This window comes from Lissotriton helveticus, chromosome 9, assembly GCF_964261635.1.
Source record: "Lissotriton helveticus chromosome 9, aLisHel1.1, whole genome shotgun sequence".
NCBI lineage: Eukaryota > Metazoa > Chordata > Amphibia > Caudata > Salamandridae > Lissotriton > Lissotriton helveticus.
In genome coordinates, this window is record NC_136070.1 from 825599279 (window position 1) to 825887636 (window position 288358).

At 44.9% G+C, this 288358-nt stretch overlaps 1 protein-coding gene and 1 long non-coding RNA gene across 2 annotated transcripts; one reads left to right on the forward strand and one right to left on the reverse strand.

Annotated features, from left to right (window-relative positions):
- The first annotated feature begins 4667 nt into the window (after positions 1-4667).
- Positions 4668-24163, forward strand: LOC144783002 (uncharacterized). The gene is made up of 3 exons (XR_013601356.1): positions 4668-4780; positions 7725-7849; positions 24087-24163. It is a non-coding gene; the product is annotated as an uncharacterized LOC144783002 (long non-coding RNA).
- Positions 24164-38528: 14365 nt separating this feature from the next.
- Positions 38529-209469, reverse strand: LOC144783003 (putative G-protein coupled receptor 132). Its single transcript, XM_078662206.1, has 3 exons — positions 209091-209469; positions 140614-140707; positions 38529-40892 (listed from the first exon to the last, which is right to left on the reverse strand). The coding sequence occupies exons 2-3, from the start codon at positions 140676-140678 to the stop codon at positions 39791-39793; spliced, it is 1167 nt and encodes a 388-aa protein (XP_078518332.1). The 5' UTR covers positions 140679-140707; positions 209091-209469; the 3' UTR covers positions 38529-39790.
- Between the last annotated feature and the right edge of the window lie 78889 nt (positions 209470-288358).

The following is a 288358-nucleotide window of genomic DNA, read 5'->3' on the forward strand; positions in this document are numbered from 1 at the left end:
CCTCTCTTCCCTCCGTCTTGTTCCTGCCTGCCCCTGTCTCTTATGTAGGGCGAGCAAGCACGACTTTCCGTAATGGGAAAGCCTACACTATCTTTGGCTTCCGAAAATAAAACGGCAACCAGTGCACATCTTAAAGGATGCTCGAGCCAGCTCTGCATCCCCTTAAACATACATTAGTTGATATTTTTTGTTAAAGGAGTAGCTCCTGTTACCTCAAATATACATCATTATTGTGAATCGCCATTAACACTGCTGTGCTTATTACTCGCCCTGTGGTTTGTAAATACGTAACTTTTCTGAGAAACGGATTGGGTGAGTTGGTGCCCCTAAATAGTTGTGCCCTCGCATTTTTAAACGTCCTGCTCTGCTTGCAGTCCATTGAAAGCGTTGCATTTCAGTTCATTGTTTGGCATTAAATGGGGACCTCCAACAATCTGAAACGAGTTAACATCCGCCTATTGTGTTTCTAAGTGCTCTCAAGCTGCAAGGCCGAAACCACCGTGTGTGGGCTTCCCTGCACCAGCCACGGCCCATGCACAATAATCATTTCAAGTCCCGGACAAGTAATTGGATCTCGCCCTTCATTTAACAGCCAATCAAACTCAGTTAGCATTCTCTTTTTTCGAGAAATTAAATCTTTACTGGCCTCAGCCTCCGAGTATCAGAACTCTGCCTTTTTTGCAATATAATGTCATGGTACTTTTACTGTCTATGCCCTGTCCGACAACACAACGAGCGAGACTCACTTCATGCGAATGTCTGGCGTTATAAGATCAGAAAATGTCTTCTAGAATTAGTTATATGGCTAAAAGTGTCATTTCCTACCCAGAGTGGCCTGGCAGAGGGCATGTTCAATAGAGGGTTAGGTGAAAACCTATTCAAAGCGGGTTTCTTCAGCGAACTAGTACCGCAGAGCCAGTCAACCTCATTTTGTTTAAAGGCATATCCAGGTCCTCCAAAATTAAAAGCTAAAAAAATGGGGGCTCTTGTATTTTTATCACGACTGTAGTGCCTGGGATTATCCCCCCCCCCTTCCCCCCATTCTTCTACCACAATGTTTACACATTTCAAGGCTGTCTGAACACGAGCTCCCTTCCAATCTGCAAACTCCGTGCAAGTGTTTCATTTGCGGCTTTACATAACAGTTTGCACCACTGCAATTTCTGGCATTCCATGCCCCGGCGGCAAAGTGTTACAAAATAAAACTTATGTCTTCACACTAAATTACTGTCTCGGGATACGTTTTACATAACTCTATCAGCTAAGTGTGTTTTCACGGACCAGGAATGCGACCCGTGTTGACCGCGGCCTTCTGGGGTCTAAGCAGTTATTTAAATTGTTGCATTTCGGGGGGCTATGCCGTGAAAGGCGCTCCCCATTCAGCGCCCCACAATAAAACCCGCGTTAACATTCCTCGCGGGGACGCAGTGTCGCGCCTTTGAGGGGAGGGCTGCCCCCCTCATTCGGCAAAAATAAATCCATTCATTTGATCGTGTAGCCATTGAGAGGCGACACAAAACAAGCCAAGTGTGAGAAATGCTATGAGATGAAGTAAACAAAAACATTTCCATGACAAAAAGGAGTCTCTGGCCCTTAATCCACCCACCATATGCAAGCGTTTTCATCAGCATAGCGCCTGATTTGATCTCGCATGACAAGACTGCACGAATGACTGCTGACATCAAATAATTGTTTGCGGGTTTTTGTGATTGCGTGTGTATTTATACATGTATACACACACACACAAAATGTAAACACGTGTAAATACACATTACGTCCATAAGAATAATATATTGCCGTCACAGACATATGATATTCAATATCATATAATGTATTGGAGAACTGCATGCATGCTACTGTACCGGCATGTATGTGTGAACAAACACGTGAAAGTTCAAAGAAAAGTCTACATGCCAAGTTATGTACAATTTACAGCATTTGTATCTACTAGTGCAAAAACTGCTGGATTAAACAGTGCATTTATGTAAATAGAGCGCTGAGACATTTATGTGGAAAGGGAAGATTTGAAAGCAAACTTATAACCTGATTTAATTATGGTCCTAAAGTTTTTTTCATCCAACAAAACTCACCCTCAACACCTCACTCACACTCAACTCCTCACTCACCCCCACCCTCACTCACCCTCAACACCTCACCCTCACACAGTGCAATAGGTCTCACAGGATTTTTAGTTAAAGCTTTTACAAATGTTTATTGCTTTTTTGATTTGTAATTCTTTAGCATTGGCTACAAAAAATAAAAATGCAAAAGATTTACAACAAAAAACCCATAAACAATTCTAAATGCACTAACTCTAATGCTGCGAGACCTATTGCATTTCCAATGCTTGTTTATGTTTTGTATGATGGTCAGGATTTGTTTTACTTTATGCTTTGTTTTATGTTTCGTTCTCACCTTCTTTCCCTTATACTGCATTAAGCATTTTTGTTTAAGTAATTAATTCACTTTAACTGCCTTTTCCAACAGGTGTTCTGCATTGCTGTATACTAGCGACTTTTTTATTTTGTTTATAAAATCCAATAAAGCACTTTGAAAGAAAAAAAAGGGCCAAATTCCAAAGTTGGCATTTTGAGTACTAGTGCGTATGTTTCTGGTTTTTGTGTGTGCATTTTTACACCATGTCTGTAAAGGGAAATTACGCAGTCACCCAGGCTCAGTCAAGGTGCATGGTATAAAAAAAGTGTGAGGAATAGATTTGTTGGAGGGTTTGTTAAGTTTACTTGAGGGGAGAAAGAATAGCCATTGCCATCGATGTGCTTGGTAGAAAGGTGAGGTATTGAGAAAGGGAAATGGAGAGGCAGGGGAGAATAAGTGTAGTTGTGAGGTCGAACATGGTAAAAAAAATGGCCTTTAATCGTACCTTTCCCAGATGCGGTGTGTGGAAACCAAGCAGTCAAAGCACATATGCCGACCCGAAGGTTTTAGAGCGCTTTACATGAGAACCTGTTACTTTTCACATTTTTTTTTCTAGGTACCGGAGATTAATACATTTTCCCGGAATAACCGGCTGTTGAGTTTAGCTGATGCCGATACTCCAACCTCGTTCGTTCCCCAGTTTCTAAGTCGTGAGCGTTGGCGGTTATGGGTCATCCTCTCTATAAGAAGGAAACTCGCCTCTGTGGGCAGTCAGATTTCGAGGGTGAATATTGCACAGTTCGGTGGGTGCAGTTAATTGGGTGTAACACTTTGAGCGCTAAGGGGCACAAGTACACATGGTGCTTTTGACATGTGGTTAATTAAAAAAAAAAAAAAAAAGTGCCGGGGCTCCCGTCAGGGGGCAGTACTTTGCACCTGTCCAGTTCTCCTGTTAGCGCCGCATAAAACAAAACCAACTACTAAAAATGAAAGAGGGGGAGAGGATGTGGCATAATGGCCAGAGCTGCTGCTTTCGGAGCTGGGGAACCAGGTTTGAGTCTTGGCATCGGCTCCTGGTCCTGTGGGTCTGGGCAAACCGTTTAATCTGTCTGCGCCTACCATGGCTGTTCAGGCTACAATCACTCTCCCCGCTGGGAGCCATGGAAAGCACACATCGCAGAGCGCTCTTGCACTTTGCAGGAAGTGAGCTCTTAGTGCTAAGAGGAGAACGACACAATAAAGCACAGCAGCACAAAAAATGTAATTCAAGCTTTTGGTTTCAAAAATGCTTTCCATCATTAAATTGTTTTTTTTTAGTGTCAAACAATATCACAGTGCACCACCATACTTTACCAGGATGCACTACTAAAAAAATGTATATACAGGTTAAGTCATGGAAAGAAAAGTAATACTGAAATAAAATGTACTATGCCTTCTCTCATACTGATCTTTGCCCTTAAAGACTTCTTGTGTCAGATTGTTTAGCTGGAGATAAAGGCATTTATTAACGTCGGGGTAATACTATAAATCCGTTAGTGGAAAAGAAACATCAATAGCGGAATTGTATATTATTTCCCACACATAGCGTGTGGCTGACAAATTAACTTGTTATTCTGGTTGCGGAAGAGAAATAAACACCTGCCACATTGCACCCAATAGCATGGTGGTGTCAGGGGAAAGCTTATGGGAGAGGATTTCTGGCGTGACAAAAAGGTGGCTACTGTTATTCCATTTCCCATGTGCCATCCCCGATAGCGGGCCTTCCAGGACTGCTAGACGAGCGGATTTAGCCACTTGAAGCAGTAAACTCTTAAAAGGAGAATACTTCAGGGCGGGGCCGGGTAGGGCCTTTAATTTAACTCTGGCCGGGCCCTATGGTGATATAATGTGAACGGCCAGCAGTGCATCATCGAATCTTGTGGAGCCGGAGCTACCACGGTGACCGACATACCACCACGCTCACAAAAAAAAGCAGCATTGGTTTGGAAATGGGCATGGCCTGGCTACTTAGTACTACTGTTTTACTTACGGTTGCTTGCGGTGAGCTGGGCGGCCGGGGGCACTGCTTTAATTAACTGATGTAGCCCTGGTACTGCTGCTGCCTGCCCTCAACGTCATCGGGCTGACTTGAAAACTGACGACTCGTGGTGTGCGTGCATGGAAATCTGAAATAATCTGCGCACGCTGCCTGACGCACAGCAGAACATAATCCAGCCCAACCAGTGTCCCGCCCACTGGGCCGGCACCACTGAACTGAGGGCCGCCATTAATTCAAATGAATCTTGGCACCACTGAACTGAGGGCCGCCATTAATTCAAATGAATCTTGGCTCCGAATCTCAAAGCCGCAGCACTCTTCATTGGGACTGGCAGACGAGACCAACACTCTGCTCCGAGTTACCGAGGTAAATATACCAATATCATCAATGCCATATGTGAAGTGCAGCAAACGCTTTTAGACCCGGCCCTGATAATTAAGTGCCGGTGCTAAACACAGGCACAAATTAAGCAGCAGTCAGCGAGGCACCGAGTTCAAAGGATCACTGGGGTCATAGGGTGACTGAGTGCAGTTTATAAAATTGCTTATTATAAAGCAAAACTAATTACACTTTTCAAAAGAAAACTGCAATGCAATTTACTATTATAAACTTTCCGCTCACAGATATTATTTTCCTGTTTTATTACCAAAGTTCCTTGAGATTCTCATCCCACCCGCACAGTTTTTAAAAATAGGTCTTCAATTTATAAGGAAGGCCTTTAAAAAACGCACTTCTTAAAAAAAAATAGACTCAGAATGGCTTTACGGCTTACATGGTATTGTAAAAAGAAACGTCACGTTCGTCTATCCTAAGATAGTTTTACTTACAAACATCTATAGCTCAATTTAACAACTGTCTGTTTCTGGTGCTGGAACCTCACTCTACTGGAGCTCTGAAGGTTTTTCTGTAAAATTGGACAAGGCCGATGACAGATTCAATGATCCACCTCAGTGGTGGGAGCCTGCGCTTTACCCTCACTATGCTGCATACATTACATCACATAACAATAATATTGAATTCACTGCACCTTACCTGCCACGACCACACAGGGTAAGGGGTAGCTAAGTGATGTTGAGGTAAGAACAGTAAATAAAAACCTATCACCAGATGTGGTGTTTAAGGCAATAGAGTGGATGCAAAGGGGGTCTTGGGGGGCAGCCGAGCGTAGGGAGGTCTGCCCCCCCCCCCGATGTTTGGGGAATGGGAGCAGCTCGGTCCTCTGCTCTGCCCCCTTTGGGCTTTTTGGGCTATTTTATAGCCCAAGGGATATTTAGGTCTCCATTTTGTGTTTCCAGCCACCATTTTAAAGTATTCCCGGTGGCTGGTCATAGCCTGTGAGAATTTTTTTCATTTTCTAATTTAATAAGTGAAGGTCCTTTCCCTCTTACTGCCCTTGCATATACAGGCTCCCTCTCGTTGGCCGTGCTTGGCTGCTAGATTTAGGATCCCTTAGAGCAGCATGACATTTGCCAGGTGTCATTGAAGACGGGGAACTCCACAGGGAGGAGAGTCTCCTCGCTGTGGTAGCTTGCCTGTGACGCGGGAGAACTCCATATGAAGGCAAACTTAGGCGCTGCGACGGCTTGCGGGTAAACTCGTCGGTACGTGACCGCAGGTGAGACTCAGGTGGCTCCCCTCTCTAGAGGGCGAACCTGATGGGGTATGTTGGCACAGGCCCCTCCTTAGGGGAATATGGCTGTGTTTCGGTCTCTGGGTATGTGGAATGGAGATGATTTTCCGTTCGGGGTAGAAGGGGTGCAGCCTGAGTTTGGTTCTTGAGAGGCACATCTCTAGCAAAAATTTTGTGCGGGGGGGCTCCCAAACTTTTTTTTGGGGGGTTTATTCTGCCATCATTCTTCAGAATTTTTAGTCAGGGGTTGTTTAGAGAGCCTGAAAAGCACCAATGCCTCATTACAAGTATGGTCTCCTTAGGACCAGGGCGGTATTTGGGGGCAGCTGTGCATGGTCCCGGGTGGCTCCTCGGCCTGGGATGACACACGCGATGGAGGGGGGGGCTGGACCCCTTAGAGCCCAATGGTCGTTTAACACTTGATCCCCCCACCTTCTTTTTGCGATTAAACCTTAGTGAGCTACAGCAAGCGGAGGTGGGGGCTTTTCGGTTGGGGGGGCTGAAGGTTTCTCTGACCACCCTTTTTTCTTTAACATCTTGGCTGGCAGAGTGCGACCACAATGATGGGTCGGCATGTCACGCTTATCTCCTTATTCTGAGCATCACTTGTGAAGGGGTCAGCTCATTATCTTTTTCTCAGAGTGGAGCAGCTTTCCCTCTCCCACTTCTGTAGGGTTAGTCAGCTGGGTGTAGGCCCCGGGTACTTTCGGATGGCAGATTAGGATACAGGCAGGGACCAGCACACCGGACCATATATTTGGGGCGGGATCACTTTTTCAGCTTTCCCGACACAGGAGAGCACTGTACGGCTCCATTACCCCGTGGTGAAGAGAAGGTTGGGCCCAGTGCGGCCAGACTGGAGCATCGGGGGACCACAAGATCACTGCCACACGTAGGCCCTGTATGGCTTCGGCGGTGCACCAGGTCAAGGGGGACAGTACGCCCCCTGGTGGAAATCGACTGGACGGTGATGGACCACAAGATCACTGCTCCACGAAGGCCCCGTACGGCTTCGGCGGTGCACCTGGACCACAAGATCATTGCCCAACGTAGGCCCCGTACGGTTTCGGCGGTGCACCTGGAACACAAGATCACTGCCCCACGTAGGCTCTGTACGCTTCGGCGGTGCACCTGGACCACAAGATCACTGCCCCAATTAGGCCCTGTGCGGCTTCGGCAATGCACCAGGCAAAGGGGGATTGTACTCCCCCTGGCGGCAAGCGACTCAGAAAGCAGCTTTTAGGGTATGGTACTGCCTCACATAAGCCCCGTACGGTTTCAGCGGTGCACCGGGCCAAGGGGGACAGTACTCCCCCTGGCGGAAATTGACCAAAAAAATTAACTTTTAGGATATAGTTTGGCTGGAAGGTTACAGTACAGTTTTCAATGTGGGCGCAAGGGTATATTGATAAAGGTGGAGCGCTTTTGGAGGGAGCTATGGCTCAAATGGTAAGTGGTGTGCTGTTTTGGGTCACAGGTTCAAAAGATAGGATTCGGTTCCAGTCGATGCTGTCAGAGTATGATGAGGATGTGCAGTTGAGTAGGAGGGTATGCGGGAAATGCTGCCTCGTATGAGGGCGAACACATGGAATATCATGATCTGGTCTAAGAGGGAGTAGTTATTAGACGATAATTTGGAGGCACGGGGGGGTCTCACCATTTGTTCATAACATTTTCCAGGATCTTTAATCGGGCAAGCGGACAGAGAGGTCAGTTGCAGCAGAAGAGCCATGGGGAGCCCGACAGGAGGTGAACAAAAGGGGACAAAGGGCGTGCTCCAGCATGGACGCCGGTTCTGGCACCAGGTAAAAGGGCAGCAACATACTTTGGGTGTCGGGTGTAATTGAGGAATGAGCTCTGGCATGAGAGTTCAAGGTGGTGTTAAGGTATGAGGGAAGGCAAGTGCTGCGTTGGGGAGCATACATTTACACTACGGGAAGGGCCCATGGCTGTGGTTAGACGGTGTAAGCTGGCAATTAAAGAGAAAAGCTGATACTGGTGGTGCGGGCAGGAGCCTCCATACCGGAAGGGCACTAGGTATTTTGTAGGTAGTTAGGCAGGTCTACAGGGCCCGGGGGTACACTTTCTATTACCAATGTTATGGCAGACGGCGGCAGGGACATATCAACACAGGCAGGCGTATGGGAACTGCTTCTAATACATCTAGTAATTTGGATCTTTTAATACCTTGGATTGTGGAGGTATAGTACCACAAAATTACATTAATGGCCAAGGGAAACGGCTCACGCTTGAGGGATTCTCCAGAATGTAAGGGTTAATAGTGGTTTTTCATCCAAGATTATTAAGCAGGGGGTGGCTCGCTGGGAAGGTGCACTGGAGGAAGGGGGCCTGGTACGGCTACATTTTTTCCAACTGGAATGTCATGGACGACAGGGAATTTTGAGGTAACATGCCACTGGGAAAAAGTGATCATCGTGGGGTGGCAAGTCTTTGCTGGAAGCCAAGATATCTTGGGGCGTTCAGGTGGGTCTTAGGGGTAACTTTTGACATCGGAGCCATTACGATGGATTCAGTGCCCAGCGAGGTTTGTTTACATAGTGATACAGCAGCCAAGATTGGGATCAGGTGGGTGTTGGGTACATGGGAGCGCAAGAGCAGATAGCTGGGCATGTTTTAGAACTGACATATGAGGACATTGAGATCTATCCTGTGGCCTCGGAGTTCTGGTTATGATACAGCAAAACACGATGGGGGATCATAGGCGATTTGGTGATTTGGGGCAAGAGAGCAGACAGCTGGACCCAGGTTGGGGGCTGTCAAATACAGCTGGACCCAGGTTGGGGGCTGTCAAATACAGCTGGACCCAGGTTGGGGGCTGTTTAATACAGCTGGACCCAGGTTGGGGGCTGTTTAATACAGCTGGACCCAGGTTGGGGGCTGTTTAATACAGCTGGACCCAGGTTGGGAGCTGTCAAATACAGCTGGACCCAGGTTGGGGGCTGTCAAATACAGCTGGACCCAGTTTGGGGGCTGTCAAATACAGCTGGACCCAGTTTGGGGGCTGTCAAATACAGCTGGACCCAGTTTGGGGGTTGTCACATTACAGCTGGACCCAGTTTGGGGGTTGTCACATTACAGCTGAATCCAGGTTGGGGGCTGTCAAATACAGCTGTACCCAGGTTGGGGGCTGTCACATTACAGCTGGACCCAGTTTGGGGGTTGTCACATTACAGCTGGACCCAGGTTGGGGGCTGTCAAATACAGCTGGACCCAGGTTGGGAGCTGTAAAATACAGCTGGACCCATGTTGGGGGCTGTCAAATACAGGCCGGTGAGATGGAGTCTGGGGCCAGGGCGGCCTGGGTACTAATTTTGATAGAGCAAAGGCGGTTAGTTGGACAAGTCGCCCAGTATGGCACTAGCATACGCTCGAGGAGCGCAGAGTTGACCTTTGCGGTTCCATTTACAACTTTGAGGATACATGGACCAGAACGGATTTAGCACTGTTTCCAAGGGCTGCCAGAGGTTGCTGGGCAGGCTTGAGGAGCTCAGAGTGCACTTGTGGGGTACCATTGGCAACACAGCAGACAGTGGCCACTACGTCAGTAGCACATGTTGGAGGAGTTTGTGTTGATATTTTGGGGGTTCCCTGGGCAACATATAAATCAAGTGACCCAGAACAGCACTGGCATGCAGGAGCATCAACAATGATACTGTGGCCATGGAGGCATGGCTGCTTGATGACGATTAAAGCTGACAAGCCTGTTATGCGGTGCCAGGGGAGGCTTGAGAGTTACGGGAGGCATAGGGGACAGCGTGATAGTCAGTCTGATCAGCACAGCACAGTCATTCCTGGGGTGTGATATTGAGGCAGTGATCAGGGCGGTCCTGTGTTCAGAGAGGATATGCCCGGTCCACGGACTGCGGAGAAGGCGGGGCAGTGTTGGGAGCTCAGGGGCATGTGCTGAGCACTTTGGCAACAAGGAAAGCAGATCGACTTAGTACGGGCTGCCACTCAGGGGCATTGTATTTGATACTGTGGCAAAGCGGGGTAATTAGAGGGGACAGATTTACCGAGCTATTTTTTCATAGGCTGTCAGTAGGCGCGGGTCAGTGTTTTGGTGGCAGCTTTGGCCTGGCTTTGGGGCCAGTGACAAACAGGGCAGACAGTGTGTCCTGGTACGGTGCTGAATTGTTTCTGGGTTAGTATGCGCAGATCGGAACTTCAGGGCATGTTGTTAGCGTGTCAGGCGACAGGGAGGGGCTCGGACATTGCTTATGCTTTCTCCGGCGCACAGTGGGTGAGTCCGTAAGAGGTTCACGGTTACAAGGTTTGAGGGGCTGCCCTGCTTTGCAGGGAGCAAGAGAGTCAAAAAATCCAGAGTGAGGTTTGTGATCGGTACCGTTTCGTTGGCATCCGTTTGAACTGGGATAGTGGTTGTGAGTGGGACAGCCGAGTGGTCCGCAGTGCAGGGTAGTTTTGGTCAGGGATACTTCACATTTACCAGACATGTGGTTTTTTGGGTGGGACCCCCAATTTTTCTCTCCGGAAACTGTGGAGTAGGTGCAGTAGGTAATTCCTTCAGTTCCTCGCGTGTGTCTCTGGAGAACCCTTTAGTTGTGTTTTTTTCCCACTCATCTGGGTGGTTTTGGGGGGTTTACCCTTGGTTAGGTAGTGGTATGGTTAAACTATTAACCCCTTCCACGCTGATGACGAGCTGGGCTCGTCATGAGGTAGCCTCCTGCTACGCTGATGACGAGCCCAGCTCGTCACGTAAAATGCGGTTTCGCAAAACTCCGCGTACGAGCGGAATTCCGCCCGCACGCATGTGGTTAAGCTTAGGGGTAGCCTCCTGGTAACAGCATACATTCGGATTTTTACACGCCTACCATAAATCGGAGAGGTCTTGGCAGGGTGCAGGGCGTAGGTATTTAATTGCTATGTTTGTTCCGGGATGTGTAGTCTTCCTTGTGAGTTGAGTGGCACCGGGCTGGGGCTTGTTGGGTCACACTGGGGGGCCAAGGGGCAAATTAGTCCATTGTGCCGTGTTGCTGTGCATCTGCAGTCCCACAAGGTGTTGAAAATAGCAATGTGTATGTACATAAGCGGCGTTCATTTGTGTTCACTGTACCTCTTGTCGTAAGCAGAATGGACATTGCAGACCACAGACTGTGTTATCCCGCCAGCATAGACCCATACACGCATATATACAACAGCCATTTTAGGTACCGTGGTCGCTCTGTTTTCGATCACCAGCTCCCTTCTCTGACCCTGCAAGCTTCCCCCATGCACCCTGATCGCCCCCGCTCTCACATGCACAAGTCATGAGCCCTCCCCTCCCGCATGACTCTGTCTCTGAGAATCGCACCCCGCGCCTGAACAACACCTCCTTTCCCTCCATGAATACCCCTCCTTTGATGACCTCTTCCTCTGAACCTAATTGTCTACATGGACCGCTGGTCATCCCTTAGCCTGAGGATACAGTTTATTGCCCACTACTGTATGCACTCGCCTCTCTTGAAAAGAGCTACTATTGATCATGACTTCCCCACCCCCTGAGATTCGATCAGGAGCACACATTCCAAAAGAATCAGCAGAACACTCAGCTGCGTGACAGCCCCCTCCTATTGTATGGAGGATAAGGGCCCCTACTGTAGCCACGTGTTGGAATATCTTCGTACTTCACAATGTCTTGATTGTAATAAAGGATGCATGTGTGCCACAAACCTGTGTATAAAAGACGAAGCCTCAGAGAAACTTGTTAGAGCACCTCCTGAAGACACTATGAGAGTGTCCGAAATGACATGCTCTCCTCATGAGAAATAAACTCTGTTCTTGTTTTCCTGCCTTCAGCGCCCGTCTCTTCATTTGGTAATTATTCAAGATGGGAACTAAGAGTCGCCCTGCACCAGCAGCCTGGGCATCGGGTGCGATATGGGCTGACTTTTCCACAATTGGCGCCCAACGCGGGGCCCATCAGCGACATAAGGTCCGGTAAGAGAGGTCCAGACGATGGGGTGAACATCTAAATAATTGGAGTATACCTGCCTTGAGAGGGCCCTCATCCGGCTGCCGATTGAATGAACTTCACCGATTCTGAACGGACCTCTCTCAAGTGACCTATTGTCCTGACTGGAATCCCACAGGACTGCTGCGGTAAAAACATGGAGAAAAGAGAACGATCGGGCGCTGGAAAAAGGAAGGCGAAGAACTGTCCACATGGTCCGGTCCGGGTAAGGTTAAGTAGGACGTCTTTACGTCTGATTGGTAGGATGGCTTTATCCATCTGATTGATTGATTGATTGTTGATATTGGAAACGGTATTTAGATACTGGTATTGTTCATTGATTGGTTCATTTAGCCTTGGGTGCTACTTGAAGTATTGGTTCTCTTGGAGACATTCTCTGTCTGCAAACAGCGACAGATAGGAACGTCTGTCTCCCTTTGCAGATAGTGAAGGATAGGTAATGCAGACTTTTGTCCCCATTGTAATCCGTCATGCCTATCTTTTCTCCCCATTGATTGTTTGTTAATCGGTTTTTATCGATTATTGCTTTTTGAGATATTCCCTGTCTACAAACGGGGACGAATAGGAATATTTTGTCTACCTTTGCAGATAGTGAAAGATAGGTAATGCAGACTTTTGTCCCCATTTTAATCCGTCATACCTATTTTTTTCTCCCCATTGATTGATTGTTTGATCGAGCATTGAATTGCTCGAAGTTGGTTCTCTCAAGGATCTTCTCTGCCTACAAACGGGGAAGAATAGGAATATTCTCTCTCCCTTTGCAGATAGTGAAGGGTAGGTAACGCAGGTTTTTGCCCCCATTGTAATCCGTCGTGCCTATTTCATTCCTCATTGATTGATTGTTTGTCCGAACATTGATTGTTCGGAATCGGTTCTTTTTGGAGGTATTCTCTGTTTGCAAATAACATAGAGAAAATGCTCTGTCTAGTCTTTGCAAGTAGTGAAGGGTAGGTAATGCGGACCTTTGTCCCCCGTTGTAATCTGTCATGCCTATCTACTCCCCATTGATTGATAAACCAGTTCCACCCGGACCATTTACTAGAGGTAGGTCATCTGGCCCGACCAGAGAGCACCCTAGTGAAAAGGACATATGCAATAATAATGAAGTGATCACTATATCCTGTTAACAGAAACTTTAACACAAAACAAGCTAGAAAAGAAAGAAATAGGAAAACGAAATCAGTAGGCCACTGATGGAATTTTTATTAAATAACGAATAAGGAAACGATAACAATACTTAACAATGAAACATATGATTGGCCTAGAAACAAGAAACGTTAGAAATAAGCCCGTAATAAGAAACCTGAAAATGATAAGAGAAGCCAAGCTTGACATTGCGACGGCCACGAGGCAACGAAGCTTCATCGCCCCTCACTGCTCCAAACATATCTGTCCCACCGCCTGCCACGCCCCAAATAACGGCAACCTGGAAAAGATACAAGTCAGCAGACATCCGCCCCATTCTGGAAACTCCCAAAGTGCAACAGGTTTGCGGCTCCGCCCAGGCGGAAGCAACACATGTAGGGCGGGTCCTGCTGCCAGCCGTCGGCCGGAGGTCATCGCATGAGGTGGGCCTGAGGAGAGGCTGGGGCCGACGGGATCCGGCCGCGATAATGGCTACGACAACCCTGGAGAATTGCAGGGGGGGAATGTCCATGCCCCCGACCCCCCCTCTCTCAGACAGTCTGGACCAGCTTCCCTAAGAGGCCTGGGGGTGGAGAGGCCACTGCGCAAATAGCCCGAAGGCGGCACCACGCGCCAAGGTCTGCGCCACCGGATGAACCAAGGGACCCGTTCCTGGGGCCAGAGCGAAGAGCGTCCGGCCGCCATCAACCGGAGGCCCGGCCCGAAACGTGCTAGGCGCCACTTCTTCTATAATGGCTGCGACAACACTGGGGGGGGGATGTCTTGCACATGCCTCCGACCCCCCCCTCGTCCTCATCGCCTGGTCCGGCCATAACAAATGTCAAGCGAGACGCCGTGGGGTGCACCGGGAGGGAGAGGCGGCGCGAACGAGCCTCTCCCACCTCCCCAGGTGGAGGTTCCCCAGCTGCACCCCCAACGCTCCTCGCACCCAGCAAAAGGGTTCGTCCACTGTGGCAATGCTGCAACGCCTCACCCGGCAGGTTGGAGCCCGTCCGCTCATTTGACCCCGCGATTGCCGGTAGCTGCTGAACTCTCAAAATGGCGGTCAAACTTGCAAGAGCGGGCCCAGCATGAAGGAATGGCACGGTTGCTTGCTGATTCCACCATCATAAAAGTTCTCCTCGACCTTGAGGATTCTAGAGGAGCCGCGGGAGTCCCCGACTCCCGCAGATACCCCCGATGGGGAATGACTGCCATGATTGCCCACGGAACGATGGAGATGTAGCCGCAGGACGTCGGCGCTCCCATGCTGTCGCCAGCCTCAGTTTGAATGACTAAGATCCTGCAGACTGCAGTTCGGAACAGTTCCGGCGAAAACCCCAGTATGACCCGGTAGGAAAAGTGTTGCCTCCCTCCCCCTTTTGACTGATGGTTCAGACCACCGATCCTTTCTTTTGCCCTTTAACGGAACTTTTTGGACTGCCAAAAGGAAGCTCTAGGCCAACCACGAGTTAGTGGAGATTTAGACTATGCCTGGATCTGCCTGACTGCACCCAAAATGGCGCCGACGCAAATAAAACTCTCAACTCCTTATTGTACCCCGATTGCTCAGCCTTGGTGTCATGGGATATGTATGAAGTTTAAAAAAAACAAAAAACATACAGATTGATATAGGATGTGTACTGATTATATGTTGGGACAATGGATTGATATAGGATGTATACTGTCAGTTCGGACAATGAATTGATATGAGATGGGTACTGATCATGTGTTCGGAAAATGAAAGACAATGAATTGACATGAGATGGGTACCGATTGAGCATTTCGGACAATGAATTGTTGTTAAGTTTTAGCGCATCATGACTATTGAAAGTTCGAAATTTCAATGCTTATGATACTCGCTCGCACTAAAAGATTCGATATGATTTTTATTGCACTTGGCGCACTTTCTATGAAATTAACGACCACCGACTCCATTAGGTTTTCCACTAATAAAGTATCCCCGCATCTACAGTTCCAGCCTGCTCCGTGGCCGGCCCACGGGGTTGTAGGCCCGTATTTGTGCACCGACATTCTTATTAAAGATTTTTTTGGAAAAAGCTAATGTAGTTGTCACGCGTACATTAATAAGTTTCAAATAAATGACCACTATTTCCGATATAACTAAAATACAGATGAAATGACTCAGCTTGATTAGATAAGGGTTAAAAGGTATAATATATAGAGATATTGCAGATATGGAGGGTCCAAGTTTTAGTTGTGTATTTTTTCCTTTTTTGTACAGCCAAAAGCAACCGCTAAAGATCCTGGTATTTAGCCTATACTTTATATGCTACCTGTATAAGAGGAGTCACACTAACGGTCCACCTGGGCTTGAACGCCCAGTTGGCAGGGACTGCATCCCGTGGAGATAGGCCGAGTATGCAGTAAGTAAAAGCCTTTCTGGGTTTATGCACGTTAATGTGTCTATCAATGTAGCCCCTGCCCCCTTCTTTTTCCCTCTCTCTCTCTGCAGGTCACATCGGAATGTCGATTAATGTATGGAAATGGTGATCTAACGGACGAAGAGACGGGAAAAAGGCGTTTGATTATGGTACCTAACCGCGACAAACCCCGAATAATGCAACCAAAAATGACGTACAATAATGAATACATTCCTACGTTTAACTAAATAGGGAAAGTTTAAGGAATATTCCGAGGTAAGGTTTACACAAGTATCCTCCGCCGAGAGGACTAGGAATATTGCCAATATTTAAACACCTACTACCTCCTTTTTCGCATCCTAATAGACATGTAACTCCAAGCTGCCCCATTGTTCTCCAACTGACACCAACTGTTGTCTCAGCCTGGAAACACATTCGCTAAAATTACTCGAAAATACCACCGTGAGCATTAGCCCGACCAGGTTAGTTCATGACCAAGTGGCAGAGACGTAAGTGTGTGCAACCACAACCTCCAGTAAAGGCAGCCGACAATAAAAAGAAAAGAAAAAGTAAAGAGAGCTTAGGATGCTGAGAATGCGCAGCATACAGGAAAAGATAATTTTGGCCAATAACTGTTCTATGTTTTGTCTTGGATTTTTTGTACATAATACATGTACTGTCTTCCCCGTCTAAGTTTGTGTATACGTGATGCATGGATCTACGTCATCCCTCTGCCTGTGTTTCCGTAGTACTTAATCCCTGTTGTTTTGTGTTGTGTGTGTGCTGAATGGCCCATTATTGTACACGTCTCTCTCTCTCTCTCTCTCTCTCTCTCTCTCTCTCTCTCTCTCTCTCTCTCTCTCTCTCTCTCTCCTCTCTCTCTCGCTCCATGTCATGCGTGTACAGAATGGACCATTTAGAGTGCAATCTCTCTCTCTCTCTCTCTCTCTCTCTCTCTCACTCTCTAAAGCCCCCCCCCTGTTCCCTCTTTCCTTGTATGATAACGTTGTGCCCCCCCGGCACAACACCTAATTGGGTCTCCTCGAACACAAAGGTGTTTGGAAAAATTGACAGGAACTAAAACGACTGTGACTTGCCATATTACTACCTCTCCTTTCTGCAAAACAATAGGACCCGAGTTGGTCATGAAAGAAAGGACGGGTCAGACGACTAACGTCCCCATATCTGGCCTTTTATGGGGGGACTATAACGTCAATGGCCTTCTGTTTCTCGGTTCGCTAGAAATGCAATTCCCAATGCACCGAACACTTCACCCCTCTGCACTTAAGTGCGGATGCCCAGAATACCCCACTTCTCCCGATCGACCCCAGCTCCCTGTCCCAAGCGCCCACGCTTCCCCCGATTAACCCCAGCTTCATGTCAGCCGCCCTCGAAAGCGAAATTGATGACCTTGATTAACGGCCACTCCCCAAGAAAAGCATGTTTTACATCTGCCCCCTCCCCCTTCTTCATGACGATAACGCCCCTGCTTACAAGAGTTAGCCGACCCCGAAGGGAAATGTAAGATTGTCGATACTTGGGTTAAAGGGAAGGACGAGTCTCTACATAAGGACTCGATTTTGAGTTTTGATGTAATGCACTGTGTATAAAGGTCAAATTTGTGTTCTCCACATACTCACGAATGAACGCCAAACAGGTTTTATGAATTCAATGGTAATGCCCTCCTACAGACTCCTTAAGTGACGACTTCTGACTGTGACCGATGAACTTTTCTCCACCTACATAGGATTGGGGACGAAATTGAAATGTATAAATATCTTCTCCTACCAGTTTTCTAAAACTTGCTTTTTGTACTCATTTAAAGATACAATCGCCGGAGGAGAGGAGCTGGACGTGACGCACAGCCTGGCCACAGATCATGGAGCACGTGTGACCGCGACCAAGGGTGGAGCCACCGAGCAACGAGACGCGGGACGAGGCACCACTCCCAAACTCGGCAGATTAAGGAATAAAGGGCTACCTTGAAGCCCTCGATTTGCTGCCCCACTCGTGCCTGAAGTCCCCGTCCCCTTTTTGAGTCCGACTGATGGGCCTGCCTGCTCGTTATCCTTTGCTCCCTTGGTCCCTTGGTGTGTTCAAAGATCTGGCCCCACTCCGCCCTCTCTTCCCTTGATTATCCAACAAACTCACCCTTTTCTTGCACAAACTTTGACTATAGAATTAGGTTTTGCCACTGAAGAAGAAAGACACGCAGGTGCCCAGCATAAGGCACCCCTAAGAAGATCAGTTAGGAAACAGGACTGTGATCTAACAGCAGAGGACTGATCGCACCCTGCAACGCGTAAGGATGATTCAGAGCTGGACTTATAGCTCCACCGCCGGTGCTCAAAAGCGCCAACGAAAAGAAAACGGACTACCCGAGTCTACCAGTGGTGGCTCGTCGTTGAAAAGACATTTTCGCTAAACCCCCCTTTCCTGAACTTTCTACCCACCCCTTGACTATTTGCTTACATCGAACTGAATTCCTCCCTCAACTATTTTTATTGCTTTTAAAAATGTTTCATCGATCACTCAGGTCCAAAAGTCTCATATAGCACTTTTTACTGTATGTTGATGTCATCGGAGAAAAAGTCAGAACCTGATTCCTTGATTGACCCCGACAAAGTGTTATGCCGATCTCTAGATTTGTATGAATAACGCAACGACTGTAAACTCATATGTACCGCATTCCGCCAATTTTATCGACTGCATATGGTTACACGCAATTTACTAGCATTTGACGAACGTTATTTCATTTTGCCACGCATGACTATACGTACACCCCGTCAGTTAGTATAAACACAAAAGAACTAGCTTACGTTAAAAAGCGGCGACTGTTGAAAATAGCAATGTGTATGTACATAAGCGGCGTTCATTTGTGTTCACTGTACCTCTTGTCGTAAGCAGAATGGACATTGCAGACCATAGACTGTGTTATCCCGCCAGCATAGACCCATACACGCATATATACAACAGCCATGTACCGTGGTCGCTCTGTTTTAGATCACCAGCTCCCTTCCCTGACCCTGCAAGCTTCCCCCATGCACCCTGATCGCCCCCGCTCTCACATGCACAAGTCATGAGCCCTCCCCTCCCGCATGACTCTGTCTCTGAGAATCGCACCCCGCGCCTGACCAACACCTCCTTTCCCTCCATGAATACCCCTCCTTTGATGACCTCTTCCTCTGAACCTAATTGTCTACATGGACCGCTGGTCATCCCTTAGCCTGAGGATACAGTTTATTGCCCACTACTGTATGCACTCGCCTCTCTTGAAAAGAGCTACTATTGATCATGACTTCCCCACCCCCTGAGATTCGATCAGGAGCACACATTCCAAAAGAATCAGCAGAACACTCAGCTGCGTGACAGCCCCCTCCTATTGTATGGAGGATAAGGGCCCCTACTGTAGCCACGTGTTGGAATATCTTCGTACTTCACAATGTCTTGATTGTAATAAAGGATGCATGTGTGCCACAAACCTGTGTATAAAAGACGAAGCCTCAGAGAAACTTGTTAGAGCACCTCCTGAAGACACTATGAGAGTGTCCGAAATGACATGCTCTCCTCATGAGAAATAAACTCTGTTCTTGTTTTCCTGCCTTCAGCGCCCGTCTCTTCATTTGGTAATTATTCAAGATGGGAACTAAGAGTCGCCCTGCACCAGCAGCCTGGGCATCGGGTGCGATATGGGTTTGGAGCTTCTAGGACCTGGGGTCTTGGGGTAAAGGACATGTACTGCTATTAGCAATGTGTTATGGTCGGGGGGTAGTGGTTTTTCTGATTTTTTGTTTTCTGAAATATTATGTTTGTTCTTCAGGTTTGGTTACAGTTGGAAGCTCTGGGGTGTCTGTTTCGATACGGGAGGAGTCTTTGTTTTACATGGGAAGATCAGCAAGAAAGAGAAGCAGGCTCGGAGTTTCCTGGGCCCCGCTTCATATTGTTTGCACATGGGATCGTATAGGTGGTGGGGACCTAGGAGGGAGGTAGCTTCTACCCTTTAAAAAATAGGCTGTTGGGGGCAGGGTGTAGGGGTTAGGAATTTCCGTACAGGTGAATTACGCCAATGGCCGAGCAACAGCTAGGTGGGTTGAGTGCTGTCCATGCAGGGCAGGGTATGAGGACTTTTTATTTGGAGGCAATAGGAAGTCATGGAAGGGGTCTTTGGTGCCTGGATTTATTTTCTCGAAGCCCACGTGGCGGGCATTATCTATGACTCGTAGGTGATTTTAGGGTCTTTTTTCGTGGTTTCCTTTTTCTCATGGATCGGGTGGTGTCCGGTGCAGGTTTCTTTTGCGGAGGCATCAGTTTTCCAAGTTTTTGGGAGGCAGAAAAAGGGGTAGTTCACCCCCCCCCCCCTTTTCTGGGTGGTGGTTGTCGGTCAAGTTGGCATGTTTTAGCCAAGTTTATTTGTTATTTACAGAGGAATTCCAGGCTGAAAGGGAGTGGGTAGACAGGTTCATGAGGTAGGATCTTTAAGGTGCTTTAGGAAGCTAGGTTAGTGACAGGTTAATAGTCGTAAAGGTTAAGGTTGAAAGGGCAAAGGTAAAAGGTCAAAGTGTAAAGGTCACACCAAGGGTAAAAGGGCAAAGGATAAAGGTCAAAAGCTAAACGGTCACTGTAGGGGGTACTGTATTGCAGGTTTTAAATGTTGTGTCGGGGAACATTAGGGGTGGGGGTCGCGTAATATAGGTAACAGCTTGTATAGTGAGGTTGTAGTTTTGTAAGGCATTTAGGCCAAGGGCCTTTTAAATGTGATGTGCACCTGTTTCAATAAAGCAGCATTTTTCACACTATTTCTGTGTCAGTGGTCTGTGCCAGGCCCCATATTCCCCAAGGGGGTCTTGGGGGGCAGCCGAGTGTAGGGAGGTCTGCCCCCCGGGATGTTTGGGGAATGAGAGCGGCTCGGTCCTCTGCTCCGCCCCCTTTGGGCTTGTTGGGCTTTTTGGGCTATTTTATAGCCCAAGGGATATTTAGGTCTTCATTTTGTGTGTCCAGCCACCATTTTAAAGTATTCCCGGTGGCTGGTCATAGCCTGTGAGAATTTTATTCCCAACCCTCCCGCCCCCTTTTCGTTGCTCCTTCTGCGGGCAATTAATTTCCTGTCTATCAATCTGGTTTTTATGGTTGGCTTTGCTTTGGAACGGGTGTGCAGGGGTTATATGCGTTGGTGTTAGGGTTGTCGCTTGAAGCAGGTGCAGGGGCGGTTGTCAGTCAAGTTGGCATGTTTTAGCCAAGTTTATTCGTTATTGACAGAGGAAATCCAGGCTGAAAGGGAACAGGTAGACAGGTTCATGAGTTAGGATCTTTAAGGTGCTTTAGGAAGCTAGGTTAGTGACAGGTTAATAGTCGTTAAGGTTGAAAGGGCAACGCTAAAGTTCAAAGTTCAAAGGCAAAGGATAAAAGGCCACACCAAGGGTAAAAGGGTAAAGTTCAAAGGTCAAAAGCTAAACGGTCACAGTAGGTGGTACTGTATTGCAGGTTTTAAATGTTGTGTCGGGGAACATTAGGGGTGGGGGTAGCGTAATATAGGTAACAGCTTGTATAGTGAGGGTGTAGTTTTGTAAGGCATTTAGGCCAAGGGCCTTTTAAATGTGATGTGCACCTGTTTCAATAAAGCGGCCTTTTTCACACTATTTCTGTGTCAGTGGTCTGTGCCGGGCCCCATATTCCCCAAATTACTGTAGGTCGATGTTGAGCTCAACATATTGTCATAGCACCGGGCTTTTAGGAAAAGACTGTGAACAAATTGACTATCAAAACGACTTTAAAGGAGATTTAATATACAAGCAACTTCAAGGCTACAGTCTCAAGCTACAGTGTTCCTACTAAACACGTGAAGAAGCCCCATTCATCAACACTAAGGAAAAAGACCATTCATCAGGGGAGATCAAAATAAACTAGCACCTCAGTGGCACAACCAGTGATGCTGCCTATTTCATGGTGGCCATGCTCCAATAATGTGCAGCAGGACTTCACGAGCCAGACCAGGTTCTCCACGTCCAGGTACCCTGGCAAGGGAGTTATGGTGTCCTATTGTGAAGTGTCTGAGACGAGCAGCAGTGATGGGGCTCAAGTAATCACGAAGGCAAGAGAAAAAGATGTAAGAAATGAGCAACAAAGATAACAAAAGCTTATTTTAATTAATTTAATGTCTTATGCGAACAGTTACAAAGCACCATACCAGTCCCGTGGACAGTGATGCACTTTACACTGGACAGAGAATAACATGATGTTCTGGTTACAGATGCATCAGGGGCATTTATGAAAGTGAGCAGCTAAACCAATGTAATGTTATCATTAGTAGGGTAGTCAAACCTTTAAAGGAACTGTGAAGAATTATATTTTGAAAGGGGGGGTTGAGATTTCTGACCCATTTGTCAATTTTATCTCTGCAGATTGGCCGGTATGTGCTTTTTAGGCTGTTGCGAGGTGCATGGTGAATAGGATGGTGTTATATTCTGTCATGAATATTAGATGTGAGAGGACCAATGCAAGAAATATTTTGTTAATGTGGGGGTCAAACCCAGCCGAAAAAAAACACAAAGTAGACTCTACACAAAAAGTCCGACAAGACCCAAGTAGAACTTAGAGTTGGTAGTCGACATCCACAGGCCCTTCATCACCTCTCCTGACTCCTCAATATTAGCTACACCCTTCTACTTGAACATCGAAGTGGTCATCCCTATACTCAGAAAAACATTAGCAGACCTTACAGGCTGTGTACCTTCCTACCTGCAACTTAGTCAATCGCTTCAGTTTAAATACCACAGGAGGCAAACTACTAATACTGCCCAAAAGCATATGTCCTCTTCCATCACCACAACTCTTCACAGACACCTTTTCTCTATACTAATCCAGCTTGATCTTTCATCTGACTTGGACGGTACAGACCAGACAACCCTCCTGCCCACTATCGGACATGGGCACCGTTAACTCTGTCTATCTCAGTGCTCCAAAAACATCCTAGTGTTGGTTGCTTGCACCGCCTATAGACACTCTATGGTTTCCTAATTGCAGCTGAAGGGCTAAAGATAGGGAAGGAGTAGGAATACAAAAAAAGAAATAAAGTAGACTGAAAGAATCCAAGTTGCAGTTTGACACCGGTGGAACAAAGGGAGGCGCCCACAGTACCAAATCACAGCTGCTGCACATCTACTAATAGACGTGACATGTTCGCTAGAATACATCACTTTCTCATTCAGTGTCTCTGATCCCCTCTTTGCCAATGACATACTTTTTCTTCTCTTCACCCCATATTTCTGCCTTCAGCTGGGTATCAGTGAGGACCTCTTTACTACCCAACAGTAATACTGCTGCCTTATGTTCAACTGAGACAACATAAGCAAAACCATATTCTACAGACATAAAAGTCATTCACACACCCACCTCACACCCTCCTGTACATCTGTATCTTTTATCCGAATAGTAGGAGTCCATAAGTGTATTTCTCTTCATTCATTACTAGGATCACCTCAGCACCTTGCCTCAACCCGACAAACATCTGGAGGATCAGACTCAGACCTCACAGTCCACTCTATCAATACCATATTCAATGCTCAAGCCAACAACATGCTTGACCACTGCTACAGCCTGCGTGCAGGCCTTCCCCTTTAACATTTTCAGTCTCGACTAGTCTGCTCTACTTTGACACAAAACATACTCTTTGTCCCACTCTGAACCACCATGCCTCCTAATAACAAGCAAATTAGGACCCTGTTCAACCCTCAACATTAAAAAATGTTCACATCCCAAGCTCCCATGCTCCCCAGAGGGGTTTCCATAATTTTAACAACTCATTCTTGAACATGGCCAGACTGAGAACCTAAACAAGCACTGGCAATTAAGTTGGACCACCCTTGGGGTGGGGGTGGGGGTGGTTGCTGGTGGGAATCAACACTGCTGCTGCTTTTGTTACAGGGGGTCGATATTGCAGCTCTGCTGCAAAACCGGTCCTCATAACAAAAAAGGCCCCCACCGCTCTAAAACCGGCCCACCGGGAAAACACCCAGTGCCTGCTACAGACAGTCATGTCCTGCCATTGAATGTCCAACCCTCAGATTAAGAGCCCCCTCATCTGATTTTGAAAAACAAGTTTGAAGGTGCCTTTTCACTTCATCCACTTGCTACAGGGATCAAGGCACTGTAACTCTCATGGAAGAGCCACCTATCCACTCAGTAAGCTTGACTACAGAAAACCCCACTAGACACCAGGGAATTCTTTTTTTAAAAAAAATGGAAGCCACCCCTTGGGCAAGGGTCGCTTCCAGGGGGCCCAAATAAAAAAAAATATATATTCTGCCCCCCCTGGGGACAGATAGCCTGATTTTGTTTGGCGTTTCTGGCCCCAAGGCCAGAGCCAGGGATGTAAAAATAAATAATGTGCTTGCTTCCAGGGGACATATATTTGTTTATATGTATTCAGCCCTTTCTGTCCCATTTGTGTAGTGACATAGCCTGTGACATAGCCTGTTATACTGTGTATTGTTTTTATTTCTTGTGAATTTTAATGTTTTATTTCCCCCTTTTTTGTTCCTGTTCAAGGCTTTTGCTCTTTAGACTGTTGCAGGTTGCGGTTTCGTTACTGGTGGTTCTGCTGTTTGTGTAGTTGCATGTGTTTGGTAAGAGACCTTTTTTGTACAATTTCAATGTAAATGTGTTTTTTGCAAAGTGTGTAATAATACCAATATATTTGGTTTCTGTTTTTTGTGTGTCTAAAAAATGTTTTGCTTTTGTGCTTGATGTGTATTTTGTTTTCTGTAGATTTTTTTCTTCTTCTTTCTAGTGGGATATCGTTGACTATTTGCTGTGTCTTTGCAGAGTAGGTGCTGGTGAGTGTAGCTGTTCCTTGTAAGTGAATTGTATAGTTTTTCAGTATACAGATCTTTGTGATAAAGGCACACATTTATTTACTTACTTTGCACAGTGTTGGTTGTTGACTTGTTTGTGCAGTCTCCTTTCTTAGTAAGGATAATGGCTAGCCGCCGGATTACAGCTCAGCAAGTTGTTGGAATGCTTTTTGATTCGTCTTCTGACCATGGTCCAGAGACTGACTAATTCTGAGGCAGAGGTGGGAGGGGAAGATTTAGGAAGTGAGTTTTCTCTCCACATGGCATCATCTGAGGATGAAGATCCTCTGAGTGCTGATGAAGCTACTTTTGGTGTGGATGAAGTGCCTGTGTTAGAGGCGGACATTGCTGTGCCGATAGTGCGGCAAGAGGCATCTGGGCTGCAGCCTGGGGCTTCTAGACTTCCCGTTGGTATAGTGAAACAAGAGGCATCAGGGCTGCAGCCTGGGGCTGCAAGACTTCCCGTTGTTATAGTGAGACAAGAGGCATCTGGGCGTCAGCCTGGGACTGCAAGGCTTCCCATTGAAAGTGCTGACCTCTGGGTTGCCCCAGGCATGGTGCAGCCGGCATTGCCAGACTTTACTGGTGTTCCAGGGTGTAGGGTGAACACTGAAAACTTTTTGCAGATTGATTTTTTTCAGTTGTTTATGGATGATGTGTTTTTGGCAGAGATTGTTGAGCAGACTAATTTTATATGCCGAACAGTTTTTGAGGGAGAACAGTGTATCCTTAAGCCCCACGCTAGAGCTACCCGGTGGACTCCCACAAATCTGGAAGAGATGAAGAAGTTTTTGGGTTTAACTTTTTTGATGGGCTTGCTTAGGAAGCCATAAATGGCTTCATATTGACCTACTAGCCCCTTAATGGCAACTGCTATATTTCCGGCAGTCCGGCAAACATTTTGAGGCAACATCGAGATTGCCTATCAAAAAAAGTTTTGGGCCCTTGCCTGTCGTGTGTACTTGCGCCTCCCACACAAGTGAGGTACCATTTTTATCGGGAGACCTGGGGGAACGCTGTGTGGTAGGAAATTTGTGTGAGCCCGGTGATGCCACATTTCTCACCTAAAAATGTGTGAAAAAACAGATTTTTTCAGCTAAAATTGAGGTTTGCAAGGGATTCTGGGTAAGGGGACGTTGGGGGATCCACGCAAGCCATACCTCCTTGGAAGCCCCCGGGCGCCTACTTTTCAGAAATGTGTGGGTTTGATATGTTTCCCTAGATTCCTGTCGAGCACGCGGCCAAAAACCCAGGTGACCCCCTTGCAAAAGCAGGTGGTTTTGAGATAGGCTATTTTGATGTCACAGCACTTCGTTTTGGGCCCTTGCCTGTCGCGGGTACTTGTGCCCCCCACACAAGTGAGGTACCATTTTTATCGGGAGACCTGGGGGAACGCTGGGTGGTAGGAAATTCTTGTGAGCCCGGTGATGCCATACTTTTCCACACAAAAATGTGTGAAAAAACTGTTTTTTCCAGCTAAAATTGAGGTTTGCATGGGATTCTGGGTAAGGGGACGTTGGGGGATCCACGCAAGACATACCTCCTTGGAAGCCCCCGGGTGTCTACTTTCCAGAAATGTGTGGGTTTGGTAGGTTTCCCTAAGTGCCGGCAGAGCTAGGGTTCAAAAACTACAGCTAGGCACATTTCCAAAAAAGGGTAATTTTTCACTGCAAAATTGAGGTGTGACCACATTGCGATTTGCACCGTTTCCTGTCGGAGTCACTAGGCCGACCCACACAAGTAGGATATCATTTTTCTCAGAAGACTTTGGGGAACGCAGGGTAGAAGGAAATTTTTGGATACATGCAGATTCCAGTACTTTCTACCACAGAAATGTGGAGAAAATTGTTTTTTTTCTGTCAATTGTTTAGGTTTGCAAGGGATTCTGGGTAACAGAACCTAATGGGAGGCAGTCAAGTCACCCCATCCTGGATTTCCCTGGGTATCTAGTTTTAAAAAATGTATAGGTTTGCTAGGTTTCCCTAGGTGCCGGCAGAGTTAGGGTCCAAAAACTACAGCTAGGCACTTTGCCAAAAAAGGATCATTTTTCACTGCGAAATTGAGGTGGGACCATGTTGCGTTTTGCGCCGTTTCCAGTCGAAGGCACTAGGCCGCCCCACACAAGTGAGGTACCATTTTTCTCGGAAGACTTTCGGGAACGCTGGGTGGATGAAAATTTGTGGATACACGCAGATTCTAGAACTTTCCACCACAGAAATGTGGAGGAAATGTGTTTTAATTTTTTTTTTTTTTACGTTTGCAATGGTTTCTGGGTAAAAGAACCTGATGGGAGGCAGTCAAGTCACCCCATCCTGGATTCCCCTGGGTGTTTGATTTTCAAAAATGTATAGGTTTGCTAGGTTTCCCTAGGTGCCGGCAGAGTTAAGGTTAAAAAACTACAGCTAGGCACTTTGCAAAACAAGGGTCATTTTTCACTGCAAAATTGAGGTGCGACCACGTTGCGTTTTGCGACGTTTTCTGTTGCAGGGAGTAGGTCAACCCACACAAGTGGGGTATCATTTTTCTCGGAAGACTTTGGGGAACGCAGGGTGGAAAGAAAATTTGTGGATCCACGCAGATTCTAGAACTTTCCACCACAGAAATGTGGAGGAAATGTGTTTTAAATTTTTTTTTTTTACGTTTGCAATGGTTTCTGGGTAAAAGAACCTGATGGGAGGCAGTCAAGTCACCCCATCCTGGATTTTCCAGGGTGTCTAGTTTTCAAAAATGTATAGGTTTGTTAGGTTTCCCTAGATGCTGGCAGACCTAAGGTGCAAACACTACAGCTTGGCACTTTGCACAACAAGGGTCATTTTTCACTGCGAAATTGAGGTGCGACCACGTTGCGTTTTGAGCCGTTTTCTGTTGCAGGGAGTAGGCCAACCCACACAAGTGAGGTACCATTTTTCTCAGAAGACTTTGAGGAACGGAAGGGGGGTGGAATTTTGTGGATCCACGCAGATTCCAGAACTTTCCACCACAGAAATGTAGGAAATGTGTTTTATTTGACAATTTATTAGGTTTGCAAGGGACTCTGGGTAACAGAACCTGGTGGGAGGCAGTCAAGTCACCCTGTCCTGGATTCCCCAGGGTGTCTAGTTTTCAAAAATGTATAGGTTTGCTAGGTTTACCTAGGTGCCAGTAGAGCTAGGGTGCAAAAACTACAGCTAGGCAATCTGCTAAAAAAGGGTCATTTTTCGCTGCGAGAGTGAGATGTGACCATGTTGCGTTTTGCGCCGTTTCCTCTCGCGGGCACAAGTCCGACCCACACAAGTGAGGTACCGTTTTTATTGGGAGACTTAGGGTAATTTGGATTTGTAAATCAACTGTTATTACCTATTGAGTTTTCATGCATTTCTCCCTTCCAAATGAAAGACATTGTGTAAAAAAGAAGTCATTTTGAAAAATGGCCAATAATTCTCATGCTAGTATGAGTACTCCCAATTTTGAAAATGTGCAAATATGTACTGTTTCTAAACTCTATAATTTGTACCAATTTCAGAAATACATAGGTGTCTTTCATACCGATTTTTCCATGTATACATTTGCCAAGAATAATTGCACTATAACCGGTACATAATAAAATACCATTGCAAGTTGCTGCTCAGTTTCTGACTCTGGGTTCATCGAGTTCTTGATAAGCCTACAAGCCCTATATATCCCCACAACCAGGAAGGTCCAGTGGATGTAACAGTATACTGCTTTCAAAGAGCAGTCGTAATTACAAGAAGTTACAGGTGAAAACGTTGACACAAAAGGCTGGTTTTTTCAACTATTTTTCAATTTTTCCTTAATTTAACTGTTAGTTTCTATAAAGAAACCTTCATTGATGTAGACAAATCACCCTTTTCTGAATTCAGAATTTTGTCTACTTTTCTAAAATGTATAGCTTTCCAGGATCCATTATTGCTTTCATACTCCTTTTTACCATTAACTGGAAGGAGGTTGAAAGCACTAAAAATAGCAAAAATAGGCTATGTCCCAGAAAAATACCGAAACTGTTGGTTCTCTGACAAAAGACTGTCATTCCCTAAAAGCAGGGAAAATGGTGATTTCAGCCCCACAAACCCTTTTTTGATAACATTTGCTAGGAAAAACCCAGAGGCTTTCATTTGCAGCCCATTTTCCCATTTTTCTGAAAAAAAATAATGTTACTGCATTTTGCTTAATTTCTGGGACACCTCCAAGGAAATCCACAAACCCTGGGTATCTTTAGATTCCCCATGATGTTGGAAGAAAAGGGCGCATAATTGGCATGGATACCTTATGTGGTCAAAAAGTTACAGGGGCCTAAGCGTGCAGCGAAGGGGTTAATAAGCTGAAATGTAAACAAAGCACGTGCTTGAACCGCTTTGCTTTCAATAATAATTGTGTTTGCAGCACTTTACCTCCACCTCGTTTTGGCTAACTGATGAAGCTGCGTCAGTGATTGATGCTGCACGCGCAGGCACACCGAGAGCGGGGTTCATGAAAGTCAGAAATGGATTTCACCGCATGCACGCACCGTCATTAAAAAAGCGTGTGTTTTAATTATGAATAGTTAGGGCTGCGAGTGAAGTCAGTCCTGCCGGTGCTGGCACTTTGATTTATGGTTGGTGGTATTCCCAGTACTGGCGGCACTTTCATGTGGAAAGAGTGTTGTTTAGGACTTGACTGAATAAGAAACCCTTTGGTTATTAAGAGTGCGAGTTGCTTTGTGTCATAACTTGCAGACACAGGGCAGGACAAAGCACTGCTTTCGAATAGGTGAGTATCAATAATAAACAATGCTGAGTTATCATTTGGTGCCTTTGGAAATACACTGTTTCTCTTGTGTTTGTGCGCACGTGTGTTGGGAGAGGGGGTGATAACAGTTTTGTTTGCCAGATGTTGGCCTGCTTCTACAAATGCGACCACCAACTACCAACGAAACAGAAGGTGTGTACAACTTGAATACATGTAATGCTAAACAAACCACAGAACTGGGACATACTCGCAAAATAGGGAAATCCAGTAGTGGTGGGTGGAATTTGCGTAGTCGCGCTATGCAGCACTCCGCGAAAGAGTAAAAAATCTATTCGAGCACGCAGAAATTACGCGAACACGCGGAATTTCTTGTTCACAATGCTTTTTTCCTGTTTGCAAAGGTGTTTGCATGCTCGAGGGGAAATATCTCGCGAACACACATTTTGAGAACGCGAACAAGTAAAAAATTCCATGAAGCCGTGGAACATAGACGTTTGGGTTATTACGCAGAACGCAAAATTACCCAAAATCCTTGAACAGAATTTACCGCCCAGGCCTAAAATCCAGTCACAATTCCGGGGTGTCCCTGGCGAGTATGTATGAGGTAAATTACATGTAATAATGGCTGCCAAAAAGTTGAGGTTATGCACGTGTGTCACAGACCAGAACAGCAATAAATTGCTGCGGGTTGAACGCTTGCTGTTGGCATTTGGCTGCAAAGTGCAAACTACATTTTGCAGGTTCGCATCTCAGAAAGGTCACACATTTTATCAGTGCAGATAAAATGAGTATCATCGAGCCAGACATTTTTCACCAGGCCCAATAGACTGGAGCGTTAACGGATGGTATGTTGGTGTCCGCTGCTACCTCGGGCAGCAGTTTCCAGAAGGACCTTAGGTGCCAAATTCATTTTCACACTGGTTATCTAGTATTTATTGATTTTTTTTTCTCCTTTCCTCCAATGCATATTACAGGACAGATTTTGCAACATAAATATCGCTTCCTTGACTATTTTGGGAAAAGTTGCCCTTACCTCAAATATCCTAGGACTGAACTAGGACTATTGTATCAGTTTTCTCTGCATCGCAGACGCTTTGCTGTTCTGCGCGGCCTTAGCGCCATCAGGAGCTCTTTTTTACCTGTCCCCCTCCGCTTCCTGGGGGGAGACTGGAAAGGACATGAACAACCATGACAACGGCTTCAGGTGGTGAAAGGAAGAGCTGACATCTGTACGTGGGATTTCCAACTAAAACAGCCAAAGGGGATAGCCTGTAATGTGCATAATTCGCATAACACAACAATCTTATTTTTAAAAGACACGCTTTTACACTATTTTATTTAAAGACACAAACAGAAGGTTTATATCGCTACGGCCCGCAGGAAAGACTCAGCACATTTGTCACGATTAATGGCAGCCCCCGAGCCCCTATTCAGGTCTCTGTAACTAGACAAGCATTTGCGTAGCCAATAGGTCTCGCCTTTGGGACCTTGCAAGTATTCAGTTATCCAGCACAATATCCTTGGTGTAACAACATCAAGTGTTGTATGGCTAAATCCCAAAGGTGAGAACTATTGGCGATGCCAATGCTTGTTTTTCTGTATTGTTAATGCAGAGACAGAAAGTTAATGGCAAATCTTCATTTGCAACTGGGTGAAGACCCAGCTTCTACCATGTAATGTGATGCTCATATGCTTTCTTTGCCAGCTGCACTCAATGTGGAATGTATTCCCTGAGACACTGCATTACTTAAATCTCTGTAATGTTTTGATATGCTTGAAACTTTAATAAACACATTTAAACATAAAAAGCAGAGTGTGGAAAATGGCTGAGGAACGGAACAGAAGACGGAATGGATAATCTACAGTAGTGGACGAGCGCCAAGTAGCCAGATCTCACTGAAGCCTCTGTGACAAACCATCTCTTTATATCACATAGGCGTCTCGTTCTGCCTGCCATGTAAAAAGAAATGGAATGCGGAGGGGAAAATGGAAAGCCCGATAGGGACGCATCTCAGCACCTGGTTTTAGAACGTAGGACCCAGCCCACTAAAGCCCTGCTTATCCCCGTTGTCTGCAGGTGTAATGTATTTTGGGAAACGTGCAACGAGAAAACTTAAGCTGGCAAAGAAAAGCACAGACGAGACGTCCTACCTGTCTTGTATCAGCGTAGGCAGCCTTCTCGCACACAGCTGCAGAAATTATTTCCATAGTGTGTTGCCACTTCGACCTCCAGTGCCCGAGTGCAGCCCTTAATCGCCGTTCATGTCAGGCAGGCCTTAAAACACTACCAGAGGATACTTCCTCTGTCACACTCTCTCACTGAGCGGCTGCCACACTCGAACCTCTATTCTCGGACGCACTCTGAGAGTGGAGCGGAAGTGCATCGTCCTTCAATCAACTCCAACTAGTGTGGGCGGGCCGACTCCATACACCTGATGATTTGACCCTACCAAAAGGCGAGGGGGGGAGTATAATCGGTTTACAAGTGTAGGAGAGTAGGGTCCGCTTCCTATGGTCATCCCCACTTTTTGCTGTGATTCTCTGGTTTTGCAACTTTAGTGTGACTGTGGGCCTGCTAATCAGAACCACAGCCCAGCTGTTCTCTCTCTAAATTGATACCATGTACTTTAGGTACATACCTGATTGGGTATTGGGTCACCTTTGTGAGCCCCTGTATAGTGTACCATAGGTACCCAGGGCATAGGTGCATCCAAGGCCTACCAGGGGCTGCAGCATGTATTATGCCACCCCTGGCTGGCCATCCAAACTGACACCACAGGCTGATCACTCAGCTTGGGTAAGGTGGTGTAATCACCCCTTACTTAGATATAGTATACCTATATCTACCAATATATATAGACACATATTCACCTATAAGTCACTCCTATGGTAGGCCTCGACCATCCTGTAGGCAGAGTGCTTGGTTTTATGTGAGAGTGTGCCCTAGCATGAGCTGAGCCCCTCTGCAGCTTTCAGAACCATCTCCTTATAGCTGTTCTATGATATAGCCATACCATATACTCTCAAGTGCATTATAATCCTCGCGGTTAATGCTAACTTTGGTTTGGCTTTATCAAAACATGTTGTGTAAGGTGTCAAACACTTTGGAATACTACCCCCTGCCAATTCTGGCGACGGAGTTAGCATTCCACCCTTCTAGAGGGAAAAGACCTGTATGTTACTGCTTTATCCGGTTAAAGTTAAACAGAGCCTCAGCATCACAAAATGGATGCTGCTGCCACAGGCACGAGTCTGACCTCCTGCTGCTGGGGGAAACTCCAGCAAGGGAGGCCTGGACAATAGGTTTCCTGTCGAGGGAGGTGCCAGCACCTCCCCAGAAAGCCTGTAGTGTATTGGGGCAGAGTGGGTTGAATGGAAAGATGCTTTTCCAGACACTGCCTGAGGCACACACGGTGCTCCATGCATAGCCTGGTTCAAACCAGTTGCTGGGGCACTCCAGCCCTACTCTGGCGCGAAACTGGACAAAGGGAAAGGGGTGTAACCACCCCCTTCCCAGGTCCACCCATAGGAGGGACCTAGCCGGTAATACAGCCCATTTTCTTAGTATAAAGATGGGTGCTGTGTCCCCAGGACTTCAGATTATCCTGGAACGAAACTCTGATACGAAACTCTTGGACCTTAGATGTTCTATTCTGACTAGAAGACTGAAGACATCTCCCTTGTGATCAAGGAGTGACCACCCTGTGCAAACAGGCACCACCAGTAACTTGACGGTCTGCCTTGTCGATGCTCCCGATGGAACCTGAAGACTCAGCGACACAGGAACTGGACTTTCAGACTTGTCTGACTCCGACCCATATCCACAACAAAGCTGAGACCCGTGGCAGACATGAGAGACATGGGACCGAACACCCTGGACATCCTGCATTTTGCTAACTGCATCGACTCACGATGTAATTCGCAGTTGTGCATTAGGGTACAAGAAGCCCCAGACCCGAGCGCCATTTGCACTGAAGCTCAGCCCTCCACACTCCACGAGTGCTGCGTGGGGCCCACTCATGCATTTCAGTTCAATGCGTCTTCCTGGTTGCTAGCCTGTTGGTTAGTGAGCCCCCTGAAGGCAAACCTTTAAAACCAACTTGCTTTCATGGTTGCTCCAGGCTTGCTCCAGTTTTCCTGCAAAGGAGAAGCTCCCCACACCTTGCTGGTCTGACCTGAAGCCCATCTTCACTTCCTCCATGGATTGCGTTTTCCAAGGCTTGTTGGGTCTAGTCTGGGTACCGACACCGCAGTCAACTAGATCCTTTGTGGGACAGCTCGAATCCAGCTCCTGGTCATCGTTGACGCCTCCTGGTTCTCGTGGCTGCAGAGACAAGCTGCACCTCTTTACCTGAGATCATCGTGACATTGCCTGGTTCCTTCCTGGTCACTGGCTAGCGACCCAGATTCTGTCCTCTCTGCTTTCTGGTTCTTCAATTCCTCGATCCACCCTTGGATCCACCCGGACACTCTTACTCTGGCCGCCTGCAGCACTTCTTTTGCAGATCTCCATTGAAAGCATCGACGAAACCCGACACCAAAAGGCACCTATGCACCCGGCTTCCCTGGGTGAGGTAACACGAGTACTCCAGTGCTCCCGTGGGTCTTGACTTTCGAAGTGTCCTAGTCTAAAGGGGTTTTGTCGTAGTCCATCCGGAAGTACCCTAAAACAGTAACTTTGTAACTTCTTCGTTCTCCATTATAAGTCAATGGTAACTCGCAACTGTGTTTAGACACTGCAAGCGTCTCCCGTGGGTCTCCTACTTCCTAACCTTTGGTTGTTTAGTGTAGCCCCAGCTATTCCCTAGGCTCTAGGTCTATTCACTGTTCCTGAAGTGGTTCTTATACCGCTTACTTAGTATATGGTTTGTGAGGCCCCTAGGGCATAACTGTATTTGTGCAACTTATCATATGCTAATTAAATAACTTGTGATGTACTTCGATCTCTGACCTCATAAAGAGTGCAGAGGGGTTGTGTTAGAAATAAATACATATATATTTGATATATACCTTGGGTGGTGTCCTTTCATTTGGTATTCAAGGGATTATAATTGGTAAAACAGCTTGCTTTACATGCTCTCTGAAGTCTTAGCCTATGACTGCTGGTCCATGCTACCACTAGGATAGCTTGTCTATAAGGTTGACTTTACAACCACCATCAATAAGGGTTGTTTAGTCTGGTGCAAGCTGCCCACTAGAATAGTGGTCTTCATATGCCAGGCTAACTTCTCACAACAAGCATCCACACTGGCATTGGTGGCTACTTCACTGTATTGAAGGCAAGTTTTGTAGAGAATTTCAGGATCCTCAGACCAGACTGTTCCACGCAGCCAGAAACCCCCGCATGTGTTAGCCTTCCCAGGCCAAACATTCTAGGAACTGAGAGGAAAACAATCCAATCTCTATGACAATGCTTAAAAGTGTATCCAAATGTCAACATTATTAATATGGTATTGCTCCCTCTCTTTCACTCAAGCCTGCCTAGTGTGATCACCTCACCCCATGTCGTCATGGACACCATGGTAACAGTGCTGGGCTTTTCGTGTGACAACCTGAAACTTTCTGGGTGTTGTAGTCTTTGCTTTCTTCCACTGAACTAATTAGAGAGGTCCAAGGAGCCAGAGTATATCAATGCTATGAGACAGAAGCAATTGATGCAAGAGGAGAGACTATTATGGGCTTTCTAGCAGTACCACAGTTGTCCATGATGAATGGACACAGGGCCGGCTCTAGGGAGGTGCGATCCGTGCCATTGCATTGGGCGCTGACCTGGGGTGGGGGGCGTCATTTTTGCAAGGATATTAACATTTTTAAAGCACCTGCTGCTGGGGGTCCTGACCTTCAGCAATTTTCAGGCATCAATTAAAACTTCAAGATAACTCTGGTGATTAATGGTGCTCTTGGAAAGAGACCGGAAGTTTGTCTAGTGGAAGTTTTGACTCTTCCTAAGGTAGCGCAGAGGGTTAAAATGCCTGCTGCTAAGAACGTGTACCATGCAGATCACAAAGTGCATATAACTTAAATAGGTCAGTGGGTTACTGCTTCTGTAAAATAGCTCTTTTTGTTATTTTAAGTTTGTAAGTCAAAATCCAAATATAGAACATTGAGCTATTGTCAACAAAGAGCTGCATGCAAACTGCAAGGTATATGTTAGAGCTATATGTTTTTTACAGTCTTTCATTATTCTAATCTTTCCAAAGGATTTATTTGGGTAGAAAACAATTCTTATTCTTAAAGAGAACCCCTAACTATGGTGTTATGTTTTAAATTCTGAATTTGTGCTTTTCCAGAATAAGGACTCTTAAACTATATTGCCTACCAGTATCAATAACATGTCACTCCTACTCCTCTTCCCAGTCAGCTCTGAGGGAAGCCGGGATTACCGACGGACAGTGCGGTGCTCCTACTACCTGAGCTGTAGCCAGGTGATGTGATGCCTGTCCTCCTACCTAAATAGAAGCAACTTCTATGAGGAGGACTTTCCATGACTTGAACCAGGTGATATGGTTATTAGTTTTAAATTGATTTTCACTTTTTTGCAGTAGCGAGCGGTCCTGACGAAAGCTGTGGAAAATTCCACTAGAGCTGAAACATGTTGACCAATTTCTGAATAAGCAGCTATTTGGTAAACCTGCTTTATTCCATTTTGCACTGGTTTTAACTTTGGAAGCTTGAGAGACACTTAATAAAATATTTCCTCCCCACTCTCCAATTTTATACATGCACTTTTTCTTTCACTCACGCACTGCACATAAACTACCCTATCCAACGGTGCAACCCTTAGTTATGGTACACCATTTCCATTTTTCGCCTTAAAGGTTGGCATTGATCATTGAGCACTCCTATTGATTGCCAACATACTCTCCCTGGTGTAAGGAGAACCCAAATGATGACAAGGGCGGAACAGAACGAGCACTGATGGGTACTTTTCACACTCTGGTGATACCATGTTGTGCTTACAATACACACAGGTATGATTTCTCTTCCTCCTTGTTAGTAGATCACACTATATCAGGCCTTTAAAAGGCATCTTCATAGACCCATAGACATCTACTGTGTTGTTACACTCCTACTCTACACCTTGTAGTCCTGTGTGATGTACATTTCCTATACACTGATTTACACACATATGATTGTCTCTGTGCAATATGTGTGTGATGTAAAGTGTACTGACACCTTACACCGGTATGAGTGGTGCTACAAAACTAAATTAATCTGAGAGACAGTGGTTTTGGAGGCTCGAGGGGCACTGTTAAAGGGGGCTAGTGAAGGAATCCGTGGCTGAGATGGCCATTGGGGGGTGCCAACAAACATTGTCACACAGGGCGCCACCAGTGTTAAAGCCAGCCCTGAATAGACATTTTCTAAGCGATAGTCCAGCTAAATCCAATAGGACAGGGATGAATACTCCTTCAGCAGCCATATTCTCCGGGTGAAAGTAAATCGGTGTGTGGGGTTTCCAGGATCTCAAAATTCTGATGGGGTTGGAAGCTACCAAACTAAACGGAATTAAATAGCTACCTGTAATGAGGGCAGAAGAGTCCAGGATTGTTTACTCAAAACCGTGCCCATATAGTCGAACCTGGTTTAATCTTTAGATGCATGTAGAAATAATTCTTATGTGATAACTTAAGATACTTGGGCCGTAGCAGAGTGGTGTTCAGTCTGGTAATGCATTTGCAGATAGGCACATGAGTTACGAAACCCTTTAAGGGATTAAGGCAAGGCCACCTCATGGTGCCAACCCTGTTTAATTAGTTTATGACTAGTGCCCCTATGTGTCTTCAAATTATATTTACTTTTCCACTTATGATTGTGTCTAAGATATATATACACTATAATATGCAGATAATGCAGTCTTGTTGGATAAAACACAGAATTGTCTCTAGAGGCAATTCACTGTATTATGCAGTTTTATTAAAGTAAATAATTTGGCATTAAAAAACGAAAAATACAAACAAGGTAATTGCTTTTAGAGTAATAAAATCGGTCTCTTTCTGCAGCATGACTCCTTTAATTGCAAGAGGTATCAGAAACTGGCTACTTGGGTATGACTCTCTTAGCAAGAGGCATCCTGATTACATTTCCAGCAACAATATTTCAGAAAACTGTGTGCCTTACAGAGCAGTGGAGTTTTAATTGTCTTTGATGTTTCCACTTTGAGAGAGTTGTAGGCCACAGTAGCAAGGGGAGTGACTCTGTCAATGTTGTTGGTAAAAGTTTTTTTAAAATATTAAATTAAGGTTACAAAAATTATTCAGAGTTGTTGCCAGGAACCCCTTTTTCAGCAATATAGTGATCTTTGCGTGCTCTCTGATAGGTTTAAAGCTGAATCGCATTACATTTCTTATTTCAATACAGAATGTGAATAGGCCCTAATGTGAATCTGTCACATTGTCCACAATGGAGAAGGGAGCTAGTGTTCCAAAACCAAGGGACAAAATTTGAAGCCACTTAGACGAGAATGACAAAAAAACTACCTTGCTCAACCCAGGGATATCATTGTGCAATATGACAAAAATCTTTATTAAAATAATATTGCAAAAATTAGGGGTTCTTTCAGTTACTCGTGACCAACAGGAGCAGGAACTTTTTAACTGTGTACAATAGGCTTGAGGAGAAGGTAGAGATCCAATCCTATATGTTCCCTAATTGGATGCTTGGGGTTAGGATATAAATGCTACCTATGTGCATTGGGCCAAGTTCTACTGTTTAGGCTTTAAGGGGGTTAGAAGATAGCAGATGAAAAAGCAAGCCTCTGTGATTGTGGCCTCTGCTTGAAATTATAATTCACCTCATATGCTCTTTTATTGTCAAAAGTATAGAGATCTCAATTCTGATCACTCAAACCTTTAATTCTAACGCAATAGGTACAATGTGTTGATAATGCGGATGGTCCATAACTAATATAGATATATGTAACATGGTCGTTTGGTCTTTACATAAATGTATTGGGTGTTGACAGGGCAAGAACGTCTGTGCATAATCACAGGGATCAGAAAACCATCTCCTGCAATTTTCCTCTCACACATTTCAAGAATCAGTATTTACTGTGTGGTAATTATTCTGAGAGTTTCACCATACTCTGAATCCAGGCCTTGGTCTTTTGAAATTGAGAGAGAGCCAAAGCAACTATAAGATGTTCATGTAGAATTCTAAAACCTTTATTTCAGTAAATCTCAAAAAGTACTGCGGTATCTCCAGATATGCTCCAGAACAAGCTTTTGTGAGTACAGTTGAGTTTATGATGGCCACGCTGAGTCTCAGACGGTCAGGACCGCCAGACCGTCTCCAACCAAATCTATACAAATTGGTTTCTAGTTCTCTCTTTCTCTCTCTCTTCGCACACATCCTGTGAGCTGACATATTTGTGACCCAGTTTCAGGTGTAAGAAAAATTATTCAGTAAAACACGGCTTCATTCTCTTTATTGGAGCATGGCAAATATCAGCTTTTGTCTCCTACTCAAATGCCAGATGTGTATTTCCTTTTGGATATCTCTACAGTCCATAGCATCTGGCTACAGCATTAGTGGACCATAATGAGCAGCTCTGAAACAGCTAGATAGATCATTTTTGTCCTGAGAGATGGTCTTGTGGCCTACAGCACCAATCTACCACAGCTATGTGGCCAAGGTGATGTGATTCCAGTCTAAGGCATCCACATGGTGCATCCTAAAAACAATAGCATGAAATTACAAAATGTGTGTACCTCAGAGATCGCTCTGCTGCCTGAAGCATTACCCTGCAAGAGGCAAAACCTTTGAGCCTGAGGATGGCTCCACTAGCCAAAGTTTACCCCATGACCTCTGAGTAGCCCCCTGAGGTGTTAGCACAAAGGATAAGCATAACCAGTGAAAGAGTTCTGGACTCTGATGCTTGTAACATGTGTGTGTGCGTACCACGAGATAACCCAGCTCATGGATTCATGTGCCTGTAATATTTTTAGCACAAAGTAGGCAATCCTATTGTTCTATGGCTGAGGACATAAACCTGTACAGTTGGCCACCTGAACTGGCGCACGCTGTATAAGCAGGAATCCCCCTGCAGTAGGGTTCCCAAGTCTAGAACTTTGAATCTCAAATAATGCTGTTGCTGTCCAACGTGAGAGCCTGGCACTTCAGTGTAACACTTGCGCTTTCCTGCACTGTGAAGTGTGTTTGTGCCTGAACAAGGTGTGATCCTGCACAATCAGTGGCAGACCAGCAGCCACTCATGCTTAGTCATGTTTGTTGTGGTAGTCTGATTCTCTAACTCCTAGAAAAAACTGATGTGTTCAGTAGGGATCCTATTTACATCCAGCTGTGAATAAATACATGGTACATGGACAGGCTGCAACAAAAGGAACCAGCATGTTTCGTCTGCGGCTACAGGTGGGACCTTTCCAACACTGAACGTCCATGTTGTGTCTTTTGGGAAGCAGCATATAGACACACAGCTCTCAAAGTTTACAGTCTGCTGGTCACACCCTTTCTGACCAAGGCTCTGTCTTTCTCATGGATTTATGTTCAACATTTCTTATTCTGCCATCCTGAACAGCAGCTCTCGCTTGCACCTGAGGACCATGTTGTTGGGCGGTCACTTTATGAGACCTATGTTTCCAGTTACATAGATCTGTGGTAACCAATCATCTCAGATGTCCAATCCTAGATCTCCAATCTCTTTCAGATGTCACCTCACTCCATCATGGTAGCTATGTTGTCTGGGGTGTGCATTTTCCCTTCAAGAGTTCTCTTAATACCAGGATTCATTGTTGGTGCCTGGCTACTCTGGCACAGGTTTGCTTGGCACCGAAAAGCACGCTTTAGATCCTCCTTCACACTGTCACTGACCAGAATGTACAGGATGGGATCCAGGGCACTATTGAGGCTGGACATGGCAAGTGCTACGGAAAAATAGACATGAACCTTCCGCTCAAAAACACAACTGGCGTCAGGGTCGGCGTAGGAGGAGAACACCGCAGTCCGCAGGAGGAGAAGGAGGTGGTATGGGGCAAAGCACAGCAGAAATATGACAATCACCCCTATGGACAGGTGCTTGACCTTGGCTTTCTTCTCCTGGCTCAAGGAGCTGCTCTGCCTTACCCCCTGAAATATTTTCAGGTAGGAGGTTGCTAGGACTGCCAGGGGCAGTAGGAAGCCAGCAACAAAGCGGAAGTAGTTAAACTTGGCCACGCCCCTCTGCAAGGGGTAAGTGTCATAACAGGAGACGCCATCATGCTCATCCGACCCAACTGTGACACCCAAGTGGAAGGCAAAAACTACGATAGTGACTACGAAGCACGTGGCCCCCGCTGCCCTCCGGCTGCGGAACGCCAGGGAGCGGATGGGATACACCACTGCCAAATATCGGTCCAAGGAAATGCAGCAGAGGAGGCAGACACTGATGTACATGTTGGAGTAGAAAACAAAGGCCACCAGAGCACAGGCTTCATTGCCAAGGTTCCAGACACTTCCACCAAAGACGTAGAGAACCCAGAGTGGGAGGGTTAGGATGTAGAGTAGATCCGATGTGACCAGGGTTAAAAGGTAGATGCCAAGCACATTCTTCTGCTGTCGCACCTGCTGGATTATGGGCCATAGGGTCAACAAGTTGGTCGTCAAGCCGAGCAGGAAGACAGAACTGTAGACAGTCACCACGATTACCCTGCCAGCCCAGAAGTCAATGCCGCAGCGGGGGGAGTCCGTGGAGGGGCAGCAAGTACTGTTGTTCATGGCCTTTCTACTTGGTGATACAGCAAGGTCTCTCCGAAGTCCATCTGACGAGACCCTGACGTGGCTGCAAAAAGAAGAGAAAAAATGGAAAAAATATCATTTTTAGGGAAATACCAAAGCTACCATCCTCCGCGCTGAGAACGGTCTTTCCAATACATTGGATCAATGCAAAATGTACAGGCGACAAAAAGAGAATAACTTTTCATTAATAATTAGCATTTATTTTATTATGTAAATGCATCTAAGTTAAAGTATCACCATTTAATAGCAATTGTATTTGGGTGTAAAATAAACCAGATGAACTGCTTTGAAAAAAACAAAAAAAACTTGGTTTAAATGCATGCATTTTTTTAATCTTTAAGAAACATCACAATTGATCTATGTGTGCGGAGCTTTTTGGGAATTGCTAAAAAGTGTTACCAGTCTCTTTTCATCATAGTCTGCCAAACCTAGGAGAACTGGTTTAATTCGCAGTCTCTATGCCTTTAAAAACCAACATGATGGGTGCAAGTGTTTCTATGCTTGAGGCACAAAATAACATTGGGATGTATTATCAAGAACGGCGTTAAAAATGAATGCCAGTTTGGCGGCAGGAAACTGCCGCTAAAGCGGCGATAATTGTCTTGGTAATATGCCCTTGAGAATTCCAATAGAAGGCTATGTTCTGGAGTGAACATGGGCTTCTATTGGAATTCTCCAGGGCGTATTATCAAGCCCGTTATCGCTGCTTTAGTGGCAGTATTCTGCCGCTAAACCGGCGATAATTTTAACGCCGTTCTTGACAATATGCCCCCTTGTCTCTTGGCGAGAGGTATCTGACGCCAGCTACTCCTTATCTGTTGCACTGGGAACTATCTACCAGGTGTTTCAGTTGATCATCCATTACAAGCAGATGTGCCCCTTTCAACCACAGCAATAATTCTTATACAATCTTTTATAGGGTAAACAACCCACATCTGATTGACGAGATCATGTTTTGATTTACTTTGTAATTCATAGCTCTAAAAACGACATTGACAGCATCTTTTAGTCAAAAATCCGTCTTCATCTTATAGTATCTAAGTACTGTGTACATATCGGTATATAATTGTTGGATGTAGATGAACACATGCAGGTTATTTCTTTAAAAATCCAATTGCCAAGTGTTTCAGTCGAGGAGTGATACCAGAAGACTGTCTGTATTATCCATACTTTTGTGAAAGACAATTTTAATTGGGTTTTCGTATCCAAGACCTGTTGTTTGCAGTTTAAAATAAGTGTTCATGTTTATTTTGTCCACTCACTGGACAAGTAGGCCCAATCCCTGCAGCATGAACCCTTTGGTTGCTAGTTCACAGTAATAAATTATGGATTTGTGAAAGAGGATGGTCTGCAACTAAGGCAAGATTTGTATTAATGTGTCTTTGGGGCATATCAACAAGCTGCAGCGATATTAATCGCTGACCACTTTTAGCGTGACAAATCCTTACGCCGTCTATTGCCGGATTCTATCGCCTGGTCAGCGCACTATTAACAGCGCATCGTCAAGGCGATAGAAATCCGGCGATAAGGGGCAATATCACTGGATTCCCAGAGATAGGGAACAGCGTTAGGGAAGAAATTTGTAAATAGGGAGATGTGGACTCAGGATGATAATCCACCTCCCATTATAGATATGGCATAGTCTGGAAAAAAGCAGGTGTAAGAAAACGGCGAAAAACCTGGTTAGCACAACTTTTTACGTCGCTAGTCAGGTTAACGGTACCCTTGTAAATACGGAGAAGCTGTTTTAGCGAAGATTTTCACAGTATTTCAGACGGGCACGCCTACCTCGCATCTCATTAGTGAGGCGAGGCACAAAGGAAATGGGCGAAGAATCATGGATTCACGCGTTAGCGTGTTTTTGCTAATAGTAAGTTAAAATTATTGCCGCTTTTCATCAGAAAACGGACGCTAAAGCGCCGCTAATTTTAACTCCGGGCCTTGTTGATATGCCCCTAAGTTCTTTAAATTTGCATATATTGTTCATGATGCAAAAGGTTTACTATTAGGGTGAGCGCAGAGCAAGACACGCCATTTGTTCCATCGGGCATTTGGAGGTCGGTTTCGAAAGCCCATGGCTACTCCTGGTGTCTCTGTCACTTTTCCCATCTCCTTGCAGCAATCGTGGGGTGGCTTCAAAAGAGAGAGAAAGAGACTGCGGGGTGAGGGTGCAGAGAGAGAAATGGATCACAGAGGGAGAAGATAGAAAGACAGTATGATAGAAGAGGAAGGAAGCAGGCTGGTCTGAGCATTTTTGCTAGGGCTGCTTTTGGTTCCTCAGTCCAACCTGTAGGAAGGTGGAATCCGACTGCATGGTTACCCCCACTTTTTGCCTGGTGTTTTGTTGGTTTTTGACGTAGTTGGCTGGGATCCTGCTATTCAGGGCCCCAGCCTATCTGCTTTCCTCTCTAAATTCATTGCATGTACATTATTTACACTCCAGATTGGTTACTGGGTTACACTTGTTAGTCCCTAGTATATGGTACCTTAGGTACCAAGGGCATAGGTACCCCAGAGGCCTGCCAGGGGCTGAAGCATGTATTATGCCACCCCTGGGAAGCCTTTGGAAATGGCACCACAGGTCTGCACTTGCAGCCTGGGTAAGGTGGTGTAAGCACCCCTTACATAGATATTAGTATACCTATATCTACCTATATATATATATATAGACACATATAAACCTATAAGTCACTCCTGTGGCAGGTCTTGACAATCCTGAAGGCAGAGTGCTTAGTTTTGTGTGAGAGGGTGCCCTAGCATGAGCTGGGCCGCTCTGCAGCTTTTGTAATCCCTTCCTTATAGCTGTTCTATGATATAGCCATACCATATACTCTTGAGTGCATTATAATCCTCTCAATTAATGCTAACTTTGGAATGGCTTTATCAAAACATGTCGTGTTTGGTGTCAAACACTTTGGAATCCTACCCCCCGCCAGTTCTGGCGGCGGGGGTAGCATTTCACCCTTCTAGAGGGAGAAGACATGTACACACTGATAAACCTGGTAGAAGTTAAACAGAGCCCCAGCATCACAAAATGGATGCTGCTGCCACAGACACGAGTCTGACCTCCTGCTGCTGGACGAAACTCCGGCAGGGGAGGCTTAGACAATAGGTTTCCTGTCCAGGGAGGTACCAGCACCTCCCCAGACAGACTTTAGTGTATTGGGGCAGGGTTGGGTGCATTCAATGATTGCTTTTCAGACACTGCCTGGGGCACACAAGGTGTCCAATGCATTTCCCAGTTCAAACCGGTTGCTGGGGCACTCAGCCCCAGCTCTGGCGTGAAACTGGACAAAGGGGAAGGGGTGTAACCACCCCCTCCCCAGGTCCTCCCATAGGTGCGACCCTAGAGTTAGTCCAACTCCTAAACTTAGTAAAAGTATAGGAACCCAGTCCCTAGGACTTTAGATTACCCTGGATGAAACTCTGAAACATAAATCTCGGACCTTCGACATTCCATATCGACTGGAAGACGGAAGAAATCTCCCTTGGGGTCAAGGAGTGACTCCCCTGTTCAAACAGGCACCAAAGAAGCGTCTTTCCAGTCTGCATTTTCAAGGCTCCCGACGGATCCCGAAGAATCTGTGACACAGGACATGGACTTCCAGACATCTCCGAGGCTGACACGAGTCCCCAGCGAAGCTAAGACCTGTAGCTATCACGAGAGATGTGGGATCGGAACTCCTGGACATCCTGCACATTTGCTAGTGCATTAACTTCCTGAGCTTTCTCGAAGTTGTGCATTGGGCTAGTTGTAGTCCAAGCCCTGAGCACCTTTTGCATTGAAGATTGTGGGCCTACACTCCACGAGTGTTCCGTGGGCCCGCTTTCAGAATTTTCATTTGAGGCTCCTTCGCGGTCCCTAGTCTGTTGGCTAGTGGGTCCCCACAAAGGGCAATCCTTTGTTTCTTGGGCTTTCCTTGTTGCTCCAGATGTGCCCTGACTCCCCTCCAAAGGGTGAGTCCCTCAGACCTTGCTGTTCTGTACCGAAGCCTATCTTGTCATCTTGCGTGGGTTGCTGTTGCCCAGGCTTGTTGGGTTCAATCCTGATACCGATGCTGCAGTACTCAACATCCTTTGTGGGACAGCTCGAATCCAGCTCCTGGTTATCATTAACGCCTCCTGGTCCTCGTAGCTGAAGAGTCAAGCTTCACCTACTTCACTTGAAAGCACCCAACATCGGCTGGCATCTTCTTGTCGCCACCCTGGTCACTGACTAGTGACCCAGACTCTGTCCCCTCTGCTTTCTCTTTAGATCTCCGATCCACCCTTGGATCCATCCGGACACTTTTCTCTTGGTCGTCTGCAGCACTTCTTTGCAGCTTTCCATTGGAAACGACAACGAAACCCGACACGAAAAGACACCTATGCACCTGGCTTCCCTGGGTGAGCTAACATGAGTACTTTGGTGCTCCCGGGGGTCTTGACTCTCGAAGTGTCCAGTACTGCAAGGGTTTTACGGTAGTCCACTCCTAAGTGTCCTTAAACTTTAAAACTGTAAATTTAACTTTCTCCATAGAAGTCATGGTGATTCGCGGCTGTGTTTAGACACTGCACGCGCCCCCCGTGGGTCTCCTGCGTCCCTACCTTGGGTGGTTCCTGGTTGCCCCAGCGGTTCTGCAGGCCCTAGGCCTTGTCTCTATGCTCTGAGCAGTACTTATACCACTTTCCTAGTATATGGTTTGTAAGGCCCCTAGGTAAAAACGTATTCTGTGCTAATTTACTGTGTGCTATTTAAGTTCTTGTATTGTACTTTTGTCTCTAGCCTCATAAAGAGACTAGAGGGGTGTGTTTAGAACAAATACAAATATTTTTTATATATATACCTGGTGTGGTGCTCTTTTCATTTGGTCATTCAAGAGATTATAGACTGGTAAAACAAGCTGCTTTACATTCCTTCAAGACTTAGCCTGAAGGCTGCCCTCCACAGCTGAACAGCAAAACACACAAGATGATGGACGGAATGTTGCACAATGGCAAAACATTCACCCCCAGTCACAGATCTGGGTTTAATCCATCGTTATTTTGCTCACCAAGCCACCCCAGTTCAGACATGGCCATATGTATATCAGTCTTGACCCTGTGCCTCATGGGAACAGTCCAGCCCGAACTGCCAAGCCATGTCTTTCCTGGACCGGAATCAAGCATCCTAGAACCGGTTTCTGGCTATCAGACGTCTCCACAGCTACCACTAGGATAGCTTTCTATAAAGGTTGTCTAAACCTACCATCAATATGGGTCGTTTGGACTGGTGCAAGGTGCCCACTAGAATAGTGGACATTATATGCCAGGCCAACTTCTCACACAGCCCTAGGTGAGCGCCCTAAGGAACTGCAGTGAACTGTGTGCTCAACTTGCGTTACAATTTGTAGTCCAGTATAAAATAAGTGCACAAGGTTTAAAAATGTAATAATTTAAGGTTACTGATAATGCTTCCAGAACACTTCCTCATTATATGTCAATGCATGCCAGACCCTGTAAGGAAGATTGGTGATTGTTTGCTTTCAAAGTAAAATGTACACAAAAATATATGCAATTTGACCAAAAAAAAGTGTTGCTAAACTATCATGCAATTTCAGATATCAAAACATGTTTGCTGTATACCAATTATATATATTTTTTAAACCATTAGAAGAGAAAATCAGCATATAGGCAACAATATGGGCGACATGAAAATAAAGTAGGGGCTTAATTCCTAAAGAAAGTCACAAAAGTACACACACATATATTTGCTCATGTGAAAATCTACTGAGCAATTGCATTGCCACTTTCCCTTCACTCCCTTTAAACTCCACCTGGATAACATTTTACTTCTGTCTTTGTCAGGAGTAAATTTCAAACTTTTCAAGTGTGGGAGGGTATTGAAAAGGAGATGCTGGAAATGTAGGTGTGTGGGGTTGCATGGACTCTTAGGGGATTCCAGTCCTGCAGTAAGGACTTCATGTCTACTTGCACCTTGCACCAATAGTCCGCTTTATTGATTCCCTTTTAGAGAACAATTCTAGGTATCTAGATCTATTTCTGCAACCATCCTATCTAAGAGACTCCCCTGACTTTTTACAAAAAGTGGATGTGATACCCTGGAAACCAGAATATATCATGGTCACACTTGACGTCACACCATTTAATTCCTCAAACAACCATGATGATGGATTGCAATTTTGCAAATATTTCTTGAGTGATAGACTCATTGAACATCTGGAGAAAACACAAATGATGATGGACATGCTGTACTTTTGTCTTACTTACAATGTGTTCATCTTTAACAATAGGATTTACCTACCACATCAGTGTACAGCGATGGGTACCTCTATCGGCCACACATACGCAAACTTGATCATAGGGTGGTGGTAGAGGAGGTAGCCTGGCCTGAGAAAATGACTATTACATGAAGAATTTTGTGTTATGGACATGCTTCATTGGAAGGAGAGGAACTGGAACTGAATAACTTCATACAGGAATTGAATTCCAACAACTTTAACATCCAGTTCACTACCATGTACCACCAAATGCACGAAGTTTTTGGATTTTGAGTTGTCTCATTGTTGGCAAATTAAAAAGCACGATCCACAGAAAAGTCACAGCCATGAATTCACTTTTACATGCAAATTGCGGTCATCCTACTGTGTTAAAATGGAGTATACCCTATGGTCAGATGTTGAGAGTGAGGAGATGTTTTTGAGTTTGTGAGAGAGGTGACCAAGATGATGAGATGTTTGCTCAACATGGATATCAATCAAGTATTCTGAAGGACGCTAAGGAAATGGCCAGAAAAAAGCAAATTAACCTTTTACTATACTAAGTAGGAAACTTACCCCAAAAGATGAAAAGGCACAGAGACCTTTCTTTGAGTTTAATCTGGCTCAATCAAGCACTGAAGGGATCCTAAAAAACAAATGGCATATACTAGACAAAGACGAACATCTGAAAGAGGTCATTGGCTCCGGTCCTCATATAACTTCTTGGAAAACAAGGTAATTGGACACCCTAACACAAAGTTTCTTTGATCCAAGGAGGGAGAAAGATTAACTATCAGAAAATATGAAGGGTTTTATGAAATGCATATCCTGTAAGGCCTGTCAATATGTACTAAATCAAAAATCATATAAAACATTTGAGGACCGCAATGTTGTGATTCAGGACAGAATAAACTATAATACAGATCATGCTGTGCATGTGCTGGAATGTGTATGCAACAAACTATTTGGGGAGCACAATTAAAAAACTGAAAATCAGGATCCTCCCAACATATGCTGCCATTCAGAATGGGACAGGAGTTACCCTATGGCCTGTCATTTTGAACAACACCATGGATGATCCCTAGCATGATTTAAGTACTATGGGATCAAACAAGTTAAAATCGATCCACATGCAGGTAACAGAGAGAAGGAACTAAGGAGAGAGGAGTCCAGATTGATTATGACATTGGGCACGGAAGGTCCTTGGGGACATAACACGGATGCAGAGCTTCATGTACATCTGGAGTTTAAACATGAACCATGAATGATCAATGCTAATATATGCTTTGATATGTGCAATAGAACCCCTCCCTCCATGTCCCTCCCAAAGTGCTTGATGTCTTGATTAATTGTTGGTTTATATGATTCTGGCTCATTTGCACCATAATTGAGCATACTGCACTTTTACTTTGAATGAGGAAATGTCTCCTTAGTGAGTGCCCTTTTATGTCCTTCTCTAAATGTTTAACTTCTCATTTAATTGATACTTTGATAATGATTCTAGCTCATATACACTGTGAATGAGCACACTGCACTCTCCTTTGAATGACGACTGGGCATCCTTAGTGACTATCTACCCCTCCTCTACATTACACTTTCCTTGAGAGGTAATCATGGGAACTAATTGTTCCTCAGTGGGGTTGCACCTTAAATCTTGCACTTCTTACTGAAGAGAACAAGCCATCTTGCACAAGTAAATCAATTCACTAGAGCATCACGTAATAATTGGATCCCTAAACGTAAAGCACCTATTGATCTCAGATTTTGCACTGCCTCACAGAGTAGGTTTTAAGAAGATGTTGTCCTAACATGCCCATAGTCCCTCTAAGGGCGGGCATATGAGACACCATGAAAACTTTCTTTTGAGCACTACTTTCAACTAGCATAAAATCTAAGCATAATATATGTGAAAATGATCTAGTCCTGAATAAGTATAAACATTTAAGCATGTTGCACTTTATGAATACATATGATAATGATCTGGTTTTGAATGAGCTTAAAACCTCTTTGGAGCACATGTCACTTTCGACTAGTGCAACATCTGAGCAGGCTGCACTTTCTCCCATGAAATATGTATGAAAATGGTTTAATCTTAAATAAGTATAAACAGCCAAATGCGTAGCACTTTCACTAACGTTGCATCTTATCCCTAGGGACACTTGTATGATCTGTTTGTCTTTGAGTCCCATTTCTCAATTTTACAATTGGGAGAATTTAAAATAATGTTATCTAGATGCTCATTCTCTCTTGAGCACATGCTATTTTATTGATATGTTATTAGTACTGTAATCTATTCAAATGTGGTACTTTCGTTATAGGGAAGTCATGCCAGTGGTACATGTGGACATGTGCGACTTAGACCCCAACTAAGAAAAACATACACTTCCATTCATATTCGTCCCAATATGTGCAGGTTGTCTCGGTCATATAACCATCTCATGAATATGTAAAATGTCAGTTTAAAGTATCGATTGTTCCCCAAAGGGGATGGTTATATGACCGGGTTGACCTGCACATATTGGGACATTTAAGTCAGTACTGAAATTTGCTACGATGCAGGTCTAGGCAGGAGAATACCTGATTCACATGGTGGGACATGTATTAAACTTTTGGGATAATGAACAGAGTTTCTGATGGCATGCTGTAATTGATATTTTTTATGTTTACACAACACCAGGATCCCAAGTATTTCACATCACATGTCATCAGTGATGTAATTTGAGATGTCATTAGTGATGTCACTGACCATGTAATGAGTGATGTAATATGTGCGGTCATAAGCAGTGCATTGCGGTGGCGCAAGTTATAGTTAACTCGGGTAACTATAATGGATTAATTTCTCTGGTTTTGTACAAGTGAAATATCAGTCTAACTATAACGTCCCTGTAACCTTTGTTTTTTTAGTGAATTTCTACGTTTTTACTATCAAGCAGTCGCATTTGCAGAGTGGTGAAGAAAGGGGATGGGCCTCCGACCAGCTCTCAAGAATTCAGCTGTGTAGGGCTTACAGGAGGTACCAGTAAGGCTTCTTGGCCCCCAAGGTCCCTCTGGAGCCAAGGGGACTTTATCCCCCAACTAGTAGTGCGCCAGGAGGCAAGGCTGAAGAGTGGTGGAGAAAGAGAGAGTGGCCTAAGACAACTTCTCAGCAATCCTGATGTGTGGGACCTACAGGAGGTAACAGGAGGGGTAGTTTGCCCCCAAGGACGTCCTTGGGGGCCAACGACCCCTCCTATTACGTCCAGTAAGTCACACACAGCAGGATTGCTGAATTCTGAGAGCAGGCCATGCCCCCTTTCTCCCCACTCTGCAATCCCGCCTCCTGGTGCGCTCTTGGTTGGGGGAGGAAGTCGCCTTCGCTGCTGAGGGTCCTTAGGGGCCAACTAGCCCACCTGTTACCTCCAGTAAGCCCCACACAGTGGGATTGTAAGAGTGGTTATACACCACTCTGCAAACGTGCTTCCTGGCACACTACTATTAGGAGGATGAAGTTCCGTTGACTCTTGAGGGTCCCTTGGGGCCAACTAGCCCCCCTGCTACCTCCAGTAAGCCCCACGCAGTTGGATTGCTGAGAGGTGGTTGGAGGCCATGCTCCCTTTCTCCACCACTCTGTAAACACGCCTCCACTTTAGTCCTGAGGCCCTCAGGACGCAAGGGGACCTCGTCGCCCCACCAGCAGTACGCCGATATATATATTATATATATTGTATATATACATATTTATTTATTTATTTATTTACTTTTACTGAAAAAAACAAAGGCTACAGAAACGTGATAGTTAAATACATATTGCAAAGTGTATTGGTGGATCAGTGGGTGTATGAGTGCCTTTATGGATTATTCAGTGGGTGCGTGACTGACTGCATAAGTGAGGGATTAGGTGTCACAGTGAATGTATGGTTTAGTGAGTGGTGTGTGAATGTCTGTATCAGTGTGTTAGTTGGTGTTTAAGTGGCTGTATGGGTGTGTGAGTGGCTGTATGGCTGAGTGATTGGTTGTCTGAGTACCTGTATGGGTGTCTGAAGGTCTGTGTGGGTGGGTGAGGGCGTTTGTCACTGCCTAAATGTATGAGTGAGTGGTTGAGTCAGTGGCAGTATGGGTTAGTGAGTGCATTTCTGATGGGCTGTATGGGTGGGTGAGTATGTGTTTGGCTGTGAGTGAGTGGATGTGCCAGTGGTATACGGGTGACTGCATATGTGAAAGGCAGTATAGGTGAGTGTTGAGGTAAATCATGGGTGTCCTTACCTCATTCTTTTTCAAATTATATGTCACACCTTGAATTAGGGTTCCCATACATGGCAGACCACCATTAGACTGGCGCCAATTCTTTTATGGTTCTCAATATGGCGCAGGACCACAGTCAATTTAACACAAAATATAAGTAGAGATTGTTTGAGATTAGAATATTATAATAAGATCAGATGGTTCAGTTATGTGGAGTCAGAATTAGGAGCGATTGGGCCGGGATAACTATTCAAGGATCAAACCGCTTGCAGGAGGATGTCAAAACAGAAATTATTCTAGACATTTTTGCGGCATGCCAACTATTTCCGAAGTGAAAGAAATCATAGGCAAAAGGCGGCCCTTGCTTATGATCAGATCCCCCCTAGATTAGAGGGACGATATTCCCACTTAGCACGCACTACAATAGCGCAGCATAGATACATACTACTGAGATTTCGTCTGAACCTCTTCCTTTTGATGTTAGGGTACCATGAGAGAAAATTTAAACACTCAGACTTGACGCTGTGCTCTTGTGACAATCACTCTCCTCAATCTGACCCACACCTCAAACTGTTTTGTGAGTTTTACAAGACAGAAAGAGAAGCCTTTATTTTTCCAATTCTAAGGTGCCACAATTTCAGTCAATGCCGGGTGGCACTCTATTTTCTAAAACTCCTACCTGACCCGTTTGTCTCTTTTTCAGTAGCTATCTTACTGTGGGCCTGTATGAAGAAGAGAAAGGCGCGAGGCTGCCAGATGGTATAATCATTTTAAACAATAATTTCATGTATAATACGACCTGCTATATAGGGGCACGTAAAGCTCCACATGTTTTAAATTATTGTAAATGTTTTTCGAAAAACTTTTATATGCTTGGTTAAATACTGATTGAATCTGTGCTTTTATTGTCTGCTTTAAAAAAAATCTTTTTATTAACAATCATCGACTTCAAACTTAATTATTATCTGTTCTTAAAGAGATCGGATAAAGATTTTATTGAATTGAATGTTGGGGTATATGAGTGACTGTTTGTGTGAGTGAGTGATTGTGAGAGGTGCTCTATGGGTGAGTGTGTTTATCTGTATGAGTAAGTGAGTGGATGAATGTGTAAGTGTATGGGTGAGTAAGTCACTGTGTGACTGACTATATGAGTGAGTAGCTCTATGGGTGACTGACTGTGTGTGTGGCCGTATGGGTGTATAAGTGGATATGTTAGTGGCTGTATTAGTGAGTGAGTGTATGCAAGGCTCTATGGGTGAGTGAGTGGATGTGTGTGTAGTCCTAAGAATCAGGAAGTGCCTGTGTAAGCACTGGTGTGGGTGTATGAATGGGTTTGAGAATGGTAGTGTGGAAGTTGGAGTGGGTGTATGAAAGGGTATATGCGGTGTGAGTAGGTGCATCAGAGATTCTGTGGATGTTGTCATCAGTGCTGTCATTTGAGATGTCATGAGTGATGTCACTGATCATGTCATGAGTGATGTAATATGTGAGGTTATAAGCAGAGAATTGCGGTGGCAAAAGCTATAGTAAGCTCAGGCAACTATAACTGCTGAATTTCTCTGGTTTTATACGAGTGAAACCTGAGCCTAACTATAATGTCTCTGTAACCTTTTGTTTTTCAGTGAATTTCTAAGGTTGTTTTAAAGGTTAATTCCTAACTATACTGTTCCTGTAACATTTGTTTTAGTTGTGTTTGCAGAGTGGTGGAGAAAGAAATCTGGGCCTCCGACCAGCTCTCAGGAATCCTGTTGTGTAGGATTTACAGGCAGTACCAGGAATGCTTCTTGGCTTCCTAGGTCCCTCAGGAGTGAAGTTGACTTCATCTCCCTACCAGAAGTGCACCACGAGTTGTGTTTGCAGAATGGCGTAGAAGCGGATGGGTTATTTTTTTTCAGAGGGAAGGGGGGCTGATTTTGGCCCGAGGACCCCCATCCCCCAGGGCCAGTCATGTTTAGAATGGGGAGGGGAGCTGCACCCTCCCTGGGTCGATTTAGGCACCTTTGTTTTGTTTTAATTTTTTTTATTTTTTTAAATAAAGGAAGGGAGCCCCCGTAGCCCTCCTTCCTTGGGCCATAGGGTCCCCAAGGTCTGGCCTTTTCTCATTAAAAAAAAAATTATAGTTAAAAGGAGGGGGGCTTCTTTTTTAAAAAAAAATATATTTTGAGGGATTTTTGGCACCAAGGACTCCGTCCCCCAGGTCCTGGCCTTTTTTTATATTATTTCTTTTTTTTTTTTACGGAAGGGGGGCCGCGTGACCCTCTCCTGGGCCCATTTCATGCCCATGAACCCCATCCCCTGGGGCCCAGCCTATGGCGTGGGTGCCCTGGTCCCACCCCGCCCTGGTACCACCCAGGGCAACAACTTTTTAAACATTGAGGACCGGAGCCATCATTGCTTTGATACGCAGAGATGTGCTAACATACAACTCCCAGGATCACAAAGTAATTTGTTTGTTTCCCTTCTCACTTGACAGGGATCAGGGAAACAGACAGGTTGCACTTTCAGCTTTAAATTGTTTACATTTGCTCGGGGAAGAGCCCCCCGCATTAATACTATATTTAGCCCGGGTGAGGTGGTAGTCCCCGGTGCTATGGGGAGGTCGCATGGGTACACCCACATTAAAAAACTTTCCCTGGGGAGATGGCGATCCCCAGGACGCGGGGTTGCGCTAGGTCAACCCCAGCATAAATAAACATGCCCTGGGGTGGTGGTGGTCCCCGGGGCTTTAGGGATTCTAGGAAGGGGAACCTTGCACCCCCCCTTACATATTTACACATGCCCCCAGAACCTGGCCCACCCAGGGGCTGACAATAAATGAAGCATGGAAGCCGGCGCTTAGTTTAAAAAAAAAAATCAGCTGGATCTGTAGAGCCCACCAAATAAATAAAAAAAATGCTTATTTTGCCCCCACCCTCCAAGTTGCCTACGGCATCAGGGTGTTTCTACCCTTCCCCCCCACCCCCACCACAAGATGGCTGCCAACACTTTCTGGTTGAAGTGTTGGCAAGGCTGGGTCCAAACTGCAGTGGTGTGGTGAGCAAAAGAACGATGGATTAAACACAGATCCTTGTGACTGGGGGTGAATGTTTGCATTGTTCAGCATTCCATCCATCATTTGTTCCTTTTGCTTTTGTTACCCTAAGCGGGGAAGGGTAGGCCCAGATGTGAATTGTGTGCTCACTACAACACTGGATTCAAGCTAACCTGGCTGATGTCCCGAAACCAGTCCCAGGATACTTGTTTCCGGTCCATGGATGTCCTGGCTTGTCAGTTCGGGCTGGAAATGTTCCCATGATGAACAAGGTATAGACTAATTTGCATATGGTTTGGTCCAAACTGGGGTGGCGTGATGAGCAAAAGAACAATGGATTAAACCCAGATCCTGTGGAGTGAATGTTTCCATTGTTCAGCATTCCGTCCATCATTGATTCCTTTTGCTTTTGTCACCCTAAGTGGGAGGAGTATACACAGGCTCTGCTCCCTTGCTCACTGTGCCACTGGATTCAAGCTAGCCTGGCTGATGAGGGGTGATATCCTGAAACCAGTCCCAGGATGCTTTGTTCCAGTGCAGGGAGAAACTGGTCTGGCAGTTTGGGCTGGACTGTTCCGTTGGGGAGCAGGATCAAGACTGATTTGCATATGACTGGGTCTGAACTGGGGTGGCGAAGTGAGCTAAAGAACGATGATGGATTCAACCCAGATCTATGACTGGGTTAGTGTCTGAAAAGTTTCAGCACTCCATCCATCATCTCTTTGTGTTTGCTTTGTTTGCCCTAAATTGGCAGGATATGCCCAGATGTGGGTTCCTTGCTCACTTTGCCACTGAATTCAAGCTGTCCTGGCTGATATGGGGTGTTACCCCGAAACTGGTCCCAAGAAGCTTGTTTCCGGTCCAGGGAAGACATGGCTTGGAAGTCAAGCTGGACTGTTCTCAAATGGAACAGGGTCAAGACTGATTTGCAAATGGCTGGGTCTGAACTGGGATGGCGAAGTGAGCTAAAGAACGATGATGGATTCAACCTAGATCTGTGACAGGGGTGAGTGTCTGAAACGTTTCAGTGCTCCCTCCATCATCTCCTTGTGTTTGCTTTGTTCATCCTAAGTTGGCAGGGTATGCCCAGACGTGGGTCCTTAGGAGTAACCTCTCTGTGTACCTTAAGTGTCTAAAAGTAAATAAAGTAACAATTTACTGTTGAAATACGTTGGAATTAAAAATTCTTTGTTTCCAAGCATATTGTTCTTGGTTGTTGCACTTCTAGTTTAATGAATGTATTAATACCATGAGCCACTAATGCCAAGGCTCTAATAAGAGTTCACAAATAATGATTGTAGGTTTGCTTTAATCAATTTAAATCAAGGTCTAGGACCATTGTTTTTCATAACGAACTGTACCCAGGTCCAGGACCATTTTGGGTCAGCCCATTTTTGATAAAGTTTTCCAACATGTGCTCTGCATTGCTGTATAGTAAGCGACTTTTTAATTTTTTTTAATAAAATCCAATAAAGCACTTTGAAAGAAAAGAAAAAAAGGGCAACATTCCAAAGTAGACATAGACATTTCGAGTACTATTGTGTATGTTTGTGGGTTTTTTTGGGGGGCATTTTACACCATTTCTGGAAAAGGAAATTACGCAGTCACCCAGGCTCAGTCAAGGTGCATGGTAAAAAAAGTGTGAGGAATAGATTTGTAGGAGGGTTTGTAAAGTTTACTTGAGGGGAGAAAGAATAGCCATTGCCATCGATGTATTTGGTAGAAATGTGAGGTATTGAGAGAGGGAAATGGAGAGGCAGAGGAGAATGAGTGTAGTTGTGAGGAGAAACGTGGTAAAAATTGGCCTTGGATGAGAGACACACACTCGATTCATTAATGCACCTTTCCCAGATGCGGTGTGTGAAAACCAAACAGACAAAGCACATATGCCGACCTGAAGGTTTTAGAGCGCTTTACATGAGAACCGGTTACCTTTCACATTTTTTTTTCTAGGCACCCGAGATTAATACATTTGCCCGGAATCACAGGATGTTGCGCTGACGCAGAGACTTCAACCTCGTTCCCCAGTTTCTAACTCGTGAGCTTTGACAGATATGCCGCCTCCTCTATGTAAGAAGGAAACTCGCCTCTGTGGGCACTCAGACTTCGAGGGTGAATATTGTACAGTTCGGTGGGTGCGCTGGGGACAGTTAATTGTGTGTGACGCATTAAGCGCTAAGGGGCACAGCACACATGGCGCAGAAAATCACAGGGGTCACAAGGTGAAGGGGAGCAATTTTTAAAATTGCTTATTATAAAGCAAAACTTATTACGCTTTTCAAAAGAAAACTGAAATGCAAGTTACTATTTTAAAAACTTTCCGCTCATAACACAGGTATTATTTTCCTGTTTTATTACCAAAGTTCCTTGAGATTCTCATTCCACCAGCACAGTTTTTAAAAATAGGTCTTCAATTTATAAGGAAGGCCCTTAAAAAACCGCACTTCTTGAAAAAATAAACTCAGGATGGCTTTACGGTTCACAGGGTATTGTAAAAAGAAATGTCATGTTCTGCCTATCCTAAGATAGCAGGAACATCTATAGCTCAATGTAACTAACATCTGTCTGTTTCTGGTGCTGGAACCTCACTCTCCTGGAGCTCAGAAGGGTTTTCTGTAAAATTGGACAAGGCAGATGGCAGATTAAATGATCCACCTCAGTGGTGACAGGCTGTGCTTTACCCTCACTATACTGCATACATTAAATCACATGACAATAATATTGAATTCACTACAACGATCTTACCATGACTGCACAAGGTAAGGTTAGCTAAGTAGATGTTGAGGTAAGAACAGTAAATAAAAACCTATCTTCAGATGTGGTGTTTAAGGCGGTAGAGCAGATGCAAAATTAATGTAGGGCGATGTTATTGAGCTCAACATATTGTCATAGCACCGGGCTTTTAGGAAAAGACTGTGAACAAGCTGACTATCAAAAAGACTTCAAAGGAGGGCGTGGCTTAGCCAGCGATCATGGCGGTCGTGTAGAGCGTCAGCTCCGACCAGCCGATAATCATCCTGCCTGCATATCCTGGCCCTGGGCGACTCCGAGGGCACCCTGCTCGGCAGTTCATCGTCCTGCTCTGGGGGGTCCGTCCGCCGGCGACTTGGACCCTGTGGAGGCTCGGCAGAGTGAGCGGCAGTCCGGGCTGGGCGAGCTTGGTCGGCGGCTGCCGAGGACTGCAGAGGCGGCTGTAGACGGGCGCGGCTCGCTCACTGAGCTGTGGAGCTGCGCGGCTACATCCTGGGGCCAACCAGCCTATGACCGCCCTGGGACCACGACAGGGGAGCAGCGGCGACCGGCGGACTTGAGGAGAGACCTGCTCCCGAGGCGGCCGACGGGCGCGGTCGCCATCTTGAGGCCTCCGCTCGATGGGGCCTGCGGACAGAGACAGCTTTGGGGCTCTGCTGGTCGGCGGTGGGTGTCCCACGACGGCGGAGGGGTCCGGGGCCCAACCCCATGTATCCCGAATTACCGGAGGTGCCCCAGAGTGCCTGACTGCACCATTTATACTGTGGTGAGTGGAGCATGCCTACAAGGGGTTGAGGGGTGCTCGAGGCCTCTCGTGCATGCCGTGGCTGGTTGGTCCTGCTGGGTGGAGCCCCCCCGGAGACTGGGGACCTTGGGGGCTAGATCGGGCCCCGGTGGGAATTTATTGCTGGTCCCTGGAATGGTGTTGATGCCGGGGGCCCAGTGGATTGACAGTGGGTGCGCTGCTTGCGAGTGGACCTGCCAGTGCTCGCCCGGCTGGACGGTGCTTTCTGCTCCCTGGGTGTGAGGCTCGGGGGCCTGGTCGGACCCCGGTGGTGGCTGGTGGTGAGCGGAGCAAGGAGACTACAGATTTACCCCCTTCTGCCTCCGCTACCTGTAGAACTGCACTGAGCTGGTCAGTGGGCCGTGGTGGTGGATCGGTCGGCCCGTCCGGGCCTCTTCGAAATTTGCAACTCTTTACCAGTAACTGCGCCTGGCGCGGAGGGGCCCACTCTTGTCTTCACCTGCAGTGGCCGCCATGACGCGGGGCCACGCGGGTAGTGGTCCCACTAAACAGGGGACGATGGACAAATTTACTGAAGCCGGTTCAGCGGCGGGCGCTGCCGGCTCACAGGCTCCGGCCCCGGACAATGCGGCGCTACTGGCCACGATAACACAGTCCAGAGACATGTTGGATGCTAGGATCGGGGCAGTTGGGGCGGATGTTATGCTACTCCGCCAAGACCTGCGGAACGCAGTTGAAAGATTAACCGGTGCGGAGACCCGTATCTCCGAAGTAGAAGACGATGTGTCCGTTCTGAAGAAAAAGATGGCGGCGATGGAGAAGGTGCAGAGGGGCCTGGCCATGCGGGTGGAGGATGCAGAAGGCCGGGCGCGGAGGAACAACCTCCGTTTTGTAGAATTTCCGGAGGGATGCGAAGGGGACAGTGTGGAACGCTTCTTGGTTCAATGGCTGGAGAGTTGGCTCCCTCCGGATACTCTCTCCTGCTGCTTCGTGGTGGAACGAGCCCATCGGACCCTCATGCAGAAACCTCCGGTTAGCTCGCGTCCAAGGCCGATAATCGCCAGGTTCTTACATTTCTCTGACCGAGATGTTATCCTGCGACAGGCGAGAGTTAAAGCCCCACTCAGGTTTGGTAATGCCACTTATTTTCCCGGACTACACGAAAATGGTTCAACAACAGAGAGAATCGTTCCTTGCAGCTAAGGCCCGTCTCCGCGGCCTCAAACTCCAATATGCCCTGCTTTACCCTGCGAGGCTACGAGTCATCTACAAGTCCCGCACGCTTTTCTTTGACTCCCCGGAGGAGGTGTTTCAGTGGACAGACGAGACGGTGAAGGTCAGGGTCCATGCGCCCTTGGGAGGTGACTCTGACTCTTCCTCGAGTGGATTGGTCCGGGAGGGACTGCGAAGTCAACGGAGGCGGCGTAGGAGATCGGGGTCTGGCGGAGCATCTCGTACGGGATCTACATCTCTGCGGCCTGACCCGGGGCAGGAGCAGCCGAATGGGGTGAAATGAAGATGGTGACTCTTGCACGGAATCCTATGTTGCTTTAGAAATGCTCAGGTGCCTTGTATTGGGCTAGACACCTGCCCGGTCACAGCGGGTGGGTGGGATTAGCGACTCCCTAGTTATGGGGTATGTTCAGGGGATCCATTGGAGGGGGTGGCTCTCGGTTCCCCGTTGGGGACCAGGCCGCGATCCGACCGCGGCAGGTGCTTCCATGTTGGGGGGTGGGGGGTGGTGGGGTGGGAGTTGGTGGTTGAGTTGGGAAGGGAGGGGGCTTTGGTTGCGCTTAAACTGCTGCTGTCTGTATATTGGGATGTATGCATGCTAGACCGTTGGGGCCTTCGTGGCTCATACAGTGCCATCATCAAATGTCGCCTGTTCAGAGTAGGGGGTGGGTAGCTCCAGGCACACTACGTATCTTGAGTTGGAATGTGCGGGGGGTTCTAGACAAGGTGAAGCGGGGGGGCGGTGCTCCGATATGCCAAGAGAGCCGGGGCGGATGTCTTGATGCTCCAGGAGACCCACCTACTGGGAACAAAAGCGCTTTGCCTCCAATGTTTTGGGTACACACATGTTTATCATGCAGGCCTTACGAGGGATTCCCGGGGGGTTGCAGTTCTCATACATCACAGAGTCTCCTTTACACATGAACAGAGTTGGTCCGACCCACAGGGCGGGTACATCTTCGTCCAAGGGAAGGTTGGGGGAGATAGGGTGACCTTTGGTAGTGTATACGCTCCGCCGCCGCTGCAGTGGCCCCTGGTGGAGAAGGTTATGTCCCTCTGGAGTAGTGCCCGACACCCTGGCCATGGTTGGGGGTGACTGGAATGACGTGATGGACCTGCGCCTAGATCGGTGGCGGAGGGGGACGACTGACATAGATGTAGATGGGGAGGGACCCCCCACCAAGCTCCGGGCCCTCGCCACTGGATTGGACCGGACTGATGTCTGGAGGTTTGGGCACGGCGCGAGCCGAGAGTACACTTATTTATCCTCAGTACATGGATCGTTTTCCAGACTGGATTACTTGTTTGTCCCTAGGGGACTGGCGCAGAGGATCATGGCTTCTGATATCCTACCGAGGGCTCTGTCGGATCACTCGCCGGTGGCCCTTACATTTAGAGTTGGCCCGGCCGGGCTCCCTTTCCGTTGGCGCATGTCTGGATGGCAGTTGTTACAGGCTGCCTACAGAGAACATATGTCTTGGGGAAATTGACAGTTACCTGACTACCAATCACAACTCGGTGGACTCCCAGACGATCCTTTGGGAGGCCCTTAAACATACCCTACACGGGGTGGACATTTCCTGGTGCATGGCGGCTCGGGCGGAGAGGCGGCGGGATCTGTTGCGGCGAGAAGCGGAGCTGGAAACGTTAGAACGCAGGTGTAGGGAAGAGAGTGGTGCCGCTGAGCCTGTACCCAGGCGAGGTCGCCCCCACACACCCCTGCTACTGCCTCCATCAGCTGTGCCCTTTTGCTGCCTTCGTTTTTCTTCGTTTTTCCCCCCTCTCCTAGCTGCCTAGCTGTGCCCTTTTGCTGCCTTCGTTTTTCTTCGTTTTCCCCACTCTCCTAGCTGCCTAGCTGTGCCCTTTTGCTGCCTGTTGCTGCCTTCGTTTTTCTTCGTTTTTTCCCCCCTCTCCTAGCTGCCTAGCTGTGCCCTTTTGCTGCCTGTTGCTGCCTCCGTTATTCTGCGTTTTTTTCTCCCTCTCCTAGCGTCTTTTTCACAGGGTGACCCAGCCGCAGCTGAGCCGTCCTCTGCCCTCCTTTCCCGCCGCTGCCTCCCTGCGGCCCCGCCCCCCCTGCCCATTCGCCGCCCCGCTCCCGCCACCCAGCTGCTCCTCCCTCCCGGCTCCTTCTTATGTCGCCCCCACATACGCGCAGCGTTGACGCGCAGCGGGCGCGCCGATTGTGCGTCGAAGGTGCGCCAAAGGCAAGCCTGTCTGCGCCCGTCTACGCCTGGACCGCGCCCAGCGCCAGGACCCCTGGCCCCCGCCGATGCAAGACGACCCGACTGACCTACGATGCCGCCGCCCTCAACGCACTCTATGCCGGCCGAAACCCCGCCTGCTGCCGGGCCACCCCGAAACGCACCCACGGACCCTTCACCTGCAAAATTTGCAAGTTCACCTGCCTCCGAACCTGCACTGCAACCGCCAAGCCGAGCACCAGCAGAAACCACCTCAAGTGCATCCTGCTCAACACCCGCTCCGTCCACAGACACGCCGTGGAACTCTGGAACCTCCTCGACACAACATCACCAGACATCGCCTTTCTCACGGAAACCTGGATGAACGCCTCCTCAGCCCCCGACATCGCCATCGCCATCGCCATCCCGGACGGGTACAAGATCATCAGGAGGGACCGCGTCAACCAGACCGGAGGAGGCATCGCCATCGTCCACAAGAACACCATCCGCATCACGACCGACCCCAACGACACCTTCTCCGCCGCCGAGCACCTCCACTTCTAGATACACACCGACCCAAAGACGACGCTCAGAGGCACCCTTGTCTACAGACCCCCGGGACCACGCACACGATTCAGCGAAGACATCGCAGACTTCATCAGCCCGCACGCCCTCCCCTCCGCTGACTACATCCTCCTAGGGGACCTCAACTTCCACCTGGAGAACAACAAGGACCGCAACACCGCCGCCCTGCTGGACAACCTCGCCAACCTCAGACTCAAGCAACTGGTCAACACCCCCACCCACTACGCCGGCCACACGCTCTATCCCGTCTTCTCATCCAGCAAGCACATCACCTTCAGCCACTCCACCGGACTCCATTGGACCGACCACAGCTGCGTCCACTTCAGCTTCAGAAGAACCATGACCCACCACCACCCGCAACAGGTTCCTCACAGGAGCTGGAGCAAGATCACCGCCGACCAGCTCACCACCTCCCTCAGCCAAAACCAACCCGCCAGCACAACGGACCCCAACGAAGCAGCCCGCAACTTCACACAATGGTTGACCGCCTGCGCCGACGACCTCGCACCACTGAAGAACCCTCCCAGCAGACCCAGAAGCAAGAAGGCCTCCTGGTTCACCGACGAACTCAAGGACTCCAAGAAGGCCTGCCGCACCCTCGAGAAAGCATGGCTCCTCGACCAGACCACTGACAACATGACCGCCCTCAAACACGCCACCCGCAAGCACCACCAGCTTATCCACACCACCAAGAAGAAATCACTGAAGGAACGACTGGACAACAACACCCACGACAGCAAGGAACTCTTCAGCATCGTCAAGGAGTTCTTCAACCCCAGCACCGGTAACAACGACATCTCTCCATCACAAGATCTCTGCAACTCTCTCGCCTCGTTCTTCCACCGCAAGATCGCCGACATCCACAACAGCTTCGGCGCACCATCCACGCACCCAACCGGAGAACCAATGCCCCCCACCGCCACCCTCCGCACCTGGACCACGGTGACCACCAAAGACACAGCCCGCACGATGAACACCATCCACTCCAGATCTCCAACCGACCCCTGCCCCCACCACGTCTTCAACAAGGCCGACTCCACCATCGCACCCCAACTCCGGAACATCATCAACACCTCCTTCGACACCGCCACCTTCCCGGAGAGCTGGAAGCAGGCCGAGATCAGCGCCCTACTGAAGAAACCAACAGCGGACCCCACCGACCTCAAGAACTTCCGCCCCATCTTCCTTTTCCTGCCAAAGTCATCGAGAAGATCGTCAACAGACCGCTTGCCGCCTTCCGCGAGACGAACGGATCCCTCGACCCCTTGCAGTCCGGTTTAAGAGCCAACCACAGCACCGAGACCGCCCTCATCGCAGCCACCGACGACATCCGAGCCCTGCTCGACAATGGGGAAACAGCGGCACTCATCCTCCTGGACCTCTCTGCAGCGTTCGACACGGTCTGCCACCGACCCTAGTTCAACGCCTCAACAACATCGGCATCCAAGAGAAGGCACTGGAGTGGATCATCTCTTTCCTCGCCGGAAGAACCCAGAGAGTCCGCCTCCCCCGTTCAGATCCGAGGCCACCGAAGTCGCCTACCTGGCGGCCAAGACCTGGAACTCCCTCCCCACCCACCTTCGGCTGACCCAGGACCATCTCGCCTTCAGGAGACAACTCAAGACCTGGCTGTTCGAGCAGTAACTGACCCCCTCCCCAAGCGCCTTGAGACCCTTCGGGGTGTGTAGTGCGCTATACAAGTGGTATGATTGATTGATATTGATAGGGCGGAGATTTGTCCTGGCCCAGCAGCAGTACACAGCGGTTTTACTTGAGGTTGCGAGGCAGGCCTGGCTTGCCACTCGTAGTCGGGTGTACCAATGGGGGGACAAATCCTGTAACATGCTACACCGCCTGTGTCAGGGCACTCTTCATGCCCAGCCGCTGCCCCAGTTGTTGGACTCGGCGGGTTCACCGATCTCAGAGCCGTCTGCTATCGCGGAGAGCTTTGCAGTATATTATGAGGGACTGTACGCGCCTCTGCAGTGCCTACCGGCCGAGACTGTTCAGCGGTTCATCGACGATCTCCCCCCGCGGTCGGTCTCTGATGAGGTTCGAGACCTGTTAGACAGGCCTTTCACAAATGAGGAGCTGGGTTCAGCCCTGGGCGAGCTCAACCCAGGTAAGGCGCCCGGCCCCAATGGGTTCCCCTGCAAATTTTTTAAACGATTTCATGTGCAGCTGGGCCCCCGCCTACGCCCGGTGATCGAGGAGGCGCGGGAAAGTGGGGTGCTCCCACCGGATTGGAGGCACGCCGAGGTGGTGGTTTTTCTGAAGCCGGGACGACCTCCGGAGAGCCACGCGTCCTACCGCCCGATATCACTGATCAATACGGAGGCCAAGGTCATGGCCAAAGCCCCAGCCAACTGGCTTAAGCCCTATATTACGGACCTTGTCCACCCTGACCAGGCGGGCTTCATGCCCCGGAGGGCCACCCGGCACACTATCAGGCATGCCCAGGTGGCGATCTCGGCCTGGAGGAATCTGGATGAACGGGCTGCCTTGTTCCTGGCGGACATGGACCGTGCTTTTGATTCCCTAAGTTGGACCTACCTGTTTGCCCTGCAACGCCGCCTTAACATAGGCCCTCGCTTTCTGGCCTACGTGCAGCGGTTGTACACCGGCCTCACGGCCTCCGTGTGCGTTAGGGGGGCTGTGTCTCGGCCCTTTCCGGTTCAGAGGGGTACCCGACAGGGGTGTTCCCTCTCCCCATACCTATTCGCGCTGGCCATGGAGCCTTTAGCTGCGTGGGTGCGCATAGACGCCCAGCTCAAGGGCTTTCGCTGGTCCCCAGGTCTTACGGACAAAATAGCACTATACGCTGACGACGTATTGTTCTTCCTTACGGATCTTGATCGGTCGGGGCCACGGCTACTGCGCATCCTGCAGATCTTCGGGGAATCCTCCGGCCTCTATGTGAACCCGGGTAAATCCACCTTGTGGGTGGTGGGCGACGGGCAATCGGTGGGTGACTTGGCAGCTGGCTTACAGTTGGCTTCCGGGGGAATTAAGTACCTGGGAGTCTTTCTGTCCGAGGACGCAGGCGTCTCCCGCGCTCGTAACCTTACCCCGATTTGGGATCGCACTCAGGAGGATCTGAAGGTGTGGGGTCGCATGCCACTGTCCATTTTTGGGAGGTCGGCCATATTCAAAATGGTGGCAGTCCCACGACTTGTGTATCAACTACAGAATCATCCCTACCCTATTCCGCTTCGCTGGTTTCAACAAGTTAATTCGGCACTGGGCGGGTTCCTGTGGGAGGGTGGGACCGTCAGGGTTGCGCTACAGACATGCTTTTGGTCCATATACGTAGGGGGCCTCGCTACATCTGATATACTCTCGTACTACCAAGCCGCGCATCTTTTGGTCCTCAATGATTGGTGGTACGGGGACAGGGGGATCCAGCATACGCTGTTGAGCGCCACCTGATGGGCTCGTCGTCCATCCATGCCCTACTGTACTCGGCACCGCTTCGGCGGAGTCTTCCATCCGCCACGCAAGTGGTCTTCTCCATCTGGCGGCAGGCGCTGCACAGGATGGGATGGTGGAACCTTCTCACTCGGGAGACCCCTCTTTGGCACAATGGTCGCTTGCCCCAATTAGTGACCCTCAAGGGTTTCGACGGGTGGGATGCAATAGGTGTCTCCTCTCTGGGAGACGTGATGTCGGGCTATATCCTGAAGTTGTTCCAAGATCTGCAGAATGACTTTGGGATGCCCCGTTCTCAATTCTTTCGCTTTCTCCAACTTCGCCATGCACTGACACCTTACCTGACAGGCATAGACACCCTTCCAGACTTTAGCCCACTCGAAGCCCGCTGTTTATGGGGGAACTGCCAGACAAAAAACTTTCCCGTATATACCAGTCCCTGGTGTGTCATTGTTCCCCTGACCTACAGAAGTTGCGGGAGGCGTGGGTGGGGGATATTGGGAAATTAGAGGAGGAAGACTGGATGGAGGCCCTGGCGAGTCCTAGGGGGGCGGCGATTTCCACACGTCTGAGGCTTATACAATTTAAATACCTCCACAGCACATACTTCACCAGGGAGCGCCTGTTGAAGGCGGGTATGATAGGGTCTCCTGATTGCCTGCGATGTGGCTCAGAGGTAGGCACACTTCTGCACACAACATGGGATTGCCTGGCGCTGCATAGGTTCTGGACCGGGGTCTTTCGATGTCTATCAGAGTTACTGGCGTGGGAACTGCCTAGAGAACCGAAATTGGCCTTTTAACATGTTATGGAGGGGGATGGAGGCAATCGGTACAAACGCCACCTGTTGTTGCTTGGGTTGACCTTGGCTAAATGTGACATAGCTAGAGCTTGGAAGGCGCCCCAGGCCGCCTGGAAGAACGGCATGGACTTCTGTATGGGGCTGGAGCAGCCTATTTTCCTGGCCAGGGGATGCCCCCGTAAGCATTTTCAGATTTGGAAAAGGTGGACGGACTAAAGGAGACTGGACCTGGACCCCCCTCCCCCGGAAAGTGACTCCACTCTGACATTTTAACTACAAGGGAGTGCTGGAGCACGTTAGTAGTGCTCTGATAGTTCTGGCATGTACTCATTGTTTATCTTATTGTTCTAATTGACCTGGTATATGGTATCAGCGCAACCTGGGGAGGGGGGGGGGGCAGGGTGTTTGTATTTTATGAAAATGTGTGACCCTGCTGTGCTCGTTCCATTGCTGTGTGCAACAGACCCCGGTGATCAGGGCTTTGCATTTATATTTGTGCAGACTAATAAAATGTGTTTTCAACAAAAAAAGACTTCAAAGGAGAATTAATATGCATGCATTGCAAGGTAATGTCTCAAGCTACAGTGTTCCTGCTAAAAAAGTGAAGAAACCCCATACATCAGCACTAAGGAAAAAGACCATTCATCAGGGGAGATCAAAATAAACTAGCAGCTCAGTGGCACAACCAGTGATGCTGCCTACTTCATGGTGGCCATGCTCCAATAATGTGCAGCAGGACTTCACGAGCCAGACCAGGTTCTCCACGTCCAGGGACCATGGCGAGGAGGTCATGGGGTTCTATTGTGAAGTGTCCGAGGTGAGCAGCAGCGATGGGGCTCAAGTAATCACAAAGGCAAGAGAAACGGATGTAAGAAATGTGCAACAGAGATAACGAAAGCTTATTTTAATTAATTTAGTATCTTATGGGAACAATTACAAAGCACCATACCAGTCCCTTGAACAACGGTGCACTTTACACTGGACAGAGAATTACATGATGTTCTGGTCACATGTGCATCCGGGGCATTTATGAAAGTGAGCAGATAAAATAATGTAATGTTATCATTTGTAGGGTACATTTAAAGGAACCTTGAAGAATTACGTTTTGAAAAGCCTGGGGGGGGGGGGTTTAACATTTATGATCCATTTGTCAATTTTATCTCTGCAGAGTGGCCGGTGTGTGCTTTTCGGGCTGTTGAGAGGTGCATGGTGAAAAGGATGGTGTTATGTTCTGTCATAAATATTAGACATGAGAGACCAATCAAAGGGAAAAGAGAGATCATTTGTTAATGTGGGGGTAAAACCCAGCCAAAAAAAAAAATCCACTGGCCCTTCATTACCTCTCCTGATTCCTCAATATTAACTACACTCCTCTTAATAAACATCAAAGTGGTAATTTCTATACTCACGAGAACATTAGCAAACCTTCACCCTACTAAACTATTACCAAATGTTCCTTCTACCATTCTTCTCCAAGAAACGTTAAATGGTCGCCTACAAGTTACAGGCCGCCTACCTTCCTACCTGCAACTTAGTCAATCTCTTCAGTTTAAATACCACAGGAGGCAAACCACTAATACTGCCCAAAAGCATATCTCCTCTTCCATCACCACAACTCTTCACAGACACCTTTTCTCTATACTAATCCAGCTAGATCTTTCCTCTGACTTGGACGGTACAGACCAGACTATCCTCCTGCCCACTATCGGAGAAGGGCACCTCTAACTCTGTCTATCTCGGTGCCCCAAAAACATCCCAGTGTTGGTTGCTCGCACCACCTATAGACACTCTATGGTCTCCTAATTGCAGCTGAAGGGCTAAAGGAAGGGAAGGAGTAGAAATACCAAAACCAGAAAATAAGCAGACTGAAAGAATCCAAGTTACAGTTTGACACCAGTGGTACAAAGGGAGGCGCCCACAGTACCAAATCACAGCTGCTGCATATCTACTAATAGACGTCCATGTTCTCTAGAAAACATCACTTCCTCATTCAGTATATCTGATCCCCTCTTTGCCAATGAGAGATCCTTTTTTTCTCACCACCCCCTGTTCCTGCCTTCAGCTGGGTATCAGTGAGGACCTCTTTACTACCCAACAGTAATTCTGCTGCCTTATGTTCAACTGAGACAACTTAAGCAAAACCATATTCTACAGACATAAAAGTCATTCACACACCCACCTCACACCCTCCTGTAAATCTGTATCTTTTATCCGTATAGTAGGAGTCCATAGGTGTGTCTCTCTTCATTCATTACTAGGATTACCTCAGCACCTTGCCTCAACCCGATAAACATCTGGAGGATCAGACTCAGACCTCACAGTCCACTCTATCAATTCCATATTCAATGCTCAAGCCAACAACATGCTTGACCACTGCTACAGCCTGCGTGCAGGCCTTCCCCTTTAACATTTTCAGTCTTGACTAATTTGCTGTACTTTGACACAAAACATACTCTTTGTCCCACTCTGAACCACCATGCCTCCTAATAACAAGCAAATCAGAACCCTGTTCAACCCTCAACATTCAAAAATTGTACATCCCAAGCTCCCATGCTCCCCACAGGGGTTTCCATAATTTTAACAACTCATTCTTGAACATGGCCAGACTGAGAACGCAAACAAGCACTGGCAATTAAGTTGGACTGCCCCTGGGGTGGGGGAGGGGGTAGCTGGTGGGAAACACCGCTGCTGCTTTTGTTACAGGAGGTCGATATTGCAGCACTGCTGGAAAACCGGTCCTCATAACAAAAAAGGCCCCCACTGCTCTAAAACTGGCCCTCGCCCTTCCAGCAGACCGGGAAAACACACAGTGCCCGCTATGGGCAGTCATGTCCTGCCCATGAACGCAGGGCCACACTGGCTACCAGGCTTTCCTTATTAAACAGTGCAAAACAAATGTTTTAAAAAGTATGTTTTAAAGCTATTTGTTTTGCATTGTTCATTTAAAAGTTCTGCCAGCTCCCCAGCAACAAAATCAGCCCCTCAGCAGAGAACCTGGACCATACGCTGCCACCCCAGCAAAAAAACGCCCGGTAGCCAGTCCAGCATTGCTTGAATGTCAAACCCTCAAATTAAGAGTCCCCTCATCTGATTTTGAAAAACAAGTTCGAAGGTGCCTTTTCACTTCATCCACTTGCTACAGGGAACAAGGCACAGTAACTCTCATGGATGGGCCATCTATCCACTCAGTAAGCTTGACTATATATAACTTCATATCCAACTTCTAACCCTAATATTTCACAGGTGCATTTCTGTGTCAGGCATTATAGTTTTTCTGCAACATACTACAGTATTTCTGGTACAAATGTACAAGCTAGTTATTTAAATTGAAATCATAAATACCATCAAGTGCAGATAGCAGCTAAGATGGCAGAGCTGGGACCCAAAATGCACAGTAGTCCTATAGACATACATCCCTGCGCAGGCTCTGATAACATACTTCCTGATTCTGATAGGACAATGTTCATACTCGGTTAATGGCCTCCAGTAATTCATTTGTAAAAAAACCATAAGTTCCAGGGCCCCCTTCAGGAGCCCATTGCAGCTTACACCACCCTTGGTCCTTGCCAATGATAGAGCAAGCATCGCATCGCGACTTGCTCGAGTCAAGAACCTCGGCCGTGTGTAATCAATTAATAAATTGTTCGTCTTACTAATCTTTTATTTTCATATTCGAACAAGGTAGAGGAAGCTTGCATACGTGTATTTCTAATACAACTAATCCATGTCTTTAAAAACATGGCCGCCGCTTGAAAAGTGCTTCTGCGCATGCGTCAGTCACACTCACGTGACCTGACGTAGTTATAAGTTTTGGAGGGAAAGGGTGCGCATGCGTAATACACAGCTTTCGTGAATAACGTGGTAATGCTCTTGTGAGTGTGTATATGTTGCTAACATTTAAACTGCATAGTATATTTTTATAATGATAAGTTTGAAGTACAAGACCAATGATGTGTTTACATACATTTATTTCTATGTATTAATTTTTTCTCGCTTACTTTTCATGTACTGCGGGAAATGGGGGTCCGAACCGGTTGGGAGCCATATTGAGGGTCTCTTCTGCGCAGACTCGTGGTGCACTGAAAGGTGGCAACATTGGACAGTGGAACTCAGCCAGCTGGCAGCCACCGTCAAGATGCTCATGGGAAAGCCACCTCTGCCCTACGAGAACGGAGAAAGTTGTTCCTTATATGATACATTGTGTGTTGCGCTACTATTTGCCGTGCAGTTTCTCATGGGAACCCCAATCTTGCTAGGCGGTACCCAGAGAGGTAAATTAGGCCTCCAAATAGTCTATTCTGATTGGTGTGTTACCCAAAGCCTACCTTAGGACCAATCCAAATTGAGGGATTCTGACACTTTGCAACATTGGGGGGTGGTACACCGTCCCCAAACAGTATAACTACCCTGGGTTCACCTAGGGAAGTCGTCCGACTTGTCTGGTTTAGCTGACCTGTCACTGACCCAACGCACTCAATAGGTGACTGAAGATACAGAGTACTGCGGAGCACTCTGTCCGAAATTGACCATAGACTAAGGTTTTACTAAACCTTAAAGTGCTGGCGGAGCACTTTGCTGGGAGTTCGCTGACCCAATCGGGGTCTTGATCGATAGCTGCAGTGAGGGTGGAGTGCAGGTGTTGCTTCCGAACTGCGGGTGCTGGTCCTGTCCTGAGGGTCCTGTCCGAGAGGTCCTGTCCTGATTCCTAATCTGAGGGTTTCCTGTCCTGTCCTGGGTGTCCATTCTGCACCTGCTGTCCATTGAGGGGTATCCTTCCTTGAGGGTTTCCTGTCCTTAACTGACCCGTGGCCAGGGTTTGGTTTTCACACCAGTCTAGGTAAATATCACTCTGAATCTTGCACCTTTCTATGTTTCTGTCTTTTTGCTTTAATAAAGACATACCTTTGCATATGTTAAATTTCCATGCTTTTCCCGCAACCATTGAATCATAAAGTAATTTGCATTTTATTTCAAAACGTGTTCCTATGTTGCCTTACCTGTTAGAAATTATATTTTGCATTGCAGTTTGTCATTTCCTGATATGGTCTAGAACCTCCTTACTTAAACTGTCTAAAGAACTTTTGCCTTAAAGCATAGCGTGTCTCTCTTCATAGACTCTCCTATAGATGTAAATGTCCCGAACTCCTGTCTTATTCCCTTGAAATAAATCTAGAATACCTGTCCTAATCAAAGCCTATCCCATCTTTAGTAATTCATCTGAAACGTTCTAATTCCTGATCCTTCATTTAAGTGTGTCCGGATTCCATTAGTCTATAAATGGTTGCTCTGACTTATTTGCTATTCAGCTATGTACTTTCTGTTATTCTGATTATCGATTGCTTAATTACTGTGAATTTGATTATTTCTGAAATTTACTAAATTAGATAAAGACTTTAAAACTTCCAGTGGTCCGTGGTCATTTACAAAAGGTATTGAATATTATTTGTTGGGTTTGTATTTTGCTGCCTTTCCTTTTACAGCTAGCTCCCTGATCCATGGTGGTCATAGGTACCCGTGTCGGTGGATGGTAAGTCGGGTACGCTGAAGAATAACGAAGGGAACTCACTAATATCTGATAGCAGAGCGTGAGGTCATCTGATCAATGTATATGGTGATTTGAAATATATGGGCCCGAAGCCAGAAGTGGCGAAATTATTGGTCGGGTGACCCGCGCGCTCTATCAGTATTTTCTGGTAAGCAGAGGATGGTTAGGGAATAGTTAAAGGTTAGGTAGGAATAGTTAAGCTAAGTCAAGTCGGTAGCTGCTAGTATATTGATGCTGCTATAAGAGCGGCCGTTTCGAGGAACTGATCACTCTCTTGAAATGTGTTGCTTTTGAAATTTATGAATTGTTTTAAAATTGTTATTCTTGTTCTTATATTGTTATATGTATTAATCCAAGCGTATGTAAAACGTATAGTTAAGTGTTGTCAGAACTCCCCGGGGAATTGAATAGGCAAGTGGTGAATAGAATCCATTGCCTTGAGGTCGCAGGCTCAAGGAAAGTTAGGTGCAGGTTAAGTAGAAAACCAGAAGCACTAACTAGGGGTTTTCTGAATACATGTGTGAATAAATGTTAGTAACGAGGTTCATTGGCAAAATTCCAATAGTGGCGTAACCTAGCGAGGGTCACATCGGAAGAGTAGCAGGTTCATCGGAGCTTGAGTGAAAGCAAAGGGGTCCGCTGGGAAACCCTAGACTCGGATATATCCCGGAAAGAGTGGATGGGTCTAGGGAAGTAACAGGTTCACTGATGCTAGAGTGAAGGGTAGGCGGAAGAGATCTACCCGCAACGTGTGAAAAAGTAAATGGAAGTAGTTTACTTGCAGTAAAAGAAATCTTTCCTGTCTAGACACTTGAGCACTGTGGCGAATGTGTATTCGTTGTTAAATATACCAAGCACTAGCACTTTAGAAAGAAAGAAAGTTTCCGTTACCTTGTGAAGGGAGGGAGTCAGTCGCGAAGCGTCTCTGAAGTCACTCTGTGCCGCGCTGGGATTGGTAGAAAACAGCGGGCGGGTAGCGGGGCCGGAATTGTGAAGGAGGGGTGAGCGCCGAAGCGTGAGAACTGTCTCGCGAAAAGGTCGCGCACCCATTGGCCGAAAATATTTGAACGCGTGCACCCATTGGTCGCACGGAATTGCAAGACGCATTCTGATTGGAGGTAATTTGTAAACAAAGTTAAGCGTATAAATCGTATGTGGCACTCGTATTCTCCAGAAACTAGACCCGATCCAAGAAACCAAGGGTTTGAAAGGGATCAGTGGAAAGCTAATAGATACGATATTATGTACGGAACTAAGAGAAAAATGTCCCTTGTAAAGAAGGTAAAGAATTACTTTAAAAAGGACAAGCCGATTAAAACTAGAGAGGGCATTGTTATTCCACCACCAAATACTCCCGCTTCTTTCATGATGTTTGACAGAGGGTACAATAAGTGTGTGTGGTTAGAAAATTGGGTGAAGTACACAGAAGACGACGGAATAATGGCCTTTCCGTTAGAAGGTACCTTTAATGGTAGAATCCTATTCAATTTAAGAACCCGAATGAATGAATTACATCCCAGACCGAGACTAACGCAGTATGAGGCATTAGAGGAATGGGAGATTGAGGCTTTCCAAAGAGAGAAGCCCCGAATGGACAAAGGGCTGACAAAGTATTACCCAAAACTGAGGCAAGAATCCCGAGATAAAAAGATGAAACAATGGAGACAGAGCATGATTGTTGAAGGACTGTTTCCCATGATGCCAGCAGAAGATCCTCCTGGGGGGGGGAAAAGAACAGAAAAGACTAAACATTGGGGGCCCCTGGGAGAGTCAGATGACGAATTGTTAGATGACATGTGCATGAGAAGTCCGCCTCCTTATAATGAGGGACACCGACCTTCGAGTGCAGGAGATATTCCCCGGAGACCCCTACAAAGGGAAGAGGTCAGGTCCGCAAGTGTAGGAGGGGATTATATAATTCCTCCTTATACTGAGAATCTAGGACCCATAGAACCCCGAAGTATTTACCCCAGGAGACCCGTAGGTGGAGAGACAGGATATTCACGTGAAGGAGAGTTTTTCCCTCGTCCCCCTTATGGAGGAGAGGTGAGGTCCGTAGGTTCAGGAATGCCGTTATTACAGCCCCAGAATGAGGAAGATCCAAGAATCCTAGGCACAGGAAGTCTGTTTCCGAAGCCTAACTATGGCGGAGGGCCGAGTGAGACTCATCCCACTGCCCCGAGTTATGCTCCCATTCTGACCCCGCAGGTGTTACATGGAAACTCCTTGGACAGGTTATTAGAAGAGAAAGAGCGAGAAGCGCTGGGGAATCAGCGAGCTGAAATAATACGGAAAATGTCACAGCTAAATGCAAGTCCTGAAGCCTTGACGATCCCAGTAACAATCGGACCGGTGGTTCCGCTGTACGGGGACCGTCAAGGGACTCCAAAAACTCCCGTAATTACCCCTGTCATTGCACCGACCAGACCAGAACCCTTAATTATAGATGATCAGACCAGTGAGTGCGAGTCGGAGGTCTCGCTGCTAGATCTGCCCATTAGAAAGACTGGGAAAAAGATCCCGAAGCCGCACACGTTTAGTACGAGGGCAATTCAGATGGAATCGACCTCGGGTACTAGGAGTGTCACATTGGTGACTCCTGAAGAAATCGAAAGATGGAGTCAGGAATTGGAAAAGCAAACGTCCCCAACGAAACCTTTAGATCTTTACAAGCTGAGAATAGAAATAGAGGAATTGATGGCAGGAAACGTAGGATTAGACAGATTAAATACCTACTCCGAAGACGAAATGCTGTTTATCTGCAAAAGTCTCACCCGAAATACCCGAGTACTTCATGAAAAACTGACAGACACTGCTGCTAGCATGGGTATAGATATTTCAAGATCGAAACCGCTGCAAAAACCATACAGAGCAGATTTCTCAGACAAAGATTTGGAAAACTTGAATGCTTCAGGAAAGAAAGCACAGGTCAAGGAACTATTGTCAGTATTGCAAAAATGGGGAGATGTGGAAAGGTGGAAAGCTAGATGGGTCAAGAAAAAGGATGAGGCCAGGTCTAGGCAGGCAACTCCCGAATTTTTGCTAAAAGAAGCTGAAAAACCAGAGCAGTTATGCCCTATGCGCGAAGTACCAGGTGGGAAGTATGTGCACGTTCCATGGTCCAGACAGGATATTGTGTCCTTTACTAACGATTTCCCAAAATTGCGCGAAAAACCAGTAGACTGGTACCGGCAGGTGGAAAGGTTCGTAAAGGTACAAAAATGCCTGTGGAAAGACCTGGATGGGTTTTTCGACATTGTGGTCCCGGTAGATATGTGGACCGAGTGTAAAATAGCCATAGCTTGGCCTAGTGAAGAATATTTGAGAGATGGCAACACAGGGGAACCATCGAAAGAAGTGATGAAAAAATATGAACAAGTAATACAGCATTTGAAAGTAAAAGTGCCAGCAAAGGAAACTGATTGGACCAAGATAGATAGAACAACACAGGAAAGAGACGAGACAGTGCACTCCTTTTATGAAAGGCTGTTGCAGGTGTTCAAAACATACAGCGGTATAGACAACATCGAGATGAAGGATATGACACATTTTATTTACAGGTTTGTAAATGATTTAAGACCCGAAATTTGTCAGTGGATAAAAGATAACAAAATCTGTTGGCATACTAAAAAGATGGATGAGGTCCTACGGTACGCAAAGTACTGTGAGGACGAGATGGCAGAAAAGAAAAAGGCTCTCAAGGAGAAGGTTATGTGGGCTCAAGTGAAGCTCGCAGAACAGCAGGAAAAACAATTGAATAAAATGGCCAAAACTAATGAGAACAAAAGTCTTGGGGAAGGGGGTGGAGGAAAGCCCCGGCCCAAAATGAGCAGGGAGGAGGCAAAGAAGAAATTTCCCTGCCACCAGTGTGGGGAAATTGGACACTGGCGAAACGAGTGTCCTTATCTGCAGGATGATAACGCCCAAACACCTGATTTAACTCCACAGACGCAGAAAGAAAGACCAAGAAAGACTCAACCACAGGTAAAAACGATTCAGTTGCCTCGAGCACCAAAGCAAGTATTTAAGGGAAAATCCACGCAGGGTGATGACGTAGAAGTCTGGGAAAGCAATGAGAACAGAAATACAGCAACTTCGGAGTATTTACTAAACGATACCTTCCTTTGTGATGACCAGTACTGACGGGGCCTGAGAGGGGAGGACGAGGAGTGCGTACTTGGCGCCTCCTTGCCGGTAGACCAGTCCGGACCATACATTGAAGGAAAGGTTGACGGAAATGATGTCACTTTTCTGTTGGACACTGGCGCTACCCGTTCTACTGTGAGAACAGTGGACGTTCCAAACCTACCCCTCTCGGGAGAAGCCATCCAAATAGTGGGTGTATCTAATCAATTGATTAGTACTCCTGTTACCGAGCCCATGGAGATCTCAATTGGAAACTTTAAAGAAATGCATAGATTTGTCGTTTGTGACACCAGTCCAGTGAACTTACTGGGACGTGATTTGCTGTGCAAAATGAACTGTACCATCTTTTGCACACCAAAGGGTGTTGAAATTCAGACCCCAGATGAAGATGGCATTTATAAATTAATGTTAATCAGACCGGACTCAGAAATTAAACGAATGACTATGCAGGATTTGCCCAAAGAACTCCAAGAAACAGTGAAGACAGAGGTATGGGACTTTACCGGAAAAGATGTAGGATTAATGAAAAACGTAGACCCCATACAGATAGCCATCAAGGACAATGCTGTATATCCTAATACTAAACCCTACAGAATGAATGCAGAAGTGAGAGCAGGGGTTGCCCTGGAAATACAGAAATTGCTAGAGGGAAACATCATACAGGAAGTAATGAGTAGCCCATGCAACTCACCGATTATGGGTATCAAAAAGCCTAGTGGCAAGTACAGAGTAGTGCAGGATCTAAGAAAGGTAAACAAGATAGTGATTCCTTGCTGCCCAATTGTCCCGAACCCAGCAGTGATTCTGTACCAGATCCCCTGGGATGCTGAGTGGTTCACTGTGATAGACCTATGTCATGCATTCTTTTCCATTCCCTTGCATCCAGACAGCAAATTTCTTTTCTCATTTGCCTTCAACAGTCACGTGTATGTCTGGAACAGGGTCCCCCAGGGGTACACAGAGAGCCCCTCTATCTTTAATCAGATCTTGAAAAAATGCTTGGAAACTTTGGTCTTACCTGGAAATTCTGTCTTGGTGCAATACATTGACGACCTCTTGGTGGCGTCCAAAAGTCATAGGGACTCTGTGATTGACACCATTGCCCTACTGAATCACCTGAGTGAAAAGGGACATAAAGTGGCCCCTGAAAAATTACAGTTCTGTGCAAAATCAGTGAAATATCTGGGGCACCAGATAGAGAAAGGCATCAGGAAAGTAACATCAGAAAGAGTGAGGATAATTCAAAAGATGCAGTTACCCCGTACTCAGAAAGAAATCAGAATGTTCCTTGGAGTGATAGGATACTGCAGGCAATGGATTGTCGGATTTGCGGTCCTGGCTAGGCCTTTGATAAAAATGACCAAGAGAGGAACACCGGATATCGTAGAATGGGATGATGAAAGCTTAACAGCCTTCACAAAATTGCGAGATTGTCTGTGTACAGCCCCTGCGTTGGGAATGCCAGACTATTCCAAGGATTTTGCCCTGTTCTGTGACACTCGTGATAATTGCGCATTGGCAGTCCTAACCCAAGAACATGGCACAACCAGAAGGCCTGTGGCATATTTCTCTGCCACCCTGGATCCAGTTGCTTCTGGATTACCAGGATGTCTGAAAGCAGTAGCTGATACTTGCACAAGTTTAGAGCAGAGTGAATCCATTGTCATGGGACATCCTGTATCTGTGTATGTTCCACATGGAGTGGTAATTTTGTTAACAAGAACGAAAACTCAGTATCTCACCCCTAGTCGGCTGACTAAATACGAGAGGATTCTCGTGGGTGCTGCAAATATAACAATTGTCAGGTGCAACATTCTGAACCCCGCTACTCTGCTTCCCAATTCAATGGATATGGAAGATGGGGAGGAAGATGAGCATAACTGCATTGATTTAACAGAATTTAGCACAAAGCCACGCCCAGACATTAAAGAAACACCTTTGCCTAAACATGACTTGGAATTTTTTGTGGATGGTTCATGCCTAAGACATGAACAAGGAGGCCTGAGTGCTGCCTATGCGGTAGTCTCCTTAACCAAAATTGAAGAGGCAGGTTATTTATTTGAAGTAAAGTCTGCACAAATAGCCGAATTGATCGCGATGATAAAGGCTTGCAAATTGGGGAAAAACGTACGCCTAACAGTGTATACTGACAGTCAGTACTGTTTTGGGGTTGTGCATGACTTTGGCCAATTATGGCTACAGAGGGAGTTCCTGACCTCATCAGGTACCCCTATTCGAAATGGAAAAGTTGTTCAAGACCTTTTAGAGGCAATCCAGTTACCAAAGGAACTGGCAGTGGTCAAATGTGCTGCCCCTAAGAAGGACTTTGACCCTGTATCTTTGGGAAATGATTTCGCGGATCGAGTGGCAAAATTATGCGCCAGAGATCGATATATCATAAATCCAAAACGGGGGGGGCCCGGAACCAGCTGCCAACTTCGAGTGTTTGAAGAAGTGCCTACATGGGATGAAGTGAGAGAATGGCAGCAGGCGGCACCCTGGCAAGAGAGAGAGAAGTGGAAGGAAGAAGGGTGTAGACCAAGACGAGAGGATGGTGTCATCTTGGGCCCAAATGGTATGCCTGTGTTACCCAGACACTTGCTTGGCGCAATGGCGAGATTGATACATGAGGGATCACACATTGGTAGGGATGCCATGATTCTGGTATTCCAACAGACTTGGTATAGCAGGAAGTTCAGGAAAGTAGCAGAGTCCCTCTGCCAGAGGTGCCTGTCATGTCAAAAGATGAACCCAGGCAAGAGAACAATAGTGGAACTAGGGAAAATTGGGAGGTCAGCGGGTCCCTTTGTGAGAGTACAAGTTGATTTCATCACCATGCCACGTTGTGAAGGGAAGCGTTATGTCCTTGTCATTGTCTGCCTATTTTCAAAGTGGGTGGAAGCTTACCCTACTCCCCAAAGTGACGCACTGACAGTAGCAAAGTGTTTACTGAAAGAACTGATACCTAGGTTCGGGGTTCCAGTCACTATTGAATCAGATAGAGGCCGACATTTTCAGAATGATGTGATCGACCAACTCTGTAAGGCATTTGGGATCTCGCAAAAACTCCACTGTGCATATCATCCAGAGGCTTCTGGAGTGGTGGAACAAATAAACTGGACTATCAAAACAAGACTAGCGAAATTGTGTGATGCATCTGGCATGACCTGGGTAAAGGCCCTGCCTCTGGTTCTGATGGGACTCCGAAGCATTCCAGACCGAAAGACAGGCCTGAGCCCTCATGAAATCTTGATGGGAAGAGTAATGAGACAAGCATGGGTACCAGGAAGCAAACTGTTGAGTATTACTGATGATTTGGTGCTTGAATACTGCAAGAGATTAGGTGACCAAGTGCGTTATATCTCTCGCCAGATCGGAGTAGACGCCGTCGCCAATCCAACGACTCCTCTCCACCAACTGGTTCCCGGAGACTGGGTCAAAATAAAGAAGCATACTCGGTCGAGCTGCCTGGAACCGAGGTGGGGAGAGAAGCGACAAGTGATCCTGGTAACGACCACAGCAGTAAAGTGTGCCGGTGTTCCCCATTGGATCCACGCCAGCCACACTCAGAAGGTACAACCCGACAAAGAGCCTGGAGAAGAAGACGGTCCAGCAGAGGGGCCTGCAGAAGCAAGACCAGAAGTAACTGACGACGTACAGCCCAGTACCAGTCAAGCTGAGGGGTCCGCAGACGTTGGTCCAGGAGTAGTTGATGACGAGCTACCAAGAGTCCAGCCTGCTGAAGGGTTCCCAAAGGTTGGTCCAGAAGTAGCTGATGACGAGCTGTCAAGCATATGGCCAGACGAGTGGATACCATTGATTGACCTTACCGAAGACCCCATCAGAACAAGCAAACGAATTTGGAAAGGTAGAGAGTGGAATAGAGAGGAAAAGCAAGGCACAGGCGAAGAACCTCAGGGTATTGAGATTCACATCAAAATTGAGGAAGGAGAAGGTCAGACAGGGACAGAACAAGTGATCGATACTCCTCCACTGACTCCTGATATCGAAAAGGGACAGATTAGACCTAGTAAAGAGATTCGAGCGGAAGAAACTCAAGAGAACGAAGTGCTCGAACAGGATCAGATAGGATTAGGAGAAAGTGTTCAGGAAACAGAAACAGAGACATTTGAAAAGCAAAAACAAAATTCTCCTGAACAAGGCCAGATTAGTAACCAGGCAGAAGAAAAAGATGCAAGTCCTGGAACTAGTGAGACAGGAAGGGAAATAGAAGAAGCAGAATTGCCACAAACTAATGAAAATAAAAGGGCAAGAGAAGAGAACGAGGTCTCAGTGCCAACTAAAAGACTTAAGAAAAGAAAGCACATTGAGCCTGGATACATAAAGAAATTGAGACTGAGAATAAAAACAGTAGAAGAAAAACGTGCAGAAGAAAGGAGAAGTGCTCGCATAGCAGGACAACCAGAAGACACTTCCAAAAGAAGGAGTGATCGAATAAAAAGACAAAACAAAAAGTACAAGTCTCCTGAATGGACGCTCGTTTTGGAGGAATTTGAGGACCTTGATATAACTGACGAGAGCGACGGAGAACCAGTCGCTGAGTACTCTGCCGAAGAAGAAGACGAGCCACCGTGAATTTGCACAAAGTAAGCTACTGGTGTAAAGACACAAAGAGGGGTCGAGAAACTTCTTCTGAGCCAAAATGTCTGATTCAAACGTGAATGGTAGACCTAGTTGCAGTCGTTGCAAAACATGCTGCAAGGTATGTGTATGTAGTATAGTAATAGTGATATTACTCTGGATAGGACTAACAGTGTTCATTCCTTTTGCGGTGAGCAAAAATACTAATATTGACCCTACTGAGATTGTAAATTCTGAGACTGAAGAACTAACAACACAGAGTGTAGCAAGACATGAGAGAGCACTCAGACAAACAAAACAAGACCTAGAAGCATCAGATGAGGGAGGACTACATTATCATGGAGTTAAGAATAAAACGCATTTAAATGTTTTCGCAAACTTGTTAATACACTATGTAGAGACTATGGAAATTGAAGATTGCTATGTCTGCATGAAGCTACCTACCTCTGTGGCTGAAGGCATGACATACCATCACCTGCCCCTGACCTATGGAATATCCGGTAGCATTTTAGCAAGCTTATTTTACAAAAGAGGACCGTTACAGTACTATTACTCTAACAATGACGTGATCTTTTCTGAACTTCCTATACGTGGGAACTTGAATCCTGTACATACTAAAAGTGACGTTACTCGCTATATGGGCGAATACTTTCTGACTATAGGTAATATAGACATAGGTGACGCACACAGAGATAACTTGACCTGTTCTTTGCGTGAGCAGGAAAAGATGTTCATGAACATGGCAGAGAAGAGGAGAATAAAAATAAAAAGAAAGGCAGATGACGAAACACAGAAAAGGCCAAAATGGGCTGAGAACATGGAAGGCACCTCAAATGGTGGAGCGGGTCCTGCTCTGTTGCTGGATTTTGAAAAGAAAGGAAAGCTATGTCTTCACCGCGAGAAGACTAGCTACTATAATAACATTTTCATTGGTTCCAGTGAATGTGAACATAATTATAAGGTAATTGGAGGATGGGGTTTCAAAAATGGGTCAGAGCCTGTGTTTCCTGGAATCTATTATATATGTGGAGACAAGGCTTATTTCAAATTGCCGGATCACTGGTATGGAAGCTGCTACTTTGGCATTGTCTTCCCGAAAATATACCATGTGAACAAAGTTGCTGGAAGCAGTGAAAATACTAATGGCTTAGTGCGTAGTAAAAGAGAAAGCATAGGTGAAATAATGGGTAGTATTTTCAGTGCACTGATACCTGGAGTGGGAGTGGTTCTGAACACTCACAGAATTTGCAAATTGTCCACTATAGTGGATGTGTTGTCTACTGACACAGCTCATGGATTTCTGCTGGTCAATACCGAAAAGGTTGCGATCAGATCGATGGTTTTGCAGAACAGACTTGCTCTTGATACCTTATTAGCAAAAGAGGGCGGAGTCTGCCGGATGTTGAAGGCGCAACATTGTTGCACTTATATTCCGGACAAAAGTGTGCAGCTCAAAAGATACGTGAAAAACATTACTAATTTGGAAAGGGAACTCAAACCACTCGAGGTTGACAGTGCCTGGAAGAGACTGGTAGATGGTCTCTCAAATGTAGGTCATTGGTTTGCTAGCGTAGGTAAAAGCTTATTGTTCAAGGTACTGATGCCAATTGGAATTATAGGTCTTTTCCTATTTTTCATATTTGTCTGTTGCAAGTGTCGTAAACACACCGGAAAGCATCAAGTGAATGCCAGAGGAGTGAAACGAAGTGTGGATGAGCTTGAATTAGAGGAAATGAATAATCAGATATACAAAAAGGTGAAAAATTCTCACCCTACTAAAAATGAAAAAGAGAAGCTGGATCGTTTGTTGGAAGAGATAGAGCTGTATAAAGTGTGAAGAAGTTGGCATCTGGTTCCATTATTTTTGTGATGATAGTAAATATCATCAAAGAGGGGATTGATAGAGCAAGCATCGCATCGCGACTTGCTCGAGTCAAGAACCTCGGCCGTGTGTAATCAATTAATAAATTGTTCGTCTTACTAATCTTTTATTTTCATATTCGAACAAGGTAGAGGAAGCTTGCATACGTGTATTTCTAATACAACTAATCCATGTCTTTAAAAACATGGCCGCCGCTTGAAAAGTGCTTCTGCGCATGCGTCAGTCACACTCACGTGACCTGACGTAGTTATAAGTTTTGGAGGGAAAGGGTACGCATGCGTAATACACAGCTTTCGTGAATAACGTGGTAATGCTCTTGTGAGTGTGTATATGTTGCTAACATTTAAACTGCATAGTATATTTTTATAATGATAAGTTTGAAGTACAAGACCAATGATGTGTTTACATACATTTATTTCTATGTATTAATTTGTTCTCGCTTACTTTTCATGTACTGCGGGAAATGGGGGTCCGAACCGGTTGGGAGCCATATTGAGGGTCTCTTCTGCGCAGACTCGTGGTGCACTGAAAGGTGGCAACATTGGACAGTGGAACTCAGCCAGCTGGCAGCCACCGTCAAGATGCTCATGGGAAAGCCACCTCTGCCCTACGAGAACGGAGAAAGTTGTTCCTTATATGATACATTGTGTGTTGCGCTACTATTTGCCGTGCAGTTTCTCATGGGAACCCCAATCTTGCTAGGCGGTACCCAGAGATGTAAATTAGGCCTCCAAATAGTCTATTCTGATTGGTGTGTTACCCAAAGCCTACCTTAGGACCAATCCAAATTGAGGGATTCTGACACTTTGCAACATTGGGGGGTGGTACACCGTCCCCAAACAGTATAACTACCCTGGGTTCACCTAGGGAAGTCGTCCGACTTGTCTGGTTTAGCTGACCTGTCACTGACCCAACGCACTCAATAGGTGACTGAAGATACAGAGTACTGCGGAGCACTCTGTCCGAAATTGACCATGGACTAAGGTTTTACTAAACCTTAAAGTGCTGGCGGAGCACTTTGCTGGGAGTTCGCTGACCCAATCGGGGTCTTGATCGATAGCTGCAGTGAGGGTGGAGCGCAGGCGTTGCTTCCGAACTGCGGGTGCTGGTCCTGTCCTGAGGGTCCTGTCCGAGAGGTCCTGTCCTGATTCCTAATCTGAGGGTTTCCTGTCCTGTCCTGGGTGTCCATTCTGCACCTGCTGTCCATTGAGGGGTATCCTTCCTTGAGGGTTTCCTGTCCTTAACTGACCCGTTGCCAGGGTTTGGTTTTCACACCAGTCTAGGTAAATATCACTCTGAATCTTGCACCTTTCTATGTTTCTGTCTTTTTGCTTTAATAAAGACATACCTTTGCATATTTTAAATTTCCATGCTTTTCCCGCAACCATTGAATCATAAAGTCATTTGCATTTTATTTCAAAACGTGTTCCTATGTTGCCTTACCTGTTAGAAATTATATTTTGCATTGCAGTTTGTCATTTCCTGATATGGTCTAGATTCTCCTTACTTAAACTGTCTAAAGAACTTTTGCCTTAAAGCATTGCGTGTCTCTCTTCATAGACTCTCCTATAGATGTAAATGTCCCGAACTCCTGTCTTATTCCCTTGAAATAAATCTAGAATACCAGTCCTAATCAAAGCCTATCCCATCTTTAGTAATTCATCTGAAACGTTCTAATTCCTGATCCTTCATTTAAGTGTGTCCGGATTCCATTAGTCTATAAATGGTTGCTCTGACTTATTTGCTATTCAGCTATGTACTTTCTGTTATTCTGATTATCAATTGCTTAATTACTGTGAATTTGATTATTTCTGAAATTTACTAAATTAGATAAAGACTTTAAAACTTCCAGTGGTCCGTGGTCATTTACAAAAGGTATTGAATATTATTTGTTGGGTTTGTATTTTGCTGTCTTTCCTTTTACAGCTAGCTCCCTGATCCATGGTGGTCATAGGTACCCGTGTCGGTGGATGGTAAGTCCGGTACGCTGAAGAATAACGAAGGGAACTCACTAATATCTGATAGCAGAGCGTGAGGTCATCTGATCAATGTATATGGTGATTTGAAATATTTGATATTTGATATTTGATATTTATTGAGATTTGTATAGCGCAACTATCGCTCCGGAAGGAGCATCTTGGCACTGAGCACAACAGAGAAACCCGCATGGCGAGGTGAGGATCAGATGGCTGCGAGGACCGATGAATTAGGCTGAGAGAAGATCCAGGTCTTCAGGAGTTTCCTAAAAAGGCTTTCAGTAGGAGCGTGCCGAAGGTTGAGGGGGAGACCGTTCCATGCCCTAGCCGCCAAGAACGAGAAGGTTTTACCCCCTCTCGTTTTTAGCTTTATTCGAGGGACAGAAACTAGGTTGGCTCCTGATGACCTCAAGCAGCGCGATGGAATATAGCGCGAAAAGCGCTTGGTCAGATAGGAAGGGCCAGAGTTCCTGGTGGCTTTAAAGACCGTGACAAGAAGCTTGAAGAGAATTCTTTTGTGGAGGGGCAGCCAGTGGAGGGTGTTGAGGGCTGCAGAGGCCGAGGACCTTCTTGGGAGTTTAAGTACAAGCCTGGCCGCTGCGTTTTGGACACTCTGCAATTTCTTACGGGAAGACTTTTTTATTCCTGCCAAAAGGCCATTACAATAATCCAGCCGGGATAGAATCAATGCCACCGCGACTGATTTCCTGGCTGAAATAGGAAGAAAGTCAAAAAATTTCTTCAGTTGTCTGATGAGACTGAAGCAGCACCCCGCAGTAATGCGTACATGGTCGTCAAAACTGAGGGACGAATCAAATTGAACACCGAGATTGCGGGCCGAGGAGACCGCACTAGGCGGTGCTTCAGAGTTTTGGGGCCACCAATCTTTTGGGGAAAAAAGAATGTCTTTGCCCAAAGGTATTATTTCAGTTTTGGCGCTATTGCACTTAAGGTGGTTATGGTTAAGCCAAGAAAAGACTTGGGAGAGGCAATTCTGGAATCTGAGGGCAGCGTCTGGTTGCTTTTTATCTATGGTGACGACAAGCTGAGTGTCGTCAGCATAGGAAGTTACAAGGGTTCCGTGGGATTCAATCAGTGAGAGAAGGGGGGCCATGTATATATTAAAAAAAAGAGGGCTGAGGATGGACCCCTGGGGCACTCCAGATGTTGTAGGTCTCTCGTCGGAGAGGAATGGACCTAGAGAAACAGTTTGTGATCTATTGGAGAGGAATGATGTAATCCATATTAAGGCAGTACCCGACACTCCAATCTCACTCATTCTGTTGATGAGGATGGCATGGGAGATGGTGTCGAATGCTGCCGTTAAGTCGAGTAGGATGAGTACAGCTTGTTTTCCCTCATCCTGCAAGAACTTAATGGTATCCGATAGCTCAATTAAGGCGGTTTCAGTGGAGTGGCCCGGGCGGAAGCCTGATTGCTGTGGGTGTAGAATGTGGTTGCTTTCCACAAAGACTTTTAATTCCTCGTGAACTAACCGCTCAGTGATTTTGCCAAGTGCCGGGAGAAGAGAGATTGGGCGCATATTTGATAGGTCTGTCGGGGATTTGTTATGTTTTTTCATTAAAGGCTTGACTATGGCCTTCTTCCATTCTGCGGGGACAATGCCTGAATTAAAAGATTCGTTAACAATGGCATTGATTGAGGGGTTGACAGCCTCAATGATATGGTGAAAAATGATCGGAGGGCAGGAATCCGTGGGGGCTCCCGATCTGCAGGACATAATGGCCTTCTGTGTTTGTGACAGAGAGACTGTAGTGAAATTACACAAGGAGGATGGAATGGTCACGGCATATTGTGTGTGAATAATTGGGGGGGGGGGAAATCCTTATGGATGTTATTAATTTTCTCAATAAAAAAGTCTGCAATTTGGTCACAGAGGGCTTGAGATGGTGGGATTTCAAGTGCAAGGGCCTTGGGATGGGTGAAAGACTTAACTATATTAAAGATAGTTTGTTGTTTCTGATTAGCTTCTTCTATAGCTGCGGTAAAAAATTCCATTTTGCCTTTTTTTATGTTGGAGAGGTATTGTTTCCTCTGCAGGATGTATGAGGCTCTAGCAGTAGGATCGTACGTTTTCCTCCACTCTCTTTCTAGGATCCTGCACTTAAGGTGACATTCGGAGAGGGCCTGAGTATACCAAGGGGCATTGGGCTTTCTTTTGCGGGGGACTGATTTTTGATTAGTTGGATTGGAGTAGACAGAAACCACACTGTCAATCCATGAGTGGAAGTTTTTAGAATCTTGGGATACATCTCCGACGGTGTTAGGGGGAGGGGCAAGGGGCTGGGGGTTCAGCTTGATGCGCTCGGCCACTTTCTTCCAGTTAATTGAAAAAGGGACGGGGGCGCACTTAGTGTTAGGTAGCGATGAAGGGTTTACCTTGATGGAGAAAGGAATAAAACAGTGATCAGTCCATATTTGTGGAATCGGAGGGGAAACAGTTAGAATAACAGAATTAGTGCAGATGCCGTCTAGCGTGTGACCGGCCCGGTGTGTAGGGGGGGTGACCAGTTGCGAGAGGCCGAAAATATCGAGTGACTGTCGGAAATTAGAGGTGTGAGGGTCTGTGTGGGATTCCAAATGAAGATTAAAATCACCAAGAAGGGTGAAAGTGGGGTAGTGGGTCATAAGTGATCCCAAAGTCTCGTCAAGGGAGTCCAAAAAGGTCGTGGCATTCCCAGGGGGACGATAGACGAGTCCTCCTGTAAAAGAGGAGGAGGGGTTGATTTGTACCACGAAGCCTATGCCCTCACAATCTTTGAGAGAGGCCAAATCGAATGTGTGGCATATAAATGATTTCTTGACGATGATGGCTATCCCTCCTCCCCTGCCACCGAGTCTATCCCGCCTGTGAATGGTGAAATCAGGGGGGAGAGCGGTAGACAGATCGGGGTTGGACGCATCATTTAGCCAGGATTCAGTGATGAAGAGAGCATTGAGGTCATGAAAAAGAATGAGGTCGTGGATATCTTGTCCATGACAAGCTAAGGATCGAGCATTAATGAGTCCACAATTAAAGGAAATAGGCTTGTGTGAGGGTGGGGGGAGTGGGCAGGAAATTACGCAAGCGGATCCCAAAGAGGACCATTTGCAGAAGCGGCATGAAAAAGGGCCCCAGAGACAGTCAGTGGGGAGGTGAAACTTGCAGGTATAGGTAGCCATTGTGGAGCGCACTGAGAGTAGCGCGTTAAAGTCATACCTGAGGATGGGATGTTTTTGGGCAGCATGGCCTACGCCCGGCGCGGTCCTGGCGCGGACGGGCGCAGACGGGCTTGGCTTAGGCGCGGCTTCGGCGCGCATCCGGCGCGCCCGCTGCGCCAGCCCGCTGCGCCGTCTGGGCGGATTACACATTTTTTAGTGTGTGAGGAGGGCGGGAGGGCGGCGCGGCTAGAGCGCACCCCCAGCCCTACCTAAGATGGCGCCCACCGCCACAAACAGCAGTTCCAAAAAGACGGCTGGGCGAGGCAGGGCAAAGAAAGTACAGCGTGAAAGAAGGTGTCAGTGTGCCTGTCACAATTCCCCAGCTAAAAACAGAATTTAGAACCCCCGATTTAAAAAATAGTAAAAACGCTATTTTTGCCGTTTTTCACATCAATTCATTAGTACATATGCCAATTAGTAAAAGCCAATAAAAATCGCTCGCAGCCCTAGTGTCCCTCGCTAGGGAGAGCTCTGGAAAGGCTAATATATGGGCCCGAAATATATGAGCTCTGAAAAGGAAAATATATGGGCCCGAAGCCAGAAGTGGCGAAATTATTGGTCGGGTGACCCGCGCGCTCTATCACCAACATCGCCAATGAAAGAACCAACACAACTACTAACCATCACACCCACAAGTGTGGAAATTCAGCGATTCCAAGTCCCCATAAGCTATAAGAATGTCTTGGGCAGCAGAATTGAGTAATGTTAATGTATGTTGAATTATAAACAACTGTTGCTGTGTTGATCTGTAATTTAGACAAACAGCACCACCATGTGACAGACTGTCATGAGTTCCAGTGTTCACAATTAAGTGCTGGTGCTCAGCACTGAACACCACAGGCCACATTAAGCACTGGGCTTGCCCAGCCTCTATTAACAGGCTGCATAAATGACCTGCACCCGAGAACAACAATTACTTTTACATATAGGTGTCCTAGTACATCATATTATAACAATAGCACAATATATTATAGCTTTGTAGCCCGCCGTAGAGGGCTATACCGGCTATTAAAGGCCCTCTCCAGCGTTAAAGGCCCCAAGCCGAAGGCCTTTAACAAGGGAGAGGGACTTTAATAGCCGGTATAGCCCAGCTATGAAGGGCTATAAGGCTATTAGAACATTCTGCCACTAGAGGACAGAATGTTCCAACAAAAAAGAACAGAGCCTTATGGGAGCGTGAGGGGATTGGAATTCCCTCCGGGTCCCTGAAGCCTTTGTTCACAGCCAGAGCTGTGAACAAAGAATCATTGGGATGTTGGAGCTCCAAGCTTATACCAGCCATTATAAGTCCGGAGCACTCCATTGTTTTCAATGGAGCTCCCAACATTCCAATGTTCTAATAATAAATAGCTTCCCAGATCAACATGTGTCATGGATAGTGGCAGTTTGTAACCACTCTTTTGGGATGTATGTGGGTCACATCCTAGACTCAGTGCACCGAGGTTCAGTATAGACCTAATAGGCATTCACTAGGAGTGAAGTTTAGTGCTGGATTTCTAAAGCTCTGACCCTTCTCTTTGTTTGCTTATTCTATTAACAGGCTGACCAAACTCTAATAACTGATTTGATGGCTACCGAAAGCAGACTGCCCAGCCTTCAGTAACCGACTGACGGCAGGAAGTGGAAACAACATCCAGCCTATGATTACAGGCTGAAATTCTAGTATCAGAGATTGTTCAGACCTTTCTGTGAGACTGCCCAGTCTCTGAATACACACGCGGATATCTCGGACAAGAGACATCTGACAGCAAACTGTCTGCCTACTGACAGTAGACTGTCAAGCAGTGCTTAATTTGTAAAACAATAAGTGCCAGGGCCCTCGGCAGGAGATCACTGCAGCTTGCACCACCCACTGTTACTGTTGGCACTGCCAATAACAGTACCCTCACAACTGTTAACCATCACTCTGCTACAACTGTGGCAATTCAGACTATAACTATATAGAATATAGCTATATGAATGCCTTGGGAGACAGGAATTAGTTATTTTACTGTATATTGCATTCATAAACAACTGTTGATCTCCTCATATCGAAATAACACAAACATCGCCATCATGTGGCAGCTGTCATAAATGCCGGTGTTGTCAATTAAGTGCCGGTTCCGAGCACCGGAAACCACCGGCTCATGTTAAGCACTGCTGACGAGCCTTTATTTGCAGACTATCCCTCTTCAGGTAACATGTTTTCCAGACTGTTGTTCGTCTGAGGGTGGATTTGTCCTTTAGTGCTGAAAAAGTGGGCTGGGATAAATGAAGCTGAGGCTCTATACAGACACTCATATAGATGGAAACATCTTCAGTTACGGAAGGGCCTAATCAGGAACCTATAAAACAGGTAAATAAAGAACAAGAAGTCAGCAGAATGTGAGCCGCTACTTGCTCCGGGAAAGGAAGAGACCTGTGACTGGGCATAAGAGGAAAGAGAAGCAGGCAAGAAGTCAGAGACAGTACACGGTGTCTCTCTCTCTCTCTCTCTCTCTCTCTCTCTCTCTCTCTCTCTCTCTCTCTCTCTCTCCTCTCTTCCTTCTTCCCAAGGGGTGTATATTATTCAAAAACATTAGGGGGTGCAAGTCTGAGATTACCCAACTAGCAATATGATGGACCCAACTGAAAAGAGTAGGAGGGTCTGAGGTCACTGAACAGAATTATAAACAAGTTTAGGGGCATTAGTTTTAAGTTATTTAGTAAAACAAGGACTTTCTTGGTGGCAATAATATAGCCTTAAGCCACAACACAAATTAGCATATAACCCAGAGGTCTATTATGTATTTGCAAACTGCAGTATAATATAACAATTTTTTTAGCATCTGTTTAAAAGGCGCAATAGAACATATATAATTGGAGGCAAACAGCTTTTACCTGAAAAATGAATTTGAGTGTTTTAAGTTTCATCATTCACGGAGGTCACTGCGTCACAAAAGGACAAAAATGTGAAATTAAAAAAGAACACTTTAAAAGGGGCGATTCTCTTTTTTTTATTATTGTCTCTTGTTTATGCTCTACTTATTCTGATGTCAGGGCCGGCTTTAGCCTGGTGGTGCCCGGTGTGACAATCTTTTTCAGTGCTCCCTCTCCCAATGGCCTTCTTCTCCACAGATTTCCTCACTACAACCATCCAAACTTGCCCTTCTTCTCTCCATAGCCCCTCTCGCATTTTATTTGTATTATAGTGCTTTTCCTACCAGTGTAAGGTGTCAAAGCACAGTACATCACACATAAACTATGCAGAGACAATGAATCATACATGTGTAAATCAGTCTGTAGGAAATGTTAGATAAGACAATGATGTAGGAATCACATATTATCCTTACGAGTGAGCAGTATATTTTAAGAGTGATTGGTCTTAAGAAACACAAACTTAGGATTTAAAACATTCAGTTGGGGTTGGCTATACGAATGAGACTGTATTTCTATCTAAACCAACCCCCTTTTTTTTAGCAACATTAGGATAATGAATGACTGTGGAAAAAACGTACCGTTCTGACCAATACCATGCAGTGTGAATGCAGCTCTTTGATGACAGCTCATAGTCCACTTTGGTTAAATTACTTACGATTGGTATTTATGAACAGCAAGTAACAAAGGGACCTCTGTGACAAAAACAGAAACTTGCTGAGCAATCCACATACATATAGTTCTGTGATCTTCATGGTACATGTTATTTGCAGAAGGCATAATGACACTCTGCACTACAGTCAAAACTGCCACTAGACAAAACTCCAGTCTCTCTCCAGCAGGAACATAACTTCTAATCACCAACATTATGTTGACATTTTTATTATTGCCAGAATCCTGCTGAAACACACAAGGAACTCTGTTGCAGTATACACTTTTAAATCAAGCTAATATCAGCGCCCCAAACTCAGAGGTGCCCACCACCCTAAAAGCCGGCCTGTCGGATGCCCAGCTGATGGTCTCTCAAAACGACATGCACAAGTTTTAAACTTCAAATGCACAGTCCCAAAATCATGTAAGAATGTATTTGGTTTTTATTGTCTGACTTTTTTACAGTGATGCTGATAACTGACAGCCGTTTCAAAACACTTGATGGCAGGACAATACATACATGCATGACACTCATATATCAGAGTTTTCGGAGAAGTCGAGTACACATGCATGGCAAGTGCACATGCAGACTGTGGTAGACAAAAAAATTAAATAAATACACACCTGAAGAGCATCAGTCTCCAATTGCCTTGTTCACCTGCCTTCTTAAAAGTGAGCACAGCACTCCCAGAGCACACTGAGTAAAATTCCATTTGTAAGTAAAATCACTGGCATGCATAGACAGCCTATGTTATGATGCTGATCACGCACTGGGCCCGAATGCTGTGCCACACCCTGACAAATGGGCGAAGGAATGAGTTATAGTAAGGTCACTGAGGGATCACCCTGGCAGCACATTGGAGTGAGTGACAGGCAGAGAGAGGCCCATTGCTCTGGTGCGATTGTGTCAATTTCATTCAGATGTGTGCTTTGTGCTCAGGGCCCTCCCTGTGCTCTCACGTACTCCCTCCACATAGACCCAGTAACGTTGACAAAATAAACACATGATTACTGGCACCAGAACTGACTATGCTGCCTCGTAACTAACAGAACAAATATTTGGGGTGGTGTTCTACCCCATACTCCCCCTGCCTGAAACTACACCCCTGCTTATCCCTCCTCTCCTCCCTCAATAGACCCACCAAGATTTTATAGAACCTCTGTTCAGAAAGCAGTATCCGGAGCAGGATGTAAGTTGATGATTTGACACTCACCGAAGATTCCATAAACAGGGCTGGACTGGAGACCCAAAGCAGCCCTAGCAAAAATGCTCAAACCAGCCAGTCTACCTTCATCTCTTTGTGCAATCTCTCTTTCCATGCATTCATTCTATCTTGACCTCTACCCTCCTTCTCCATTCCCTCGCTGATCACTTTCTTTCTAACTTTTGTGAGAAGTTGGCCTGGTAAATGATGTCCACTATTCTAGTGGGCACCTTGCACCAGTCCAAACGACCCTTATTGATGGTAGGTTGTAAAGTCAACCTTATAGAAAGCTATCCTAGTGGTAGCTGTGGAGAGCAGCCTTCAGGCTAAGACGTATAGGCGAGTTAGGCAAGTTGTTTTACCAATTATAATCTTTTGAATGACCAAATGAAAGCACACCACACAAGGTATATAGCACATATATATGTATTTAATCTAAACACAACCCCTCTGGTCTCTTTATGAGGTCAGAGATAAAAGTACAATACAAGGAACATAATTAGCATACGATAAGTTGCACAGTATACGTTATGCCCTAGGGGCCTCACAAACCACATACTAAAATAGTGGTATAAGAACCACGTGAGAGTTAGAAAGCAGGTCTAGGGCCTGTAGAACCGCTGGGGCTATCTGGAACCACCAAAGGTTAGGATGCAGGAGGCCCACAGGGGACACGTGCAGCGGATCACCATTGACTTTCTATGGAGAACAAACAAGTTACAATTTTAAAGATTAAGGGCACCTAGAGGTGAACTACGAAGGAACCCTTTTAGACTTAGACACTTCGAGAGTCAATACCCACTGGAGCACCGGAGTACTCGAGTTACCTCACCCAAGGGAGCCGGGTGCATAGGTGTCTTTTTGTGTCGGGTTTCGTCATCGATTCCAATGGAGAGCTGCAAAGAAATGCTGCAGGTGACCAGAGGAAAAGTGTCCGGGTGGATCCAAGGGTGGATCGGAGATGTGAAGAACCTGAAAGCAGAAGGGACAGAGTCTGGATCACTAGCCAGTGACCAGGATGACGAGGAGAAGATGCCAGCCGTTGTGATTTCAGGTGAAAGAGGTGAAGCTTGACTCTTCAGTCACGAGGAACAGGATGCGTCAACAACAACCAGGAGCTGGATTTGAGCTTTCCCACAAAGGATGTTGAGTGCTGCAGCATCAGAATCTGGAATGGATCCAACAAGCCTTGGCAACAGCAACCCACGCAAGATGTCGAGATTGGCTTCGGTTCAGACCAGCAAGGTTTGAGGGACTCCTCCTTTGGAGAGGTGTTAGAGCAAATCTGGAGCAACCAGGAACGCTCAAGAAATCAAAGATGGCCCTTCGTGGGGGTTCGCTAGCCAACTGACTAGGAACTGCAAAGGGGCCTTGAGCGGAAATGCACAAAGCAGGCCCACGGGACACTCGTGGAGTGGTGGAGGCCTCTGAGCTTTGGTGCAAAAGGTGCTCGAGGCAGGGGCTTCAAATAATACCAATGCATAACTTCTGGATACCTCGGGAAGTAGGTGTAGTTGCAAAAATGCAGGATGTCCAGGAGTTCCGGTCCCACATCTCTTGTGTCTGCTACAGGTCTCAGCTTTGCTGGGAGCGCAGGTCAGTGTCAGAGATGTCTGGAAGTCAATGTCCTGTGTCACAGATTCTCCGGGATCCGGCGGGAGCCTCGAAAATGCTGACCGGCAAAGATGCTTTTGGGGCCTGTTTGAACAGGGTGGTCACTCCTTGACTACAAGGGAGATTTCTTTCATCTTTCAGTCAATGTGGAATGTCGAAGGTCCAAGATATATGTTGCAAAGTTTCGTCCAGGGTAATCTAAAGTCCTAGGGACTGGGATTCTATTCTTATAGCAAGTTTAGGGGTTGGACTAACTCTAGGGTCCCACCTATTGGAGGACCTGGGAAGGGGGTGGTTACACCCCTTCCCCTTTGTCCAGTTTCGCGCCAGAGCTGGGGCTGAGTGCCCCAGCAACCGGTTTGAACTGGGAAATGCATGGAGCATCTGGTGTGCCCCAGGCAGTGTCTGAAAAGCATTCACTGAATGCAATCCACCCTGCCCCAATACACTAAAGCCTGTCTGGGGAGGTGCTGGCACCTCCCTGGACAGAAAACCTATTGTCCAGGTCTCCCCTGCTGGAGTTTCGTCCAGTAGCAGGAGGGCAGACTTGTGTCTGTGGCAGCAGCATCCATTTTGTGACGCTAAGGCTCTGTTTAACTTTAACCGGGTTTACCAGTAACTACATGTCTTCTCCCTCTAGAAGGGTGGAATGCTACCCCCCGCCAGAACCGGCAAGGGGGTAGTATTCCAAAACGTTTGACACCTTACACAACATGTTTTGGTAAAGCCAAACCAAAGTTAGCATTAACCATGAGGATTATAATGCACTTAAGAGTATATGGTATGGCTATATCATAGAACAGCTATAAGGAGATGGTTCCGAAAGCTGAAGAGGGGCTCAGCTCATGCTAGGGCACCCTCTCACACAAAACCAAGCACTCTGCCTCCAGGATTGTCAAGGCCTGCCATAGTAGTGACTTATAGGTTAATATTTGTATATATATATCTAAGTAAGGGGTGATTACACCACCATACCCAGGCTGCAATTGCAGACCTGTGGTGTCAGTTTGGAAGGCTAACCAGGGGTGGCACAATACATGCTGCAGCCCCTGGTAGGCCTTGGGTGCACCTATGCCCTGGGTACCTAAGGTACCATATACAGGGGCTCACAAGGGTGACCCAGTAACCAATATGGTATGTACCTAAAGTATATGGTATCAATTTAGAGAGAGAACAGCTAGGCTGTGGTCCTGATTAGCAGGGCCACAGCCAGACTAAAGTCGAAAAACCAGTGAATCACAGCAAAAAGTGGAGGTAACCATAGGAAGCAGACCCTACTCTCCTACACATGTCCTGGGAGGCAACTTGCTTAACTCGCCTCTAAGTCTTAGCCTGAACGCTGCACTCCACAGCTACCACTAGGATAGCTTTCTATAAGGTTGACTTTAGAACCGACCATCAATAAGGGTCGTTTGGACTGGTGCAAGGTGCCCACTAGAATAGTGGACATCATATACCAGACCAACTTCTCACACCTTCCACCTCCCTATCTTTCTCTCTTGAAGCCTACCAATGTCTGCTGCAATTAAGCTCTGAGAGTGGGAGAGAGTGACTGAGGGCCTGGTAGTTGCCCCTGCCCTAAAAGCCGGTAAGTAGGGCCTCCTGCCCATGATGGAGGGAAATGCCTGGTGGAATAAAAGGCTTATCTGATCCTGCCCATAAGAAGTCTGCAGAGTACTCATAGCAACAGACTATTTTAAACTGCTTGTGCTCTCTCTCGCTCTTTTTCCCTCCATCACAATATTAAGCGATGAGAGCAAGACAGGCTAAAAGCACTTCTCTGTTGGACAACGATGCAAAATATTATGGGGGCCTCCACCTAGAGCAGGGGTCTTCAAAGTGTGGGGCGCGACCCCCAGGGGGGCCGTGGAGTGATGGAAAGGGGGTCGCGCAATCCTGGTCACACTTCTGCCCAGGCCAAGGGATTCAGCCCCCCTCCTCCCCCGTAGTGTGTCTCAACTGGAGCTGCTGTGTGCTCTGCTGGGCTGTGTCTGCAGTCTTATCTCCAGCACAGCCCGGCACCCCTGAGTTTTTCACAGGTCGTTAAAGCACATTTGCATGTTTACATTCCTTTTGTAAACTGGTTAATGAGGCGTAGTTTTTCCCACAAGGGAAACCGGCTCAGGCCCCCTCCTCTCTCCCCCCTCCCCATGCTGCCTTCTCCTCTCCTCATCATTTTTTCCCCCACATTTCGTTTAAGGATCAATTTAAGCTACATCTATTTTCCCCATCCTGTAAATGAAGGCTCACCCTCAGTTCAGCAGCAGGGATGTTAAATTCTTCTGGCTTGAGAGGAAACTCGAGAAGGCAACCCACACAAGATGCCAGCCACATTCACGCAGACACACCTATGCATGAGAGGGCTATGAGCACGTCAGGAGGCCCGAGTGCTGAAAGCCAGGGAAGTCGCTCTACTTTCCAGACTGGGGGATGGGCGCTGCTTTTAAGAACAGGAAGAAGGACCCTCTGATGCCATGGATCTGACACCCGGAGGGCAGCAAGGGTGGGCTCAGACATCTCATCTTAGACTTGGAGCTACTTGAACAATAATAGTTGTAATTTTAACGTGCATCGTACATTTAAATGCACCAATGTTTCCTTTTGCCTTTTGCAATTCGTGGATAATTCCTTCTGTCCACGACAATTCCTTCTTTACACTAGTTTGTACTCAGGGAAAGTGAAAAATATCACAATCTCTTCACAAGCTGAAGGTTTAAAGCTTTTTTGGGGCTTTTTCTTAACATCCTCACATTGAAGGTAAGGGAGAGCTCTGAGGAAGGACAGAATGAAAATGCTCAGGTGGAAATGGGTGGACGGATGAAGGATGGATGGATGGATGGAAGGATAAAGGGTGGATGGATGAAGGATGGGTGTATGGATGGATAAAAGGTTGCATGGATGAATGATGCATGGATGGATGTGTGAAAAGGTGGGGGTGAATGATGCGTGGATGGATGTATGGATGAAAGGGTGGGTGGATGAAGGATGTATGTATGGATGAAAGGGTGGATGGATGTATGGATGAAAGGGTGGATGGATGTATGGATGGAAGGATGAAAGGGTGGACGGATGAAGGATGGATGTATGGATGGAAGGATGAAAGGGTGGATGGATGAAGGATGAGTGGATGGATGGATGGATGAAAGGGTGGATGAATGATGGATGAATGGATGGATGAAAGGGTGGATGGATGAAGGATGGATGTATGGATGGAAGGATGAAAGGGTGGATGGATGTATGGATGGAAGGATGAAAGGGTGGATGGATGAAGGATGGATGGAAGGATGAAAGGGTGGATGGATGAAGGATGAGTGGATGGATGGATGAATGGGTGGATGAATGATGGGTGAATGGATGGATGGATGAAAGGGTGGATGGATGAAGGATGGATGTATAGATGGAAGGATGAAAGGGTGGATGGATGAAGGATGGATGTATGGATGAAAGGATGAAAGGGTGGACGATGAAGGATAGATGTATGGATGGATAAAAGGCTCCATGGATGAATGATGCATGGATGGATGTGTGAAAAGGTGGGGGTGAATGATGGGTGGATGGATGGATGAAAGGGTGGGTGGATGAAGGACGGATGTATGGATGAAAGGGTGGATGGATGAAGGATGGATGTATGGGTGGAAGGATGAAAGGTTGGATGGATGAAGTATGGATGGATAAAAGGTTGCATGGATGAATGATGGATGGATGTGTGAAAAGGTGGGTGTATGAATGATGGGTGGATGTGTGAAAAGGTGGATGGATAGATGGAAGGGTGGATGGGTAAAGGATGGATGTATGGATGAAAGGGTGGATGGATGAAGGATGGATGTATGGGTGAATGGATGATGGATGGATGGATAAATGTGTGAAAGTGTGGGTGGATGAATGATGGATGGATGGATGTGATGAGGTGTAATAGGCGCATTTATGGTTGTCGATAGTTGTTAATGATGAGGAGTACCAGTTTCTAGAAACTTTTGTTGGAAGGGGGGTCCTTACGCCTAAAAAGGTTTTACAAGGGGGTCTCGGCATCAAAAAGTTTGAAGACCTCTGACCTAGAGGATCTTGAGTCTTGAGTATCTGGCAATAACATCATGCGGATAAGCCACACATAAATTATATTCATAATAGTGCAGGATCCTTCGTATATGCCTTCAGAAAATGTTCAAAGCACCTGCGCCTGGGTCCGTCCCGAATTCCCTATTAGAGGTAATTAGGGCAAAACTGATACCAATGATTTCATATGGCTCAGAAGCCCTGTATGGTAGGGATGTGCAGCTCCTTGACACTCTGGTCTTATGTACATATCGGAAGATCTTTTTATCACCCCCGGGGCACCCCCGCTTCAAATATGGCTCGAGTTTGGACTCATCAACCAAAAAGAAATAAGCCAGTGGTCATTTGTAAAATGATGTCATAGATTTCGTAGCTCGAAACTGAACACATTAAATCAACTCCAAGGAGCTTCTTTGGCAACCAGGGCATATCTGATCAGGCAATCATAGACCTGCAACTAGGTGCGGTAAGGAACCAGGGAACTACGGGGCATATTATCAAGCAGGGCGTTCAAATTATCGCCGTTTTTTTCTGCAGAAAACTGTCGCTAAAGCGGCGATAATGGGCTTGATAATATGCCATGGAGAATTCCAATAGAAGCCCATGTTCACACTAGAACATGGGTTTCGATTGGAATTCACAAAGGCATATTATCAAGCCCATTATCGCCTCTTTAGCGGCAGTTTTCTGCCGATACAACGGCGATCATTTTTAACGCCCTGCTTGATAATATGCCCCTACTTTCTCTGCCTTCAAAACCGCAGTAAGCAAAGCCACATAGCCCCTCTCCTTCATTATTGACAAAAGCATGTTGGCAAGACAATCACATGTTGATTTGATTATAAACAGTTACAAGGTCCTGCATTCCCAACCCTATCTGGAAGCTGGCCTCACTGCAATGGTGAAATGGCAGATCTTCAGGTATTGACTTGGAGACCTTCGAACTCTAGATCTGGCCCGAGATGCGAAATCCGTAAGGCAGGAATACATTCCGGTTATGGAACTATTACTTGGAAACCATCAAACACAAAACATGTACCGGTCCTGCTCTCCTGACAGAGTATAGCTATTGGCTCAAATAAGTCTTCTTAGCAAAAGGAATCAGAACATGTAGAAGAGCAGTGAGTGAGTCTCTGTTAGCTACTGGTCTTAGAGTAACTGCTTTCTTTGCGCAAATTCCTGTCTAAAAGACCAACCAGCAGTGTTGTCCTGGAAACTTTGAGTATAAGATCACCAACACACTAACCTAGCCATTGGCTCCCTGACCCACATCGAGTCTTTTAGCATCCTACGGACGCACTTTTACCCTAGTGACTTGATTTTATGAATTGGTGGCAACATAAGTAGCTTTATAGGTAAAGCACTCACGTGTACTATCAAAATATTCTGTACATGGTTGTATGCAATGGCTTCATCAAACTAGTATTCAACCATATTGCTTTGTTTGTATTTTTAATACCAAAAATCTTTTTTTAAAGCACACTCATTAGCTTTTAAGTATCTAGTTGTTAAAATTTGGGGCCCCATGACTTGCATTCACATGAATTATTGCAAATTTTTAAAGCTCCTTTTGTACGCAATGATTTTTAATAACTGTGCATGCATTTAATGAATAATAAATATAATAATAATGAAATATAAGTCCAGTCGACCCCTATCCGGCTGTCTTTCTCTAGGCTCATGTTCACACAGCAGCAATTTATCACCCACATTTCCCCAACTTGTTAGGGCTAGTTTAGAAAAGTGGTATAATCAGAGATGATGGACAAGCTAAAGGGGCCTGCTGTGTAGGTCAAAAAATGACCCTGATGTATCATTGTCACTGGTACGTTAAAATTATTATGTTCAAGACCCATTATATCTGGCAGTACAGGAAAACAGGGGTGGTTTATTACTCAGGCATTGAAACTTTTTGGAGAGGCTATGCATGGGTCTCCTAGGGATAGCTTAGCCATCAGTTCCCTATGCAAGAACTATAAGCAGGTTCTTGCAGCCAGGAAGATAGTTCTACAAGAGGAGGCTTGTATCAGTTTGGTCCAGGCCTCGGAGACTAAGGATTCGGCTTCATTTTAGGGTACAGTTAATGCTCCCTTTGTTTAAAAGCCAACACTCAGCCTGAATTCACCTCACTGGTATTTTTTGATACATGGGTGACCGACTTTATGAGCATTTTCAATTTGCATTTGATAGATTATTAATCATTTCTGGGCAAGGAGGCACTAAATAAGTCTCAGACCCCATTGTACATTACCTTGGAGAAGGTTCTTCGCGCTTAAGTATTAGTGCCGAAAGGAAAGCGCCTGAGTCGAATGGGTGCCAGTAGATGCTGTTAAAGCTGAGGGGGAATTATGGTGTCCCATTTTGACAAGAGTACTCAATGCAGCTATAGAGGGTCAGATTCCTCCCACCTGAGCTAGTTCAACTAAAATCCCCAATTTTAAAAAGGGAAATAAATCTGACCCGAAATGCTTCCGGCCTATTTCCCTCCTCGATTCAGCATCTAAACCTATGGGCAAGATCCTCCTTCAAAGACTTAAGAACTGGGATTAAGATAATTCTATCATATCTGAAATACAATATGGGTTCAGGAGAGGGCAGGGGACAGTAGAGCAATTTGTAAATCTTGAATTACTTATAGGGAAGTACACAAATGTCAAATCAGGGTCTCTACCTATGGTTTGCTGACCTAAGCAGTGCCTTCGATCTAGTGGACCATTCAATACTCTGGTCTACTCTGATTTCCCTACGCGTCCAAGGAATATCATTCATTTCCTAGCTAGCTTATATGAAAATCTACTGGCTATGGTGCGGTATGGCCCTAATGGGGAATGTTCTCCTCTTTTTAAGTTCAAGAGGGGCATCAGATAGGTGTGTACTGGTGCCATTTTTGTTTGCAGTCTTTATTAATGGGGTGGATGACACCCTACAGTCTTTGCAAGCCGATGCTCACACTGTCATGGGCCATTCAGTACCAATATTATTGTATGCCGACGATACAGTCCCGTTATTTAGGTTGCCAGTTGTCCCACAAAAATTAATTGATACCCTCGTATATTTCATGACATCTAGGTGAATGAAAATAAACAAGGAAAAAACATTCATGATGGCCTATGTGAAAAAGGTACACAAGTGCAGGTCCATTTTTTATAGAAGGTTCACCGATGCTAGTGTACACTCCTTTTGCTATCTAGGGATTTTATTCTCTTACACAGGCTCATGGGTGCAACAAGTCACAAACCCTCTATTAAGATTGAATCGAATATGCAAAGGAGTATTTTGATTCTCACATACAGTTGGTTGTCGGCCAATCAAGGCAATTGTCGATATATATATAGAGCAAGAGGTGCATCAATTGCCACCTATGGGGAGGACTATGGGCTTACACACCCAGTAAATCCCTCCAGATAGAAAAGGCTTGTTTCCTCAAACGTTTGTTTGTTGGTTTGCATTTACTTTTACAGTTCTCAGGGAAACTGGTGTGTGTTACCTAGAGGACATTTTAGCTTTGAAACCTTTAATATTATGGCAGTCTATCTGGGCAAAAGATGAAACCAGTCCTATTTAAATGACTCCTTCTCATTGTTTGATCCACCTGTGCTGAGAGACCCCGGAAGTAGCCTTTCCATTGAGAAGAGTGTAATCAAGGCCTCCTTTATGAATTATATACAGGAGGGTAGGATGTAGGAATAATCCAGGAGGCAAACAGATAAGATATATGTATTGAGGACTATGCCAATTGGGTGCCAATCATATCTTATCTGGGTAATCAACGGGCAGCACCATTTGTCCTAACCAGATTGCGGATGGGCACTGCTCATCACCTGGTTGCCTTTCCTGATATAAATAAATGCCCTACAAATTTGACCCCCTGCCCCTGTGTTGGGGTATCGACACAAAGAATGCAGTACTTAATTGTATTCTGCCGAAAAATATCCGGGATTTTAAAATTGTGGTGCATCATATATTTGCACTTGAGAACCCTTTAGTATGTTTTAGTACTGCACTTTATATTTGGAGCACTAAACATTTTAGTAAAAGCATTGTATTGTAACAAATATTTTTAAAACTGATTTGACTGTTTTATTCCCACTATTTTTTAAATGTTATATTTGTTTGTGATATATTTTATGATCTTTTATGGAACTAGTATTTGTGCCAAGTAAAGAATTTAGGGGCATATTAACAAGGCCAGGCGATAATTATCGCTAAGCGCACTTAGTGCTAGGATAATTATCGCCGGCCATAGCATAGCATGCTATCAGCAACGCTTATCTCCAAAGCAATAAAATTCAGAGCGCAAGCTGCCAATTGTGAGATTATCGCTGGAAATACAGCGATACTTCCACAATGTTTGGCGATAGCTTGCTGATAGGGATAGACATACTTAGCCATGATATCCACCTTACATAGGATATCATGGCTAAGTCAGAAAAATAAAACAAACAAGATGATGGACGGAATGTTGCACAAGTGCAAAACATTCACCCCCAGTCACAGATCTGGGTTGAATCCATCGTTATTTTGCTCACCAAGCCACCCCAGTTCAGACATGGCCATATGCAAATCAGTCGTGACCCTGTGCCTCATGGGAACAGTCCAGCCCGAACTGCCAAGCCATGTCTTCCCTGGACCGGAATCAAGCATCCTAGGACCGGTTTCTGGCTATCAGCCGTCTTCAGCCAGGATAGTTTGACTCCAGTGGCGTAGTGAGCAAGGGACCCACGTCTGGGCATACCCTTCCCACATAGGGTGAACAGCAAAACAAACAAGATGATGGACTGAATGTTGCACAATGGCAAAACATTCACCCCCAGTCACAGATCTGGGTTTAATCCGTCGCTATTTTGCTCACCAAGCCACCCCAGTTCAGACATGGCCATATGCAAATCAGTCGTGACCCTGTGCCTCATGGGAACAGTCCAGCCCGAACTGCCAATTGTGAGATTATCGCTGGAAATACAGCAACAATCCCACAAGGTTTGGCTATAGCTTGCTGATAGGGATAGACATAGTTAGCCATGATATCCACCTTACATAGGATATCATGGCTAAGTCAGAAAAATAAAACAAACAAGATGATGGACGGAATGTTGCACAATGGCAAAACATTCACCCCCAGTCACAGATCTGGGTTTAATCCATCGCTATTTTGCTCACCAAGCCACCCCAGTTCAGACATGGCCATATGCAAATCAGTCGTGACCCTGTGCCTCATGGGAACAGTCCAGCCCGAACTGCCAAGCCATGCCTTCCCTGGACCGGAATCAAGCATCCTAGGACCGGTTTCTGGCTATCAGCCGTCTTCAGCCAGGATAGCTTGACTCCAGTGGCGTAGTGAGCAAGGGACCCACGTCTGGGCATACCCTTCCTACATAGGGTGAACAGCAAAACAAACAAGATGATGGACGGAATGTTGCACAATGGCAAAATATTCACCCCAGTCACAGATCTGGGTTTAATCCATCATTATTTTGCTCACCAAGCCACCCCAGTTCAGACATGGCCATATGCAAATCAGTCGTGACCCTGTGCCTCATGGGAACAGTCCAGCCCGAACTGCCAATTGTGAGATTATCGCTGGAAATACAGCGACAATCCCACAAGGTTTGGCTATAGCTTGCTGATAGGGATAGACATACTTAGCCACGATATCCACCTTACATAGGATATCATGGCAAAGTCAGAAAAATACCAGACGTAAAAAAATAGCGTTAACCGCGGTTAGCGCTGCTTTTTTATCGCTAACAGGGTTAGCAATATCCTTGATAATAGGAGAAATGTCGCTTAGAGACATTTCTCCTATTATTTTACTCTGGAACGCCCCCCTTTGCATCTCATTAGAGATGCAAGGGGAAGCGTAGAGTAAAAGGGTGCTAACATGCATGCACATTTGGGTGTTAGCACCCTGTTGCTGATAGGGCGCTAGTTTTATCTCTGCTTTTTTGGCTTTTAAAGCCAATAACGCAGAGATAAAGCCCTTGTTAATATGCCCCTTGATTGATTGAATTTGATGTAGTTTTAGGGCTGGGCTGACGCACGCAACAACCATTGGACTGAGCAAGCTTTACCCTCTAGCTCTTCATTGATATTTCTTACTGTGGGTGCAATGGACATGTGCACACATTTTCTGAGTCCCGGGCCCTGTTTTATTACCGAAGAGGTCACACATGCATGTGTGTCTCTTCTGTTATACAGATAGTGCTGGTGCAATCTCAAGGTGTCATTCCCTCATTTATGAGGATGCAGCCACATGCAAATGAGGGAAGCACATTGCCTCTACACCCTCACCACATTATCTAAAAAAGCTATCAGGAGGCACACTGAATGTGCCCCACAAAAAGGTGGCACACAGACAGTTCGTCACCTGTGGGGAATCCTATGGAGGGGAAAAGGGAGTCCCATGGACACCCCAGTGATCCCCCTGTAGATGAGTGTAGTCCCTCTCTGCACCTTCCTACATAGAAATCTGTTCCTCCCCTTTGAAGTGCTGATGGGTGCTGCCTGAGCCGTGAAAGTTTGGCTACCAAAAGCCCCCGCTCCCTCTTTCAATAATGCATTTTCCCCAGGACAGGCGAGAGTTCGCATCTGCCCTGCCCTGCCCTAAGGGCAGCATATTGATTGTAATAGGGTACACTGTCTCTGTTTGCAAGGTGGCACACTTGTTTAAAGAGGTGGAGGGTGCAAACCGAGAAGGCCTGCCTGTTACATAATACGGGTCCTGATATCTGCGGTTGCTGGGAGGATTGTGGTCATCCTCCATTATGTGCACCCTTCCTTTGTTTTTTGAAATCAGTACTTAAAGTGCCACAGAGTGAAGATGTGCTGTCATAAAGCACAAGAGGCACATGATGTTAATCAGTGGTAAGGATGGTGGAAAATAACCTATCAAACTATACAAGATGTTATCATATTGTAGTTTTGTCAATGAAGTCTATCTTGTGTCTAAGTTATCATATGTCAAATTATATGCACCCAAGTTATCACACTCATGTTAAAGTTGGCAATGATTACACCTGGTACTTCTCGGGTTTTGACTTGCTGTGATACAATTGAACTGGAGTCAGTTTGTAAACAGGTCTCAACCTTCTTTATATGTGTATGTGTGTAATACCGGAGTGTTCATACTATAAAGTATCGTCCCATCTCCCTCTGTTTCAAGTCGCATCACCTTATTGCCCATGTACTCCACTAAATGCCAATAGTATTCTGGTCCTTTGTCATACCCGCTGTTACCTTTACTAAAAAGCCCTAAGCCTGGACCTCATGGTCTCACCTTTTCTGTCCTCATTCAAAATTGACTTCAACGAACAAATGCTGCGGGTTCAGCACCCCCAGTGGGGAAAGATAGTAACACTTCTATATTTACCACTGTTGACTTTTATAGTCTATTTACCAGTGAATGTTCAGAAAGTGCATGATTTTGGTTTTGTTTTGTTTTTCATCATCAGACTGGGACGGCAGAAGAGCAAGATAAGAAAAGAAAATGGTGACAAAGGGAGAAAGCATGGATGGAAAATAACCTGCCTTAGAGATAAAGCAGCATGAAGCGAAGGGACAAAAGTAAACTACATTTAACGGAGTGAAGTCCAGGCAGCCCTGGTATTCAGGACGTCCAGCATCTGGCATAGCCAGCATCGTCAGTGGTGGGCTCCTGGGAGAAGCTTTGCAGCCCAGCACTAATTTTGATTTCCAATTTATTCCCAGTGTGCAGCAATGCACACCTCATTCTCAGGTGCTGCCCGTGCAGGTAATAGCGGTGAGGCCAGGTGGGGGGTGGGGGTTCGATTTCGACAGACAACGACTGCGATGATTTATTTATTTATTTAATTTTCCCTCGGGGTCCCAAAACCGGCCCCATCGTCCCACCACTCTTCCCTGCACAGGCCGCACCTGCTCATTCTTCCACCAGTTTTTGAGCGTCATATTGGTTACTACTTTGGTCCACTTGCTGTGGCCTTTCAGTGCGTTTCATGCTAACAAATATATATAAATGAAAGTGGCCTAGCCCCATGATGGCAGCTAGGACTCCAACACGCAATCCTTCTTGGATGTATTGATTGAACTAAAGTCAGGTAAAATTGCGACTAGAGTGTTTAAAAAACCTACTGATAAAAACAATGCTCTTCTGTACAAAAGTTTCCATCCTCCTTCCTTGATTCAAAACTTACCAGTCTCTCAGTTTTTGAGAACCATACGCATCTCATCTGATGATTCAGCATGTGAAGAAACATTTGAGTGACAAAAACTGAACTATATGAACAGAGGATATCCTGAAACACTTCTGGATACACAATTAGAAAAAGTCAGATTGACATCAAGAGAACAGCTTTTAGTCAAGCGACCCAAGAAAACCACTAAGAGGATGGTATTTGTTTCTAAATACTCAACAGCATCGAGAGATATAAAACGCATCATCACCAAACGGTGGGAAATTTTAGAAACTGAAACTGACTTCGGATCACTTTTTCAAGAAAACCATTGTTCGCTTTCACTCGGGCACAGAACTTGAAATAATTTTTGACTAAACATACATGATCAGCTCTAATTGAGTTCACACAAACACCAAGCGGAACAACTAAATGTTGGAATTGCAAAAACTGCAATAATGTAATCCCAGGAAACATTCTTTTGCACCCCAGGACAGGAGCCACCATTAAACTACGACATAGTACCAACTGCAATTCAGAGCACGTCGTTTACATGATCAAATGCCCATGTGGGCTGTTGTATGTTGGAAAAACTGAGAGAAAAATAAAGATCAGGCTATCTGAGCACAAAAGCAGAATCCGCAACAAGAGTACCACTTCAAGCTTGGCTGTTCATTGGGCTGGGGAACGTCACTCAATCGCACAGATTAAATTTCAGATCATAGAACAAGTTCCACATCTTCCGGGAGCTTATAATTCTAAAACCCTCTTCCAGAGGGAAGTCTTTTGGATTAATAAATTGCAGACCATGATGCCCTACGGGCTCAATGACAAATTGGAAATGTCCTGTTTTTTGTAGCTATCAGATACCGCAAGTTGCGCCCCCCATTAGGGATGTCACACACGCATCACAAAAATAATATCCTGAGAACAGGCACACATGTATGCACGGGTTAATTATGGTGTTTACTGAAATGTCTTTATGTTGTGACTAGTTGTTTTTACTTTATTGTACTGTTGTATATACGCACACTAAAATGCAAATGTTTATTCGATTTGAAGCATTAATTTGCACTGTAGTTTGCATCATAAATGTTGAGGCACTAGGTTTCGTGTCCTTTCAATTCCCTGGTTGGTATTGACTCGTTGTCATGACTCGTAATAATGATATCTTGTACTAGTAAACAAAGAAAAAAGGTTGTTGTCCACTTTTTATGTTGATTACGAGCTTGGAGACAGGTCGGTCTTTCTGCGAGTCCATCGTTCATGTTAATCTTGCGCATGACGTCATCACGTATCGCCGCTTTCTAAGAGAGTAGAAGTGAGTTCGGCGGGTTATCAGCGTTTTTGGCTTTCGGCAATAGTTAGTTTCCGCGTATGGCGGTCGACAGGTGAGCATAGGAGGGCCTGCGCATGTGAGGGTGGGCACTTTGACATTGGAATATCAGACCTTAATGGTCATGCTTATTATTTTTCAGCTTCGAGAGTACTCGGTGTGATCTGTCCACTTGGGACCAGTAAGCTACCCGCATTTGAGGTGAGCTACCGTCTTTAGTAGCATCTAAAGAAACGTACACGCTTGTAGATCACATAACTAACCGTACCCTTAATGCTCACAGGGCTGGACAATTGTTGCTCCATTCGTTATTTTGAAATTGGAGTAACACGTGGACGGTGCTGTGAAACGCTGAGACTATTGTGCAGTTTACCCACATTTGAGGTAAGCACTGCTTGATTGAGCATCTGTTTGTTTACCCAGTACATATGAGAAACCGCTGATATTGAATCCTGTATTTTCACAGGGTTCGACATATTGGAAGGATACGCTATCTTGCTGAGCATATTCAGGATTGTTACTTTCACGAGGTCAGTATGATATACGCTGACGTTATGTTATCTTGTTTTCATACCGAATAGGCACTAACAGTGGATTTTTCAGCGTGCGTATTGTTGTTTTTTTTAGTAGTGTTAGCAGTTTGTTCACAGTGTTACGTAGCACATTGAATTGGTACGATATTAATTCTTGTTTGATGCAGGTGAAAGACATTGCAGTAGAGATCATTTATTATTATGTGTTGCAAAATGTATAAGAGGTCAATGAATTTTTGACCAGAGTTGGTGATGCTTTCAGATAATTGATTCATCTGTTGTGAAAACGTGTATGGTGTATGTAATCAACTATGTATATAATATGACATGTGCATCTTTTGAAAACGCTTCCTTTTTTCTTTTTCATCAGAAAACCCCTGACGAAGGGACTGTCAGTCCCGAAATGCATTGGGTTGAAATCAAATTGGAATGTTTATGTTTGTTTATGAATATTTGCGCATTTGTATCTTGATTTAATCATGTTCATCATATGAATTGTTTTTGAAATAATAGGATGCAAATCTGTTGATCGATTTTGGAAATAACAAGAATTACATTTATTTGTGAAACATGAATATTGTTTAAACCCGTTGTTGCGTGTTGGAGTCCTAGCTGCCATCATGGGGCTAGGCCACTTTCATTGATTTACACTTATGCTAAGCAGGCATAATTCCAACACAGCACACATATTGTGATAATATTAGAGCAGTGTATTACTCGAGTGCACTTTTCACCTACATTCATTTATCAACAAATATATATATATTCACCCAAACACCTTCCCAAAGAAAGGAAAGTAAGTAGCCGCACACCACGATGAAGATTACATATTTTTAATCAAACAGGCAGTCACTAGTCCTAACATGTTTCGTTCGTTCTTCGTGAACTTTATCAAAGGATTGCGCCGCTGCCAATTCAAACCAGGTATGACGAGGAACTACATCACTTCTGTTCTTTATTGATTGTCCAGTGGGCGTTGCACTCTCTCGCTAGGTTTTGTGGTCAATGTAGTTCCAGTTTTGTAAAATAGTTTTTTTACCCCCCAATGGGTTTCTGTCTCATACCTGCTGCTTGATGCAAAGTCCATCGTGTCCCAGACAACCCATTTTCAAGATTCTCCAGGAACCAATACCCAAGGCAGTCTTCGGCGGCACCCGCCTGTCCTGTTGCTTGCGCATTCCCAAAACTCAGGTTCAATTTCGGGCAGGCTGTGGCGCTCTTGTGGCGGTGCGTCGCATACGGCTGAACCACGCTGTTTCATATTCACCCAAACACCTTCCCAAAGAAAGGAAAGTAAGTAGCCGCACACCACGATGAAGATTACATCTTTTTAATCAAACAGGCAGTCAATAGTCCTAACATGTTTCGTTCGTTCTTCGTGAACTTTATCAAAGGATTGCGCCGCTGCCAATTCAAACCAGGTATGACGAGGAACTACATCACTTCTGTTCTTTATTGATTGTCCAGTGGGCGTTGCACTCTCTCGCTAGGTTTTGTGGTCAATGTAGTTCCAGTTTTGTAAAATAGTTTTTTTACCCCCCAATGGGTTTCTGTCTCATACCTGCTGCTTGATGCAAAGTCCATCGTGTCCCAGACAACCCATTTTCAAGATTCTCCAGGAACCAATACCCAAGGCAGTCTTCGGCGGCACCCGCCTGTCCTGTTGCTTGCGCATTCCCAAAACTCAGGTTCAATTTCGGGCAGGCTGTGGCGCTCTTGTGGCGGTGCGTCGCATACGGCTGAACCACGCCGTTTCATATTCACCCAAACACCTTCCCAAAGAAAGGAAAGTAAGTAGCCGCACACCACGATGAAGATTACATCTTTTTAATCAAACAGGCAGTCAATAGTCCTAACATGTTTCGTTCGTTCTTCGTGAACTTTATCAAAGGATTGCGCCGCTGCCAATTCAAACCAGGTATGACGAGGAACTACATCACTTCTGTTCTTTATTGATTGTCCAGTGGGCGTTGCACTCTCTCGCAAATATACACATTTGGATCCAGTGGCCCAAAGAAAAGCTATTTTTAACAACCGCTTCTAAAACGAACTTTGAAAATGTTCCTAGTTGGGTTTATTGGATATAGTCGCAAGCCTTGAGAGCCTGAGTTAGCTACAGCACAGCAAGTGCTGGCTCGTTTATAGGGCTGTGCTAAATCCCTGGCATGGAAATAACATTCCAGAAATAAGGGCTTGCAGCATTGTTTAGCATTTTCTAAAGGAAAATCGGGCAACATATTTCCACAAGTTTTCCCTCATTTTTGGACACGTTCTTGAGAGATGACTCAACGGCGAAAATAATCTGATGGCCATATATTCATTCGGTACCAAAACTCCTTCAAATCTATACATTTCCACAAATGACTACATTTTAATATACACTGATTTAAGTAATATCTTTTTCTCAAAAGACAGCATCGTCGTATTATTTATTATAATTTTAATGATCAAACAATGATGATTAACCTGCCAATGTCAAAATGATCACATGTACATCAATATATCACTGGATTGTGGTGCTTGAATATAATTATTGTCGACCCCGAAAGCACCTTTAAAAGTAAATAAAAACAAAAGAATTGTCACATCCTTTCAACCCTATTGCACATGCATGACATCATTGGATTTAGCATGCTTTTTTTTTACACAACAGCCTGTCTAAATCACACCCCCTAAGACCCATAATGCTCATCCAATGTATGGAGCTTTGAATGCGTCACCAATGTTGTCCTATAATTTATTTTGCTTCGTGGTTGATTGCACAAGTGCAGAGCAAATCAAGCTACAAGGCACTTGCTATACTAGATCACATCAGTTGTTGTTGTTGTATTTAAAGAATGCACTTTGTGTCCTTTGTATATCATTATGTAGAAACATGATTACATGTTACCACTGCGAGCAAACAGAAAGTCCATACATCTGTTACATCTGCCCATAAACCCCTTTGTTTTCTAATGATTTGTTAGATCGTACATCCCTTCTTCCAATGTAAATTGCAAACTGTGACTGTCCTACTATGTACTGTTTTTGGTAAGGCTTCGTGCCCAAAAGAGTAAGTCCATTGTTCTTCACAAACTGCATTTCTAAAGTTACTAAAGCCAAAAAGACTGAAACCAGCTGTAAATGCTCTCCTGCTCAGAACTTAAATAAGTTCAGCACTACACATGGCTAAACACTGGAACTGAAACACACTCCCGTAGAAAATAATGGAGGTAGCGAGCTAAAATAAAAATCCATAGAAAAGAATGTTAACTTAAATGAAATTATTTAAACTAGTTAGCGTTATTAAATAAAAATAAAAAAATCTAAAAATAAAAAGTATCTATTATTTTATGTTAAAATATTTTAATAACTTTTTTTAATATAAAAATATCAGGCTAACATTAATTTGTATTATGGTGTAATCACATTACTTTTAATTCATTCTTTTTTAAATTAGAAAAATAATTTTAATTTAATAAATTCATAATAACAATTCAAATTTACTTATTAAATTCAAATTAAGTTAGTGCTGCAGTCTTCTTTTATTTTGTCTGACATTTACGAAAAATATATAAAATTAATTTCTATCAATATTTAACATAAAAATATTTTTTAACATTTTTTTTCAAGTTTCTTCACGTTACTTTTTCCTTTACATTACCATAGGGCGATCTCCGCTGCGATGGTGGAGATCTCCCTATGGCAAATTATAGGGAAAAGTAAAACAGTTTTTTAAACTTGAAAACAGTAGTCAAGTTTATGTTAACTATTCGCGTAAATTAATGTTATATATTTATTTTAAAAATATTAAAAATGTAAAATGCTGCACACTACTAACTTAATTAAATGTTTACATATTTAAAATTAATTAAATTATTTTTGTTCTAATATTTATTTGAAACATGTTTAGATGTATTTAAAATTACAATAATTTACATCTAGGATTCATCAGAAATAATTCAGTTTATTTTTTAAAACGAAAGTTCGCTTTATTTTTAAATTAAAAATGGTTATTAAAATATGTTGTCATAAAATAATATTCATGTTTAATTATATTTACATTTTGTTTGGATTAAATTAATTATACATAATTTTTTAAGTCAAAATAAATTAATTTCTTTAACATTATTTCCTAAGTCCCTGCCTCCATTATTGTCTTTGGGGAGGTGTTGCAGTGTCATTGGTTAGCCCTGTGTGATGCTGGACTTATAATTCTCTTTTTTGTAGAAGTAACATACGCTCACAAATCTGGCTCCACCTCCTGTTTCAAGGGTCGGAGACATGGAAATCTACAGTTTTGAGTGACTTTACACTTGTAAACCGTGAACAGCCAAACGTAGCAAAGTTACTCAAAAGTTTAAGAGTAAACTTACAATTGGAACTTGCTCACAAGTGTGAGCTACAGTTGTGAATAGCCCTGTATATGGTCTGGTATCCTTCATGGGGTTTGATGTCCTAAGAAAGACCCATACCAAATTGCACATATTGGATTGATAAGTACTGTTGCCTCCATGTCTGCTACATTTATGGGCTTGTCATTTAAATACCTTTGTAATTTTATACAGTTATAGGAATTTAGGAAACTATAATTTTGTTAACCTATACATGTACCTAGATAGCTGGCAGACAAGTGTAATATTTACGAGCCACAACCCAGTTGTATAAAAATGTATATGTGATGACAACACACTGACAGTTACAAGTATCTAACTCTTGCTGTGCCTTCTGTAATAAATCATAAACTCATACTAACCTTTGCAAAATTTCTGTGCATGAACTAAGGGGTCTATTAGGATGTCGGGCGGCTCGCCATCGCCCGCATGGCGGTGGCGATTTGCCGTCCGCCCGCCACCCATTTCCCCCGCCATATTAGGATGGCGGGGGGGACCCCGGCAGACGGAAAGACCGTCCGCTGGTTTACTGCCGGTCACACAGGTGACTGGGCGGAAAAGGGGCCTGATATGGGGGCAGTGTCTGCTAGATACTGCCATCCAGTTCAGTTCAAATAACTTTATTCGATTCAAAAAGAATCATAAATGTATACCATTAAAAAAATGTCATACAAATCACAAATGGTATTTCAAATTCCAAGATTCACGGACGAAAACAATATACAAAATATCATAGCACTATGCATTGTTGGGCTGAATTATTACACAAGTAGGGGGTAGCCTCTCACACCAAACCCCATGCTTAATGAGGGCAACTACAAAGTGCAGTGCATTAAGCCGAATTTCATATATACAAATCACAAATGTTATTTCATATTCAAAAAGAAGAAACCGTGGACAAATACACAATATATCATATCAAAAACATAAAATCAATAAACGATGTTCATAATTCATAGCGATTCCAAATTAAAAGAGCAGATCTAATACAACTAAGCATAGAGCTATATATAGAAGCAGTTGATAATGATCTCAAGTACTCAAAACCTTCCTTATGTGTGCAAGGTCGAATATCCCTCAAGAGAGGTTTAATAAAGCAATCTCTTGGGGCTTTATAAAGCGAACAGAAGAGCACAAAGTGCACTGTGTGCATTGTTGGGCTACATTATTAAATGGGCAAGGGGGCAGCCTCTCACACCAACCCACTTGCTTAGGGAAGGCAGCCAGAAAGTGCGGTGCTTTTAACCGGAATCTAGTCAAATAAAAACGCCATTGTATATGTGTGGTAAAAGACAAGTAAAACTGTTGCTGTGATTTAACCACTTGATCAGATGTGTGTTTATCTTGTCTGAACAGACCTAAAGCAGTATGATAGGCATTCTTAATGACCATCTTCGTGTCCAGATTAATAGCTTCAGGGTTTTCGTAAAAGTTTTTCAGGCATATTTTATAAAAGGTTTCCTTCACATAGCATAACCAAGGTATCATCATGGCCTTATCAAGATTCATACAATCTTTTAAAATTTCTTTTGAAAACAACAAATCCTCTGAGGTCCATAGGACCAAGGGGGACACATGAATTCTATCACTCATGAAATATAAACCCACCTCCGAATGACAGAAAGTGTTTGGAGAACTATTAGGGATAGATAAAAGACGTTTTAAAAATGTGTTCTCCATAATTTGTATTTGTTCACTTTTATGGTATCCCCATACCCCTGCCCCGTAAGTCGCCACTGGCAAACATTTGGATTTATATAAGGTCATAAGTTCTGCTATTGGTTTTTGACCCAGTTTGCTGGCGAAACGGAAAAGGGCCTCTATTGGTCTACTTGTTTTTTGAAGCCAGGTTGTTATCAAATGATCCCAGTTGAATGTTTTATTAAATAGTTAAAATTTGAAACTTTCTCAATAACCATATTGTCCACAATGTATTTACAAGTTTTAGTTCTATTTGAACGGCAGATCATTGCGAATGATTTAGTGAAGTTTACCCTAAGGTCTAGTCCAAACATAAATTCATTAAAAGCATTCAGACATTTTCGCATACTATTTGCTGTTAGTGTCATCAGCACAGTATCGTCCGCATATGACAATAAAGGTATGTATTTGCCATTTATTTTGGGAAAATCTAAACCTTGTTGCAGTAAAAACTGTTCTAAACCATTTGTGTATACTAAAAACAGAAAGGGGGCCAGTATACAGCCCTGGCGGACACCTTCAGTTGAGGCAATTTTCCTGTTTTTTTCAGATTATGATGAATTCGGGTTTCTCAGTTGGGGGCCCGTTGCGGGCCCCCAGGATGTTGGGGGGGGGTGGGGGCACATGGAGGGTACCTATGGTACCCCCTTGCATTTGCATGCAGGAAGTGGCAGGCACTGCGCGGTGCCTGCCACGTTGTGCATGTACATGCACAGTGTGCAGCCCCACCATTGTGGCGGGCAGTGCTGTGTGCACCGCCAACCACAATGATGTTGATGGGGGATGCCACCGCCACTGTGGCGGTGGCATCCTAATTGCCGGTGCGGGACTGCCGCACCACTGGCGGCCGGGCTCAGCATCGCTAATAGGCCCCTAAGTGTTTGCTCTTAATTTAAGAATAATATCCCAAGAGTGGGGAGGGTGGTTTCTGGAACAACAAATGTTCCGTTTGTTTATTTATTACTAATTTTACACTTTGTACAGGGCAAATTCCGCCAAAGGGTCATATGAACACCTCACAGGAGGATGTGAAGAGCAAAGCATAAATGCATACATACATGCAGAGTTTCAGATTATAATTACACATACTAAGGAATAGAATCCGATTGCTTCATAGGAGAAGTCAAGGTTCAATGCAAAAAAACTTCTATACCTGTAGCGTTTCAGAGGAATATCATAAACACATAGGGATATAAATTGGGTAAAGTATAAAGGTCTGGAATGTCAACAGAATGCATAGAGTAGAAAAAGTAACACAGGTCCTCAATTTAGCATATCCTGACACTTGGCTTAAAATTCTTAATCCTTACCACCTCAGATATATTGGGGTACTCTATGCCTTAACCATAAGGATGTAGTATTGTTGGATTACAAATGATTGCATCACTGGAACTCACAAGAACAGGTTTCTTCACATTTATTCCCCTAAACGCATCTTATTGCAGTAGTTTAAATGACCCCAGGACAGAGATAAAGAGGCAGGAGATTAGAAGTAGAAAGGTCTGAAAATTAGCGCTACATGCATGAAGCATTTTTGAGTTTGCAAACGGCCCGATTTGCAGAATTGGACCAATTGCAACTGCAAAAGTGCTTTTTGGGATGTGCAAAGCCCAAATTGTTATTCGACAACTTGTTAACGGAATGCAATTTGGGTTTTGCGATTCAATGTCACGAAGGGGCGTGTTGAAGGTCCCCATTCCTAGTACTGAATGTAAAAGGTATGTACAAATGTTTTGCGACCAAAATGCAGTCGCAAAACATTCGCAATTTACCGCAAATTGAAAGTTGTGGTAACGCATTCGGAAATTGGAAGGGGTCCCAAGGGACCCCTTCACCTTTGAGAATGGCTGAAAAAATATTTGTTAAGAGTAAGCAGTGGTCCCATGGACCAATGCCTACTCAAAAAAAATGAAACTTTCAAGTTAAATGTTTTTCTTATTAGAGGCATCCCATCTTCCTTTAAGGAAAACAGACTGCATTTGACAAAAAAGATTGCTTTATTGAAAAGTAATCAAAGACGTGGTGGTCTGCTGACCTCAGCAAGACACCATCCCCGTGATGGCTGCGATTCCTGATGGGTCGCAATTGCGACCTAACTCATTAGTATTAATGAGGTAGGTCTATTTGCGACCCACCATGAAACACAAACGAAACTCAAAAGAGTTTCATACATTAGGAATAGCGATCTTTTAGTTGCGATTTGCAGGGAATCGATATTCCTAACTTTCGTACATTTACTCCTAAATCTTTTGATGACAGCATTTAGTAGCCTGTGATAATCATGAGAAAAGTGACATTCTAACATGAATTTCTCTTTGTGATTCCTATTGGATTTTAGATTTTTTGATCAAATCCGTTAGAAAAAATAAACATCTGTTTCTTAGAAATACAAACAAACTTTATCCCGAAGTGGAATCTAGAGTAGGATTTAGTAATGGCCTATTGTAGCCAAGAACGACAAAGAATCATATTCATAAAATGTGTGTCCAATGCACCAACACCAACCCATATGTCAATTCATGTATGACCCTCTAACATACAGGCTTTATGTTGCCTTGCATTTGCTTTTAAGGCCCTGGCACTTTCAACTAACCATTTTCAAAACCTATAATGTGAGTTTCAGTTGATACATAGAAACTTTATATTGGTAGATAGTATTTGCACAATTAATATTGGATGAATAATATCTGCATGTGGATGCCCTTGTCAAAAGAGCCACAAAACGAGGAAAATCTACTAAACAATTGCCAAACTGAACAGTTGCAAGGAAATATAATCTTATTTTTTTTCACAATGATTAAAAACGGTTCAATTCAGTTAATGCTATCCAAAAATAAGCATGTGATCACATTTCTAAAAAGTATCAATGTTACTTTAGGCAAATTTACAAAGCCAATAAAGTGAAGAACATTAAAGAAAAGCACAAATATACGCGACATATACCTAATAACAAGCAAATCCAAATTCCTTCATAACAAATTTTATACAAACTTTTATAACAGCCTATCAAAAAAACTATTAGGAAAATGGTAAACTAGACCATCATTGGTGCTTCCGGAAATTTTTTGCAGAGCTGGTTGCCGCAAAGTATTTTTTAAATGTATTTGTTTAACATTTTTAAATATTGCTTCTTGGCTGTAAGGTATTACAGGGCTTACATGTAACTCATCTTGAATGATGTTCAACCATAGAATAATAATCATTGAACTAGAAGATAATAATATATGTGAGAAATGCTAAGCAAGATAAACAGTATGGGCCAAAATACGAGTCTGTCGGTCCTCAGATCGCCAGACTAGGGAGGCCTAGTGGTGGCGGTGCAGCCACTGCCGCATCGGGTGTACAGCCGCCCCATTACGAGTTGGCCGGTCGGACCACAATTGCACTGCCGCAGCTGCCAGGGAACCGCTGTTCCCTGGTAGTGGCGCGGCGGTCAGGGCCTCAGTAATATGAAGGTGGTGATCTTGCAGCACCGCCATGCATATTATGAGTTTCAGGACCGCCAGCAGTATCATGGAGGTCTTTCCGCCATGAAAAGGCCAGTGGTCCTAAAACAATGGGGGCCCTACAGGGTCCCCTAGTGCCCACATGCATGGGGTTGCATGCAGGGGGGCACAACGTGTATACCCCCTGTGTGCATGCTCCCCAGTTCCTGCACAGCATGGACTTTACAGTCCATGCAATGCAGGAAATGTTTCTGGCATTTCCATTGCAATGCCCATTTTCAGAGGCACCGTAGAGGGTCTGCCAAAAACAGCCCTCCAGACACAATGAAACTCGTAATTTGACGGGAGGTGCTACCACAGGTTTGGCGATGCAGGAGCAGACCACCATTGTGGCAGTCCGCTCCCACACCACCAAATTCATAATTAGGCTATATATGGATTTTTATATCAATTAAAGCTTAGGAACTGGAAAAGCAGATGGGTTATTACATGTCAAGTAGGTGAGAAGAGTGGGCTATATAAAAATGTTAAATGTTGCGCTGCACTGAGTTAGAGTAAAAGGACATAAATGCACCATATTTATTACAATACGGTGCATTCCTGTCCTCCCCCCCCAGCTCTAGCACACAATGGGCTGCCTAGCACCAACGCAGGCACTCCTATACCATGGTGCAAGAGTGCCTGCATTGCATGCAGGATTATTTTATTGTAGGAATGGGAACCTTCCTGCACAAAAACAAACCGGAGAGGTATTTTCCTCTTTCTATGTGTGCTGCAGAAGAAGAGGAAGTAACGAGGAAAAATAAAGATATTTTTCCTCTTTACGCCTCCCCTGGGAAGCAGTGGCATTTTGGCACATTCCCAGGTCTACGACTTTTGGTAAATCTGGGAATGCATCAAAAGTCATGGGAGTTGCGTGGGAAGACCCATACAATGCCCATAAAATGCCTTCCCAGGGGAGAGTAACGCAACGCAGAGATTTGCACTGCGTCGCGTTACTCCAGATTGATGAAGCCACTCAGGGCAAAGCAAGGTGGCCTTGCATGGCTTCATAAACCACATTTTGGGCTTGCGTCGCGCTTGTACCATGCTGCATGCTGCAAGAGCAACGCTGACCTCATAAATATGCCCCACAGTTCTAAATTTAGATACCTCAAGTTGAAGGGTATTTCTGCCTCTGTGACTTCTCAGGCCGCCTGAAATACAGAGCAATTCAGCAAGATGAAGGGGTAATATTTGTGGATGGCTTTGAATCCCAGGCATAATTTGTTTATCTTTATTCCCTGGCATGAATGGTAACAAGATCTTTCATAATAGAAGAAATATGATCAAATGTGTTTTGGGTGGCGGTAAAAGGTATACAGCTTTAAGTAGTGCAATGGTTGATTGGGAGCATCTGCATTAAATGTGATCTGTGAGGTAGTCCTCTTGCCTAGGACGTCCTAATTATCAATACTCAATAGTCTGTGTTTAAAACACATTTTTATGAACCCACACTGATGTTCCATTTCATGTCTGTTCACATTCTGCTGAACTGTTTTGCTGTGGCTGCTTGCCTTTGCTTCTACGCCACCTGAGCACTTTGTAAGTTTCACTTCCTGTATGTGATCGGAGCAGCATTTTAAAAATGTTGTGATGGGAAATTCTATCTTTGTGGTTGTCTTCACTTGGCTGTTTGGGGCCTAGTTATGTTTACAGTTCCTTGCCATGGTTGACCTTCAAGGTTGTTTTGAAGGATACATTCTACTCAGATCTAATGCTGCAGCTAAAATTAAGCTTCTATTTAGTCAAGAGTGTTTATGCATATATTTGTGCTCTATTTTCACAGTGACTCAGATAAAACGTTTAATATAATCGATTCATTCTCCATCACTTAACCCCTCTAAAAGGGAAACAGCGATATCTTAAGTTAAAACAAAAAAACATCGGAGAGGGGAAAAAAACAAACATATGTTGCTTTACACCTCTAAATAAACCTGAATAGAAGCTGTAAGTATAACCTAAAATAACAATTTTAATATGTTCCTTCTGGCATCACGTTTAAATGTGTTGCCAAAAATAAATTAAAGAAAGTGGTACAGTATCCAGATAGAGGGAAATAAGCAGTGGTGTGTGTCCAAGTGTGGCCGAACACCCACCCTCAGACATAAACATGCAAATAACGGCGACACCCTGCTGCCTCTCACCCGCCCTCCTCTGAATCAGAATTTCCTTGTACATTTCAAACGTGAATATATTAACGGAGACGCAGCTCATGGAAAATTGGCTTCGGCCGACTGCACATTTCACTCCATGTACCACAGACTCCGCGACTTTGAAGCCAGACTCTCTGGACTTTTGTACTTTCTGTCCTTGATTCTCAATCTTAATGTCATCAAAGCGTAGGTAAAATAGACTGTCTCAATCCAGCACACATAGAAATTTGCATCAAAGCACAAAAACTGGGCAAATAAAATGTGAACTATTTGATGTTTGTAACACAGACTGGAGCAAACCTATTTTGCTTCTTTCCATATTACCGAAATCATTTTGCGCAGGAGCTAATATGAAGGAATGGAAAGTAGAAAATTTGCTAAATATGTGTAAGAAATGTATTGCTTTTAACCCATTTCAGGTTAGGTTTGTAGTAGACATGTTAACAAGGAAATCCTATTCCATTAATAAAATCTTTAACCTTTAACTGCTGGCCATCCCTCCCCCCACCCCCCATTCCTGAGCCCTTTTTGGCTGTTTAGGGTAGTATGCGCTTAAGGCTGTATATTTTTTTTCAGATAAGGCATCCACAACCAATGTGCGTCCTTATTTCCAACATCCTGGGGATTCTAAAGGTACCTGGGGTTTGTGGATTCCTCTGGAGAGGACCGAGAAAATAGGCAAAATAAAGCTCTACATTTTGAGTTTTTGGGGGGAAAAAGAGCTTTGGATAAAAGTGTCTAGTTTTTCCCCTAAAAATGGCATCAGCAAATGGTTTGCTGTGCTAAAGTCACTATCTTCTCAGCTTTCAGACACATGCAGAGCACAATAAAAAAAACTATTTCATTACTACATTTTTCGAAAAGGTATCGTATTTTTCCAATTTTTTTGTGCTCTCAACCCGCTTCCAGTTTGTGGTGGAAACCAGCGTGAAATCCATGGCTGATCCAGAAAAGCTATAGATTTCTGAAAAATAGACATAATTCTAATGTTTGTAAGGAGTCATATGTGTAGAACCCCTTAAGGTTTTCCAAAGAAACTAACAGTTGAAAAGAAGAAATACTGAAAATGACTTGGAAAAAACACCTATTTGTGACAATGTTTTCAGCCATAACTTTTTGTCACAATGGCCAATTCACAAAATAAGTTTACCATTACTTCCGCAAGACACTTCTGGTCGCAGGGATTTATAGGGGTTTGTAGATTCTCCGAGAACCCAAGGTACCAAGAGTCAACAACTGAACTGCACCGTACAATGGTTTTTCATTGTGTAGCAATCATAGGTCAATTCACATGGTGAAATTTATAGAGCGAAAATAGGTATAAAGAAAACATGTGTATTTCTGACTTGGTCTCAAGAAATGAAGTTTAGGAGCAATGGTTATTTGTACATCTCTGAATTTGTGCATACCCGTACTTGTATATTATTATAGGGTATTTTTCAAAATGACTTCAATCTTATACTATTTTACATTTGGAAGTCACAAATGCAGAAAATCTAATTGGTAATAACAAATGTTCTACTATTCTGTGCTCCCACATGTCTTCTGATAAAAATTATACCTCACTTGTGTGGGTAGGCCTAGTTCCAGCGACAGGAAAAAGCCTGAAACGCAACATGGATACATCACATTATTCCACTCACTGACACTTTTTTTGCATAGTGGGTAGATTTGGATTTTGGGCCCTAGCACAGCCGTCACCTAAGGAAATCCTGGGTGAGGTGACTTGCATGGCTCTCACCAGGATTTTTTACCCTGAATCTCCATCAAACATTGACTAAAAAAGGTTTTCCTTACATTTGGAAAGTCTGGAATCTGTGGGGAACCAAAACCTTCTCTCCACCCAGCATTCCCCCATGTCTCCCGATAAAGATGGTACTTCACTTGTGGTAGTGCCCGCGACAAGAAACAGCCCAAAACACAACATGAATACATCATATATTTCTACTCAAACCTGAGTTTTTGTTTGCACAGTGGTTAGCTGTGGATTTTGGGCCCTGGTTCAGTTGACACCTAAGGAAAACTAGCAAACCTGTACATTTTCGAAAACTAGACAACTAGAGGAGGATAAGGGTGCATGACGTGTGTGGCTTTCACAAGGTAATTTTAACCAGAAGCCCTTGCAAATGTCAAAGCTTGATAAAAACAACACAATTATTTCTCACATTTCTGTGATAGGAACTTCTGGTAGCTGCAGAAATCCACAAAATTCCTACTACCCAGATTTACCCCACTTGTGCCAATAAAAAACTGCCACATGTGTGGAGTGGGCTAGTGCCTGTGACAGGAATGGATCAAACCTAGGTAAATGGAAGCCCCTGCGAGGGGAGTCTTATTGACCTTGGTTTGATCTGTTTCTGTCTCGGGTGCTAGTCCTATTCACACAAGTGGCTTAGAGTTTTTATCTGCAAAAGTGTGGTGATGCTGGGTGGTTACACTTTTGTGGATTCCTGCATATTCTGGGAGTTTCCATCACAGGTATGTAAGGAAAACGTGTGAATTTAGGCATAGTCTGAGATTTGCAGGGCGCTGTGAGTAAGAAAGCCTCATCGGATCCACAAAAGGCACCCTACAGTGGAATCCTCTCGTTGTCTAGTTTTAAAAAATGTCTTTGGTTGATAGGTTGCCATAGGTGGCAGCAGAGCAAAGCCCCAAATCCCGCAGTTATCTCTACCGCAAATCTCTCCACATAGCGCTTTAGGTCATTTTGTATCAAGGTCTCTTGTCCCAATCACACACGTGAGGTACCATTGTTATCATAATACTTTGGGGAATGCTGGCTGGTAGGAAATTTGTGGCTACCTGCCGATTCCAGATGTTTGCCTCACCGACATGTGAGGTAAGTGTGTGCTTTTAGTCAAAATTTGCAGTTTGCAGCACATAGTGTATAAGAAAATGTTGTGGGATCCATGGGAAGCACATCACCTGGTGTCTAGTTTTCAGAACTATGTGGGTCTGGTAAGTTTTCCTAGGTGGTAGCCTACCCAAGCCCAAAAAGTGCAGCCATTTAGTATTGCAAGTGGGATGATATTGGGAGTTACCCACACTCACCTGGCCCATGTGTGAAAACAGTTCAAAAGGAATCGAATGTCCGGTTGCTAGCCATTGGGATGGGATTTCTTAGACAGCAGGGGAGCAAAAAGACTGAGGAGCATATTTATGAGAGGCTTGCGTTGCATTTGCACCATGCAATGTGGTACATGCATGACGCAAACCTCTAAGTCAGATTTCTGAAGCCACACAAAGCCACATTGCGTGGCCATGAGTAGCTCCAAAAATCTGGTGAATGCAATTCAATGCAAATTGCTGTGTTACATTACTCTGCCTTGGGAAGGTGTTCCATGGGTGTCGTGTGGGTGTCCCGGCCCAGCTCCCATGTTTTTTGACACATTCCCAGATGTACAAGAACTTGTAAACCTGGCAATGCGCCAACATCTTACATCTTCCCAGGGGGGCATCAGAGCAGAAATATCTCTATTCTCCTCGATTATTCCTCGCTCTATGTGTGCTGCATTCTGCAGCACACATAGAAAGAGGAATATGCTTCTCAGGGTTGTTTTTATACAGAAAGGTGCTCCTTCCAGCACAAAAACAATCCAATATGCAACACAGGCACCCTTGCAGCATGGTGCAAGGGTGCATACATTGGTGCTAGGCAGCCAAAAGGGCGCAAGAGCAGGGGAATGGACAGGCATGCGCTGTATTGCTTTAAGACAGCACATTTCTGCCATTCCCTGTCACGCAGTGCAGCACAGCTAGCTGACTCACTGCGCTGCGCGACTTTCTTATGAATGAGTCACTGAGGCTTTAGGGGTGAGTTGTGGAGCAGGTGTTAGGATGGGCTAGACCGACTGTATTATTTTATTTTAAATATATATATTCCTGTCATAAAGTGTGCCTTTTGGCACATATATATTATATATAATACAAACACCATAAAAATGTAAACAATTCCATAGCAAACGCATATACATTGATTTTGGGAAGTACCAGAATTTAATTGTGACCCTACCTGCTGTGGATTGCTTGCTTCGCTGTTGCTGGGTTCGTGTTTGTCCCCCTCCCGCCGGCCCACCAACCACCCAGCGGCTGCCGAGAGGAGGGGGGCGTCTGGCACCGGAGGACAGCGGGGGTTAGAAAACTCCATTTTCCAACAGCCCCTGCGGCGAGAACAACGTGAGGAGAGCGCGCCAGGCGGCGCTTTAAAGAGGCGTCAGACCGGCAGAGCGGGGGAAGTACCAGAATTTAATTGTGACCCTACCTGCTGTGGATTGCTTGCTTCGCTGTTGCTGGGTTCGTGTTTGTCCCCCTCCCGCCGCCGCACCAACCACCCAGCGGCCGCCGAGAGGAGGGGGGCGTCTGGCACCGGAGGACAGCGGGGGTTAGAAAACTCCATTTTCCAACAGCCCCTGCGGCGAGAACAACGTGAGGAGAGCGCGCCAGGCGCCGCTTTAAAGAGGCGTCAGACCGGCAGAGCGGGGGATGTACCAGAATTTAATTGTGACCCTACCTGCTGTGGATTGCTTGCTTCGCTGTTGCTGGGTTCGTGTTTGTCCCCCTCCCGCCGCCGCACCAACCACCCAGCGGCCGCCGAGAGGAGGGGGGCGTCTGGCACCGGAGGACAGCGGGGTTAGAAAACTCCATTTTCCAACAGCCCCTGCGGCGAGAACAACGTGAGGAGAGCGCGCCAGGCGGCGCTTTAAAGAGGCGTGAGACCAGCAGAGCGGGGGAAGTACCAGAATTTAATTGTGACCCTACCTGCTGTGGATTGCTTGCTTCGCTGTTGCTGGGTTCGTGTTTGTCCCCCTCCCGCCGCCGCACCAACCACCCAGCGGCCGCCGAGAGGAGGGGGGCGTCTGGCACCGGAGGACAGCGGGGTTAGAAAACTCCATTTTCCAACAGCCCCTGCGGCGAGAACAACGTGAGGAGAGCGCGCCAGGCGGCGCTTTAAAGAGGCGTCAGACCGGCAGAGCGGGGGAAGTACCAGAATTTAATTGTGACCCTACCTGCTGTGGATTGCTTGCTTCGCTGTTGCTGGGTTCGTGTTTGTCCCCCTCCCGCCGCCGCACCAACCACCCAGCGGCCGCCGAGAGGAGGGGGGCGTCTGGCACCGGAGGACAGCGGGGGTTAGAAAACTCCATTTGCCAACAGCCCCTGCGGCGAGAACAACGTGAGGAGAGCGCGCCAGGCGGCGCTTTAAAGAGGCGTCAGACCGGCAGAGCGGGGGAAGTACCAGAATTTAATTGTGACCCTACCTGCTGTGGATTGCTTGCTTCGCTGTTGCTGGGTTCGTGTTTGTCCCCCTCCCGCCGCCGCACCAACCACCCAGCGGCCGCCGAGAGGAGGGGGGCGTCTGGCACCGGAGGACAGCGGGGGTTAGAAAACTCCATTTTCCAACAGCCCCTGCGGCGAGAACAACGTGAGGAGAGCGCGCCAGGCGGCGCTTTAAAGAGGCGTCAGACCGGCAGAGCGGGGGAAGTACCAGAATTTAATTGTGACCCTACCTGCTGTGGATTGCTTGCTTCGCTGTTGCTGGGTTCGTGTTTGTCCCCCTCCCGCCGCCGCACCAACCACCCAGCGGCCGCCGAGAGGAGGGGGGCGTCTGGCACCGGAGGACAGCGGGGGTTAGAAAACTCCATTTTCCAACAGCCCCTGTGGCGAGAACAACGTGAGGAGAGCGCGCCAGGCGCCGCTTTAAAGAGGCGTCAGACCGGCAGAGCGGGGGAAGTACCAGAATTTAATTGTGACCCTACCTGCTGTGGATTGCTTGCTTCGCTGTTGCTGGGTTCGTGTTTGTCCCCCTCCCGCCGCCGCACCAACCACCCAGCGGCCGCCGAGAGGAGGGGGGCGTCTGGCACCGGAGGACAGCGGGGTTAGAAAACTCCATTTTCCAACAGCCCCTGCGGCGAGAACAACGTGAGGAGAGCGCGCCAGGCGGCGCTTTAAAGAGGCGTCAGACCGGCAGAGCGGGGGAAGTACCAGAATTTAATTGTGACCCTACCTGCTGTGGATTGCTTGCGTCGCTGTTGCTGGGTTCGTGTTTGTCCCCCTCCCGCCGCCGCACCAACCACCCAGCGGCCGCCGAGAGGAGGGGGGCGTCTGGCACCGGAGGACAGCGGGGGTTAGAAAACTCCATTTTCCAACAGCCCCTGCGGCGAGAACAACGTGAGGAGAGCGCGCCAGGCGGCGCTTTAAAGAGGCGTCAGACCGGCAGAGCGGGGGAAGTACCAGAATTTAATTGTGACCCTACCTGCTTTGGATTGCTTGCTTCGCTGTTGCTGGGTTCGTGTTTGTCCCCCTCCCGCCGCCGCACCAACCACCCAGCGGCCGCCGAGAGGAGGGGGGCGTCTGGCACCGGAGGACAGCGGGGGTTAGAAAACTCCATTTTCCAACAGCCCCTGCGGCGAGAACAACATGAGGAGAGCGCGCCAGGCGGCGCTTTAAAGAGGCGTCAGACCCGCGTCGCGGGAGCGCGCGGGAGTGCCCGGGGCTAAGCCCGGGCAAAGGGCGGGCCCTCTACGGCCCTCATCGGCCAGAGGAGGCTGGGCTGGGCCAGAGGTCCTGGTTACTGACTTCTGTAAGTTAAAACTCTTATTCCTTCCCAGTCCACCTCTACTTTTCATTGCATGATGGCTGCAGCTGCTACCAGCCCTGCTATTGCGGGAGCAGATAAAACTGGGGGCATGTTAAATCGAACCCTGGACGATTATTTTTTTAAACCAGCTCCCGAGGGTAACAATGAGCTGCTGTTAGCAGAGAGGAGGGCAGATCGCCGTCGCTCAATAGAACGTATTAAAAACAGAACACTCTCCGAACCCATAATGTCTGTTATTTTGGACGACGACCTGATCACTACATCAGCAGATAATACATCGTTAACTGCCAGTATACCCCTGCTCCTTCAAGAATGTTTAGCCCCAGCTGTGTCACCCACTCAAATCCATCAAGATTCACCAACTGTGACTAATGTCCTTGATAGCACTTCCAAGACTTTGATCTCACCTACAATCAGACCTGGCAAGGTTGTAAGAGGCAAAAGCTTGAGGACATTGCCAGATAAAATGCATGGGCCCCCACCATCTAAAAGGAGACGGAAAATAACAACTGCCAATAAGACCAAAATAAATCACACTGAGTTTGGTAAAAAGGCGAACACCGCTGCTATAACGTCTTTGGGAGAGCCAATTACTAAACAAGTAACAGCATCTGCCTCTACTACCCTAACATCGTCATCTCTAGTAACTATAGAGCCAGTCATTATTCATACTAAAATGGATGAAGATTCACAATCAGCCTCCCCTAAGTCCCTTTTGGACAACATTGAGCTCATTGTACGTAGTTACATGCTTGCATTGGCAGAAAGATTTAAGGGGATGGAGTTAAGGCTGGGCAAAATAGAGGGGGATTTGACTACACTAGGGAATTTTGTCAGGTCACAAGGGTCCTCAAAAGTGCAACAACAAAAAGTTATTACAACAACGCACTCCCTTTAAAAAAATGCTGTGGTCTCTACACCCCCTCCATCCTCTACTGGTAATAGCCAGGCAGCAGTAGTAATCCCTGCTGCCCTTAATCGTTTGCATGCGGGCGTGTCAAAACCTGATGGCAATATCCCTAACAAATCTCTGCCAACAGATTCAATAGCAGCCCAGGGTAGACCAACTACTACAACATCAAATAGTAAGGCTGTTACTTCAGCTAACACCCTGACAAGGGAACCTAGTATCTTCCCGGATAGACTTCCTAGACCCGATGGGAATGAGATTACCCGGGGGAGAGGGGGTCAGTCTAGGACACCGCCTATGGAACTCCCACCAGAAGCACTACCGTATGTGGTTGTACTTACCGGGGTCCCCGAACTGCCAAATGGAAAAAGAGAGGGATATTCTCAATTAAAAAACAAGATAACGCACTGGCTCTCTCTGTACAGACCCAAACCCAACCTGATAAATGGCGAAATAGTCCATGTCCGTCGCCTGTCTTGGCTGGGGGGCAGAGCGAAGGATATAGGGGGTGACGTTGTGGTTATAAATTTCAGGGACAGAAAAGCAGTACTACACATCCTGAATTGGCCTTTCGGCAATGAAAATAATTGCATTGTTCCACGTCCCTTGACGTATTTTTACCCCAGATCCACTGTATTTCCCCCACAACACTCAACTAATAATACCTACTCCACCTCCCAGTTCTTCAATATGGAGTCTGCCCTGAATCCTGTATATATGCATCATCTAGCTCCGACACCTGCAATGCAAGGGTGGAATACCATACCATTAAACCACAAAATAGGAGCAAATGGTAATATGACACATCTGATGCCCTTTACTCCTTTAGAGCTTTTTAATAGGTTCGAGGTTTTCAGTGGCCTGGAGGAATGTGACTGATGTTTAAGGTGTGTAGAGGGTGTGGGGGGGGGGGTGAAAATGCCTCATGCATCACAAGGTCATATGAAGAGAAGGGTATTTGTTGCTTCAAAACTGGTACACATACCGCTGTAACACATGCTGATATGAAAAGTAGTTTATCTGTTGCATTATCCACAGTGTCCTCTGGGAATAATGAGGGTTCTTTACTGCTCTTACCTGTCATGAGGCCAGAAAGTAGTGCCTCTGTAAGTGGTGTTGTTAAGGGTGCATGTATGATAGGATGCCACGATGACCATCCCAGAATGTCATTGTTATCTTTGGACTCTCCATCTAAAACTGACAATACTCTTGCCTCGTATGGGGTTCCTGATTCTACCCTGGAGCACTCAGAACCAGTTGTAGCAAGTACTATGGACTCTGGGGACACACAGATAGAGTCGCTTATTCCAATATCTGCTCCAATTACCAGAGAAACTTTTATATGTCCAGTATCTGATGATTGTGTGAGCCTAATCTCGTGGAACATAGCTGGCTTGGCCGACAAGATATGTGACCCAGCCTGGTTATCATTTATCAAAAAATTTACTATTGTGTGCCTTCAAGAGACTTGGGTGGAGGATAAAAACGTCCACATTGAAGGTTTCCTAAGCTTCATCACTCCAGCGGTTGCCTCGACTAGGGGCAGAGCAAAGGGTGGCCTGGCTACCTTTATTAATTTGGGCTTGCTTTGCAAAACAAGCTTCTGTCACAATGATAACTTGAACATCCAGATACTTGACATAAAAAATGGCAAGAATGTTTTGACCCTGGTTAATTTTTATAACGCTAATAGCGGTAATGGTGTTTGTAACATTGCATCCCTATCAGATTTAATGAGTAAAAATGCATGCACTGTATCACGGAACATAATGATAGTAGGCGATTTTAATGTTCACCCATGTGGTAACCCAGGCTCTACCCCAATGGGCTCCCTGGGATGTAACAGTGTTGAAGGCTTCCACTTTTCTCATACTAGGGGAGGCAAGAACTTAAATGACTTAGTGAATGATAATAACTTAACTGTAGCTATGTCTATGGTCCCTGATTCAAAAAATGTTGACGCTCCAACCTTCAAAGGACACGGCCAGGGATCCTTTATAGATCATATATTAGTATCTCCAGATCTTGTACATTGGGTCTCGCAATTTACTATCCTCTTCAGTGTTTATAGCGATCACAACCCCTTAGTTATTAGTTTGGGTGGGTCTTTACTCACAAAACGAATGTCTCGCATTGACCGAGGCACGTCGAGTTGCATAAATGGTAGACGCCGCATTAAGTGGACAATGATAAACCAAGACACTTTGTATTCCAAAATAAACAGTGCATGTGAGGAGGAGCTGTCTGCATGTTCATCTTTTGACTCATCCCCCACGAATATTTTGACTGGGTTTGAGGGGTTGATTTCAAAGATTGGTTCTCTGCTAACAGCTCCAACAAAGGGGCAAAGTGGAAAAAATTCTAAATGGTTCGACCACAATTGCTCAAAGGCAAGTAGGGATCTGAAGAATGCTCTAAAAATTAAACCTAGAGACCCTGACCTGATAAAAAAGTCTTCGCCTGACCTATAGGAAGGCATTAGCCGACAGAAAAAAGGAAATCAAGGTCAATATCATAGAATCCCTCCTTGATTCCTCAGTGTTGGGGAACAGCAGCAAGTTTTGGCAAATCATCAACAAACCCTTGTTTGATAACCCTAATGACACAGTACCTGGTACAAATATTTCAGAGGGGGAGTGGGTGACTCACTTTAGTACAATTTTTAAGAGTAATGAGCACTGTGCAGAAAATGCTTTTTTAATATCATCTGTGAACCCAATATGCTTTACAGTTAACGAGGTTGCAAGGGGGATTCAGGGTCTAACTAGCAACAAGGCCCCAGGCCCGGATGGTTTGCCACCGGACCTGTTCAAGTCTAGTATCCCCTTTTGGGCTCCTGTTCTCACGGCGGTAATAAATGCAGCAGTGATAACGGGGTGCCCAAATATGTGGGGTCTATCGACTATAGTCCCCGTTTTTAAAAAGGGCGATCGCAGCAGTCCACTATGTTACAGGCCGATTTCTTTAATAAATTCGATAGCTAAAGTAGTAGGGGGGGTAATTCTTAACAGGCTATCCACATGGGCTAAAGATAACAATATTCTATCACCTATACAATATGGGTTCAGACCTGGCCATTCGACTATTACACAGTGCCTGAACCTATATTTGATATTAAGCAAATATACCCTGGCTAGACAAGGAACCGTCTACATGGCATTTATGGACTTGTCGTCCGCTTTCGATTGTGTGGACAGGAGCTTATTATGGGCTACCCTGTTGAGAATGGGTGTGGAGAGGAATCTTGTCAACTTCCTAGCCGATCTGCATTCGGATACTAGAGCTAACGTCCGTTACACCCAAGACCTTAAAGTAACGGACGAATTCAGAATAAACCGGGGAGTTCGTCAAGGATGCATTTTGGCCCCATTCCTCTTTAACCTATATATTAACGAATTGGAGGAATTTCTTTTAAATACTGAAGCAGATTACCCCTTTGTTGAGCGCAAGGGGGTGCCCGTGTTACTTTATGCAGACGATGCTGTTCTTATATCTAGGACAGCAATCGGTCTTCAGAAGTTATTAAATTCCTTCTTTAAATTTATGGAGTCACGTGGCCTAAGCATTAACAACTCCAAGTCCTATGTCATGAAAACAGGAAAGGGTACCCGAAAAACTGATTCCTTTAGTATAAATGGGGAGAAAATCCCCTCAACTAATTCCTTTTCATACCTTGGGGTCCTTTTAGATCATAAATTATCGTGGGGCCCCGCAGTGTCTAAAAAGAAGGGCGAAATATCACGGGTAAATGCGGCCATACTTGGCTTTGCAAAAAAAATCGGCAATTGCCCTACGGCCGCATTGCTCAAACTGTACCAGGCTAAAAGTGTTGCTGTTGCCTGCTATGGAAGCGAGCTCTGGGGCTATTGTAAGATAAAAGACCTAATGGTCACAGAAAATAACGTCCTGAAAAAGATACTGAGGTTGCCAAGGGGTATTGGGAACTACTCTGTACATGAGGAGTTGGGGGTCCCCTATCTAGGTGATAGAATAGCAGTAAGCCCGGTTCTGTGTTGGCTGAATTGTTGGCTTAATACCGACATTCCACTCACACATGCCCTGCTGAAAGAAGCCTTATTGTTAGACGGGAGGTTTAAAGTCCCGTGGGTGAAGTATATAAAGGATTGTTTGACGGCAATTGGCCGTTCTGATTTGTTTTATGCTCCAAACTTGATTACAAAATCCGATGTTACCTTGGTAAAAAATGCTCTATTATTGTTAAGATGTACTGACAGAGAAGAGGTTGAGATACAGAAGGACAGTGTTAGGAAACACTTACTACTTAAAACCTGTCCACAAATGGAACCTTATTTGACATGGCCTATGACCAGTTATGAACAGTTTTTGCTAATAAGGTTCCGTTTTGATTTATATCATCTCCTACTGGCGGTACCAAGTGGGGCACAACGGGGTGAAGTGTTGCCAGCTTGTGGCTGCGACGGAAAGTCTCCTCAAGATCTGGCCCACTTTCTTTTTATCTGCCCCTACTATTCCACCCCACGGAAACTATACCTTATACCGTGCCTTAAAAAACTGAATTTTGTACAAATCAAACCTGCACTTTACTACTTACAACTACTGAATTGTGATTGTACCTTATTTGTCTGTAACTTTTTTAAAAAAGCCATCTGTTTTAGGAAAAGTATGGATGGATAATTATGCTGCGAATGTTTTAGGTGCTTTTAAACAATATAGTAATTTATGTTTTTAACTAAACACTGCTCATGCCTATAGTGCCCGCTGTATGATCTTTTTCTTTGTACTGTATACTGTGTCTCTCACATGCCACATGAAATGAATTGTCCGGAATGTTTTTAAATGTGTACTTATGAATTGTACTTTTATGATTGTATTATCTACAATCGAATAAAGATTTTTGAATTTGAATTTGAATTTGACAAAACTAATTTTCTGAAAATACCATAAGAATAGGGAAAGAGTTGGACTTTGGAGGGATCAAATGTACTCTTCCCACTCCAGTCTGTACAACAGTAGGAAACGTGCTGGACTCAGGAGGGGTAAGATGTACTATTCCCACTCCAGTCTGTGCTACAGTAGGAAAAGGGTTGGACTTCACGGGGGGGCTTAAACTTACTAGTTCCACTCCAGTGTGTGCAACAGTAGGAAAAGCATTGGACTTCAGAGGGGAAACACTTACTATTCCCACTTCAGTCTGTGAAACAGCAGGAAAAGCATTGGACTTCAGAGGAGTTAAATTTAGTATTCCCAATCCACTCTGTACAACAGTAAAGAAAGCATTGGACTTCATGGAGGGGGGGGGGGCTAAATTTACAATTTCCACTCCAGTGTGTGCAACAGTAGGAAAAGCATTGGACTTCAGAGCGGTAATATTTACTATTCTCACTTCTGTCCGTGCTACACTCAGGAAAGTGTTGGACTTTGAAACATTTTTTTTAAAGCGGAAGACTTCACCGATTCGGGTCTCGAGGTAATGACGGAAATTGACTTTACCATGCATCTGCCCTTACAACCTTTACCATGCATATACATTTAACATACATGCCTTTACAACATAATTGGTTGTAAAGGCATGCATGGTAAAGGTTATGTGTGGTAACTGTAGCCGCGTCGTAACAAACATGTGGTAAAGGGTGAGTGTTGTAACAGCAGCAATGTAATGGCTGTTTCCCCACGAGGAAACACATTTTCTGAAAATACTATTAGAATAGGGAAAGCATTGGACTTCGGAGGGATTAAATGTATTCTTCCCACTCTAGTCTGTACAGCAGTAGGGAAAGCGCAGGGTTTTAGAGGAGCTGAATTTCGTATTCCTACTCCAGTCCGTACAACAGTAGGAAAAGCAGTGGACTTCGGAGGGATAAGATTTACTATTTCCACTCCAGTCTGTGCTACAGTAGGGAAAGTGCTGGACTTCACGGGGGGCTAACATTTACTAGTTCCACTACAGTGTGTGCAACAGTAGGAAAAGCATTGGACTCCAGAGGGGAAACATTTACTATTCCCAATTCAGTCTGTGAAACAGTAGGGAAAGCTTTGGACTTCAGAGGAGTTAAAATTACTATTCCCAATCCAGTCTGTACAACATTAGGGGAAGCGTTGATCTTCACGGAGGGGCAAGGGGGGGTTAAATGTACTATTTCCACTCCAGTGTGTGCAACAGTAGGAAAAGCATTGGACTTCAGAGGGGTAAGATTTACTATTCCCACTCCATTCTTTGCTACACTCCGGAATGTGTGGGACATTGGAACTATTACATTTTTTTTAAAGTGGAAGACTTTGCCGATTCAGGTCTCAAGGTAATGACGCTGATTGACTTTACCACACATATGCCCTTACCACCTTTACCATGCATGTACCTTTAACATACATGCCTTTACAACATAATTTGTATATTATTATTATAATTTGGTAAAGGCTTTGCATGGTAACAGAGGTCGCTTTATAACAAACGCTTGGTATAGGTTAATAACAGCCGCGTAGTAATGGCTGTTTACCCACAAGTAAACAGGGCCAGGGCAACTGTTTCTTAACTCTTTAGTGAATGTTTGTGTTTTTGCTTACTGGTGTGGTTTTGGTGGTATCGTAGAAAAGTTTGTTTTTTACAGTTTGTTTCTTGTTCAACTTGAAACACAGGAATCTTTGTCATTATCTTGTGTTTAAATAGAAAGCAACGCTTTGAAGTCTGGTTGTGCGCAGGCTAAGGACGGTTATTTTGACAGTTACAGAAGGTTCCAAAATTTTGTATTTAAAGCATTTCATGACAGTCCTGCAAAACCTAAATATTTGTCAAACATTGCTTCAGCACTTTCTTTTTTTTAAAATATAAATCTAGAAGGATATTAATACAGAAGTTGTGCTTAATATTTGTTAGTAAGTTAAATATCCCGTTGCTAATAATGCTTATAAATCACAAACGCCTTTCAGCTTTTTTTCCCAATGTTTCTAAAACTTAAACTGCAGAAGGACAGGATGTAACGTGACAACTTTAAACACAATCATAGTCTGTTGCCGACATCCATGCGTCCGCAGTACACAGAATAACGAAAGGAATGGGCCATACAAGTGTTAATTCAGCATCAGGCGAGATTTACATCGTAACCGCATTTACTCAAATTTCTTCTCAGTTTATAAAATGGCGTGTCACGCTACAGAACATAAAGAACAAGCACACCGAAGGACTCCCTTATTAGAGATATGTAGAGTACAACCCTTCAATCAGAACTAGAAATCGGCTGTCTCTACGGTGCAATGCAAATAAAAACTTGAACACAATTTCAAACAAAAGTCCGTTTTTGAATCATAATTTGCGTTATTTCTGTAGTGTCTAATTAAGGGCCAGATGCATCATGCATTTTGCTCCTCGCAATTGCAAAAAATGCATTTCTGGTGCAGTAAACCCAATTTTGCGATTCGGTAACCTGTTACTGAATCCCAAAATGGGTTTGCGATTCGCTATTTGTAAGGGGCGTGATTAGGGCGTCCCTTCCAAATAGTGAATCCTAACGGTATGCATGAATGTTTTGTGACCATTGAATGCGGTCATAAAACATTCACATTTTACCACCTACTTCAAGTAGGTGGTAACCCATTCGCAAATAAAATGAAATTAATTAAATCCAGTATATGTAAAGCGCAAACAATCTCCCGAGGGTATCAAGGCGGTGGGAACCGTCGGGGAAATTAAGCGAGCTAATGCCCAGAGTTTCATGGTGCTGGGCGAACTTGCCGCTGGCACCGCAAATCGAACCTTGAGCCCCTACGTTCCAGAGTCAGGCCCCCTGGCCACTGCGCCACACCCCTTTGGAAAGGTTAGTAAAATCACTTTTTTTAGGAGCAGGCAGTGGTCTGCTCTTAAAAAATTTAAAAAAAAGTTTCATTTTTTTAAAACACATTTCGTTTTCCTTTAAGACAAACGGGCTGTATTAAAAAAAAAATGCTTTATTTAAAAGCAGCAGGCCGCCATCCCTGTGATTTTTTCTATTCTTAGTGGGTCACAAATTGCGACCTACCTCATCAATATTAATGAGGTAGGTCATTTGCGATCCCCTAGGAATCTCTAAAAGTGTTAAACACACTCTCATGCATTCTGATTTGTGATTTCCTAATTGCGAATCGCAAAGATTCGCAATTAGGAAAACACAACACGGGGCCTTCATACATCTGGCACTAAGTTATGTAAACATAAGGTGTTTCTTTTAGCAGAGTTAGAAAGAATCAATTTACCGACTTCAGAATGACAAAGGCTGGCATGGCCTTGGGGGTTCAAACATTTTAGTGGCTGTAGGTTAACTCTCTGCCCCATCTGTAACCTGAAAGGAACACATTGTGAGAAGATGTAAGGAGTCAAAACATCGCAAAAGGACCAGCAGGAGTGTTGCTTTCAAGGCACCCTGGCGGTGCACATGTAGCATGCTCTTTCCAGCTGCAATTCGTCCATTGCACCAAACATTAAAAAACATACCGCATTGTAAAGGGTGAATCCTTACAGGGTGAATCAAGCATCGGCAAAGCCAATAGCTCTCACCTATGTGAGATCTATTGATTTTGCCAATGTTTCTTAGCTATGTTGCAACATGACAGAAAGTAAAGAAAAAAACTCTATTACACATCCATGCTGTACTGAAGCCATTGCTGTTGTACAATATAGCTAAAATAAATTGACAAAGCCAATAGATCTCGCATAGGTGAGACCTATTGGCTTTGCCAATGCTTATTGTAAAGGGAGCTCACACAGCTTTCTTTATATTTCGCAGTCAGTGGAATGCTGTTATTTCATTGCAGCCTTTCCCAGTCCCGATTGCATATAGAAAAGTATAGATTTAGTATTCCTAACTCAACATCTACGTACCTTGAAATTATATGTACCCCAAAGGTAGATATATGTGGAGTTCGGTATAAAAAATCTGGACCTACTTACCTGTCGATATTTTATTTTCGATATTCTGTCCTCAATATTCTGTCCCATCAATATTATTGATTCGATATTCAGGGGTACACTATCCGTCCCTGGAAAGGGCTGTGCAGAAGAAATGAGTGAGGTCAGAAGACTGTGGTCTTTGTTCCTCACTCTCCACGTATCAGCAAATCTCTCTCGAGCTTCTGAAATTTTAGGCGGTGCAGGCACAGGTTGGTGATCGGAAGTATTCCTCATCTGTTATTTGTGCATGCATATATCACTTATTGGCTCCGAAACTGAACATCATTTTTTTATTGTAATTCTCTTTGCCTCATCAGAGCTGCTCCCCTGTGGCGCACTTTAAAACCTATATGGCCCATCACCAGAAGACCAACTACCGGGTGCACACATGCCAATAGATCCGATTCAGGCAGGAGGCTTCCCTCTGCTTCAATATAAGTCAATGGGGAAAAAACATTCCTCTGATTTTTTTCCAAAATCTCCCACTTTTGAGTTTTAGAATGTTGGCACGTATGATGAAAGCCTTTCCAGCCCTGGTTGAAAATGTCACATGATCTGTGTGCCAAAGGTACAGAATAACCTGCAGCTAAATTCCCTAAAACATAATTAGTGTGTAGAACGATTCTTTCTGCTCCATGGCAGCTGTGTATATGAATCCTGCATTCAGGAATGCAGTTCTACACATGGAGTCCATATCAAGCATTATGAGAGAAAACAGCTTACTTTTTGAGTTCAAGAATTGTGATGGTTAATTCATAGAGCTGTTTGAGAGAGGAAACCCAATCATGTAGTGGAAATGCCACGAGTGAACAGGTTTCCTTTCCCCAAAATGACCCATGAAAGACATCAATCAATTGGGGGGAAAAGTCTAGTAGGGTAAGGACTATTTGCTACTCTTCCAGCCTGTTATAGTGGTGTTGGAGACCAGCCTGTCACACTGAGTGTCCAACTGCACAGTACAGGTGCCTGCAGTTGTTGGCTGAGATGCGATATAGAATTCTCATTGCTCTTCAGGAGGTTGAGATGAGCAAATAAACAGAAGGGTTGGGGCATAGGAAGTCTTCTGGTGGAAGGTTTTAGTCCTCCTTGTTGGATTTCCTCTGAACACTCATAGGGTGGGACGTATAACTTTCAAAGGAAAATTGGATGACATAGCGTGGGAATTTGGTGGTGATCAGTGGACAGCTTTACCCCAAAGTGTTAGGGTAACATTATTTAAATAACCTTGATAGTGGCTCTTTTCCCGAGGAAGATCTTTACATCTAGAAGCGTAAGGTAGAAACTCTACACTAAGACTGGCTTTCAGGATTGCAACTAACCAAACATTCCCCTGATAGGTCTCATAGGAATGCCAGAGCTGCAGCGGCTTGAAGCACTTTGGCCTGTTTGAAGTGCTTACTGGCTATAATGAGTTTATGGGACTTTAAGAGTGGGCTGAACCAGGGTCCCTTCTATCTTGTTGGATTTCCTTGTTGGTGGTGTTTAAAGAATATGGTATTGAGGTGTTGTTGGGAGGCTACTGTAACTGTTTACAAAGTGCTCAGTAAATGCTAACCTGCATATTAGCAAGGACTTGAACCTTTTTAGAAATTTCCGTAAAGCTCATCCACTACATTGGAACCTGCCACTGTTGAATGGCTGCCTCAGACTGTCAGTCCTACTGGTACTCACCTTAATGGCTACAAACTTGGAACTGACCCCTTGCATCTACCTATTGTAGTCTTCACCACTAAAATGTTGAATCTTTTTCTCCCAGCTTGGGAAAGGCTTGCCAGGCACACCTCTCAATACCCACTTGTGTTTTTCAGTGATTCAAGGTCACACTGTTTGCTGTTTTCTAACCAGTTGCATCAGTTCCTTTTTACTGAATCATTTACTAGATGCATTGTTTTAATGTGAGTGTTTTTGATCATTCATAAGTCTAGATCCACCGATCAAATGATTTGCATGGTTTTTTCTGCATAATATTTATCTTCTTACGTCAGCTTTGTTTGGACCACAAAGTTCTTTTTTGACTATATTGCTTTTATAAATTGTGAAATGTTGCCTTCTCCCTAGAGTACAGCTTTGCTGCCCAAGCCACCTTTAAAAGACGAGTCAAGGATACCTTACAAGTAAGCTGGTTTCCCGGCACTTTTTACATATACTTTTTTTGTGATTTCTCTGGTCAACAGGCCTAGCACTATTCCTACATTTATACCCTAACAGAAAAACTGATTTTTTGTTGTAACTTCACCATCTATTTCTTCATTTGTGTCCTGATTTTGTAGCTACTAAAAACATTTGACAAATCATACATTTTTTTATCTCTTATTTTTGTGGTTGAGGCTAAAGGAAAATATTGAGCAACATCACTGTATGGAAACACCCTTCTCATCAGAGCACCCAGACACTTGTCTGTACCGATGAAAGCTCCTTTGTACCAAGCAGCCAGACTGGCCTTTGGTTCAAGCAATATGACTACCTAACTCAAGTATCAAGAGATATTCATAGGCTGTCTAGGGAGGACGGAATAAGGTTGAAGCCTACTAGCCTCAAGTACAAGGGTGACATTCCTAAACACCATCATTTAACTACTCTGCTTTATACATATCTACAGGTACAATTAATAAAGCAAAGAAGTTCTGAAAACTGGGATCAAAGATATTCAAATTCCACTCAGCTGAAAACGTATGTTCCCTGTGCTCACAGTTGTGAACTCACTCCCAGAGGATCTGAGATGACAGGAACACATGTTTTCTTCTTTTGAAATACTCCCCAGCCCTTTTATTCAGTGCTCGCCACTACATTTAAATGATTTCCCACCTCTTCAACAGGCGAAGGACAAATTGCTCCCCGGTTAGATACCCTACCTTCCATTATTCCATCATCCACCACTTCACCCTTTCTCTAAACCATTTTCTATTTTGTTTTTTTGACTTTCTTGTTGTGTTTATGTTTTAATGTTTTTGATGATCCCTACTTCGTATTCTAAAGCATACAGACACTTTCTGGGGTAAGAGTGGCACTATCTAAAAATCATAAATAAAAGCATTAATAAAGGAATGTGTTTGCAGCACATACATATGTTACAGATCAATTTACCCTGGCCATGCAGTAGTGATACAAGAATTTCGCCAACGCTGTGGCTCACAATGTCCATTGATTTTGCTATTAAGTTGAAACACTAGACAAAGGATGCTAAAAATCTTATATATGCTACCCTTTAAAAAAAATTAAAAAAAAATTATTGTCATTATTGTGACATTTATTTTTATTTGAGTGTATTATTTATCATCTATGACAGAGGGACAGATGTACAAAGCTATTTAGTATTTCCTAACAGGCCAAATCGCTAATTTGCCCCCAAAGAAATGCTAAATCGCCTTTTGGCATGTACACATGCCATCTGAAAATTGCAAAAGGTAAATTCTACCAAGTAGAATTTGCATTTTGCAACAACCAAATCCGAAATCGCAAATAGGGATTTGCTATTTATGATTTCCAGTGCACATGTACAAAGCATTTCCTAAATGTAAATTTGTCATTTAGGAAATGCTATTACCATCGACTGAAAGTCGATGATAAAAAGGTGCAATTTAAAAAAAGCACTCTGAAATGCTTTTCAAAAGTGCAATAAAGCGCACACATGCCCCAAGGGCATGTGTGTGCTTTTCATGTGCACCACTTTGTTTGGGCTGCAACAAGGGAGGCCTTAGGCTGAAAATCACTCTTGCTTTAATCCTAATTTGCGATTTTCTATTAGAAAATCACAAATTAGGAAATGTAAAACCATTTGTTCCTATAGGCCTTTAATTAAATAACGATTTCCTAATAGCGATTCCTACTCTGTAGGAAACCCTATTAGGGAATCTATTTTTGTACATGCCATTATGCATTTCCTAAATAGCAATTTCTAAGGAGTCGTTATTTAGGAAATGCAAAATAAGTATTTCGTACATCTGCCCCTAAGTTTGAAATTCACTGCATTTTTTCATTATCTTATCAGAAAAATATTTCTTTGCCGCTCTTCTTTGTGACACCAAAAAACAACCGAGGTAGTCAACCAAGCAACAAAACAGCATTTAAGTTATTACAACAGTTCCAAGATAACCGAGTGCCTTCTATACAGGGAGATGCATACATTTGTTCTAATATAAGACATTCATTGATCAATTACTCATTACATTGTAAACAAGAGATCTAACCTGAGCTAAATGAACACATCAGTAAACATATTCTCACGATTTATGGAGAGTATTGTGTGATCCCGTTACGAAATCTAGCTATAGCCCTGAAGAGGTCTATGGTTATTCATACCAAGACGAAACACGTGTTGGCGACGGCTAGTGTTGTTTGAAGAACAACACCAATAATAAAAGAAGATATAAAGAATATTCATCTTTTGGAATATGTTTACTGATGTGTTCATTTAGCTCAGGATAAATCTCTTGTTTCCTGAATGTGGTTTTTGTGTGAACATTACCCAATCTGGTTGTTGGTGGGTGACAATAACCTTATCCTTTGAGCTGTTAATAGATTGCATACTTTAAATATTGTCACATCCCAGCGCAATTTACAATCAGTCACCCTTTCTATTATAGTACTTATTACACTGTAGTTTCAGTGGATTTCACCCTTACCTTTTGCCCACCCATATCTTTCTGCTTGCACTGTCTGCAGCAGTAGAATCAATGCACCATCTCATAAGAAGGGCTTGCTCAGGTTGCCGCACAGCTGGAAAACACAAAGGACAAATGTAAGCAAAATACTGCATCATCTTACAAGGTGAGCTATTACATTTATATTCAGTCTATCATGATATTTATTTTGCTCCTGCACCATTATATTGGGGTTAAAAAATTGAAGTGAAGATACATAGGGACCATCAAATCGACTGCCATAATTTTGTTTTGCCAGAGTTATATTAGTAAATTTACATTGACCTTGACAACTTTTTGGCTCTCAATCTCATGGCAGTCATGCACCTGCATGTAGAAATTTTTGCAGCGCCATTGTGACATACTATCAAGGTGTCTGTTCTTTTTCTTCAGCTTAATACAATCTTAACCCCTTCGTTGCGGGGGTTAATTTCCCCGCTGTGCTGAGGGGGAGGGGGGTGCGCACAGCGCCCGCATGCTCATGACGAGCTCAGCTCGTCATGAGGCACGGCGCTCCTGTGCTCATGACGAGCTGAGCTCGTCACAGGTGCACCGGTTCCCGTGGAACGCTCAGCACAGCAGGGGAATTATCCCCGCATGCGAGCGTTCCACAGCTCATAACAAGCTGAGCTCGTCATGAGCACCGTGCCGCTCGTCATGAGCATGCAAAGTGTTAATACATCACAAATGCAGTTGCGGCCCAGAACTAGCTGAAAGAACATTTGCACATTTAGAAGACAGTCCATGTCTCACTAGAAAATTGTCCAAGCCTAATCGCTGTTAAAATGTAATCCTGAGTGAATTTGTAATTTGTATATATATTTATCTCTAACCACTAGTATATGTAGTAGACCTTTTTACTTACTAACATTCCTATGTGATTTTAAAGTTTATCTGTTTGTATCTCTTCCTTGAGTGACTTTACAACGTGTACATTTGCAATTTTTCCCGCCTTTCATTCCACTTGTATATATAACTCTAACCACTAGTATATGTAGTAGACCTTTGTACTTACTAGCATTCCTGTGTGATTTTAGAGTTTATCTGTCTGTATCTCTTCCTTGAGTGACTTTAAAACTTTACATTTGCAATTTTTCCCTCCTTTTGCTCCACTTGTACATTTGCATTGTTTTCCAGTTTATATCTCTTATGTAACTCAGTTAATCCAAAGTCCTTATGTAACGCAACTGGTTCTTTTGTAAAGCACTCTGACACCTTTGGGTAATGTTCGTGCTACATAAAATTGTGTTAAATAAAATAAAATAAACATATAAAAAGAAATGAAAGGATTACCACCACACCCCCCCCCCTCGGAAAAGATATGAAAGTTCATGTCTATATCACCCTGCCTGTTCAAAATGTGTGTCAATTATCTTAAGGAATGGAAAGGTCACAGATATGAGAAGTGTTCCTGGAAGTCTGTTTGTTCAAATCACAATGTATGTTCAGTTTGATCTTTTCATGATTGATTAATAGGCCAATTATATCTTCAACCTATCCCTATTGGCAGGGTCAAGAATGAAGGTAAGGCATAGAGGCACCAAACAGTTCTAATATTCTGGTTTGTGATATTTGTGATTGGGATGGTGGTAGAGTGGGTTGGTGTGTGTTCAGAGCTGTGCAGCTCCTGGAGTCTGTGGCCAAAATAGAGTCAACTGTGATGGAACCTGCACCTGGAAACCTCTGCTGTCTTTAAGGACCTTACTGTCATGAACTTGAGCTATTCAAAGAAGACTTGTTTTCTGAGAACCCTGCCTGAGAGTAAGTATGGGAGAATTTTGTGAATTTGCGGTACGTGAATTCGCGTGAAAGCGTACTCGCGGTTCGCAAAATTGGCAAACTTTCGTGAGATTGCGGATTTTTTTATTTTTGCGAGTTTGCGAGATTTTTTTCACCGCGGCTTCGAATTTTTGCGACTTCGGGAAAGCGAGCTGTTCAAATCTCCCTCCGGATGTCAGCTGCGCGTCGCATCTACGTATTTGCTATTGTTTACTCTCGCGATGCGTGATCGCGGGCCCTTATGACGTATTCGCGTTCTCAAAGTCTCGCAGTGCAAGATGGCGGGACTCCATGACGTACTCGCGGTCGAAAAGTCTTGCGCGATCACGCAGCCAGGTCCAAAATGGCGCAGCGCACGCAAACCAGGAGGAAAACAACTCGGCGAACTCAGAATCACGTAAGTCAACGCCGCGCGCGCAAGGTTGTATTTTTGAAACGCGCGACCAAGCAAAATTCGCCAACTCGCGAATTGTGGACTTTTGGGCAATTTCGCACGATTCGCGACCCGTGAAATTGCCAAAAATCCGCAAATTCCGCGAGCGCAACAAATTTTCTGCCCATGCTTACCTGAGAGCCTCTGCTGCCCTTTGTGAACTCTCAGCTTGTGAACCTCTCAGCCTTCCCAGTGAACTTTCTGCTTGTGAACCTCCCCTTTCTGCATGCCATCACAACCATTGGAACACTTGCTGATCTGTTGTGCTGCACCGTCTGCCAAAGTGGCCTCACTGCCTGGAAACCGCTACTGCCTGTGGAGCCTACTTTTCAAGGTCCTGGAATCTCTGCTGTCTGAGTTACTTGGCTGTCACTGTCTAAGTACTTCTGCTACCTGAGCTAGCCCACTACTTCAACTGCCCAAGAGACTTCATTTTCTCTGCCTAAGAAATGTTATGGCAAGACAGGTGGCTAGTAGTATGCATAAACCTTTTATACACCACTTCAGAGCAGCAAAATGTTTAAAAGTTCTAACAGTAGAACTCAAAACAACAACACAAATAAACAGATCACTCAAGTCCATATCGGTCCCTCAAGGTTCCATGTTCCTCCGCTTTTACTTGCTGCTTTTGAGCAGATAAGTATTACTTAGGAGATACTTGTAATTTTGTATTAATTGAATTTATTTTTTAAATTGTTTAGACTTGTAAGGTTTATAGGATCTTTGGTCGTATGTTATTGTATTGATTTGTATAATAACTGTGTTAAGACACAATTAATAGGTTGGAGATTTGTAAATATTAATTTGTGTTTTTTAAGTAGGAGCTTCCTTTCTGGTTTCGATGATGCTTTTTGATAGTGAGTGGTATTTTGGTTACAGCGTACAGTATTAAGCTTCTGATTTACAAAAAAAATATTAAATTACCATTTCGGTGAACTGCGCTGCGCATGGAGCATTCAGTCAACTTTACATGAGGCATCTCTTCAGTTGTTGATGCCACACGGTGGGAAGCGCATCCTATCTCGGGTCGCTCAACCCACATGAGTCTTCGGCTGTGCAGCCATACGGTATCAGGCCAGGGCATCGCATAGGACCAATCGGCTTGATTTATCCAAGTGAGGGGACTGCGAGTGAGGAGCGCTCGCGCTTCCCCTCACACCTGACAGTTGCCTATCAACTGTTTGTGCCGATCTAACAGCAGTGTGAGGAGCGCATTTTGAAGATGGTTACACTTGAGGCAGGATAGAATTAAAAAATATATATATATATAGTTTAAAGGTAAAAAGGTTAATTTGGGACAGAACATTAATTGACCACTGGAAACAGTTTAGCGTTGTTACATGCCACCATATTAAAACAGTAATTGTTTGAAATCTGTCAGATTATATTCGGGTAACTGAGTGAATATGTCTGAAATCTGTCAGATTATATTCGGGTAACTGAGTGAATATGTCAGAGGAAGAGATTAAGCCTTCTCAGGAGGAAATTTTAGGAAAAAAGTGACACAGGAACTGGGGCATGCAGTGGGACATTTGATTAAAGAGACTCTAAAGAGTAGAAAAAAGAGTCAAGATGAGTAGGAGTATTTCTCCATTTCTGATGGAGAAGAGGAGACTGTAGGGGCCCAGGAGGTAAATGTGTGCACAGAAGAAATCACTCTACGGGTGAGAGTAGAGTCCCAAGTGGCTCAAAGAGATCTTTTGTCCAAAGAGACAAGCATGATGGGCAGTTTAACACAGCAATGGAAGGGGACAAGCTGGATGAGCTTGATCAAGAGGATAGACATCAAAGTTTAAACGAATATGTGCTAGACTTGGATTAGAAAAATGATCGAGATGATGACTGTGATGATGGCGTAAGGAAAAAGAAAAAGAATAGATCTAGGATTTTAGACCCTCTGGGCAAAAAATCATTGATGTAAGGGAGATTAAGCATCCCTTGAGCAAAGAGCGGTGGCCTCAGGACCATGTTGTGTAATATTTTAAAATGTGACTGCATAAACCGGCAGAGAAGGAGTAAAGAAATGTACTAAGGACAGAGTGTTCACTCTCCCATATCAATAAAAAAGTGACTTTGACCCCCATATTGACCCTGAATTTATATAACTTATTTACTTGAGTTAGGCAAGGACTCAGGGGAAATCATTGAAATCTTTGCAAGCCAAGGTTCTGGACATCCTTGATCCAGAGGCGAGAATGTTTGATCCGGTTGAAGAAGACTACATGAAGGAAACAAATGTTAATACACATTTTCTGCATGGCTGGTGCCAAAGGGCAATTTGCTTCACTGGAAATACTATTGCTGGTCTATTGGCCGAGAGGTGAAAGACCATTCTGAGGAGGATAAATCCGAATTTGGCAGATTTTAGTATCTAATATTCCTCAAGTGATGCAAAAGTCTCCTGTTCGGAGATGGAATGGTAAAAAATATCGGGAAGAATGCCCAGGCCTTCACAAGTCTGGACAAAGCACAGTCATGAATTAGAAGAGTGTTCTCAGGGAACAGTTTTTATGGAAAGGCTTGGCGGAGAGGCCAACCTCCCAGCTGAGGATTTTACTAGCCCCAATATTCCGGAGCACAAAGTGCTGGCTATTAAGAAGGCAGTTATTACAGACAACATACTGGTTTCCATTCCCAGAAAGGTAGAGGACCTAGAAATAGATCGTCTTGAGCCAGAGGTCAAGACTCAACATCAAATCATGGTGAGTATGAGGATGAATATTGATTCTACGCACAGATGGATTAGAGTCCTACCTTGCTGTGTTACTGTGTCAGCCTAAAGGATGATGTTGGGCCTGAACTTTATACAGAGATATTATACAGGAGATGTTAGTCCTGCTGTTAGCCCTGCTGTGCTTCCAAGAAGCCTCATGCATAATGTATGAGATTCGAACTAGGCAAAACCTGCATTCTGAATGCAGTGTCGCATCTAGGTAAAAGGTCAGTCCCTAAGAACCGTTATGTATTTAATGTAGGGAAGAATATAGGTAAAGGTTGCAATGTTACCTGCACCTACATGGGGTACCTATATGGAATATAACAATAACTTGCTAGAATGGGATTGGTTGATGAAGTTAGATCTCAAGGACACTTTTTTTACAATCCCGAATTATCCGGAGAGTAAAAACGATTGCAATATAGATGGAAAGGTCAGCTGTCCAGTTTCAATATTTACCATTCAGCCTCTCATCAACCCCATGGTGTTTCAAAAAGGTGTTGGTATAAGACTAATCTTATATCTGGCTGATTTTATTTATAATGAACTAAAGCAAGCAAGAGTTGAAGGACCATCTGACGTGTTGGTAAAAGGTCGTTTGGAGTCTCTCTGCTTCATAGTCAATGCAGAGAAATCAATATTTACTCCAGGTCAGACCATGGAGTTTTTAAGTTTTGTGGTCAACACATTGAAGAGCCAACTGCAGTTACCAAAAAGAAAGATAAAGGAAATAAGGGAAAAGAAAAGGAAAGTTTTGAGGAAAGGGGGTACAATTTTAAAAGATTTGGCACACGTGATAGGACTTCTTTCATCATCAGTTAAGGTGACATTTCTGGGTCCTTTAAATTACAGAGCTCAGCAAATGTTAAAGATAGCTGCCTTGGCACAAACGTTATGGTATTGGACGAGTGCGATACTGTCTATGGAAGCAGAGGCGTTAATTTGGGGAAAGGAGAATTTGAAGCATGGAATGGGCATGCAATGTTGGGGATTTGACCAGATTTTGTACTGAAAACATTATGTTTAAATTACATTTATTATTACAATTATTATTACAATTTTAATTGATAAAATAATAATTTCATAATTAATTTCTATATACATATACGTGTATATATATGTATAATATATATAGATATAGATGTGTGTGTGTGTGTGTGTGGATATATATATATATTCTCTGGAAAAAGCGAAGGTTACAGGGATGTTAAAGTAAGGCTCAGATTTCACTCGTACAAAACCATAGAAATTCAGCAGTTATAGTTATGTGAGCTAACTATAGCTTACGCCCTTGCAATGCACCGCTTATGACCTCACATATTACATCACTCATTACATGGTCAGTGACATCACTGATGACATCACTGATAATATCTCAAATGACATCTCTGATGACATCCGACAGAAATACTCACACACACAGATAAATATGTATACGAGTCTGTGTGTGTGTATATATATATATATATATATATATATATATATATATATAAATATGTTTTATGTGTATACTATAAATACATACACAGAAAAATATTATACATATAACTATTTATATAGATAGGAGTACGTACTTGTGTGTGTGTATGTATATATATATATATAGATATATGTATTTATAGTTATATGTATAATGTGTGTGTAGTTATAGTTAGGATCTAGATGCCATTGAAAATTGATTTTGTGTTTTGCTAAGAACTTTTGTGCCATTTGAGGAGTCTTCTCAAAACATTCCCCCCAAAATAATTTTATCCAACTGAGCTCCTTCCTCGAACGTTTTGTGGTGATTAGTCAAACAGGGGCAGAGAGAAAGGAGGAGAAAGGGAGTTTCCAAAATAGAATCTCCCCATGCAAATTGCATAGGGATTTTTGAACAGCGCTACAATCAAAATGGCACAGAATTTAACCAAATTTGACAGAAAGCTAGATCTTTACCCAAAAAGTGTGCTTTTTGTGATGTGGTTAAATCTAATCAGTAGATTTTGAGTAATTAATTTTCCAAACTATAGCTATCTGGATGTTAAGGTCCACTGGTGCCCCGCAGGAGTCCTGTGGGCATGCAACTTCAATATAATAGATCAATTAGATCGATCTGATTGGCTGGCCACAACATTACCAGAAAAATTGCAGCCACCATTACGCAACACTGGGTCTTGGTCCCCATGCCATGAAAATTAAATCAAAAATATTATATGGGGCAGAATAGGGGTACCCTGGCCACCCCTATTCTCCTATAGGAGTCCAGGGGGATGGAAAAACTATTTTTTTTAAACAAGTGGATTGTGTGTCCCATAAGGAAGGCTAAGCCCTGCGGCCAATCCCGTGCTGCGCATGGCAGATGGACTAAATTCAATAGACAATCTCCAGCTCCAGATTCAGGAATGCTAAAGTAGTTTAAAACACCCAAAAATGGCAAAACTTGAATGTAGAGCTTAATTTGTGCCAGTAGTTGCAGGTGGGGGCACTCATTTTTGTGGACCTAAGCTTATTTTTCATGTTGAGACTTGACTCCGATCCACAGAGAGTGAAAGGCTGAGAAGGGGGAAAGTAGAAGGAAGTGAAAGAGAGGAAAAAATGACAAAGGGCAAACACAGGGATGAAAAAGAAGCAACAACAGAAAGATAGAGAAGATGTTTAGGGGGTGGAAGAAAGGGAGGGACATGAGGTGGAATCGAGTGTAGGTACCTTGAATATTCTGCACCCCGGGTTTTGGCAGACTTGGCTGCCAGCTCCTAACAAAAACGTAAGGCCCCTGCATGTACTCTATGTGTTTTTTCCTGCAGTAAAGGCAATGCTGTTAGAGCAGAGTGTTCGAGAGCTGTTAGAGATTAGATAGGTTCTTTTGCACAAATGACCAATTTCACCATGCATGCAGGACAAATACGGAAATGACAAACTACTGTCGTAAAAAGAGGTTAGTGGTAGTATCACAGTGGCTCATGAGTGCAGTACTGCCGGGTAAATTGTATTTAATCCGGCAAAGTAGATACATTTTGCTCTTGGAAAAATGCGGATCTCTGGTCATAATATTCTTTGATGTGGTGAGCCTGTAATAAATGTAATAAGTCAGACAGTCGGTCAGTTTTGCATCTCCCTTCTTCAAACTAACATGTGTGATCACACCACATATGCAATCTACGTGTGTTGACATAAATGATGGGGCTGTGCCACTGGGACGCCTTGTTTTCAGGTCTAGATTTTCTTTAACAGACTATAAAGCATGCCTGGTTTTGCAGTCATGGTTAATTTCAAGAGATTAACTGGTTTATCAAAGCAAAGCCTGTGACTGGGAGAAAAACTGAGTTCTGCTGACCACAGTCTGCCTTTATTGATTTTTCTGCTGACTTCATAGGGCAGCATGTGAGTGAGTATTTGATTCTGTGACTAGAATGCACTGCTACACTCTGACTTTAACTTTAACTCTGGGCTGGGCTGGCATGAAAGGCGGCATTCAGGCTGGATGGGCTGACATGATCCAGGGATGAAAGTCCTCTTTGTCCATCCTGGCTGCAGTCTTCCTCCCAGTTCCCGGACCTGGCTGAGTGGCCAACTTCTCCTCTGGCTAAAGCAATAGCCTTTTACAAGAACCGTGTTCATTTCAGTTGGCAAAACAACTGCCCAATAAAATGGTGCTGCCGTATATGCGCATGCGCGTTTTGTTCAAGCAAACAGAGTAACACGGATGGTGCTGGGGAGGCTTCGTGCATCACCCTGCCGAGCAGAATACCGCAAAAAAGGAGGAACGACCGCTGGCCTCAATCTATTTCGGCTGCAGTATGCAAAGCGGGTGGTATTCGGGTGAACAGCTCGTGCGCTCTCACGCGCAGGCAGTTATAACTGGACAGCTTCTGGTAACAGTTGCAGCCCAGGAGATTGAGAGGAGAGTGAAGAGAGCTGGGATGGGAAGCACGTGACCACAGGATGTTAATAATGAAATATAGTGGGCACTTTGGTTTCTGGCAAGACAGTGGTGATGGTGTGGAAAAGTAAATTTTGCCATGTTCTGTGTCCCTACGCTTCATCCATCATATGTTATGTGTGCATGACCAATATGCATATGTTATTCCCCATGCCTGATTAAAGACGCAATTACAGTTGTGTCCACCTCTGGTATGTTAGTTTCCAATCCTCGTGAATACTACGAATATCAGGCCTATGTAAGTAATGTTGCCACGTTTCTCAGTGTGCACGTTATTCAATTATAAAGTCCCCGTTTCCAGGCCTCAAAAGGGCCCGGACCACAGATTCAGCTCCTGTCTCCTGAAAGCCTCGCTAAGGAGCGATACAGCCCCCACCTGTATCCTCGACCCTTCACTCACTTCCTGCCTTGCAGTGCCCGGTGCACCCCGGCTCTGCCTCTGAGTCTGCCAAAAGTATGTTATAGTTCCAGTTATCAGTTCAGTCCTCCTCCTCTGCATTCCTAAGCTACTGAACTGCATCAATAGTTTCCGTCATTGTCTAGCCTTCTCGTCTCCACGTTAGAGAAATACTGTATTTAATGGTCATTTAGTATTCTTCATCACGCACTACATGTAGAATAATGCATGGTCCAGTCTTAGAATCAGGTTAGCCTCTCCCCTCATGACTTCTAGTTTATATCAACATGTTCCCTAAACATTAGATACCAGATAGGGTTTAGGTACATGTCGCTCCGACCCTTCAGACTCTAGTCTCTGCTCCTAGCACAGAGTTCGTAGCCCCCAGCTTCTCCTAGTAACACGTCATTGCCAGTTTTCGCGCACCATTAGGTTAGAGGTCCCGGCTCCTTAGGTAGCCCCCTCCAATGTTTCCGCCCATTCATGACATATTCTGTTACGTTTTCCATCACATGTCTAAGTAAACTCCCAGTTACACCTCTTATTTCTCTTATCTCTCGCGACTGCTACGCGTCACGCCTTCTACTCCACCTACTGTTACGCCCACTGCAATGTAATGCTATGTGTTTGCGCTATGTATATAAGTCAATGTTTTGTTATTAAATGTTAGCGCGCTCATCCCAGACCCAGCCCCGGCAGCTGCCGGGCCTTATTGTCCTATTCCTATGCAGGTTGTCCTGATCCTGTCCTTATGCTGTAATAAACCTGCAGAAACTCCTACTACCTCGAATCTTGACTCTTATTTTATTGAGCTATCTGTTATGCTATAAGTCTAGTCAAAAATAGGGTATTATTTATTTATTTACCACATAATGGCGCCCGAATAGGGACTTGCCCTTTCCCCACGCGTCGGTGAAGCCACGCCGACCCCCTGACCCTCTGCAGTCGTGACGGAACCATACCGTGCACTGGCAGATATTTCTGCTCCAAGTATCCCTCAGGCCCACGGAGGAGACGGAGGAGGCGGTCCAGCATCCGAACGAGACGGTGGAGGAACGCGGCGAGTCCCGACCAGAGCCCAAGCCGAGAGTCCAAGGTCCGAGGTATCCGGAGGCCCACCCGTAACTGAAGTCCGAAGTCCGAAGTCCGTCGTAGTCCAGTCCCGTCCGAGGCCTTCCGTTCCGTGCTGCCCGGTGAGTACCATTGCTGGGGTAGTGTCTAGACAGGGTCAGTCTAAATTGACTCCTGGTCCGTGGGTTGGTGGTACCCAAGCCCACAAACGAAGTGTTCACCTAGGTGGATACGGGTCTTGATGCGTTCCTTAGTGGGACCGGTATGTTCCGTACTGTTACAGCAGTGCATCCAGTAACTCTAGTCTGTTCCGTTCTCGAGAATTCTGTTCTGTTTCTGTTTTCAGTATTTTCAAGGAGTATTCTGTTCGAACTGTTATTTATAATGTTGTTTAATGTATTTCCAATGTCGTGGTATGCCTGAATTGTTTTCCCAATTGTTATTGTTTTTCGTGTATTGTATTGTGTTCCGATTCAAGTTTAGAATGCCGCTCTTTTCCAAGTTACGTCAGTTAAAAACTAGAAAGGGTCTGCTGGAAGCAGCAGTTCCTGTTCCGCCTAGGGACAGTCCAGGTCACTTTATGTATCAGAAACATGGCATAAGCGCCATATTGTATCTAGATTTATGGGTAGAGTATACCAAACAGTTAGAAGAAAAGTATAGATGGCCCGTATCGGGTACATGGGATGCCGAATGTATCATGCGAGTAGAAGAAGCATTATGGAAAAAGAAAGCCAGACAGTCACAGAAAGATGCCATCGAGTTATGGCGCAAGGAAGCTCATAGAAGAACGGAAAAGGAAGTCAGAAAGTCAGAGTTAAGTAGAGAATCCCAAGAACGAGCCCAAGAAAGAGAATTAATCGAGATAGGTGAACAAGTCAAAGTCGAACAGTCAGACAGACAGAGGCATGCCCTTATAAAGGGTATGTATCCTCTCCTTGCCGAAGGCTTGCCAAAAGCGACCCCAGAGGCACCCAGTAATTTCCCGCCACCATTAGTTCCGACCAAGCTACGTCACCAACCGACCGCAGCTGATATTTTTATTTCGTCCTATTTGGACGACACAGTTCCAGAATATGCAAATCCAGTTCGCGCTCCACCTGTCCCTGTAAATCAGGCACTTCCCGTTCCTCCAGACACCGGAGTACCTGTTACGGTACCCCCGGGTCAGCCTGCCATACAAGTTCAGCCCACGTTACAATTACCGACCCTGCAAGCACGAAGAATGTCAGTCGACGATTCTAGTATAGGGGCCGCAGGAGGAGGTCCTCCTCAAACCCCGCCGCCACACAAGCGTTTATCAGCACTCGAATTACATGCTCAAGCATCACAGCGTACTCCTAAAAGCAATAAGTCTGTTACAGAAATCAGACAAGCCCTTGCCGAATGTGTCTATGACACAGTCCCAGGCGAGTATAATATGGTTTTATATTCCGTACGCGTAAGAAGGGTGACCGAGTATCTAGTCACCTTACCAAATATGAAAGAAGAACTAGACAGAATATATCGTTTCATCCGTACAGGGGATGATCCAGAAAGTATTGGCGAAATTATGTCTCAAAGGAAAGCCGAGATTCAGCTCATGATATTAAAGTTCCTGATCAATTGTTTAATAAGAGAACAAGATTATCCGTCTAAAGATCCCGCCGAAATGAGAATCCTGACAAGGTGGAGTGATAATATAGCCGAGGGTAAGCACAAGACCATTAGTGCCATGGAAAGTATGTACAAGAAAATTCGTAAAGAAATAATAAGGTTACACGAACAGCGTAAAGCAGCACAAGTAAGCGAGAAAGAAAGTATCTCTGATCCTGAAGAGGAAGACGAGAATCCCGCCAGAATAGCGTATGTAGGAAAATCCAGATTTCCAGATCGCCATTTACGTCCAGAACCTAAGTCTATTTTTCATCATCTAGCACCAGAACAAGGTTCCCTAGAACAAGTATTTCAAGCTACCGATCACATCCTGAAATCACGAGTCGGTTACAGTGAATTAAGTACCATGCATGAACAAGAACTAGCCCGATCAGCAGTCCGATGGATTACTGATTCTACCACTTTTCCAGACGAAATAGTGGCACAAATGTTTCTGAAATTGCCCCCAGCCGAGCAACGACTGGTGGGTATGTATATGATCCAGCACCTCATTACTCAGTATGAGGGTCAACATTCTGATCCAGGCCCGTTACATGATATCCTGAACGAGTTACTCCAGTACAGATGGAGAGGTCTAGGTACCGATTTAATTAGTGTCATTCTAGAACAGCGCCACAAGTATAGAACGTTCCTGAACCCGCATTTTGTTCATGTCTCACCCCCAGAAAGTAAACCATTCTACATAGACAGACAGAATCCGTTACGAGAAGTCCACCCAGTCCAAGGGGCGGGTGGCGTAATGCAACGAGTGTTTGTATACACTCCGATATCAAAGATGGAACTCCTTGAAATGAAGAAATTAATCCCCTGTCACGACAAAGACCCAGCGGGGTTCCATAGAGAATTAAAAGACATGCTCCGTATGGGAGAATACACTTACCCCGATATCATTAAAATGTTAAAGGTCCTGCTACCCGCAGGGGTGTATGAAAAGTTAAAGGAAAAAGAATGGGAGGTGGGAGAGAAAAAGATCGATTGGACAGCTCTAGAAGCTGAAGACAAGGCACGAGTACCAGGTACCGGTCTAGGAGATAAATGTAAAGAATTACCAGAATTATTGATTCAAGTTTTACCCAGATTATTGACAACTAGGAAAGAAGACTGGGATGCAATCTCAGCCTGTAAACAGAAACAAGATGAGGATATTAGTGATTTTTATTCTAGATTTGAGAAATGTTTCAGTATTAACAGTGGTCTCAAGACAAGTAGTGAGTCATACCCTCATCTTTTCGTTACCAAATTAGTCGAGAATTCAAGTCCACAAATTAAAAACCGAGTTTTGAAAGTCGAAAGCACCTGGCAAGCAAATACTCCGTCCCAGATGCTCCAGATGCTCCAGTACCACCAGAATAGAATCAGAGAAGAGCAAGAACACGAAAGAAAACGTATGAAAGACACGAAAATGAAAGTGCTAGTTGCACAGTCTATTCCTCAAGACAGTCAGAAGAGAGGTCCGAATCAAGCCAGTCACCCTGCGGCTCCCGTTAAAGGGAACTGCAATTATTGTAAACAGCCAGGTCATTTTATAAACGAGTGTGCAGTTCTGAAACACAACATAGCTACTGGTAAGACTAAAGAAAGACCACGTCCGTCGAGACAAGAACAAGTTTCACAGACTCCTCAGTCACAGAATGCACCACAGACAGTTACGGTACCGCAGCCTATTGCTGCAACACAGCACGTTACATCGCAGATGTACCAGTACGCACAGTCCGAGTATCCAGAGTACCAGTCATATTCATGAAACAGCCTAGAGAGGGAGGTAGGCTTGCCTCTCATCGAGATACCTGTAGACCAAGAAGGTCCCTATGTTCATAGTCAAGTATTAGGGAAAGACAGAAAGTTTTTGATCGATACAGGGGCAAGTAGGACCACAATTAGTCACGCCGAAGTTCCAGGGGCTCCGCTCTCAGGCTCAAGAAATGTTTCCCTTGGATTTTCAGGAAAACCCATAGTTAATGAGATATCAAAGCCAGTTACTCTAGAAGTAGGTCCATTGTCCCGTACTACTGATCTGTTACTTACTAAGTCATGTCCAGAAAATCTATTAGGCATTAAGACATTGAAAGAATTAGGTGCAGTTATTTGCTGTTCCCCAGAGGGAATACGATTGTTCCTACGTGACTTCAAGGGTCACTATGTATTACGAGATTTTGATTCAAGATTGTCTAATGTTCCGCAGCATTTATGGGCGCAAGGTCCAACTGATGTAGGTTACATGCAAATCACACCCTATCGTGTGACTCTCAAACCAGGTGTAGTGTTACCACGAATCAGGCAGTACAGATTGCCACCTGAGGCTGTAGCAGCCTTATCCAAAATTATTGACGAGCTCATGGCTCAAGGAGTAGTTGTAGAAACTGACTCCAATGTATGCAATTCTCCGATCATTCCAGTCATGAAACGTACTGATCCAAATGCACCCCCAGTATATCGATTAGTGATTGATTTACGAGAGCTTAATAAATGTATTATTCCTCAGTACCCAGTTGTTCCAGACATTTCTTCCCTGTTAACAGCCATTGATTCCGAAGCCATGTTTTTCACTGTTATTGACCTCAAGAATGCATTTTTTAGTGTTCCAATTCATCCAGATAGCCAGTTTCTTTTCGGATTCTGTTTAAATGGAAGGAGCTATATGTTTACACGCGCTCCTCAAGGTTTCACAGAAAGCCCTAGTATTTACAGTCAAGCACTCAAGAGACAACTAGACAACATTCACATGCCAACTGACACTGCCCTGCTCCAGTATGTCGATGATCTACTGATCACAGCCCGTTCTGAACGTGCTTGCGAGCAAGCATCACTTACAGTTCTGTATTTTCTAGCCGAGATGGGGCACAAGGTGTCACCTTCGAAGCTTCAATTCTGTGTCCAGCAAGTGGTATACTTAGGACACTTGCTGTCCAAGAGGGGTAGGCAGTTGACACCCGACCGTATCCAGTTAATAGCGAGTCTTCCCCAGCCCAGAACCCAGAAGGAGGTACGTGCCTTTATCGGCCTTACTTCTTATTGTAGACAATGGATTCCCCAGTATGCATTCCTAGCCAAGCCACTGATACAGTTAACGACACAGGAGGCAGCCGTATCGACTGTCCTCCCTTGGACATCTGACCATACACTTAGTTTCAACGAGTTAAAGAAAGCCCTATGTCAAGCTCCAGTTCTAGCTACACCGAACTACAGTAAGCCTTTTACACTTTTCGTTACAGAACGGGAAGGTACAGCATTATCTGTCCTCACACAAGATCAAGCAGGTCAATACAAGCCCTGTGCTTATTTTTCTAGCACATTAGATCCAGTCGCCCAGGCGTTGCCTGCGTGCCTCAAGTCAGTTGCAGCCACAGCACTAGCTATCAGACAAAGTGATTCTATAGTTTTAGGACATTCCCTGACAGTACAAGTTCCACATTCAGTAGAAGTTCTTTTAAACCGAACACAAACTCAGCACTTGACAATTGCACGTTTAACAGGTTATGAATTGACACTGTTCCAGCCACACATAGAAATTAGACGCTGCAACGTCCTGAATCCTGCTACACTGTTACCATCAGCTAGTTCAAATCCAGACACACATGATTGTGTGGAAGTAGTTAACATTACGACAAAGCCAAGACAAGACCTGACAGATATTCCGTTACCAGATCCTGACCTGACACTTTATGTGGATGGTTCATGTATGAGAACTAGTACAGGAGAACTAGTCGCCGCGTATGCAGTGACTACTGACACTGAAGTTATTGAAACACACCGTATTGATACTCTGTCCGCTCAAGCAGCAGAGCTAGTCGCTCTGACACAAGCCTGTATACATGCCAAGAACCTGAAGGTTAATGTTTACACAGATTCACGTTACGCATTCGGAGTTGTACACGACTTCGGAGTGCTCTGGCAGGAGAGAGGTTTCATGACTTCTCATGGAACCAAGATTCAGCATGGTCTCCTTATTCAAGCCCTGTTAGATGCCATACATTTACCGACATCTATTGCTATCATGAAGTGCAAAGCACATACGAAAGTCACTGACATTATTTCCCAAGGTAATGATTTAGCAGACCGCACAGCCAAGCTTACAGCACAGACTCCAGACATTCCAGTTAATCAGACACAGACACATACTCCAGATCCGATTACATGCATGACAGTTAAGGACCCTACTCAAGATGTCATAGATATCCAGTCACATGCTACTCCCGATGAAATCAAGAAATGGTCTGAACAAGGAGGGGTCCAGACAGATCAAGGATGGTTAGCGAAGGGTAGAGCCACATGGTTTCTCCCCGATTCTATGGTTCAAGTCATTATCAATACCGCACATAGTCCAGCACATTTGGGAGAAAAAGCTATGTTAGACAGTATCCAGAACATTTGGTTCAACAAGCATTTACGAGCTGCAGCCAAGCAGAAAGTCCGTACCTGTATGATATGTTGCCAGTTTAATCCAGGTAAAAGTGTCCCGGTGGAACAAGGTGGTTTCCAGCCCCCTGACCACCCTTTTGAGGTCCTCCAGATGGATTATATTCAAATGGAGCGATGTCGAGGTTTCAAGTATGTCCTTGTAGTTGTATGCGCCTTGTCCAGATGGACAGAAGCATATCCAGTCCCAGATTACACAGCCGCGACCACTGCCAAGCAGTTGGTTCGTGAATTCTTCCCTAGATATGGACTCCCTAGAGTCGTATATTCTGATAACGGCCAGCCATTCTCATCTGAACTCATGAAACACGTTTCCCTGTTGTTAGGGTACCAGTGGAAGTTCCATTGTGTACGCCATCCAGAAGCAGCTGGACTAGTCGAAAGGCATAATCAGACTCTGAAAATCCGTATAGCAAAAGTATGTAAAGACAAGGGTGTGGACTGGTTAGTAGCTTTGCCAGTCGCTCTGTTTTACATGCGTATGGTCGCACATTCCAGATCAGGCCTGTCCCCGTATGAGGTCGTATTCGGCCGCCCCCCTAATATGTGGGGTACTCCTAGACCCCGAAGTATTACCGATGTTTCATGTAATATGCTGACAGATTACCTAGCTTCCTTGATGTCTGCCCTCAACTCATGTCGTTCACAGGTTGCCGCCGCATTTCCAGACAATACCGAGGTGGCACCGCACGACATCGTTCCAGGCTCCCTAGTGATGATCAGAAATTTTGACAGATCAAGTCCGCTGGAACCACGTTGGAAGGAGCCACGTCAGGTCCTCTTGACCACCCGAACTGCCGTCAAGTTGGAAGGCAGGAAGGGGTGGGTCCACCTTTCTCATGTAAAACTTTTCAAAGGATCGAAACCAGTCTTCAAAAACATTTCCAAGAACATTTCCCAGGATTCGAAGGATTGCCAGAACATTGTTTTAAAGGACTGTCCCGCACAAGACATTATTACAACCCCTCCCTTGTTAGAGAAAACTCCGCAACAGGAGTATAAGTTGAAGCTCAGGTCTAATAAGTCAGCCAGTTTGATTGTATAAGTCCTCCCCTAGGTGAAACGGTTAGACTGTTTCTGACATGTATAAAATAGACCCCCATAGTGAGAGAGTCAGTCAAAGCTCAATCAAATGTATCGTTTTTCTGAGTTTCGTATTATTCATCAGCATAATGATTTCCTGCACCAGCTATGCTTTCTATCTGTGTTTTTCAGTTCCTCATGTAAATATGTCTGCTCATGCTACAGTAGAGCACACGTTTAGTGATCTGCCTCCTCACGAATATTCATACCGCCTCGCCATGCGTAATAACACATTTATCCGTATGTTACATTATTCACACCAGACCAGCAATGCCACTAATTGTTGGGTGTGTGGTCGACTCCCCCCTTTCCAGACACCGAAGGGAGTTCTGCCACTCTTTCCTTATCCATTCTCACACAATGGTTCGTGTGGAGCATGGTCCACGCTAACGTCATCCTCAACCGATATGTCTTTTCTTAACAGTACATGTTTTCCAGACAAGCAAGGTTTCCCCCACAGAACAGGTTTAGATTTAGAAAATGAAGTATATAATTTAGGAAATTATTCGTCGAATTTCATGGTTCTGAATGTTCAGTCTGATACTACTCCAGACTCACCCGCTATTTCAGTACTACCAGTCAAAGGCGAATTATGTGTCCGTAGTTATGGTTCTGTACATATAGGTCATAGTGAATGTACTACTGTTATCCAGTATAGTGACAGTGGGAAATCTATTTTCAAAGCTTCACGTCATTCTTATTTTATTTGTGGTCAAACTGCATATGTCCGTCTGCCCCTCGATTGGGAGGGAACCTGTTACATTGCTTTCCTACTGCCACCTGTTTTTCTAGCCCCACCTGACTATCATAGGAATTCTTTCTTAGTACACACTAGACACAAGAGAAATCTCCCGATTGTCGATTATACTGAAACTGCCGCAGAGCAATTCATTGATATAGATAAAGGTGTTTTCCCTTATTTAGGTACAGTTGTAAATAGTAAGCTTATTCGTAGGTTAACAAGAACCCTTGAAGCAGTAGTAGATGAGACTGCCTCCGCTCTAGGTAACTTAACCGAAGAGCAATCCTTTATGAGAATTGTCGTTTTACAGAATCGTCTCGTCCTTGACGTCATACTGGCCGATAGGGGCGGGGCCTGTAGAATTCTCGGATCCAGTTGTTGTATTTTCATTCCAAATAACGCGCCGTCTGTTTATTCAGCTATAACCAGACTCCATAAAATTGCCCATCTGTTACACCAAGATCCAGGCACCTGGACATGGTCCGGTTGGTTCTGGAATATAATTTCCGCATGGGGTTGGAAAGTCCTGTCCTTTTTAGGTATTGCAGTAGCGATCATATTTAGCTGCTGCCTCTGTATACAATGTGGCCCTGCGATTTGCAGCATGTGTGCTACCTCTTGTATTCCCAGTCCCAAGCCCTGTTCTAAATCCCGTTCCAAGACAATTCGAGACGAGCAAATGGTACTGTATGAAATGATAGACGGTATCATGAATATTGATGTTTCCTGATGGAAACGTAGTGACAAGGAGGGAATGTGGAAAAGTAAATTTTGCCATGTTCTGTGTCCCTACGCTTCATCCATCATATGTTATGTGTGCATGACCAATATGCATATGTTATTCCCCATGCCTGATTAAAGACGCAATTACAGTTGTGTCCACCTCTGGTATGTTAGTTTCCAATCCTCGTGAATACTACGAATATCAGGCCTATGTAAGTAATGTTGCCACGTTTCTCAGTGTGCACGTTATTCAATTATAAAGTCCCCGTTTCCAGGCCTCAAAAGGGCCCGGACCACAGATTCAGCTCCTGTCTCCTGAAAGCCTCGCTAAGGAGCGATACAGCCCCCACCTGTATCCTCGACCCTTCACTCACTTCCTGCCTTGCAGTGCCCGGTGCACCCCGGCTCTGCCTCTGAGTCTGCCAAAAGTATGTTATAGTTCCAGTTATCAGTTCAGTCCTCCTCCTCTGCATTCCTAAGCTACTGAACTGCATCAATAGTTTCCGTCATTGTCTAGCCTTCTCGTCTCCACGTTAGAGAAATACTGTATTTAATGGTCATTTAGTATTCTTCATCACGCACTACATGTAGAATAATGCATGGTCCAGTCTTAGAATCAGGTTAGCCTCTCCCCTCATGACTTCTAGTTTATATCAACATGTTCCCTAAACATTAGATACCAGATAGGGTTTAGGTACATGTCGCTCCGACCCTTCAGACTCTAGTCTCTGCTCCTAGCACAGAGTTCGTAGCCCCCAGCTTCTCCTAGTAACACGTCATTGCCAGTTTTCGCGCACCATTAGGTTAGAGGTCCCGGCTCCTTAGGTAGCCCCCTCCAATGTTTCCGCCCATTCATGACATATTCTGTTACGTTTTCCATCACATGTCTAAGTAAACTCCCAGTTACACCTCTTATTTCTCTTATCTCTCGCGACTGCTACGCGTCACGCCTTCTACTCCACCTACTGTTACGCCCACTGCAATGTAATGCTATGTGTTTGCGCTATGTATATAAGTCAATGTTTTGTTATTAAATGTTAGCGCGCTCATCCCAGACCCAGCCCCGGCAGCTGCCGGGCCTTATTGTCCTATTCCTATGCAGGTTGTCCTGATCCTGTCCTTATGCTGTAATAAACCTGCAGAAACTCCTACTACCTCGAATCTTGACTCTTATTTTATTGAGCTATCTGTTATGCTATAAGTCTAGTCAAAAATAGGGTATTATTTATTTATTTACCACAATGGTTCTACCTGGGCCATGTGGAATACAGTGGTGCCGTATATATCTGTGCCGTTCGAATTGTGGTATGGCAGCTGTGATGATCATATCTGTGCCACGTGGATTCCAGGGGCGTGAGGAGGCGCCCACGCGGTTCGGGGTGGGGGGGCCCCAGGGTTTCTTGTTTTGGAGGGGGTTCCCTCTTAAGCCACGCATGCCATTGCATCTCTGGCAAAATGTGTGCAATTGTATGGAATAAGAAACATATAAACCCTCGAGAAAGCCACTCTGCCTTGCCCAGCAGAAAAAAACAGAAAAGCAACACTATTTAATATCCCTAGCTGACAGAGGCCCAGCAAAGGTACCCCAGGTGTCTATGGCAGGGCATAATGCAGGCCCCTGGGGAATAGAGGGCAATTCTTCATGGGACCCCCATTGATCATAAATCCAATGAATATCTGTGCAGTCTGGGAGACTTGGGGACCCTCATCACATTCTGCGGGGGTGGGCATCATTTTGCGGTATGCCCAGGGCTTGAGTCAGGGTACCACGCGGGAGGACGGCGTCCCCCCACTTATTTTACATGGCGCTCGATTACTGGAGCAAATGGAGCCACATTCACTCTTTGGCCTCTCCGGGGCGAGATCGGAGCTCATTCAGAACGCTACTCACGCACTGGCTTCTCTGATGCAATCGCATCTAAGGGGTGAGCGAGGGGAGGCAATGAGTCAGATGGTGCAAGCCACCTTTCATGAGGTCAATTCCTGTCGTGATGTCAGCGCCCCCCACTTCTTTTTTTAAGACTTGTGCCCTGGGTATGCCACTGGTGGTTTGTGGCATGAAATTGCAGTGTATATGATTGTGGCACGACAATGGTGATGATCATACCTGTGCAGTGTGGATTCTGGCATGAAAGTGGTGTACATGTTCTGGTAATGTGGATTCTAGCAAGACTACTGGTTCATAGTGTTCCAAACCTACTACATAGGGCCGGACAGGCCATTTATTTCAGTGGGCATTTTCCCTGGGACCTGGAGCTCTTGGAGGTGGCTTTTGAAAGTCCGGGGCCTGCTACCTCTGTCACTTTCTCTAACTTCCAGAGGTTAATTGCAACATCCACAGGAAGCTTCAAGAGAAAGAGAGGAAAGGAAGGGAAAAGTAAAGAAAAAGCGATCAGAGTGGGAGGAGAGAGAAAGAGAGAGAGACAATAGATGGATAGAAAGAGAGAGACTGCAACAAACAAATGGAATGGGCTGATGGGAGCACTTTTGTCAAGGCTGCTTTTGGTTTCCCAGTCCAGCTCTCATACCGCCATTTGGCTGCTAAACTTTCCATTCTGTGAGAGTTCAGTGAACAAGGAGAGAAACTTTGGGGCGTATTAACAACGGCCAGCGATAATTATCGCTGGCCGTGCTTAGCGATAATTATATTATCGCAGGCTATCTCTGGAATGTATCGCTCTGGTAGCGCGTTATTAACAACGCGTTACTCCAGGGCAATACAAATTCTAGAGATAGCGAGGTTATCGCCCTTTTGCAGGGAACATCGCTGGTTTGCCAGCGATGTTCCCTGCAAAACATCGATAACCTTGCTGATACGACCCACAGGGTCGTATCAGCATAATCCACCCCAATGTTGGGGATAGGTAAGTCTGCATTTTAGCAGACGTTAGTCTTTGGAGAAAACAGCTGTTTTCTCCAAAAACTAATGTGTGCTAAAATGCTAGGGCAGCCTTGTAAATATCGCGATGTGAACATCAGCGGTATTTGCAAGGTACGCCCAGTGACGCCCACTTTGCATCTCATTAGAGATGCAAAGGGAGGCGTTGGGAAAAAGGGTGCTAACATGCGATTATGCATGTTAGCACCCTCTTGTAAATAGGGTGATAGTTTTATCTCTGCTTTTTTGGCTTTTTAAGCCAAAAAAAACGAGATAAAGCCCTTGTAAATATGCCCCTTATTTTTTAAATTGAAAAGCAAGAGAACCCATCAGAAACATCCTCCAGCAATCACAGGCTGACCCTGTGTCCAGAGAAAGTACCTCACGTTGAGGAACCATGGAGGACTGTTGCTGCTCTATTATCCTGTACATTTTTGCTTTCCCTCCCCAGTGCAATTATTTTTTTCTGGTGGTTAACCATTATGAGCTTATGGAGGTTTGGTCAAAATTGCCACAAAGGGGTGCAGCAATTGTACCACTTGGTTGACCAATTTGCCTGCATCATGTGTGCATGTGATTAACTGGAGTCTCCTCCATGCCTGAGATTCCATTTCACGTACATATTTCAGTTACTTTATGTAACCACGAGGTATAGTAGCATTGGACTGTACTCCCCCTTCCGAATGGTCACTGCTCAGATTGTTCGTGCTCCTGTGGTGCCCATAGTTCCCCATGACTCCTCCCAAGAAGGTCACTGGCAAACATGGCTACCCTCAAATCCAAAGCAAGGTCTGTCTTTGTTGTGTATGGCCATGCTCTTCTCCTAAGTATATAATTGAGAAGAAATGTTTAGGCATTCTATGCCAGTTTGAGGGCAGGAAGCCTGCACATCTTCTTTTTACCTCTTATTCGCACTTATCTTATATTTCTGAGATAACACTACCCTTGACAAATACTGGACCCCTGTCCAGCAAGCCAAAGAAATAAATAAATATTTCACTCATCACAGTAGAAAATGCATGATCTCTGATTGCACTGAAGGGCAAGTGATTGCTTCTCCTGCCCTTGGTTGTATCTCATTCATTTCTGTTGTAAACAACACCTCTTGTTTTACAATGCTTCATAGAAAGTATACAGTATGATCCTCCTGTCTGCCTCCCCTTTTTTCCATCCCCTTTCCCTCTTGCCTTCTGGTCTTTTCCCCTCTTTGAATGTTTAGAGTGAAAGGTTTCCAACCGTCAGTACGTGTATGTATGTATACAGTATTTCTATAGAGCAAACTTAGTCGAAAGGCGGCAGAGTGCTATACATGGTCAAAGAAGAACATAAAAACAATGAATGACAGGAGAGAAAACTGGTTTATGGACTGTTAATGCTTTGTGATGTAGTGTTCTTTATAGAGGTGTGTCTTAAACTCTTTATAAAGAGGAGAAGCGTTGGGATGGTCCCCATGGCCATGGGTGGGAGAGGGGGATGAAGTTTCAGATCCTGGGTGTATGGAAGGAAAATACCTGCTGTCGCGACTTTTCATTTTTACACTTCTCTGCCTGCAGTCTGATGGTGTCCTGGCTGTGGGTGTGCTGAGAACCACCAGAACTAGTGAGCTTGTCTGCAAGATAAGTGGGGGTGTGGGTCATCATGGCTCGGTGGGGAGATAACGAGCTGGTTACTGACAAGGTTATGGTGTTGCTGCATTAATTGTTCTATAATAATCTTAATTTATTCATTTGCAGGCACCTTCTGTGTGACTTCAACACATGGTTTAATTTTTTTCTCATTTTTTTGGTTTCTTAGTATCACTCTGCATGTCTCCTTGGTTCTGCTCGCAACTGCATGCACATCTGTATGAATCCCCCCTGCCCCCCTTCGCGGTCCTCCTCCCTATTTCTCAGGAACCATCTAAAGAAACGTCCTGGAATCAGGAAGAGATGCAACTGAAAAGGGGGACAGCCTCATCCTTGAAACTGGGAACATTGTCTCAGATAATAAAGGTTTCTTTCTGGAGGAAATGCAACTCTTCACCTTGGTGATCCTGGCTCACAGCAACCTGGCAGTCCCATGCCAGCCCCATGTAGCACAGCACTGCCAGCTTCACGCTGGCCACCCTACCACCGAACCTTTGTCATTGTCATGGGACGGAATTGCCATCACTGACAAAAAACGGATGCCTTTTTGTTTGCAAGGAATGTCACCTTCCATTGTCCCAAGGTGGCTGTCTTCTGTCTGCCCAGCATCACTATAAGGACCAATATCCATGAGCTATTTTATCTCACTGTAATGATTTAACCATTATGCTCATAGCTTGCCTATAAATTACTATTCAACCAAGGGACTACCAAGAACAATAAAATACCCTCCACTTGAACCATACACTTAATCACTATGAGCCGTAGGTGTGCGAACACAGCTATGATAGTTCTCTTCATCCATTAATCCTTCTTCCATTCACTTATCCATTAACCCTTTCATTATTCTGTCTATGCATGGCTCCATAGTGCTTCATTTGTAGACTAATAAGTGCTGGGGTTCAAAGTTTTGGTCAAAAGCTGCGCCAGCGCTGCAGAAGGTCGTGGTGCCGAATACGAAGGTTTGGTCGTTTTGAGCACCCTTGATGCATTTTTAACCCATCACCAGACACTCCCTGCCACTCTATCTCACACCTGCACATTCTTTGTCACCTCTGCCTTCCTCCCTTTGTCACTGTAATTCCATTTTTGTCTTCGCCCCCCTTTGGTGTTTTTCTTTTTTGTTCTGGGTCGAAGTGTGATGAGGAAAAATAAGTGATAGTGCTTTTGTTCTTGGTTAAAGTGTGATAAGGAAAAATAAGTGCTAGTGCCCAAAAATAAGGCATGGTGGCCCAACCTGCAACCACCGGTTCAAATTAAGCACTCATCTTAATTCACGGTTCATATCCAGGAGCGTAGCCTGTATTCTAAGGGCCCTGTTCCACCAAACAAAGAAAATGGGTTATCAGTACACTGGTTGGATAGTTAAATATAGATAAAATGTGGTTGTCTCGAGCGGCAAAGCACTTTGCCTCTGGTGCCACTGCACTTACTGCACTATTGGTAGCTATACCTGTCTCCCTCACCTCCCTCACCTTCCAGATCCAGTAGAGGCAAGTCGGCGGCCTTGTTATGCAATCGTTTGGCAGCCACTTGCGTTTTCAGCTGACGAGTGCTGGCTCACATCTCCAGAGCCAGAGAGGCCAGTGTTAGTTTGCACCATGAGAAGCAGCTGAGTAGCTGCATGCTATCACTGAGGAGAAGAAGACAAGTGCTGTTTCCTCCTATCTACTACAAATCCTATCACACCACCAGCAAGACTTCTTATTTAAAACTGCAAAATTAAAGTCATGATGTGCGCTGTTTAAATACATTTTTCATCCAGGATGTGCAGCCTTGTCAAGTGCCACACGCTGGTTACCTTAGCTTATCTGCTCGAAGATGGAGGGGTGTTGTGATGATGGCTGGTCACAGCAGTCAGGTCACTGTCATGCTTGTCAGGTTTGTGCTCTGCCTCTAATATTGTGTGTGCAGGCCTAGCGGACATCTATATTTCAGCTTGACCTGCCATGCCTGCTGCCCAGTTGCTCCCTATAACGCTGCCACTTCCAGGCTCACACATCACAACAATTAGGCTGTTACTGCTGCGTACTGGCAGTTTTTAGAATTTGCCTGAAATCTATTGTATTCAATATGAATCTTAAAAGAGGCTTATATCCCAACCCCTTGCTTTCCTGGCTTTCCATTGGTTCCTGTGCTTGTCACTTACTTTTCCTCTATTTCTATTGGCTGTAGCATCTTTTCCTGCATTTACCAATGCTTGTTCCTGGTCTGATTCTCTTATCAGTTTCCCGTAGCCAAACTACTGTTAACATTCACTTTGGTGGAACTATTTTTTCATGACGTTTTGCCTCTTTTTGCTTTCTAGGTCTCGCCTAAGCCTTGCGCCTGCTTTGCTCTGCAAGGGGGCTTTAAAAAGCTGACCACACGCTCGTGCGTGTGTGGCCTATTGCTTGCGGTTACCCCCGCAGGCGCCATATGTTCTGAATTATTGGGCCCAGACACAGGTGCGATAATTCAAACATATGGCTAGTGCTCGCTCTCACGCGCACAGGCTTGTTTTTAACTTTCAGTTCGAGGCTACACATCCTGGCGCTTTCACTTTCGTTCGCGGTCACTTGCTGTTATTGCAATCTCCCTTTCTCAGACACTTCGCTCCTCTTTAACACTTATTTTTCCATCCATACACCTGGCATCTGCCAGTCCTTCCATCTCTCGGGTTTTTCCTTTCGTTTTGCCCTTCATTTGTGTTTGTATGTGCGTTCATATGACTGTACATGCTATTATGCGTTGCTTGCATTAATGTGCTTTTGACTGCAGAAGCAAACAATCCTTTCAATCAAATTAAAGCGTTTTCAAGCTAAGTGTTGCAATTCTTTGTTTATGGTAACACTGCTTTCTACCACTTGTACACATTCTTAATATAGAAGTTCAAAGGCTGGGCAGCGCGTATTTATATTTTGTGGGACATATACCCAACTGTACTAGCAGCTTGTTTTTTAAACATACAACGTTTACCTGGAAATCCGGTTGCTTGAGGACTTGTTGTCCTTCCGTAGAGCCATTAAGACTTTCTTGTTCTAGCTTCCCCTCCGTGGCACTATTTTCTGTTATGTTGTGTTGCTCCGTTGTCTTTTGCGCCGGGATGCCCCTTTGCTGGGGTCGCTGAGCGCATTATAAATTGTTATAACATAACATAGCTCCACCCAAAGTGGCAGGACAGGGTGGCATGCGTGGTATTGTGCCTTACCCACAAGCAATGCTAGGAGTTTCCTTCACGCAGCACTTAGAAGCCCATGCCGGTGCACACCGTGCACAAGGAGTGCTTTAGGACGTGCAACTTCAGGCTGCACTCCATGGACAAGGCAAAAAACATGGTGGAACCATTGTAAAGGTGGAACCACTGTAAAGGTGCATTCTCAGTTCTGTTGCTTTATTCTTATTTAGGGGAGAGGAGTTGGCCTAACGGCTAGGGCGCTCGACCTCGGACCTGGGGATCTGGGTTCGAGTCTCGGTAACGACGCCAAAACCTCCTGTGATTCTGGGCAAATCACTTAATCTCCCCGTGCCTAAAATGAATGTGTGTCTGTCCTCATGTAACGTAACTGGTGCTATGTAAAGCGCTCTGATACCTGATTCGGTTCGGGTCTAGTTCGCGCTATATAAAACTCTGCAAAAAAAAATAATAATAATTCTGCATGTGATACTTAACAGTGGTGAAAACAGTTGATAACTGTGTAAGTGGCTAAAAGCAAAAAGCTCAGCCGTTTTTGTTAAGAACATAGTTAGTTAGCCAATTGTGCCGCACGCATGTAGATGGTAAAAAACAACAAAGGGCGCGTGCGCCACATAGTCTCTGGCCGTGTGTGAGCAGTTTGCCTTTCTTTACATGTTCATGTTATTGCAGTGAAAGACCACCCTTATATCAGAAGCTGTTTGAATTGTGCAGACATGTAGTTGCTAAAAAAACAACGGTGTGCACGGCAAGAAGTTTCTGATAGTGGGAGCAGTTTGTGTTTTTGAAAATCTGCATTTTATTGGCGAGAAAACTAACAGTTTCCAACAGTCTACCTTTTTAAAGGAAGCTCCTTGAAGTGCACACGCATATAAACATACTAAAAGAAATAAGGAAGGATGCTCCAAGAAGTCTGTGGCAATGGAATTAGTTTGTACTGTTTGTTGTTGAGTTTCTAATAGTGTTACTGCCTACGTATTTGATTGGTAAAAATAATCAGAGTAGCACAGATAACAAGCACTGGCACAGCCAATAGGTCTCGCCTTTGGAACCTTATAAGTATTTAGTTATGCAGCACAATATCCTTGGTGCAACAACATCAACTGTTGCATGCTAAACACTTATAAGGTCCCAAAGGCGAACCTATTGGCTATGCCAATGCTTTTTTTGCTTGCTGTGATACTTTAATTTAAATTAGCAGATTAATTGTATTTGAATTACTTGCTTGCACTCAAGAAGTGTGCCTGTGTTTTCAGACGGTCTCCTCACCTTCTTTGCATTCCTTCTATATAGTCAGGGCCAGACTGGTCGCAGAGTGCACCGTTCGTTTCCCCAGTGGGCCGGAGGGGTGGGGTCCTTGTTTGTGCCCGTGGGGCAGTTTTTGTCACGGGGGGCATTATAGGGAGCAATTGGGCAGCAGGCACAGCAAGGCAAGCTGAACTTTAGATGCCTGCATGGTCTGTACACAGTACCTTAGAGGCAGAGCATGAATCCGACAAGCATAACAGTGACCTGACTGCTTTGACCAGCAGTGCTGCAATATCGGTCCCCTGTAACAAAAGTGGGAGCGGTGCTTCTTACTAGCACACCCACCCCCTAGCAAGTGTGCACATACAGTCCTGCATACCTATGCAGTGTGAATAACACATCTAGAATGTAATGCCTAGTATGTACATAATCTCTAATATCACAAAATAAGACTACCAACACTATTCTGTATTCACACCTCTAGAATATGCACAAGCTTGCCATTTCTGATTTACCATTGTCACGTCATTAAGTGCCCCATCTACAGTGTCTACTCGATGCACACGTCATGTGTGGTTATGATTCCCAGAGTCACACCACAGGTGTGCTTGCAACTTTCAGGACCCTGTTGCGAATGTCCCCTTTAAATGCGCCCTCCACAAATTATGATAATCCATGGTAAATACATGGTTGTTCAGGGGACACCATGGTTTAACTGTTTACCACTGTCGCTTTGAAAGTGGTCACTAGTGTTCATATACGGTGTAAAGTGATCACTGTGCAGATAGCCACCCATTACCAGACACCCGTCCCTTTTCCAGCGCCAGTGTGCAGGGCTTCATCCCAAGTATACCCGTTACACTTAGTGCCCTGTTACCAGTGTAACGCCCATTGCCACTCTGCATGTGATGTGTAAAAAGCCATAATCACTCAGTATGTACCATCGCATGTCTCATCACCAGTATGCAAATACTCATTAAGTGGCCAGCATACTTGCCCAGATACGTTCCATAGCTCCATGACTGTTGTGTTTGTACCTTCCAATGCTTTCTCACTCGTGCACAAACATCATGCATGTGCTTTCCCAAATCTACTCCATCCACTGTCCCCACCTTTTCCATCTTTGCTTGTATATGAAACATTGTATTCTGATGTTACTCATTGTCTGAACTGAGGTGGCAGAGTGGGCTAAAGAACGGTGATGGATCAAACCCAGATCTTTTGACTAGGTGTGAGTGTTTGATTGGTTCAGATGCTCCGTCCATCACCACCCCCCATTTGTACCACATAGTGCATGTGGCAAAGCTTTAGTAAATGTCATACCATCTTCCCGCCACCAAATGTGTACACCCTCCCTCCTCTACCTTTGCTCAGATTTGGACACCAACAGCCTTTTATACTTACTGATCACCACTAAACTCAGAGAGCATAAGTAGTTTGTGTATCCACTATTTCCATTGGCTCTTCCTATATATTCCAGATTTAAACATAGGTGGAGTGTGCCAACCCACTCTAACCTCCATCACACACACAACCCCTTCTGACCTAGCAAGATTCAAGCACTACTGTCCATTTCCTCCACTGTTGGCTCAGTCCAGGATCCAGACGCAGCTACAGGTGTGTCTATAACACCAACTCTTGATCTTCATGCAGATTCCTTTTGTGGCATGTATGAACCTGTGCATGTACTTCTTCCACTGCGTTGATTCAAATACTTCCAGCTGTACAGCTCATGTTATTCCCACTTCCCTCAGCTCCTAGGTGTGTACCTTTCATGAACTCTCCCGCTGTTACAAAGCGTGTCTGGCTCTTCCTCAAAATTGGCTTGGAAAACATTTGTGTCTGTACATCTACTGGACCTAAAGTCTTGCATGCTGGAAGAAAACATGGCTGCTACTAAGAAGTATGGGCCATATTATCAAGAAAGGGCGATACATTATCGCCGCTTTTATCGGCAGGAAACTGCCGCTAAAGCGGCGATAATGGGCTTGATAATATGCCCTTGTGAATTCCCATGGAAGCCCAGGTTCTGGTGTTAACCTGGGCTTCTATGGGAATTCACAAGGGCATATTATCAAGCCCATTATCGCCGCTTTAGCGACAGTTTCCTGCCGATAAAAGCGGCGATAATGTATCGCCCTTTCTTAATAATATGGCAATTTATGTGGCACAATATAAAGCAAATAATCTAGAAGAAAACACCAGTCCTCTCACTTGTATTCATTTATTCCCTCTGTTATTTTAAGGGTCGAGTTTACATGAAGTAACCTTTCGTTAAGCAGGTTGCCTGGTTGCATTTGCCTGGAATATTTGCTGTACAGAAGGTATCTTTGCAGTGGTGTAGCAAGGGGCGGGGGGGCTTGAGGAGTTGGGAAGTGGGCGATGTAGGTCCGCCCTGTGCGGCACGAGTTTTGGGGGTGGCAGACTCCCCCAGCTCTTACCTGTCGTCATGCAGCGGCAGCCTTTCAACCCCACTCTTCAATGAGGCCGCCCCGGGGCACCGAACGCAGGGACCACCCGGGCGGTCTAAGGTCTATCTACGCCACTGTATCTTTGGTAGAAATGCCCGCATGTTCCCCAGATCCAAAAAACATTTGCAATGAACACACAATCGGCCTGTCCTTGTAGAGGCATACAAGTTGGATAGTTTTAAACACAGGACAGATAGTTGAAGTCTGTTAAATGGTGAACACTCCTCAACCATCCATCATGTTTCCAATTCCATCCTAATGTCTAGGATTGCACAGTATGGGGTAGATTAGGATCGCGGTTTTCCCGCATCCTCCGGGACGGTGGAAGCCACCGCCGGCCCGGAGGATGCGGGAAAACCGCTACGGAGCCTCAAAAGACCCACCGCCATATTAGGATGGCTGTGGGTCTTGAAATCTGTCCGCAGCTTTTCCGCCGCGGTCGCCTTCCGACCGCAGCAGAAAAGCTTTAACATGGCTGGCGGTGTATATCAAACACCGCCAGCCATATTAGGATGGTGTACAATGTATGCTTTTCCGCGGCGGCTTTTCCGCCGTGGAAAAGCATACGGACCTTCACTTCGGGGGCCAGTTGCGGGCCCCCTGGGTAAAGGGGGGTGGGGGTGCACATGGGGGGTACCTATGGTACCCCCCTACATTTGCGTGCACAAAGCAGCAGGCACCGTGCGGTGCCTGCCGCTTTGTGCACGCAAATGCGATGCATGGATTTTTAACATTGCGGCGGGAAGCTGCACCCGCCGCAATGTTAAATATAGAGGATGTGACCGCCACCCTGGCGGTCACATCCTAATCTGAATGGAGGGAATGCCGCAGCCCTCCTCCTCCTCCCTCCTCCCTCCTCCGCTGGGGTCGCGGACGGACTTGAGTCCGCCCGTGATCCTAATCTACCCCTATGTGTGGGCATTATGTGCCAGCATGACTTTCTTCTCCACATAAAATAATTTTTTAGGTCTCACTACAGAGGGAGAGAGTTGGTTCTCAGAGCCCCCTCATCTACACGAAGGCCCTCACTGCTCATGAAAGCATGTTAGGCTTTTCATTAGTTAATTGCATCATTGCATTCTTTTTTTTTCCTTTCAGAGTTTTATAAAGCGCAAACTTGATCCGAAGGTATCAGGTATCAGAGCGATTTACATGAGCACCAGTTGTGTTACATAAGGACACATTCCTTCTTGTTAGGCACGGGTAGATAAAGTATTTTGCTCAGAATCACAGGATGTTGAGCGTCGTTGCTGAAACTCGAACCCGGTTCCCCAGATTTGAGGTCGACCGCCCTAGCCGTTAGGCCACATCGTCTCCCCTGAATGGATCAATGCTTTGTTGTAGTGTAAAGCGATCACAGCTTGTGTGGTTCTTGCTAATTATCCATTGTGTAGCGCGTTTTATTACTCACAGGCAAAAAGATGCATTACCAATGCTTGTTATGCAGTGCTGCCAGTGCCAGTACGGAGCAGCATGTGCACTGCACACTGATGTCAGACAGAGCCACGACGTGTAAAAGGCAGAATACATTACAGTCTGGCCTGCTTCCACTGGTTTCACTTTCAGGTCAGTGCGTGCAAGCTGTTTAAGTATGTTAGGCACTTTGGGGCAGATTTACGTTACCTTGTGCATCCCTGCAAATCAGCAGGGATGCGCCAGGAAACTTGCATCATGCATCTCAACCCTTGCGCCACCACGGATGCGCCGCATTTACAATACGGCGCATCATGGTGCAAGGAAATGCAGATGCGTGTCCTAACGTTAGCACAGTGCTGGTGTTGTGTCGCGGGTGCGGCGCAACTCCAGCACTGTGCCAACCCGGCCTATCTTGAACATGGTGCGTCACACCTTACGCCTGCTTCAAGCAGGTGCAAGATTTTGACGCAGAGGGGTCAGAAAAGTGACTGAGTGAAATCTTGTCGATTTCACTCAGTCACTTTTTCGAGGCGTTCCTGTGCCAGAACGCCCCCCCCCGCGCCGGAACGCCCACATGAAACCTGACGCAGGTTTCGTGTGGTGCACGGCTTTACAACGTGACGCATCTCCCTAGATGCGTCACGTTGTAAATACCCCGCAGGATTGGCCTGGTTATACTCTGCCGCTGCATCAGTGACGCAAGGGTGGCGCAAAAGTGGCGTACGGGCTTGTAAATCTGCCCCTTTAATTTTTCTGACGTGAAGTCTGTTCACGGAGAAATTAAAAGTACCCCCCCTTCGCTCATTCCTATCATTCATCTATTCTTTCACCCTCACTTAATTTCACCCTTCCATCTTATATGTTTTACAATTTCTTCCTTGCCTCCTCCCGACCTCCTCTTGTTATTTCCTTCCTCTTACTATTTACCCATCTTATTTCCTCCCATTCTTATGTTTTCTTTCTTACCTTTCTCTCGTACATTCAATCTTTCTCCATTTATCCACATTTTTTTCATGTTCAATCCTTACTGATCTTCACGTAATCACCTTCTTAGACATCTAACTACACCCGCATGTTTTAGACAAGAAGAAATAGGTATGTGTGGCCCGCTCGATGTCTCTCTCTATTGTCCCCAATTTTCATATTTTCTATTCCCTTTACAGTATATGTCAGCCCATTCGGCGTGTTTTGATCTGCAATCGTGGCACAGAAAAGGCTCATAAAAAACGAATGACCGTGTTGGTGCCACCCACTTCATCAGACCCACAGGCCCATGGCAGCTCCTGTTTTAGCTACTAGGGCGGAGGGTCCGCGACGCCACTACATTCAACCACTCTGTATTTGACATTAACTTGTGACTTTTTTTAATTTCGGACCTAGGCCCCAAGTGCCACCTTTTCGCCACAGCACGACTGGCACCTTCCCACAACCCCGCGACCATCACAGGACACGCACATTTTGTAGCTTCTCCAGAAAAGACATCTCACTGCCTGAGCTCTGACTGAACCCTGGACCTTGGAGAGAAGGCGCCATTGACATGTGCCGTATGTTGAGTATAAGACCATTAGTACTGTTTACTTTATGCAACATTAGACGAGTACAGTGAACTTCATTAAACAGATATCTACTCTTCGTCGTCACAGTTGGGTGAGTAATTTCCAGGAAATAGGCAATCTCACTAGACACACACACCTGACCGTCAATGACGTGCTCTGATTCAAAGCCTCAAGCAGTACCAAAGTCAAAAGCAGACTGGTCAGGAGAGAGGGAGGATGTAAGGGAACCTAGCTCTGTGAGGACGTTTCCTGTAAGTATTTTAAACACTACTATATGACGAGTACTTGCCAAGCAGTGCCAAGTCTTTGATTGACAACTTTTGCTGGTTGCTCACAAATCATGACCATCACGGGTGTAGGGATCCCATAACACCGCTTAGGAAGGAAAACCAAGGTCCCATGAATGATCAAATCAATGGCCATAAAAGACGGTAATTATAATATAATATAATATAATATAATAAAGGGAACTTAGCCAGATGGAGAGTCTCATCCAGGGCAGACCCTGCCTCAGGGAAAGAGACAATCTAAGCTACCAGCTAACAAGCTCCCATTTATAATCTCATGACATGGCGGAGGGTCTAATATTTCTTTTGTTAAATTGAAAGGGGAAGCACAGTTGCCTGTTCTCCAAAGACTTGCCTTCTAACATAAGGTTTTCTCATTTTTACCTGAGCCACAGAAGCAGGGCCGGACTGGGAACCACGACCGGCCCTGGCAAAGTGCTTGGGGACGGATTTTGGCCATTTTGGAGCAGGGCCGATTTTTCAGCTATGCTGCAAAAACTGCCCTGTAACAAAAATGGCACCAGGGGGGCCAAAACCGGCCCCCACCCATGCGGCGCACTGGGGGATTGCTCGGTGCCCGCTATGGCCAGTCTGGCCCTTCACAGAAGCGACAAGTCTCCATTTTTGTTTTACAGTCCAGTGCTCCCACATTCTCCCAACTTGTCTAAGTGTCTCCTAACTGATTGATGAGGTAAACAACGTTTACCATGAAAAGTTTTCCCTGTAGGGAATGACAAGGCGGTTGTTACGACTGCGTTGTAACCACGCATACCATTACTCCACAAGACTGTACAACAACTTGCGGAGAGAGCAGAAGGTGTTGGGTTTAAAATCCAACAGCTTCCCTACTGTCCGCAAAGACTGGAGTTGGTATAGTAAATTATACTATTCCAACATCCAGCGCCCCCTCCACAAGTTGTTGTTACGACTTGTGGGGCAATGGTATGCAAGGTTACAACATGGTTGTTGTAACAACCACGTTGTAATTCCCTGCGGGGAAAAATAATGCGTTAAAAAGAGGTATATTCGATTGATGTATATGTCCATGTTTAATGTTTGCACAAATGCCTGGAAATGCACAGAGTAGGAAGAGAGAAAGGCCAGCGACTCCAAAAGCCTGGAAGGGTTGGAAAGGCCAGTCGCACGTAACATGTACCGCCTATCATCTGCCCAACTCTGGTTGTAGTCTGGAACATCAAGAAGGGAATATCAAGATGCCAGAATATCTAGCCAAAATATTGAAGACCAAAATATCATGAAGGTAATCCTATAGATAAATATGGGTTTACTTTTCTTAACTTCACATTTACATACCTCTTCTAACTCCTTGTTAGCTCTACAGGCCTTCCAGGGAAATCCCTTTGAAGCGCCTCTCAAGTTATGTGTTTCGGCATAATAATTATTATAAATACAGAATCTAATCGCATAAAAAAATATGTAGCATAACTATTACCAAACCTCCATTAAAGGCTCCCATCCTGCCTCCACTTTTATATCCTTTACTGAATTGTCTGCAAATTTCACTTGTTTTTTGTTGACATCCTTACTGGACAGTAATAATGATATAAACCTTTTTAGAACTTTGGAATGTTGAGAGCTCCATTGAAGACAATGGAGTAGTTCTGGGCTTATAATGGTTGGTATAAGCCCAGAGCTCCACATTCCACTGTTTGTCTTCATGTTTTTCCGTTTTTAATTTAGAACATTCTATCCTGAGTGGGTGGAATGTTCGAATAGCCTTATAACACGTCTGCCTCAGACTATATCTGTTGTTAAAGACACTGTCCCTTGTTACAGGCCCTCACCTGCGGATCAGATCTATAACTCAGTTTCAGGTCAATACAGCCTTCTGCTTTGAGTAGAGCATTGTTGGTAGTCTTCATATCAATCAATCACATTTGAGATAATAGGAGGTTAGCGAACGTATCCTTAAGAGTTTGATGGTTCACTCTGTTCCATTATCTATTGGAATGCCGGTTGAGCTCCCTTTTCCGGAAGTTAAAACGAAGCTTTAATTCACATACCACTAGGAAATGATCCAACCAAACCTGAGAGCAGATGGAAGGTGCCACTGTCAATTTAAACAATGCGCATAGGGTCCAAAATGTGACCAGCTCTATCTGTGTGAGTATTAATAATCCACTTCAGGTCAGAGTTGTCTAAATAGTAAGAAATTACTTTGCCAAAGGGATCATCTATGTCACCAAAATGGATATTCAGATGCCCTAAAAAACATATTTTGTTTAGGAGTTGAAGAAATCGAATACTATGTCAATAAATTCAATCACAAGCTTGGAAGCTGACCCCGGAGGTCGTTATATTTTCATTACAGCCAGAGTTTCATTCAGATTAATTGCAAAGTGTCCGACTGTTAGTTCTGAATCCTCAATTGTGATGTTTTTGCAAATGATCATCTTCAAGGAGTGTATACTAAGATAACACCTCTGCCCCTTTTTTGATTGGTAAGATTGTGTCTCACAAAGGAATATCCCAGGGGGAGAAAATAAAGAACATGAGTCTCAAGGCCTTCCTTCAACCAAGTTTTTGAAATTCCAAAAATGTCAAGATTCAAAGAAGTTAAATTTTAAATCTCAACAGCTTGTTTTGGCCAAGAGCTTATGTATTTTCACATATGAATGATCATTGTCTTTATCAAATCTACAATTCCCTTAATCTAAAATAGCTTTTAAAAGAGAGTTTTCTTGTCCCATGCTACCAGGGCTAAGTGAATCTTTAGATCATGGATGTAATTTCTCTAGCTGTAGTGGTGAGAAGGTCTTGCTTTTGGCAAGCAGACCCGCCCTTTTAAGATTACCTCCTAATACACGTTTAATTGGAAGCATGGGCAATCAACAAGCAGGAAGCTCCACTGTATTCTCCACTCTAATCCCTGGAGTATCGGATCAACAACCGGTATAGTAAACAGCCCCCAGTCCCAGAAGGACCCAGACGGGCTTGCCTGTGGCTTGCACAATCAATGTGGAGGACTTGCAAACATATTGCGTGAATCAACGCTAGACTTGCTATAGAATGCAGCATTGAGGAGTAAGATTGGGAAGAGCTCAGGTATAGCAAGTTTCAATTTTTTAGTTTGGATTCATATTTAAGAGTGGATCTTAGTGACAGGGATGTGATGTCCTCAGGGAAGCGACTTCAATGTTCGCTGGTGTCATCAGCATAGAGGTATTAGACAATGTTAGGGAGTCTCAAGATTGCACCTAGTGGGTCAATACACAGGTTAAATAAAAGGGAAATATGGTAGAGCCTTATGGGACCCCCTCAAGAAAAGGTGAGTGGGAGAAAAAGGTGGACATTTTTATTCATTCTGAGGGGTTGTTTAAAAGAAAATCTTTTTCTAAAACCTCATACTACGGTGTGGGCATTTTGAAGTGCATTGCAATAAAAGTGCAACTAATAATCAGCGTAAGCGTAGTTCATAAATTGACCTCAGAAGGGTGAAAGGAAGACGTGGCCCTGATGGATTCAAACCCATAACCTGCACATCACATCATATGACAGCGCCTTAATCATCAAGCCATTTTACTTGTAACTGAATTTGCAAGATTTAGCATTTATTTCTGTGGACTGTAGCCTCACAATATGGTAACAGATTGTAGCAAAATCGGTAGCTCCCTGAACCCAACATTTTTCTAGACTCAAACAATTGGTTTTAGCATGCTTATAGTGTGTCTCATTTATTCAAACCCTCTACCAGATACTCCTGGACTGCTGCTATTCGACTGGGTGTACCTGGAATATAGTAATGCCATATTAAGTGGGAAATGACTGTAAACACAACTTATTTGAAAAGCAGAATATCAATGGGTTGTGTAAATGGCTACCTAGGTTCTTTACAGTGTTACGAAAGGTCAGCTCTTTGATAGTAAGTATACATAAAAGCATGTTATATTACATTATTATAAGGCTTGATTAAGGGAACATGTGATTAAATCTTTTTTTCACTATAGGAAATGAGACTATAGTGCGCTACTGCAGCTCCTGCGCATGTGCCCCAGATGCTGTTTGGAAATCTGGTACGCAGTCACAGTGTTTTCGATTCTTTAAATGCAACTGTATGCTCATGGCGGACCCTTCTGGACTGGCAGGCCGGATCATTCACCCCATGTGCCTTTAGCTTGGTGCATATGGTTCCCCCATGGGTCAGAAGCACGGGCCAATGAACGCGTTGAAGGAGCTGGGACTATGAGAGAGTTCTTTAGCTATGGTGCCCTGGATGGTTGGTAAGTAGTCCAGGAGTGTGCCGACAAACCCACTGCCCTCGCTTAGTTCTCCTACTACAGGACGCAACACACACTGTGAGACTTGCTGGGCGAGGAAGTCCTGGAGCCCCCGGAAATGCCGTCATTGCATTCGTTCCTCCAGACAGCTGCTCCCTGCAGACTCGTGGCAAGGTTGTACGCATACACACATGAGGTGTCAGACCCATGGTATCCAAGGTTAGACTCGAGAGGCAGGGCGACTTTGGGGTAGCTATTAATGACAAGTAATGGCGGTATTGCTGCTCCGTTATAAAGACTGTCTTTTGAACAGCAGACGTAGGTTATTGCACTTTAATTATATCAACATGGTTTACTCCATACCGGCTCAGCTGCACCGCTATGGTTTGAGTGACAGTGCAGGCTGCCCTCGCTGCAGCGAGGTAGAAGAGGGTTTTGCACACCTCGCTTTTCTCCAAAAACTAACGTCTGCTAAAATCCTGATTTACCTATCCCTAACATTGGGGTGGGTTATGCTGATACAACCCTATGGGTCGTATCAGCAAGGTTATCGCCCTTTTGCAAGGAACATAGCAGTAAAACCAGCGATGTTCCCTGCAAAAAGGCGATTCCCCCATTATCTCTGGAATTTTTATCGACCTGGAGCAACGCGTTGTTGATAACGCGCTATCAGGGCGATAAATTCCAGAGATAGACGGCGATGAATAACAAAGCGCTAAGCGCGCTTTTTGTTATTCATCACAGTTCCTTGCTGATATGCCTCCTAGTTTTTTAGTATCTTTAGTAGACAAGACAAAAATGTGTCAAAGCGAGCGGTTAGCCTAAGATCAGTGGCTAGCAGAGACTCAATCACTCCTTTTCTACATGTTCGGAATCCTCTTGTTAGGAAGAATGATTTAAGCCAGTATCTAGGCTCTGTCCAGAGTGTAGGACAAGTACATGTTTTATGTGTGCCGTATTCCCTGTGGTAGTTGCATAGCCGGCATTTGATCCTGCCGTCTGGGTTCAACCATCTTGGGGCCATGTCTTGAGTCGGTAGGTCTCCAAGCCGACTTCTGATGATCTGCCATTTCACCGCTGAAGGGAGGCCAGATTGGGTTGGAAGTGCAGGGCCTTGTAACTGTTTATAACCAGATAAGCGTGTGATCGCTTTCCCAGCATGATCTTATCCATAATAAAAGCGAGAAGACGCATAGCGTTGTTTACTATTGTTTTGAAGGCCAGGAACAAGGTTGCCTTACTCCATCCTGCACCCAGTTGCAGATTTACAATAGCCTGATCCAGGTATGCTCTGGGTGCAAAAGATGTTCCTTGGGCCTCAATTCCTTTCCATAGGAGTTGATTTAATGTGTCAGGTTTCGAGCGGCAAAGTCTGTGGAAAAATTCACAAAAGACCCCTGACTGTGGGAGAATGCATCACCACATGTTTTGAGACCTAGAAAACACATCACTCAATGTGGCTTGACTATGGGACTGTAGCACCCAAAATATCCTCACTACAGGAATGCACTGCCGAATGTGTCTGGTGCATAGGAATGCACACCCATACAGAGGAGAATCGCCCCACTACTTTTAAGCAGTGTAACTAAGGGAAAATAAAATGATGGTTTTAAGCAGTGTAACTAAAGGAATATGAAATGATGTTATTATCATTTTATCTGTTCCTGCTGCTTTGCGGCTGGGGCAGGCGGGGCTGCTCCGCTCTCAGAGCAGGGCACGGGAGGAGTGGGTTGCCCACTCCAGGTGTGCATGAGTGCCTGGCCAGCCCTTTCGGACCAGCCAAACAATCATATGCAGTTTGCATGTTCTCCACGCAGGCTGCATTACAGTCTGCTTGGAGAACATGCCCAGGTCCCCAGTTCCCATCTGAGCACCGAACCACGGCACTCAGACCAATCATAACGCTGCTTTGCAGCGTAGTGATTGACCAGGAGAGCCTGGGTGCTTCCTGTTCTTGGTTCGTGTTCTGGACGAATGCTGACACGGAGGAGAGACTGGAGAGATACGGCAGCGATAAGGTAAGTTTCATTTATTTTTATTTTTTTACATTCCCCAGCAACCCCCAGTCGGTGCCACTGCCACCATATACTTCTTAACAATAGAATGTTTCAACACAAGTTTTGTTGTTATATAGTAATGCACAAGTTGGTGCATCTTTACAAAGGAAATGCCATATGTACAGAAGTTTTTCTGGGACTGGTGCAGTTGCATGACCTCTACCCATCTCTTCCAGCATGTCACTCCTTCCTTCCTTGACTAACAGTGCTGTTAGAGGGGTTCCATGCCCTACTTAAGCACAGACTTAGCCAAGGAATATGCATCTTATAAACTAAAAGATGCTTCTAGAAATCCTCAGGGAAGGACCGCCTCCCTGTGGGTGCATCACTCGACTCCAGTGCCCTGTGACTGGAGCTCTTGTGCATCCTGTGTACAACTCGCTTTTTCCATTAACCTTCCCCTGAGGTCCCTTCTCGTCAAAGCTGTTAGTGGGGTTGCATTTATCTGATTGTATTATGCGTACACAAATTAAGTTATTGATATAATGAATGTTACATATTTCCTGATTGAAATCTACTGTTTTGTTCTCTTTTGCACGTATTCACTTAGCCCTACAGCCATGCCTTTCATGTACAGTCTTCCTGTCACGGTGTGACAGGCTATACTATCTTACAGTCTGGCTCTATCTGCTTTCATGCGTCTTTCTTGCCCTAAGTGCGCCGGGTATGCCCAGACATGGGTCCCGGGCTCACTGTGCCACTGGAGTCAAGCTATCCTGGCTGAAGAAGGGTGAAACCCCGAAACTGTAGACGGGACTAGATATAGGCCCAGGCACAACGTCCATCCTACCACATTCAATTTCGCCCATCCAAATAGATTCAACTGCCTTGACGAGGTAGATTGACTCCGAAGGGGTTTTTCCACGCAATCTTGCCCAGTCAGCGTAGTTGAACCACCAGGACAGGGGATGGGTGCTGTAGTGACTGATACTCCAAATAGAGAACTGGAAGATTGTGGTTTGAAATTGCCTGGCCATATGGACCCTTCCGTGACCCGTTCCGTAAATCAAACTGGCAACGCACAAACCCCCCCAAGTTATCTCTGCTGCTAATATAGCAACAACTGCCCAATCTACCCATGTAATAGAAGTACAGCGGCCTGCACTCGCAAACGCAGGCATTACACCTGAAACACTGGATGGGTCCCCTCCCAAACCCATTTCTGAGACTTTGAAGGTCCTCTCCTGGAATGTGGCAGGTATTGCAAATAAATTACACACACCTGATTGGGAGCACTTATTAGACTCTACAGATATCTGCCTTTTCCAGGAGACGTGGGCTAGGGACCCACTGACTAGCCAGGGTTTTGCAGTATTTGAAATTCATGCTAGGTGGAGTGGAAAGGGGAGACCCTCGGGGGGCCTAGCAATCTGGGTGGCTAGTCACATTGGATGTATTGCAGAAAGCATTCCCACGTTCTCGCACGACATCCAGTGTGTACTTCTTAGGTGGCCCAATGCAACCAAACTGGCTATTGTAAATGTTTATTCCCGTCCTGTCAGTGTAGCTAAGGAATCTCCCACCCTGGAAGATCTTTCGTCTTTTCTGGGGTCATTACCAACTGACTACAAAATCGTGTTGGGCGGAGATTTTAACTGCCACTTCGAACCTCTGGAAGGTTTAAAGGAGGGCGCCCTTACCTCTGAAGATGATTTCTGGGGTGTTCCACCCTGTTCTTCCCCCATCCCAAATCCTGGTCCCCACTTGCAGTGCAAATCATGACCCTTACTCTGAATTATGCACTGAGGGCTTGCAACGGCCGTACCCTGTCAGACAGCCCCTCATTGTGTACTTTCAATAGGAAGGACCATGAATCGAGGTTGGATTACATCTTTGTCGACCTCGGTTTGTGGTCCAAGGTCCATGATTTTAGAGTATCCCCCAGAACGGATAGTGACCATAATGCTCTCCTATTGGACCTGAAACACCCCGCTCCTGCTCCTGAGTCACAACTTGCCAAATCTCACGATGACCCAGATAATCTGGCTCTCTCTTCTAATAGGCGAAGGGTAAAATGGGGCAAAATCGTAAGTTCAGAGGAAAATATAAGAAAAATCTTTGACTTAGCTCTCCCGAAGTTTATAGAAATAGAAGTTTTAATTGAAGAGCCTAGATCCCAAGATTTTAACAATAAACTGGCAACCATCCATGAAAATCTAGTGGGATCTCTTGCGGAGGTCTTTTTCCCAATGGCAGCCCCACGGCGCAAGTAGACCCGAGTTCCATCATGGTATAACTCAACCTGTAAAAAGGCCAAATCTGAGTTAATTGCCGCTATCAAAGCAGGAGCAGATAGGACCTCAGTTGCTAAACTTAGGAGCCAGTATAAGGAAACCATAGTCTTGGCGAAAAAGGAGTGGGATTGGAATCACTGGCATGACCTCTCCTCGGCCTTAGAATTCTGGATCCTGGTGAATAATGGCACGGGAGAGGCCAAAGCGGCAGTGGACACCAACATTGCACCATCCGCCTTGGAAGGCCACTTCGCCAGACTGTATCAAGATATTGAGCAGCCTGCTTACGAAGCGGCCTTTAGTGATACATCCATCCCTGGAGATGGCTTAGAATTTACCCTTGGTGAGGTGGTTAGTGCAATAGAGAGACTGGCAATGGGGAAGGCCCCGGGATTAGATCGATTGCCCGGTGACCTTTTCAGACAACATCCTGAGATTTGGGGTCCATACCTCCTTATTCTTTTTAATGCCTTCCTGGGAGGTATGGAGATCCCCTGTACTTGGCTGGGAGCAGAGATAGTGCCTATTTATAAAAAGGGTTCCCCTCTTCTCCCAGCCAACTATAGGCCGATCAGCCTCATAGATGTCCCCCAAAAACTCTTCTCTCGCCTCCTCTTGGACCACCTCAATGATTGGATGGAGGCAAATGAAATCCTGAGTCCCCTCCAGGCTGGCTTCAGAAAAAACACGTCCACCATGGACCAGGTCTTCCGCCTCATCCTCCTGTATTGGAAGACGGTGAGGATTGAGGGGGGGAGGCTATACATGGTGTTCGTGGATCTGAGGTCAGCCTTTGACCTGGTTCCACGGAAAAAACTCTGGCAGGTCCTCAGGGAGTTGGGTGTCCCATCCCATCTGTTGCACACCATAATCAGGCTCCATGATGGCAATTATGCGCAGGTTAGGTGTGGCAGGGACGGTGCGCTGTCATCAAGATTTCCTGTTCTCAGAGGGGTAAGGCAGGGTTGCGTCTTGGCACCAACCTTGTTTTGCCTCTTTGTTAACAGCGTTATATCTTACCTTGATGACGTCAAAGATAATGACGCCCCTCTTTTGGCCGGCAGGAGGGTGCCAGCTGTTATGTTTGCTGACGACACCCTCCTGCTCTCCAAAACCCCCATGGGGATCCAAAGGATTCTAGATGGATTTGATCTTTTCTGTAGACAACATGGTCTAGAGATCAATACAGAGAAGACCAAATTCATGATCTTTAATCCAGCCACAAAAACTAGACCCAATCCCACTCTGGGTTCTGCCAGTCTAGAAAGGGTTACAACCTTTCAATACCTGGGGGTAACACTACACGAGAACCTATCCTGGGAACCCCAAATTGTAAGATCTCGGCTTAAGCTGTCTCAACTTTCCGGTGCGATTTTGAAGGTTGCAAATTCGTCAATCTTCAAACCAATAAGTCCGGCACTGGAATTGTATAAACTGCAGGCCAAAGCGGCCGCTTCATATGACAGTGAGTTATGGGGGCATAGAGCAGGTTTGGTTCTCGCCAGTGTTGAAAACAACTTCCTTAGACGTCTTCTAGCCCTCCCCCGGAGCACACCTTTGTTTCCCTTAAGACTGGACTTGAGCTTACCATCTATCACTGCTGAGCTGGAGTCTAAGCCAATAAGATTCTGGCATAGGCTTTGGTCTACCAGTGAGCTTGCCCATTACAGGAGTGATCTTGTCCATGTAATGGAACTGAACCAATGTGACAAAATTCCCTGGTTGACCTACATAAAAAAAGAACTGTATCGGTTAAAATTACCTGAATTATGGGAGGCACCTGAATCGGGATGTCAAAGGCTTTCCCGCAAACGTTTGGTACAGATCCATAAGGAGAAAAGCTTGGATCTCCTTTTGACCTCGGTCAAGCACGGCACCTTAACCGAGCGTTCCCTACAATCCAAAAATTCATATGAATTTGAAGGTTTTATGGATATTATTTACCCCATTTTAGCCAGGAAGCTGTTTATACAGTGGAGGCTTGGCACTTTGCCAGTCAAAACCTTCACTTGTAATTGGCTTCACTCCGATGACAAAATCTGCCCAGGGTGTAACTCCCATGATGAAGATGAAACACATTTTTTCTTTTTCTGTCCTGCATATCAGAGACCAAGGAAACATTGGTTGGTCCCCTTATGCAGGAATTTGGGATTCAGGAGCCATATGCATGCGTATAGAGTACTAAGAACTAGTACCTTGCCCCACATAGTTTTCGCAGTGGCAAAATGTATCCTTGCTATGTGGCATATCAGGAAAAAAATGTTAAACGCACAACTGTCGTAAATATTGAAAACAGTTTTCACAGCACAGACTGTGCTTTCGGATCATGCCATGAATTGTGTTTCCTAACTACGATTCGGTCTTCTTCACTATTATGTTCTGAACATCCTGGCAATCAATTTTTATGATGTGTTTTTATAATTATAATTGCATTCCTCTTTTTTATAAATGTCTAAATGTATTTGTAATGTATCTTTTATGGTCTTGATGACCGAAACAAAGAATTTTTGGATTGGATTGGAAACCCCGAAACCGGTCCTAGGATGCTTGTGTCCGGTCCAGAGAGGACCTGGCAACAGTGTCTTTTGCTTTCATGCGTCTGTTCAGCTCTCCACCAGAGGCTGAGCTGTCTTTGGTGCAGCAGCTGCAGCAATACCGGGGTCTGGAGACCCTGATTACTGCTGCACTTACTACCCAAACAGTTGGCAAGGAGCATGCATGTTCACTACTTAATTTGTAACCAGATAAGTGCCAGGGCCCTCGTCAGGAGGCCTCTGCAGCTTGCACCACCTACTGCCCTTGCCCACACAGCCAATGACACTATCAACACAACTACTTACCATCACACCCCATCACATACGACAATACAAAGTATTCTAGGCCACCCAAAGCTAAAAGAATAGCTTGGGCTGCAGGTATTAGTTATTTCAAATGTATTGAACTAATAAACAGCTTGTGTTGTGCTCATCTCTAAATTTGACAGACAGTGTCACCATGTGGCAGGCTGTCATAAGTGGCGGTGTAGACAATTAAAGGTTGGTGCAGAGCACCGGAAACCACTGGCTCAAATTAAGCACTGTGCAGCTTTTTCCTTCCTTGCACTATGGTCCATGGCACCCATGTTGTCTCACTGCTGTATATTCATGTACTATTTAGTACTATCTCCGCTTTTATATATACTTTTTGTGTATTTGTTTTTACAGTGTCCTTGTCTGTTGGTTTGTGCGCGGATAGGAAAACGCACTGGCGCACCACTTGACCAGTAGGCTTGGCCCACATGCAGGACTCATATGTCACTTCCGATGTAGCCAGTCTCTTCTGGTGCAAGAATATTTCTTGAGATATTTCTTCCCTTTTACATGAGAACTATTCACAGTAGTGTGTCGATAAATCCCTCCACAATGCACAACCATTACCAGCCCCAAAACACAGTAACTATGGGACTACTGGCCAGCTCTTATAGGCCAGAAATAGCCCAAGCCACATCAACACTAACCCCTGCCCACCTTGATGAACACACTCCAAAAACCTCAGCCTGAAAGTTGCACTTTATCATCATTACTGCAGTACAGATTCTCCCCTGGAGAAAAGACCCCACACGTTACAAGCATGCTCGAGTCCCCCACATGCCTTCATTACTGTCCCTAAGCAGAGGTCCTGATTGGTCCTGGAATACCCTTCAGCAACACCTGCACCATTCAACATCTGTCTCCAAACAGATGAGTTCCCCAAAGACTTGGAATAACTGTTGAATTCTAAAAAGGCACCACTTCACTAATGTTGTACCAAAAAGCCTCTTGCCAATCAAAGACTGACATCAAACTCGAAAAATCTTGGAAAAGGTGGTAAATCCTGCTATTCAACTTCTTGTTGTCAGGCATACATTTGTGGGCACATAATCTCCCTTCCACCGATGCCATAGAATCAAAACAAACCTAGTTACACCTCAGACAGAGGAAAAGAAAGTGAGAAAATGTGTGAGAGCATAGTGGAAAGAGAAATAGAGTGCGAATGAGTGAGACAGAAGGAGAGACAGAGCAGAAGGGTGTGGAAAGGGTATGAGCTAAAAAGAGGAAAGGAATAAGAAGAACGTTAATTGACGTGAACAACTAAGGGTAACCGAGTTGGGTGAGTTTGCACTTCATGTATTTATTTTCAGTATCGCTTAAAAAAAATACGTAAACATTTAAATCTGGATATATTTGTTACAATTGAATATTTATTAATTAATTGATTACAGCATCAAAATGTAAGTAAACACCCCTACACATTCTTATTATCTAAATTTAAAATATCAACAAATGTAAAATCCATATTTTTGTCATTAAATAGATATGCCTGACAAAATAGTCTAGTCCCAACTCTCAATTGATTATTTACACTCTGTCAGTAGATGTCCAAGCAATTAAAGCATCCCACCACATAATATGTACAGTCCTTTTGAGTGAGTGAGCCCTCGGCAGATCCCCCTCCACTTGAAGGACTGGCAGGTGGTTAAAACAAATAATTATTACAGGACATATTTTCAAAGGGAATTTTAAGAGTTTGTATTGTTTCACATTGGAATGGCCATTAAAATATCCTCGATTGTGTTTTTGAAAGACAATGCCCAAATATCCACTTCTGTGGCTAAATGATATAAACAGAGATTAAGTGACATCTTGAAAGGTAGTTTCTCAACCCTATCATTCATAAAAAAGGTCATTAGATTCAACAAATTGACTCACTCTAAACTAAATAAATAATACTCATGTGAGTTGCCACTCTTAGTCCTAGTTAATTTCCTATAAATGGAATACCCAATCAATCGGATTTAGTCTGATTGATTATAAACAACCACATCGGGTTTAGAAATAGTGCTTCATCCCACCTAGATCTCCGGCTAAGTTGCAAACTAGAATCATGACAGTAAAGGGTCATAAGACCATTGTATCCTAATCACCCCTTGCTAATATTCGTTTTGACATCTCGACCACTCCGCGAATAAAGGGATACCTAGGAGCGATCGAGAGATTTTCAATCTATATTTACGCCCCCAGTACTCTTCTTCTAAGAGCTCCCTGGAAGATGGTTGAGCCCACCCTTATCTTTAGGAGTCGAGGTGAACCCGAAGATGAAGCATGACACTACTAGAGTGTGAGAGGGTTATTTAAAGATAAGGAAGTATTTCCTTTCCAGCGCCCAGTGAAGCAGTGTCTAGCTAGGACGAACACTCCCCATCATGCTACATTGTTGTGACTTTAGGTGGGATACTCGTTAGTTTTGTATGTATTTCTACTATAGCCCGCCGTAGCGGGCTATACCGGCCATTAAAGGCCCGTTCCAGCCTTACTTGCACGAGCCGAAGGGAGCGGGACTTTAATGCCGGTATAGCCCAACTATAGAGGGCTATAAGGCTATTAGAAGATTCAACCACCAGAGGGCAGAATGTTCTAACAAATAAAACAAAGGCCTTACGGAGCCTGCGGGGATTGAAATCCCCTCTGGCTTTGTGGGGCCTTTGTTCACAGCTACAGCTGTGAACGACAACATAGGAATGTTGGAGCTCCGGGTTTTTACCAGCCATTAAAAGCCTGGAGCGCTCCATTGTTTTCAATGGAGCTCCCAACATTCCAATGTTCTAACAAGCATTGACATAGCCAATAGATCACGCCTTTTGGACCTTATAAGTGTGGAGCCATGCAGCACATTATCCTGGGTGCTGTGCCACCAGGGATTGAAGAGCTATTCAATTTCTATACTTTTTACAGGATGTGTGTGTTAGGGTGCACTACTCCAGTGTGTGTGGCTTATGCCTGATTGCACTTAGAGCAGCTCATGAATAATGCATTGTTTACAGTCTGAGTCTGGCGGCAATGAGCTTATGATACACTATTTACAGAGTGTGTTTTGTGTATGCGGTGAGCACATGATGCCAATTGTGCAGGACTAGGACAATAAACTTTCCACAGGCTTACAGTTTGCTAAATCTGATGGTAGCATCAATACGACATATCATCTAAGATACCCACACTTATAATGGAAATACAAGTCACGTAGACCACAACATTTGAATGGCAAAAATAAAGAGCCTGTTTTGCGGAGACACACTATGCCCATCCCCGAAATGCGAAGGGCTTACAGCGTCTTCCACTGAGGAAACCGATTTCCGAGGTAAACACAGAAACACAATAAGTCTCAGAAAAAAGCAGCCTATAGTTACATCTACACAAACCAATTGCCAACCATAAAAAAAAAAAGAAAAAAAAAATCTTAATACTGAATGCCAATTATAATTCTTTGGGTAAATCACTGAAAATAAATACAGGTACGCATAGGCTACTGATCTGACCGTTGGGGAGCAACAGAACCTTTTTAATGAGCCCACACATTCACCGTGTTAAATGATGTTTGTTTAAGAAAAATAATAACTCTGAAGTCCTTATGTTAGTAAGTGTTTAACCTGAAAGGTAAACGTGAGGCAGCTGGGGGATTTTGAGGGGGCACACGAGCAAGCAGAAAAAAACAGCTGGAGGAGATCCTTTGGGGATAACACGAGTGAAGTCGCGAGGAGTTAGCAGCATCACTCCGGCAAGACCCAAACTGAGGTCCGCACTGGATGTCAGTTTTGCGTTCCACTGAAGACAAAGCCCTATGCACCACTATGCTCTCACCCAACTCCTACACCCAAAGGGATCAGAGTTATCCATCAAGTGAAGGTTTTAACAATGGCTAGAAGGTGTTTTGGCTACATGAAATATACAGGTTGATGTCAAATAGCCTACCAATCCTTTGGGTGACAAATAACTTTAGCTCACACGTCAATCAGAAGAGCTATCTCACAGGTGTAGACTTTAGATGTTATGTTATGTTAATAAATGTATAGAGCGCACATATACCTGGAGGTGTCTTGGTGCTGGCTCAGCATGAACAGGGACAGGGATGGACTACATGTTATAAAGCCATGTCTTAAGAAGCATTCTGAATGTTAATAGAGTGGTGGCGGCTCGAATATTGGGAGGCAGAAGATTCCAGAGCTTGGACGCTCTTGAGGCAAAACTACTTCCGCCCCATTTCGCTTTTATGAATCTGGGTTAAGGGACTTTTAAAGCTCCTTTTGAACGGAGACTCCTGCTAGGTTTGTACCAACTTAGCATTTGATTCAAGTATATCAGTGCCCAGATTCTGTAAGGCTTTGTAGGCGATACAAAGTGCCTTCAACTAGCTACGGTTCCTAACGGTCAGTCAGTGGAGTTTTGATGGCTTGTGATGTGGAAGGTATAACGTAGTTTAAATAGGTCAAATCGTCTGAAAGGCCCCAAATATCAGAAAGCCATCCTTTTCCCTACCCCGGTCAGCTGGCATTGGCTTTAGATAACAGAGTTATCTGTCAGGACTTTGCGGGGCTGGGCATCACAAGGTGTAGCTGACTCAGTCAGTCTGACAACATCAGAGCCAACATAAGGGTATACAGATCCTGCAGACACCTGTTGTAAGCAGCACAGCTATCCGTCAGGATACTCAAAAACCTGTGGGCATTAGCTTTTAGAGTGCAGAGCGATATATCAGATTTCATAAACTTTACTTGCTCAGGTTTTTAAGTGAAACAGAACATAATGGCTTTAATAATAAATCGAAGAGCTACTGCTAAAGCTGTTTCCAATGTATAGATCTGGGCCTTTGTCAGAACAGCTATCCCTCAGATGACAAAGGATATAAGTCAGTTCCTCAAATTCCAAAACCAGGATGAGGGTGAAATAAATGCATTTGAACAGACCCGTAAAAACATTTCTCTTCTAACTCCAGGTCTCCGTCACGGTCTGCCCTGCTTAGGTAATGGTGAGCTTTAGAACCTGCTTGTGGAATTGACCATTATCCACTACCTTTAAATTCGCGTGATATCCTGAATGTTAGCGTGTATACTACCATCTCAAAGGCCTCCCAACTCATCAGCAGTTCCATTCGGGCTCTCGACAACTCCACAAGCAGGGAAGCCTGCACTGGAATTGTCCGCATGTGATCATAGAGCATGCGCAGTCGCCGGCATGTAGCAGACAAAACTTGACGCGCACATGTGTAAACGTGGGCACTATCTTTCAACAGCGGGTGGTCATATTCGTGAAGATAAAATCGTGCAAAATATACGAGGGAGATTCATTGTCTTGTCAACCTATTTTTTTATAAGGCATAGAAAATGTTGTGCATTCATTTGCCATCTGGTAAGTTGCTGACGTAATTATTTGAACCTTTTGAAATATTCAAATTACTTCACCAGAATTGAGTATCGTGTCAAAAGTGTGACTTTCTGAGAAAGACAATACTCTGCGTGGCTCTGGTATGTTTGTTTTTAACGTATCCTTGGCCACCACAGGGTTTTACATGCTTAAGCCTTCCTCTGTGTTGATAAAATCGACTAGGGTGTTCCTGTTCACAGCAGAGGTGGGAGGCTGGTGTGCGACGGGTGATAAGCCAAACTTCTATAAGCCTTTTCTGACTTTCCTGCACAGAGAGCAGCTCACCCGAGGGCGGACAGTGTGCTCTGGCAAAGCTGCCCCTTCTCCCTCACACACCTCCCACACCTGCCCAAGCAGAAATGACCAATAAAATGTAGATAAACATAGCACGGCCATGTTGAAGCTGTGTTCACAACACGGGACCAATGCAGTGAAAAAAGAGTGCGCCAAACAAACGAAGAATACAATCAGAGTATAAGGGGACATGTAATAGAGGCAGTTACTACAAAGTGAAAAACACGGCATCCTCCAGGGTTCCTTGTCCATTGTCATTGTACCCCTTAGGGCTCTACTCACAAAGAACAGCATCAAAATTCATCAATGTGGCGATGCCACACAACTCTACTTGAAAGTCTTTTCCTCTCCACATCCTGTGCCTCTAATACTGATTGCACCTCATCCAGACCTGATGTCCAGCACCTACCTTAGCCTCTACCCACCAAGACTGAACTCTTGTTATTTGCCAAGAACAATAAGCAACAACTAGTCCATACCTGGTTGAATAATATAAATTTGGACGGATTTAAATTCAAATTTTCACAAACCACATGGTCACTCGGAATCATCCTCAACGCCAATCACATCCTCATGGAACACATGGCAAATTAAAAAAAGATGGCCTGATCACAGACCTCTCAACAAAAGGAAGTGCAACCATTTATTCCAGAAAGCAATTTTAGAACAGCTGTTCAGGTCTTGTTCTTTTGCATCTGGATGGTGGCAATACCCTGATTCATGGCCTCCTAGATTGTGCACTGGCCCCCTTCTGGGCATTGTAGTTACTGCAGCATGTTTCATTCGAGCCTGAAGAAATATGATCACATCACACCATTCCTGATGGAACGCAACTGACAACCCTTTTTTTCCCGCACCATCTCCAAAACAATCATTATAAACAAAGCCATCACAACCGGCACCCCCGCATATCTAACTGACAAGCTCACCATCTTCAGTGACTCTCAGCACACCTGCAGCCACAACACATGAGAGTGGAGGCAAAGAAGTGCACAATACAAGGCAATAGGGTTTTCTCTCTGTACCCCAGTATCGGAAACAATATCCCTGGTTCCCTGAGGGCCGCTACAACCATGCTACAATTTAGGGAAGAGCTGAAGATGCACCTCAGTAAGTACACTACGTAACAATGCATTAACAGCCCACTTCTGCTGCCAGAACCCAGCTATCTTTCCCATTACTTGTTGAATGTATCTTTGCTTTTACATTGTACTGTGCTCTGCTTCCTTTGGCTAGGTTTGTGCTACGCTGCTGGACCACGATCCTTGCAGCCACTGCGCAAGCCTCTTATCCTTTGGATTTATTGCCTGACTTCGGTCTCCCCAAACGCCGAGCGTGCTTTTATGCACTGCCAGTACCTATCCACACCCACTTACGGATCTAGTTGGGGTTGAGACCTTGATCTCCTCTACGACCTTATCCCTTCGACCTGCCATGCACACCCTAGCCGCCCTGGATGGAACATTGATCCTCTCCATGTGACTCTCAATTGACAATCTCCCAGGAACCTCGAAGTCCACGTTGAATCTGTATCAACCTTGGTTAGAACACCGTTCCTCTCCACTTGTATTGTGTCTCACTCACTGCATCTATAGCAACTTCTAAGGTATTTTTTTATTCATTATTCCTGATGATGATCCCATAACTGTTTTGGGGATCAAAACGTCGTCAACAACCACATCTTAACTCTTACCTTCATTTATGATTTATACGGAGTACAAGATGTTATTTTTATTGTGACTGTTGTTATTTCCTATTTTCACATAAAAGTCACTTTAAGTTACATGCCCGAGGTAAGGAAATCTGTTGATTTCCAGAAACCCTGTCACGTCCTGCTCACTTTATGTTAATGTATTGGGAATTCGAATGAGTGATGTCATGAGCTGGACTCCCCATATAAATAAAATGACCATCAGTCACAAAAGGGTGGGGGGAGCTCTGCTGAAGGAGTACAATAATTCATCTAAACAATGTGTAGCTCCAATAATTGACATCTACAAAGCCCGAGCAGTAACCGCATCACTTATGGGGCTGAGATTTGGGGCTTAGGCAACGTGGAGGCTTTGACCAAGGCAGAGAATAAATTTCTAAAGGACCTTTTGGCCATCCCGATGAGTACCCCGACAGTTCCTGTGCTTTTGGATACGGGTTGTAAAGCAATCAAGGACCAGGCTCGCTTACGGCCTCTCCTCCTTTGGGCTCGTCTGTGGAGGGTTCCGGAATTAAAATCATACGCAGGCGGGCTGTCAGAGGTGATGGGCTTGGACGGCTGTAACAAGATTAAATGGCTTAGGGACATTAAAAATCTTTTAGGGGACCTAGGCTTGGGGTCGTGCTGGTCCGCCCACTGTGCCCCCCCGAAGGCGACCCTAAAAAAACTATACTGGGAATGGGTCTCTGCTAAGCTCATCAGCAATCAGCGTCACTGCAATTCCACCGCAGCTTTTTTGCAAATAAAAGACGTTGTTGCCCTTGAGCCTTATCTGGACATAATTACGGCACCTATGGACCGGGGACTTTTCATTAAATTTAGACTAGGTACATTACCTCTAGCTGATCTCCTCTCTAGATGGAACATGCCTGCGCAGGCATCACGCTACTGCGCCCTATGTACTAATAGGCCAGAAACTGTGATCCACTTCCTTTTTGAATGTCCAGATTACGCCCGTCCAAGATCCCACTGGTTGAAACCACTTTGTAAACAATTGGGTATTCGCCAGCACCTGGTGGCTCTTCGGATTTTATTATCTGACACATCCTCTCAGGTAGTTTGCGCTGTATCTAAATTTTTTAAATGGGCTTGGATAATCCGTTTAAAAAGACTGTCCTTATCTATGTAACATACCTTTAAATAATTTATTACTGATCTTATTGCTATTTTTTATCTGTTTTGTTTCTAAATGTACAGTCTTTGACGATGTGCTGTTTTTATACATTTTGTAATGCTTTTATGATACCTGCATATCGAAATAAAGCTATAAATGGAATGGAATGGTTAATGTATTGTTTCCATGTTTTATTTTTTGTTTAATCAATCCTAATACCGTCCATTTAGACAGGAATAGACCCAATCCTGATTGTAGATTTGTGGCTATGTGAATGTATTCTTCTTGAAAGGGACCTCTGTCTCTAATAACTTACTACTACTATTGGTCCCTTCTGACTCGCAGGGACACCTGGTTAAGTGTTTATATACACATATACCGCATACATTCATACAAATGGACACAGACGTTAAAAGAGATGCCCACTCGGAGGGAAATGGTAAAATGACCTGTGAAAGGGTCAATGGCAAAAGAGAGGCCTACAAGAATGGTAAAAGCATTAGGGGTAGGAATACTCTGGCTTCCCTGATCTTAGAGCAGCTCCTAGGACTTGAATCCGAAAGGTCCCACAGTGATTTCACAAATTTCTGGTTTCAGGGCTACAAATACATATTGAGCACAAACAGCGCCTTGCTAAAACAGGATTAACTGAAAACATACCTGGCCTATGAACTGCCCAGCAACTGTTTTTAGGTCTCGCCTACTCCATTCCGCAGGAATGAGTATGCGAGTCTAATGCAGCTAAACCACTACTTAAACCCAAGGCTCTCAAAAGGCTCCCAAAAAGTGGATTTCGAGAAGTGCACGTCCTCGTGCACGAGCTTGCCCGAGCCTTCTGCCTATCAGCCTCCCTCCCACCTCCCCCCTAATTGCTTTAACTTTCACAGCCTCGAGGCCGTGAGCTACTTGAAAGAGATCCGCTCCGCAGCTAATCTGACATCAGCATCTCTCCCCCTCCCACCTCCCACGGCCGTCCTTTCTGCCCGCCTCGCACATCACATATGAGCTTGCCCCACCACATAATGTGCACTGTGGTTATTTTTTGACAGTGTGCGATGCTTTGGACAATATTCCAGTGCATGTTTCTGTTTGTTTTAGCTCGCCAAAGCGCACGTTTTCTTCATCTGCCTACCTAGTAATGCTTCTCTTCCACCCTGCCTTGTCTCGCCCGTGTGGCTCTTCCCTTGCCTGAGCCTTCTGCCTATCAGCCTCCCTCCCACCTCCCCCCTAATTGCTTTAACTTTCACGGCCTCGAGGCCGTGAGCTACTTCAAAGAGATCCGCTCCGCAGCTAATCTGACATCAGCATCTCTCCTCCTCCCACCTCCCACGGCTGTCCTTTCTGCCCGCCTCGCACACCACATACGAGCTTGCCCTACCACATAATGTGCACCGTGGTTATTTTTTGACAGTGTGCGATGCTTTGCACAATATTCCAGTGCATGTTTCTGTTTGTTTTAGCTCACCAAAGCGCACATTTTCTTCATCTGCCTACCTAGTAATGCTTCTCTTCCTCCCTGCCTTGTCTCGCCCGTGTGGCTCTCCCCTTGCCCGAGCCTTTTGCCTATCAGCCTCCCTCCCACCTCCCCCCTAATTGCTTTAACTTTCACGGCCTCGAGGCCGTGAGCTACTTGAAAGAGATCCGCTCCGCAGCTAATCTGACATCAGCATCTCTCCCACTCCCACCTCCCACAGCCGTCCTTTCTGCCCGCCTGGCACACCACATACGAACTTGCCCCACCACATAATGTGCACCGTGGTTATTTTTTGACAGTGTGCGATGCTTTGCACAATATTCCAGTGCATGTTTCTGTTTGTTTTAGCTCGCCAAAGCGCACGTTTTCTTCATCTGCCTACCTAGTAATGCTTCTCTTCCTCCCTGCCTTGTCTCGCCCGTGTGCCTCTCCCCTGCGCCCTTCCATGATGCGCTCTCCCTAGTGTGCTCCCCCAACCCATGCTGCTTTCATGTCTGCGTCCTTCTCAAGCTCCACCTTGCTATTGCATGTTTGCTCTCCCTGCACCATCTATATTGTTCTCTAGCTTCTGGTACCCATTTACTTCTGCCCTCCAATGTTGCTTCAGCCACTCTCAGGCTCACCTCCTGCTCCCCCTCTCACAATGCGCGTGCACTCCCCCCACCCCTCCCATTTGTTCTCTATTCTTGCATTTGTTCACGGCCGCAAGGCCGTGACACCACATCAAAGGGCTTCTCCCAGCGTGCGCTCTGCGGCTTCTCCTCCCCTAATTATTCATGGCCGGCCGGCCGGCCGTGCTCTGCGGCTTCTCCTCCGAAAATTATTCATGGCCGGACGTACTTTCAGTTTCCCGGCCGCCCCCCACTTCCCATGCATGTCTTGTTTGACAAAATGTTACTCAATTACCTTGCTTTAAACAAGAATGCCCTTAAGACTTTTTAAACAGGCTTATTCTGCCACCCTTATTCTGCTGCTAAGTGCTGTTAGTTTAACTCGCACGAAGTCACATTGCGTAAAGAGAAAGGCTATATCCAAGTGAGTGCTTTACGCATCACCCACTGAAACTGCTGACCTGTTGCTCCAGCATGTACACAAGAGTAGCATATGCTACGCACTACGATCGCTGCATTGTATGCGGCCATATTGCTTGTGCTGTTTACTTCTGCTAGCACTCCGTACTGTCACCAAGCTAGCTCTCAGGGAGTCTCTCGTGTGCTTTAGCCTGCAGTTTATCGATGTAAACATCCCACGCATTCCGCTGAGGCGCCACCCCCTGCTGCACAGACAGTGTTCTCTACGTTACCGTTTTGACAGCCGCCCACTCAGCCAGAGTCCTAATGTCGGGGCGGGAGTGGACTTCCGGGGTATATCTTCACAGCGCTTCAATGGTGCAAACCCTAGTTTCTCTTGTGCAGCAATGTGCCAGAAGCGCGTCCCTGCCTCGTCTTCCCAGCGCACACACCTACTCACGCCACTGAGCATCAGTGATGGGTGGTAATATGACCCAAAGGTGAGCCGAGGAAATTGCCAGTGCCCACCACTCCCAGCGATCGTAGTGCGTAGATCGTAATGGCTTCTGGTAACACAAAGGCACCCGAGTGACTTACGACACACTTAATATGGCCAACAGAAAATACATGCAAACAATACATTCTGCAGGACCGCTGCTGCCCACCGCAACACATGCATTGATGTCAAGAAATGGAAAAAACACTGGTAAATGTAAGCATAATTGTATAATAGCTTTACTGTCTTTTTGGATTTTTAAATTACCTTACAATTGTGGCGTTGGCGAATCGATTTTGGTGCATCCTACCATTGCCTGCCACTGTTATTATAGCATACCGATCATTAAAAATGCTGACTCTCAAAGGCCCCGATCTTTAACATCGAGTGAAAGTAGCTTGTATATATAGTCATCTTGTGCTCTTGTTATTCCTCATTACAGAAAACAAAAGAATGCTAGCTAATGGGACAGCAATTTACCATTTTTTACGGGTTTCCTATTCTAGTTTGCTTTTGTAGCTGAAGACTTAGATAGATATCTTGTACACTTTGATACGCAAGACCCACAGCACTCACAGTGATTACACCATTCTCGAGGTGCCTTCCACAGGTGAGTGCCATTTAAATAGGTGATAACATGCATCATTCCCTGTTTGTCTCCACATCCACTAGTTTGAACACATTTCCTCGGACCTTGCTATTGGACAGCCTTGTTGTGTTGACGTTAATATAGAACTCTGTGACTGCCTGTGCCTTGCATTAAATACATTAATTAATGCGATCAAAGGCATGCTTGTTGATATTAGATATGTGACACCCTGCGTTGTTCAATATCCGACATGTGATACAGTTGTTATACAGAAAGGCGTTCTGCCTTGGAGCTGCTTACTTCTGAAAGCTAAAACGTCTTTATAAACACACACACAACCACACACACACACACAACCACACACACAACCACATACACAACCACACACACACACACAACCACACAAACACACACAACCACACACACACAACCATACACACACAACCACACACACACAACCACACACACAACCACAAGCACAACACACACAACCACAACCACACACAACCAAACACACACACAACCACACGCACAACCACACGCACAACTACACCCACAACCACACGCACAATCACACTCCCAACCACACACACAACCACACACACATCCATACACACAACCACACACAACCACACACACAAGCACAACCACACATACAACCACACCGTCAGTGCACAGTTTCACCAGGCACAGACACCATCAGTCGTCAGTGCATGCTTTCACCGGGCACAAACACCACCAGCTGTCAGTGCACACTTTCACCGGGCACAAACAACACCAGCCGTCAGTGCACGCTTCCACCAGGCACACACCACCAGCCGTCAGTGCACGCTTTCACCAGGCACACACACCACCACCAGCCATCAGTGCACGCTTTCACCAGCCACACACACACACCACCAGCCATCAGTGCACGCTTTCATCAGCCACACACACACACCACCAGCCATCAGTGCACGCTTTCACCAGCCACACACACACCACCAGCCATCAGTGCACGCTTTCGCCGGGCACAAACACCACCAGCTGTCAGTGCACACTTCCACCAGGCCCACACCACCAGACGTCAGTGCACGCTTTCACCAGGCACACACACACCACCAGCCATCAGTGCACGCTTTCGCCGGGCACAAACACCACCAGCTGTCAGTGCACACTTCCACCAGGCCCACACCACCAGACGTCAGTGCACGCTTTCACCAGGCACACACACACCACCAGCCATCAGTGCACGCTTTCACCAGTCATTCACACACCACCAGCCGTCGGTGCACGCTTTCACCAGGCACACACCACCAGCGTCAGTGCACGCTTTCACCAGGCACACACACCACCAGCCGTCAGTGCACGCTTCCACCAGGCACACACACCACCAGCCGGCAGTGCCCACTTCCACCACAGCACCACTCAGGGGCACCACAACATCACTATGCGCTACAACATCATCACTGAACGCCACAGCATCACTTGTCCCCAAAACAACATCACTCAGCGCCACCACAGCATCAATCTGTGCAACCATTCAACAACAACTGGTTCAAATATTTTCTGTCAATGTTTCAAGCTTTATTACAAATGTCATAAAAAGATGTTAAATGTTTTCACTTCTGTTCTTGTTAAAACATTGTGATTTGTCAGATCAATACATGTAAGACAGGTGAAAACTAAATATGTAATTTTACTAATGCTATAGATGTAACATTTGCTAACTTTATAACTATTGGCATTTCTAATAACAAAATTAATACTTTTATATTTTGAAAAACAAACAAAAATTTAAGAAAAATTACATTTTACACACCAAAAGCTCAAACTTTTCTATTGCGAGACCTATTGCATTGCAAATGCTTGTTATCTCTACTTGGGGTGTCTGTGACTTCGGGTCTACATCCCAAAGACCATTTGTTATTTGGATCACTACCATATAGGAATCCCAGAAATATGCCTACAAAGATCCTCAACGTTCTGGTCGATTGGAGAGCTGGAAACTCACCTTGTCATTAGGCCTTATTTTACAGCCCAGCCTACCAAGCTTCCCAGAAGTACTGGGCATTTCGGAGCCATTTATTTGTACTTGTTTTAGACCTTGGAAAACATCTCTGCAGCACCATCTCATAAAAGAAGTGGTGTTCCCTTGAGAGTAGTACTAAGCATTGGACCAAAGAAAATGGCTGAATGTGTTACCTCTCCTTCGACGAAAGGGAGCTGGACTGCCCAGTGTCGGAAGAAGCTGTCCAGGCCTAGACAGATAAAGGAGAGGCTGGGCTGGCTGACACTTTCAAGGATCAAGACAGTAATACCCTACCCAGTGGCAACAAATATCTAAAGCCAGCAGCTGTTACCAAATATGACAACTATGATCATCAATTGCATCATGAAAGTGGCAAAGATTTGCTGTAGGCAGCAAAGGACCATGTCTTCCAGTGAACTAGTATTGCCTGCTTTACCAGCTCACATGTACATCTCCCCTTCTATCAGGTAATGTGCCGCTGGGAATGTGGACCAGTTGTGGGCACCGAGTGTCACCTTGAGAAGTTTTACACAACTCGGTTAACTTAGGGGGTTGCCCACATCTCTAAATATGAGGTACAAAGAGGACTCTAGGGTCTTTATCTTTCCATAAGGAGCCATCAGCGTGCTAACCAAATTGTTCTGAAATCAGAACTAGCAGAGCAATCCTTCTAGTTTTTCTAATTCCCAGTTATCACGATTACATCTTGCTGTGTCCCATCACCCTAAGCAAGGATGCCCCGCTCCCACTGGGCCCCACCTTTTCTGGTGGGTACCCTAGGCCTTTTGGATACCCAGACACCAAAATCTTGACTGTAGCCAGTCATGTCAGAGAGAACAATGCCTAAAGTTCTTGAAGGCCCGTGTGAGCCAACCCATGGCACAGGCCTGTTTCCCAGCACCCACTGGTACCCTGAACTTCTGTGACACCGGTTGGTTTGAGTCATAGTTGATCTCCTGAAAGATATAGAGTAACCTCCCATGATACTTAAAGATAAATTACATACTTGCGCACCTGACTCTATTGGCTTTGTATGCTGTTTAGTTTTGAGTATACCACAATAACCCACTTTTCAGTGATTATGGGATCACCAGTTCACTTTAGGGTACTGGGATTCTTGAGTATTGTGCCTACGACACATTATATCTTCCATTGCCAGTATATTTTGCGTAGTCAGTGGCAACTAGAATTTTTTAGGGCACTGAAACTTCATTGGGCTGCATCTCAGAACAGCCAGAATAACTCCTCCTGCCGGCGCGTCTGCAAATTGTCTTCCTTTGCTCTGGGCAGCTCAGCTACTCTTTCCCAGGGTGTCCTTGGCTTACTTCCATCTTGAAGCTGTACGGTCTATGGATGAGCGCGTACTGCTGGACTGGTGGCCATTTTCTCTGCAGGTGTGACTCCCAGTCAGCAAGTTACCACAGGTCAATGATTCATCCTAGTAACTCATGCAAAAAGAACAATTGATGGACAGAATGCAGAACAATGCCATACATTCACCCCAGTACAGAGATCTGGGCCTAAATCCATTTTGCTCACCATGCCATTCCAGTTTGGACCCAGCCATATGCAAATCAGTCTTGACCCTGCACCCAATGGGAACAGTCCAGCCCGAACTGCCAGGCCAGGTCCTCCCTGGACTGGAAACAAGCATCCTAGGACCAGTTTCTGGCTTTCAGCCCTCATCAGCCAGGATAGCTTGACTCCAGTGGCATGGAGAGCACGGGACCCACATCTAGGCATGCCCGTCCCACTCAGGGTGATAAATGCAAAAAGAACAATTGATGGACAGAATGCAGAACAATGTCATACATTCACCCCAGTACAGAGATCTGGGCCTAAATCCATAGTTTTGTTGCTCACCATGCCATTCCAGGTTGGACCCAGCCATATGCAAATCAGTCTTGGCCCTGCCCCATGGGAACAGTCCAGCCCGAACTGCCAGGCCAGGTCCTCCCTGGACTGGAAAAAAGCATCCTAGGACAGGTTTCGCATCAGCCAGGATAGCTTGACTCCAGTGGCATGAAGAGTATGGGACCCACGTCTGGGCATACCCGTCCCACTCGGGGTGGCAAATGCAAAAAGAACAATTGATGGACAGACTGCAGAACAATGTCATACATTCACCCCAGTACAGAGAGCTGGGCCTAAATCCATCGTTTTTTTGCTCACCATGCCATTCCAGTTTGGACCCAGCCATATGCAAATCAGTCTTGACCCTGCACCCAATGGGAACAGTCCAGCCCGAACTGCCAGGCCAGGTCCTCCCTAGACTGGAAACAAGCATCCTAGGACCAGTTTCTGGCTTTCAGCCCTCATCAGCCAGGATAGCTTGACTCCAGTGGCATGGAGAGCACGGGACCCACATCTAGGCATGCCCGTCCCACTCAGGGTGATAAATGCAAAAAGAACAATTGATGGACAGAATGCAGAACAATGTCATACATTCACCCCAGTACAGAGATCTGGGCCTAAATCCATAGTTTTGTTGCTCACCATGCCATTCCAGGTTGGACCCAGCCATATGCAAATCAGTCTTGGCCCTGCCCCATGGGAACAGTCCAGCCCGAACTGCCAGGCCAGGTCCTCCCTGGACTGGAAAAAAGCATCCTAGGACAGGTTTCGCATCAGCCAGGATAGCTTGACTCCAGTGGCATGAAGAGTATGGGACCCACGTCTGGGCATACCCGTCCCACTCGGGGTGGCAAATGCAAAAAGAACAATTGATGGACAGACTGCAGAACAATGTCATACATTCACCCCAGTACAGAGAGCTGGGCCTAAATCCATCGTTTTTTTGCTCACCATGCCATTCCAGTTTGGACCCAGCCATATGCAAATCAGTCTTGACCCTGCACCCAATGGGAACAGTCCAGCCTGAACTGCCAGGCCAAGTCCTCCCTGGACTGGAATCAAGCATCCTAGGACCGGTTTCGGGCTTTCAGCCCTCATCAGCCAGGATAGCTTGACTCCAGTGGCATGGAGAGCACGAGACCCACGTCTGAGCATACCTGTCCCACTCGGGGTGACAAATGCAAAAATAACAATTGATGGACAGAATGCAGAACAATGTCATACATTCCCCTCAGTACAGCGATCTGGGTCTAAATCCATCATTTTTTTTGCTCACCATGACATTCCAGTTTGGACCCAGCCATATGCAAATCAGTCTGGACCCAGCGCCCAATGGAAATAGTCCAGCCTGAACTGCCAGGCAGTTCGGGCTGGACTGTTCCCATGAGGCACAGGGTCAAGACTGACTTGCATATGGCCAGGTCTAAACTGGGGTTGCATGGTGAGCAAAAGAATGATGGATTTAACCCATATCGCTTGACTGGGGGTGAATGTTTTAATTTGATCTGCATTCCGTTCATCAATTGTATGTCTTGTGCTTTCTCGCCCTAAGTGCCCCAGGTATGCCCAGACGTGAGTCCTGGGCTCACTGTGCCACTGGAATCAAGCTATCTTGGCTAAAGAGGGGTGAAACCCCGAAACCGGTCCTAGGATGCTTGTTTCCGGTCCAGGGAGGACCTGGCTTGGAAGTTCGGGTTGGACTGTTCCCATGAGGCACAGGGTCAAGACTGATTTGCATATGGCCAGGTCTAAACTGGGGTGACATAGTGAGCAAAAGAATGATGGATGTAAACCCAAATCTCTTGACTGGGTGTGAATGTTTTGATTTGTTCTGCATTCCGTCCATCAATTGTGTGTCGTTTGCCTCATCCTGGTAACTTCCATACATTGTGCCAGCCTTAAAGTAAAGGTGCAAGATTCCTGACCTTGAATGGACTTCCTTTTCAGTTGACCTCCTTCTTGAATCCAGAGCGATTGAACGAATTGGCGGAAGAATACCATTTTATATGCCAGGGTCAGACAACTGGAAAACGAATCAGCTTGCAATCAGAAATGGAGTATGCTTCAAATTTGAATGGTCAGTAGTAAGCTTTTCCACAGGCGACATCACAGGGGTGGAGGTATAACCTTTAGAAACTGGCAGTGTATTCAAAGCCCAAAGCCATCTGTACCACCACTGGAGGAGAGGAGAGGAAAGGGGATAAGCAAGCTAATGGCTTTCATGCTAGGGTTGCACCCACCACGACTGACCCAGCGTTGGGGAACCATTTGTCAATGCATATGAGCCCTTTAGATGGCCACTGTCATGTTCCTGGCATTCACACCTATTCATCGGGCATTTTGCCATACCACACTACACTCACTACACTCTCAGTGGAAGTTAGGCTCCATTTATTAGGAACTGAATGTGGAAGTTAGTAGAGCTCTCCCCTCTAACGGCAGAGTTAAAAGGTGTGCCTCCTCCCTTAGAGGTTTCTTGGATACATCTTGGGCCACAACCCATTTAGTGCATCTCTGAACATTTATCATCTAACCTGAAGCACTGGCTTTCATCATAAAGGATCCACCAAAAGAGATAAGTAGAAGTGTGACAAATATTATGGGCAAATGTGAGACCAAGGTAATGGCTAAAGAGAGTCTATTAAAAAGGGGAAGTATAAAAGTGATCTACAGAAATTGATAAGCTTGAAAGAAAGTTAGAAGAGATTGATATAAACGAGACAATCACAAAAGGAAAAGAGTAAAAGAAACACACAGATTTTAAAACGGTAAAAGAGGTCCAAAGAGAGGAAAATGGTAAAATAGACCCATTGATCATGAAATGGTAAATGATACATACAAAATAAAATGAGTTAAATAGGTGAAAACCACAAAGACAAAACGTAAAACCGACACTGAGAGTTTACTAGTGACCCCCAGAAGGGTCAAAATGGCAAAAGAGACCAACACTGAGGCCATCATTATGAAGAGGCCAGTATTTCATGGGGACGATACGGCGGTAGGCTTTACACGACAGAATTCACAGTCAAAGGGGCATATCAGAGCCCTCTGGTTCCTCGAAATATTATGGGTTCATTCTGGTCCATGACACAATAGGATGAACCTCTCAACCTAATAGCAGTTTTCATATACAGAATCGGTGAATACGAAAAATACTTTTCTAATTGGATACTTCCTTTAGAGGCAATACTGGGCCATCTCTCATATAAACAAGCCGACTGAATTGCTAGGACCACTATACCCTTATGTTAGATTGACAAATATGTAACCCACTTGAATTTGTGTGGTGCGGTTATCGCTTTGGAGGACATCGACAAAGTCACTGAATAGGATTTAGTCAACCTAACAAGAATACTCTGGGTGTCTATGAAATTCGAGCGATCCTTATGGATTGTTTCTAAGCCTTGAGAAAGTTACTTTGTAACGAAACACATGTCGGATGCTGATCCACCGCTCTACAGGAGGTTTACTGTATTACACCTTCCAGCCGTGTAATGTCATGTCATTGCAATTTTTTTTTGCTTCAGAATCAAATGTATTGAGAATATTGCCCAATTTGTGTATCTTATATACATTAAATTGAACTGCAAAGTATTCATTGCTCCTTGCTTAAATTGTGTATCATTGCATTGGATAACTCTCCACGAATGAAGTATTGAACAGGTCAGAGTGCCGAGGTTTATCTGTGTATATAACATGTACACTGGGTTCAGTTGAACCACAGTGGGTTGACACCTGAGGTAGTGGGGTGCTTGTTCTCCTTTGCACATTAAGAGTGATGTGCTACCATTTGAAACCACCACTACCTTTTGTTGATTATTGTAGAGACTGATTTATGACGGGTGTGATTCATGGCACCCATGTCAAGGGGGCGGGGCAAGTGCTAATCATGCTAAATAAACTGCAGCCTATAATCCCAACATAGCCCAGGCCTCATGTCTTCGTGATGTAAGGGGTATGTTTTTCAGGTTGTTGGAGTGAGTCAAGTGCGGGGCTTAATCTCTTCACCAACTTGTGAATTAACACAGCGACTGTCTTGTGGTTTCTCCTGATGAGTTGCGGAGTCTGACAGCCTTGTCTGAGTATCACGATGAGAAGTGTTTGTCTTGTAACAGCCAGTGCTTTAAATGGGCCGGTACTCACCGGTACGGAGTACCAGCACTTCCAAATTTTCTGGCCGTCAGTACCGGCACTTTTCTTAGGGGAGGGAGAGTGCTGGTACCCTCATTGACAGCACAGCAGGCGTTCGGTGTCTCCTCCAGATCAGAGCTGACCCCGCTCTGCCTCCGAGGAGCTTGCAAGTCACAGAGCCCCTCAAAGGCCCTTTGCAGAGTCGCTGCTGGAGATTCCAGCAGCGCTCACTTGAATGGCCCCAGACAGCAGAGGTCTGAGAGGGCTTGCCATGCTTCATGCTGTGATCAGCAGGACAGGGTCTAGGAAGACCCTGCTCTGTTTATCAGGTGCACAACGGCTATTAGGCTTAAAGTGTTGAGGCCCCCCACTACCTTCCTCCATCAGGCATGTGAAATGGGCTGGGGCTGCCAGTTAGTAATCTTGTCCCATTTAGGGAAATGCATGGCAGTACTAAAGCGTGCGGCACCCCACAAAAACATCTACCTTCCCAAAGCCGTTTTTTTCATCTTTTTGTTCAGCACAGAGGCTGCTTTCTTTTGTGTGCCCCTCCGTTGAAGCAGGAAATGAAGATATAAAATGGATAAATGATGTTTATTCAAGTAGTAACATCTTAAGGGCCCACATGCAGGTGGAATCAGTAACGTGTGAAGAACAGCTCTCAAAAGATCAAATCTTACGAACATTCTATAAGGATCGTTCCAACAGATGACATAATAAACACTGGTCTACCAATGAAATAAAGATATGTAAAAATATTAGATGATGAGTGTATAAAAAACAAGCATAGAAGGAAAGGGGAGGGATAAATGTATACAAGTGAGGTGACAGGTGAAGTTAGGATTGCCACTTTCTTCACATAAAAATACCAGATATTTGTTGAGTACTGAAATCATGAATGGGCTTTGAAATGGTATTTTAACACAAATTTGTGGAGTAAAAAAACCTGTGCATTTCTTGTTAACTTTAATAATCATTTATACATATATATATATATGTCTGTGTGCTTGCTGACCTGTGTGTGCCTATTTTTATGAGAAAAAGAGGGAGAGAATCAGGACACACTCAGGAAATATTTTAAAAGGAATGGGTGGAATACTTTTGTGTTCATTTCAGCTTGTTTTGCTCTCTATGTGTGTGCATGCTTGAGAATATATAGTATTTTCCAAACAACAACAAATAATGTATGGCATTAACCCCTTCCGTGCTCCCACTCCCTCCCCAGTGCTGCCGTCGACCAATGGCCGACGAAGCCACGCCCACCTTTTAGAACCCCCGCACCGCGGCGGAAAAATTGCCGCGGTTAAGGCGTTAAGAAGCAGTAAATATTACAAAAAAAGGAAATGTTAACATATAATCCTGTTTGGCTTTCTTTTTGTGTAATGAGTTAATCTGTTTTGTTTACATAAACGCATTTCTCATGCTTTTTGATATGTGTTGTAACTGGTACAGAGGTCATTATGTATCCTCAGATCTTGCCCTTAGCCCCGCCCCGCCCCTAGCCCCACCCATTTGCCACACCTTTAACTCATTTTAATGAGTACCTGCACTTATTTTTCCCCATTTGAAGCACTGGTAACAACGTTTCTCAGTCACTAGCGAGTTAGGACAAGATAAATAAATGATAATCCTTTAGCTCAGCAGCAGAATGCCGTTCGGTGCAGCACGCGCACACCTGATGTGCGCTGGCGCCACTTAACACCACTTAACACTGCAGCCAGCATCCCACGGTTGACGATACCTCCGGACACGGCCTGGACGATTGATGGCCCAGAGCCCATCTATGGCATAAGAACAACATCCGGAACCGGAATCCATCAGGTTCCCACTGAACTGCTCTGCTGCCAAAAAGCAATTCAATTCAACGGCGCAGACACAGATCAATAAATATAGACCGTCTTGTTTCCGTGCTAGCTTGCTTTTGTCTGTCGCTCGCTCTCTCTCTCTCTTTCTCGCCTTGCCGTTCTCGGTGCTTGTTTGTGGCTGTTATGTTTTTTTACTGTTGTCCGTCCGCGTGCCTGTTCTAATCTCTCTCTCTCAGATTTGATGCGAGTGCGCCCCTCTTTTTCTCTCAGCTTGCTAACGGTCCCAATTTAATTGAGATAAGCGCTCCTCTTTGTCGACGAGGCTCAAAGACCGACAAAGCCAGACCGCGTTCAAAAGAAGCACGTGGGACAGAGAGACAGGCTGAAGAGGGAAGCGCGGCTCCATCTGCAAAAGAAGAGACTGTCTCTCTCACAGGTCACCTCTAACCGGCTGTCTGTGTGTGCGTCTCACAGCCTGTGACTTGCCTCGCTTGCTGTGCGTGTGCGCCTCTCCCACAGCATGCCTTTGTTCCTCCCACCACACAGCCTGCCTCTAGTATGTTTCACAGACTGTCTCTGCACATGCTTCTTTCATATTCTCTCACTCTATCTATGGGCATCTCTCAGCACGTCTCTGTAACACTCCTTGTAGAGTTCCTCTTCGTGTGTGGCTTTCGCAGTCTGGCACCTCTGTGCCCATCACACACACTGTCTACTTCTGTTCAATCTTCTACAACAGTCAGAATCTAAATGCCTCGCACCGTCTGTCTCCGTGACCTTTTCTCACAGCCTGTCTATCTGCGTGGGCTTTTCCCACAGTCCATCTCAAGGCATCTTTCTATATTAGCTCCTCAAAAATTCCGTTTGAGTGACAAATTCCTGAAAGCATGGCTGTATGACTCTCTCAGAACAGTCCCGCACTTACCAGGCAGACTGTCTCTTGTGTGTGACCTTCTCACAGCCTGTCTACTGAGCGTGCCAACCTTGCAATCTGTTGCGAGAGCTTCACTTGCAGTCTACCCATACGACACACACCTCTCGCTGTCTGCACCACCCCTCTCATAGTCTGTGTGCCTCTCTCACCGCCTGTCTTTCACTGTGTCACTCTCACAACCTATCCATGGGTGCCTATGTCAGACCCTGTCTGTGCCTTTTTGTCTCAGTCCACTCGCAGCCCAGACAGAACACACGTGTTCCTGTTTTACAGCCTGTCTCTCGCTGTCTCCCTCTCTCATGCTGCCCATGTGTGCCTCCCTCACAGCCTCTATCTCGCTGTATCTCTCTCACATGCTCTCCACGTGTGAATATCTGACAGTCAAAATCAAAAATAACTTCATTCGCATTTGGAAAATGCATAAAAGTTCACATAAGGAACAACAAAAGGGCAATATACTAGTTAAGGAGCACAGAACAATACAAGATAAATCACAAGACACCAACATAAGCGACACAGTTTGTTAGCATCAAGGTGCACGCCAAAGAACAGTTCATTTTTCACAATATCTGACAGTCGGTCGCACACAGTGCCTCTCTCTCCCAGCATGCCCCTTGCCTCTCGCAGAGTGTCTTTTTACACTGCTCCCACAGCATGTCTCGGGTCTGCGTGTCCGCATGACGCTCTGTAGCAGGCACCTTACCTCTGTATTCTGTCTTTGGATCCACTGTCCACTCTTTGTGACTGCACGCTCCCGGCTCTCGAAGCCCTACTTGTTCAGGGCAGCAGCAGGCAGCACACAGTTAGTGGCAGGATGTACTGAAGCGTCGGTGCAGGCATTAGACCCAGCTACTGTCTAGCCATCAAGTGACAGTCTAATGCAAGCTCGCTGTGCAGGCAGCATGCACTCAGTGACCATTGGTGCAGACATCCTTGCTCAGACAGGAGACATCCAGTGACAGTCAGTGCAGCGCTCTGGGCAGCAGGCATTCAGTGAGAGTCGGCGAAGACCTCCATGCGCAGAAGTGAACTCCTCTCTGGCACCCTTGACAGGTGCAGGGACGCGCAGCACAGCGCAGGCTGAGCTAAAGACGGAGCAGTGACGGGTGAGAGGGGCTCCCTCGGGCTGCACGCTCCCGCCCTACTGAAACCCTGCCTCTCACTGACGTCACAGGGGAACTCCCCCCTCGCCACTTTTGGCTCACTGAGGGTGAGACGAGGGCAGCGCTGTGGGGACAATAATGAATGGCGCGGCTCTGAGGTCACTGGGGGTACGACACTTGCCGACCCATTGAGAGACTATATGGCCCTATGGAGTATTACCAAGATAATGCTAACTTGCAGCCAGATTCATCAAGCCGAAAACGGCTCGCAAAGGGCCAGATTCTGAGAATCTGCCTCTTTGCGAACGCTATTTTTGCATTTGGGATTCATCATCCCAAATGCAAAAATCACATTTTTTGAAATCGCTAAATTGCGAATAATTGCATTTAAGGAATCTCAATTTGAGATTCCTTAAATGCAATTCATGAACCATTTTAAATTTGCGAATTCGCAATATAGGGCCGCTATTTACCGCAAAGTCTGACTACGTGGTAAATAGCGAAAACTTAGAAAAATGCACTTTAGTGCATTTTTCTAAGTTGTATGTTACACACACACATGTCCTTTGGACATGTATGTGCGCAACACCAGTGTACATTACCATTTCAGGGGTGCTAACACCCTGGCACCCTTAAAATCGCTTCCTTATTTACGATTCGCTAATTGCAAATCGCAAATAAGGAATGACTCCCCATTCATTCCTATGGGCCTTTAGGCCCATAGGAATGAATGGGAAAGCCATTCCTTATTTGCGATTCGCAATTAGCGAATCGCAAATAAGGAAGCAGTAGAAATCACAAAAAATATTGCGATTTCTACATGAATCCCGTTTTGCGAGTCTTTAATAGCGATTCCTTAAAAATCGCTATTAAGGACTGGCAAAACATGACAATGATGAATCTGGGGGTTGGTTCTTAAAGCTCATTTGATTGCTCAAAAAGACATCTTCGAATGATATATTTTGACCGGTAGATTTTGACTAGTTGATACCCAAAAACACCAGGATGTCTTATTTTTCACTGAGAAGCAGGCGATATAATTGTCTGAGTGTACCACAATATGCGAGTTAATAAGAGTCATCAGCTCCTCATTATGAGCCATATTCAATTCGCTAACAGAAACATTTATGACAAAGTGCCTCAACTGTACTTACAAAAATCTGTTTTTTTTATATAACTCTGCTAACGTTCAAATGACAAAATAAAACGTCCACGAATATCTGGCCAACAGTTTGCAAAGGAGACTTACGCTAATTCCCTACTCATGCAGCCCTTAAAAGAGGGCGAAGATTTGGGTTATGCCACAGCTGTATGTATGTGTTAATAGATGCAGCTTGAAAGTTTGCCCCTACGCATGCCATGTCTGAGATATACATACAGGGTCTCAAATCGTGTTCGTGTGAAGTATATAGGGTCAAATATACCTCCCACTCTCAAACCATCTTGGTGATTTTGATAGAGTATAGCCCTGCCAGTGGCCTTTTACTTCACCCAATTGACCGTAACTAAGCGAGGAGCAAAAGCAGCAATAAAATATAAGGGCGTCTCCTCCACTAGGGCGAGGAGAGTCGCCCCACTGCTTTCTCGCAGTGCGAGAAGCAGAAACATAAAATAGTGATAACTGAAAGTTATTACCATTTTATGTTTGTTTTCCGGCAGGCGGGCAGGGGATGAGTGGTGTGCCTGCCCACTCCAGAGTGCGCAAATACTGTTTTGTCAGCCCCCTGAGGCCGCTCAAACCAGTCATACACACTCTGCCCTTATCCATGCAGGCTGCCTTCATGGAGAAAATTGCCTCCCCATAAGCTCCTGCCTGGGCAGCGCCTGACCAATCACAACGCTGTAGAGAAAAGGTTTTTCTCTTCGTGAAGTCAGGGCAGGTTTTGGCTAAACTAACCTATGGAGCACACATTTAAACAACTGAAAGTTTCCAGAAGCTTCTCACTATCAACCTCCCACCAAAATTAACCAATCTCCCAACAGAGTTCTCTGGGAGCCACTATACTCCCTATTATCCATAATAAACCACATATTAGCTCGTCCTTGAATGTATCATCTGGTCTGCCTGGTACAAGAGACTCTTCGCCCTGGCCCACCTCCACGTCTGCCACCAAATATTCCTTACTGCACTTCACTATCAGTCTAATACACAAAAGGAACCTTTTCTAACTAATGAGGCGTTCTCTAGCACACCTGCAGTGGGCAGTTAATCAAGACACTTGAAATCATTTTAAATGTGTTATGCATACACTCAGGCCTAGTTAAACGCTAGGTTAACCCAAGATCTAAAATGGAAGTTAGGTGACTGCAATCAACATGAGTAAATGAGACAGTTATGTAGGAGAACGTACACATTTTCCATTAATATGAGTACAGTGGTTACAGTTTGGGTAAATACGTTGTACATGTGACTCTTGGTTACCAAAAAGGTGATCACTTACTACATTCAAATATTATAAGTCATGCAGATTAGTATGACCAAACACACATTGAATATATATGTTGCATATAATTAACTTATAAAGGATAGAACTCTAAATTACACTGCTCTAGTCATTAAACTGTTCCTTCATAATCATACATATTGTGAAGCTGAGTGTGAGACCCCAATGGAGCTTTGTGGGGGGGTGGGGGCGGCCGACCAGTGGGAGGCCTGCCGCCCCTGGGGGTTTTTGGGGCGTGGGGGGGAGAACTGGACAGCAGCATCGGGGGATTTGTGCGTTTGGGCTGGCGGCGGGTGCTTTGGGCTGCGGTTGGGCTGGGATTGGGCTGGTTGGGCTGGGGGGCCTTTAAGACCGGCCATTGTGTGTCACTGACCATCATTTCGGTGGCAGTGACACAGCAGCCCGCGGAGGGTTTGGGCACAAGTTTTTTTAGCCTGTTGCGGTGGGGCGAGAGCTCGTGGCTTACCTGGTGGCTTCTTTGGCTGGGGTGACCTGTTGTTGTCCGGGCGGTGTTTCTCGTTGGTTGGCCGGTCGGTCGGGTCCGGAGGCGGCAGAAGCAGTGCGCGTTGAGGCATGGCGCGAATGGAGGATCCCCGGGTGCAGGAGGCCTTGAGGTTGCTGGGGGAGGCGGGCCGAAGTTCAGGTAAGGCCGCCGCGGCGCGCTGCGAGCGGCGCCGCGGCGGATGTACTGGCGTGTGATCCTCAGCTGGTCGCGGCCGCGGCAGCGGAGGGCTTGTGGGGAGGGGCGGTAGGGGGGTGGAGAGCGGGCGGCAGGGCCGGGCTAAGCAGGTCCCGGGTGGGAGGAGGAGGGCGGGGGGGAAGAAGGGTGCGAGGGGCCGGCCGGTTTTGGAGTTTGCGGGTGATGCTGGGGGCGGGGGGAGGAGGTGGGGAGGAGTGCCATTGGGGGAGATGAGGGCCTGGTGCAACAGGGAGTGGGGCAGGTGGAAGAGCTGCTAGGCGGCCGGGAGCATGGAGAGGTGGGGGCGGAGGGGGAAGAGCGAGAGGGGCGGGGAGATGGGGGGGTGGGGTCCCCTTTGTTGATCGAAGAATCCGACATGGAGAGGGAGGGAGGGTGGGAGAGTGAGTTGGACTGGGGGTCGTCGTCTGGGGGGGGGGAGAGTGTGGTGGGGCCGAGCAGCTCGCCGTCGCTGAGGGGTGCGCTGGTGGAGAGGGGGTGGGGGAGCGGGGGGTCACGATTGGGGGGTTATGGGGGGGGGTGAGGGGGGGTGAGGTGGGGGGGTAGGTGGTGCCTGGGGGACGTGGCGGGTGGGAGGTCGGCAGTGGGGGGGGGGGCGGAGTGAGGCAGGGTGGGGGTGTGGGGCGTGTGGTGGGGGGCACGGTTTGGGGGAAATTGGAGTGGGGAGGGGTGGGGGGGCCACGGCGGTCGGAATGGGGAGAAGGGGTGGGGATGGGGTGGGGGGGTGGCATGGGCACCCGGCAAGGTGGGGCGACACTCCACGGGATGGGGGAGGGGCTCCCAGAGGCGGTGGGGGGCGGGTGGAGATTTTGGTGGGGATGGGGACCGTTTTTTACCTGGCATGCTGGACTCCACGTTTTTCTCTTGGCAGGAGCTGTTGGCGAGGCGCTCGGGAGAGCAGCCTGCAGCTCCGGTCCACCGAGGGGATGGGTCGGCTCTGCCTTGTACGGGCGGTCATGCTCCACCGAGGGACCAGCCGTGGGAGCACGTTGGATGGCGGACCGAAGGGTCCCCACCTGCCCCTCCCCGAAGGGTCGAGACGGCCGCGGGGGACGGGGAGTGTGCGATTTGACGCTGTGGAGAAGGCTTCAGGGTCATGTGCAGCAGAGGGTGTGTAGGGAGAAGGCGGGGTTGAGCCGGCTAGAGTCCCTAGGGGGCGGCCGGGTGATGCGGTACGTACAAGTGGGCAGTGATGTGGAGTCAGAGGAGGAGGGGGAGATTCTGGAGGGGGAGGGGGAGGAGTAACATTGTTGGAAGTGTATTGCAGGTATGCCCACAGCAGGACGCGCCCAGAGTGACGGCCCCCTCAGCTCCACAGGTTAGGCGGCGGGATCCAGTTCGGATGCCGACCTTGATGCCAGGTAAGGTTGTTAACGGAGCGGGGTGTGGTTCGGGCAAGCAGCGCTGCGCGCAGGTGTCAGTGGGTACGGATGCTGGGGGGGAAGACTTGGTGCGGCAAGTGAAAGGACGCTATGTGACGGACACAGGGGTGGGCCCGGATGGGGCGGGACCGTCGGAGGGGGTAGGGTCGGGGAGCACTGGAGCAGGCACCGGCGGGGGTGCGGCGGTGGGACGAGCGACGACGGTCGAGACAGCCGCCGGGGCGAAGGAGAGTTGCGTAGTCCAGGTGCGTAAGCTCCCCTACATGGGGGTGACTAAGCCGCTAGGGGCCCATTTGTCGTTGGCGACGTAGGAAAAAATATGGAAGGGGGAGTATGTGGAGATTTTGAAGCTCCTTCACAGGGAGCTGACTTCTAAGGAGGGGTCAAAGGACTAGGAACAGGAACAGGAGCTGGCAAGGCGCCCTAAGGTACCGCTGACGATTGATAATTGGTCGGTGGCGTTTCTAATATACGCTAGCGTATATTGCGAAAAATATCCGGACCGGGCCATAGCATTGTTCAAATACATGGATGTGGTCCGGAGGGCGCAGGTGACGTACGGCGGTTTCGCCTGGTCACATTATGATGAGGAGTTCCGGGCAAGGACGGCGTCCGACCCGGATGCGAAGTGGGGCGAACTGGACTCCGACTTGTACTAACAGACGATGGGTGGGGCAAAGTTCGGCCGCACCATCTATATGGTCAGCGGTTTGCCGCTCGTGCCGACCCCCTTTTCAGCCCGCCCCACCCGTGGGGGTGTGGGGCAAGGAGAGAGCGCCGGTCAGAACACGGTCGGGGCCTGCTGGGATTTCAATAAAGGTGCGTGAAGCAGTCAAGTGTGGCGTTTTCGTCACGAGTGCTCCAAGTGTGGGAGGAGACACCCGGTGGTGCAATGCTGGGGAGTCGGAGGTCCCCCAGGACAGCAGCCCGCGGCGGCGGGGAATCAGGGTGGGACGGGGTGGAGGGAAAGGGGGAGCGGGAGCCCCGGGAAAAGGCTTGTACACCGGTTAGGCTGGATCGGCTGGAGCCTTTGCTGGTGGCCTATCCGCGGGCGGACGATGCGGCCGTTTTGCAATGGGGTTTCTGTGAGGGTTTTCGGTTGGGCTATGAGGTTACGCGGATTGCGCGCTGGGCGGACAATTTGAAGTCGGTCAATGCGCACAAGGGGATTGTGCGAGATAAATTGTTCAAGGAAGTGAAGGAGGGGCCGGATGGTGGGCCCCTTCGCAGAGCCGCCTTTGCCAAATTTGATTATCTCCCCGATTGGGGTGGTGCCCAAGAAGGAGACGGGGCAGTTCCGGTTGATACAGCACCTGTCGTGGCCGGAGGGGTCGTCTGTAAATGATTTCATCTCGGCCGAGCTCGCGTCAGTGTCGTACTCGTCCGTGGACGTGGCGCAGAAGATCGTAGCGGCGGTCGGGCCGGGCACAATGATGGCGAAGTGCGACATTAAGTCGGCGTTCCGGCTGCTCCCGGTACACCTGGAGGATCACCAGTTGTTGGGGATTCAGTTTGATGGGGGCATTTTTGTTGACAAAGCGCTCCCCATGGGGTGCTCTATCTCCTGTGCGTCCTTTCTGCAGTGGTCTTTTTCCAGGCGCACAGGCTCAGAGACGGTGACGCACTATCTGGATGACTTCTTTCTGGTGGGGCGGCCTGGTTCGACGGACTGCCAGCAGCAGCTGGACGGTTTTACGGACCTAATGGGTTACTTAGGTGTTCCCCTGGCGCCAGAAAAGACGCACGGTCCCAGTACGGTGCTGTCCTTTCTTTGTATAGAGCTTGATTCGGCGTCCATGGAAGCACGCCTACCGGAGGACAAGAGGTCAGCGATGTTGGCTTTGGTGAGAGGCATGCTGGACAAGCGGAAGGTGACGGTGCGGGAGGTGCAAGTACTGTTGGGACATCTGAATTTTGCATGCCGCGTGGTGCGGGCGGGGCGTACGTTCTGCCGTCGGCTGGGTCTAGCGCTGTCAGGTTTTACTTTGCCGCATCATCATCTGCGCTTGTCGGAGGGGACGAAAGAGGATTTGCGGATGTGGCTGGCGTTTCTGGGGCGCTTCAATGGAGTGCCCATGGCGCCCCCGGAGGATTGGGAGTGGGAAGTCACGCTGTATTCGGATGCGGCGGGAGTTGGAGGCTTCGGATTGTACTGGGGGGTCGGTGGTGTGCGGAGCAGTGGCCGCCGCATTGGCAAGCGGGGGGCCGCAGCATCGCGTTTCTGGAATTGTTTCCTTTGGTGGTGGCGGTCACGGTGTGGGCACAGGAGCTGGCACATAAGCGGGTGCTGTTCAGGGTGGACAATATGTCAGTTGTACAGGTAGTTAACAGGCAGTCGGCCAGGGACCCGCAAGTGCTGAAGCTGATGAGAGTGTTCGTGCTTTGCTGCCTGGAACATGACATCCTATTTCAGGCGCGACACGTCCCTGGGGTGGACAATGACATTGCGGATGCTTTGTCTCGTTCACAGTGGCAGAGGTTCCATGGGCTAGCCACGGAGGTGGAGGAGAGCAAGACGCCTGTTCCGATGGAGCTTTGGTCGGTGGGAGGGCGTCGACATCGACGTCCACTTGGAAGGCGTATGTGCAGGCTTGGGAGGAATTTCGACGGTCTGGTGCGGTAAGGCAAGGGGACCGGTGGCAGCGATGGCGCAGGTGGTACGGTTCATGTTGGCCTTGATGGATAGGGGTTTGTCGAGGGTGACAATTGCGGGTAAGTTGTCGGCGGTGGCATTCATGGGGAAGCTGTGGTGGGGTTATCCGCCGTCAGCTGGGGAGTTGGGGGTACGTCTGTTAGAAGGTTGGGCAAGGGAGAGGGGAGCACGCGTGAGTCAGCGGAGGCCCATTACAGAGGACATGCTGGGGTGCTTGTTAAAGACGTTGCCGTCGATTTGTCGTGATGGGGGGGAGACAATTTTGTTTTCCACACTCATGTCGTGGTTGTTTTTTGGAGCATTTTGGGTTTCGGAATTGGTGGGCCTGAAAGGGGGGCCGGGGGTCCTGTGGGAGGAAGTGGATGTACAGGCACGGGAGGTGTCAGTGAGCTTGCGACGCTCAAAGACGGATCAGCGAGGGGAGGGGACGTGGGTGGTGCTGGGGCCGGGGAGATTGGAAGGGGTGTGTCCCTCGGCGTGGGGACGGCAGTGGCGGCCGGACAGAGTGCGTTGGTTGGGGAGGTTTTTGGTCGGGGGGACGAAGGCAGGGTGACGACGGCTCAGGTTTTGTGGGTCCTGCAGGACGCCCTGCGGTCTATGGGTGAGGACCCAAAGGCTTTCGGGACGCATTCTTTTCGAATTGAGGCGGCGACAGAGGTGGCACGGAGAGGATGGGGGAAGGAGGTTATCAAGCGGTTGGGGCGGTGGAAGTCTGATTGCTACAGGACTTATGTCAGGATGCGGGGGGTAGAAGGGGCGCACTGAGATCGCAAAAGTTTCGCCCTCTTACATGTGTGTCTTTGCAGGTGCTATGGCGGGGCCGGCTGCGGCGGTGTTGGACATTTACATTGTGGGACACTCCTTTGTCAAATGAGCGGAGAGGGCTGAGTGGGACAAGCATCGGAAGCTTAACTTGGAACTGGACGAACAATTGTTTAGATGTCATTGGCGGGGGAAAGGAGGAATGCGTTGGCACGAGTTGATGCCGGTGTTGAATAATGTGGTACGGGGGTGTGTGTGTTCTGATGTGGTGGTCATCCATTTAGGAGAGAATGACCTAGTACTGTGCAAAGAGTTGGCACTAGTCAAGCAAATGAAGCGGGACTTGTTGGAGATACGGAGAAGATGGGCAGGGTGTCACGTAATTTGGTCTGAGTTCATTCCCTGGAAGATTTGGCGGGGTGGAGCGACCAGGGGCCATAGATAGGACAAGGTGAAAGATCAATAGGGAGATGAAAGCGTTTTGTGCAAGGGAAGGTGTGGGTAGGATGGAGCATCCTGAACTTCGGTACGGGGCAGTGTATTTTTTCAGGGAAGACGGGGTCCACCTATCTCGGTATGGGATGGAGCTGTAAATTGTCCAGTTGAAGGAGGCACTTGATTTGGCTTTGGGGGTGCGCAGGTATCCAAGGGGGCCGGATTCCTATGGGGGGGTTAAGTCGCTAGGCGGCTTTCGAGTGGAGTTTCTCCTAGTTAAAAGGGGGTAATGGTAGGAAGCCTGGGTTGTTTGGCAGGGGGTGGGGAATAAAGATGTCAAGTTATCGTTAGTTAGGTAGTGAGGCATGTTGCAGGTGGGATGTTGTGGTTATGTTGCTAATTGTGGGGAACCATTTAGGGGTGGGGGTGGGGGGTTGTTAGGTAGTTTGTATTTAGTGAGGTTTAGTTTTGTACGGCACAGGCCAAGGTTTTTGGGTTTTGTAAGGTGCATCTGCTTCCAATAAAGCGGCCTTTGTCACACCATAATTTTGTGTCTGTGGTCGGTGCCTCCCCCCCCCCTCCTGGTGGGCCCCAATGGGGCATTGGGGGGGCGGCCGACCATCGGGAGGCCTGCCGCCCCCGGGGGTTTTTGGGGCCCGGAGGGGGGGAGAACTGGACAGCAGCATCGGGGGATTTGTGCGTTTGGGCTGGCGGCGGGTACTTTGGGCTTTAGTTGGACTGGGATTGGGCTGGTTGGGCTGGGGGGCCTTTAAAACCGGCCATTTTGTGTCACTGACCAACATTTCGGTGGCAGTGACACAGCAGCCGGTGGAGGGTTTGGGCACAAGTTTTTTCCCGCCCTCCCTCCCAGAGTTTGGGGGGTCCTCTTTGGGTTTTGGTTCTTGGACGGGCTGGGTACTGATGGTGAATTTTTTGGGTGGTTAGGCGAGGGGTTTTTCTCGTGTGAGGGGTTTTTTGTTCTGAGGGGTTTTGTTGGGAGCTGTTGCATCAGGGGATGGATGGTTGTGGGTTTTCATGTTGCTGGAACAGGTGCTGGTGTGCAATACAGGAGGTTGGCATTTCTCCTAGTTAAAAGGGGGGGTAATGGTAGGAGGCCTGGGTTGTTTGGCAGGGGGTGGGGAATACAGATGTCAAGTTATGGTTAGTTAGGTAGTGAGGCATGTTGCAGGTGGGATGTTGTGGTTATGTTGCTATTTGTGGGGAACCATTTAGGAGTGGGGGTGGGGGGTTGTTAGGTAGTTTGTATTTAGTGAGGTTTAGTTTTGTAATGCACAGGCCATGGTTTTTCGGTTTTGAAAGGTGCACCTGCTTCCAATTAAGCGGCCTTTGTCACAGCATCATTTTGTGTCTTTGGTTGGTGCTTCCCCCCCTCCTGGTGGGCCCCAAACCAATGCCCTTAAAAAATCCCACACCATCAGTATAGAGGCAAAGCCCTCATTATTGCTAATAAATGCCCTAATGATGGTGTACATGTAGCTCTGAAAGTTAGTACCTAGAAAAAGTTTGAGATCAAAAATGCAACGCCCGGTGGAGGCTCAGAGCCAGTATCATTTGCTCTAATAACTAAAGAGAGAGGATTTTGATATGATCTGATATGATTCTTTATTTTCTTTTATAGAAACACCTGGTAATATGCTATGATTTGCAGGGAGCATATAAATCCAGGAAAGGGTGTGATTAGGAAAAGAAAAATAAGCAAAACTGGGTTCTGGGGGCGACTGAATTGCCACATTTCCATCAGTGCATAAGTGTGCCTGCCTAAGGGCTGTCCATGATTCCTGCATTCGTGTAGATGTGGCTGACCTTGTTGAACCCTGTAAGGGGCCCAATGGTAGATAAGAATCTCAGTAAAGTAAAATAGGGCCCTGGTCACTAATCAAAAAATAATATAATTCTTGTTCATTTGATTCACAGAGAGGCTGCAAAATGGTGTTTTGCACCGTGTGACCCCTTTTTGTGACCAGCTTCTTAGCACAGGGATCTCCAAACTATGGCCCGCAGGCCACATCCGGCCCACTACAAGATTTTATCTGGCCTGCAGCAACTTGAAATATTTTTTTCCCAGCCAAGGGGTTGGACAGCAAGCACGTGTAGTTCTGTCCACCACACTCCTTTCCATATGTCCGGAGTGGTGACATCTAGGCCATATGCTTTAAGACCCTCCAACTATAATTATTCAATGGTAACCTCATCCCTGCAGATAAAACTAATCAGGTTTCCGTACGTTGACTTTTCAAAAACGCCATAAAAAATTTGCAGTGAGGAAATAGTCTAATTTTCACACGTGTAAACAAATCATAATAAACAGGGTTGCCGCAACAAACACCACCCTATATTAGCGTCTCATGTCGAGCCCTGCTTCTTGTATCATCTCTGTGAGTTTATTGTCTTTGCGCAAATCCTTATCATTCTCTTTTGTTATATACATTATTTTCCGTTGTGCTTTAGTTAGTGCAGGTATTGTACACATCTTTCATTGTTCAGTTATCTCCTTCAGTTATGGAAGGAAAAAAGAAAAGTGGGCAGTGAGTGCCGCTTGTTTAATGAAGAATGGGATGTAAAGTACTTTTTTGTGCAAGCAGGTGATAGAGTTTTGTGCCTCGTATGCAACAAAACTGTTGCATTTTTAAAGGAGTGCAATGTGCACCGGCACTATGAGAACACACATGAACAAAGTTATTCCCAATTCACAGGAACACTGCGTTAGGAAAATCTGAATAAATGCAATGCAGTTTGCCTTCCCAACAAGAATTTTTTAATGCAGAAGAGATTTGAAAATGAAGTTTTACCCAGGGCCAGTTAAAAAGAAGATTATGTGTTGGATGAAAGAGAAAACCATTCACCGATTTAGATCTCACCAAAGAATGTGCGATGGAAAGAGAGGAAGAGTTATACACAGAAAAAGCAAATCTGTTCAAAATTATCACTCTTTCACCAAATACTGTTACTTGTAGCATTGAGGATTTAGGAAGCAATATAGTTAATCAAATTGCAAACAAAGCAATACAAAATTTGCAGTTGTATTCTCTTACACTTGATGAATCGACTGATCTGTGTGACACATCACAACTCCTAGCATTCACCCCTGGCATCAACAGTGAATTTAATGTCACACAAGAACTATATCATTGCATAGTATGCACAGGACTTTAACTGGAGAAGACGTCGGCAAAGAATTGCAAAAAAACTGTGTTAGAATATAACATGGAGTGGAATAAGCGGCAATGTGTGACAACGGATAGAGGAAAGAACATGTCTAAGGTGAATAAAGGGTTGGTTGGACAAATCATAAAAGCTTGTGAGGTTGGCGCATGTTCCTGCATTGCATTATCCATTTAAAGAATTGTGCAGAACATATGTGTATATGTCTTGTGTTCTGAAACCTGTTGTTTCAAAAGTACATTTCATTCAATCTCACTTGCTTAATAATCGCCAGTTTCATGATTTTCTGAAAGAAACTGATTCTGCGTTTATTGACTTGTCTTATTATACAGCAGGTTGATGACTTAGTTGTGGAAAAAGTCTTTCACGGTTCTTTCAGCTCAAAGAAGAAATCGATTAATTTCTAACAGAGAAAAATTGGCCCAAACCACTTTTATCAAACACTGACTGGCTCTGAAAATTGGCATTTTTGCAGACTTGACAGGTCATATGAATTAATACAATTATAGGTTGCAAGGTGAAACCAATTTAATTGTGATCTATTTGCACATGTCAAGGCCTTCAGAAGAAAACTGATGCTATTTGAAGGACAGGTGAAAGTTCATAATTTGGTTCATTTCCCATGTTGGGAAAAATGTATTGATGAAAGTAAAGCAACATTTTCTCCTTAATTTGCTTCAGAAATCATTAAGGACTTGCAAAAACAATTTCAGGAACGATTTTGTGACCTTGATGGAAAAACAGATGAAATAAAGCTGTTTCAAAATCCATTTCACTGCAGTGTTGAAACACTCCCAAATTAGCTTCAGTTCGAAATGATTGATCTCCAATCAGAAGACATGCTGAAAGGCAAATATGAAGAAGGAAATCTAACCCAATTGTTTACATTTTTGCAGCTTGAGCAGTTTTCCAAATTTGAAGCGATTTGCTTGTGGATTTGTGTCAGTTTTTGTTATAGGGTACTTGTGTGAACAAATATTTAAAAATATTAAGTATGTCAAGTCCAAATTTCAATCAAATTTATCTGATTAACATACTAATAATTGGGTCTTCAAGGTTAAATCCTTGGTTCGATGAAAAATTGAAAAATATCAAAATCAGATCCATCATTCCCATTAATCTTGTGCGTCCTGTTTTGTTAATGATTGAAAACTCCATTTGCCATAACTATGTAAAAGGTGCAGAAAGAATTTATTTTGGGTCGACCTTTATTAATGGCTCAATTTATTTTGAATGTATTTGCTTTGTTTTACTGAAGTTCTTTCTTGGAGTATGTTTATTTTTCTTTATTGTGCGCTACAAAATTGGACAAATTCTCATTTCATGTACATTTAAAATTAATTTTTAAAAAATGAATAGCCTGCTTTTCTTGTCTACAGTTAGGTAATTGATTACTTTGTCAGAGCATTTGCTAATGATCGACATTTTTACTGATTATATATCATTTCTCAGTTTAAGCACGATATTGTTTTGTGGTAATTATCACATTTCCCTTTTGTTCTGAATCATATCATGCTGATTACAAAAAACATCCAAGTAAAACATATTAATTCATTAACATTTTATTCATTCATTTATGAAATATTTTTTCTTTCAGCCCATGAATATTTGTAAAATATACGATGTGGGCATTGTACTGAAAAGTTTATAGACCCCTGTCTTAGCACATCAGGCCACAATTTCAGTTTGGCCGGCTGGAGGCCACGCATATAGCATAGAAACTTCACTTTTTGCATGCAAAATAGCAGGGATTGTGTACCATTTGGTGACAGGCAACAAGATAGCTGGATAAATAGCAGACAATCTGAATTGCCTGGCAATAAAATAAATAGCCCATTTCACTATTTGCCTGGTGTCAGTTAATCATTAGATATTCTTTATGGTCTACGTATTGACCTGGTAAATAGTGAAATTTCATTGCTACATGCACAGCCACCTAGTACACAAATCTCGACAATTTAGACACCAGTTGGATAAGTTGATCGGTTTCGCTGCTTTTCACGTACTCACTGGGTACAAATATTTTAACTTTATAAAATTAGCAAATTTTGTTAGATTACACATCATGGGAATTCTCAGTCTAAAAATATTTTATGGGAGAACAACTGTGAAAAAAAAACAGCATACTTCACATGCCTGATTTTTTTTTAAACAGTTCTCAAAAATGTTGGATATTAGGCTTCGAACTATATAAATAAATAATAGTTTCTCCTTTTGAAGATGATGGCTACCTACTGACACCGCCCAATGTAGACTAGTAAAAATGCTCTTTTTGCTTCCAAGACTCTGGTTCTTTATTATTGTGCAGAGTTAAGACGCATAATCCCTGAATCTCCCCATGGACATAATTGAAACAGATCTTTGTTTTTTTATGCTGCTAACTTTATTTCTACTGTAAATGAATGCTGAACTTCTTGGTACTATGTAATCAACAACAACTGGATAAAGACACCACAATAGGCTGGATTTGGGGGAAATACAATGTCCAACATTAAAATGACACTGGAAAATGGCTAGCTGGCACAAAGGAGCAACAGAACAAAAATGTTAATCCAAAAACTAGTTTTTCAGGAGCCGCCGAAAAGAGTTTAAATTTGGTGCAGCTCAAATGTTGCAAGGAAGAACGTTTTCAGAGTTTAGCAGCAGACACGGTGAAAGCCCAATCACAATTAGTCACTGTTCTTGGAATATTTTTGGACCATAGAGAGCTCCCTGGGTTATTTTATCACATCAAGAGGAGCCAGTTGGGCAGTAGGCAGAATATGGAATGAGCTGAGTGTAGGAGCGTAGGGTCTGCTTCCTATGGTTACCCCCACTTTTTGCTGTGATTCTCTGATTTTTCGACTTTAGTCTGGATGTGGCCCTGCTAATCAGGCCCACAGCCTAGCTGTTCTCTCTTTTTTATAATTGATACCATGTACTTTAGGTACATGCCAGATTGGTTACTGGGTCACCCTTGTGAGCCCCTGTATAGTGTACCCTAGGTACCCAGGGCATAGGTGCACCCTAGGCCTACCAGGGGCTGCAGCATGTATTGTGCCACCCGTGGTTTGCCTTCCAAACTGACACCACAGGTCTGTTCTCACAGCCTGGGTAAGGTGGTGTAATCACCCCTTACTTAGATATAGTATACCTATATCTATATACATATATAGACACATATACACCTATAAGTTACTCCTATGGCAGGCCTTGACAATCCTGGCGGCAGAGTGCTTGGTTTTATGTGAGAGGGTGCCCTAGCATGAGCTGAGCCCCTCTGCAGCTTTCAGAACCATCTATGATATAGCCATACCATATACTCTTAAGTACATTATAATCCTTGCGGTTAATGCTAACTTTGGTTTGGCTTCATCAAAACATGTCATGTAAGGTGTCAAACACTTTGGAATACTACCACCCGCCAGTCCTGGTGGCGGGGGTAGCATTCCACCCTTCTAGCGGGAGAAGACATGTAGTTACTGGTAAACCCAGTTGAAGTTAAACAGAGACTCAGCATCACAAAATGGATGCTGCTGCCACAGACACGGGTCTGCCGCCTGCTGCTGGACGAAACTCCGGCAGGGGAGGCCTGGACAATAGGTTTCCTGTCCAGGGAGGTGCTGGCACCTCCCCAGACAGGCCTTTGTGTATTGGGGCAGGGAGGGCTGCATTCAGTGAATGCTTTCCAGACACTGCCTGGGGCACACTAGGTGCTCCATGCATTTCCCAGTTCAAACTGGTTGCTGGGGCACTCTGCCCCAGCTCTGGCGCAAAACTGGACAAAGGGAAAGCGGTGTAACCACCCCCTTCCCAGGTCCACCCATAGGAGGGACCTTAAAGGTAGTCCAGCCCCTAAACTTAGTATAAGTATAGGATCCCAGTCCCTAGGACTTTAGATTACCCTGGACAAAACTCTGAAACATAAATCCTGGACCTTCGACATTCCATTTCGACTGGAAGATGGAAGACATCTCCCTTGTGGTCAAACAGGCACCAACAACATCTTTGTCGGTCTGCATTTTTGAGGCTCCCGCCGGATCCCCATGAATCTGCGACAGGGGACATGGACTTCCAGACATCTCTGATCCCGACCTTTGCTCACAGCAAAGCTAAGAACCATGGCAGACACGAGAGACGGGGGACTAGAACTCCTGGACATCCTGCATTTTGCCTCCTGCACCAACTTCCCGAGATTTTCCGAAGTTGTGCATTGGGGTATTTGAAGCCCCAGCCCCGAGCACCATTAGCACTGAAGCTCAGAGGCCCACACTCCACGAGTCTCCCGAGGGCCCCGCTTTTGCATTTCAGCTTGACGTGTCTTCCCGGTTCCTAGTTCGTTGGCTAGTGAGCCCCCTGAAGACTTACATTTGAATCTAACTTGCTTTTCTGGTTGCTCCAGAGGAGAAGTGCCACAGACCTTGCTGGTCTGCAACAAAGCCAATCTTGACATCCTGTGTAGTTGCGTTTGCCAAAGCTTGTTGGGTCCAATCCGGATACCGACACCGCAGTCAACTAGATCCTTTGTGGAACAGCTCGAATCTAGCTCCTGGTCATCATCGACACCTCCTGGACCTCGTGGATGAAGAGACAAACTTCACCTTTTCACCTGAAATCACCCGACATTGGCTGGCAGCTTTCCATCGCCATCCTGGTCACTGGCAAGTGACCCAGACTCTGTCCTTTCTGCTTTCAGGTTCTTCAGATCTTTGATCCACCCTTGGATCCACCTGGACACTTTTCCTCTGGAAGCATGCTGCACTTCTTTGCAGCTTTCCATTGAAATCAACGACGAAACCCGACATCAAAAGACACCTATGCACCCGGCTTCCGTGGGTGAGGTAAGACGAGTACTCTGGTAGTCACGAGGGTATTGGCCCTCCCAGTGTCTAAGTCTAAAAGGGTTCCATCGTAGTCTATCTGGATGTATCCTTAAATTGTAAAATTGTAACTTGTTCGTTTCCCATAGAGAGTCAATGGTAACTCGAGGCTGTGTTTAGACACTGCACGCGTCTCTGTGGGCCTCCTACTTCCTAACCCTTGGTTGTTTCTAGAAGCCCCAGTGATTCCACAGGCCCTAGGCCTGCTTTCTATCTCAGAAGTGGTTCTTATACCACTATTTCAGTATATGGTTTGTGAGGCCCCTAGGGCAAAACGTATACTGTGCAACTTATCGTATGCTAATTAAGTTTCTTGTATTGTACTTTTACCTCTGACCTCATAAAGAGTGCAGAGGGGTTGTGTTTAGAATAAATACATATATATTTGATATATACCTTGTGTGGTGTACTTTCATTTGGTACTCAAGGGATTATTACTGGAAAAATAACTTGCTTAATGCGCTCTCTGAAGTCTTAGCCTGATGACTGCTGGTCCATGCTACCACTAGGATAGCTTTCTATAAGGTTGACTTTACAACCACCATCAATAAGGGTCGATTAGACTGGTGCAAGGTGCCCACTAGAACTAGTGGACATCATATGCCAGGCTAACGCCTCACACTGAGAAGAGCCCAGACCGCCTTTGCATGTACCAGAGAGAAGAGGAAAAATGATGAACACATTGGGCGTTGATGATGAGGATCAGTCTGATGAAGACAGTGGATATCCTGATCTTTGTGAGAGCTAGAAGAAGTATTTTCAATTCAGTATTCATGATATAGGTTGCACTGTGGTCTTTGCTGTGACAGGGATTCACGAAGTGATTGAAGAAGGCAAGCTGATTGCATGCACTCAAAAGCTATATCACATAGCGGGTCACTTAAGTGACACCACACATCTTTTGACCTCAATGAGAATACAGGAAGTGGCATTATATTCCCTTGAATATTCTGAGGTAGTGATGTCTAATAACTTTAACCCTCATGACATCATATACTGACATTTCTGTAGTTACAACTATAACAATACAGCACAGATAAATATATATTTTAGATACTACTGTATTAGAGAGATCTCATGATAGATTAAGGAACATACTTGTTTCTCTTTGCATTATATGAAAATGATGACAAATTATGTATTCATCTATAGAGAATATAGTGCCACAAAACAGTACTAGGACCCCAAATTATTCATACTACAAACTGTCAAGATTTAATAGTTCACCTAGTGAATAATGCAACCAACTAATTGCTAAATAATAGGGAGATGAAAAAAGAGATTATAAAAATAAGTGTAGTTATGCCCACATTGTTGGAACTGGCCCTGGTCTTCTCTGCATGGTCACCCGATAACATTCCGCCTTCACTCTTATTTTTGCTGAATTAATTTTTGTTGGCCTTAGGACTTTGTGCACTTTAACACTGCTAACCCGTGCGAAAGTGCATATGCTCCCTCTCATAAACATGATAAAATTGGCCTACACCTGTTTGGCACATTTAATTAATGGATAAGTCCCTTGTAGAGTGGTATACCATATACTCAGGGCTTGTAAATTAAACACTACTAGTGGACATTGGCCGGTAGCCAGAGGTATATTTTTAGGGTGACATGGCCCTCTGTTATGATCAGACATTAAAGCTGCGATCTATCGGTAATTTCTTTTCACAAATACTGGTTGTACTACGAATTATCGCCCCACTGAATATTGTGGCACAGGAATATCGAGGACAGAATATCAACATGCAAGTGCATATAGGGAAGTATAGATTTACTATTCCTAACTCCACATCTACATATCTTACACATATATATATACATATCTTACACACACACACACACACACACATATATATATATGTATATATATACATGGTGCAGGTACATTTATCTGGACTAAGTTATAGAAGATCTATACTTACTCGCCTATATTTTTAATTCAATATTCTGTCCATCAATATTCTGGTTTTGATATTTACGGTGCACACGGTGTGATGCTATATGGATGAATATGTGGATTTTTTTAAATGTACATATTAAAGCACACTCAATCAACTTTCCACAATCCAACTTAGATGGGATTTCAAGTAGAGGGGTGTAAAGCTTTAAAGGGGGTGAATTTTCGATATTGTTTAAGCTTTGTGAAATGCACAATTTATGAAGTTCTTTTTAAAAAAAAGCTAACATCATGTCAGAACACTCCCTCCCACACCTCTTACCTCTGTTGGTGGATGTCAAGCCTCAACACTTGCCATTTTTTCGCTGTAAGATGACCTGCCTGGGACATTCTGCATCAGGAAATTATCTTACCTGAAAGGCTCAAAAGGATAACATTTACCTCACATAAAGTTAGGAAACTTCATCTGTGTCATAAAGTGTGGAGTTTCCTAATTCCACTCACCTTCATAAGTAATGTCTTAATTTAACTCCCCGCTAATTTAAAATAACTCAATGAGCTTGGAGCATATACATCAGGATATTTTGGGAAATGAGTGCCAAATAGTGGGATTTAAACATTTTAGGGTTGCAACAATGGTGAAAACTATATAGAACTTATATGTCATTTTACAAGCAAAGTTGGAGCGCCCCACAATTAATTCCACTATCACAAAAGATGCATACTCCTATTACATTTGATCTAAACCACCAGTCAAAACTGCATGGACTTGAAGCAGGCTCCGACATTGGCATGCACTGCTCATAGTTACAGGCAGGTTGTGCAACAGGTGCTGTGCAAAAGTAGACCTTTATTAGACAGCGACCAGAATGACAGGTAGACATGGTAAAGGATAGGTCATTGTGTGAGCCCATGATGGGTCCATTGGATGCCTGTGGCCTGGCTGAGGACACTAGCTCCATCTCCAATATAGAGAAGCAGTAGATGGGCAAGTAACAGCATTGCTTCTAATGCTCTGAGTGGTGGTCTCATGGTTTGCATCTAGGATCCTTCTCTGTGATAACCTCTCTCTTTGATGCTGTTCAAATGGTACCTCCAATTTAGATCCTCCAGAGTCCTCAACTTCCGGATATGGACATTCTCCACTCTCTCACATGCAGTAGAATCTTTAAAGTGTCACGCTATATATGGCTAACATTCCATGGGCAGGCATGCACTTTTCTGAGTGGTGAATGCAGAAAGCAGGGAAGTTTGCCATGTGTACTGGAAATTAAAACTATTTACTTACAGAGGGATTGTTAGGCATTACTGCAGATAAAAGTCAAGCTTCATATTATGAAACAGGTAAGATACTGCTGTATTTAAATGTACATTAGAAACCCAAAATCACCTCCTTAAGAGAACTTGGACTTCTCAGCAAGTAGGTTGTACTTTCCAGCAACTATACCAGCAAATGAACACATGGCAGATATGTATTAAACGAGAAGGCTTCAGCAATTCTCAACAAGATTATATAGCAAAAAATAACAAGGGAATGCCATTGTTAAGGAAATTGAAAATCACAATTGTACCAAGTAACAATAGTTGAACCTTATTAAGACTTTAAAGACCACCATACAAGGTGATGGTTTGATCTTACACTAAGATAGCTCTTAGAAAATAAAGTGCACGATGGTGCATTGAAATCACATTGGGCCAGGAGTATTGGCCAAAACATGACAAGCACTAAATGTACTGCATTTACTTCATAGCTGAAAATGTATCCATTTGAATAGTACTCTACATCTATAATATAACAGTATATGTATCTGTAATCATGCATTTAAACATGTATTGAGATGCTTGCTATGTTAACTTGACCAAAAGCCTCTAGCATTTGGATTTCTTAATGTTTAAACTTTAACATGAATGTTTGCTTAAACATGCAATGTTTTCCTCTCCTTTGTAGGTGCAGTTGTGTAATCTTATGAATAAAAAAAGGCAATTTGTGTGAGAAAGATAGTGAGGCATGAAGGGAGCATCTTTTGACAAGGACGAAAAGCCTTAATGAACAAGGGAGGACTACTATTTTACAGAATTTGGAGATGGGAAGAATCCAAGGATGTACTGACATGTGGACCAAAGGAAAAGAGTTTCAAGTGTAGTTAGATTTAGGGAGGTCAGAACACTTTGTGAAATCTCTGTTGTGTGGCTTCATGCTATACAATATTCTTCTGCTACGCTGACACATTTTCCCTTTAATGGATATAATTAGGGTTTCCTCATCTAGTCATATTTAGAGTAGATATAGATAAGGAGATCATCAACCCCTCTTTTTAATATTCTGCATTGTGATCACTGAATTTCTTGCATGTTTTATGTTGCTGAGGCAAAAATACATTCATTGTTTTAGCCTGCCTGTAGTAATCTTGCATTGTTACAATATATTTCTGAGGCTTGTTTATAACAGTCTGGCTTTGAATGTGTAATAAATCCATACTTAATTCCATCTTCCGACACAGAGTTTTACTATGTGGTCAATTGGGTTACACCGTAATGTTTACATTTTAATAGATCCTAACTCCCTTTATTCCTCAGGCACCTAGAAAGTTCCATAGCAGGGAGAAAGGAAAAGGGTCCCAAATACTCTGTCTTAGCAACAGTGCACACAATAGCTTCAATGGTGAGCATCTCTACTACCCATACTGCACTGAACAGTTGCCTTCTCTGCTGCAGTAGAAGCTGTTGGGAGATCCCTGTATTTGGAGCTGCCCAAAGATCACAGAGCACTCTGTTTCTGGAGAAACTCGGACCTAATCTCTGGACAGCTTCTGCCACTAGCTTCTTGCATTGGAGGTGGATTGTTCTGCCCTCGAAAAGCCAGACCTACGCGAAGTGGAGTAGCCCAAATCAATTACATACAAATAGGTAGGTTTAGGATGTGTTTGGAGAGGTCACTGAAGCAGAGTGTGCTCTAATTGAATGAAAGGTGTGTAGGCTTTGTTCTGGCTCATGTGGCAGGGAGGGGTCCTTAGCTAAGGGAACCCTGGCTGCCACAGGACCCAGGAAAGGCCTCACACTTCTCATTCAATAAGTTCATATGCATGGGTGTTGCCTTTAACCACTGATGGCCTACGGCCTCACGTAGTGAGGCACTACAATTTGGAAACCAACCCCTGTCTGTTAGCAGTCTTGATACTCCAGCGGTAGCAAAGATGACAAGGTTTGCTTAAAAAAGGTATATCGAAATGAGAAAACTCATGGCATTATGACACAAATAACACATGAAACTTAATGTCTAGTCAGAGCTGTTAGTTCAAAAGAAAATAGGCCCTTACTTACACTTAAGTAGAATAGAACATTAGAATTTGACCAGATAAAAAACAGTCAGAGAATTGGCTCGAGTTATGAGTCTAAACACATTTCTAGTGTTTTTGTATGACTAAATATACATTTTATTGCTCCCTGTGGTCAGTATTAGACCCTTTGGTGCGTTGGATGGCCTGGAGCCGTCCGACGCACCAGTGCTCATGTGCGTTGGACGGCCCCCATCCGGCTGCACACATGGCAGAGGAAACCCCTCTGGTGCGGGCACCAGAGGGATTTCTTTAAGTCATAAACAGCCTCAGAGCTGGGGAGGGGCTTCCCCTGCTCCCGAGGCAGTTTGGCATGTTTCAGAGAAATGACAATGAGAGCGATTGTCGTGCTGATGTCATTTCTCTGAAACCGTAACTGAAATGAGCCTATATGCTCATTTCAGTTTCATTTTCTACATGCTCAGGGAGCTATCTCAGCCCCCACCACCCCGGCACATAGAAAAACAGGAGAGGTGTCATTGGAAAGGGGAGCGATGCAGGGATCCACCCACTGGACACCAGGGAGGGGGGGAGCGGCCCCTTGGGCAAGGGCCTTTGCTTCCACCCATTTGTTTTTCGGGATATTTAGTCTTGCTGCCCCCCTGGGGGACAGAAAGCCCACTAGATGCCAGGGATTATTTTTTAAAATTGTATTTAGGGGTGGGGGCTGCCCGAGATGAGCATGCCAATTCCCCCACCCCCGCACAATTTCACAGTCTTTCTGCCCCCCTGGGAGGCAGAAGCAGGCAATAACTCTTTCTTTTTCTAGAGCCAAGCCAGGGGCGTAGTCTCTATGTCTAATCTTTACTAAGATGTTGGTCTCATTGAGGCTGTCATCATTGGACTCAGAAGCACCTGACTCACCTGTGTGGGATGTAGGTGCTGTGAGTAGTATTCTTGGAGTCAGGGGCACAGGGACCCGCTTCTACCTAGGGAGTGAGAGGGATTGGAACGTATCCTCATCCCCTCCATCCTCTTCCCCATCTGAGAGGTCTGCACCTTGCTCAGAAGGGTGGTCCTAAGCATACCCTACCAACAGCTACTGGAGCCTTTGTTTGGAGGGATAGGACCCCATAGTAATGTTTTTAAGTTTATATAAAGGCTTTTACTCCAAACAATTTAAGTGGAGATAAGGGGTGAGGTCGAGCTCCTCAACCATGACTCTATGTCATTGGTTATATTTTCACTAATAGCTAGGTTCTTGTTGAGAGACATTCTACAAAAAGAATCTAAATCCTCTTACCCCTAACTGTGGTGAGTTTTTATTTTTTTTAAATTCTAAAGGGACTTAAACAAGGCCCTAACAGGACCTTTAGTAATTTGGAAAAATCTGTCAATTCAACAAATTCTGAATTCTAAAGAAAATTTAGTTCTGTTGTGTGATCAGGTGTTGACAAAGTCAGTTCAACAAAAGCAAAGTTGTGGACCCCACCGCTAATTTACTAATGTAGGAAGCTGGCTCTGTATATACTATACCAAAGTAAGGTATATGCACAGAGTCCAGTGGATCCCCAAAGGGAGGCAGAGGCTAAAGTAGATAATACCTTACTCTCTATTTGTGGGAATGTGGAAGAGCAGTTAAGACTTTATCGGAGGGTAGTGCTAAGCATTTATTGTACACACTCAGGCAAGATATGTTTTCACACACTCAAAGACTGAACTCTGACCATTTTCTTTTGTATAAAAATATTATTTAGTTGTATTTTATTTCTAGAACCAAGCCAGGCCTGGTGCAGGTAAGTGAAATAATACTTTACAGTAATACTACAGTTGAATGCAGTTGTAGGATACAGGTAAGACAATTATTCAGAAACAGTTCAAATTACTTTTGAGTTAATTTGCAGTTACTGAAAGATTACTTATTGATTACTTTTCAAGTTACTTTTTCTACTCAGTGTGATATGCCTAGATATCACACTGGGACATTTCCTAAATAAACGGTAAGTAAATCAGTATTTGTAGGTATATCGTTTCTTACGGTTTCATACAATTTTCCAACACCACACTTAAAACATTTTTCACAGAAAAGCAGTCAATGCAATCCTACGGGAAGAAATGCAGTTATCGCTTTACAGGTAAATACTCAGTTTTGGGAGTTGGTTTTCTGGGGTTAGACCAGGGGTTCCCCCAGGGTCAGGGATGCACTCCAAGAGCACACTCAGTGGCATTAGGAGGACGTCAGGGTGGAGAGTGCTGAGCCCCAATGTTATCCAGTTGGTGATAGGGTGCCTCCGGCCGGCGGCTGCTCTCGAGCAGGCCACATAGTTGAGGGACCAAAGCTCCTGGACTTAAGCTCAGAGCAAAGGTGGGTTCAAGTTAGCACCCAAGGTGCACCCACAGAGGCACTAGGGCAGCCGGTGCATGGTGCTGTTTTGGAGTCGGGTGCCCTGTTACTTTCAATGGAGATTCTGCAGCTCGGGCACGAAGATCTTTTGGAGGCGAATACTGGTTGGGGAGGCAAGTTGGGATGTCATGGGATGCCAGGACGCCGCCGGTTGGGCAGCACAAGGCTGTGTGGCGTCAGGTGCAGGGGTGTCTTTTGGCATTGGGTTTTACTTACCCGCTCCGGTTGCATTTGGGGATCCTCCAGTGGGAGAGGGGCAAATGCCTCACTCTGGTTGGCTGGGTCCCCCATCTTCAAGATGGCGGGGACTAGGAGTTGTGCTTCACCTCGCCTCCCCCACTTGATGGGTGTGGTTGGCAAAGGTGGGCACACCTCTCCTCTTATCTTGGTTTTCCCACTGAGTCTCCCGCCCAAAGTGGGGGTCAGAACCGGTGGGAGCCAGGTGCTGGGAGCAGAAAATGGCTGTGGCAGCTCATAAAGGTGGCAAGCTTTTGAAGCCTCCCCTCCGTGGGCCCTCCCCATCCTGGGGAGGGTGCTTGGCACCTCTGCCCAAGCTGTGCTTTGTTTCAAGACCCCGAGAGTGGGAGGCTCTCGACCAGGGGTCCAGAAACAAGTCTGGGGTGGCAGCTGGCGAGCAGCCAGTCAGCCAAGACACTAGAGTCAGGTTATTTTTCAGGGGGCATCTCTAAGATACCCTCTGAGTGTATTTTTCATTACATCCCACACTGGCATCAGTATGGGTTTAATGTGCTGAGAAGTTTAATATCCAACTTCCCAGTTTTCAGTAAAGCCATTATAGAGCTGTGGAGTTTGTAATGACAGACTCCCAGACCATATACTCTTTATGGTTTTTCTGCACTTGCAATGTCTAAGAATGGACTTAGACATTGTAGGGGTACAATGCACCTGTACCCTCACCAGTATAGTGTACCCAGCTAGATGGGTGGCTGACCTATGCCGTAGGCAGTGGGTTGTAGGCAGGCACACATGGATGTGTGCCATGTCGACTCTTCACTTTGTTCTGCACCAAAACATACTGCCTGCAATGGCAATGTGTGTGTGTCAGGGTACAGGGCCTCTAGGGTGGCACAATATGTTCTGCAGCCCTTTGAGGCCTTCCCTGGTCACAGTGCCCTTGGTACCCTTGGTACCTTGGTGCCCTTGGTATCTTTTAAAAGGGACTCACAAGTAAGAGAGTTCCCTGGTCACAGTGCCCTTGGTGCCCTTGTGTCGTGCACGCACCTTTTTGTCTCAGGAGTGTCGTGGAAGCTCAAAGTCAAGTACCCAACTTCACCCCTATCACCGCTCGGTGTCAGGATATAACACTAACACTCATGTGGTGACCAGGGGGAAAAGGGGGAAACACAACCATGGTAGAAGGGAAAGAAAGAGCACTCCGCAATCTTCACAAGGGCCAGATTCTTGTCAATCTTCCATGAGCGGGAACTTCAGACTGCAGGGTGCATGCTGAGTTCTATGTCTTAAAGGTGCAGAGTAAATCTGGTATAACAAGATATAAGGAATTTATAGACCCTTATAAGATTCGGTCAAAGACCATAAACAAATCAAGAAACAAGTAATCCTTGCTGGAAAGATAAACCCTGTATTAAATCACAAGATCAAACCGCGCCGGAAATATAATATTAAGAAGGCCCTTGTCCTTCTTCGAATACGTCACAAAACAAAAAGGACACCAAGTCCTAGATGTGGAAACTCCACTATATCTTTATAAAGAAGACCGACTCTATCGGTGTGCACACGAGGAACGTGAGATAAATAACTTGCTGATAACATAAGAAGGAATCAAAGGAAGAACAAAGGATAAATCGTGAGGCATGCAGTGCCTGTACTCACGAAAGACGAACACGCCTGTACCGCAGAGCAGGACGAGAACAGGTCTCCAACCACTAACTCCTCGGACGAACACCACACCGTGACCCGGAACGAATGTACTGAAGCTGGCTAAACGCGAAGCGCTTCCGGGAGCGTAGGGTGGGCCTAAATACACTGGTAGGTTTATTGCGCATGCGCTGATACCTGCGCATGCGCCTTAGGGGTATTATCGCGTCTGTTGCCAACGCCGTACTCCAGATCGGCTTGCAAGCAGGCATGACACCTTGGTATCTTTTACAAGGGACTCACAAGCAGGAGAGAGTTGCCAGTTTTAGTGTGCAACAGTACAGATTTAGGGAAAGAACATAAGCCCTGGGTACCTTGGTGACAGGAACCCAGGGCACACTTAAACAAAGAGCATCAACATCAGGCACAAAGTGGGGTACAACCATGCAAAAAGGGGCACTTTCCTACACCCACAAATCGCCTTCTCGGAGGGTGCTGTAAGTGAGTGCATGATTTGGATCGACTCAGCAGAAACATTTTAAGTGTGTTCTGGCCCAGGGCCCCAGCCTTTCAGGGGGCCCCCTGAAAGAGCCTGCTCTATTCTGCAGAGGCTTGCCCTGATGACCTTGAATAATTTTTCAAGAGATTGTTTTAAATACTGTTTTCTTTTAATTTATTTTTTAATGTGGGTGATGTTTGGGAGTCTATTACAGACAGTTTGCAGAGAAATGTGTTTGTCTCATGCAACAATCATAAAAAAAAGTTTCTTTTAGATCAAAACAGAACCTCATATATGAGAAATGGGAGTGTGTCACAGAGATTATTTTCAGTAATATTAGTGAGCTGTTGCTGTGTTACAATATTGAAAACACACTTCATTATCTCTAAATATCAATGTAAACACATTTAGGAAATTGGACAGTGTTCCAATGCACTGTCAGCGACCTGGCTACAAGATCGTGAAAGGGCTGAAATCGGATCATACATTCAAAGCTGTTCCAAAGAGGGGCCCCAAAATATATTTGACCAAGGGTCCCTAAAATCTTGAAGTTGTCCCTGGGATCGAGCGCTAAGCCCAAATGCATATCAGTGAACCACAACACTAGTGCCTACATTCCATCCACACATGCCCGCATAGACTACCAGCCTGTTCTCCATTGCTCCCCAACCCCTTCCACCCATGTCCCCCAACGCCAAGCCCAGACGTTTAAGATTGAACAAGTATGGCCCTAAGGACTAATGTTACCATTTTCATTGTTATATTATTGTTGGCCAGTAGCAAATGCAACTGGTCTGAACTCGAAATTATATCACTGAATGATTAATTTTTGACTCAGATTAAAAATATCTAGATGCAAATTTAGCATAGAGAAGTTTGAATGGTACATACTGATACACTTCCGTTTACAATTGAAGAGGTAAGAATTATTCAGGAAGGTGAAGGACAGGAGGAGATGCAGAAATGGGAGTGAAAGAGTTGCAAGAAGAATGAAGGTGATTTTAGAAGGCAGAGTTGAGCTGCCTCATTCTTTGAGATCACGAATGGTAGATATTCTGCGGGCCAGCCCACTCCGGTAAAGACTTACCCCCAGATTCATCAAAGTCCAGTTTTGCGAGTCCTTAATAGCGATTATTAAGGAATCGCTATTAAGGACTCGCAAAACGGGATTCATGTAGAAATCGCACAAATAATAGCGATTTCTACTGCCTCCTTATTTGCGATTCGCAAATTGCTAATCGCAAATAAGGAATGGCTTCCCCATTCATTCCTATGGGCCTAAAGGCCCATAGGAATGAATGGGGAGTCATTCCTAATTTGCGAATTGCAATTTGCGAATCGCAAATAAGGATGCGATTTCAAGGGTGCCAGTAGCACCCCTGAAATGGTGTTTTACACAGGTGTTGCGCACACACATGTCCAAAGGACATGTGTGTGTGTAACATCCAACTTAGAAAAATGCACTAAAGTGCATTTTTCTAAGTTTTCGCTATTTACCACGAAGTCAGACTTCGCGGTAAATAGCGGCAAAAAATAGCGAATTCGCAATTTAAAAATGGTTAATGAATTGCATTTAAGGAATCTCAAATAGAGATTCCTTAAATGCAATCCCTCGCAATTTAGCGATTTCGCAATTACCAATTTTTGCATTTGGGATGAAGAATCCCAAATGCAAAAATTGCGCTCGCAAAGAACCAGATTCTCAGAATCTGGCCCTTTGCGAGCCCATTTTTCAATGATGAATCTGGCTGTTAATGACAGCCAGTTTTAAAAAATCTGGTCGAACAAATACTTTAAAAAATGTGCCCAAGACTATTGCTCACAGTTTCTGGTTTGTCAGAAAAGCCGTGTGGGAAAGGAACTGTGATTATGAGTCATTTCCCTTTATCTTATGGACTATTTTTGAGGGTTGCGGATTGACTTTATACAGATGTCACCCTGCGGAGGATGTGGAGTTGTAGTGAGAGAGTTCGACATGTTCTCGAAATGGATGGAGGCCTATCCAACGTGCAGGTGACTGTGACAAAACTGTTGGTTAAAGATCTGATCCTGCGGTAAGGGGAACCAATGTACAAACGAAGTGATCAGAGCAGACATGCCAAAAAGAAAATCACGAAGCTAATGTGCAATGGTGTGGAAATCAATTCAATTAAATTCAATAATATTTATTCGGATATAAAATATCCATAAAAGCACAGGTCGAGAATACCAGCAACAGTACAATTTTGTTGAAAACCCAGTAGAAATACAATAGATAACAAGCATTGGAAATGCAATAGGTCTCGCAGCATTAGAGTTAGTGCTTTTAGAATTGTTTATGGGTTTTTTTTGTAAATCTTTAGCATTTTTGTTTCCTGTAGCCAATGCTAAAGAATTACAAATAAAAAAAGCCATAAACAATTCTAAAAGCTCTAACTCAAATGCTCCGAGACCTATTGCACTGTGTGAGGGTGAGTGAGGGTGAGTGAGGGTGGGTGAGGATGAGTGAGGGTGAGGATGAGTGAGGGTGAGGATGAGGAGTTGAGGGTGAGGAGTTGAGGGTGAGGATGAGTTGAGGGTGAGGATGAGTGAGGGTGAGGATGAGTGAGGGTGAGGGTGAGGAGTTGAGGGTGAGGATGAGTGAGGGTGAGGATGAGTGAGGGTGAGGATGAGGAGTTGAGGGTGAGGATGAGTGAGGGTGAGGATGAGTGAGGGTGAGGGTGAGGAGTTGAGGGTGAGGATGAGTGAGGGTGAGGATGAGTGAGGGTGAGGGTGAGGAGTTGAGGGTGAGGATGAGTGAGGGTGAGGATGAGTGAGGGTGAGGATGAGTGAGGGTGAGGGTGAGTGAGGGTGAGTGAGGGTGGGTGAGGATGAGTGAGGGTGAGGATGAGGAGTTGAGGGTGAGGATGAGTGAGGGTGAGGATGAGTGAGGGTGAGTGAGGGTGGGTGAGGATGAGTGAGGGTGAGGATGAGGAGTTGAGGGTGAGGATGAGTGAGGGTGAGGATGAGTGAGGGTGAGGAGAGGAGTGGAGGGTGAGGAGTGGAGGGTGAGGAGTGGAGGGTGAGGATGAGTGAGGGTGAGGAGAGGAGTGGAGGGTGAGGAGTGGAGGGTGAGGAGTGGAGGGTGAGGAGTGGAGGGTGAGGAGTGGAGGGTGAGGATGAGTGAGGGTGAGGAGAGGAGTGGAGGGTGAGGAGTGGAGGGTGAGGAGTGGAGGGTGAGGAGGGGAGGGTGAGGAGTGGAGGGTGAGGATGGATTCGCCATTGGTGTGACGGTCAAGAAGGGTTGCCCTAAATTCAATCAAGAAATTGTACTTGCATACCTCAGATGTGCCAGGGCGCAGGTAGCCTGAAGTACACGCAGCCACCAGGGCCTAGTCACACCACACACGCAGGAGATATAAACACAGAAACAGACGGATTCGGGAAGGGCTTGTGCTGACACCAGTCACGCAGGGGCACTTCCAGGGCTAGAAGATTGCGAGCGTCAGTCACAAACACGTGCTTACGTTCAAATGCAAAATGCGCACTCACAAATAAAGTATATTGAGACGCCCGCGCATAAGGAGCGCACGCACAGATTGGGGCACAGCCAACATGTACAAGTGCACTTAATGCACACCCAGAACACACCATTCGAGTCAAAAACTGACAAGCACACACAATGTACACGGACGGGGTCTGACAGGCATCTATGCACAGTTCCTCCACAGTGGCACCTACTGATACCTATGTGGAGTAAACGCACGCACTGAAAGAGAAAGCTCAGTTTTATGCAATTTACAAAGAATAGCCTCGTTCAATAGCATAGGGTGACCAGGCGTCGCGGATTTGCCCGGACAGTCCCGGTTTTTCTCCAGCCTTCCCTGCAGATTTCAGGAAATTAAGGTCATGTCCCGGTTTTTAGAGACGGTCGGCTGAACTAACAGTGGGAGGTACCTTTTAATGTTTTGCAAAGCATGGATAGTTAGCAGCTGTTATAAGAAAGCAATCTAATTAACAGGCAAGCTGCTGTGTTTATGGCTTTTTATGAATGTTCTTACTGTCTCTTCTGTAATTCTCTGCTGAGGAGCGCTGTCATCGGTGCGCTGGGTTGAATTACAATACTATTACGAATGGTTGTTCTTCTTTAAGGCACTTGTAGCGTACGATACACTCCGGGCGGTGTCAGGGTGCTAGTCCGGGCTTTGCCTTGCTTTGCTCCGTTCTTCTGTCATGTACCAGTTTGTCCGACATGGAGTATGTTTATTTAGGCATTAATACATAGTGCGAGTTGTTTATAAGTTTATGCATGTATGCATTTTTATATAGCGCGGACATTAGCCAAAGGTTCCAAAGCGCTTTACAGAAGACATACATATTACATATTCCTAAAATGTTCCTACATATAAATAAAGTAAAGACAGTAGAGTGTGGTATAAATTGCAGCAGTCATAATATTTGTAGAATGTACCATGTACCTGGATGCAGGGGCTATATGTGTAACACAGAGATCAATAGTTCCACAGCCATTAAACACAGGACGTGTTCAGCCGGTTGGGGATGCTCTACAGCCATTAAACACAGGACGGGTCAGCAAGTTGGGGATGCGCAATATTATATTTGAATGAATGAATAAATGAGATTGCTTGTATTACCCACGCTAACAGCAATAGATACCTTGGCATACATTTACAATTCCAAAGGTCACTAAGAAAGAGGAGAAGCTACTATTAAAAGGAAAGAATCGTACAAAACAATTACAGCTCAAACAGAAGATGAATGAGCGCGTTTTACAGAAAGATAAAGCGGGTCCTTTAAACCTCGCAGCTCCCCTCGAGATTTCACACGGGTTTGTGAAGATTAGGCCATGGGGAGAGAATGTGACATCAGTCTGGGCTAACCACTTCTGAGCGGGGGAACCAGGTTCTAATCTTGGGGTTGGCTCGACATCCAGTGATCCTGGGGAAATCGCATCATTATCCGTACCTACAAAAACCAAATTTGTCCTTGTGCAATGTAACGGGTACCATGTTAACCGTTCCAATCAATAGCTTAGAGTTGAATTTGCGCTATATCAAAACAGCAAAAAAAAAAACCTGCAAAATACAAGTGTGCAAGATAGGATCCTTCGGTTTGCTGAGCAGCTGAACTGCAGTATAGTCCGGAAAACGGGAACGCTTCAAGACTTGTATGTTAGTTTGTTGCGTTAGGGCCCGGACAGAGTAAGTCACGTCAGTCTCATGTCTCCATGGGGCTTGAGGGGCTGTGGGGAAGGTAGTCTCATGACTGACATCTCAATGGAGGTTCTGGCCTGGAGCATAAACAGTCACGGGTCAGGTTGGTGTCTCTATGAGGCTTAATGGACTGGGGCAGAGGCTCTGCCGCAGAGCCAGTCACATTTCTTGATGCTGAAGGGCTGCATGTAGTTAAGTATACTGCCGGATGTAAATTGCTACAATAACTCCTCAAGTGTATTAAGTGTCACATAAACGTTGCTGAGCACCGCGCTGAGAGTAAAAGTGTGTTTGAAGGCAAGCCTCGATGTCCATGACAAAAGAAAGGCGCGCTGCCATACTTGAAGAAGGTGGGCCTCTTCCAGCAGAGAATGGACCCCGGGGCGGGCCAAGTACGCCTCTCATAAAAGAAATGGCGGGGATGGTGGAGAGTCAACCGCACAGCATTTTTATATAGCGCGGACATTAGCCAAAGGTTCCAAAGCGCTTTACAGAAGACATACATATTACATATTCCTAAAATGTTCCTACATATAAATAAAGTAAAGACAGTAGAGTGTGGTATAAATTGCAGCAGTCATAATATTTGTAGAACAGGACGAGGACTGGCGCCAAATTTAAGACATGAGGTAGAGAGGAGCGCCTCGAAGCATGATCAGTGTAAAGACTAATCCAGCGAGGTAACATCCTAAAAGAGACGCCAGGGCCGCGAGGGCAGAGACCAGTTTAGGCACACCGTGTGTGTGCGCCCTTCTCTTCTGACAGTCACTTTAATTAAACCAATACACTGCAAATTAAATTAAATATAACTCGCATTCAATCAAGGTTCATTTAACAAATGCGTCACGCGTTGGGCAGCAGCCTCAGCATTAAGCCGGAATCAAAGTGACAACAAGCTCTCGGCATTGCGTGGCGGGAGGGGGCGGGGGGAACGTCGAGGGCAGGCAGGATGACTCAGGGGAGGGGGCGGAGCGGGGCAGAGCGGCATGTGGGTGTGAACAAGCCGGGCCTTTGAAGTGAAGCTAAGCTTCACTTCAAAGGTGTCGGAGGAATGCGGGCGGCTGTGCACGCGCTTTTAAGCTCAATGCACATGCGCATTGAGCTTAAAAGTCACGGGCACTGCAAGGAATCGCCACGATTCCTTGCAAGTTAGATAAAGTGTGGATGAGCCCCTATAGTCTCGCTTGCTCGATGCGCATGCGCATCGACAGGCGAGACCTAAAAAGGGGATTGTCAAGTTATAAAGACTTCAATGATGGGTATATATTAAAAAAGAACATATTATACAAAACAACAATATCATAAGTAGAGTTAAAAACGTGCAGATAGCAGCATAATACTGTTGAACACTTTCAGGGGTCGGCAAACAGATAGCAGCATATTATAATAAAGTTTGGTCAATTGTAAACAGTTTTAGCAACATAATATAAAGTGCAATTAAATGTAATCTTTTAAGGTAGTCCAGTCCACGGGAAATCACACAGAGACTGCATGGTGCTCATCACCGCCATCACAGAGAAAATGCATTGCGCTGATCACTTCCATCACGCAGAGACTGTGTTGTGCTCATCACCTCAATCACACAGAGTCTGCGTTATGCTCATTACCTCCATCATACAGAGACTGTGTTATGCTCATCACCTCCATCACACAGAGAATGCGTTATGCTCATCACCTCCATCACACAGAGACTGCGTTATGCTCATTACCTCCATCACACAGAGATTGCATTGTTTCCATCACATCCAATTCATTGAAACTGCGTTGTACTCATCACCTCCAATACACTGAGACTGCATTGTGCTCATCACCTCCATCATACAGAGAATGCATTGTGCTCATCACCTCCATCACACAGAGGCTGCATTGTGCTCATCACCCCATCACCCAGAGACTGCATTGTGCTCATCACCCCATCACACAGAGACTGCATTGCGCTCATCACCCCATCACACAGAGGCTGCGTTGTGCTCATCGCCTCCATCACACAGAGACTGCATTGTGCTCATCACCCCTATCACCCAGAGACTGCATTGTGCTCATCACCCCTATCACCCAGAGACTGCATTGTGCTCATCACCCCTATCACCCAGAGACTGCATTGTGCTCATCACCCCTATCACCCAGAGACTGCATTGTGCTCATCACCCCCATCACCCAGAGACTGCTTTGTGCTCATCACCTTCATCACCCAGAGACTGCATTGTGCTCATCACCCCCATCACCCAGAGACTGCTTTGTGCTCATCACCTTCATCACACAGAGACTGCATTGTGCTCATCAGACTGCACTGTGCTCATCACCTCCATCACACAGAGACTGCATTGTGCTCATCACCTCCATCACACAGAGACTGCATTGTGCTCATCACCTTCATCACACAGAGACTGCATTGTGCTCATCAGACTGCACTGTGCTCATCACCTCCATCACACAGAGACTGCATTGTGTGCATCACCTCCATCACACAGAGACTGCATTATGCTCATCAGACTGGACTGTGCTCATCACCTCCATCACACAGAGGCTGCATTGTGTGCATCACCCCCATCACACAGAGACTGCATTGTGCTCATCAGACTGCACTGTGCTCATCACCTCCATCACACAGAGACTGCATTGTGCTCATCAGACTGCACTGTGCTCATCACCTCCATCACACAGAGGCTGTGCTGTGCTCATCACCTCCATCTTCGGCATGACGGAGTGCTTGAAAGGTATCCTAAAGAACAAGCTGGTGAAGTTGTGACACGGTTCTTCAGACCTGCACTCCTATCGTACTCCGCAGGTTGGTGGACTCATTCGCGGCATTTATGGCAAATCTGGATTTGGTCACAAAGGGCCAGATGTAGGAGCCCTAATACCGGTCGGTAACGGCCGAATTCGGCCGTTACCGACCGGTATTAGGGTTTTCTGATGTAGGGGGCCTATAAATCGGTAAATTACCGAATCGGTATATTTACCGATTCGGTAAATCCATATGTAGCTGACACTCCTAAGAGTGCCACAGGCCCTTAAGAGTTGGTATTTTACCACCCAATCCTATTGGGTGGTAAAATTCCGGATTCAGGTGTGCATGCACATCTGTGCATGCACACCTGTGCAATGTGACACTCAGACATGCCCTTAGGGCATGTATGTGTGCCACATGTCACACAAGCCTGTACTTGGGGTGCTAGAGGGTGTCAAAGTGACACCCCCTGCACCCTTGCAGGATTCGGTATTTACCGATTCGGTAAATACCGAATCGGTATTGCCCATTGATTCCTATAGGCTTCAAGGCCCATAGGAATCAATGGGCAATACCGATTCGGTATTTACCGAATCGGTAAAATTCGGTATTTATGAGTCGGTAAATTAGAGTTATCTACATCTAGCCCAAAGTTCAGTAAGTCGCATATCGTGGTCTGTGGTGCTGGTAGACATAGGGCGCTTCACATAGCATTGGGCGAAAGTGCCTAGACAGTGTGCATAGCTTTCCTTAATTAGGCGTAGTGTTTGATAGATCAGGTTCATGGGGCATCCACCTCTCAGCCAGTAATTTAAATATATCAAAGGCAGCAGGTGTGCTCTTGAGTCTCCCCTGGCCCGGAGGATTCAACATTTTGGCTCCTCCTGCTTCTGATTAAAACTCCCAGGTATCTCTACGGCTAGCTGTGGAGCAGGAGTGTGGGGCTAGACTAACATGGACCCTATAAAGCTGGAGGAGAATCATATTTGCACATGCATACTGAACCTACCTCCTTCCAGCTCACATTACATTTGTCACAGCGAGCTGGGTTTGCCCAATTTATAGGACCATATTACATACACTAGCTCCAACCTTCTTGTGGATTTCAGTTTGGGTTAACCCTTAGGCGAGTCTGAACAAGGATGTCATTAGAGCTCTCTGCTGTTAGACAAAGGTTCAACTAGCCCCTGACTAGCTTACGTTGAATCTCCCAGTTATGTTTCATTCCCCGTTGACCATCCATAAGGCGAATAAAATGGCTGTGAAACTATTTTTTCTCACTAAGACAACAGTGTCCAGGTAGAGTTCTGAATGTGGTAAAATCACTGTACTTAACTATAAGTATGCAAATCTTAATACAAATTCTAGTCTGGACCTTACTTGGAAAATGGGCAGATAGGAAAAGGTCACTTCTCTTTCGCTTCAGGGCTGGTGTAGCCCACCACCTGCTTCACTTTCCTCTTTGTTTTGCCAAAGGTGGCCGCTGGAGTGTCTGCCCCTGCAACTACCCCTCGGATTAAACCTCGCTCCTTTGTCTCTTTCTTTGCGCATTTTATTCGATTTACTCTAGGCATATTTTGTTGCCATCTCTTTAAAAGTGCGACTGTTCGGTGCAGTAGCTTGCAGCAAGTGTTCACATGGAACTTAGAAAATAATGTAATTTTATCACAAAAACTTATTCTGTGTTAGTTTAGTCAGGGAAAGAAACAAGAAATAATAATAAGGCAGGGTTTATCTGCCGTAAATTCATTTTAAAAACACAAATATTTTCAAATAAAGTAGCCCAATAGTTGTGGGAATGGAATGGAATGTAAATGAGCAGAAAACTAGACAAAATTACAAAGAATCCTTTCCTTCTCCATCTTTGCTGCTGCTGTTCCTCGCAAGGTCTGGTGCGCTTTAAAAGTACTTTTTTTCTTTGCATCCCTTGGACACTGCTTGCGGAACCCGCTGCGCGGGTCCCCGCTTCGTTTGAGGCCACCTTTCACATCGCCACTGTTGGAACTTTGCCTCTGGGTGCCTGGACGTGCAGGGCTGCGAGCGTGTTGTGGGCGCAGGACTACAAGTCCCAGGAGCGCCCACAACCCCCAATCGTTACCAGCTGGGGCGCTCTCCCTGCAGGCTCCTCCTCTTCCTCTCTAGACAGTATATCAAAACTTTGCGAGACCCGCTGCGCGGGAGCGCGCGGGAGGGGCCCTGGAGAAGCCCGGGACAAGGGCGGGACCGTCTGTGGCCGTCAGGGGCCAAAGGAGGCCGGGCTGGGCCACCCCTCTGACTAGACGGATATATACTGACTTGGTATTTAATTCCTGTCATTTGTGGGAGTGCTGTTGATATAACCTGTCTTTAACTTATCGAGGGGCAAAAGTTTGCGTGTATGGCTTGCTCTACTAGCACCTCTACCTTCCCGCCCTCTCTGAATGAGTCAGGGGCTGCTGTTATGGGCCCCCTAGATACCTATTTTAAACGGCTGCCACAGGACATTGATAGGGAAATTGCCCTGTCAGAAAGAAGTTCTGATTAACTCAGATACTCTGTCCATCACCACCCCCTTTTTGTAATTATTTTGGCCACCATGAGTGTGGAAGGGTATGCTCAGACATGAGTCCCTTGCTCATTGCACCATCAGGATTCAAGCAAGCCGGGCCGAAGACGGCTGTAATGCCAGAAACCGGTCCCCGGAAGCTTGTTTCCTTTCCAGTGAAGAATTGGCTTGGTAGTTTGGTCTGCCCTGTTCCCATGATGCACTGGGCCAGGGACAGACTAATTTGCATATAGCCAGGTTCTGAACTGGGATGGTGCAGTGAGCTAAAAAACGGTGATGGATCAAGCCCTGATCTGTTGACTGGGTAGGAGTGTTCTGATTAACTCAGATACTCTGTCCATCACCACCCCCTTTTTGTAATTATTTTGGCCACCATGAGTGTGGAAGGGTATGCTCAGACATGAGTCCCTTGCTCATTGCACCATCAGGATTCAAGCAAGCCGGGCCGAAGACGGCTGTAATGCCAGACACCGGTCCCCGGAAGCTTGTTTCCTTTCCAGTGAAGAATTGGCTTGGTAGTTTGGTCTGCCCTGTTCCCATGATGCACTGGGCCAGGGACAGACTAATTTGCATATAGCCAGGTTCTGAACTGGGATGGTGCAGTGAGCTAAAAAACGGTGATGGATCAAGCCCTGATCTGTTGACTGGGTAGGAGTGTTCTGATTAACTCAGATACTCTGTCCATCACCACCCCCTTTTTGTAATTATTTTGGCCACCATGAGTGTGGAAGGGTATGCTCAGACATGAGTCCCTTGCTCATTGCACCATCAGGATTCAAGCAAGCCGGGCCGAAGACGGCTGTAATGCCAGAAACCGGTCCCCGGAAGCTTGTTTCCTTTCCAGTGAAGAATTGGCTTGGTAGTTTGGTCTGCCCTGTTCCCATGATGCACTGGGCCAGGGACAGACTAATTTGCATATAGCCAGGTTCTGAACTGGGATGGTGCAGTGAGCTAAAAAACGGTGATGGATCAAGCCCTGATCTGTTGACTGGGTAGGAGTGTTCTGATTAACTCAGATACTCTGTCCATCACCACCCCCTTTTTGTAATTCTGTCAGAAAGACGTGCGGGACGTAGGTTGTTCATTGAGCTTCTAAAAATTCCTGTCGACAAACGTACAAGTCCAAGTTTTCCATCATTGGCCACTCCTCTATCATCCATTACGTTGCCTGTTGCACAGGAAATGTTGCACCTTTCTCCCCCAACAATTGAGTCATTGGCTACTTTTCCCCTGGAATTAGTAACCTCTACTTTGATTACAATTTCCCCTAGTGTTCCTACCAATCCACTCACTGGACAACAGTCTACACCACAATCTATTGCTCTAAAACATTTTGCAAAGGCTAAACCTTGCACCAAAAGGAAAAGGAGTGTAGTTACAAAGAAATGTCATGTTTTAAAACCTCCTAAAAAATACAGGAAAACAGGGACAAGTACACGACCATGTGATATCGCAGGAAATACCTCCACGGGGCCAGTAATGAGCGAGGGTGAAGCTGTTCCACCAGGCTTAGATCCCATTATAATAGTGTCCCCTGGGAAACCATTACCATCAGGCCCAGACCCCCTAGTTGGAGATCCCATACTTATAGCATCTCCTGGGACACCACCGTTTAAGTCGCAACTATTCTTGGAGTTGGAAAAATTAATACGATCCCTTTTGAACCCCTTTGAAGACAGACTAAAAAAACTAGCTAACCAGCTGGACCATCTAGAGCAGGCTAGTCTATATAATTTCTTTTCGACTAAATCTTTAATTAAGTCTTGTCTTAAAACGGGGGAACAGAGAAATCAACAACAAATAGCCGAGCGAGATGTAGTTGCCCCCTCGGTTGAATTAAACCCTCCCGTCATTAGTATTGCAACTGACAACCGGGAGAAGGGACAAAGTAGTAAGACTAGCACTGAATTGCCAACTACCTCAAACCTAAGTAACTCTGGGAAAACGAAGAAAAATAATATTATGGTTGCCAAAGGTAGTAAGGAATGCCCAAAAAATGTCATTCCTGTTAGAAATGCTATCCAACTCCTACCAAGTACCCTGATATCTCCCTTGGGTCCTCTGGTTGGCAATGACGAAAATTTCTGTAATAATAGTGTTAGAACAAATAAGTCTCATGTTCCACAAGTTATAAATAGGGATGGTGCTGTAGGTGGTGGTAATAATATTTCTGGGGGAAATAAGGCCTCCTCGACACCAAAGAATGTTCCCCTATCACGCCTTGTTGTCCCAGAACAAAATCGACCAATACCCTGTGTGACAAAACCTCCAACTAGGCTACCACCAATAAATCTTACTCCGGATTCCTATCCCTATGTGGCTATTCTTACCAATGTTCCCCCATTATTGGCAGGGCAAATAGAAACTTACCAGATGTTAAAAAATAAGGTCATGTACTGGTTAAGGCTCAATAGACCATTGTCCGGGGAAGCGGATGGTTTGATTATCGGGGTAAGAAGGGTCAATTGGATAGGATGTACCCCGAAAAACCTAGGGGGTGAATGTATTATTATTAACTTCCAGGATCCAAGGGTGGTAGGAATGATCACGAGGCCAGGTTGGAGTACCAGCAGTGGTGGGATTGGCATTGTGGATCTCACTTTTTTCTATCCAAGACCAGTTGACAGCCATTTTGGTGGGAATAATGATCTAGGGAGATTGAGCTTCCCTCCTCAGATAGAGACCATCCCCTTCAATGTCCCTTTTCCACGACCAAATGTGTTTTATGATCAAGTTTACAACTCTCATGATGGGCAGGGAAACTTGTGGCGGGGATGGTGACGGAAATTGGCTGTTTTCAATGAATCTACGGACAAGATGGGTAGGGAAGATATAATCGAGCAACCAGTGGCATCAACTAGGGATGTAATAGTAAGTCCAAAAAAAAGTGATTATTAATGGGGAAAAAGTGAATTGTAGGGTGGATAGTGGGGTGAGTTTGGAAATTTTGGGGGGTGATATAAGACCCATATCAAATATTGATGTTAACCATGGAACTGGTGCTAATTGTGTGGTTATTGTTATAGCTGAGGCAGGTAATTGTGAGGGTCTGACTAACTTTCCGCCTATGTCAGTCATTGATGTGGGGATTTGTAATGGCACCGGCACAGGGAGAATGTTCTCGTGGAATATTGCGGGGTTAGGAACAAAATTACTGTCACAAAATTGGATAGATTTTGTCAACGGGTTCGAAATGTGTCTATTCCAGGAGACATGGGCTTGCGACCCGATCTTCCTCCCAGGTTATTTAAACTTTTGTATCCCAGCAAGTAGAGGCCCCAGGGGTAGACCCATGGGAGGCTTAACAGCTTGGATCAAGCAAGATCTACAAGTTAAAATAAAAATGCTTGATCTGGGTTGTAAGGACATACAATTGTTAAGAATATCATCTGACAAGGGGGGTGTGATTGACATATATAATATCTATGCTAGGGGTACCAATGCCGGGAATTCACCTACCATAGAGGCCCTATCCACCTTCCTTGAGTCATATTCCATGGGAAATAGAGTGGTCGTGGCTGGTGACCTCAATAGGACCTTTGAACCACTGGAAAACACGGAAAACCCGATCGGACAAGAGGAGGATGTCCAATGGGGTGTTCCGATCTTAGATCTTGCACCAGTCAAACGGTGGACAAAAGACATATTGCTATTAAATGCGCTATGTTTTGAACATGGGTTAAGGGCCCTTAATGGAAGGACAAAGAGTGACCAGGGAGGTAATTGTACATTCGACAATGGTCATTGTCAGAGTAGAATAGACTATGTCATTTGTAGTTTTGATTTATGGTATGGGATAGGCGATATGGAAATAAAGGGTAGGTTAGAAAGTGACCATAATCCCCTTTGTGTCACCCACACTTGGTGGACGGCTACGCCGGTTAACCAAGAGCCAAGCAGTGAAGCAGTACTTGTTATGGGAAATGACATGCGCAGAGTTAAATGGCCAAATGTGCTGGCAAATGAGGCGACCATGGACTACATAAGTTTGGAGGTGGACAATGCAATTGCAGCCATGGAATTAGCAAATCCTGTAATACCAGGGTCTGTTTCAATGACAGCCATACATGATAAGTTCTTCTCCCTTTTAAAACCTCATTTTATGAGATTGAATAATGTAGATAGAAAACCCCCACTTAAAATGGCTAGGTGGTTTAACAAGCAGTGTAGGTTAGCTAGGTTGCAACTGGGTAGGGCAATTAGAAGTAGGGACAAGGTTTCGATCAGCTCAGCCAGGAAACACTACAATGTTAGCATCCGCCAGGCCAAGAAGAAGTGGGATGAAGAATACTGGGATGAGTTGCTGGAAGCCTCTGGAGCAAGGGATTCCAGACTTTTCTGGAAAACCGTTAAGTGGGGTCGAGGTGGCACCCCTAACAACCCAGATAATAATGTCAACGAGGCATCATGGGTCGAGTATTTCAAACCACAATACGCAGATAATAGGGGGATGGTGGCCATAGAACCAATTCCAGTTGTATTTTGCAAAGAAAATCTGTTTTCAAATAAAGAAGTGGAATTGGTAATCTCATCCTTGCAAGGGGGAAAGGCACCGGGTTTGGACGGGATACCCTCTGATATATTCAAGAATGACAAGGTACTGTGGGCTAGGTATGTGACCCTGCTGGGAAATGCACTAGCCAAAGGGGCAGTAATCCCAGAAATATGGAAGGGGGCAATAATCATACCGATCTATAAGAAGGGTGATCGGTCGTGCCCGGCAAATTATAGGCCGATAAGCTTAATTGCCACTGTCCAAAAAGTGGTGGGGAAGATGGTGACCAACAAACGTATGGACTGGGTAGAAGAGAATAATGCCCTTTCCCCCTACCAGGCAGGCTTTAGGAGGGCTACCAGCACGGTAGATCAAATATTCCGATTTACCATGTTGAGGTGGGGGACGGTACTACTTGGCGAAGGCAGCCTATTTGTCGCATTTGTAGACTTGAGGGCTGCCTTTGACCTGGTCCCAAGGAGCAAGCTTTGGGCAGTTCTGAAAGGGATAGGGGTTCCACCCGAATTGCTCACCTTAATTATGCGACTCCATGAGTGTAATTTTGCAAAAGTCCAATGGGGGAGGAATGGGGAATCTACTGCTAATTTTCCCGTTGAGCGGGGAGTACGCCAGGGATGTGCAATGGCACCCCTGCTTTTCTCCCTATTTATTAATGGGATTGTGGATAGGATGTTGGATGCAGGTGTGGATGCACCTTCGCTAGCGGGCATCAGGGTCCCAATCTTGATGTTCGCTGACGACACCCTAATTGTGTCCAAAACCCCAGCGGGACTGCAGCGTGCCTTAAATATTTTTGACATTTTTTGCAGGGAGCACGGCCTTGAAGTTAATGCTGGCAAAACAAAGCTGATGGTTTTTTCACAAAGGCGCCGACCACAACCAAGGGTATCTCTGAATAATATCGAGCTCGAGGTAGTAAATGTCTTTACTTATCTCGGGGTAGAGATATCGAGTAAGCCAGGTTGGTCACGCCATATAGAAAAGGCTGTACTTAGACATCAGCAGATTGCAGGGGCACTTCGGGTAGAGCAAGCTAAATCAAAAACTAGGCCTATAAAACCGGTCATTATGGTTTATGATGCCAAAGTTTTAGGGGCAGCCCTATATGGGGCAGAAGTATGGGGTTTTGAGAGGCTTCCTACTTTACAAATATCCGAGAATAGGTTCCTGAGGGGAATTACGGGTCTCCCCCAGAGTGCGCCACTAATCCCGCTTGCCCTAGATCTAGGGAGGAGATCGGTCAGTGACCGTGCTCGACTGAGGCCTATCCTTTATTGGAGAAGGCTTTGGACGACCCGGGAGATCCGACATTATGCTGATGGATTTTTAGCCCTAATAAAATCAGACACGTTCCACAAAATACCATGGCTGAAAACACTCAGGGTCGTTCTTGGCGAGCTTGGTCTTCCCAACCTTTGGGAAAATCCCTCTGGGGAAGTTTTCCCAAGTAAAGATACCATCAAGCAGATCTATTGGGATTATGTAGAAGAAAGGCTTTGGAGGCGTACACAACCAGAAACAATGGGGGGTAGATTCCTGGAAATTAAAACGAGACCTGTACTAGAAAAGTATTGGGACAGTATTAGTGTCCGGATAGACAGGAAGCTATTTTTTCAGCTAAGGTCAGGTTCTCTCCCCCTGAGGTCACTGACGGGTAGGTGGAGGAGCACTAACACCTCATGTTGCCCGGTGTGTGGTGCCCCTAACGAAAGCGTAGCCCACTTTTTATTTCTGTGTGAAGCGTATGTAAATCCAAGGAGAGTATGGTTGGCTCCAGTCTGTAGAAATCTTGGGGTATCCAGTGGTGTTGAGGGGTTGAGAATTATTTGTACCTCCACTGACATGCCCATTGTGCTGGGAACAGCAAAGTACTTGGGGTGGGCATGGTCCATTAGGCGGAAGGCTTTATCTCTCAATATGAACTGAAATTTTATAGGAATTTTTAATTCTTTTGTTAAAGCTTGCACACTTGACTAAAATGTATTTTTATATATGCATATGAATTTATTTGTAATGTGTTTCAAATGCATGAATTTTTAAAATGTATGTTGTGCTTTTATGAGTTTGTAACTCGAATAAAGCTTTTTCAATCAACAAAGAATCCTTTCCTTCATAAAACTGCTAAGTGTTAGGATATGGTTTATATAGGAGACCCGTTGAATCCCACAACAGACAGGGCCCTAGTAAGAGTCTGGAAGTCTGATGTTGGGATTTAGATCGGGCTGCACCCTGTCCTCTCTCTATGCGCATGCTGAAGTGTAAGCCCCTCCCTTCTTGCCCATGTGATCGCTTTTAATGCAGAGGAACCGGGCAGTCTGTGCTTGGTTTTGAAACCGGTCACGTTGTCTTTTGTGGTGACCGTGCTTATGGGATTGTTTGGCTGAGTTCGTGTTTTCACCCTGGGACTGAATTGGGTGACAGAGCGAGGCTTCGTTCTGACCTTTATGAACTTTCTTTGGGTTTCCGGATTTGAATGGCGTGCATTGGAGTTCTGGAAATCACAACGGACACCACGACGTGTTTTGGATCAGAGTTGGATTTCTGTGCGCGGCTGCGTGCGGACATTGTTAACACGCCGGTATAGTCATTTCCGGGTGTTGGATGTCTTTTGGCGTCCTTGTGTGAGAACTTTGGGTTCTGTATTACGAACCGGCTACTTTTCAGTTTTTTCCTTTATTTTTTTCCTTGTGGCCACAGTATTTTCGGGAAGCGGGGTAAGCGGAACGTTTATTTTTTCACGTTGTACTTCAGAAAGGGTTTTTTTCCGTCATATGACTTTTTCCCCTAACGCAAATATCACTACGAGCAAAACAAAAAGTGGTGTTCACTATTGAAGGCTTCTGTACAGCAACAGAGGAACGGAGTCTCCTGTGCAGCACTGCTGAAGCCCACATCGGGTAAGAAGGAGGGAGGAGGTTGTGTTTGGTCTTGTTTAATACATGTGCGTGGAGAGAGAGACTTTAGAAGTGCATTCTCATAGTTGTTCTTTTTGTTTATCTCTCCTCTGCAGGGTGCGAGGTTCTTTGTGTGCCCTTGAGAATTGTGAGAGCTAGCAGGAGACTTACTGGGTTCCCGAAGTCTTCTTCCTCCCCGGGTCTGTTATTTTTACCCTTCCCTCTCTCCTGGCTCAGGCTGCAGAGTGCATTGGTATTTATATCGTGGCCTGCAGTCTGGGTGGGGGTAGAGAGAGGGGAATATCGTCGCTCCTGCAGCGTGGTTCTAGTTGGGTGACAAATTGACATCTGACACGGTCCCTCCAAGCATATTACGAGTTTCCTCTCCGCCAGGCTTTTCATGGCAGTTCCCCCACCATGAAAAGCCTGGCAGAGAGAAAACAAAGGGGGCCCTACAGGGCCCCCCAGTGTCTCAAACATATGTGGATGCACACAAGGGGGGGCATAACATGTGCCCCCCTGTGTGCATGCACATAGGTTCCTGCACGGCATGGACTTTCAAGTCCATGCCAAGCAGGAGCCTTGTAGTATGATCCCATTGCGGTTCCTTTTTTCAATGGCACCGCCGCCTTTAAAAGAGGCACTGCTATGGGACCACCACGCCACCTGCCTACCAAACTATGAAAAAGTCGCAATCTGATGGCGCGAGATTTGGCTGAGCGGTGGTGAAGCGGTCTGCACCGGTGAGCCACCGCTCTGACAAAAACTCCTAATCAAGGCCTAAATGTTGGCAGCCAAGGGGAAAGGAGGACATCTTTATTCAGCCACTTACTAATCCAGATCAAGAGGAGTGCTCATAAAGGAAGATGGCAAATATGCAGCAAGACACCAAGGGGAGTTATGTTGTGATTAGTGGAACATTAAATGGAAATGAAATGAGTATGCTGAAGGTTTATACCCCCCAATAGAGGACATTCCTTCTGTCACTAGCCTGAGAGATGTAATCCTACCAAAGGGACCAATGATGCGGACGGTTGATTTCAACTGGGTCCTGTCCTCCATGAAGGATAGACAGCCCCCAAGACAAATGTCCCCTAAAATACACTTATGTTACAACTGAGGGACATTATAGAACAATTATATATGATAGATGTATGGCAGACAACTAGATGACCTGGTCTACTTCTCCTACTCACCCCTACCACCTTGGCTCTGAATGTAGACTCAATTATCTTTTATTAGCCAGGGATTATATGTGGAATGTATGGATGTAGACTACATGAGCAGAAACTGTGCAGACCACACCCCACTGATGATGACATACAGGCAAGGATGTAAGAGAGTTTGAATGACTGTATGGCAATGACATCCGAAGCACCCATGATACAGAATTTGTTATGACAATTTAAAACATTGTATCTGATTACTTTTAACACTAACTGTGGATGACACACACAATAGCTAGTGAGTGAGAGGCAATGAAGGGAAGGCTCCGAGGTGCTGCTCTCAGCAAACTAGGTGGACTTAGGGGTACAACTTCAGAAAGAGATTTCATAATATGGTGAAAAATAAAAGCTGAGTACAGCATTCGCAAGAAGAAATCTAGGAACTGTTAGACACAAAAAAGGTCTCTGGGAGAGACATGCAATAGTTTGGCCAAGTACTAACACAAAACATACTAACAAAGATTTCATGGAGAGAGGGTAAGTTGGCGAGGATGTTAGCATAGCTCCTCCAAAGGGAATTAAATAAAGGTAGTATATTGATAGTGACAGACGAAGATGATCTGACACGCATAACACAAGAAATCATAAATAACACCTATTTGGAAGCACATCAAAAAATATGTATACGCAGAGAACCACTGAATGAAGAAAGAGTGAAAGAGTATTTTAATAGAGCAAAGCTCTCAAAGTCTTCCCAAGATATTTAAGATGAGCTAGTGCAATGAGGTTATTATACCCCCCAATTAGTATGATGGAGCGTATGAGGTATTCAAAAGATTTATTATATAATTCAGGAGAGCGCCAGGAAAAGCCGTCCGTGCCGCTTCGGCAATTGCGCTCATTTCGTATGCAAAATGGCGGCCGCGCCCTACATCGTTACGTGGTCACGTAACGACTAGAGCGCGACACTACATATCTCCCTTCTTTATATATAACAACAAAGTTAAATATGTCTGTGAGTCCCTCAGGTAAAGTTACTTCACTTCACTCAGTTCATAGTCTATGAATTTTGCTGGCCTCACCAGTGTTCTCCCTGCACGTTTGCGTCTTACCGGAGTGGAGGTGGAACTCTCCCCACGTTCCTCTGCTCTGCTTGTCATTCTCCTCCCTGCTTCCTTAGGACTCTCTCTCCCAGGAGTCTTGCCAGCATTCTCCTGGTGATCTTCTACGATGGGGTTGTCTCCATCGTCATGCTCAACTCCACCTCCTTCTGCTCCTAAGTTCCTCTCTCCTTCACATGGCAACGCTCTATCTGTAGGTGAACATTGATTCTCTTGTGTCCTCAATCCTTCCTCTCTTGCCCACTGCAGTACTTTGTTGCATTTGGACATGCGATCCTGCGACCATACGTTGCCATGGCTAAGTAATGCAGCTCGATCATACACTTCTTTTACTTGCATGGGCGCTCTGTTTTTACTGTCTCCTTTCCTTCTCAACTGGGCCAATTTGACTCTGACCCACTCCCCTTTTTCCAACAGTGTCACCTTCACATTTCGTCTCTTGTTGTAGTGCTCAGTATATATTCTCTGTGCTCTCTCCAAGTTGTGTTGCACTACCGCCGGTGACCATTTACTCATAACCGTCTTCTCCCTCCACGCCAGATTGTCCTTGGTGAAGGGGTGACATCCTCTTAATATTTGGAACGGGCTGTACCCAGTGCCTGTGGGAGTGATTCGGTATGTCCACAGCGTACTTCTCACTTCCTTTGCCCAGTCCTTCCCCACTCCTATGGCTGACTGTATGGAGCCCATTATGACACGGTTAAACCTTTCGGCTAGCCCGTTGCCCGCCGGATGGTACACCGATTTGTGTTTGGCCTTGATACCATTTTGCTCCATATATTTGTACCACTTCTCCGATGTGAACTGAGGTCCATTGTCACTCAGAATAGAGCGGGGGATGCCTTCTCTGAGGAAGGTGGCTGTAAGAAACCTGAGAATTGTCTCCGTGTCCATCTCTTCTTGTATATCCACTTCGGGCCACTTAGAATACCGATCAATGAGAACACAAACATACTTCAGGGTTCCCTGTGCATCCAGTACCGGTTCTAGAATGTCTATGGATAGTTCTTCCCACGGGTTATTTATTTATTTATTTATTTATTTATTTAACTTATTAAGCGCACTATCACCTTGCAGGCATCCTGGCGCTGACTGGCTCAACGGACAAACAAGTATCAGACAGGGCACGACCACGCAGTAGGTTACTTGGGAAACAGCCAAGTTTTAATCTTTCTCCTAAACGGAAGGAGTTCCGTGGTTTGCCTGATCTCAAGTGGGAGCCGGTTCCATAATTTGGCAGCGGCCACCTCGAAGGATCTGCCCCCTGCTCTGGCCTTCCTGAATCTAGGTACCTTCATCAACCTAGCTGCTGAAGATCGAAGCAGCCTTGCCGGCGTGTACCAAATGAATTTCGATTGCAGGGAAACAGGGCCGGTTCCATGGAGAGCACTGAAAACCAGGCAAAGGGCTTTGAATTGTATCCTCTGTCGCAGAGGTAGCCAATGCAGTTTCGCAAGGGTAGCCGGCCCATGTGCTCTTCGAGGAAGCCCCAGGGCCAACCTAGCAGCCGCTGATTGCATCCTTTGGAGCCTATCCAGCAGGAATTTGGGGGACCCCAGCAGAAGGGCATTGCAATAATCCAATCTGCTGAGGATTGTACACCTTGCCACATGAGCACGTGCCTGGAATGGTAAAAGTGGCAAGACTTTCCTCAGGGATCCCAGGATAGCAAAGCAACAGGCAGTCGTTTTTTTGATATGAGTCTCCATACTAAGCTTTTGATCAAGCATGACCCCTAAATTACGGACTGAAGCCACAGGCTTGCGTGTCCCCTCCTGGGTTCAGTTGTATGCCCAGGTCGCCTTGGTCCATCCATCCCAGTGTGGTAAATAAAATATTACCCTGGCAGAATTTCTAGGCATTAACAAAGTATCATGCATCAAATGAGAGACAGGATCGTGGTGTCCAAGTTAAATGGGCTTTATTCCAATAACTCGAGTCAAAGGGAGAATCAGTTCCATCACCACAGAGGTTCAGGAAGGGTCTTCTAACAATTATTTACTGAACATGGGTTATATACATTTTATCTTGTACATAGGACGTAGGAAGGAACGCTCGAGGCAGAGCAGAGAAAGAAAGAGATAAGAACATGTGGGTGTACACTTTGATGAGTCATAGGTAGGTGATAGGTAGGTGTCATAGGTGGGTGGGTACTTAGAGGAGGAGTTTGGATAGCTAGCTGAAACTATGCCCTAATTGTGCAACTTTGAGCATGACGTGCAATTGACGTGTAACTGGGAGGAAGCTGACTTTCAACCTAGTAGAGAGATCTCTTGTGTCAAGGCGACCAGCACATCTAGTACAACTGATATCTAGAGTCAGGGGATGTTTTATCTGAAGCAATAGTTTGTTCATCACTAAAAGACAGAGAGGGCATATTTATTCGTCCATTGCATGAGGGCTGTGAGCTCTTCTATGGATGCAAGCACTGTGATTTACTTAAATGGAGACAGAATGGCTAGGCCCTATCTCCCTCGGACGGGTTCTGTGTACCTTCTTCACCAGGCTGAAACTTGATTCTGTAAAGCAAACAGATAACTGTTATTCATAATACTGTCTTGGCAGGCCTCTTGCTGGGCTTCTCTCGGCTGAGCTAGAAGTATGCGAGGTCAGAGGGACGTAACTGCAGCTTCAGTGTGTCAGGAGTCATGAAATGCAAATACATGGGCCTTATGCTACCTTAACGTTTGGGAGACTTTGATGACTGGCATTTCTAATGCAGGACATGATTGCAGGGGCCTAGTGATTCAGGCCACTTAAGAGAAATATGCATGGGTGACATACACATGACATAGGGTACACGTAGGGGGCATCTTGGTCAGGCAAAATATCATTTTCCTCACCAGGACGGAGGGTCCCTTCTCAGCCACGTACAATTTGCATTCTGCACTGCGATCCTTAGATTCGAACCACTGAATGAAGAAAGAGTGAAAGAGTATTTTAATAGAGCAAAGCTCTCAAAGTCTTCCCAAGATATTCAAGATGAGCTAGTGCAATGAGGTTATTACACCCCCCAATTAGTATGATGGAGCGTATGAGGTATTCAAAAGATTTATTATATAATTCAAGAGAGCGCCGGGAAAAGCCGTCCGTGCCGCCCCGGCAATTGCGCTCATTTTGTATGCAAAATGGCAGCCGCGCTCTACGTCGTTACGTGGTCACGTAACGACTAGAGCGAGACACTACAGCTAGACCTACCTATAAAAGGCTAAAATTGAAAGAAGCGCTTGGGAAAATGCAAAATAGGAAAACGCAAGGCACACATGGGCCACTGCCTAAATTCTATAAACTGGTCCCAATCAACTCGGAATAAATCTCAACAGGTAATAGAAAAGCATTATCAAAGTGTCTGCTTGTCTGAAAAAGGAAGCCCTAATAGTGGTACTCCCAGTAGCTGGAAAAGACCCCAAAGAGACTTTGCCCATTTCCATGATCAACACAGATTCTAAAATCTTTAGCAAACTGATGGCCTTTAGGATTTTGAGAGTTACTCCCAACTGGCACATGAAGACCACTCAGGGTTTATTCCACATCACACAGAAATACGTAATATAATCTGAGTTAGTTAACGTGTGTGGAGAACTACCCAAAGGGGGATGACCAAGACTTTGCTGTGGCACCCATCAAAATAAAAGAAAGCATTTGACACGGTGGAATAGGGGTTCATATACAGGGTACTGAAAGAAATCAATATTTGCCCCATACATAATGCGCTGGAATATGTTCTTACATACCTGCTCTGAGGCAAGAGTTAAGACAGGGGATGTGATCTTGGGAAAACCTTAACTGAGGAGAGGCACAAGGCAGCGGTGCCCATTATCATCCCTGCTGTTTTCCCTTGCCATGGAACCACTGGCTAAGAACGGAAACGGTGGACAAGGGCACCAGATTACAAAATATCACTCATATAGTGTCACTGTAAGCAGATCACTGTTGTCTTTATGAAGGATCCAGAAAAATTAGAGCCACAAATGCTCCAAATATTAGATGAGTTCAGAAATCTTTCTGAATAAAGATAAATTGGACATAGTCTGATTTATTTCCCAAGAGTGCCATTACACAGAGAGTGAAAAAAACATCTCTCAGACTTAGAGATGTCTTGGCTACCCAGATCCTTAAAGTATTTAGGAATACATACAAACCAATAAAGTAAAGAAGAGATTGATCTAACTATTGGCAGGCTTCTAAAGAGAATAGACCCCCCCGCCCATTTTGACAACAGCTGCAACTGTCTCTAATGGGGAGGGTGATCTTCTCTAAAATTACCTGGCTCCATGGGTTGCTATTGCCTACCTATATTTTAAAACAATTGACAGCATACGCATTGCACCATCACAGGGGGACCACTCTAGAAGTAAGCTGACTACACTCAAGCTTTTATATGAGCTAGACGAACTACTTCTCCCAGACTTTAAATGCTAATATCTGGCATCCCAATTGCAGTACTTACCACTATCTCTAGACAACTCTCCCAACCCAGAAATTACCCAAACTAAAAGAATATTGAAATTACTTCAAAGTCCCAATTCAAGAATATGGGGATCCTTGAATTGGGACTTTGAAGTAGATCCCCATATCCTTGAACTGGGACTTTGAAGTAAATTCAATATTCTTTTAGTTTGGGTGATAATATTTGCCACCTGACTAATAAATAGATCATCATGGTACATATGTATATTTCATCTTTTATTACAGAAATCATTGCTTTAAGAAACGCATATCAGCAAGGAAGCAATTGATATAATTTCTATATTTCGTGTTCATGTTCCACAATACATGAAGTAAGTAGACATACACCTTAATTTATATAACATCATTATAAGATAGGTCGACATCAATTTCTTCCCTGTCCTTATTGTTAATGCCCTTACTTTATTGTGTAGTAGGTACAGTGTAAGGTTTCCCTTGGGTGCTCTTTCATTAAGATTTAGTGTTTTCAAAAATGGATTTGGCCAATCTAAGTAATGTAAGTTATGTCTTATTTGTAACAAATGGAGTGGTATTATGCATAAAATGTTTTACAGGTTGTTGTATATATAGAAATGTGTATATATAGGAATTTATTGTTTAAAGCATTTACATAAAAGTAATAGAGAAATCATAGGTACAAGGAGACATATAATGGATTATCATAGACTAAGATAATCATGGTCTATTAGTATTAAAAGAATTGTTTTTGCTGTAAATATGTTAACATTGTGTCTGAATAAACTCTTTTCTAGGTTGTGGTAATTTCTTGAAGAAGGCGTCGGATACGCCGAAACGCGCGTCGAAAAATTACTACACTATTTGAATGTTATTATACTATTATTATACTAATGAAAGTTTTTTATTAATTACAACCTCAATGTATTGTAATATTGTATTTTTATTGTAAAATTGATTGTGATACAGATGTGTTGCTATATGGATCTCTGATGGTTTTTAATTTATTATGAATTTTTATTAATGAACAATAAATACACTATATATTTTTTAGAACACTCTATTGTTTTGGATTTTTGCTATACCCTCCGCACATGCATTTTTGTCTCTATCTATGATTGCCTAGGAATTGTTTTTCGCATACATTTGATTTTCCCTGTCCTAGGAATTGAACCATTTTAGTTCAGGGGGCCTTTGTTTATCTCCTATAGTGATACCCAAAGTACAGACTGGGGGCCTGACCTTTACATGCAGCCTCATGATTAACAGCTGCACTGGGTGGCAGTCCTCAGCAACAATGTTAAAAAAATATTAAATAAACAGGCAAAACTGTATTTAAAGGTTCATTTTTATTAAATAAAGAGGTAACTAGGTTGTCCTGCACCACTTACATTAGGAACACCTTCATTTCCAAAGCCATCTTGCAGCAAAGGTGTAAAAATATAAGGTCTCTTTAAAATCCAAAAGGTGTATTTCATTAATATGCAGTGTCATTTCACTTTAGTATATCAGATTACATCAGTGCATTGAGAAGTATTTTTTTTAAGTGATAGTTTTCAAACATGAATTTAGAAACAGTCATTCTTCCACACACACTCACAACATTGCCAATAGTGAACTAAGAGGCAAGTCCTTTGTTATATGCACTCTTAGAATGGCTTGGGTTCCTATTATACATGTACAACGTTATAGTTTATTAAATCAAACACAGGTGAAGGTTTTGTACAGCTCACATCCTGAAGTCATGTATTTTCGAGGTCCTCTTATGTGAGATAATGAAGAAAAAGGAGCGAAAGTGAAATAAAACAATTGCCTAGGATCACACAACTTGGTAAACAGGGGATGCCGGGATTAATTCCCAGGTTTTCTGGTTTCACATTGTGAAATTTGGCACTAGGGGGCATATTACCAACAGTTAGCGACATTTATCGCTAACTGAGCTTAGCGTTAGTTTTTTTAACGCCGCGCTTCGCCCAATATTATCGCTGAGATAACGTCCTATCACCAACGTTTATCTCAAAAGCGATAATATTGCAGGCGTTAGCGTGAATATCGCTGGAAAACCAGCGGTGTTCACGCATTGGCGTGCAAATGCTGTTAGCCATGTTATCCACCTCCCATTGGATAACATGGCTAAGAACTGGTATTTGCAGGCGTAAGCGTTTGGCGATATTCGCGCTTAGCGCGAATATTTCCATTGCTTCGCCTTTCTTGGTAATAGGCGATAGCGAGGTTAACGACTGCTTTCAGTCGCTAACCGGTTGGGTACGCCCACTTTGCATGTCATTAGCGATAAATATCGCTGACATGCAAAGCGGGCCCCAAACCGCTCGCTATAGCCTTCAAGCTGTCGCTAACTGGTGTTAGCGACAGCTAAAGCGGCAATAATTCAATATCTCCACCCTTGGTAATATGCCCCTAGATGTATATGGTTTGCTTCTCCTATACTTACCTTAACGCCGACCCCCTCCCCCCCCCCCAACCAACATTTAAAAAAACGCCTCTCTGCTATTATCAATTCTGCAATCTCCCACATCACAGACCTAACTTTGTGGCATCTGGGAAAATGTTTGCGAGCACCCATCCCATCGTCTATGTAGAACGCCGTTTCACGTAAAAAGAGAAGTTTCGTGTGAGAGCAAAGAGCCAGCGGTCTCGGCAGCTGGTTCAAAGATCTTCTTAACACACACAAACCCCCACAGTTCCCCTGACTGAAATGATGTGGCAGCGCTAGTGATTAACCCCAGCCCCTGAACGAATACGTTTCACGGAGAGAGAACTTGAGCTGAAGTCAGTGAGGTGAGAGTTGGACAGGCCCTGCTCCCTTAAGGTGCCACACACGGGAGCACTGTTTTAATGTTTTCCTGTAACGTCCCGTTCAGTGTCTGGCGACCACAGTTTTTTTTCCAGGGAAATGAATCACTCGCCCCATCCATCAGCTCGTCGCTGAGAAGGCTCACCCAGGGGCCAACCACAACCGGGCCCCAGCTTCTCCAGCCAACGGGCGTGTCCTGCCACAGACACACTGCTGGTTTCACCGCCTCCCGGAGAGCTTTGGACCGCCTGAAGCGTAGAATAGCGCCATCTAATGGCACAGCGTTACAATTCCCTCCCCGCACTGCGAAAGCCTTCACTGCGAGCACCGAATGCTTGACTGAGTTGAAGCATTCCCACCAACTAAACATCCCATCACAGGTGGCTTGCACCTATCCATCCAAATCTTGAAAAACAGCTCAGGCGTAGACAAAAGGATGAACTAGCTTTTTAACACCATGGTAATGGCCGAGCCAATACGCTCGTTTTTACCGAAATTGAACTCATTTCTCTCTCTTCGTCTCGATATCACATACCCTCTTTTCCTCTTCGTCCGTTCCTTTCCTCTCTTTTCTCTAGGTTCATTTTCCTGGTTCCGTTTTTCTTTCTCTCTCAAACGTTCGTCCTCTGTTTCTTCCTTCCTTCCTTACCTGTGTAACCCTTACATCATTCCCTCTCTTCCTCCTTTCCTGGTCTCCCTCCTGGTGCTTTAAATGAAAATAAAGAAATGTATGTGCTCTTGACCCTAAACTACCTGTTTGCCAATCAGAGAAGCGATACTCTCCCATTCAGATCAACTAGAGGTGCCGATGCTCTCCCGTTCAAATTAATGAGAGGTGCCGGTACTCTCCCATTCAGATCAACAAGAGGTGCTGGTACTCTCCCGTTCAAATTAATGAGAGGTGCCGGTACTCTCCCATTCAGATCAACAAGAGGTGCTGGTACTCTCCCGTTCAAATTAATGAGAGGTGCCGGTACTCTCCCATTCAGATCAACAAGAGGTGCTGGTACTCTCCCGTTCAAATTAATGAGAGGTGCCGGTACTCTCCCATTCAGATCAACAAGAGGTGCTGGTACTCTCCCATTCAAATTAATGAGAGGTGCCGGTACTCTCCCATTCAGATCAACAAGAGGTGCTGGTACTCTCCCATTCAAATTAATGAGAGGTACGAGTACTCTCCCATTCAAATGATTGAAAGGTGCCGGTACTCTCCTATTCATAAGAATAAGAGGTGCTGGTACTCTCCCAAATTAATGAGAAGGCCCCTATGCTCCCCTTCAAACTAATGATAGGTGCCGGTACTCCCTTATTTAGATGGTACTCTACCATCCAAATTAATGAGAGGAATCAGTACTCTCTCATTCAAATGAAGAAAAGTTGCCGTTACTCTCCCCTTCAAATTAATAAGAAGTACTGGTACTCTCCCATTCAAATTAATGAGAAGGGCCACTACACTCCCATTCAAACTAATGAGAGGTGCTCGTACTCCCTTATTTAGATGGTACTCTACCATTCAAATTCATGAGAGGTATCAGTACACTCCCATTCAAATGAATAAAAGGTGCCATTACACTTCCATTCAAATAAGAAGTTCCAGTAATCTCCCATTCAAGTTAATGAGAAGGGCCGCTACACTCCCATTTAAACTAATGAGAGTTGCCGTTCCTCTCTTATTTAGATCGTACTCTCTCATTCAAATTAATGACAGGTATCAGTACTCTCATTCAAATGAAAGAAAGGTGCCAGTACGCTACCATTCAAATTCATGAGAGGTGCCGGTACTTCCTCATTCAAATGAATAAAAGGTTGCAGTACTCTACCATTCAAATTAATAAGAAGTTCTGGTACTCTCCCATTCAAATTAATGAGAAGTGCCGCTGCACTCCCATTAAAACTAATGAGAGGTGCCGGTACTCTCTTATTCATACGGTACTCTCCCATTCAAATGAATTAAAGTTGCTGGTACTCTCCCATTCAAGTTAATAGAAGGGGCTGGGACTCTCCCATTCAAATTAATGAGAGGTGCTGCTACATTCCCATTCAAACTAATGAGAGATGCCGGTACTCTCTTATTCACATGGTACTCTCCCATTCAAATGAATGAAAGTTGCCGGTACTCTCCCATTCAGATCAATGAGAGGTGCCGGTACTCTCCCGTTCAAATTAATGAGAGGTGCTGGTACTCTCCCGTTCAAATTAATGAGAAGTGCTGCTACACTCCCATTCAAACTAATGAGAGGTACCGGTACTCTCTTATTCACAAGGTACTCTCCCATTCAAATGAATGAAAGTTGCCGGTGCTCTCCCAGATCAACGAGAGGTGCTGGTACTCTCCAGCACAAATGAATAAAAGGTGCCGGTACTCTCCCATTCAAATTAATGAAAGGTATGAGTACTCTCCCATTCAAATGAATGAAAGGTGCTGGTACTCTCCCCTTCAAATTAATATGAGGTGTCACTACTCTCTTATTCAAATGGCGCTCTCACATTCAAATGAATGAAATTTGCTAATACTATCCCATTCAAATTAATGGAAGGTGCTGGTACTCTCCCATTCAAATTGTACTCTCCTATTCAAATTTATAAGAGGTGCTGGTATTCTCTCATTCACATGAATGAAAGGTGCCAGTACTCTCCCATTCAAATTAATGAGAAGTGCTGTTACACTACTATTCAAACTAATGAGAGGTGCCAGTACTCTCTTGTTTAGATGGTACTCTCACTTTCAAATTAATGGAAGGTGCGGGTACTCTCCCATTCAAATTTATGAGAAGCTCTACAACTCTCCCATTCAAATTAATGAAAGGTGCTGGTACTCTCCAATTCAACTAAGAGGTGCTGGTGCTCTCCCATTCAAATTAATGAGAAGTGCTAGTACTCTCCCATTCAAATTAATGAAAGGTGCTGGTACTCTCCCATTCAAATTAATAAGAGGTGCTGGTGCTCTCCCATTCAAATTTATGAGAAGCGCTGGCACTCTCCTATTCAAATTAACGAAAGGTGCTGGTACTCTCCCATTCAAATTAATAAGAGGTGCTGGTGCTCTCCCATTCAAATTAACGAAAGGTGCTGGTACTCTCCCATTCAAATTAATAAGAGGTGCCGGTGCTCTCCCATTCAAATTAATGAGAAGTGCTAGTACTCTCCCATTCAAATTAACGAAAGGTGCTGGTACTCTCCCATTCAAATTAATTAGAGGTGCTGGTGCTCTCCCATTCAAATTTATGAGAAGTGCTGGTACTCTCCCATTCAAATTAATGAAAGGTGCTGGTACTCTCCCATTCAAATTAATAAGAGGTGCTGGGGCTCTCCCATTCAATTTAATGAGAAGCGCCGCCACACTTCCATTCAAACTAATAAGAGGTGCCGGTACTCTCTCATTTAGATGGTACTCTTCCATTCAAATTAATGAGAGGTATCAGTACTCTCTCATTCAAATGAATGAAAGGTACCAGTACTCTCCCATTCAAATTAATGCAAGGCAGTCGCCGCCAGCATGGCTCGCGGGAGGGGGGTCACGGGGTCACCCAGGGGGATAATGAGTGGAGGGGGGTTAATTTAATTAAAACAAAAATATATAGATAATTAAACGTACCTTTCCGATGGCCGGGGCCCGGGTCTCGTTTCTGCTCCACTCTCCTACTGTCCAGGAATTGGAAGCAGAAGCAGGCAGCCAGGCTCCCTCCCTCCCCTAAGCCAATCACAATGCTGCTCAAGCAGCGTTCGATTAGTCGGGACGCTGACCAGCCAGGGGCTAATGGGGATGCAATTTTCTCCTTGTAGGCTGCATGCAGCCTACATTGAGAAAAGGCAGAGTGCACATCATTGGTGTGGGCGGCCCCAGAGGGACAACCTAACAGTCTTTGTGCACTCTGGAGTGGACAGGCACACCACTCCTCCCCTGCTCTCAGAGCAGCCCCGATCACCCACCTACCCGCAACCAAACCTAAAATGGTAACAACGGAAAGGTATTACCATTTAATGTTTCTGCTTCTCGCACTGCGAGAAGCAGTGGGGTGATGCTCCTCCACCCTAGTGGAGGAGCCACCCCTGATGAGAGGTGTTGTTACTCTCCCATTCAAATAGTACTCTCCCATTCAAATTCATGAGTAGTGCCAGTACTCTCTCGTTCAAACGAATAAAAGGTGCCGGTACTCTCCCATTCAAATTAATAGGAGGTGCTGGTACTGTCCCATTCAAATGAATGATAAGTGCCGCTACACTCCCATTCAAACTAATGAGAGGTGCCGGCAATCTCTTATTCAAAAGGTACTCCCCCATTCAAATTAATGAAAGTTGCCGGTACTCTCCCATTCAAATTAACGGAAGGTGGCAGTACTCTCCGATTCAAATTACTGAGAGGTGCTGATACTCTCCCATTCAAATGGTACTTCCCATTTACATTTATGAGAGGTGCTGGTACTCTTCCATTCAAATGAATGAAAGATGCCAGGGCTCTCCCATTCAAATCAATGGGAGGTGCTGGTACCACCCTGTTCAAATGAATGAGAGGTGCCGGTACTCTCCCGGTCAAATGAATGAAGTGCATGTACTCAGGTACAGTACCTGCCCATGTAAATCACACCTTGCGACCCTTCATTTTTTGTTTCTTTCCTTCCTTATGTTGTGCGTGAGATCTTCATCCGTTTAAGGCTTTTTACCAAACATGTTCTGCATTCCCACTTTTTGAGCCCATACTTGTAATATATATATAGTGAAACAACAAGTCCCAGAATACATATGTTCTTGGCTAATACTGCAGAATGGCTAAAGCTCTCTCACATGAAAAATGGCCCATTGGCATCTATGCTTGAGTCCTAACTTCCAATTCAAAGAATAGTTGTTAGTATGATTATATTTAAATGGACCCACTTTATCGACCTTAGAAGGGTGGAAGGCTGAGTTGGGCCCTATGAGGATTCAAACCTATGCTGCAATTGTTACCTACACAGCTCTGAAGCAAGCTAAGTGGCTGAGCTCTCCTATTGGGACTTTGGGACTAGAAATTGTTACCAGCAGGTTACAAGTTGACCAGTTTACTTACCTGTGACATTAATGTTGAGCTGACGCACAACAAAGTAATCTGTGACTTGCAGCGTGAACCAGATCTTGCAGTAAGTCCATTAACAACTTGGCAGTGGCAGCTAGTGACATTTGAAAGTGATGAGGTGTAAAAGTTCTGGATGAGTGCCCTGTGGTGAGCGAGCGTAGCGAGGGAGCCAAACTGGCGTAGGGGGGTATGGGTGAGGGGTTTCTCTCTCCAAGAAAATGTTGAAAAAAGAGTGGGAAAGTGGTGCATTTTCAAACAAATTTGAGAAAGAAAGAAGGTTAATAAAGCAATTGTGAGTACAGTTATTATGCAGATGAGGACCTATATGGGATTAATGAACACTCTTCCGAAGGCTGTCATTATATAAATGTACTTCCAGTCCTGCAAATAAACCTCTTATTGGGTAATGTGTGTTCTACAAGACTGCGTAGTGAACATTATCAATGACTAGTATACATTTGTGTGATATGGGGTGCTTGCCTACGTTTGTTGTAAGGCTGTCGACAAGTGGTTGGGTGGTTAAGTGTATTTTTATGTGAGGGAAATACATACTTCGTGGGTGAGACACACCCAGGCTATTTTTGTGATTATCTGTGTCTGAGATGTTCCTATGTGGTTCATAGTGTAATGTAAAGTTTGTTGGACCTCTTTGAGGCCTATCTGCAGAACATACAGGGCAGGTTTCCTTTCTGTGCCTGAATCTTGTCTTCCCCGTCTACCTGCCTTCCATTGATGTGGGGTCCCCCTTTTTTGTGGTACACCCAGGCTCCCAGTCAGCCAATCACAACGCTGCCTTAGCAGCGTTGTGATTGCTCTGAGCACCCTGTTTCACTGTTCAGATGCTGACTGGGGGCCTGGGCATGTTCTCCATATTGACTGTAATGCAGCCTGCATGGCGAAAATGCAAAGTGTGCAAGACTGATTTGGGCAGACCTACAGGGCAGACCAAGCAGTCACTGAGCACTTAGGAGGGTGCTACCACTCCTCCCCTGTCCCTTGCCCCCTTACGCAAAGCTGCGGAAGTAAGAGAAAATAAAATATAATAACGTGAGTTCTCATCATTTTATTTTCCCTTTATTTCACTGCAAAAAACAGTAGGGCGATGTTCCTTCACCTTAGCGGAGGAGCCACCACTGGGGATCTCACAGCATAGCCACTGTGTATTTCAAGGATAACATAGCGAGCAATGCCGTGCCACCACACATAAGGATAAAATGGTAAACAGACAAAATATCGATTTTAAAATATCGAATGGACAAAATATCAACTTCAAAATATAGAATGGACAAAATATCGAATGCACAGAATGTAGTCATCAAAAATATTGTTTTTAAGGTAAGTAATGTAATATCGAATTTTAAAAATATAGAAAGTCAAAATATCGAAGTATATAATATAGGTTATTAAAATTATCGAATTTTTATTAATATCGAATTTTTTATAGTGTTTTATGTTATTATGTTATTCTATGTGTGTAAAGTGTATATTTATGTTATAATTTATTTTAATTAATGAATTTTATGTTATTTAATTTTTGCGTAATTTAATTCTGTAGCGGGTTGTGGGTTTATAGGGGAATAGGGTGGGAAGTAATTTAATTATAATTAATTAAATATGTAAATTTATTTATTGGTATTTATTTTGAATTAATTGTTAATTAATTTTTATTTGGTAATTAATTAAATTTTAATTGTCAATTAATGTTATTTAATTGATTAATTGATAATTATGTTAATTTTACTAATTTATTTTCTGTAGCGGGTTGTGGGTTTATAGGGGAATAGGGTGGAAAGTAATTTAATTATAATAAATTAAATATGTAAATTTATTCATTGGTATTTATTTTGAAATAATTGTTAATTATTTTTTAATTGCTAATTAATTAATTGTTAATTTGTATTAATAGGTAACTAATTGTAATAATTTATTTTAATTTGTATTTTTAATTGATTATTTATTATAATATATTAAATTGGTAATTACTTTTAATTAATTTTTTATAGATATTAATATATCTATTTTTTTAAATAATATATGAAGTATTTACTTTCCCTACTGTTGCACTCACTGGAGTGGGAATAATAGTTTTTACCCCTACGCTATCCAACGCTTTCCCTACTGTTGCACTCATTGGAGTGGGAATTGTAATTTTTACCCCTACGCTATCCAACGCTTTCCCTACTGTTGCACTCACTGGAGTGGGAATAGTCATTTTACCCCTACGCTATCCTACGCTTTCCCTACTGTTGCACTCATTGGAGTGGGAATAGTAATTTTTACCCCCTACGCTATCCAACACTTTCCCTACTATTGCACTCACTGGAGTGAGAATAGTAATTTTTACCCCTACGCTATCCAACGCTTTCCCTACTGTTGCACTCTCTGGAGTGGGAATAGTAATTTTTACCCCTACGCTATCCAACGCTTTCCCTACTGTTGCACTCTCTGGTGTGGGAATAGTAATTTTTACACTTCCTCTATCCTACAGTAATATTATTGCATATTTTTTATTTATATTATTGTACTATATATATATGTTTTAATAAATATGATTGTATTTTTTTATAACTTTAATTAATTATTTAATAAGTTTAATGTAATTAAAGTATTTTTAAGTGTATTTTAGTTATTAATTTTTGATATTTTTTTACTTTAACATTGTTTTTGAGAAATTCAATATTTTTACAAACTATATTTTTTTAAACGATATTTTTGACTCGATATTTTAGTACTTACCTGTTTGTAGATAGAAACTCGATATTTCTGGTAGTCGATATTATGTCCGTAGATATTATGTCAGTGATCCGGATAAAATATCTGTGGGACACTTGCAAATGCCAGGTTGAGATAAGAAGTATCTGTCATGCAAGCGATTCAACATTTAAGGAGGTTCAAGGAGTGAACTGTGCCCATTTGCCACTGGAGTCCCTCGACAAGAAGCCTGCAGAGCTAAAAGTGGCTGAAAAGAGTTCACAAACTACAAAGAAAACCTTGAAGATGGCTCCAGTGTGCTCCAACGTGAAACCATGACTAAAGACACTTTCTATCTTTGAAATGGTAGCTGGAGGCAATGGTGCAGCCACCATCATGTAGGCTACACCCCTGTACAAATGCTGCGATGCCAGTTTCCGCCTTAATTAAAATGTACTCCTGTACTGATTTGCCAGTTTTCTCAAATCCATTGTCTCATTGCCCGACTCACTCAATCTCCAATTCAATCAATCATCTTCACACATCTTCTGTTGACCCATTCCCCATTCACTTACTCACTCACCCATTCGATCACTCATGTTAATTGAAGGTTTAATTTTCTATGTCAGACAAATGTTTCCATTTTGTTGCACTTGACTTATGTTGTACTGGTACTTCTTATGATTCTGTCATTGTATTGGGACCTGTTTTGGGGCTAACACTACACATGCAGGAAAACAAAATAAGGGGCATATTAACAATGGCAGTATCTTCGATTTAGCGGCACTTTTTGCCGCTAAAGCGGCAATATTTTTATTGCCCTATTTACAATGTGGTGCTAACATGCATTAGCGCATGTTAGCCCCTGTTTTTCCGATGCTTCGCTTTGCATCTCTAATGAGATGCAAAGTGGGCGTCACTGGGCGTACCCCTGATGGACTACCTTGTAAAATATCGCAAAATGTACATTGCGATATTTACAAGGAGGCCCACGCATTTTAGCAGACGTTCGTTTTTGGCGAAAACCACGGTTTACGCCAAAAACTAACGTCTGCTAAAATGCTGATTTACCTATACCTAACAATGGGGGTGGATTATGCTGATACGACCACAGGGTCGTATCAGCAAGGTTATTGCCTTCTTCCATGGAACATCGCTGGAAAACCAGCGCTGTTCCATAGAAAACACCGCTATCGCTGGAAAATTATCGCCATTGCGCTATGCGTTGTTAATACAGCGATAGCATGGCGATAATTGCCAGCGATAGCCGGCGATAAATAAGTTCTCGCTAAGAACGGCCAGCGATAATTATCGCTGCCACTTGATAATATGCCCCTAAGTACTGATCTCAGGGCCAGATGTACGACCCACCAATTTGTGAGTCTCAAATTGCGTCACAACTGCGAATCATAATTTGCGATTCGCAAATTGGGTTGCACAACAGTGTCTGATACACTGTTTGCGATTCTCAATGGGGTTGCCAATTGCATGCCTCTTCCATATTAATGAGGCTGTCGCAATTTGCGACCCCATTGGGAATAGCTGGCACTCCCAGGGATGGTGGCCTGCTGGGGTCAGCAGACCACCATGCCTGGGACTGCTTTTAAATAACGCAAATTTTTTTTTTAATGCAGCCGTTTCCCTTAAAGGAAAACGGGATGCATTTAAACAATAAAAATTCAACTTTTCAGTTTTATTTTTTAAGTGCAGGTAGAGGTCCCTGGGACCACTGTATGCCCTTAAAAAATATTTTAAGAGCAAAATTGTCGCAAAACAGTCATACATAGCTTCAGGAGTCGCTTTTAGGAAGAGACACCCTTGGAACGCCCCTTCCTAATAGCGAGTCGCTAATCCTATTTTGCGAATCGCAAATTGAATTGCGACTCGCAAAAAATAGGATTAGTACATGGGCCACATGTTTTTTGCAGCCGCAAACGGGTCTAAAACCCATTTGCTCCCGCAAAACACATTAGTACATCTGGCCCTAAAACCTTGGCCTATGGCTAGTGCTAAAAAAAAATATTTGTCTATATCTTCAGACAGGGGCTGGAAGTTTATCAGGTTTCAAACATGTATTTAAATAATGTTTACTTTCATCCTCAGAGCGCTTTGCGACACATGCATCGGGTGCATATGTGCAACACTTTGCCCGAAGTGATTTGGTGCAGTTTCATATAGTCACGTGCGTTTTACAAAAACCAAATACACGTGTTATGTTATTTCGTGTGATTGAGTAGTTGTGTGCAAGTGGTTGTGTGTTTCTCTGAGAGTGCTACTGTTTGCGTGTGTGTAAGCAAACGCTTACCTTTATGCTTTAGTGGCTGTTTTGCTGGTATGTGAGTTTGTTAATTATATATGTCTTTGACAAGGCCTATGAACTCATGTTCCCTAGGGCCATATGTATCAAGCTAATTAGCATTTGCAAAGGCCGAAATTCGCCGAATTTCGGCCTTTGCGAATGCTAAATTGCTAAATGATATGTATGTAACATTTTTGCGGCAAAATAAGGAATCGCAAAATTTGCTATTCCTTATTTTGTGATTGCACTTAAGGAATCGCAAATCTTGTGATTCCTTAAATGCAATGTATCAAAGAAAAAATATTCAAAAAATGCCCATAAGGATTCGCATATTACCACCAACTTCTAGTTGGTGGTAAATTGCGAAGTCTTTAAAAAAAGCTATTTTAAAAAAAAACAAAGGTTCCATATGACGCTCATACATGCCCTTAGGGCATGTATGTGCGCCATATGCCCCCACATGTCATTTTCAGGGGTGCAGCAGGGTGTTCTTGAGACACCCCTGCACCCTTGAAAATATTCCTAATTTGCGATTAGCAAATTGCTAATCGCAAATTTCCCCTTCATTCCTATGGGCCTCCTGGCCCATAGAAATGAATGGGTAATTTGCGATTAGCAATTTGCTAATCGCAAATTAGGAATGTTAAGGAATCGCTAAAAAGAAGCGATTTTTTACATACATACCGTTTTGTGAATTCTAAATAGCGATTCCTTAAAAATCGCTATTTAGAATTCGCAAAACGGAACTATGATACATATCGCCCTTAATCCGATCGGGCTGCAAATTCCATTATCGGTGCAAACTGATGTTTGTGTCCATAGTGGGATTACAGTCTGCCCTCTGTTTGCGAGTGTTTCTATCCACTATTTTCCGCAGAACAAAACTAACGCTTGCAAATTGCATAAATGCACTGTTTGCAATTTCAGGAAACGCACGCATTGGGGAAAACGTGTTATTTGCCTGTCCTTTCCATTCACGCGTGCTCAGACTCCATGGGTGGACTTTCTGTTCTCCACACACACAATTGCAAATTATATAGAGATAGTTTCAGTTTTTATTTTAGTGGCATAGTTACTTAAATCCATTGCATCAAGACACATCGCTAAAATTTTGTAAAAGTTATATAAAAAAAAATAGTTAAAATAGTTTGTCTATTTTCATTTCGACTTGTGATTTTCAATTCATTTTCTGTGCATCTTTTAGGGGCGTGGCCGTTTTGTCTGAATCCATATGTGTACTTTGTGTTCACCACACACACAATTGCGAATGATATAGTGATAGTCCTCAGTTTGACCAGGCAAAATGCAACCCCTTTGTTATCGGCATCCGGATACCCTGAGAATTCTCTGCTAGACCGTTATTAGCAGTTTAGGGATACATTATCGGCTTCCAGCCACCACAGCTCCAGGGGTGGGGGTGGGGGTGGGGGGGTGGATTTCCCCGCATATAGCTATGAATAGCCACAAGACACAGGCGTGTCAGACAGAGCCCCTTTACCTCGTTCTTCCGGGGGCCCAACAAGTGAATGAGGAATGTCTGTGATGTCAACTGTGTGCCTCCTGAGTTTGGAAAATAACACACAGGTGTCAGATTTCACACCCTGGGTTATTTGTTGCTCTATTTCATTCAAATTATGCATCAAACTGCACATTTTAGTGACCAGTGCACCTTCGGCTACGAGATAGGCAATAAGGGTAGTCCCCCATTCTGAGGTGCATAAATAACAAGCATTTGCAATGCAATAGATCTTGCATTAGGAAAGTTTGAGCTATTGGTATTGTAAATGACAAATTTCTTATTTATTTATGTGTTGGTTTTGAAAATAGCGTAATAAATAGCTTTGTCATTTACAATGCCAATAGTTATACCTTTTGCAAATGTGACACCTATAGCATTTGTAATGCAATATGTGTTGTATTTACGTGACTTAGATGTATTGATATTACAAATAACAATGGCTTTTTAATTTTTTTTATAATTAATACTTAAATAAAAGTTATTGTAATTTATAATGGCAATAGCTTAAACTTTTGTAAATAACTTTTGTGAAGACTATGTTCAGTGTATTTTATTGTGACGAAAATCCAAGAACAGAAGTGAAATATTAACATCTTTTTGTGACATTTGTAATAAAGCTTGAAACATTGAGAGAACATATTTGAACCAGTTGTTGTTGAATAGTTGCACAGATTGATGCTGTGGTGGCGCTGAGTGATGTTGTGGTGGCGACGAGTGATGCTGTGGCGTTCAGTGATGCAGTGGTAGCGCATAGTGATGTTGTGGTGCCCCTGAGTGATTCTATGGTGGTGCTGAATAATGCTGTGGTGATGCGATAGATGGATAGAGTGAGTGCGATAGATAGATAGAGGGAGGGCGATAGATAGATAGAGGGAGGGCGATAGACAGATATAGAGAGGGCGATAGATAGAGGGAGGGCGATAGATAGATAGATAGATAGATAGATAGATAGATAGATAGATAGATAGATAGATAGATAGATAGATAGATAGAGGGAGGGCGATAGATAGATAGATAGAGTGAGGGCGATAGATAGATAGATCGATAGATCGATAGATAGATAGAAAGAATGAGGGCAATAGATAGATAGATAGATAGAGTGAGGGCAATAGATAGATAGATAGATAGATAGATAGATAGATAGATAGATAGATAGATAGATAGATAGATAGATAGATAGATAGATAGATAGATAGATAGATAGATAGATAGAGTGAGGGCGATAGGTAGATAGAGAGAGGGCGATAAATAGATAGATAGAGTGAGGGCAATAGATAGAAAGATAGAGTGAGGGCGATAGATAGATAGAGTGAGGGTGATAGAGAGAATAGAGTGAGGGCGATAGATAGAGTGAGGGAGATAGATAGATAGATAGATAGATAGATAGATAGAGTCAGGGTGATAGATAGATAGATAGATAGATAGATAGATAGATAGATAGATAGATAGATAGATAGATAGATAGATAGATAGATAGATAGATAGATAGAGTGAGGGCAATAGATAGATAGATAGATAGAGTGAGGGCAATAGATAGATAGATATAGTGAGTGCAATAGATAGATAGATAGAGTGAGGGTGATAGATAGATAGAGTGAGGGCGATAGATAGAATGAGGGCGATAGATAGATAAATCAATACATCGATAGATAGATAGATAGATGGTTGTGTGTGTGGTTGTGTGTGTGGTTTTGTGTGTGGTTGTGTGTGTGGTTGTGTGTGGTTGTGTGTGGTTGTGGTTGTGTGTGTGGTTGTGTGTGGTTGTGGTTGTATGTGTGGTTGTGTGTGTGGTTGTGTGGCGTTGTGTGTGTGGGGTTGTGTGTGTGGGGTTGTGTGTGTGGGGTTGCGTGTGGGGTTGTGTGTGTGGTTGTGTGTGTTGTGTTTGGGGCAGTGTGTGTGGTTGTGTGTGTTGCGTTTGGCATTGTGTGTGGTTATATGTGTTGTCTGTGGGGTTGTGTGTGTGATTGTGGGGTTGTGTGTGTAGTTGTGTGGTTGAGTGTGGTTGTGTCTGTGGTTGTGTGGTTGTGTGTGTGTGTGTAGTTGTGTGTGTGGGAGTTGTGTGTGTGTGGGGTTGTGTGTGTGGGGGGGTTGTGTGTGGGGGGTTGTGTGGGGGGTTGTGTGTGTGTGGGGGGTTGTGTGTGTGTGTGGGCTTGGCACCTAGTGCTCCCCCTCCCATCTAGGAGATGTCAGCAATACACATATGCTGCGGCCTGAAGAAACTCAAGTCTTCGTTCTCAGGGGTCTCACTAATACAAAAGAAGAATCTGACACAGAAGCTGGAATATAAAGAGAACATTTTTATTAAATTCAAATGAGTGAAACTATGTCACACAGAAGCCGTAGCAACTGAATGAGGCAGTCTAAAGAGTACAAAACACAGAAGCCTTTTATATGCTTAGGGTTACAAACTCAGCATAAAAGAAAGGGGCAGTCCTAGCTTCTGCAAGCATGCAAAATACCTAATATGGACATACAAGATCTGCAAAATATTAGCCAATAGGAGAACATTAAAAAAAAAGCATCATATAACCAGAACGTCCCCCTTATGTCGTGTTTCTGCCTAACCCACAAGTAAATTAATTACAGCACCTATAGGTCAATCAGTAATGGCAGGACATGTCTGTATGCAGTTAGGCCAGCTGGTGTCTGAGATTGATTTTCAAAACAAGGACAGAGGGGGTTTTCAACACGTTGCAGTCCAAAGGGCAGAGACACTTCATGAATAGAGCAGCCTGTGTAAAGGCAACACAAATTGATGACAAATGAAAGATGGAGTCAAAATTAAAGAACCTGAGACCCTCCTTTTGCCATTACACAGGCAAATCCTAAAATTATTTTGCAAACATTTTCAGGGCTCCTAGTTATTTCAGCGACTATTGACAATGCCAGTAAAACAATAAGAATCAGTCTCCAAACACCCATTCTATGCAATCGCACGGGAAATACCCAGAGTCCGTCGAAGCCTCTCTGGCAGGCTTCTATTGTCCATCAAATCTGCTTCTGTTGTTTTCTTCCGCATGGGCCTCTTCATTCAGGCCTTTCATTAAAAATGGTGCTTCTCAGTATCCGTTGGAGTGCCCTCCTGGCAAACACTCACAGCTCACTTAAACGTCTCAATGCAGTGCACCAATATTTCCTGTGCTGCAGGCACTACAGATATTGTGCTCTTCGTTAGTCATGGGCACAGATCATCTCATGCAGACCCAAGTACTATTAATAGGGAAAGAGCAACAGACTGTCACACTCAGCAACACTTTCAGGCTCCAACACTCTCTATTCAGTGTCAGAGGATGCTTGGGCTGCTCTTTCATTTAGGTACCACAATGTAGTGCCTTTTGCCAATCCTGGATCCTCCGGTGCACTGCCTTTCCGTTGGAGCAAAGAAAAGGAGTTGTGTGGCCAAAACTCAGGCCATGGGGCTCAAGGGACTGCACACTGTCAGAGGTTACCAGCACACGACAGGTGGAAAACTGAAGCCTCAATTCTTTCGCTCCTTTGCACTGAAACTCTGGTTCTGTGGCAAAACCAGTTCCTCCTTCTTTTCTGATGTTCAACGCCTTCTGATGAAGCAAGCACAATACGATGGAGATACCACTGATGGCACGCTGGCGATCGCTGTCCAATCTTGCTATTTTTCTGGGTGCTGGGACTTTTCATCTCTAGCTGTCGCTGATGGGATTGTGGGTGAGTTCCGCAGGTTATTATGACTTAATCCAGCAGAACCTAGTGACATAGTAAATGTGACACAGTTGTTAGTTTCCTTCAATTAAGTACAAAAACAGTTCATTGTATAACAAGGGGACTGCAAGCAGGTGGCCTGCACTCTTTAAAGGAGTGGCCATACGTCATGGGACATTTCTGGTCTAGAACACACTGTCATTCTCAAAGGCAATACAAAGGCAGTAGGCAAAACAGTGCCTCTAGCCTCTTCAATTGGTTTCCATGTGAGAGCATATCCTCTACCATCTAAGGGGAGATAGCTACATGGGAATTCTATCTGAATAGATGTCCTCACACATAGTGGCATTGTCTAATGGGGCAAACACATTTCTTTTCTCTAAATGATTACATATAGGTGTTCCTAAATTCCTTATCTAGAACACCTCAAAAGAGAAATCACATGATACAGATTATCAGGGACATGTAGATACCTCCCTTTTAATAACTGTGCATCAGGTGCACTATACAATACACAGGCTAATGATCAAATGTGGAAACAAAAGACAAACACTAAAGAGTCCTGGTATTTCCATGATTTAGAACACATCTAATCCACCAAAAATTAAAGCAGCAGAAAAAAGGAACTAAAAACCAAATTAGAATAGGCATTGAATTTGTCATATTTAAAAAAACGTAAGGTGTCTCCTGTTGAGGTGGAAAACTTATCTTACTATAGTATTGAGTCAGTTAACCAGTCTATCACTACCCTGACAGTCGGACTGGAAAACATCAAAGTAGGCCTAAAGAAAATTCTTGAAAACCAGTCTGGTCATACAAAAGGGGATTATACATAATATGGGGTCTCTGGTACATTACTGCAGTCTGGAAGTGTGAACCTGAGCAATACACCAACTGGTAAAAGGAATTTGGAAAAGGGAAATGGGACTAGGTCACAGCTAAAATCCCCAATAGCTAGGCACGATGTGACATCGGTCAGGGGAGAAGTAACAAAAGAAAAATCTATAGGAAGAACAAGGAATTACTTGGGTGAACAAAAATCAAAAATAGTTCAGAAATGTTAGCTCTACCGCTGGCTGCTACACCATATACGGTAATCTCAGCTAATGATCCAGTTCCTTTTTCAGGGAAAAAATGAAAAGTTTAGGTCACCTTTAGCAAGAGCCACAAATCTATAATTTCATCCTTAGGTCCAATCAAGGAAACATAAATCTAGGGCTGCCTCTTCCTTAAGGGAAGAGGACAGTATCGTGACTAATTGCAGGTGACACACTTTGATCCTGTATATCTTTTTTTTTACTTCAATACTATATAGCCAAATTTGACATACACTGGTGAAGTGTTGTCTCTCTTGTTCACAGCATGAAAAATCATATCTGTGAAATTTAGTATCAGCGCAAATTCACCCAACTGTTGTGCAGCGATATACATCGTCATATAGAACCCTTCACAACACAGGTGAACTTGTAATAGTATCTAAAGCAGCAACATAAAACAAAAACATGCATAAAATATATTTTTTTAAAACACACACATGCCAAGCCATCAGATATACGCGCTGTATATCAAGCACAAAAAGCAAAGACAAAGTACAATAGCATATGTAATTAAGCGGTAACACACAACACCATTGCATGCACTTTATGCACTGTGAACCTGCAGCCCAAATCCAATATTCAGGCCTGCTTAATTTGTCAGGTTTAAAATCCTCACCCTCCTTTTGACAGCAGAGTACCAGTTAGTGGAGATTTGGCTGTCAAACACAACTTACTGTGTCGCTTCTGACACACAGGACCAGCAGGAACAATTCATAAAAGGATAAAATGCAAAAATATGTAAAACGCACGAACATTTCTTTTCAAAAGAAGTCATAATAAAAAAAACACATCTGTTTTCAACATACTGCTGACACTGCACATAACACACAAAATATCAACTGTAACCAACCATCTTTTGAAAACATGCTAAACCACCTTAATTTTAATTTTCAAAAATAAAAGTCTTTCACAGACACTCTGCGTGTCCCGTGCGCCAACCACCTTTGAGGCCCTGTTTTTCCAAGCAATGATTTCTCCATCTGTTTACATTTACTCCAAACTCACACCTTACAGCCCTTAAGGTCAAAATCTGACAAAAAAACCTTCCCAACTCTTTCTAACCTGCAATAACCAACCCTATTTAAAAACACATGATATATATATTACTCCTGTTAGGGGCTACAATTTATTTCTATACTTAGATTATTAAAACAGTTACTGTGAATAATTCGCAGAACATACTAACACACATACTAGTTTTTAGAACAAATGCTTGTTTGCAATGGTACTCATTTCATCAACCTTAAATGGATTAAGTTCTCAGTTAGGTCCAGCCAAAGTTAAAACCTTCCACCCTGATCTTAAACTCAAACCTCTGCACCAGGCACATTGGCTCACTGAGCCATTTAAAAGCAAACCCAAATGGGAACAACCTGCAAATTTGTATTATACCCAAATGTATGCATTTACTGAAACCTAAAGCACTTTAAAGCTATTGTAAATGGGAAGAATGCCCACATTTTACCCAAATTCAACTTTGATATTTGGGGCACTTAAAAATAAAGATCCTACAATTGCATTACTTATTAATCATCCTCAGAATGTTCTTTACAAATTGCAGAGATTGGACATTAGACATATCTCATGTAATTTCTTAGAAAAATGAGTTTGTCACGCCTGCGCCAAGTGAAATTCTATATGCTAATGTCCTCATTATGCAGTATAACATAACTTAAATTAAATTATAATGCTAGGAGGTCACAGTATAAGTATTAAGCTTCATGAATAGTAAAAACCAAATTTTGTAGCACTTATTTTTAATAATTAATTTGCATAATTAATAATTAATTTTAATAAACCCAATCATTTTTGATAATTCCACATATTAAGGTTCTGTATTTCCTCGAATCTGACTTCATTTTTCTTTTTTTCTTTTTTTCTGTGCCACGTAGGCCTGCAAAGATAGCCTGCCGAACAAGGTGGTACACATTAACCATGTTTACTCTAAAATGAACTGCAAGAAACTGACCTCTTCACCTGAAACTGACCTCACAAAGCCCATTTCCCTGATTGATCTTTATCTGAGATTGTCAATCAATGTTCAAGACATCGTTAACTTTTTAGTTTCCTTGCACATGCCTTATCTTGTTTCAGCATCTGTTACTGTTTTTTTTTTTTTTTTTTATGTTTCTTCATTACATAGGTTAATTATTATTTAGCAACACAGCCAAGAATATACTTACAGAAATGCTTAAAGAGAGGAAAACCCTTAATTGAAATGTCTTCCTATAATACCACTCACCGTCTAACAGAGAGCTGCATATTTGTTTCCTCGTTGGAGTCTGTCGCATTGTGCTCCGCCTGACTTCCCTGGCCTCCCCTTGACGAGGACTCGCTGGTGTGAGCAAGCCCTGCATTCGGCAGGGCTGGTGACACGCTCCCAGCTAGAGTCTTGCGGGTTGAGGCTCGGGTTACCATCTCTAAGCGCTCCGGGGGACTGCGAGGACCAGCAACCTTCAGGCTGCTCAGCTGGTTCCTCTTCCCCCGGCGCTCCGCCCACGGACACGCCCACCAACCTCCGGATTAACTTTCGTGACACCCGCTTCGCGGGTGCCACTCACCGTCTAACAGAGAGCTGCATACTTGTTTCCTCGTTGGAGTCTGTCGCATTATGCTCCGCCTGACTTCCCTGGCCTCCCCTTGACGAGGACTCGCTGGTGTGAGCAAGCCCTGCATTCGGCAGGGCTGGTGACACGCTCCCAGCTAGAGTCTTGCGGGTTGAGGCTCGGGTTACCATCTCTAAGCGCTCCGGGGGACTGCGAGGACCAGCAACCTTCAGGCTGCTCAGCTGGTTCCTCTTCCCCCGGCGCTCCGCCCACGGACACGCCCACTAACCACTAGTATATATAGACACCATCAATCCCGCGACGCGGGACGCTGGGCGAAGCCCGGGCAAAGGGCGGGCCGTCTGTGGCCGTCCGGGGCCGAACGTGGACGGGACGGGCCACCCCATTAACATCACCGCCCAAAAACTGACCAGTCCGGAGCTGATTCCCCAACAAAAGGTCATTACTCCCTCATCGACAATTGAGGTAAATTAATATTCTCCCAAAAAGGAGGAGCTGTCTAGAGTTTTTTTCGCTAATACATACACCGTGCTGGAACGTGACTCACCGAGATTTTCACCAGTTAAATTATTGTAAAATTGCCAAAAGGAAAGATAAATGGGTCTAAAAAAATTACGTTCACGCACCATATTTATGAAGCGAATGGGAACTGAGGAAGCAGTCAGGAAATCTACAGACAAAGCGATAAAACCTGGTCGAAGTACTTTGACACCGGCAATTAATGAATATTTTTCTGCTATACCATCAAAAAAGAAACCTGATAAGATAATGTCAGACACTGAAACTAAACCACTTCTGAGTACTGGGGATCAAACATGCTTATCAGAATCTCCCCATTTGACTCACAATGCAAGTGACATGGTGTTCATTAATAAGTCCAATCACTCCTCGACTGATCCAGAACTAACGGACTATAAAGCTACTCACTTGAAATCATCAACTCCTATAAGAGGCCATGAGAGTTTAAAAAAATCAGATGACCCAAGTATACTTAATCATAATTCAGAAGAAAATGGTCCTAATGCGAAGTTACTTCCTACAAAAGGCAATGGGAGCCTACATAAAATAGAGGATCCAAGTATGCTTCATTTAAAAATAGAAGAATATAGTCCCGAAAGAAAGTTATCAGATATTGATTCAAAAAAACATCTGATCAATCTCAAGAACAAGACTCTTTCTTGGACCCTTTCTTAACTGACAACAATAACCTTGACAAATCCACAATCCCACTATCTAAGGCTCTTTTCTTGTTACAGGAAATATTAGAATCGGTTCTCTCCTTTTTAGGAAACATCCTCGAAAACTCAGATCAAACATTGGATGTCCAAATTGGTATTCTGAAGTTCCTAGTAGAAGAGAAAAGGAAAAAGGAGTCTTTAAAACCAATAGAAAATCAATTGAATGATACCATTAAACAAACTGAAAATGGCCCCAAACAAAGAAAATGTAATTCTTCTACTCAGACATCAGAAAAAGATCTAATAGAAACTTATAAAAGGAAAAAATCGGAATCTCTAAATGAATCTACACTGTATTCTTTGAAAAAATTATTTAGAGAAAAACCACAAAAAAGGCTAAAACAGTTTCCGATTTTCATAAAACACAGAAAAAAGGATACATATGATAAAGACTCTATAAAGGAAGATGAAGATTTTAGTACAAAAACTAACTCAGAAACCCAAAAAGGAGAAATAACAACAAATAATATCAAGGAACTTGAGAAAACGGGAAGAAATAAGAGGAGGAAGAAACCTCTAAGAAGGATTCACAAAAAGAAATCCCGTAAACTAAAATTCCAAAAAATTAATATACCTCGAGATGATCTAGAGGAGAAAAACGGTGAGAAAAACACGCCACATACTTTCAAAGAAGGAGAATCCACTAAAAGAAATATTATAGAGACAATGCCAATATTGAACCCAAGAGCAGATGAATATCTCCCGGCGAGGACAGTCATAAAGACAAGACATGAGAATATCGGTGCTGAAAGAAGCAATGAGAAGGACCCCCAACGCAGTGCTAAAATACAGTCAAATGCACTACAGTTCGAGGAACTCTTTCCCACCGATAACACGCCACTCAATAGAGGCAGGATACTTAATCTCTTGCAAAATATACAGCCTCTCCAATCTTTGACTAGCAATGAAATACACCTAGTGAATTTCCCCAAAAGAGGTTATAATAAAATCGCACTGGTTTCCTTTTGGTCACCAGTAATACCTGGGATCATACTCAAGGAAAAAGAAATAATACACAGATTTGGATATGATGTAATCGAGAAGGTTGAGCCCAAAGGAAATAAAAACTATAAAACCTCAAATGACTATATGCAACCAATCTTTAATTCACAAAAAAATGCTCTTAGAACTTTTTCGGTGTTTGAAGACTCAGGAGTAAGCCATTTAAAAGGTATGCGACAAGGAGAAGATTTCTTTAAAATTCACGTGAACAAAGGGGAAAGGGAAGTTTGGTACTCGGATTCTAACGACAACAGAGCTACCGATATTGATACTGAGAAGTCCTGGACCTGGTTATCGGGGACACTGAACTGTAACAAAAGTTTTAACCGCCTGAAGTACCCTGTTTAACCAAGGTCTAAAGTTAGCATCGTGGAATATGGCAGGGAGAACAATAAACAAAATGAAGGAAGTCCTCAGTACACAGCCTGATATTCTGACCCTACAAGAAACTTGGGCAACAGAACCCTTCTCACAGAAAGGCTACTATGTTTATAACACATCAGCAAAAACAACTAATCGGGGCCACGCTAAAGGAGGTTTGGCTATTCTAATGAGGGAGGATTACCTATGGGCGCAGGAGATAGTCGAGACTAACTACGACAATTTACAATGTATCAAATTTCTCCTAAATACTCACAACGCGGCCTCACAAAGTGCAATTTTGCTTTTTAATATATATGCCCCCCCTGGAAGAAGGCAGGACACTTTATTCGTTGATACCATGGAAACTATCATGCAAATAATAGAAGTCCATATGTTTCCATCCTACATAATCATGGGTGATTTCAATGGAAAAATCTCAAATTTGGAAATAAAAAAGTGGGAAAGAATCTTTGAAGAGGAAACACTGGACTTTGCTACTCCCCAATTCCCTAGAGATATTCACTCTAATAAAAGAGGGAAAATGATGCTTTCAGCTCTATCTAATATAAATGGGGTAATCCTGAACGGAAATATCGAAGGAGACATACCGGCATCATACACTAGACAGGGAAATGGGAGCCCTTCAATTATAGATTATATTATCTGTGGCAAAGATCTATTTGAAACCATCACGTATCTTCATTCCAATTTTACACCCGACAGCGATCACGCCGTGATGCAACTACGCACCAGTTGGTCAGCTCACTCTGCAGCAGAAGGTCAGATGATCCTCTATAGAAAAGCAACCTTGGTAAATTGCGAACAGAGACGTATCTTTTGGAATTCATCTCTCATGGACAAAATAACAACATTGATCAAACATATACAACTATTAAGAAAATCCTACTCAGATGATCCTATAGTAAACTTTGAGAGTAGGCTCAACGAACTCAAAGAGGTACTAATAAAAATGATACAACAAGAAAATACAGGTAACAAAATGAAGAAAAATACAAACAAAACCTGGAACACATTAACAAAGAAAAAATTAAATAAACTGATACGTGCTCAATATCTAAATTCTTCTCCTACAAAAAAGAAAGAAATAAACAGACTGAAAAATCAACTGAGAAGAGAAAAAACAAGTAAGAAAAAAACCTTCCCAAGATCGCAACTGGGTCGACTTACAAGTTGCTGCAAAAGAACATAACCAGAGAACATATTGGTCCCTAATAGCTAAACTAACAGGAACAAAAAAGAAATTATTAGCTGTACCGGTTTCGCCGAAAGAGTGGGAAATTTATCTGACTGATCTCTATAAATCAAACATGGTTAAACTACAAGAAAATAGTACAGATAAAGTAAAGGAAAAACATAAATTCTTAATTCCTAAAACAACGGCAATAATGGTAGAAACACATATTCGAAAAGCCAGAAGCACAGGTGCCTTTGGTCCCGATCAAATACCGATCAAGGCCCTGCAGGTAGATCCTAAGGAATGGAGTCTTATGTTAACCCCACTTTTTAACTATATTTTGACCACTGGACAAGTACCAAAATCATGGCAGGGGAGCATAATTATCCCTATCCATAAAAAAGGTAGCAAAACGGTAGCAGGAAACTACCGTCAAATAGCATTGATGGATGCTACCGGAAAAATCTTCGCTGCGGAAGTATTATATCATCTGAAAAATTGGGCTTTTTCGCTGGGTCTAATACCTATGTTTCAGGCTGGATTTAGACCTAAGCATTCTGTCACGGACAATATTGCAATTATTCAGGTCATCCTCGACAAATATGTGACACGAAAAATTCAGACTGTCTATATGGCATTTATAGATTATTCGACTGCATTTGATCGCGTTGATCGACCCACACTATGGAATAAATTGAGGAGTCTTGGAATCAACGAACACCTGTTACAAGTAATAATAAGTCTCCACACCAAAACTTGGTGTCAAGTCCAAATGGGGGGCGAAAAAGGCTTAACGAAAAGAATAAATACAGCTAATGGTCTTAAACAGGGATGTCTCCTAGCCCCTATGCTATTTTCGTTATACCTCAGTGACCTGCCAAATCAGTTACAACAGGGCTCGAGCCTGCCTCCAAAAATAAACAAACAAAGTATACACTCGTTGCTTTATGCGGACGATATAGTGATGTTTGATCTCACTCCATTTGGTCTGCAAAATTCTCTGGACATCTTGTATCAATATTCAAAAGTAAATTTCTTAATTCCAAATATAAAGAAAACAAAAGTTGTAGCTTTCTCTGGGAGAAAAAAAAGTGTTAAATACAACTGGAGGCTAGGCGGAGAAAAAATCGATTAAGTTAATGAATATATATATCTTGGCAGGATTCTCTCAAAGAATCTAACAAACACAAAACATTTAGATAACTTAATAAAGAAATCGAATTTACATGCTGGAGCACTCTCAAGACTTTATAGCGCTACTGGGAGCAGGCATTTCTCCTCATTATTAAAAATATACAAAGTAAAAATTCCGGCAGTCCTGTCGTACGCAATGGAATATATCCCTATCAAACAATGGGGCTTCATGGATCGCCAAGAGGGAAAAATTTTGAAAAGAATTATGAAGGTCCCAACCGCAACACCAGTACAAGTTCTAAGGTTAGAATTTGCTATAACAAGTGCTTATGCCACGGCTGTGGCCAATATCATTAGGTGGGCCTACAACCTCCTCCATGCAAAGGAGGGAACACTTAGATTCCTGCTGAACAAAGAAACTTTTGATACAGAAGCTGCTAAGCAAACTTTCCTAGGGAACATGAAAGCTGCATTGCGAATGGCTGAAATTACTACAGATATATTACTCACCTGGTCTGTATCGCAATTAAAACTTTTTCTTAAATGTTTCACCCCAAGGCTGAGTTTTGATCTGGACCTTGCGCACAGTAAAAAATTACCAACATACAAATCTTTCACAGACCCATTAGAGTATAAACACATCCAGCCTTATATTGGGTTTTCCCTTACACATAGTGCAAGGAGGGTGATCCTGATGTTACGATTAGGTACTTTACCTGTGCAATCTTATAAATCAAAATGGTCAGCGGGGGAATTCTCTTCTCTCTGTTCTTTATGTCAAGGGGGCGAGCAGACCGTGGAGCATCTACAATTTGTTTGCCCTAGTTCTAAAGTAGTAGTAGCTCGTGCTATGTATCTTGATCCAATATATCGTACCTGCAGGATAACAAAGGAAAAAGAACTATTAACAGTGGGCAAATTGCCCCCGAACGAACTTGTATGTTATAATTTTTACAAATTCTTTAAAACTATGTTGTCTTTATATTAATTAATGATGTATATTCCTTTTTGCCTTTGTTTTAAAATGCTATATTTGTGGTCCTCTGTCGAGTACCAACACAAATAAAAACTTTTTGACTTTGACTTTTGACTTTGACTATAATACAAAATAATGAACCTTAGTTTTGGAACCTTTTTAAAACAACATTCTGAAATGCAAAGTTTCACCCATGCAACTGAGGCCAAAGTCCTGGCTTGAGTAAATATTCCTGTCTATTTAGCTTGTCTCTCAATGTTTGTAACATGAGCACGATGGCAATCTATTTAAAACTAAAACTAAGACATTTCAAGTTTCAAAATGC

Excerpts from the sequence above, each read along its gene's own strand:
- LOC144783003 (XM_078662206.1), bottom strand. The coding sequence starts at position 140,678 with ATGAGATGGTGCATTGATTCTACTGCTGCAGACAGTGCAAGCAGAAAG. Across the intron at positions 40,893-140,613 it reads AAGATATGGGTGGGCAAAAG|CCACGTCAGGGTCTCGTCAG; the intron begins GTAAGGGTGAAA and ends TTCTTTTTGCAG.